The sequence below is a fragment of the Vulpes vulpes genome, chromosome 1 (assembly GCF_048418805.1).
Source record: "Vulpes vulpes isolate BD-2025 chromosome 1, VulVul3, whole genome shotgun sequence".
In the NCBI taxonomy this organism is placed as follows: domain Eukaryota; kingdom Metazoa; phylum Chordata; class Mammalia; order Carnivora; family Canidae; genus Vulpes; species Vulpes vulpes.
In genome coordinates this window covers 37320931-37609288 of record NC_132780.1, presented here as the reverse complement: position 1 = coordinate 37609288, position 288358 = coordinate 37320931, and the positions used below count along the sequence as shown (strand labels likewise).

The 288358-nt window shown below is 35.1% G+C and overlaps 1 non-coding gene and 3 pseudogenes across 1 annotated transcript; 2 read left to right on the top strand and 2 right to left on the bottom strand.

Annotated features, from left to right (window-relative positions):
• Positions 1-60714: 60714 nt before the first annotated feature.
• Positions 60715-232477, bottom strand: LOC112922041 (chromobox protein homolog 3-like; annotated as a pseudogene).
• Positions 141208-141313, top strand: LOC112922168 (U6 spliceosomal RNA). Its single transcript, XR_003235402.1, has one exon. It is a non-coding gene; the product is annotated as a U6 spliceosomal RNA (small nuclear RNA).
• Positions 223641-223707, bottom strand: LOC140595712 (U4 spliceosomal RNA; annotated as a pseudogene).
• Positions 232478-263822: 31345 nt separating the features above from the next.
• LOC112922043 (peroxiredoxin-1 pseudogene) lies at positions 263823-264498 on the top strand (annotated as a pseudogene).
• The last annotated feature ends 23860 nt before the right edge of the window (positions 264499-288358 follow it).

Below are 288358 nucleotides of genomic sequence, written 5' to 3'. Positions count from 1 at the left end.
ATTGTTTATTTCTCTCCATTCCTAAATACCACCATATCCCATTCCACTACTTTTAATTACTCTTTTTCTGAATTGTGTTTGGCATATATTGAGGGATCTTCTAAAAGATTTTCATGTAAAATGTGTCTAAAGCAATGTATGCTGTTAATAATGTTCTTAGAATGATAACAGAATATAAAAGGTGACCTAAGGGAAACTTTTTTTCTCTTGCCCCAATTTTAGAATTAGTGTTTCCCTTAAGAAACTAATTTATTATATTTGCTGCATACATTGAGTTGTGGAACTCACCAAATTTTCAACTTTGTACTGACTATTTCATTTTACTTTACTTTTCCCATATATTCTATATGTATGTATGTATATATGTGTATATTTGTAGTTTTATGTATTCCTTTGTAATACTACAGAGTATGTCTGTAGCATAATTTGTTATCCATTCACCTGCTAATGGACTTTTTTCCCCCAAGACTATATATATTCATTTACTTAACTGCCTTTCTTTGTAAATTTTCTGCTCAAAATTGTGTATTTTTTTCAGTTGACATTATGCCATAAATATTTATTTGTTTGATTTTGTAGTCTTCAGTTATTACTTTAATAGGTGGATTATATTCCTTCAAATGGGTACACTATAACTTACCTTTCCTGTTTGCGTTAATATGGCAGAGTAAAAAATATTAAACATAAATATCCAGAAGCTTTCCCCTTTTCTGCTTTCCTCAGATCACTTTGCTTGATCACTTTTGATCTTTCTGTGGTGTTCTGAGAATATGATGGAGAGGTAATGGGGGTGGGGGTGGGTGCAAGAGAGAAGTTGAGTTAGAAAGAGAAAGAAAAGGAAAGTGAACCAGGAGAATTGTCCATGAGTAGTTTCATCAAGGGTGAGAACCAGCTGAGGGTAGCCGCCTGTGATATGGGATTTGGAAAGAAAATATTTAGGATATTTGTTGTTTGTTGTGTAGTAGGATAGTCTCTTCTTTGTCACCTCTCAAGAATGCATTTGGAACAAATACATGATTCAGCAAGACCTTTGTTAATCCAACTCGAGTTTCTTTAGGAAATAATAAGACTACCTCATGGAAACACAACTATATTGGGTTTACACTTAATTTTTTTCTGTTATTTTGCAGTTTTAAGTAAAGCTTTAACAAAAGGAACTGACATATTTTTACTACTCTTACTTGTGCCTTAGTTGATAAAGTTGAAAACACTATCTCTAACTTGAGTATGAGCAAGTTTGACAGAGTTGTTATATTACCTGAAACAGAAATTAAAAATGGCCTTAGCAATAACAGGATAAGGATAAATCTAGTAGTGATAGTTCAGTATGTTTAGAAGCAGGAACAACCTAAAGAATCGCTGAATAAAGTAGAGTGATACTGTTTAGGCAAATGTACCTTGCAAAATATCTGCTAAGAAACTAACAGGCAAAATGGTTTAAAAAATAATAGTCAGTATCAGGGCATGGATTATTGATATGTAAAATTTTTACATTCTCTATGTTTGAAATCTGCAGCTTAAAGGAAAGGAATAAAGAAGGAAAAATCAAGAAATAGTGATCACTTGAAATGTAACTTCCAGAGAGACAGAAAAGTTTAATGAATTCTCAGTAAGTATTTATAGTTGTCTTTTTTTAACAGATGAGGAATATTTTCACGGATCTCTAGTCAGTACACAGGTAGATGTAGACAAACACACCTAAAAATTAACAAGAGAAATCGGGGTTAAGAGGCAGAATCTAATTTTGGCCATAAGTGTGATCAGGATGGAAACCAGCCAGACAGAAAGATCATGGGTTCTTAGACATGCCTGGGAGTGTCTTAAGTGTAAGGAACCATAGCTTCTTTGGATGAGTAGAGTGTAAACTGCTTGCATATATAGATCTGTCTCAAATGATCTTCTTTGGAGGTCCCTACTAGCTTTGGGGCATTCCAACTCATTTCACTGATGAAGTTAGAAATGAAACAATATTTATATGAATTCTGATTAAGGAATCAGCCAGCCAGCAGGTTTAGGACAAGTATTTTTGTGATCAGTGGAGATGGACCTAATCACTATTCTTAGCATTTCCATTTTTCTGGCATTCTTAGAAAGATAATTGATACATATATATCTTGACCCTTCCTTTATTATTGAATGAAATAATATAGGAATATAAAATGGATCTCTAAATATAGAGATTTTATGGCATCATTATTTAAAATCTGAGCCAGATTGGTCATAAACTCATCTAGTATACTAGTACTTCTTTTTAAGCCCTGATTAACAGGAAGATGGTTACTAAACTCTTAACAATATCATAGTGTCTAACACACTCTGGAGGAGGTTGGTTGATAAAATTGTCCTTTTTATTGCATCTATTGCTGTAGTTGTTTAATTTTTAAGAGGAATAATCATTTTTTAAATAAAAATGAAATCAAATTATAAAATACGATAAAAAACAAAGGTGAACATTTAATATCATTAATTGACAGCCAGTGTTACTGTACTTGCCTGACTGAAACAGTGTAATTCTTTGCTGGCATCCATATTTCTTACTCTGTAAATAAAGACCATGCTTCTGTACATTTTTCGTATAGTTATTTATATCAAAAATGTGTCTATTAAATGTTTGATAAATGAAACACACTGGTTTCATTAAACACGGACTTAACAAATTAGCCTAAAACGCACAAACACACCCAAAATGGATGCTTGCCTCAAGATCCTATAGATGGAAATCAGCCATATTTATTTCTGTTTTCATGGTTCCTGATCAATTTCCGATATTCTTCATCTTCTTTGTTTTCTTTTTAAATGTGAACGTTGACACTAGTTAGACACAGTCTTTGTAATTCTTCAGTTTAAAGGCCCCATATCATATGTTTTTAGCAACTGAGATGTCTAGATTAGCAGTGTGACAGCGGATTTCAGATGAATTCCAGAGTTTAAAAGCTAAACTAAGCATGGATCAGTCCGTGTTTCCCACAAAAAAGTGACACCCTCTTGCAATTCGGTTTTCCAACTGATAAAAGATTGACTATTGCAGATAATGTTTCTGCATTTAAACCCATAAGAATTATTGTGAAAGCAAGTGGAACTCATGAGAGACCAGGGGGTTAAAGTGAAGGAACCCTTGCAGGGAAAGGAATCGAGGATTGTCTTTAGAACCCATGCTACCTGAGCAACCAGGTCAAAAAAGCTTCCTCTAATGAAGATCCATCCATTACCATGACGTGCAAGCTCTAGCTGTAGATCACTTTCATGGTCTCCAAAGAAGCTGAGCAGTTATCAGTAACATTCAAAAATCCACTGGAAAGTCATTCATTTCACTTTATGGTCCTAATTAGCCATTTGTATAGTTCTATAATTAAATATGTTCCTTTCTCATCAAGTTTTTCACTTTAGTAATGATACCACTGTGCCACAAACAGGCCCCATGCTGCTGGGTTTGGGACTTATTCATAGCATTTAATTGGTCACCCAGTGGTTAGCCAATAACCCCTTCTATGGGAAGCAACACTCTGAATGCTGTTAATGGGCTGGAGGCACAGTGATTGCCTCCTGGTACCCAGCAGTACTGGGAATAAAGCAATTTCCTCCACTGTGTTGTGTGCCCAATAGCTAATCCTCTCAACTCCTGAAATGCACACTATTTGGTTATAAGTATTTGTGCTGGCTTACTTACCGCTGGGTTGTTAATAGGCAGTGATTCTTCAATGCTCCTTCAGTGAAGTTACAGTCTGCTTGCTGACTGCTAATTAAAACAAGTTTGCTCTCTAAGACTGCAACTAAAAGGTAGCAAGGTCATCTTATTTAATGCAGTAACCTTTTATTTAACAATGTTGATACACTACTCATATGTGTACATTTTGTAAACTGGCAAGTCTATTATTGATTGCTTCAAAAGAACAAAAATCAAGCCACTGACTAGTCTGCCCTCCTTTGAAGTGAAATTGTTAAAACTCCTGAGTCCAGGCCTCTGCTATATAGTTAAAACACAGGCTTGCTGCAGGATTCTATTTACGATATTTGGGCTTCTGAAAACAAAAAAAGAAAAACATTGACTGTGCTAACCATAAATGTTCAAGCCATTAAAGTAATACTTGGCTTCATTTCCCATGTGTTTTGTTTTAATTATAGTTTGATGTATGAAAGAACATTATAGAGACTCCAACTTAGAAAGTAAAACAATCGGTAGATGGCACTTCCCAACTGTCTGCTTGGTGTAAATACACATAATGAAGTCACAGAAATAGGGTTCTGAACAATAAAATAAAATAAAAATCAAGGTGACTTATATTGGACAGAGACAGTCATTTTTTTTGCCATTAAAGTGCCCAGATATTTTTATGTCACATCTCATTGAGATCTGTGTGGGAAAAAAATTCTAATTTGCAGAATGTTTTTATGTAGGCGTCTTCCTTAAGATTCCTGGGATTCATCTCTAGTGATGCCAAAGAAAACAATGCAATATACTCTATAAGACAATATGGTACCTCTTCCTGCCTTAGGCACTTTTTATAGAGCCAGGAGTGTCAAAGTAAATTATTCCGGGCTCTCAAAGTTATTCTGCCTCCAAGTTAAACATTATTGCTTTAGAAAATACAGTTCTAAGTCTCAACCATAAAAAATTAGAAACATTTTTTAAATTCTCCGCTCACAACCAGAAAGAGAGAGGCATTTTAAAGACAAAATATTGTAACTGTGGAAAAGGCAATATTGTCTCCTGGGGCAAGGTGACATCACAAGCAATTTGTCTCTAGTGTAAAAAGCAAAATACATTTTAGACGGGTTTGATGTCAAGAATTGAAATACCATTTGGGAGCTAGAGGGTCCTGTATCATGTACATTGGAAAATGTGTTCACATGTAGCTGTAATTATGCAGATAGAAGTACATCCAGTCAACAAAGAAAAAAAAATTCACCTTAAAATTCTTTTCATGTATATAGTGATAAATCAATACTATTTTCCTATTGCTTCTGTAATAATAGGCAAACCAATTGGATATATATTTAAGTTGTATAATAAATCATTATACTGAAGTGCAATAAATATGTTGTAAGGCCAGTAGCCAATAAATTTTCTTTAAAAATCCTGTTAAATGATACTTCTTCAGACCATTCATTGAGTTATAGTAGAAAAAACTCTTAATTAGTTCAACTTCAGTGAATGTATGTACATACACACACATAAACGCACATGTATACACACTCACATGTATGCACACATATACACTACATGTACACACATTCACATATGTATAAATAAATATATATATATATATATATATATATATATATATACACACACACAGACATCTCTTCATTAGTAATGATGACTTATTGATAGTGGAAAATAACAACAAAGTACTTTTAAGTTGGAACTCTCTTTCTGCCATCAATGAGTTGACTGACCTTAGGCATATTATTTTCTTTCTGCTCTTTGTTTGCTCATATGTAAAATAGTGATAAATCTATACTATAAAGAGATGATTATTATTCATTATCTCCTAAAATATTTTTTAAAAGATTACTCATGGGGATCCCTGGGTGGCGCAGCGGTTTGGCGCCTGCCTTTGGCCCAGGGCGCGATCCTGGAGACCTGGGATCGAATCCCATATCAGGCTCCTGGTGCATGGAGCCTGCTTCTCCCTCTGCCTGTGTCTCTGCCTCTCTCTCTCTCTGTGACTATCATAAATAATAAAATAAAAATTAAAAAAAAAGATTACTCATGTATATCTATTTCTATATATTTATGCTATATATATGAATGTTATACGTATATATGCATATATACAAACTACTATTTGCAATAAGGATAATTCTGAAAACATTTTTATCTAGTATTTTGTGCACTACAGTACTAAACGCACAGGTCAGGAAATAGTTTATTGTAGAGAGTAAGAGCCAAACCTTGAGCCAAAGCTCTACAGTCAGGCTTCTTGATTCTGTCACCCGTTGTCTGTGTGATATTGGACAGTAGGTACTATGGTTTCCTTATCTTTACAATAGAGTAAATCATAATATCTACCTCATAGAGTTACTGGGAGGACTAAATAAGATAATGTACAAATTGCTTATAATAGTATCTGGAACATTACAGAGACCCGATAAACATCAGCTACCATCATCATTATATGCAAAAGCTCATTTGATTCCTGCCCACATCCTTAATGTATTCATTCATTTATCCAACAAATATATAGTATATAAACATATATAGTATATTTTATATATATACTGTATTTAAAATATGTGTGTTTTATATATATATAATTTTTTAGTATCATCTATATATCTGATATTGTAAGATATATTGTTATATACTAGCAAACAATGTAGCAAACATTATTTTTATCCTCATGTGCATTAATTCTTTAAAGCCATTAAATTCGAGTAAATGAGCAAACAAATAAATTATTACTACAGATGTGATCAGTGCTATCAGAGAAAGGAAGCTCACACTGCCAGTAAAAGCAGAGCTTGGATTTGAACCTGGGTGGGCTCGGTGACAAGAAATTTTATGTACTTAACTGCTGGGTGGTAAGTCTCACCAGTGAGTGACAAATGCTGGACTGGATCAGCATGGAAGCTAGGGATGCAGTACCGGGAGGAGTAGCTTCAGCAGGATAAACACTGTTACCTCCAGCACAGAGATAAAGGAAGAACAGGAGAGGGAGAGAAGAGCAATGTGGAATATATGAGAAAGAAAATTTGTTGAGAACATTTCAGGTGTGCTGAACCTGAATTCAGTCATAGGGGCCATCTGAAGTTGAAGCCATCTGCAGCAAATAGGAGCTAGAATAAGGAAGGGAAGGAGAAAAAGGAGGAGAAGAAGAATGAGGAAGGAAATAAGGAGGGACTGAAGAGGAGGGGGAGGAGGAAAGGAAGAGGAAGAAGAAGAAAGGCTTTACAGTGGGATTGGTAAAAGAAAGGAGTAAGAAAAGAAGTGGGGAAATAATTAAGAAAAATGTTTACCCTTTTTAATATTTGAATATCCCATAACAACGAAAGAAAGACAAAAAAATTAAGAACAGGAGAATTTGTAAGATTTGATATTCTTTCACAGGGATAAACGATATCTTTGCCAACAAGATATTATTTTGTGGAATTCCTGTTTCAAGTGAGAATATAAATCAAAGGGATATATTTGTGTTTATCCACAAACAAGAGCTAGAAATCGTGAGCTGAGTTTCAGGTCAGCAGAGGAATGGCTTTATTTGGTGTTTCATAAAGACAAAACAACAACAACAAACAAACAAACAAAAAGCAATCCATAAAACTACTGGAAGAAGTTGTAGAGATAATTCCACTTTATAGGCTAAGTGGCCTGTGAATTTTATCCTGGTATGATCTGGTTCCTAAATATGTCGTGAGTTTACAAAACTAGGAACAGACATATCAGGCTTGAAATGATACTAATTAGCATGAGAGGTACCTGAGGTAAGAGGGAATAAGCTTACATTGCTCCCAAAATTTTCCCATTTGTGGGCAGAAGAGATTATGATTAGGATCTGGGAAAAAGACATTCCCAATTAGAAGACTTAAGAAATAATATGTGTATAATGTGTCACCAGGAGCAGTGTTCTGAGTGTGAAGAAATAAGATTAATAAATTTTATGATCTCCATGTATGGTGATAAATGTTAACTAGACTGATTGTAGTGATCATTTCACAATAAATACAAATCATTGTACACCTGAAACTAATATAATGCTGTATGTCAAGCATATTTAAATAAAAAAAGGATATCTCATTTTTAAGGAGTCTATTCCATAAAAAGAAGGAAATACTCATTGACTTATTGAGCAACTTACAAGCTTATAGGCATTCAATAAATATTTGTCTACTTTATATTTATTCATTTATTCACAATTTAAAATATATTGTTTTTAATGCTTCCTGGTGGATTTAGTTGCCCAAGTCATGAATACATTTGATATTTTGCTGAGACACACAATTTAACCGTAGGTACAGCCAGGCTGTTGTGTGGAGGGTCACTGGGCAAGGAGTGAATCCTTCAATCGAGCTGCCTTAAATACAGGCTTCAAAATGACTTAGCTGTTGGTTATTATCCTTGTTATTACACTACTGCAGTTTTTAAGATAAATCCTGTTTCCTTGTAAATTAGCTCCAAAAAGAAAGTCAATGTCTAGCATGATAAGAGTATTCATAGACTTGTGCGATAGTCTGGTACATCTTCAACACAGACCTTGGAAAAACAGTTTATTTAAAAAAAAAATAAAGAAGAAGAAAAAAAAAGCACTGCAATGTTTATGAGGAAAATGATGGTTACTCTGAACTGTTTCAGCATGGAGAAATGTTCCATGGAACATGTCCAAAGGCATCAGAGGAAGCTTCATTAGAGAGATAACTCTTGACCTGAGATGTGAGGGTAGGGAGATAAGAGGGCTGTGTCTTCTGGCCAGAATGCATTGCCTGTCCCTTATCTGTGCATGTTTGGTAGCCTGCCCTGGCATAGTAGCTATGGCAATTGGCATGTAATGGCACGCATGAGCTCTTTCAGAGATGGAAATGACAGTGTTTGAATACTGCATTTGGGGGTAGTGGGAAATGAAGGATTCTAAGAGGACACCCCAATTTTAAGTTTGGGATAATTGGTTCACTAGGGATGTAGGAAACGAAGGCATAGGAAATAAATGAAAAGGCAAGTCAGATGGAAAGTCTATATTTTTAACTTGGGGATAATGATAATACTTATAGGTTTGTCATGAGCATTAAATGAGTTAGTAAGTACAAAGTACATCGAAAAATGTCTATACATTGTAATCAATAAATGTTAGTCGTTATTTTTTTTAAGATTTTATTTATTTATGTGAAAGAGAGAGAATGAGGATGGGTGGGGGAGGGGCAGAGGGAGAGGGACAATCCAACTCCTTGCTGAACAGGGGGCCTGATGCAGGGCTCCCTCTCAGGACCCTGGGATCATGACCTAAGCCAAATGCAGACATTTAACCGACTGAGCCACCCAGGTGCCCCTAACTATTAGCAGTTATTTAGAGACATATTAAGAAAAAAAGAGAGACATATTAAGTAAATTAACAAATAACAAGCTGATAGATTACCATGGAAAATAAAATACTGCACACTGGAAAAATTCCAAAATAGCATAAAGAAATAAAAACATACTAGTTAATTAAATTGTCATTATAAATATTATATAAAATACTGAATCAAAGCTGGTAAAGAGATGCACAGAAGTTAAATCTGATGAATTAGTCTGATGGGGCTAAGAAACATTTATTTTCATGTTGAATTGAAGTTTTCTATAAACTTTGAGGTGAAAATGGGCACTATATGAAAATTCCTTCATGAGCTTGTTGTATTATATTGAAAAGGATGCTCAATTAAAAAAAAAAAAAGAAAGGGGAAAAAAGATGCAATAAGGGTTAGGGATACAACTGAGTTTGTAATCTCACTTCAGAGAAATTCTATGAAATCCCCTGTAGCTGAATATAGCAGAATACAGCAAGAAATTTTAGAAAGAGTGTTAGAGTTTGGGATGAGAAATGAGAGAAAGCTTGGTAGAGAACAAGGAACCAAACACGAAGCAGCATGGAAAAGGTAGCTGTCACAGAAGGAGAAAAGACACACTTAAAGATAACAAGAATTTGCTTAGGAAGATAAAAGGCAAATGGAGATCCCAAACTGGAGAAAATGGGACTGAAGTTTTTAAACAAATACGAAAAGGAGGGGAAAAGGTGGGAAATGAAATCAATGTTGTAGGTCATATAAGAAGAAAAAGGAAAGAAGTAATTTATGAAAAATTGATGAAGTAATTGAAATCACATAAATTTTGGGGTGTAAGAAGTTAAAATGAAAACTTTTTAAGATTGTATAAGAAAAGAGGTTTTACTTTTGGCACATTCTGAAACATGAAGTTAGATTATATTTTAGCATTTTAAAAAATTGACTGGTTTTGGATATTATAGAAACGTTTGCTGCAAGACTTAGGACTAAGATTAGGGGATTTTGGATCAGTTAACAGTGGGCAAGAGCCATGTGAGGATGATATTTATGTTAATATACATAAGATTAATCTGTGAAACATTCAGAGTATGTTGGATTGCATGAGATCATACATAAGACTTTGGAAAGGTTTAAAAATGAAATGTTTAACAATCTCAAAAAAACCCAAAGAGAAATGTAAAAAATAAAGCCATTTTAATTTATGGTGATACTTTACACATAACATGAGAGATTATATTGGAAAGGGATTTCAGCATTCACAGAAACCTGCAAGTAGATTAAAAGTATAACTAAAACTTATCTCTGAAACCAAATATTTAATTGGCATATAGAAATGGAGATGCAAAATCGCTTATTTAAATACATATTTAACAAAACAGTTTCAAGTATTTAACAAAAAGGGATAGAAATGCCTTAGCAAAACTGGAAAAAATGTGTAAATAAAGATTGCTTTTAAGTCTTCTTCTGATGATGCTGTGATGTTAGATGAAAAGAATCACCCCCAAAGTGGGTAATTTGACAGCTGTGTATGGAGTAGAGTGAATTCCTGTTAGGATAGAAATAAATGGAATCTGTACTAGGGATGATCAAGGACGTGGGAGTTTGCACCTTTCCAAGATGACAGAGGAGAATACTGCATCATTAATAATAATGTAAAGAAAGCTCTTGAGAGGAGAAGTAAATTTGTAGGATTTAAAGACCAAATTAAACATTCCCAGTGACAAAAGCATTAACCGTGTGCTTAGGTTAAATAAAAATAAGATAAAGAGGAATAATAGACAATTTAATCATTTTATTTAGAAAGTATAAGGATGATAATAGAAGGGTAATGTCAGGAATGAGTCCAAGCGTTGCTAACCGAATTCACAGTTGTTCAGAGGAATAAGTAATGGATACAGACTTAGAAGATAAACAAAAGATTTAAGATGGTTCAGAAGGAAAAACTGTTAGATAAAAAAATAAGTTGTTTGCAGAACTACCTTAAAAGAAAGGAAGAAACAATATATACATGTGTTTCCAAGAAATTTAAAAAAGTGATTTGAGGGCAGACATCAGAGTCAAAAAATGGTCTATGATCTCTTTGGTCTGGTCACTGCAGAAAGACAGTGCTTTGGGACTAACAACTATACTGCTACATTTTCCAAGACTTCTGAGGTCTGACCCAGTATCCTCTGACTGTTGTTTTCAAAGGCATGAGAGAGAAAGGTGAAATGATCACTACCATGAAACAGAGAAGGTTAACAATGACATGTCTTGAAAGTGAAGAGAGAAGATATTTGAAACTAGAGGACACTGATTTCACAAGTGCTCATTGCAAGATTTTTAAGGAATTTTGCTCAGGGGATGGTGAAAAATAGCACAAGACATGGTATTCAAGATAAAGCATAAGACAACAAAAGGGTAGAAAGTATCTGCCATAATTTTGGCAAATGTATGATCACACACCATGTTGAAAATAGAGAGGAAACATTGTGTGAATAAAGAAAAAAGCTTTTATTCAGGCAAATCGTGATTTTACTTTATTTTTTCAAGTTGTTGGTTTCCAGAACAGGTCTAGAAACAAATAAAATAAAATAGATGCATCCTTTTTACTCGAGGGGTGGCAAGAAATATAAACGTCATAGGGCTTAAGCTGGCTCAGCAAATAGTCTCTTCCTGGATGAATGAACTTCAGACCCTTTCAAAAGAAGACGTTACCAAAATTGGCTGAAGACTTAAAAAAAATGGTAATCCATAATTTGACCCTAGTCATTCATATGAATATTGTCCATGTGTAAATGATAGCTTTTATGTAAAGGATGTAACAAATAAATGAACAATATCCACCAAGACTAAATGTAAAGCATATTTCAGGTAGAGATAATGTAGAGAGAAATATTGTAAATGCCTATACAAAGTTTTGCAGGGAAGAATCTAGAAAATGGAATGAAATGGAAGAAAACAATTGAAAGTGAACATGTCTGGAGGTTTGAAATTTTGGAAACACATTATAGGAGTGCCTGGATGGCTCAGTTGGTTAAGCATCTGCCTTTGGCTCAGGTCATGATCCCAGGGTCTTGGATCGAGTCCCTCTGAGGGCAAAGCCTACTTCTCCCTCTCCCTCTGCCCCCTACTTGTGCTTGCTCTTTCTCTCTCCCTCTCTCAGATAAATAAATAAAATCTTAAAAAAAAACACATTATAAATCTTGTGAGGCAATTTTTGTTGATATCCTTTCTACCCTTTATGTCAGGTATACACCACTAAGGTGAGATGCACTGTGCTGCAGACAGTACACTCTCTAGTCTTAATGAATTTCATTTTATTCTTTTTATTTTTAAACATAGAAGGCAGTTTATATGTTGGACACTATCACAGCATGCTATTAGATTTCATATACTTTATTTTTATGATCTAACTTCAAGAAGGCAACATATGATGACGAAAAGATCAAATTTAAAATTCCATGTTCTCACTGAATACTTAGAGTCATTTATTCAAGCAGATGTTTATTGAATTCCTGGTGTATTCTGGTTACCATGCTAGCAAATGGGGATGTACCTTGGTAAATAAAGTACATCAGACTCTTATTCTCACAGTAGTAATTTGTACCTGATTTGTTCAGCACAGTCCCCCACTACAACAAAACCTGGTACATAGTAGATGCTTAATAAACATTCATTAAATTAAGTAAATGGAGTTAAAGGATTAATTTGGGAACTAAGTAATTTAATAAGCAAGGCAATTTGCAGTATGATGAGTGAGTGTTGAGAAACACCTACTAGGGTTACTTAATCTATTAAGAAACTATTACAGATTTATAAGATGAGACAATATGAATTGAAGATAAATGTGTATGTGGGGGTGGGGTGGGGCAGGGGCAGGCGAGAGGAGGGAGAGGAGGTCTAGTAGGAAAAAGTATTCACAGAGACTCTGAGGAGGCCTTAAAACATCCCAGGACCTGGAAGAAGCTCCGTGTGTATATATGAAAGCTGAGTGTGAAGGAGATCTTAGTAAAGAGTTAAACTTGTTGGGGTTCCCCATATCTTGTACCAAAGAGGTCAAATCGGTTGTTAATAGCAATGTGAAGTCATTGAGATCTTAGGCAGGAAAGTGGCACACCCATTTGTGTTGTAGAACACAACCTTCTTGGCATCTTTTGGCAAGGTGTGGAATAAATGATCTAACACTGGTCTCATCGCAAATACCTAAAAATTCTGAATGAAAACCTGCAACAATTCTTTTTTTTAAAATTAAGACTTTATGTATTTATTCATGAGAGACACAAGCAGAGGGAGAAGCAGGCTCCCTGATGGGAGCCCGATGTGGGATTCAATCCCAAGACCCTGGGACCATGACTTGAGCCGAAGGCAGATGCTCAACCATTGAGCCACTCAGGTGCCCCATCACAAAAATTATTTTTAACATGTAACAAACATCCTTTTTTTTTGCAACAGAGAGAACTCAATTCAGTTGAAGGAAATCAGAGCTAAACATTAGAGACATAAGCATGAGAACTGATATTACATATATGCTAAAGAGAACAAGGAGCTAGTTTATTTCTCCTGAAACCCCACTTGGGCAGAGAAGGGGGCTGTGGTTTTGAAACAAAATGCCAGCATAAAGCCAGGGTCTTTAAAAAGACATGCTCTCCCATAAAAGGGTGCACAAGAAAAATTCCATAGGGAGAAGACAATGAAACTTAACTCTCCTTACTTCAAAATGAATGAATATCAAAGCATTTCCTAAAAATTTTAAGCTCCAATTCTATTCTTTCTATTTCTGTAGAACCCAAATTTTATGCTAGTTCTATGGTTCAGGCAATATTAAATTGAAAACACACACACACACACACACACACAAAAAAAAAACTTAGTCTCAGGATTGTGATTTATTTAATTTCTGTAAAAGAAAGGAAACATAAAACACCTTTAGTAAACTACTCCCATAGCCCATGTCCCATGAGATACATGTTATAGTTCATGTTATCCAAATTAAAAATACACAAATTATAGTCAACCAAAAGCAAGATTTGGCAGGGGGAAAATAGTTCCAGTCTGAAAAATGTTTAAAAAAGTATATGGCAAATATGTTTCAAATGATAACTGAAGTAATTGAATGCCAAAGAAACAACACAATATTGGGGGGAAAGTATTGGAATTTTGAGATAATTTCAATATAACTCTAGAATTGAAAAATAGAGTAATTGAAAGTAACAATACAATAAGAGTGTCACATGGAAGTTTAGATGCAGATGAAGAGAGAATGAATAAATGGAACTATTGATGAGGGGAAACTACCAAAAATTTAGTACTGAGATAAAGCAATGAAAATTATGAAATAGAGGTTACAGTGAAGGAGGCCTAATGTGCATTTAATAGAAGTGATATAGGAAGAATAGAGGGAATATGTTTGGAGATAATGGCTAAAATTTCCTCAGAACATATGAAAGTCTCCAAGATTCAAGAAGGTAACTAGTTCAGAGAAAGAAAATCAAAGTGATTCCACACCCAGATACATGGTAGTGAAATTTTAGCTCTTCAAAGACAAATTCTTAAAAACTACTAGAAAGCAAATTCAAATTTTAATTAGATTGAGAGAATAGTGTGAACTGTTTTTCTCAAAGGTAAAAATAGGAATCAGATGACAGTAGTAGTTTGTATTTAGCTTCATAGTGTTGAGGGAAATAGTATGAAACTAAAACTATATACCTGTCTAAAAATAAACTACCTGAAGAGAAAACAAATATATATATATATATATATATATATATATATATATATATATATTTAATTTTCCCCCCATGCAAGATAGATAACTTTATTGAAAAAATAAAAAGGTTGCATATTAGGAGGAAGTGAATTAAATTCAGAAAGAAGGATTAGCATGTGGGATGAAAGGGCAAATTTTTTGATAAATCCAAGTACTTATGATATAAAATAATGATGGCAAAATTATAATAATAGCAGCTTTTTTGAAGTAGAAATAAAAATTGCAGTAATGTTACAGCCAAGGGCAATGTATTCATTGAGGGTGATCAGATTTTATTTGGGAGGAAGATAGAGACACTGAGTACTTTAGATTTTGCTACGTAACATAGCATCTGCCTGTGTCTCTGCCTCTCTCTCTCTGTGTGTCTTTGTTTTTTATTTATTTTTTATTTATTTATGATAGTCACACAGATAGAGAGAGAGAGACACACACAGGCAGAGGGAGAAGCAGGCTCCATGCACCAGGAGCCCGACGTGGGATTCCATCCCGGGTCTCCAGGATCGAGCCCTGGGCCAAAGGCAGGCGCCAAACTGCTGCGCCACCCAGGGATCCCTCTCTGTGTCTTTCATGAATAAATAAATAAATAAATAAATAAATAAATAAATAAATAAATCTTAAAAAAAAAAAAAGACAAAGATCATTCTTCAAGGCCTCACATTGGGGTGTTTGTTTTTGGTGTGAACTGTTTTCACAGATTTATTTCAGAATATTTTCGAAGTCCAAGAGTCCTATCCAAGTGAATGGTAGCAGATGAGTAATATAGATCAAGGAATTATTTACAAATCTTTTTGTTTGGAAGAGTAAACTAACTGCAGTTTCATCTTGGATTGTAAGACTGGCCATATTGGTCATGATGTACTGACAATTAGGTACGAATAGATGAACCATGTATATCATGGAATGAATGTAGCCTTTTTTTTTTAGATTCTCAATACATTTCCCAAAAATATATTCATAGTATTGGAATGAACCCTTTTGAGTTTTTATCAAAGAATATTTTAATCTAAAACCTCAAATGAATTCAATATAGGTATATGTGTTTGTGTTGGAGTCACATTTTTTTCCCCTAGGATTCAGATTTATAGTAGTATCAACTGAAGAAAAATAGTATAAAATCGATGCAAAAAGTGTATAGTTAATTTTGTTACTTATGCTTTTTTTAAAATGTAGAGTCTAAAAAAATTAAAGGATTTATTAAAGAAAATGTAGCTCTGTTTCCCTTCTGAAGGATGTTTTGAACTTTCTAGCTCTATTTTTGTGCACTTCAGTAAATGACAAACAGCACAACTACATTTATTAACTGCCTGAGCATTATCTTTCAAATTTTGGGATCAGGAGTAAAAGTTGATATGGCCACGTTGTAACTATAGATGGCAATAATTTCTATTATTCAGAATGCTGGCAATATTTAAAATCTCAAAATAGTATAATGTATTTAATACTAGAGAATAAAACAGAAGTACAAAATGGATGCAATGACATTAGGTTGTGGAGCGCTTGGGTGACTTAGTTGGTTAAGGGTCTGCCTTCATCTAAAGTCACAATCTCAGGGTTCTGAGATGGAAACCCTTGTCACCTCCCTGCTCAGCAGGGAGTCTGCTTGTCCCTCTTCCTCTGCCCTTCCCTGCTCATGCTCTCTCGCTTTCAAAAATAAATAAAATCTTAAAAAATAAGATTAGTTGCAAATTTTGATCTTTATACATTATATATATAAGCTTTCTCAATTTGCATATTGATATTTTATATGTAAATTTTGAACCAGGCACTTTCTGTTCAAATAATATAGACATAGGCACAAAAATAATTACATGTATATAATAATTATGGTACAGTACTGTGTGGATAAAATCTATTTTATTATTTTACCTCTGCCTTATTCTTTAAAATGAGTTTTTGCAAATAAAAAGTATTCATTTCGTTTACCTTTCCTGTCACTAGTGAAAGGACTAGTAGGTTTTATTCTGTGTGACATAGTTTGAATTGGTCCTTCCTAAGTATAGAGTATTTATAAATTGTACTGTGTTTAGAGAGTAAAGGGCATCACAACCCATTGTTCCCTTTAAAATTCATCTTGGAGTCTTACCATAACCATATAAAATTTTTAAAGTGTTCTAATCAAATTTTAATGCAAAATTATTGCTCAGTAATGAATGATTACCTACATGGTACTGAAGCATACTAAAAGATAGTGAGGAGAAGAAGAAATTCAAAATTGGCAAGAGATATTATAGAAAGTTGGTAAAATTAGTAAGATGATTCTTTTTTTTTTTAAAGATTTTATTTATTTATTCATGAAAGACATACAGAGAGAGAGAGAAGCAGGCTCCATGCAGGGAGCCTGATGTGGGACTCGATCCCGGGTCTCCAGGATCAAGCCCTGGGGTGAAGGCAGCACTAAACCCCTGAGCCACAAGAGCTGCCCCTTTTCTTTTCCACTTGTGGCTTCACTTACTATTTTAGCAAAATAAAATAAAATAGATAAAGTTACTGTCAAAAATATTCAAATGTAGGGTTCAAAATAACTTGAATGTTAGATTCAAAGAATTCTGGTTTAGGCAGCTGACTTGTTTGTTCCCTAATTACAGATTTTCTAAAACTTTTCATTCATTTCCAAGTTCATAAGCAAAATGCAGAAATTGTTGAAGCAAAGCTGCTTGCACAATGCATATATTCTGTACTCTCAGAAATTTCAGGATTACTTAGTGAACTTAAAATTTCTTTCTCAGCCCTCATCATTTTCACTTGGTTCTTTTACAAAAAGGTAAGGTTAAGAAATGTTCCAACAAAAAATACAGGTTAAGGTAAAAGGATCAGGCTTCAAAAGACAGAAAAACCTACAATAGATGGATGCCAACAGTAAGTGAGGACAGAGTGATGGGAGTTTTAATGGAGAAATAAAGAACAAGAAAATTAAAAATAAAAAAGAATAGAAAGGGTATAGCAAAATAGTAATAGTAATCAAAGAAGGTTTAGGAAAAAGGCAATATTAAGATGTGTTCATGTGTTTGAGAGATACAAAGTTCTTCTCTTTTCAAACTATGAAATGCAATGTATTACCTAGCATTTAAAAAAAAATTTCCTTGACTTTTGTTAATAGAAATGGAGACATGCACCACTATGAAACAGTACATATCTTCTATTGAATTTTATGGATTTCTAGAGTCTGGGAGTTTTATTTTTCTGGAACTGTATGTGAAAGACTTTCTGTATTAGTGTTAATACTACCTTGAACCTTAATGGGTAAGTAATATATAAAAACCCTTCTAGACTTTTTAGTTAGTAAAGTCTTGTATTATCAATATATTATTCTAGAGAACTTTAACTTTCTGGAAAATTATGTCCACATAACAAAATACAAATGTATGTTTTAATTCAGTCCTTCTTTATATTACAGACAATTAGCATTTATTGTCCAAGGGTTAACTTTAAAAAGAGATGTTTTTGATTTTTGTCTCTTTCTCAATAAGGACTGGTATTGTCACCAATATATATATATATTGGTGTGTGTGTATATATATATATATATATATATATATATATACACACACACACACACACACACATATATTTAGTGTACAATGTGATGATTTGATAAAGGTATACATAAATTAAAGGATTCCCCTCAATGAGGTAATTAACATATTTATCACCTCACATTATTTGTCTTTTTAATTTTTTTGGATGAGGACATTTAAGTTTAATCTCTTAGCAAATTTCAATTTTATAATACAGTGTTATCATGTTATACATTAGATCCTAAGACTTGATTCATCTTGCAACTAAAAACTTGGACCCTTTTACCAACCTCTTTCTATTTTTCTTACCTCCTAGTCCCTGGCAACCATTTTTCTACTCTTTCTATACTTTTTTTTTTTTAATTCCACATGTAAATGATACCATGCAGAATTTGCCTTTCTGTCTGGCTTATTTCACTTAGTATAAATAATTCATTGATGTTGTCATAAATGACAGGATGCCTTTTCTTATAAGGCTGAATAATACTTCATTTTCTATATGATATATATAAATATATATATTTTTTGTTCTTTCATTCATCTGCCAACAGTAAAATTGTTTCCATACTGTAGCTGATATGAATAATGCTACAGTGAACATGGGAATGGGCAGATATATCCTTGTTACCCTGTTTCCATATCTAGAAGTGAGTTTCTGGGTCACAAAATAGTCCTGTTATTAGTATTTTGAGGAACCTCCATACTTCTTTGTATAATGCTTTTACCTGTTTATATTCTCCACCACCCACCTCAACAGTATACAAGGGTTTCCTTACTCCATATCTTTAGCAGCAGTGTTATCTCTTGTCTGTTTAATAGACAGCCAAATAGAGAGCCTAACAAATGTGAAGTGATATTTCATTGTAATTTTGATTTACATTTTCCTAATGATCAGTGATGTTGAATATCTTTTCATGTATTTTTTTGGCCATTTATATGTCTTCTTTGAGAAATGTTTATTCAGGTCTTTTCTCCATTTTTTAGCTGATATGTAACTGATGTTGATATATTGATGTTTATATATATGTATATCATATATATATATATATATACATGTATATTTGCTATTGTGTAATTTGTACTTACCTGTGCACTTTGGATGTTGACCCTTTATTGAATATGTGATTTTCAAATATTTGTTACCATTTTATAGGTTGCCTTTTCATTTTCTTGGTGGTTTCTTTTGCTGTGTTGAATGAAGCTTTTTAGTTTGATGTAGTCCTCTTGTATAATTTTTGCTTTTACTTCCTTCACTTTGGGTATCAAACAAAAAAAATTATTACAAAGACATATGTCAAGAAACTAACTCCTTATGTTTTCTTCTATGAGTTTTATGGTTTCATGTTCTACATTCACATCTTTAATCCATTTTGAGTTGATTTTGTGTATGAGGTTAGGATCCAGTTTTATTCTTTTGTATGCAGCTGTCTAGTCTTCCCAGGGCCATTTATGGAATAGATTGTCCTTTCCCCATTGTAGATTCTTATCTTCTTTGTTGTAAATTAACTGGTCATATATGCATGGATTTATTTCTGGGCTCTCTATTCTTTCCACTGATCTGTGTGTTCAGAGAATGTTTAAGAGCCAATTTTAAAAGTTCTCAAGTTTAAATAAGTCAGGAAAAATAAAATGTTATTTTATCAGTCTGAATAAAATTTTTATCCTTCAAAGTTTTACCCAGGAAGATAGAGAACCAGTTTTATAAGTAGTGGGGATATACAATGGAGAAAGAAGCCGTGATGTGTACACACACACACACACACACACACACACACAATGGGATATTACTCAGCCATAAAAAAGAATGAAATCTTGCCATTTTCATGGAGCTAGAAAGTATTTGCTAGGAGAAATAAGTCTGTCAGAGAAAGACAATTACCATATGATTTCACTCATATGTGGAATTTAAGAAAACAATGATCACAGGAGAAAAAAAGAGAATGACAAAACAAAAACCAGAATCTTAACTATAGAGAGCACACTGATGGTTAATAGAGGAGAGTGGGGTAGAAGAATGGGTTAAATAGGTGATGAGGATTAAGGAGTACACTTGTGATGAGCACTGGGTATTGTATGTAAGTGTCAAATCACTAAATTGTACACCTGAAATTAATATTACACTGGATCTTAACTGGAAATAAATGAAAGTTTCAAAAAAAAAAGTAGTGGGGACATAGTAGATGCTAATAAGGTTGATATAAAGCTTAAAATGAAGCTGGAAATCATGTGATTTTACTTGTATTACTCATTATATTACCAATTGCATGAAGGAAATCAGTGTCCCCTGAGTATAAAATAATTATAATTATCACATAATATGATGATAATATTTATAACTTCTTGAGTGAAGAGGTAATGGTAGATAATGGGCCCAGAGATACTGTAAGTTAAGCATGCCTAAGCCTCTACTTTACACATGGAATGACCGTGGACTGGAATCATCTCCATTACCACAAACTTTCAGCTGGTCATGAGTTTCACTTGCATCCTCTCAACTTACTATCTTTTCATAAATGGAAAGTGCTTCCCTTAAAGTTCCATCAGGCATGTGCTCATCCTCTCAGTTTCCCCCACCATCATATTTTATGTATATGTACCCTTCTTGCTTCCCACTACAAATTCAGACTTAGACTTCTGTCTTTTCCTGATTGACAGATTCTCATGGAGCTGGAAAAGTCCAGTAGGAACAGAGCCACTGAGAGTCTTATCAAGATGGGGGAGTGGTGGAGGCTATTAAATGTTCCATTTGTTCTTCAAGACATTTTTATCAGACTCATGACTTTCTGTAATATACATCTGTACATTTAATTTTGTTTTTCATAGACATTTATTTTAGAAATAAAGTAGTCCTAATTCTGTTTAGAAAAAGCAATCAGGAGAAGAAAATAAACATGATGGCTCAGAACTACTTTCATTCTTCTTCTTTTTTTAGAAATCCCTCATCCACCTCTGTTAAGATTGTAGCTAAAATATTACATAATGCCAAGAAATTAGTTAATGTAATGTCTTTTCAAAAAATAACAGTGATCAAAACTCTGAGAAGAAACATACTTTCTTAAGTCAGTCATGGGAAACCGTAGGCAAAGTTGAGTATCAATGAGTTAAGATGCTGTAGGAAAATAAATACAGCTAGTTCTGGTCACTCACTGTGTTGAACTTTTCCCCGGGAGCATTGGGACCTTAGGATCTTAGTTACTTCAAAGTAGAATGGGAAGATAGGGACTCTGTTTCCTGAATTTCAAACTAATTATCTATGAATTTATTTTGGGTTCAAATGCTTACAACTCTTTCAGATGGATGTAACCTGCTCAGACATGAAATATTAATTCTTCAGAAAAGCAGACAAATTACTTACTTCACTTTCATTTTTAAGCAGCTTGGAAGAACATAACAGGAAAACAACACTCCCCTCCCACCTCATCCACATGAAGAGCAGCAGCAAGAGTCTCACTTGCTCCCTTGGGTCAAGGTCCATTTACACAAAGCCTGTTGTTGCCTAAGGTAGTTAGCAGTGAGTGGTTAGCTTCTGAACGCTTTACCTAACAAGTTTCAGAGTGAATTTTTACTGTGATCAACACACTGTTCTACAGGGAACATTCATGAATCAGTCATGTTGGCACAGCCTTAAGACAGAGACTGTGCTACACACAGAAAAATTGAAAGGGCATCTCGATATAAATATTTTTCTGTGGCTATATCCAGTGTAGAACTATCATCGAATATATCTCTGACTTGGAAGCTATTTCTTAAATAAAGGGTGATGATGGTGGTGAAACCAGAGTTTGATGATGAAAAAAGAACCTTTTCTGTGTATAAATGAGATCTTCATCATCAAAATACTGTGACTTTGGCTTTGGTCTCTGCTTCAGCCAAGCATTATTTAACTACTTGGCTAATCAGCATTTGGCAAAAAAATATATGCAATGTGTTTACAGAGTAACAGACTCTGGGGACTCTTTAGTAATGGTATTATCTGTATATCTATTTATCTATCTTTGTATATTTTACCTCCCTCGATGAATTCTAAAGGTTGCCCATCATAGAATATAAGATTTGCACCCTAAATCCTAAGCTCATTGCAATAATCCTTTGAGAAGCATCAGTGCTGAGACACGGTAAGAGTCAGAATGGACGTGGGTATTTGTATTCTCAGAGTTGAGGCTAGACGATTAGATTGAATTTTATTTGCCCCTCACAGTGAACAAACAAGTAAGTAAAACAAAATACCAAGCTGAGAGACACTAAGTCACATATGCCAGGATGCTTGAAACATTGAGAAGATTGTTCTAGATAGCGTCAGTGTGGAGCAGATTGTTGCATAGTAAAAAGTATTTGTTCATGGCTCATGAACTGGTGGGAAGTTGGCATATATCCGAAGTATGATCTTAGTATTATTCTTCAGGAGCAAATACATGTGGCTTTTAGATTTTAGTGAATTCTGCTTCTCAAGGAAAAAAAAATACTGTCACATCAAAATATCAATGCCAACAATCAGTGCTCATGAGAAAAATGTCAGGTAGGAAAAATACCAAATGCCTGGCATGCTCTCATTTAAGAAGCAGAGCTATAAGGAGAAGGAAGTCAAATGTTTGGTGGAAAGGAATTTTTCTCTTGATCCCTCATTTTGGAGAAACCACTGCTAGCATCTCCCACTCATGACTAGTGCATTTGAACACAAATGGAAATCTAATGACATTATAAAGCACCTTGAAAGGAAATTGTTTTGCCTAAAGAAGTTTACAAATAGGGGAAGCATTCATTAGTAAGAAGGCAGGGCAAAACAGCAGAGGGCCTCAGGAGAGACCTTTTCACCCCATGAGCCAAGGAATGCATCACCTCGCTGCATTTATTTCAGGAAAAGATGGCTAAATTTTCATTGCTGAAGGGTAGTCATGCTGATGGGTCCATGGTTGAGTTGCTATGCATGAAATACCTTTGAATTGAATACTTAAATTCTAGAAAATGAGGTTGCAGAGTACCTACACAAACACACATGCACATATCTGTGCATAAACACTGTATGTGTGTACATATGCAAAATTGGCCTCGTAGAGATTCAGCATATTTGAGGCTGACACTTTTTAACAATATATTTTATTTTATTTTGCTCATATTCAGAATATAAGCATTATTGGAATTTACCTCCTTGGTTTTGATTGTCTTTTATACTGTAGCCAGGTAGGCAGCCACATTACCTGTAGAGCAAAACATTTCTTAATGTGACAATGTTCATGAAATTCCACCCCCACCTTCTCTTGCAAACTTCATCTAGACATACCTTAAGGCTTTTATTCTTATCTCTCACTTAGACTTAACTATCCATTTTATCCTTTCCACTCATAGAATGTCTATGAATTTAAGCTTCAGGACAAAAGTTCCTACCTGTAAGAAACATTCTAAAATAGCTCCAAACATAAATTAAGTCTTTCTTTCTTGGATCAATAATGTGTTCAATTTTTCCCCCGCCCTGTGCTATAGTGAGACAAAAATCATCTGTGTGTCAAGATCAAAAGACACTGTCACAATTATCCCAGTTAGAACTACCATCATCTTTTTCTGAGATTAACTGGATGGTTATTACTAACTAGCTTTCTTGGCTGAAATCTTACTCCATCTGACAACCCATTTTCTATGCCAGTGGTTCTCAACTGTTGTGATGTAGCATAGAATATAGTTCATACTATCCATGGGCTGTGTCACCAGATTTTAATGATATATTTTAACTAGAACTTTATCAATAAACTGCTAAAATAGTTCGAGAGACTACTGAGCAGGGTGGATCACATTAAAACTGCGGGGTTCAACTTGCTCCAAGTCATAATATAATGTAGAATTTATACCAAAGAGAAATCTAGTGTGTACTAAAACGTGTAAACATTTTGCCTTCGGTGAAGCTGGAGAACAAAGTTTATTCAATGGTGACATAGAAATGATGGGCAGTCGATGAGTCAAAATTAGCATATGGCTATTTTTCTAGACAACAAAACCCCACTCGTATACCTACTCAACTGTCAGCATCATAATTGCCACCCAATTGTTGTTTTGACTTTCAAACTTCCATTTTGTCTCTAACATTTGTGTCTCTAATATATGCGTCTCTAACATTTTTGGTATATGCCCACCATCCCTCACCCTCAATTCTGAAGTTGAAATGCATCCACAACCAGCCATTTCATTTTAATTAATTTATTGACAAATCTCATCTGAACTGATTAGTCCAATTTAAAGTGAAAATGTACACATTTTGGTGGAGATATTTTCATGTATTTGATTGAGGGATGTCTGTTTCAGATCCCCATGGTGGTATTATGTGATATCCACTGTGGTTACCTTACTATTTTCTAGCATATTCTGAATTCTAAATTCTATATCTAGTCTCATAAGTTTCCCAAGAGATTGTGTATTTAAAATAGGTTATAACAGGTTCAGAATGACTAATATTCAATGACATGTTCCAAAAGGCACGTCTGATCCTGCCTCTCTGTTCCTTAAAAGTCTTAGCATCTCTCCATTTACCTCTAGATTTGAGTTTCTCGGTCTAGCACACTTGGTCTTTTGTGACTTTGCCTCTGTGAAAATCTCCATCCTCTGCTCTTGCTCTAGTCATACTGAAGTTTGCAGAAATCGCTGAAATTCTTTTGCAATCTACTGGGTTTCCACATGTTTATTTCTCCACCTGATATATTTTTTTCTTCTAGCCAAGTCATTAACTTCTACTAGGTTTTATGTTACCAGTTTATTTTTTGTTCTTTTTAAAGATTTTATTTATTTATTTATTCATGAGACACACACACACACACACACACACACACACACACAGAGGCAGAGACATAGGCAGAGGGAGAAGCAGGCTCCCTCTGGGGAGCCTGATGCAGGACTCAATCCCAAGACCCTGGGATCACAACCTGAGCCAAAGGCAGACATTCAACCACTGAGCCACCCAGGCATCCCATGTTATCAGTTTCATTTACTTATCTTATAACCCTGGCTTGTTTGTCATCATTTTCATGGGCTCCCTTTGCATCTTGAATTTTCTTCAACTGTAACATTATTCTAATGCTATATAGCCTAATTTTCTACTACCTTTACTTTACTCACTACTGTTCGTTTATATCTTTAAAGACTGGGACTCTTTTGGCCTCATTGTGTTCTCAGTTTTTAGTAGAATGGACATACAATAAACATTTGTTTAATAAATTTAACCAAGAATAAAAAAAGTAGTTTAGTTGAATGTAGCTCTGAAGGGAGATCATATGTTTTTTGATGATGTAGGTTGAGAAGTATGTAAAGCTTTGAATAATCTGGCATAACTAGTGTGTGGGATGATTTGACTATCTCTCTCAAACTCATTTTTAATGGATTGTATTGTATTCTCTCTGGTCTCATTTTTAATAGATTGTATTGTATTCTCTCTGGTCTCATTTTTGATGGATTGTATTTTACACATTCCTGTATTAAGATCACTGATGAGTACCTGAAATGAAAGCACCAGGTATTGTTAATAAAAACAAAGCTCATATACTTAGAAGATCAAGAATTTGAATGACATTGGCATTTGATGACGAAAACCATGTCTGACAAGTTTTTCCTAGTCATAATTTGATCATTTTTAATCAAATGAAAATTTTAAATTAATTAATTAATTATTTGTTATTGTTATTAGTTCATTAGTTAACTCCAATTTTTAGGGAAGTATGAACAGGAAGACCAAACTGATTAGAACCTCTTTAAAAATAGCTTGAAGGAAAAAAAAAAAGTGGTGTGAGGAAAAGACACACTCTAGAGATTCAAATCCTTTTTTGGGGTGATCTTTTCATTTTAATAGAATTTCAAATTTACAATCTGTAAGAATAGTAAATAGTTAAAGGAATGCTGCTATGCTTTTTACCTAGATTCACCAATTGTTATATACACACATATTTTCTTTTTCTGAACCATTTGAAAGTAAGTTGGAGACATCGTGCCCCTTTGGCCTTAAATAATTCTAAGTGAAGTTCCACAGAAAAATAGTTGGAGAGAATATTCTTTCACATAACTAGAGTTAAAATCAAGAAATTCGATATGGATACAGTACATATTTAAATGTTAAAAATTATCCTAACAATGCTTTATAACTATGTGTTTTAGGTCTAGGATCAAGTTGAAGATTATGTGCAATATTTAGTTCTCATATCTATTTTTTTTAAGATTTTATTTTTATTTTATTCATGAGAGACAGAGAGAGAGGGAGAGAAAGAGAGGCAGGGGCAGAAGCAGACTCCCCACAGAGCAGGGAGCCGATGCCAGACTCCATCCCTGGGATCACAGCCTGAGCTGAAGGCAGATACTTAACAAGCCGAGCCAGGGAGGCACCTCTAGTTCTCATATCTATTTAGTTTCCTTTAATCTGGATCAATTCCTCAGCTTTTCTTTCTTTTTGGACCTTGACATTTTGAAGAAGAAAAGACATTTGTTTTGCAGGATGTTCCTCAATTTGGATTTGCCTGATGTCTCCTCATGATTGTATTTATGTAATGCAGTTTTGGCAGGAATACCATAGAAGCGATATGTCCTTCTCCATGCCCCGAATCCAGAGATACTTGGCATGGGTTTATTCCAATATTGATAAGGCTTTATTTCTTAAGTTATTTCTTTATCCAGTAAGTATTTTGTACATCTATCAAGTTTCAGGAACTATGCCAACGTCTACTTTAAATATATGCAACATTTTGTGTAACCAAATTTTAGTAATGATTACAAATAATTGGGAACAAGAGCAGACACAGAGCCTAATGAGCTTTATAGATCAATACAAAGAGACATAAATATAAAGGCAAATAACTTGAATACAATTCAATTAGTATTTTCAGCTTATATTCTAAAGCTTTTCTGATGACTATTTTATTTTTTAAAATTATTTATTTGAGAGAGAGAGAGCAAGAGAGCAAGAGCATGAGCAGGGGGGAGAGACAGAGGTAGAGGGAGAAGCAGACTCCCCACTGAGCATGAAGCCTGATGTGGGATTCTATTCCAGGACCCTGGGATCATGGTCTGAGCCGAAGGCAAATGCTTAACTGAATGAGCCACCAGGTGCCCTCTAATTACTCTTTTAAAAGAGTTTTCTTTCTATTCTGTCCATCCGTAGAAGCATAATGTCAAAAGGACATTGTATGATTTAATGTCTAAAGTTCTGGTAGTCTGTATACTCTAACCTATTAACTATTAGGCAAAATGCACACTCAACATATCTGCTAAGTGAGGATAATAATAGATAGGGTTCTTACTAAGTAGGTTCTTACCAGTAGATTAAATGAACATATATTGGTGAAAACAGTTGGTAATCTCTAAATTTCACACAAAGGCCAGATGCATTATTTCCTTTTGGTAAATATAATAAAAAGATCTACAATATATGGAGTCAATCATCAAATACAGATACTAGTACTAAATTTTTCACAGGTCAGTAATAAGGATCAAGTCTCATAATTGTTGTGAAAGTTTGAAAGTTTGTTTTAAGTGATCATTCACACATGCAAAATTGCTTATGACAGTTTTGTTGATTTGTCAATATACACACTTCAAACAGATTTCTTCTTTTTGTGTAATTCTGTCTCCATTTTTTTGTCCCCTTCATTTTTGAGAGGAAACTGTCATTCTTTTGTATGTCCTTCTGTGCCCTCTTCAGTGTATTATACTTAGTAACTTTGCTGATGTTTACATGTTCAAAAATTATGAGGTATCGTTGGTGTTTTTACTGCAAGCATTAAATCCATGCTAATGAAGTGCTTTGTAAATGTTTCTAGAACTCTATTTATGGCATAGTTTGATAATCTCATTAATATTAGGGCACATAATCGTTGAATACATGGAGGTAGAGGACCAGTAAGTGAATAGAGGATCTAGCTTCCTACCAGCTGTGTTCTTGCAGAAGTCATTGGCCCTTTTAAACCTAGATTTTCTGTTCTTTACATTATATGTTCCCTTAATTTTTTTTTTCAAATGTTCTCCCTTTTCTCAATTTTTGTTTCTGCCTTAAATGAATTCAAGAAAACGTACATCTTGGGGCACTTGGGTGGCTCAGTCAGCTAAGCAAGTGCCTTCAACTCAGGTCATGATCCCAGGGTCCTGGGATCGCACCCTGCATCGGGTTCCCTGCTCATTGGGGAGTCTGCTTCTCCCTCTCCCTCTGGAGCTTCCCCCAACTTGTGTGTGTGTGTGTGTGTGTGTGTGTGTGTGCCCTCTCCTTCTCTCCCAAATAAATAAACAATTTTTTTTTAAAAAAAAGAAAAGGAACATCTTGAACATATGTTTAAAATATATAGTATTAACTTACAAACTTATAAATAAAAAAGTTAACTTAGCACATGATTATTTTAATCATTTTATAAATTCATGAGTAATAATAAAAGTTAAAAAGTCACATTCTGTAGCCTGTTTGCATTACTCTTTTCATCTTTTCCCACTTAATCCTTTTTGGTCTCCCAAATAATAGTTATTCTTCTGTCACTCAAAAGATCTGAAATGTGCATAAATGATAGTAAATGGTCTCTTCCAACTGTGACCACATCCAATTTAGCCTTAAGTAAAGAGCATTTTAACCTTGGCACACACTGAACAGCATTTCCTGTCAGCTTCAAAGAGCACGCTTAAACCCAATTCCTTCAGATAGTTTCCTCAGCTTTCTTGGCTTCTGAAGAGAGTACAATTTATTGATGACTCTGCCCATGACTAGACATCCAGTGTCTGTATTCTCAAAGACAACATTTTAGCTGCCTGATTTTTTGGTAATCACACTTAATAATCTTGTTTGAGTAATTTCTCAATAGCATTAAAGCAGTCTATCTGATCTGTAGCCCCTTATTATGACTGATTTCTCTTGTCACTGCCCTCTAGGCCAGTAGTGCTTGGTAAGTGTTATTAAACCACCATTAATATGTCCATAAGATGATTTAACAAAGTGGTCAGCAGTATAAAAAGGCCAAATAATCTCATAGTTACAGTACACTGAAGAGTGGGATAGAGTAAAAGAGCAGTGTATTCTGAGGGATGTCTTATCCAGAGCTAAATGAATAAATGGCTTGCGATGAATTTGCCTTATTGAGTAGAAATCTATATTAACACTAAAGAACATGTTAAGAAATGAAACACACACAGACACATAAAAACAATATTCCTAAACCAAAAGGTTCTGACCTAATCCATCAACTAGGTATGTGGAAGAGTGTAGAAACAAATCTGTGGAGACTATGATATAGTTGTGACACAGAATATATGTCGAGGAGAGACCATGTTGACTTTTCAGAAAGAAAAAAAAAGTTACATAAATCTAGCTCTACCACTTATTATATGGGTAAGATATTTTATTTCACTTCTTTGAACTTCAATTTATAAATGGGCAGATAATAATGATTCTGAAAAGTTATTGTGAGAACAAATTAAAAGACATATTAAAGTCCCAAATACAGTTCCAAGAACATGGGCCTTCAGTAAACACCAGCTGTAGTTCATTAAAGCTCTTTCATAGAAAGAGACACTGCATGGTATATGCACTTCCTGATCGAATTATTACTTCAGTAAAATGAAGACTTTTTTCCCCTCTTATTTCCCTCATCCTCTTTTTTTTAAGTATCATGAGTTATTAGCAGGGTCATTGTAGGTAGGCAAAGAACTCAGACAAAATGCACATAATCCACTTCGTATCACATTAATAACTTGTCAAATAATTGATTGTCTAGCAGGTTAACAGTAAGGAATAAAATAAGACCTAAAAATTCATTCTTTTTTTTACTTTTTTTTTCTTTTTTTTACTTTTTTGAGAGTTAGAGTTCATACTTAGCTAATAGCTTTGTTTTGTTTTTATTTATTTTTTCCTTAAATAGATGCTATCATATAGAAGAAGCTATAAGGTAGTTAGTAGTGAGGATCAATGACTTAAGTAATTACAAATAAACAAACACAACTTCTGACTCCTTGAAGTTTGTATGGAGGATGAAACACATTTGTATAAATGGATATCAAAATAAAGTAAGTAAATTAATAAATAAAGAACATAAGTAAAAGAGGAGCAACTATAATTTAAGGCATTCTTTCTCAGATTCCAGCATATCCTTAATTATGGTTTAACTATCATCTCCTTTCAGAGTGTGGCAGAGATTTTGTAAGTAGAAAAACATGCTAGTACTTTACTGACATCTTTCAATGTCTCCAGATCTAGTCTAAAAATCTAGAAGGGCAGTTACAATAATAATTAAGGTTGTCTTCAACTTTCGCCAAAAACCATACCACCTTTCCACATGTCAGACAGTCAACCATTTTCTCGTAGTCCAGGCAGAATGGGGCATAAAAACCAAAAGCTAAGTCCCTTAAAAGACAATGTTTTCCTTTTCTGTATCAGTCAAAAATGACCACCAACAAATTCCGATTTATTAGGTAAGATTCACATTTTTGATTAGTGGTATTGTGGGAAGTCTTTAGGGAAATTCCCAAATAGTTCATGACATTGTCAATATAGTACCTTATAATAATTTACCATTCTTTTGGGAATGATTGGTACTCATAGATTAATACTTCTGTTCCTGCATAAAGTGAACAAAAGTAGCTGTGCTCTTTATCTGAAGAATTGTCTCTTGATGTGTACAGTGGGAAAAAAAGAGTAGTGACTACTAATCCTCCATGTGAAGCCACATTTCATTTGATTATTTGCTGACTGGCTATTTGATATGACTATCTCCGGAAAAAGATCAGACAAAAATGTCTTCCTTTGTACATCCCAATAAAACGAAAGGGATCCAATAAGATTTCTCTGTGTGCTCACCTTTGTAACTCTGGGAAAGCAATAGAAAACTAATACACTAACCACATGGTTAAAATTAATTGGACATTTAACACCAGGCTCTTAAAAAAAGTGTGTGGGTATTGGAGGAGAACCACCTATTTATTAAATGCAGTGGATGGAGAAAGAAACCTTGGCTTATACCTTCATCTCCTCTTGGACTATTGCTAAGGTGTATGATGCCCTACCTAAAGCAACTGACCCTCTGGAAAGCTATGGAGGATATCTGAGTCTCAAAGTGTTAACTAAATAAGGAAGATCTACACTTCTCTGCCCTGTTTGAGGGCTTTTTCTTCTGGCAGTGGTCTCTCCTTGTCCACTGCTCTCATAGGCAGAATCCAAGAGTATTTATTAGCAGTCAGGTTTCCAGAGAAACAGAACTAATAGGATATATAGATAGATTTTGATAAATACAGATGTAGGTACAGGTATAGATTAGATAGATAGATAGATAGATAGATAGATAGATAGATAGATAATAGATATAGATGGATCTATATGCACATATACATATATGTGAGGAGAGATAGATAGATTTTGATAAATCTATAGATAGATTTTGATAAATATAGATGTAGGTACAGGTATAGATATAGATTTATAGATAGATGATGATAGATAGATCTATATCTATCTATCTATATAAGTATATACACATATACATATATGTGAGGAGAAAAGAGAGCTAATTGAATTTGCTCCTTCAATTATGGAGGCTGATAAGCCCCATGATCTGCCATCTACAAGCTAGAGATCCAGGAAATATGATGATATAAGTCCAGTCCAAGTCTGAAGATCTAAGAACCAGGAAAGCCAGTGGTATAAATCCTAGTTCAAAGGCACGAGAAGGCCAATGAAGTAGGCAGGCAGAAGGAAAGGGAATGAGTTCAACCTTCTTCCACTTTTTCTTTTGTTCAGGCCCTCAAGGAATTGACATGCAATTCAAATGCTGATCTCATCCTGAAACAGCCTCACAGATGCACTCAGAAATAATGTTTAGCCTGAGCAGCCCATGGCCAGTTAAAGTGACACAAAATTAACCATCACTCCAAGGTTGCTCCTCAGAGCTGTCTAGGCCACACTTGTCAGAAGCAGGAGCTGGATGCTCATTGGTGCATTTTCTTTTAAGGCCAGCGACTTAGAAGTGCTCCACCAATTATTATGGGCTCAACCACTTTTGCTTGCATAGGAGAAAATGCTACGTATTACAAAATAAAACAGCTCATTATGAGGTGACCAGTGACTACTGGAAAATTCTTTTACCTTTCATAAGTAAATACAGTTCATACAAAGGCTGATGATATTTAGTAACTTTTCCTCATTTCCTAAAACCATATAGTCAGAAAGAATTTTAGATATCTCCTCTATTTTCTGAGAAATTCAGCAGTTGCAGTCAATCTAACAAATATTTATGGGTTGACCATTTCTAAAATAGTCTTAGGGTGGCCCAGATGGCTCAGAGGTTTGGCACAGCCTTCGGCTCAGGCGTGATCCTGGAAACCAGGGATCAAGTCCCGCATCGGGCTCCCTGTAGGGAGCCTGCTTCTCCCTCTGCCTGTGTCTCTGCCTTTCTCTCTCTCTCTCTGTCTCTCTGTGTGTGTGTCTTTCATGAATAAATAAATATAATATTTAAATAAAAATATAAAATAAAATAGTCTTAAAGGAATTCACATTGTAATAATTGCCACTATTTATTGAATAGTAGGCACTGTGTTAATTGCTTTATATTTAATATATTTCATATTACACAGTAATCCCATAGAATACATACAGTTATTTGTGCTATATGTTATACCAACAAATGTAGAGAGGTGAGGCCTGCATAAAACGGTAAGGATGACTTCATGGAGTGGGCATCATCTGTGATGAGTTTAGAAGAATAATGTTATTGACTCTCCTCATTGAGCAATTAACATGCACTAGGATCTGCATATAACTTGTCTCTAGTCATTATAATTGTACTTAGAAGAAAGGTTTTATTATTTCTATTTTATAGACAATGAAACTTATCAGGTAGTTGAAGTTTGTGGTTTTCAATCTTGAACATGCATTAGGATCTTGGGGAGTCTTCGTTTATAAAGCATGGATCTCTGGAATCCACTCCCCAAGTTGTAGATCTGAGGTGCTGTTGGAGGTTTTGTATTTCTGCCATGTTCTCTGGTGATGCTGATGTTGGTATTCCAGGACCACACTTTAGAAAACACTGGTTTAAGAAATTTGAACCAAACTAATCTCACACAGCACGCAGCAGGATTAGGACTTGAATCACAGGTCTGTCTCCCTGTGTCAAAACGCTGCATTTATTCTTGCCATTGAACCTAAACATTGTCTAAGTCTGTTTAGTGAATGAATGCAATTAGTAAGTCAGTTCATTATTGTCTACTGCTTTTCTTCTCTGGCTCTCCTTTCCCTCAATAATGCAGTCTGTCGGGGGAAATTATTTCCTTGTTTGCAGTTATGCACATGCTAGAACAGGTCAAGAGAGACACTCAAATGAACACACCTTCTGAAGAGTGACATTTAAGAAATGACCTCTGATGAGAATTAAGTATTACCCTTTAAACTATAAGTTAATCTTTGGAAACATCATCTAAATTTGGTATCAGCAAAAAATACCTATATTCTTCCTACTGTACACTGTACATTTTTACAATGCTCTATTAAGTTTTGAAAATTCTAGTTCATTTGCACCAATTTCTTTGATCCTCATAGCATTTCTGTGTCTATTGGCAGGGCAGATTTTACATCATTGAAACAGGAAGCACAAGATCAGAGGGTGAAGTGACTTGGTCGAGGCTCATTGGCTGGTAAGTCTTCTGAATTTCCATATGGTACATAGTCCCACCATACAGAAGGACTCAAATGCATCTTTAAGAATTTAAAGAATAAGTCTTTTTGGTAATAGATTGTTTTTTTATTTAAAATATGGTTATCCAAAAATAAATAAATAAAATAAAATATGGTTATCCTTAATTGCTGAAATAATGATTTTCTAATCAAGAATTAAGATTGAGAGTTTTCAGAAGTGGAAGCAGAAGAAGAATTTCAGTTTTAATCATATTGCCACATTAATGCAGAGGGTTAAAAATGATTACACACTAAATGAAAGGCAAGGCAAATTCAGTATAAATTCCACTTTCTCAATATACATATATCTCTAATAATTCCACTTATATAACTAGAGATTCACTGAGTTTGCTGCCCAGAATAAAGAAGATTACCCTTTTATAAAAAGAGCCTAGAACACGAGTAGTTTTGAAAGATGGTTCTTTTTACTTACACTGGGCAGGGAAACATCCTACTTCATGCAGAGCTTCAATGCTAAGGGGAGCTGAGTTGGTAAAGTGATATTTCTTCCTTTTTTAATAATAATTGAAGAAATTTATGATACTAGGCCTTCCTAGACTTAACTAGATTACCCTAGGCACTTAGGGAGAGAAGTCCCTAATGGAGCAGAGATCCTAAAAGTAGAACAAAAATTTCACAGTCTTTTACATCAAGAGGGACCTCTGTTTTGTGCCCGAGGTCCATTCAAATTGAAATCCATGCAATCCCTCTTTTACACTTATAAAAGGCAAGCTTTTTGAACCTACTTTGCTTCTCAGATTTGCCTCTGAGGAACTATCACAAAATGAACCAAATGTTTAACATGGCAAATTATGTTACTTATATAATAGGATTCCTGAAAACCTGCAGCTCGGGATCTTGAAAGAAGCCACAGAGAGAGGAAACGTTGTGGCAGAATGTATCACCTAAGGTTTTCTAGCCAGAGCTTTGGGGAAGCGACAACAGTGGCATTTCCTAGTTCTTTCTGCTTTGCAGCAAAGATAAGTTAACTCAGCGTAGGAAAAGAGGTCAGGCTTTTTCTGTGGCAAACAAAGTTAAAAGCAACAAAAGCCTTGCAAGTGGTGGTCCCAAGCACTAACCAAAGAACCAGCCTCTTGTGTACTCTGTGGAGAGGTCTGGGGTCGTACGTCGGTTCTTTTAGCAACCTCCAGCATGGAGGAAAGAGCATGGTCACAGACTTCATCTTCAAATACAGGGCTGATGACACACATTGACAGAGTCCTGTTTCTCACACTTGAACAGATGACAGGATTTACATTCTTCTGTTCACCAAGTTGTTGATCTCTTATGAGTAGCTCAGTCAGAGGCATCCTTTTGTTCTATATTGGGGGAAAACGCATTACTGTTGATAAGCTTTGAGCATCCTACAGATAAAAGTGTATCCCAAAGCTAAATTTCAACTTACTTTGTGTCTGGAATCAAGGTGTTTAAGTAATGCAGGCACACTCATGCAAAGACTCATTCTACTGATGTTCAATGAGACTCTAATGACAACAGTTTCACATCTTAATAATTGCAGCTGCACAGCACAGAAGCTTACTGTTTCATTTTCCCTCAATTAGCCTTTCCGAAAGATGCTGAATATTCAGCATGATTATTTTAGGGCCAAAAATTTGCCTTCAGTGTTAACGGTAATCGCACCCTATGGCTAAACACTTGTGGTGATAAGTCCTGAAAGAGTTTGATTTTTGTTGTTTTTTTCTTAATTTACTGTACATTTAGAAAACTAGACTTAATAAAGCAGAGTTCATGTTAGATAGTTAAAGGAAAGTGTCAGAAGTTCAGAGTATAAGTTTGCATTATTTTTCTTTAAAAAATGAACATGATTATCCTAATGAAATAATGTCTTACTTTTGCTTTATTCTTTCTTTAAACATTTGTTGCATATTGCCTGTAATTCAGTACCACTGGGCAATAAAACTGATCCTTCACATGAAGGAACTTACTTGCCAGTTAGTTATAAATATTAGCCATCAGCTTCCTGAAACAGAGACTCTCCTATGCCTGACACATTATAAGAGCTCAGAAAATCAGTGTTTTTTTTATGAATATTAAAATGAACATTAATGAACATTAAAAATATGAATTAATATTTTTAAAGACACTTACATATATGAAAAGTAAATTCAACCGTTGTCAAATGAATGCACCAATAAACATTATAGACATTATGCCACGAGTGTTAGATAAAGGAGAAAGAACCTAAATTTAGATGGTTAGGAGAGATCTCTTTGAGCCTTAGGATCCTTATCTGCCTATTTATATCAGCTCAAATAAAATGTATTAATTGAGAATGTGTATGAAAACACTTTGTTGAAACACAGATCTCTGCTTAGTAAGAGGGTGTTGTGTTTCATAAGGAAAAATGGAATTTGGTCTCAAATGATGGTCTTGATTCAGTTGGCCAAGAATGTAGTAAATATATTTCTATGACTGTAGGAAAGAGGCAGGCATGCACAGGAGACAGCAAAAGACCAGTATGCCCACCTGCATTCTTATATGGAGTATAAGGTTGGTATTGAAAACATAATTAGAGTTAGAGGGGTAGAATATGGGGACTTTGTGTCATAGAAAATGGAGAGTCAATGAAAAGTTTCAAACTGGCAGATAGCATGATGAAGAGCATAGTGTTTTAACAGTGTAATTTGGAGGATTTTGAGTAGCAGAATTGAAAAAAAGGAGAGTTTAAACTCTGAGAGGCCACCAGCAAGGTATTAGTTTAGTCCAGATGATACTCACCTGAACCATGGGGGATAGAACAGGAATCCATAGATCAATAAGCCCTAATGGTGGTCATTAAATCCACTATCATAACATATAATATGTAAAAGATATAAAAAAAACTTGTCTCAGTGTTTTTTAATATTTAAGTAATTATGAGAGTTTTTTAATATATCATTCTCAGGACTCCTTCGACTCACTACAGATAGGCACCCTTTGTGGTTACTTACTCTTTTTCCATTAAAGCCAATCTAAAATGACCATTATTCAGCAGTTAAAACAAAAACTTGATTACTATAAACTACTTAAAGGAGGTGTTTAAAATTGATAGATGAAACATCTCAGCTCAATTGGTGATTAGGCATAATTGAAAAAAAAAAGAAAGGATGAACAGAAGTCCTCACTAGGTTGTCTCTGATAATATTTTATAGAGATATTCTAAAGAAGTTTTCAGTAAAATGTAGGCTATGGAAAATAAAATGTACTCATTCTGTTTCTTAGCATGCAAATTTCACTAGGTGACAGATGAAATGTCTGTAGTTAACAATAGGAAACAATTTTTGTCTCACAATTTAAAATTTTTTCTTTTTTTTTTATTCAGGAAGATTAATCACATGCAAATTCAGTTATCAACACTGTGTGTGAGGGAAAAATCCTTGAAAATGTGACCTCTCAGACCTTTGTCATATTTTTATTTCTGAGAAATTGGAGGAACAATATAGAATGATATGTGTGAAAATTGTATCAAGGTGTCTGACTGAATTTAATTAAGAAAAGCACTTGGTTTTAAAGATGTTTTTGGCATCTTTAAGCATCATATGCTAAGGTGCAGTTTCTTAAAAGAAAGCAATTGTCTAAAGTGAATCCAAAAACTAGAAAATGGAAACATAGTTGAAAAGAAATGCATTAGAATAATAGCATGGAGAAACTGCTGAATAATATTTTGATTTATAGTTAATATGAATATGGATGACTTTTCTCTAATATGGATTATAAAATGGAGAAAAATATAAATACATAAAAGTTATGAGGAGCAGGGGAGTAGGCTTTAAAACTTAGACATGTCCTGGAAATCTTACTTTTTAAAGTTCTCTTACTTAAAAGGGAATAGTCAGTATTCAGCAATTGCCTTCTGACATTTTTATCTTTCAAAAGTTTAGGCAGCAAATGAGGAGATCTTGTGCTTAATTATTTCAAAAGAAGAAAATTTATTGATGATTAAAAAACTGTTAGAAATATTAAAAGAGATCGGGTATCTTTTTAGAGTTTAATCAGCCAAGAAAAAAAAGTGTCATGTAAGTATAATTAGCTGTTAACTACTAGAAAGTGCTATTTTCTAGACAAGGAATTCTTTACTTGGCTGGTGGACATCCTCTGAGAGGTAGTGTCTTATCTGGAAAATGGAGATCGTAATAGTAATTACTGCACTATCCTATTTGACCTGAGTCTCTATGCTTTGGAGTGCCATTCTTGAAATTTTTGAGATCCCCTTTGGTGCCTGGGACCAGGCAACAATACTCAGGAAGGGTGCCCTGAGCCCAGACTCAATCCCCTGTGGGTTGTGGTTACACAGGTCTCTTGTATCCTCACATGGCAGAAGAGACTAGGAATCTTTCTGGGACCTCTGATTTATTTATTTATTTTTTTTATGATAGGCACACAGTGAGAGAGAGAGAAAGAGGCAGAGACACAGGCAGAGGGAGAAGCAGGCTCCATGCACCGGGAGCCCGACGTGGGACTGGATCCCGGGTCTCCAGGATCGCGCCCTGGGCCAAAAGCAGGTGCCAAACCGCTGCGCCACACAGGGATCCCCTTTCTGGGACGTCTTTTATAAAAACATTAAAGAGGCTTCACCTTCATGACCTAACCACCTTGAAGTCCTCTTCCACTAATCCCATCATCTTTGGGGGTTAGGATTTCAATATACGCTGTTTTAGGAGAATATAAATATTCAAACCATAACACCACCACAGATGATAGCACCACTTCATCATAAATGTCCCAAGAATTTCCAGGACTCATGTCTGTGGGCTCATTTCTGAGCCCTATACTTGGGCCCTGTTTCCTAGAAGGCAGCCTTACAAAACGATAACTTTGTAAAATAATGTTGCTTGAAATTGGGCTATTGAAACATTGTATGCACACTGATCTGGGTTATTCAAATTATTTATCTAGCCATGGGCCTTGCACAAAATATTTATATGGAACTTCTACAAAACTTGTTAGCCACATTATTATTCAGAGATATGGTTTTAAAATCAACTAGGATAACTGATTCAGATTTATTGCTACAATAGTCATTTGTGAAATTTAAACTCTAGTGACTGGGCAGCCCCAGTGGTGCAGCGGTTTAGTGCCGCCTGCAGCCCAGGGCGTGATCCTGGAGACTGTGGATCAAGTCCCATGTCAGGCTTTCTGTATGATGCCTGCTTCTTCCTCTGCCTGTGTCTCTGCCCCTCTCTCTGTCTCTATGAATAAATAAGTAAAATCTTTAAAAAAAGGTAAACTCTAGTGACTGACATTAGGCAACCAACTATGGTTTCCTGGAAAAAGACATTTTAAAAGTCATATTTTAACACAGTAAAGATAGTAAGGGTGATTTATCAGAAAAGTCACATTTTTAAAATATATTTTGCTTCATAAGAAACTCCACATTTTGCCCCCTTTTGCCTACAGTTTATCATGAACTAGCAAAATCTGTCACGGCCTAACATACCCGCTTTGGTAAACTCTAATTTAAAAAGAAAGGTCCTGGGATCCCTGGGTGGCGCAGCGGATTGGCGCCTGCCTTTGGCCCAGGGCGCGATCCTGGAGACCCGGGATCGAATCCCACGTCGGGCTCCCGGTGCATGGAGCCTGCTTCTCCCTCTGCCTGTGTCTCTGCCTCTCTCTCTTTCTCTCTGTATGACTATCATAAAAAAAAAAAAAAAAAAATTTAAAAAAAAAGGTCCGGAGTAATGCATTCTTAGAGAGGAGGGAAGCACAAAACTGGAATCTGCATAGAAGCAGCACGCACACATCTTAGCTTCTGCATATGAAATAGCGTTTGCACCTTTTCTTCTTTGTACCAAGCAACCGTCAAGTATCTTCCACTCCCATCCTGCTCTTTTTCCCCTTACGACCCTCTTCCAACAACAAACACAACACATAGTCACTTTCAGGGGTCGTGACAGTAGAAAACAGTCCTATATAATTGTGAGAATCTGAGGGCTTCAGGTATACAATATATCACGGGCTCTACTATGCTGGGGACAGGAGTCAAAGAATGAGAAATGATTTTGGTAGAGGAGATAATTTCCTCTACTGAATATTGTACTGAAAATGGGTCATATTTGAAAAGGAAAGAATGACTAGGAAAGAATATACTAGCTTATTATAATGAAATTAGTAATAAAACAGCAGGGAGACTTTGTCATGGAATTTCCTGAAAGACATACATGAATCAAAACTAGATTATATTATTACTCAATCTCAGATCTCTCAATTTTCTATTTTATTAATATGATGGTGGTCAATGGGTTATTTAAAAACATGTTTCATTTTTCTGTTTTTCATTAGAGTTCCAGTTTTCCAAAGTATTTGAAGTGTGTTGAAAGGAAAAACCACTTAGTAAAAGACGTATGAAAAAGATAGAATGGAGTTAGCAAATGTTGATCAGTTTATCCAGTGTAATCAATGTAGGGAAAATTGCATTTGCGATTAGCAAAACTATGAATATATTTATATTCATTGGAAAGTTTAGAGGAAAAGGATGGGGAGGTCTGTATTTAAAAGAACACCAGTCTAAAATTCTAGAGACTACAAAAAATGACCAGAAATGTGGTATTGGATAACACATAAGTCCATCTGTGCATGAGTCTTATCATTTATAGAATACAGTGATTAAAATAAATTATCTTTTGGATCTTCTCCAGTTGAAACATTTTATGCTTTAAAAATCAATTTATATCATTCTATCAGGTAAGATTTGATAGTTCAGGAAAGAAATTATAAATTTGGGGAGATAAATTACATCATATGTGCCAAGTTTAGCAACACCTTTTCACTGTATTTAAATTAAACTTATAATTAAGAAGTACATTTTCAAAAAAGAATATATCAAACAATTTTGAGACGTAAGGTTTTTTTCAATGTGTCTTAGTTAATTTCTCATAGTTAAAAAGCCTACTATATAAGTAAGATTCTCTGTGTGTATGTGTGTGTTTGTGTGTGTGTATCTCCATACTGATTAGCAATCCTATCCAATTTGTTAGAATTTGGAATCATGTGTCTCCTGTTGCCTTAAAATGGCAAAACTGCGAACTAAGAGGAAAAACTCATTAGTTCAAAAAATATACATTATTTTTAAAAGAACAATATATCTTGCAGAATTGATTAAGCCATGGAAAGAAAACTGTTTTGGGGGATTAAATATAAAAATTGAGTGAAGAATCAATGGAACAGAATGCTTGACTCCATTGATGCCACATCAAATGAAGCTAAATTAGAGGTAATATAATATAAAATTTTAGAGAGTTTATTGGATGCTTTCCAGATTGCACAGGTGTGATCTTTTGGACTGAGAGAGATACTGTGTTGGCAATGTAGAGAAACAGGTGGAAAAATAACCCATCTTATGATAATGTGTGAAGACTAGGAAATATTGATGGCACATTGATATGATTAATAGGATGTAGGATTATTAGAAGGAAAATAAAATTGGCAGCATTAGTACTTGAAATAGGAACAGCTGAAAGAACTAGTGAAGGAGCAGTTGGTGAGAAGAGAGAATAGACAGTGTCTTGAAACTTGATTTGGAAAGGATCTGTTGAAAAATTTGGGAATTTACTATTTCAGTGGTTTCTAAGAAAAGAATAAAATTTACATTACTTTAGCCAACAAGCTATATTTTCCAAAGCAAAGTCATTAATTTTATTCCATTTAGCAAGTGTTAATGTTCCCATTCTTAAGTGAGGAAAAAAGTAAATAGAATAATTAAGTGGCTTTCTGAATTGGTATAGGTTATTAAAAAACTGATATAGGAAAGCAGGTGTTCTTGTTTTATGATTGACTCTGTACCATTGTAGTTAGTAGCTTGACATTGGAAATCTTTGTAAACACAAAAGTAAAAATGGACTATGAAAGTCCAAGAGAGGGGACCCTGGGTGGCTCAGTCAGTGAAGCATCTGACTTCAGCTCAGGTAAAGATCTCAGGATCCTAGGATGGAGCTCTGGTCAGTGGGGAGTCTGCTTGTCCCTCTGTCTCTGCCCCTTACCCCTGCTTGTGCTCTTTCTCTCACACACACACATAAATAAATAACATATTTTAAAAAAAGACAAAGCGAAAGCTGTTATTTATTATTTAATAGCATTAGTTCTAACATTGGTATATATGAGGGTAAGCATATTTAAGAAAGTTAGGAAAGGAGATCAATAGGATGATTAGAAACAGGAAGAAAATTAATAATAAAAAATAAGGATAGAAGAAATCTGTATGTGTAGAATTGGACTACATATAAATAATGGTTAGAAATGACCCAAAAAGGTTTTTGAAAGATTGAAGAAATCAGTATGGATGGAAGCCCATTTATTGAAATTTTTAGGAGTCCTGGATCTGGCATCTGGATGCTTTGTGGTCTGTCTCCACAGTAATCTGTAGCCTTTTTCTTACTTATCATCATAAACTCAAACCCCCATCTCCTTTTAGATCCATAATATTTTGTGAAACCTGGACACTTTACCCCAGAGCCTCATCACAGATACATCTCATTCAATTATTGTACTATAACTTGTGTACAATCTTCTAGCAGTAAATTCTTCATTCTCACATCTTCTGTAATGTGCATAAATCTTCTTTGACAAATTGCCCTTTTTAATGTACTGAAATTTAATTCATGAGTAATTCTGTGTGCCTTTCTAAGTAGGAAGAAATAGACATTTTTTTTTAATTTTGTGTTTTTAGTTTTTAGTATGAAGATTAGTCCTGGATATGTATTGTGGGATAAATAAATAAACAGATGATTTCTTGGTCCTTGAATGAATCACACTACTCCATGTGCTACAACATATTTTATGGTGAAGCATTTACTTTACAAAATATTTGAAACAAATGTGAAGCAAAGAAAAATCTTAGTTTAAATTATTATTTGAAAAAAAACAACAGGATATTTAAAAGCAAGATCTTAAGAGTAAAGACAGCTGCACATATACCTGTATCTTCTCTCTTTGTCACAAATTATTTTCCTGTTCAAAGCAGCAGACCTGTTAGTGGAAACTAAAAGTATACCTAAGATTTCTCCACAAATGTCTGGAGAAGAATATGGTAGCCTTCATTCCCTAGATACTACACAAGAGGTGATATAAAATATCTCAGTGACTAAGCATAATAGTTATTCAAGACTGATATAAAAACAAAAACATGTGAGTTACACTATGACCTCTGACAATGAAGTAGGGTATGCAAGTGAACAAGAAGAATTTTGATGAGTTCAGAAAAATAAGAAAGGGGAAAAGGAGAAATAAATACAAATATAGAGATAATTATAAAAAAGGAGAAATAAAAAAAAAAGAAACTTCAGAAAAATTGCCAATGGACTGAATTCCTCTGCAGAAAGACAGCAATATGGTGGTAGGAGAGTAAAAAAAAAAAACCAAAATCCAACTATAACATGTAGATGTATTTACAGGAACATCTTAAATAAATTGGCAAAGTGAAGTTTAAAATATAGGGCAAGAAAAGCCATATCTGATATATGTAAAATAAGACAGCAGAAATGGCAATATTAAAATCCAAGTGTAACGCAATAGCAAAAGATTTAAAAGGAATAAAAAAGAATCTATTTTTAATACAAAATTTAAAAACACGATATGAGATATATATATGCATTAAATGTATATAGATAACACATTATGAAACAAAAATCATAATTACAAGGAAAAATTGATAATTAAAAAGTCACATTAAGTAATTTTGCTACCTATGTTTCAGAGTTTGCTAGGCCAATAGACAAAGCATAAGGGTGATTAAAAACTTGATTAATAGAATCAAGGTTAAGAATACACATATTAATATCTTCAAAAATACTTCTTTAGCACTGACAGTATGCAGATAGTTTTCTAGTCATTGGGAAAGTGGTAATGCATAGAAAACAATAATAACAAAAGAAACATAGAAATTTATATATTTCAAAGAAAGACTGTTCATTCTTCTCATGGTTGAGGAGATTGTTGGGTTTGTTTGTTTATTTGTTTGTTTGTTTGTTTGTTCTAAAGAGCATTTAATGGGCCAAAAAAAAAAAAAAAGATTACTAAAGCATAGTAACATTTCACAACGATTAGTCTGAATTGCTATTACTGAATAGTACTGTTGAATAAATGAACAAATAATGATTTTTTGGTTCTTGATGATAAAAAACATAAATAATTTAGCTTGAAAAATATAAATAACCTCTAAATCAAAGACAAAGTAAAAAAAACTCCAAAAACTAAAAATTATTTAGAAATAATGAAGAGAAATTAGTGAGACACAACTAAAGCTGAACTTAAGGAACCAAGAAGTTCTTAAGTACTCACAATTAATAAAGAAATGATATTATCTAAGGCTGCAATTAATTTTAGAGGATAAAGTAAAAACAAAATGAAACAAATAAGTCAGAAGGAGTCATAAAATAAAGCTGAAATTATAAAACAAACAATAGGCATGAAAGATAAAATCAAAAGACGATTCTCTGGATAGATTCCTGAAATGGAAAAAGAAATGGTGAGGCTGATTAATGGAAGAAGAAATAAATTTAAAGTATTACAACAGGGATGCTTGGGTGGCTCAGTGGTTGAACGTCTGCCTTTGGCTCAGGGCATGGTCCTGGAGTCCGGGGATCGAGTCCCACATCGGGCTTCCTGTGTGAGGCCTGCTTCTTCTCCCTCTGCCTGTGTCTCTGCCTCTCTCTCTCTCTCTCTGTGTCTCTCATAAATAAATAAATAAATAAAATCTTAAAAAAATATATCACAACATTTAAGATTGATAGAAGATATATAATCATAAACAGAAATGAATAATAATCTATGTGCAACTTTCCAGTATTAATTTTAATATCTAGAGTGAAGGGATAGTTTCCTGGAGATATATAAACTAATATAATCAACTCAAGAAGGCAAATAACCATAGAGAAAGTGAAAAAAATAGCTGAAGACCTACAATTTTTGAAAAACTGCTATGTATCCATAGTTTTATCACAAAATTATATTTAACTTTTAAAAACAGAGAATTCGGGATCCCTGGGTGGCGCAGCGGTTTGGTGCCTGCCTTTGGCCCAGGGCGCGATCCTGGAGACCTGGGATCGAGTCCCACCTCGGGCTCCCAGTGCATGGAGCCTGCTTCTCCCTCAGCCTGTGTCTCTGCCTCTCCCTCTCTCTCTGTGTGACTATCATAAATAAATAAATAAATAAATAAATAAATAAATAAATAAATAATAAATAAATACAGAGAATTCCTTTTTAAAACTATCTCAGATAATATAAAGTCTTAGAAAAATGAATTTATTTCATGAAATTGTCATACCCTTATATAATACTTGTAAAAATAATTGAAAACATCAAATCATGTGGGGCATCTGGGTGGCACAGTCGGTTAGATGTCTCAATCTTTGTATTGGCTCAGGTTCTGATCTAGGGTCTTGAGAGTGAGTCCCATGTCAAGCTCTGGGCTTTTTGCAGAGCCAGCTTGAGATACTTTCTCTCTATCCCTCTGCCTATCCTGCTCATTCTCTCTCTAATAAATAAATAAATTTTAAAAATTCAAATCATGATTAAATAATATTATGAATGTAAGTGCTAGAATTTTAATTAGATAATAGTAAGTTGCATACAATAGTGCATTAAAAGATTATTATACCAACACTAATTAGGATTTTCTTGAAAAATAGAAAGACATTTTAGACCATAAAAGTCATCAATATAATTCATTAAAACCAACAAAACACTTAAATAATATTTAGCAATATTTAGCAAAAACGCCAAATAGCCTGCTATGTAAAATAGGCATAGATTGAAACCAATGTGTTAAAGATTATTTCAACCAGGAAACTGCATTAAAGAGTGAAATAATAAGTCTATTTTCACTAAATCTGGATGTACATTATCCCTACTATCATTGAGCCCCATTTTGGAAGCACTAATTAATGAAACAGGATAAGACTGACAGACAAATCCCTGACCTCTATCTCTGAAACATTACATGATAATTAATTGAATTTAAGTAAAACAAAACAAAACAAAAACAAGGCAAGAAATGAAGTAATATAAATATTTAAAATAAAGAATTGAAAATATGTATGTTTTAAGGGTATATTTGCTTACCTTGGAAGAGTCAGAGACTTGAGGAAAACTAAGACAGGATTACTCACTCAGTTGAGTAAGTATAAAGTAAAAAGTAACAATTAGTTCAAGATAGAAATGGAAGTGAAAAGATAATTAGAGAGAAAAGTTAAATCATAAGACAAAATCTGAAAGGCTTTATTAAAATATAAAAGCAGTGTAATAAATGGACATAATATTACAAAATATTATGGTGCATTGAAAATGTAAATACTATGCATTTAAACTTTTCATTAATATCAAATTTAAAAATTATAACAAAAATTATACAAAATAATTTAATATTCATTGGGAAAAAAACACTTCAGGAGGAAGTCTGAAAATAGCAAAAGGTTAGGAGGGATTGCATTATTGCATATGAAGTTTTAAAATACATCATAGATACTAAAAAGAAATTTCTAAAGAAATTTAGAAAGAAAATAATTATTTAATAAAGTACTAATACAAGTTTATGTTTATAAGAAAATACCTATTTAGCAATAATTTGCACAGAAAGTGAATAGAAATTTTTCATGGATACATACCTACAGGGAAAAATACAATAAAAGCATAAAATCAAAAGACAAATAAATAATTGGGAGAATATTAACAATATATATGAAAAATTAGTCATACCATACCAATTATGTGAAAACCATTGTTTTTTTTTTAAAAGACAACACTATCATTTAATTTTCTATAGATAAGTGGACACATGCAGTAATACATATACAAAAACCTCAAAATGATTAATTAGTATATACTTGGTTGTTAGGAAAAAGAAACTAAAATAATAATGTAACCAAATACAGATCTTATCTTCATTTGTTGATTAGATTGGCAATTTTTAGAATACAGTGTTAAAATGAAGTGTTAGAAAAGAAGCCAGTATGTCTGGGATGTCTGGGTCGTTCAGTTGATTAAGTATTTGATTCTTGGTTTCAGCTCAGGTGTGGATCTCAGGGTCCTGGGATCAATCCCTGTGTCATCCTCTGGCTCTCTGCTCAATGGGAGTCAGCTTCCCCTCTGTCTTTCCCTCTACTTTTCCTCCTACTTGTGCACACACTCTCTCTCAAATAAATGAATAGATCTTGAAGAAAGAAAGAAAGAAGAAAGAAAGAAAGAAAGAAAGAAAGAAAGAAAGAAAGAAAGAAAGAAAGAAAGAAGAAAGAAAGAAAGAAAGAAAGAAAGAAAGAAAGAAAGAAAGAAAGAAAGAAAGAAAGAAAGAAAGAAAGAAAGAAAAATATGTTAATACTCCATCCAAAAAATTATTGGTTAAAGCCTGGTTACTGTTGTTCCCAAGATTGCAAATCCGAGAAACCACCAAGGAGCCGACACTGATGCAAGCGCACAAGGGTTTATTTGCAAGCTCGAGCTTGGGTCCAAGTATACCTGACACAGCGGAGCAGGGACTTGGACCTCGAAGTGGGTTACAGCTGGGTTTTTTATGGGCCGATCTAGGGGATTTTCAGAAGGGGTGGAGGAATTTCTCAAGTTCTGTTTACATTCTGATATGGGGCTTTCAAGGGCATTGAGCTCTGTTCTCATTCTAATATGGGACTTTCTACCATGGGCGTGGCCTCTGTTGTCTTTCTGATATTGGATCCCCTGCCTAGGACATTCTGCAGTTTTTCCTGTAAAGTTCAGCTCTTATTCACAGGGGCCTAAGATGGCTGTACTTGTGCTAATGCTAAACTTGAGGTGGAATGGCCTTAATTTTTCTCAGCCTCCACATTTCCCCCTCTCAGGGCAACCTAAGGAAGGACCAAATTATGGGTCCAGGTTGGTCTAGAGTGAGCCAGTGGGAATGATTCAAATCAACCTTGTTGCTGTTCTCGCTCCCGTTTACGTCTAGCCAAACCTTTTCTGACTTTTGCCATAGATTCCCAGACTATTCCTGAGTGGTCAGTAAAGAAGCAACACTCCTCATTTGGGGCAGCACATAAACCCCCCTTGCTTGCAAAAGCCTCTCTACAGTTAAGATGCTCCCATCTTTTTAAACCTTAAAAGACTTTAAAAGCAAGGCTGAATTGGGTGGACATTTTAAAATGGCTAATGGGGATTGGTTCTGGCATGAAGAGGACAGAGCATAAGCAACATTAGTGGGGTAAGTGAGAACAGTGCAGTCTTAGCTTTAGGGGATTGTCCTTGTCTGGTTGGCCTTTCCATTCTGAAACAAAGTCTTTGAGAACGGCGTGTGGGTCAGCTGGCTGGACATGGGTGTAGTGGACCCAGGGAGTAATCTTGTCAACGTTGAGAGTAGTGGGAGTGGTCGGGATCATGATGTAGGGTCCCTTCCAGTGAGGTTGAAGTGTCTGGTGTTGGTATCTCCGCACGTACACCCAGTCACCTGGCCGGTATTGATGGGGGTCTGAGGGTGGCCCAGTCTCGAAGAGGGCCCTCAGCTTAGGCCACACCTGCTCATGGGTTTGTTGTAACATTTGGAGGGAGAAAAGGAGTTAGTGATCAAATTCAGCAAACACCTCAAGTTTTAAATTGAGGACAATAGATGGAGGAATACTGACCATGATCTCGTAGGGAGTCAGTCCCATCTTATATGGGAAGTTCCTCACCCTAAATAGGGCGAAGGGAAGGACAGTCACCCAGTCACCGCCAGTCTCCAGGGCTAATTTAGTTAAGGTCTCCTTTAATGTTCCGTTCATCCCCTCTACCTTTCTTGAGCTTTGGGGCCTATAAGCACAATGTAATTTCCAATCTGCCCCAAGTACTAGTGCCACTCCCCATGTTACCTTCCTTGTTCCCATATGAGTACTTGGATGCATTTTGGATAGATCTCGCCATCCTAGTTCCTCCTGCAGCCAATGGTCAATGTCAATCATTGGGGCTGAGGGCATCTGGTGGAGACGGTATTCATCTTCTAAACTCAGGACAAGCACCTGAATCAGGTGCCCCCTTTGTTTAGGATTTTTGCCCCTTTGGGATGGAAGTGAATTTGTGCCCCCATCTTGGTGAGCAAATCCCAACCTAACAACGGGTAGGGGCACTCAGGGATGACCATGAAGGAATGGGATACCCGGCCGATGCTGAGATCCACAGTTCTTCCGGTAGTCCATGAGTACTGTCTGGTGCCGTGGCCTCTTGCATCCGTGAAGTCTGGTTTGCCAATTTCCCTTGGGGTTGTAATAAAACCGAATGTTGTGCCCCAGTGTCCACTAGGAATTCAACGGGTTGCCCCTCCACTCTGAGAGTTACCCTGGGCTCGGGGAGGGGTGCTGAACCCCGAATCCCCTAGTCCTCCAGGTCCTCCATCTCCAAGATCTTGGCAGGGGCCTTAGGTCTTTTGTTAAGACAGTCTTTCACCCAGTGGCCCTTTTCTTTGCAATAAGCACATTGGTTTTTGTTCAGCTTAGGGCGCTTCCGACGGGGACCAGGGCCAGGGCCATCCTCTTTACCTGTCCCTGAAGCCAGCTTCTTGAGGTGCCTCCGTCTTTGCCATGGGTCATCCATGGTTGTGGCCAGCAGGATCTTGGCCGGGTTTAGAGTCTGCTGGTCACTTAGTTTGGTTTGTTGTTCTTCCAGGCTTTCTTTATTATTATAGACTCTTTCTGCTACTATTACTAAGTCCTGCAAGCTCTTCTCTCCTAATATTCTCTCTAAGAAGGCTGCTGGACTCTCATCCTTACCCTGTCTTACATAACCATACCTTGTCCAGATTGGTAGGCTTGCACTGGCAGCCTGGAGACCTGCCATTAGAGTCTGGTGGTGGACCCGGAGTCTCTCCTTACCTTCAGCCCAGTTGTGCGCTTTGGGGGGTAAAAATGGTTTTAGCCAAGGAGGGGAATTCTCCATCATGTCCTGCCCGACCAGGATGTAGGGCACCTGGGTTAGGGTGGCTGTCCAGTTTGTCCCTGAAGATCACGGCCTTAACCTGTAAGATAATAGGTAGGTGGAATGTTCCTTCTTGGGGCCATCCCACGTCAAAGGTTGGCCATTCTGACATGCAGTAAGTTTGACATTTTCCTCTCCTAGATGAACAGTTATGACAGTTAACAAAGACACAGTAACACAGACAAATGCACAGTTAACAAGGACATAGTAACAGACAAATGTTCCAATGTGGCCACAGAGGCAAAACAGAAAGTAATCCGAAGGGCTGGCAGCCAGTCCCCCTTACAGATGAGGACCTCGTCCTCCAGGTGGGGGCAAGCGACGCCTCCTCAAGTCTCCTGGTGGACAGCCCGCCAGTGCAACCGCCTAAGCTGATGTCGGCCCAATACAGATTGGAATTCCTACAGGTAAAAGTACAGTTTAGAGCTCTCAGAGAATATGCGCGCAAAAGGTGGAAAAAGTTGAGTGCACTCACCAGGCTTGGGACCCTCCAGATAGGGTCCTGGAGGTCTCTCGGATCCCAGGTGAGCCCCCAAATGTTGTGCCCAAGATTGCGAATCTGAGAAACCACCAAGGAGCCGACACGGATGCAAGCACTCGAGGGTTTATTTACAAACTTGAGCTTGGGTCCAAGTCCCTGCTCCACTGTGTTGAGTATACTTGGACCCAAGCTCAAGCTTGTAAATAAACCCTCGTGAGCTTGCATCCGTGTCGGCTCCTTGGTGATTTCTCAGATTCGCAATCTTGGGCACAACAGTTACAACATTTTATAATCTGGCAATTTCACTTAAGTGAATATTCCACATAATCTTTGACGCAGGATCCCACGTTGAAGAAATTATTTAACAAAGTTAATGGCATCAGAATGACTTCTCATGTAAACACATACAAAAATAGTATCACGGCAATCTGTTGCAGCTAAGATATAGAAATTAGAACTTTTTTCATTAGGGAATGATTGATTATGGTGATACAGAATATTACACAATAACAAAAAAGTAAGTTACATCAATAAGTATAATAAACTGAAAGATGTTGTCACTAAGTGTTCTAGTAACACATTACATGATTTTTATGTCTATGTATGTGTATATATTATATATATTATATATAAAATAATACTACTTTGATTTTTTTGATATCTTTACTTTGCAATTTTCAAGTAGTGCTGTAAAAGTATAATACTTATTTAAATGTTACCTTTGAGATATAATACTCTTGTGTCTAATGTGTACACATAATGGTTATATCTTTCCTGATGGATTCACTACACTCAAATAAAAGAAACAGAATGAAAGAATTAACTAATTTTGATGACAAACTTGAGAGCTTTTTTTTTTTTTAAAGATTTTTATTCATGAGAGACACACAGAGAGAGGCAGAGACATAGGCAGAGGGAGAAGCAGGCTCCATGCAGGAAGCCTGATGTGGGACTCGATCCCTAAACTCTGGGGTCATGCCCTGAGCCAAAGGCAGAGACTCAACCACTGAGCCACCCAGGCATCCCTAGAGCTGTTTTCATAAAAACAGATGTTTGGTTCCATAGATCGTTTTCATAACGAGAATGTTATTGAAATAGACTGCTCACCTTCTCCCTTCAATGATGATAATGATATGAAACAAGAATGAACCATTAGGGGAGCCTCAGTGGCTCAGCGGTTGAGCATCTGCCTGTCCTCTCAGATCCTGATCTCAGGGTCCTACATACAACATACTACATACTACATCCTACATACTACAACAACATAGTATGAAATACTATGAAATACTTGAAATAAATCCTTAAAGAAGAATACTATAATTCTGCACTGAAATTGCAATCATTAATTTGATCTGCCAAAATAATGGGGCACCGGGAATTGAAGGCAGAGTGCAGCAGAGTATTGTGGCCACATCAGGACAGCAATGGAAGTGAATCTAATCTGTAAAACTTAAATTTGATGTGTCAAACTCAACAGAAGATAGATTTTTCTCATTCAGGGCTATGCTGTTGAGGATTCAAGCATGAGATTTAGTAGTGGGAAAGAAAATAAGCCTAACTGAATAGTTCTATGTTGGAAGAGATGATGTGACTAGGAAAGCAAACAGATCAGAACTTGACCTTGGATTTTGGCTTAGGAGAAAGTGAAGAACTTGATATAACCTATAATAAAAGTAATATTTGAGCAGCGGTAGATTTCTTGGAAGAAGACTTAGATCTCTGTGTTTGTCCTACTGAATTTGTTGTGCATTTAGAACCTACAAATTGAAATACTTAAGCCAGTGAGAGATTCAGAAAAGAAAAATTAAAGGAAAAAAACCAACATGAATCAAGATATGAAATCTTCCTGCTCTGGGTAATAAGAAGAATTATGAGAGAGACAAAAGTAGCTGCCAGTCTTTTGCTAATGGAAGTGCATAAGGATTATATCTCTAACTTTTTTGGTGGGGTATCAATCACACATTAGCCTGCATGCATAAGGAAGAGACCCAGAGGTATTTGTCTGAAATGTGAGATCTTAGCAGCTAAATGTCAATCCACCCAAAGTAGGACCCTGTAGGCCCTGAAGGGTTGACAATCCTCCCAAAGCATCTTACAGCCAGAGAGCCTGGTACAGGGGGGAATAGAGCTCAATTTCTAATATGATTTAGTCTAAAGATAATTAGAAATCTTAGTTCAGTCCCTAAAACCCTTCCAGAATTCACATGAGTTTGCTGGAACACTAATGGACTTGGCCTCATCATAAATTTCTGCTTGAACTTGCTTATTCTGAGTTATTTCAGTATTCACCAAAGAGAAGTTAGTGTACAGTTTTCCTGCTTGGGTATCTTCTGTCTCAGGGAGTGACTGATGATCTAGTTAGTGAATCTACCCCCAGGTAACCACAAGGGTCAGACTCCACAGATTGCCCTGAAGGGCAGCAAACACTAATGAAAATAAGATGTGAAAATGGGACAAGAGAGAAAATAAAAAGAAACCCATTCAAATATTGATAGTTTAATTACTAGTTAATAGAGAGCTGAGGGACAGATAACTAGAGTCAAAAACTTACCCTTCTTTTCATTTTATAAATGTTGGCATTAGAGAAACTTCTAGTTTACTCAGCTCTCTTCTCTTCATTTATAAGGGAGATTCTAAAAGGTCCAATGCTAACAACGGGCAGAACCCATAGTATAAACTGGATCTTTTGGCCTCTTCACTTCTCCCTTTTCTCTTTTGCTTTTTATCAGATCACTTTGTTGGGCAGTAGTGACGGGGAGTGCAATACTCAACTCCATGAACCCTCTCAATTTAGCTAGATGCATAGATACACTGTATTTGAGGAACGCATTTGTCCCTCAGAGCTTGTTTGTTCGTAACTATAAGTCTTGAGAACACTGCCTGCTTTACTTATGGACCAAGATTATTATAAAGTTTGAGTAAGATTGTATAAACATATTATCAAATATATAAAGATGATCTACATATTGTAGTTGTAATCATCAAGTTTTTACAAAATAATTTTTAAGATTTTGGGGGCAGATTTTTAAAAAAAAAAACTATGATTTCATTTCCTTTCTCCACTATTAACCTCATCATTGTGATGTGTTTGCACTGAAGAGAAGGAGAAAACAACTAAATTATGTTCCTTCATGTTGGAAATATGGGCTGGTCTGGGAATGACAGTGACATTGGGTAGACAGTCTCAATGTTGGGATCCCTAAGACACTTTGAAGGGTTCACGAGCTCAAAATCATTTTCATAATAAAGGTAAGCTATCAGTTGTTTTCATTTTTTTTCTCTCATGACCATATAGTGTAGTTTTCCAGAGACAATATGACATGTGATAGATATTATAACAGATTGAATGCAGGACATTTGAAAATCCAGCTGTCTTCTATTAAGCCAAGCATTAAACGGCTTTTTAAAATGTAAAGCAATGCCATTCTTCTCAAATTGTTTTGGGATATTGGAAAATAGTTACTCTTCACCAAAGCATGTTGTTTACATTAACACACAATGGACTTGTTACAGTTTTAAACTAAATAACTAAATAAACATATTTATCATTGTTGTTTTAATTTAAATTATAGTAAATTTTGATATTACACCGAACATAAACAAAAACTCCTAGGGGTTCTCACTCATCCTCAGAGAATAAAAGTCCTGAAGCCAAAAATGCTTGAGAACCACTGACTTAGAAACTAGCAGAGGATGGTCAGTGGATTGTTAAGATGCAGTAATAGTAAGTAATAATATAAATAAAACATTTGCAGCATTTTAGAATTCACAAGATGCTTTTCATTTCTTTGAATGATTTGAATCCATGATATTTTTTGCCATTAGATAATACTCCTTTTCATCATTTCTCTAATCCTCCCATGCCTTCAATTCTCAACTGTGTATTATGTTGAACCCATTGGCAAGGGCCATTTCCCACGCGAAGTTCATAACCCCAGAAGAGTGGAATAGTAAAGTCCGATTCTAAAAATGAGAGTTAAGTGGGGCGCCTAGGTGGTTTACTCATTTGAGCCTCCAACTCTTAATTTCAGCTCAGGTCATGACCTCAGGGTCCTGGGATTGAGTCCTGAATTGGGCTCCATGTTCAGTGGGGAATCTGCTTGAGATTTTCTCTCTCCCTCTCCCTCTGCCCCACACACTTGCATGTGAGCTTGCATGCTCTCTTGCTCTCTCTCTAAAGTAAATAAATATTTTAAAAAATAAATAAATAAAAATGTGTGTCAAGAGAAATGCGGTGAAGACATCTTTACTTTAGGCTCAGTTTCCTTTTGAGAACCGTAATAGCCTCTTGTAAGTGACAGTTGATGGATTCAACTGCACCAGTCAGCTTCTGCACCTGCTCCCCTGTAGGTACTGTAGACTTTTTCTTTTTCCCCTTTTTGAGGCCATTAACAGGGTTCTGGCAGAATTTACAAGATCCACATTGTTCCCAAGAGTCCATTTCTTTTCTTTTATCACATTCTTTTTAGATCTTTTAAACCTTCTTGTTGTAATCTGTATCCTTACTTCCTGTCTTTTCTGTTCTTCTGAGTTGTCAAAATTTCTGTTCCATACCCACTCTTGAGTTTACATTAATTAAATGTTGTTGCTTAGATGTGGAGAAGGAAGGGATGGGAGAAGAAACTTTCTTGCTTTGTTTTATGTATGTCTGTATGAATTATATATGTATATATGAATGTATGCATGCATGTATTACTCAGACTACATAGGAAAGAAATGAGTGTGCTATGCAGAAGAGGAAGAAAACAAATCCCACCCAAGGGAAGGAAATGAGTTTAGATGGGAAGACTTGGTAGAAATCTAGACAGAATTATTCTCTTGAGTATCTAGCCACAATAAAACTGTAAACTCAGATGAAAAAGTATTATAGGAACACTTGGGTATCTCAGTGGTTGAGTGTCTACCATTGGCTCAGGTCGTGATCCTAGGGTCCTGAGATTGAGTCTTACATCTGGCTCCCCATGGGGAGCCTGCTTCTTCCTCTGCCTATGTCTCTGCCTCTCTCCCTCTCTCTCTCTCTGTGTCTCTCATTAATAAATAAATATAACCTTAAAAAAAGAGAGAAAGATTATTATATCTGAAATGATATCTCTTAGAAAGCTCAGGTGTCTATGAACGCTATTCTGAGCAGAAGTTTGGGCTAATCTTTTGACATGAGAGCTTACTGCCTAGATAATTCTTAACTCATTTTCCCCTTCTTTCTTAATCTTAGCTTTCAGTATCCTCCTTCTGCCATCACTCAGAAGGCTGAAAAGATTAAGAAAGAAGGGAAAAATGATGGAAAGAAAAAAAAGACATTTGTGAGGGTCATTGTTGTCATTGTTGGTTGCTGTTAGGAAAAGGGAGGGGAAAAGGTACTTATGCATAGGGCAGAGGCCAAAGAGAAATATGGGAACTTTTTTTTTTTTTAGTAGGCAGATGAGATAATGGTTTATTTTCTCCTGTCATCATTTTCATTGATTTTTAGTTGCTATGTTATTTCTTAAGTAACATTTTATAACCTGGTCCTTGGGAACTGAAGATTAAATAAATGATTAATTTGCCAGGCTCTAAAACATGATTTAAAAAGTACTATCAACCTTGAGGGGGGAAAAATAAACAAACAAATAAATAAATAATAAATAAATAAATAAATAAATAAATAAATAAATAACAGTTACATAAACAATTAGGTGGCAAATTGAAGTGTCAACATGGGTGCTAATTAGTCTGCTGAGGTCACTTTTCATGGACTTTTTTTTTTTTAAGATTTTATTTATTTATTCACGAGAAACACACAGAGAGAGAGAGAGAGAGGCAGAGACACAGGCAGAGGGGGAAGCAGACTCCATGCAGGGAGCCTTTCGCGGGACTCGATCCCAGTTCTCCAGGATCAGGCCCTGGGCTGAAGGCAGAGCTAAACCACTGAGCCACCCAGGCTGTCCCTTCATGGACTTTTGAAATAGATGTCATTCAGTGTGTTCATTTACATTCTAGAGAAAAAAGGTGTCATTTCTTATTCTTCAGTTCAAAAACATTTCCCCTGAGAGTTTGCCAGTCCAGCCAAAACTAACTTCTCCTGGTTTCCTGAGAATGCTGACAATTACTTTTAAACTTGTGATTAAACAAAACAAAATTCAAACAGAATCAACAACTTATCTAAATAGATTATTTGAAAAATCCTCAGTTCTGACCGGTTTCAAGTTTTCTTTTGTGTTTCCAGAAAATATAGTTCTGTTGAGTTGTTATTTTGACCACTTCATGAGGCAGTAAGAGTATACAATGGGCTTTGGTGAGAAAAGAGGGTAGTTTTTTAATTTGAGGAGGCAGGTGGAACAGGATAGCCATATACTCTGAATATGTCTGGAAGAGCCCAGAGCAGAAATGGTAACCCTGTAATGAGACACTAGGGGAGAGGCCTACAAAGAAATAACAAAATAAATGAAGCATCCCTTAATTTTGGCCTGTTCCTTGTTTTATTCTTCTAATATCAGAAAACAACTTCATGTTTTTAGATTTTCAAAAGATGAGTATTTAGACTTGGATTAAAATGTGATGAAGTTGAAGAATCTTCCTAAAGTCTCATTGTCCTTTGTTTTTCATTGCTTTTATGATATTGACCTAATCCATATATTTATTGTTTATATACATGCCTTGTTTTCATCAGCATATAGTGAATTATTTGGAGTCAAGTTTCAAGATCTGTTCATCCATATACCCTCTGATGATTATAATAATATGTGTTTGTTATTTTATATATTTATTTTAATTAATTAATTAATTAATTAATTTGAGAGAGAGAGTGAGAGAGCACAGAGGGAGAGGAAGAGGGAGAAACAGACTCACCGCTGAGCTGGGAGCCCAAAGCTGTGCTCAATCCCGTGACTTTAGGATCATGACCTGAGCTGAAGGCAGATGTTTAGCTGAGTGAGCCACTAGGCACCCCAATAATATATTTTTTAAGGCAGGTAGTTATCTCAGTGAATGAGTAAAAGGTACTACTATGTCACCTGTTCTCATTTGTACTTGTGTTTTCATTCTAGATGGACAAGACAATATTACACATGTCCTTCATTCAACACTGTTTACTGAGTATCTATTATATGCCAAAACAAACATCGTCCTAAGCTCTGGGAGTATAAAAATGAATGAGAGATAAAAGAAGTTTTCTCTTAAATAGTTCAATGCTTCTGTTGTCATGTTCCCTAGGAAAGCACCAGATTCCATCTAGTTCCTTGGTAATGGTATAGATGTCTGAGTTTATGAAGCACAAGGGCTTTCAAGTTACACATGTTTTTGATTTAGTAAGTTGATGTGTAGTGATATCTTTTATTTTTTTTAAGATTTTAAAAATTTGTTTCAGAGAGAGAGAGAGAGACTAGGGCAGAGGGGCAGAAGGAGAAGGACAAGCAAACTCTGTGCTGAGCATGGAAATCCCCTTGTGGGGCTCTATTTCAGACTCAAATCATGACCTGAGTTGAAACCTCAGCCGCTTGACCCACTGAGCCACCCAGGTACTCCAGTGGTATCTTTAATTAAACAGAGGATGAGAATTAATATTTATTTAAATAAAATTTTATATCCTATTATTTTATCTGTAGTACCTAGTGCAGAAACTTCCATATAGTGGGGACTTAATAAATATTTGTATACTTGCTCATTGAGTAAAGGATGAATACAAGTTTAATGTTAGAAGAAAATTTAGTGGTCGAGTGTCTTTAAGTTATTAAGAAAGAAATTGAAACCTAGAGATTTGCAGACTCCTGCCAACACTGTAAATTAAACTAGTTTGTTACAGATGGGATCTGGAACCCTATTACTTTGACTAGTAGTCCAGTGTTGAGTTCCCTGCATGCCGCAGTGTCACTTCTTAAATCATTTTCTAAGTAAATTGAAAGTTGGAGAGGCTAATGGCACATTTTAATTTTAAAGTCAGCTTCAATACTTCCCTTAAAAAATAAGTTATGGATTAGCTAAGACATATTAAGTCATTTTATAAACCTGTATGTTCTAGTAAGTGATTATTGCCATCACAAAATTAAATTGTTTAGCGTAATCAAGGTCAGCCAGTATCCTATTGCTTAACTTAGTCACCTGCTTTGAAGCTAAATACTCTTATGAAGGATTTTAAATATAATCTGAGGTCATCATGTTTTGCTTAAAGTGAACGTATGCTAAGAACTCACACTTCTATTTATGATTCAATTTCTACTTTAATTATTTATTAGTGTAAAACATTTGGTTTTTGTTTTGAAGTAATTTTTCCTGCTACAGTTAATATAATTAAAATTATTTGGATCTCCTAATTATTTTTGGATAAATAACAGACATTTTGTTAGACATTATTCAGTAATAGGATGTTATGACTTTATTTTAAATATCTCTCTTCATAACTAATGTCCATTAATAATTTGTACTTGACTGAGGTACAAACTTCTTATGGAAACATATGAAGTAATAACTTTTCATTACTGAAGTGGGGATAATGTTGATTGATTAAGTTTCAGAAAAGATCCATATCCTTATATTGATATTATCTAGGTAATCTTGGATAACATAATCATCCTGAATTATGTTTCTCTTAGATTCAAAGGCCATTGAAAGCCTTTTTCAAAACTCATGGAAAGATTCATTGTTTATAAGAGTCTCCTATTCCTATTGAAAATTCATCTTCCTAATGAGATAAGGTTGCAAGTGCAAGGATTTCCACTGTAGTATTGACTGTACTAGAGAAAATTTGGAAATAGCTTAAACTTCTCAATAGAATAAGGAAAAGCAGTTTAAAAACTTAAAAAAAATTATCAGGGACCAAGAAGAGCATTACATAATTTTAAAGGAGTTCATTCTCCAAGAAGACATAGCAATGCCAGATGGATATACACCTAACAATAGAGCATTAAAATACATGAGGTAAAACTTATAGAACCCAAAGGAGAAATAAATACATCCATATATAGTTGAAGACATCAACACCCCTGTAATTGCAAGTAATTGATATATCAAACAGGCAGAATATCAGCATGGGTATAAATGATATGAACAATACTATCAACAGACTTGATCTAATTGACATTTATATGTATATATATTTTTTGTATATAAAACTATTTATTGACCACTGTTTACCAATATTTACAATAACATAAACAATATACTGTTGGATAACATTCTGACTACAAAGTTATTGTTTTCGTGGCTTCTGCTGAACCAGTAATTGAAATACTGAGAAGATTGAGCCTACATGTTAGGAATGAGTTGGGGTGAAGAAAAAAATGCAGGTCAAGAATTTAGATTATAGAAGTCTGTCCACCCATTTATTCCAGCAGGTGCTAAATTGCCAACATTTCTAACCAACTGGTTATGATTAGGTTTCCATGAATGAAGTCTTAGACTCCATGAATCATGACCTTTTAGTCAATACAGCACAAGGGTTTTCAACTTCTTGAAAAGGAATGGTTCACTAGAAGGAATCTTTAAATGTCCATTTAACTCAGTTTTGCTTACCTAATTAAAGTACACCAAAACTTGTCTAGTTTTGCCCTTTGGGTGGGGAGGCTGTTGGTGGTGATTAAAATGTTCCTTTCAGGGATCTTGCAAATAAACTTGCATTTATATGACTGTAACTAGGGATATGGATTCTGATATGGATTCTGATATGGATGCTTTTAAATTGTCCAATTTAAACTCTTTACATTATATTTAAATTGTCCAATTAATTACAAAATTTTTTTTTTTAATTTTAGTTTATTTATGATAGTCACAGAGAGATAGAGAGAGGCAGAGACACAGGCAGAGGGAGAAGCAGGCTCCATGCACCGGGAGCCCGACATGGGATTCGATCCCGGGTCTCCAGGATCGCGCCTTGGGCCAAAGGCAGGCGCCAAACCGCTGCGCCACCCAGGGATCCCTAATTACAAAATTTGAAAGGTTAAAGCCTCAGGAAAAATTTCAGTGTAACTTTAAATGATTTATTTAAGTTGCTGAAATTGATAGCATCCCAGAAACATGGGCATATCCATGGTTATAAAATGCTGTTTTTGTTTTGGTGAATATTTCAAAAATAACTAAAAGAAAATAAAACTATTTATGTATGTACTTTTTAGTATATACACAAAAAAGCCCTAAATAAACAAAAAACCCAGGCCCTTAGGCATATAGGAGTTAAACACAAATTCTGACTGAGTAATGACTATGAACATTTAGAAATGGTGTTCTCTAATGCAGGGGTATGATATGCCATGGTCTCAAATATCCTTTTCTAATAAAGGAAACAACTACAGAAAGCTTCTATTTGTTCAAAGTAATCAGTTCAAAGTAACCAAATGCAAAAACCCTAACAACTCTCCCTTCAAAACAAACATATTAAACTTGATTTTCATTATAATGTTATTTCTTCACACTAATAAATAAAAAAACAAAGACCCAGATTATATATATATATATAAAGTAACACAAAGAATTATTGAGCTTCATCTTCTGGACAAGAATACCAAGTTAGTCTCTTCATAAAACACAATTACAATTTGAGGTCACTTCATATTTGCCTCTTTTGCCAGCACCAAGTCTGCCTCATCTGAATCTTTCTACTTCATGAGAAACATTAATTCTCCACTGCTGTCTGTGGTACCAATTATTCGTTCAGGGTCAAGACCTCTGGCAAAGCCTCTTGGTTTACCAGCCTTTCGCTTCTGGCTGCATCCAGAACCAAATTCATAGTCAACCTCTCTCTGCTTTTCTTTTTTTTTCTTTTTTTTTAATTTAATTTATTTATTTATTTATTTATGATAGTCACACAGAGAGAGAGAGAGAGAGAGAGGCAGAGACATAGGCAGAGGGAGAAGCAGGCTCCATGCACCGGGAGCCTCTTGGTTTACCAGCCTTTTCGCTTCTGGCTTCATCCGGAACCAAATTCGTAGTCAACCTCTCTCTGTTTTTCTTTTTTTTCTTTTTTTTATTTATTTATTTTTATTTATTTATTTATTTATGATAGTCACACACAGAGAGAGAGAGAGAGAGAGGCAGAGACATAGGCAGAGGGAGAAGCAGGCTCCATGCACCGGGAGCCCGACGTGGGATTCGATCCCGGGTCTCCAGGATCGCGCCCTGGGCCAGAGGCAGGCGCCAAAACGCTGCGCCACCCAGGGATCCCCTCTCTCTGCTTTTCATAGCATTTCTTTTCTTCTTTGATTTGCTATCTAACATCAGATTTGCTGTCAGATACAGATTTTCTTTTGTACCATCTTTTTCTTTACCAGCTTTTTGAGAATTAAGAAATGCTTCAATTAACGCTGGACAATCTAAATTTTCTTCAGGTTTCCAAGTATTGTCAGCATCTGTAAATCCCTTCCACTTTAGGAAATACTCCTTCCCATTCACTACACGGCAGTTCAATACTTTTTCCACCACAAATTCTTCAGGCTCCGCCTCTTCTACATTTTTACTATTTCCATTCTGTTTCTTTCTCATTTTTTGCAATGTAGTTTTATTGGAGGCCACTTTTTTTTTTTCAGACTTGAAGAGCTATTATTCACCGCCTCCGAGCTGCTCCGGGTCCCGGGTCTGCGTGGTCTCCGGCCCTGCGTGCCTCAAGCTCCAGCCCAACATTTATAGAATACTACATCCAGCAACAGCAGAATACACATTCTACTAGAACTTATATGGAACTTCACCAAAATAGACCACATTTTGGGACATAAAACACACCATAATACATTTTTAAAAAAATGGAAAACATTAAAAGTTTGCTCTCAGATTCCAGTGGAATTAAACTAGAAATCAGTAACAGAGAGCTGGAAAATCTCAAAATATTTTGAAATTAAATAATTCCAAATATCACATTGGTTAAAAAGTCTTGATAAATATATATATATATATATATATATATATATATACACATATATCTATGTTTCCTTTAGTCACTATATTGACTATGTAGTAATAATATATTGATAATCAATATACATGTTGACTAAATGAAAATGAAAATACAATTTGTCAAACTTTGAGGGATACATTAATAATATTTAAAAGAAATTTAATAGCATTAAAAACATACATTAGAGAATCAGAAAGACCCAAATTCAATAACTGAAGCTTTCATCTTAAAAGAGAAAAGTGGAAGCAGGGAGAGGAGGAGGAGGAAGAGGGAAAAGGGAAAAAAGGGGAAGAAAAGGAGGAGGGGGAGGGAGAAAAGGTAAAGAGAAAAAGAAAGAAAAGAATAAATAAAAAGTAAGCAGGACAAATAGAAATAATAAAAAAATAAATTGATAAAAATTGGAAACAAAACAATAGAGAAAATCAACAAAGATCAAAAGCTAGTTCCTTGAGATGATCAATAAAACTGATAGATTTCTAGACAATTTTTAACCAAAAAGAAAAAAGGCACGAGAAGATGCACATATCAGAAAAAAGAGGAATAATCACTAGTGATTCCCTGAACATTAAAGGGATGATAAAGAAATATTATGAATAACTTTATGCCCACAAATCTGAAAACTTAGAAGAAATGAACCACTTTCTTAAAGAATACAAATCCCCAAAACTCACACAAAGAGGTGGACTAAATAGTCCTGTAATGATTAAGAGAATGAAATAATAATAACGTTTTAAATAAAAAAAAGTTCAGATGTGTTTATTTGGTGAATTTTATCAATAATAAAAAAATAATATCAATTCTTTTCAAACTAGTCTAGAAAATAAAAGTAAAAGAAACATTTCCTAATTAATTCTGTAAACTCAGTACTATACTACTACTAAAACCAGATTATAGGGTTACAAGAAAGGAAAACTACAGACCAGTGTCACTAATGAATATAGATGCAAGATTCCTCAACAAAATACAAGGAGATAAAATCTAACAAGGTGTTTAAAAAAATGCTTTACAACCTAGTGAGTTTATTGCAGATATTATAGACTGGCTCAATATCAATCAGTGTAAACCACCATATCAGTAGCCTAAAGAAGACAATTATTTGATCATATAATTTGAGAAGGAAAAACAAACGATTTTTATTTAAAAGAAGGATAAATACTTAATAGAAATACATATATATTAGTCATTGCCTTTTTCTTCATGGAAGAAATATAATTTTTTTATCCTTCATGATTTTTAAAAAATTGATTTTACCTTAATGAACAGTCTGAAAATATAAAATTTGAAAATATACATTAAATTTCACTTGTTTCTACTGAAGTCATTTTTAATATATTTTGTTCAATAGTAATAATTTTCCTATGACTAGGTAAATTGATATTACTTACTAACTCAATGTATCTGAACAGGTATGTGAAACTAGGCTTACTTATTTCAAGCATCCCTAATGCACAGAACATTATACTTTGAAATCAATCTACATATTTTCCTCAACATTAAGACAAAAAAAGACCATATTCAGAGATACTTTTAATTATAAAGAAATAATTAATTGTTTTAATATCCTGGCAGAAATAATGTTCTGTATTTATCAGTTTTGTTTTCTACATGATTGATGTGGCAATAATAAGAGAAAAGATTCTCCTTTAGATTAGTGTCTTATACCTTTGTCCCTTTATCAAACTATAGCTGAATACGTATTCCAAAATTTTGCCAAGAAGCTATTCTGTGGAATCAAGGTTTCCTGTTTATCTCTAACTACTATTTAATAAGGTCTTTCCCAGATAAACTACTTGATGTGTGTGTGTGTGTGTGTGTGTGTGTGTAAACAATGAAAAGTTACAATGTTTCTGATTTGGTTTTATATGCAAGCCCCTACTTTAGATTGTCTTTAATCCAATTCAGAAAACTACTTCACATCATTTTGGACATAATAGAAATATTGTATAAGCAGATTTATGAGGAAATAAATGCTCAAAATTGGACAATCACTTACATTACTCATTTATTTATGATAATGGTTCTTATGTTTATTCACTAAAATGAAAAATATAATTGTCTATTTCTTGAAAATCTGTCAATTATATGTATGTATGTATGAACTAAATCATTTAGTGTGGAGACTTCCACACTAATGTGGAACATAAATGTTCCACATTTATGTGTGAACACTCAGGGCTTATATACATAGTTCAATTTTTGAGAAAGATGCCTAAAAAATTATTAACTTTGAAAGTAACACATGTGCAAAGAAGTATGTTGAAAATTATGAAGAAGGAATCCCTGGGTGGCTCAGTGGTTTAGCATCTGCCTTTGGCCCAGGGTGTGATCTTGGAGTCCCGGGATCGAGTCCCACATCAGGCTCCCTATATGGAGCCTGCTTCTCCCTCTGCCTGTATCTCTGCCTCTCTCTTTCTCTCTCTTTCATGAATAAATAAATAAAATCTTTAAAAAAAAAAGAAAATTATGGAGAGCAAGGACAAATATTTTGTCAACTGCAGAGAAAAAATTAATTTGGATAAACATGCATAATAGGAATTTGAATGTTAAGAATACCACGGAAATGTAATTGCAGTCGTCATCATCATCATCATCATCATCACAATTTCTTTGAAATGACTTCATGTCACAATTGTTCATTTTGGAATTTAAGAGTAAAAAACAAAAAATGAGTAGTTTACTTAATATCCTTCTTATTTTAAAGCCTTCAATCTTCTGCTTATGCCACATCTTTCATTTTCTTTTTTCAGTTATTTGCCTAGTATATATATTTTCATTTTTAAGTTTTCAGTTTTTGTGTATTTTTTGTTTTATTTTATATAGCATCACTGATAGTATATAGTGAAATTTTATTTTTTTTGTTTTAGTCCAGATTGAGAGTCAAGAATTGTTTAACCAGTTCATTTAGCTCATTTATATTTATTGTAATTTATAATATTTTGTTTTTATTTTTGCCACTTTATTTTAGGCTTTTATTAACTATGATCTTTATCTTTCTTCTTTTCTATCTTTTGGATGGCTAAAGTTTCACTAGATATTTTGTTTTTTATTTTTATTTTATAATATTTGAATTATTACTTTTTATTCTTTCAACCTTGTTTTATTTTATGTTTTTTAAAGATTTATTTATTTATTCATTAGAGATGCAGAGAGAGAGGCAGAGACATAGGCAGAGGGAGAAGCAGGCTCCTGTAGGGAGCCTGATTCGGGACTCGATCCTGGGTCCCAGGATCACGACCTGAGCCCAAGGCAGGCGCCCAACCCCTGAGCCACTCAGGCATCCCTCAACCCTTGTTTTAAATATAACTTTACTTGCAGTTGTTATGAAGCCCAGATTTATTTGATTTTCCTGGATAAGTCTTTTTTCTTTTCATTTAATACAGATAATGTCATAACAAAATACAATGCATCTACATTGTATTGATTATATCAACAAGAATTGTATTTCTTTCTTATAAATATTCACGCTTTCATCAATTCTGATTTTCAATCTCCTCTTAAGTTCTGGCACCTGAGGATTTTTTAATTTGCTCGATAATGCATGTAACCAAGAATTTTTGAATATTTTTGCTGTGAATTCTAGGTGTTTACATGTATTAGAAGGTAATTTTAAGCCACCAAATGGAATGAACTGGGAGACTAATTTTTTTCCTCATTTTCTTTGTGTGTGAATAAATCCACTTTGCACTCATTCAGTCATCATGGGAAGGCACAACTTCCATATGACATGGTGAGCTGTTTTATGTAGCTGTCCTTGTTATGAGGAGTTATATTTGTTCTACATAATAGATAATCTCTGGGAGATTTCAGAATTCACTAAATGTGTTGTGCGTTAACTGTCTGGCATTTTCAGCCCCACACCATGCCCATGCCCCAATTTCATTTGCTGTTAATTTCCTTCCTTTGTTGTTTTCTTCATTCTGCTCACTGAGTTTTTCCTGGCCTCAAAATGGGCCTCTCTCCTGGCTCAGTTTTTCTGAACCATGTTATAACATGGATGAACTTCAAAACACTAACAAAGCTAAAGGCAGTACATCAGATGTTGTATCATTTCCTGTATTTGAAATGTCTGGAAAAGACAAATCTGTAAGACATAGAAAGTCTCACATTAGTGGTTGGGAGTGCTAATGAGGATTGATTGGAAAAGAGCATTGGGACCTTTCTGGAAGGAAGAAATTATTCTAAAATGATTGTGGTAATGGCTGCACAATATTCCTGGTATATTCACCAGAAATAGTTAATTGTACAATCAAAATGGGTGGAATTCATGCTATGTAAATGATACTTCATAAAAGTTATTTAAGAAAAACAAAGCTAAGACTTCCTGAACTTTCTCTTTTTCCTAACCTAAAACACTGATGTGAATCTTGGAAGTAGAGCACATTTATTGCAACCTTGAAAAGAAAAGTTACCTGCTAAGTGTGGTGAGAGAGGAATGTGACCTGTTGCTGTATAGTGAGCTCAGCATGGCCTGTTTTTATTTGGACTCCTTTTATTATGAGGAAACAAACATATGTATTTATATTTCATATTTTTAATACATATTATACATATATTCGTGTTTCTTTTTAAAAATTTGAGTATTCCATTGCTTGGATTTACCACAGTTTATTCATTTACCAGTTGAAGAACAAGTTGGGTTTCCTGTTTTTGGCATTTATGAATAAAGCCACTATAAGTATTTGCATACAGATTTGGTGTATACTATTTTACTTTCTCTTGGAGTGGGATTTGTGGTATGTTTAACTTTGTGTATGTTTAACTCTGCAAGAAACTGCCCATTTTCCATTTCCCAAGCAATGTATGAGAGTTCCAGTTGTTCTGCATTCTTTCCACAACTTGCTATTGTCCTTTTTTTAAAAAAGCCACTTTAATTAGAGAGTATGTGGTGTTTCAGTGGGGTTTTAATTTCCATTTTTTTTAGTGTAAATGATGTCAAATGTCATTTTCAATTTTTAGCTACTCTAAATGATACTGCAATATTGGGGTAATATTCAGAGTACTTAACGACCACCAGTATAGAATGGACACCAATCAGTAACTACAGACACAGGGCAATTGGATCAGAGCAGAGGTTCTTTAAGAGTTGAGATATAACTAGATGTACTACTTAACAATCAGCTCAACATATGTCATCTCACATGAATACGAACAAAATTATAGGATAATATCTAGATGTAGAACTGAGGGAGGAAATAACAACTGCATTTATAATTTGGGTACTTTTTTTCTTTTCTTTTTCTTTCTTTCTTTTTTTTTTCTTTCTTTCTTTCTTTCTTTCTTTTTTTTTTTTTTTTTTTTTTTTACTAAATTTCCTTTTATGGTCGATATGGCAATTAGCACTACTATCACGGAAGAAGAGACAATTTGCTTTCTCACATGTTTGGTGCCATGATAACATCAAACTTTTTGCTCTTTGGCAATCTGCCCAGTGAAAACTGGTCAGAGAAGTTTAATTTGGGTTTCTTATTGTAATTGAGACTACCTTTTCACATAGTCATGTATATTTTCTTTTCTGTGAATTGTCAGTTTATGTTTTGTGTCTTTTTTCTTTCTTTCTAATGCATTCAGAGTATTTATCTTCAGGGATTTTAACAAGTTTTCATCTGTATAAACATTATTGCATAGTGACATGATATATAAGTAATTTTTTTCTCATTTCAGTTTGTATTTTGGCTTTGTTTATTGTGAGTTTTTCTATGGAAACTTTACAAAATGTAATCAAATTAGTCAATCTTTTCTTTTATGACTTTTGGATTTATACCTTATTTACAAAGTTTTCCCACATTGCAAAATTAATTTTTAAATTCTCCTATATTTTCTTTTAATGTTATTATGCTGTTTATCTTTCTTTTCAACATTTATATATCTGATTCATGTATGATTTATCCTGATGTAGTGTGTAGGCGTGAAGGTTATTTTGCACTTATTTATTCTTCCAAGTAATTGAAAAAAAGAACAACCAAAAAATTTTCCTTCACTGAGTTGAAATATTACTTCATCATAATCATAAACATAATTATCTCATGTATTTCAGGCAATTGAACTTTTACTTTATTCTATTGATCTATCATCTATACCTGTGGTGGTAGTACACATTTTAAGTATTGTAATTTTAAAATGTATTTGACTGGTAGGGAAAATCTCTCATCTCTCTCTCATGCTTTTTCAGCTATACTTGTATGCCTTTATAATCATCATGGATTTTTACTAGGATCACATTAAATTTATTGATTAAATATGGAGAGTTGACAACTTATAATATTGAGTTTTTCTTTCTAGAAGCATGATACAACTTTTGATTTGTTCAGTATTTTCTTTTATCTCTATTTGTATAGATTTTTAAGTTAATTTTTAAGAATTATCTTTATGATTGTTAAGATTATTTTATTGTAAATTAGGCCATTACTTATGATTTTTATAAGACTGCTGATTTTGTATATATGAAGGTTAGTATTTCTGTGTACTGGCATTGTCTCTAGCTTCTACGTGATTGAATTAGCTTTTTTGCTTATGATACTTTTGAATTTGGCTTTCTTTGGTTTCCTCGATAGCTAGAAATTAATCTGTAATTAGTTGGGATTTTTTCCTCCTTTTCAATTAATTTTATTTATTTTTTCTTTCTCTATTTGCTTTAGTTAGAGCATTCACAACAATTTTAAACGGGTAATTTCAGTTTAAATTGTTTTCTTTTTCTTGACTATAAATGGATATATGTCTAGTGTTTTTCCATTTCAAAATGATATCATCCTTGGGCTTGTAAAAGGTATTAAAGAAATATCAGTCTGATTCTATTTTATTAAGAATTTACTTTTTAATAAAGAAAGATGCAGAAATGTAGATTCTAGATTTTTAACCAAATGAGTATATAACATTGATCAGCATGAGTAAGTTCTTTTTTCCCTTAGATCTATTCATATTGTAATTTGTATTAATTATTTCAATATTTTATTTAGCTTTTATTTTTATTATATTCTTAAGTGATATCAGTGATTCCATAGTTTTAGAATTTTTGCTGGCCTTGGTAACAATCTTAAATTTTAGTTATAAGAATGTATTAGAAGAAATTCTTCTTTCTCTAGGCTCTTAAATATTTTTAAAAATGAGAGTACCCTTTATTTTGCAATTTAGTAGAATTTTACAATGAATCCATCTTGTCCTTATGTTTTCTATTATTTGTTCTTTGTAAACTTTATTTGCTTTTCCTTACCTCTACTTCCACTTCCAATGCTAATTGCTTTGTTTAGATCTTTTATTATCCTAGGGTCTGTTATGGTGCATTTTGAATTATTTAATTAAGATTTTCAAGTCTTTTGCATAGATCTAATAATTTTTTTTGGATCCTTTAATTCAATCAATTTCTATATTTGCTTTCTATTTAGTATTTATTTGCTCTTTCACCTCTTCTTCATTTTCTAATTATATGCTGAAAAGGTGAAATAGTAGGTTTTTTTTTTCATTCTTAGAAGAACCAGCTTATAGATTTGTGTTTAACTATTTTTTCAATAATTCAGTATTTTTTGTTTTATTAGATTTTGTGTCAGCATCTTCCCTCCATTTATGAGTTATATGTTTATTTAACTAATTTTTATTACTTCATAACATAAATATTTAGTAGTGTGAATTTCCTTTTGAGCATTGCTTCATGTATACCCATGAGTTTTAATCACAACTATTTCTTTTACAATAGTTATTTAAAGACATAATTTTAAAAAATTCCAGGTGATAGACATGATTTCTAGTGTTTTTAATTTTCTACTTTTTTGGATGGTCACCATACAATGAAATTATTGCATTTTTATATTTATTTTATGGCCAAATACAAATCAATTTTTATGAATGTGTCATGAGCAACTGTATTTAGGGTAGAGAGTTACCAATAATTATATCTAAATCTATATCTATATCTCAATTAAGTGCACTTTGCTGATTAAACTGTAGTTTCTTTTTTTTTTTAAGATTATATTTATTTATTCATGAGAGACACAGAGAGAGAGGCAGAGACATAGGAAGAGAGAGAAGCAGGCTCCATGCAGGGAGCTCTATGTGGGACTTGATACTGGGTCTCCAGGATCCTCGCCCTGGGCCAAAGGCAGGGGTCAAACTGTTGAGCCACTGAGGTATCCCTAAACTGTAGTTTCTAATGCATTTTGCAAAGTATTTCTGGTACTTGTTACTTGTGGACATAGTATAGGATTGCATTTCTCTTCCTCTACCGTATGTTTGGGTGGGGCCATGAAATAAATTGCAAGCCAAAGTGACACATGCCATTTAATCGCTGGGGAGATGGCCCAGAGTTTCTTTTCCATCTAACACAGAAACTGGCAATGTTAGAGACCATGGATAATCTAGCATCTGGTGTCTCTTAGTGAGTACTCTGAGAGGAGGCCCCATCTAATGCTTGAAGACATGTGGTAAAAGCAAGAAATAAACATTTGTCGTTTTAAGCCATTGGTATTGAGGTAGTTTGTCATTGCAGCTAAACCAAAGCGGTATTGATAGAATCTCACATAATCTTACTTAATTTTGCTCACTTGATTTGTTATTGTTGGGAGAATTACCATGTTTGTCTACTGATGTGTTTCTGCCAACTTCTACTTGAATCTTCTATAGTTTTTGTTTTATGGAGATTGATCCCAAGTTAACTGACATGTAAGTCTTATTAACTGCTACTTTGTCATAATTACACTATTTATCATAATGAAATCACCTTTTTTGTTTCACTTAATGCCTCTTTGCATGATCTTAAACTCAATTAAGATAGCAACGCATGATTTATTTTTGCTTTTATTTGTTAGATTCCACTGGCCATCTTTTTATTTTGAACATTTCTAGGTCACAAAGTTTTAGGTATGTTTCTTCCTTAAATCATAGTTTGGGAAGTTTAGAACAATTTTGCATAAATATCCAAAAGACCAAATATCCAAAGACTTTCTCAATTCAGTCTTGCAATATCTTAAGACTCCCATTTTTATATTTTTTAATTTAAAAAAACTTTTTTTAAAAGATTTTATTTATTCATGAGAGACACAGAAAGAGACAGAAATAGAGAATCAAGCTCCTCACAGGGAGCCTGAGGTGGCACTCAATCCCTGGGCCTACGATTGCACCCTAAGCCAAAGGCAAACGTTTGCTCAACCACTGACACACCCAGACATCCTAAGACTCCCATTTTTAAAATAGATCTTAAAATTGTGCTCAATGTGTGGTTATTTTTGCTTTTTTGTTTTTGCTTGATAGAAAAGTTTTTTTTCTTTTCTCTGTCAAGTGGTTCACTCTATATTATATTCTTTTTAAAAAATATTTTATTTATTTATTTATTTATTTATTTATTTATTTATTTATTTATTATTTGAGAGAGAGAGAACTGGGGGAGGAGCAGAGGAAGAAAGAGAGGCAATCTCAGACTCTGTGCTGAGCCCCCAACTTGGGGCTCAGTCTCACAACCCTGAGATCATAACTTGAGCTGAAATCCAGAGTAGATCCTTAACTGACTACGCCATCCAGGTGCCACTCTATATTATATTCCTAGGTATATAGAGACACATAAACACATGCACACACACACACAAGGTATAAGGTTTGTATATTTATTTACTTTTCCACTAGATACAGTTATAAAATTTGTATATTTCTTTCTTCTCACCTTCTTTTTTTTCTCCCCCACCACCTATTTCTTATTATATTCATAGTATTTTAGTGTTAACATTCATAGAAAAGATTATTTTTTTCATTGTAGGTTTGTGAATTCTATCTTGACTTTTAGCAGCATGCTCTCACTACTTCTGTGTCTTTTTATTTTCCTTTAGCTACCAAGTTTTCTTAGTTTTAATATTCCTTACCATAATTTTTCTTTTTATTAGTACTAAACTTAAACAGATGTTCACTAACATTGACTTGGAAATGTTTTGAGTTCTTTCTTGGTTGGTTCTTTTATAACCCTTAAGAAGAGTTAATGGAAACCTTGTCCCTTGGTTTCTACCAGTGTACACTCATGGTTTGTTGACTTGCTTTTGTAGTAGAATGAGAATATGCCAAGTTAAAAAAAAATCTTTCTTTCCCCATCTTTAAAATTGTAGATATTGCTTCACTGACTTCTAGCTTTTAATGTGGCTGTGGAAAAATCAGAAACCTCGCTGATTTTTCTTTTATAAGTGTCTTTTATTGTTATTATACTTAGAATTCTTGAAATATAAAAGATCATCCTTTTTTTTAAGTATGACAAATTTATTAGGCTAGGAGCAAAATTCATTAGTTTGATCAGTTTGGAAAAATGTTCCCAGTGTCATGGTGACCTTTTTAATAGGTAATCAATTCTTCTTTGAAAGACCATTTTTTTGAATAACATCTTTAAATAATTGTTCGTTTCTGCTATTCTCATTTTTTTCATGGATTCTAATAATGCAGTTGGAGAATCTCTTTTGGCATCTTTCATCCCTATCATTTTCTCTAATTTTTAATCTATTTCTATTTCATTTTCAAAACCTGATTTATTTATTATGCTCTGCCTCATTCATTGGATTGTTAGCACTATCCTGTTGCTTTAAATGTAATCTTCAAATATGAAATTTCATTTTTTCTCATTATTTCCCAAGATCTACTAAATTATATTTTGAATTGGTATGTTGTCCTCTATCTCTTCCTTGAGTTCTTTAACTCTAATTTATGATCTACTTTCTATTCTTGTTCATAGAGACTATCAATATTTTTATTATTATTTTTATTTTAATTTATGGTAAGTATTCTTCATAGCAAAATTTTCTCTGAGAATTCTTCATTAGGCATTTGTTTTTACTTTTTTTCACCCTAAAAAAAATTCTTGCTGAAGGAAGTACGTTTTCTTTTACTAGCCATCTTGGAGGACATTTAGTTTAGAAGAGACTAGGTGCAAATTCTAAACCAATGGAATTTTCTTTGGGAACTAATTGCGTTAATCATTTAGTCTTTCCTTCTCAACATATCATGGAGATGAATAGTGAGGGGTTGGGGAGGTGGAGGGGGGAGTTATACAGAACATTTTCTTTTTAATTAATAAACTTTATTTTTACAGAAGTTTAGATTTATAGCAAAATGGACAAGGAGTACAGAAAGTACAAGGGGTTCCTATATACTTCCTGTCCTCATACCTATACAGACTTATCCTTTATCAATAACCTCCACCAGAATGTTAAATGTGTTATAATTGATGAATGTACAGTGACACACATTATCACCCAAAGTCCATAGTTTACATTAGGACTCACTCTTGGTGTTGTGTATTCTATGGATTTTGACAAATGAATAACATATATCCATTGTTGTAGTATCATTCAGAATAGTTTTAGCACCCTTAAATTCTCTATACTGTCTCTTCATCTCTTCTTCTCTCTAACACCTGGCAAATCGTTGATCTTTTCATTACCTTTAGAGTTTTGTCCTTTGTAGAATGTCATAGAGTTGGAGTCACAATTTTTAGCCTTTTCAGATTGGCTTCTTTCACTTAGTAATATGCACTTTAAGTATACTCCATGTCTTTTCATGGCTTGATTGCTCATTTGTTTTTAGTGCTGAATAATCTTCCATTGTCTGAATATTCCACAGTTTATTCATCCAATCACCTACTGAAAGACATCTTGGTTACTCTAAATTTTGGCAGTCATGAATAAAGCTTCTATGTAGAGACATATGCAGGTTTTTGTATGCTTTAGTTTTGTGTTTTAATTTCTCATTTCGTTTTAGTAAAGACCAAAGGAGTATAACTGCTGGATGATATGATAAGGCTAGATTTAGTTTTTTAAGGAACTGCCAAACTAACTTCCAAAGAGACTGAAATTTAATGAAGAAGAATAAAACCTATTAAATGTATTTGTAAATAATAGAAAGTAATTATTTGAAGAATAATGTAATTATTCATATTTAGTCCTATTTTCTTCAAACACCCAGAAAGCTAAATTTTTCATCCTGCATACTCTATCTGAAGGAAAAATTAATTTAAAAATTGAAAAACATAGAGACCCAAAAGTTCAGTTTTGAGGGTAAATTTATTTGTAGAGATTTAGCTTTTCATAGCATTAGTATTAATTAATCTTTTTATATTTGACAAGTACTTCATCATTTTTTACAACTTATTTCTCATATAAAACATATGGACCACCCAACAAATAGTTGAAAACAAAACAAAACAAAACTACTCTCCTTATTTTAGGCTATGTCTATGCCAGTTCTGCAAGTGATTTTGTAAAGCTAATAAGGTTCCTATAATTCTATTAGGTGTATAAAATTTGTATTAAACCTCTCCACAATTAATAATGTCAAGACTCCATTGAAATGCTTAACTCTTATTTATTTTAATGGCACCAAGCTAAGGGGAAATATTCAGATTTAAGCAGATGAGAAGAGCGAAACTGACCTTTAAAAACACCTTTTGTATGCTGGGCATTCTTTTGCCTACAAATATTATATGCCCTTCTTCCAACAATTCTGCAAGATAAAGATTGCAATCCTATTCATAAGTGAGAAATAGACACTCAGAGTATTTGGTAGAACTAAAGCTGTCTGATTCCAATGGGTGACCTTGCTTACTTCAATATACTATATCTCAGCAGCAGTAAAACACACTCCAGATTCCTTCACTAACAGGAACATCAAACAAAATTACTCTGGAATGCGTGTCTGAGACATTTTGTGTTTAGTGATGAGCTATATAGCACAATGCAATGGATAAAACATGGTCTTTTGACCCAGGGGAATGTTGATTAAGAGATTGGACCTGCTTTTGTGTCTCAGTTTTCTCTTTTGCAAAATACAAGTAGTAGTAACTACTTTGAAATGTTTTTATGAGAATTTTCAACCATCTATTTTAATACACTTTTTCTGAAACACCATGGTTTTGATAAATGCTGTATTGTAATATATTAAAAACATACCAGTTTCAGTTGTACAAATTGTTGTTTTTCCTGTTGTTTACCAATCTGATTTCTCTGGCTGCTAAAATGCAAAGGATTTGTGAAAATATGCACATGGTTAGATTTCATTAATTCTATTTTTACTTAGAAAGTAATGCAAGGGGTCTTTTCCCCAAGACTAACTCCTTTCTTCTCCTTCTCTCTCTCTTTCTTTCTTTCTTTCTTTCTTTCTTTCTTTCTTTCTTTCTTTCTTTCTTTTTTCTTTCTTTCTTTCTTTCTCTCTTCTTTTTCTTTCTTTCTTTCCTTCCTCCCGCCTTTTTGTTTCAAATCAGAAGGAGGGAGACTGGTGAACAACCATGCTGTATGTCTCTCATTTTAAATGTATTAATTTCTCTTTTAGCTCTTTTGTGTAATGGAATTTAATAAGATTTTGCTTTAAGAAAGCTCCTTAAAAAACAGACAAGCAAAAAACATATAATTTTTGCCCAGTCTTTTAAATTTATGGATGTATGACACACAAATCTAGAAAATATGGCCCCAAATCACATAGAATCAGGATAATCATGTTCTGATGTCTAGGGAATTTCATTAATATGTAACCCCAAATTTATAGTATAAAGCCAGGTTAGTTACTAGATAATAGGCTTGAGTGGAAAATAAATTGTATGTGTTGCTTACCCCCCCCACCGATATTTTCTCTACAATAATTGAAAATTCTGAAATTTAAATTTCTTTATATTAACAATACCTCTTTGAAAATTTAAATTCTCCATAAGGGTAACCAAAGTAGTAATCATAATCATAAAATTAATATCAGATTGTTTTCCTTTTACAAGCACTCTGGAGGAAATGGATCTTCAGTTGAATAAGATCATAGCAATAAAGGTAAATTTGAAGCCTATAGAACTAGAATAAAAAAAAACAAGCTTAAGGGAAACATTACACTGAGAGACACTAAGATATCAGGGATCAGAAAATGATACTAGGACCTTTGTGTAGATTTGGAGAATGATGCTAAAAGGTTAAAGATTAAAGATGAAAGGTTAAAGATGAACCTTTCTCTCTTGTATTTCTGCTTTAACTATGCATTGGTTGTAGTGAATTGGGGAAGAACTTTTTTGGAATGTATGTTAGACTACATTTCCTGGGTTCTACTCTGGAGAGTTGGATTTTATAAATCTGGAATGGGCTGTGGCATTTGTACTTTTAACAAACTCCTAGGAGATGCAGATAAAGTGAATGATCATGATTTGAGTACCAGTGAATTAAGGGATATGCAGAAACTAGAATTGTGATTCCCAAACCTGGATACATGCACAGTAGAATCACCCAGGGAGCTTACAAAAATGTCCCCTGGCCACTTCCTCAGAGATTATGCTTTGATTGATCATGATGAGTATAGGGAATTGATACTTTTAAAAGTTCCACTAGATGATTAGTATGTTCAGCAAATTTGAAACTACTGCAGGCCAACGCTAGAAGGGCAACCAGCATTGCAATGTGAATGACTGAGATGGTTCTTGCTACAATGGGATTAACTGCAGAATGCTGAGAGGCAAGCAGTCAGTACCGTCTCAGCAGATTATTTCTGAGGGTAGGCAGACCCTGTGCTGATCTTCACATTGTTCCAAAAAAAGATAGAAATCCAGTATTTTGAGAAATGTCTACAATATTCAAATATGGACAGCCTTTTCAAAGAAACTTTAAACGACTATGTGAATAAAAGATAAAATGGTAAGGGCCAGATAGAGCCCACAAAATACAGATTGTAAACTAGTAATTTTGAGTATTTCCAAGCAAATGTTTTATTGGTTCTAATTGGTGTCCAAATACGGTGTGGGTTTTTCATGTAGAATGATGTCTAGTTCTTAAAATCAAATTGGAGTTACAGCTAGGTTGAAAGAATGACCTTTTCTGTCTTTGATTGAAAGTAGTAGCCCAGGGATCCCTGGGTGGCGCAGCGGTTTGGCGCCTGCCTTTGGCCCAGGGCGCGATCCTGGAGACCCGGGATCGAATCCCACATCAGGCTCCCGGTGCATGGAGCCTGCTTCTCCCTCTGCCTGTGTCTCTGCCTCTCTCTCTCTCTCTCTCTCTCTGTATGACTATCATAAATAAATAAAAATTAAAAAAAAAAAAAGAAAAAGAAAGTAGTAGCCCAGATGTAAATGGCTTGAAAACTTTAAATAGGTACTCAAATATGATGGATTAATGTCATTTTGAAACAATAGGTAAATTCTAAGATTTGAAAAGAAAAACCACTATATAATGAAACTTATGTTGCCCTAATGATTTGGGTTCTCACAGTTCATTTCACAAATATATCTACATCATACTTCAGCTCATTCAACATCGAATTTTGTCTTTATATCTATCCAGAATATTAGATTATGCTTTAACTGTAGGAAATTTCCTGTCCCACAACTAATCAATTCAGGGATAACTCTGCCCTGAAATACTGTACATTTTATAACTATAAAAATTTCATGCTGTGTGTGTTTAAATTTGCAGTGCTATAAATGATGATAACTCAACTAAAATATTATTAAAATTAAATATGTAAAGTTAAAAAGAACTCTAAACAAAACATTTTGTTTATACTGTTAGAGCATCTGTTAGTCTAACAGACCCTTCTGTGTAATTATTGATGAGGTCTATATAACAGCTCTCCTACTACTGAATTAACTGAGTTTTTCAAAAATACAGCAAGTCTGTAATTGAAATATGTTTCAGAATTTTCACACACATGTGTTGCAAAATGAATGTATCATATAAATGTAAAGCATAAAAAAAAAAAGATGAGTCAGGAGTCCTTCTATACCATAGTAAATACATCAAAAAAATATCTCTTCCCTTTCATCTGGCATCGTATTATCATTCTAATACCGTAGATAAGGACACTCAAAGGTTTCCAAGGTGGAAGGGCTATAGTATGATTTTACATAACATTAACTCACATTTTGTGCCAAGTGCCTTCCTCCAATCTTTTGGTTTTAATAGGGATTCAATAACAGAGACTCCATTTCTCCAATCAGCAGTCATATGACCCTGACCGCTGGTTTCTCTACTTTTGTCAACATTCTCAAAATGCAAATCAGAATAAAAGGAAAGCTACAACTGCCAAAAATGTCTTACAGCTGGGGTCAAAAAGTCAAATGCCTACAGGGGACAAGCAGGTGACATAAATGAGGGAAGAAGGCCAGAAATACATGCCCAGTCTACAGGTAGAGCAGCTCTTCAGATATGGCTAATGGCTGTCATGAACAATTGTAGGTCATGTGTTGTAGTAGCAGATTGTTCAACAGAAGCCAGAAATCTGAATTTTTCGGGGAAGATATTCTGCTTTTTAAACATTTCCAATCTATTGAAATGCCTTTATGACCTGTGTAAGCCAAATAAAGTATCTATGTGCAACATCAACCTCTGGCATAAAGGGGCAGAGATTGACAACTAAAGAAGCTGAGATAAAATTCTTACAGTAACTATGTTACAGAAAACATATGTTGGAGAAGTGTTATACAAATGCCTACATGCAGAAACAAGTTCCTCTCTAAAAATGGGTCACCGAAAGTTTGGTTAAATGTAAATGAGGTAGAGGACTGGGGGCTATGATAATGGCAGACTTTTTATTCATTCATTCATTCATTCATTCATTCATTCATTCATTTGGTGAATATTTACCAGGTCTTATTCTAGGTACTGGGAATATAATTCTTAAAAAAGAGAAAGAGAGAAATCTTTTTTCCTTGGCATTTACACCTCATTGAGGATATAGCCAAACAATACCTAATAAGCATTAAAACCACTTACTGTAATGTGGTATCAACGATATTTAATTATATTAATTTAGGATTGTCAAGTTGTGAAGTTTATGAAAAAATGCTATTTAGTTATTCTTCTAGTTATTCTGCAAAGAAGGAAAGGTGAAAAGAATTTTCATCTATATTAGGTTTATTTCATGGATGAAAAATAGAATTATTAAAACACAGACAAAGTAGAGTGGTGGTTGCCAGGAGCCAAGAAGAAGGGAGGATGGGGAATTATATTTTAATGGATGTAGGGTTTCAGTTTTCTAGAATGAAAAGAGTCCTGGAGATGAATACTGGTGATCGTTATACAACAACATTAATGTGCTTAAAACCACTGAAATATAAGCTTAAAATAGTTAGGATGATAAATTTTATATGTATTTTACCACAATTAAAAAAAGGGGGGAAAGAAAACCGAAAAACAGGTAAGGGCCAGAATGTAGTCTGTGAGCCATTGTTTGCTGACCCCTGGTTTAGTGGATACCCTTCTGGGTTATCTGATTCTGATATGATGTTACCTTTGAGTTATATTATAATCTGTAAATTGTAGATCACTGATAGCACGTGCAAAATAATAATTTTCTAAACAGAAAAATAAACTCTGTCCAATGCAAATTCAGTTGTTTACTTTCTCCCCGTGGAAAAGTCGTTTTCATGTCTATTTGTAAATTCATTTTTGATATTTATTTCATATACATTTGTATTTCTTTGACTTTTCCTTTGGACTGCTTATGGCATCTTGACTGGGTTCCTCATTTAATCAGTTCAATCACATGTTTGTTTTATAGCTTTAGAAGATTTCTGATTTTACCTTTTTTGGAATATAATCCATTAACAGCATGCATATTGTTGATGCCTGTTTCTTTGAGGTAGGAGAAGTTGTATTACTATACACTTGTAAAATTATGTGGCTCACCATTATAATTTGTTCCTGGGGATATTAGTTGAATGGACCATTTCAACCAATTTTTAAAAAAATATTGTGTTTTCACTTTTAAAAATTGGCTAAGTATTATAAGCAAAATGTGTGTTGTACATGAAAGTGAAAAAGTCCCAAGTGAGGCATTCCAATCCAGTCATTCCCTATCTTGTACAGAAGGTAAGAAGAATATAAGTATTCCCTTCCTCAAAGCTGGCATGCAATTAACAAAATACCTCACACCTGAATTTCTGTCATTTGCAGGTTGCCACTTGATGCAAAGCAAGTATTGAAAAGTACTCTGCAGAAAACTAAAATAGTGTAAGGGGATGGTGAGTGGGCCAAGTCTGGGTAGCAGTGCTAACTGACGGAGGCCTTTTTGGATGCCAGCGGACAACATCCATTCAGGTTCCCACTTAGCAACAGTGTTATACCTTATTGAACCTCATAAAATGAAGAAAAACACGAGAAGCTTTATATATGGCAACACAGAGCAAGGTCTATGTTCCATTTTTATTAGTTAGGTGCAGCCTACAGAGGTTATACTTTACCCTACCTAGTTGATACAGAAACGAATTTATTAAAGGGCCATACATGGCTAGGAGGGCAGAAGAAGCAAGTGTTAGGCGGACTGTGCAGGTTGGCTTCACACACCCAACCCATATAACTGGGTCTCAGAGAGAATTGATGATCTTGCCAACATCAGACTGGGAAACCTTGTCTCATTGGGAAACCCAAGGTGTAGCTGCTGGCTCTAGACCAGTCAGCATCTGCTAAAACCCAACCAAGCAAAATGGAAGCCTCAAGCCCTGCTTCTTTTCTCACTGAATTCAGTGCATGTTGTCTGCAGTGCATCTGATTGGTGTCACTGAAACCACAAACCTAGGTCTGAGCAATTCTGGGAAATGTACCCTATGACCTTCCATCTCTGTGACACAGGAAATCATTAGAAAGGAGGTCAGAATATATGCCAAGAGAGTTAATCTATGTATCCAACACACAACTTTTCCCACAATTTATTGACTCAGAATGGTGCTCATTCCAGCTCTTCCCATTTTCCAGTTGTTCTGGAAAGCTAAGACTGAGGGTAATGGGAGTGGGGAGATGTCCACCTTTATGCATCATTGCCTTCTGGCTCTTTTAAACCAAAATGTTGTTTATAGTTTAAGGTTTGTTCAGCAATTGTGAATAAAGCTGACATAAACATTCACATATAGGATTTCATGAGAACATAAGCTTTTATTTCTCTTGGATACTTAGGAGTGGCAAACTGAGATGGGTGGAAAGTATATGTTTAATGTTATTAGAAACTGCCAAACTATTTTAAAGTGGCTGTAGCATACTGCTTTCCAACCAGCAGGTTAATGGGGAAAAATAAAAGTATTGCATAGTTCTTCTTCAACATACTTTGCAATGAATGAGAGTTCCAGATATTCCATACCATCACCAGTACTTAGTATTGCTAATACATTGTTTTAGCCTTTCCTTGTAGGTGGTAAACTGATTGTGCTGTTATTTTTTATTTGCCTTTAATTAGTGATGAATGGGCATGTAGTCATGTGCTTTTTTGGTATCCATACATCTGTTTTCACAAAACACTTTAAAATTTGCATATATATATTATTGTATTGTTTTTCTTAATGAGTTATGAGCCTCCTCGATGTAGTCTGAACACAAGGTTTTATAAGCTATGTATCTCACAAATACTTTCTCCCAGTCTGTGGTTTGTCTTTAAACCCACACGCGCACTCGTGCACACGTGCTGCAAGCACACATACACACACAGTTAAATTTGTTAATTTCTTAATTTATTACAGTTAGTGAACCAATCTTGATATATTATTAACTACATTCTTCATTTGATATTGAAACCCACTCTGTGTTGTATGGTTCTATGGGTTTTGACATGTGCATAATATCACATATCCATCAATATAGTATTGTACAGAATGGTTTTACCATCTAAAAATCTCCTGTGCTTCCTTTATTCATCCCATTTTTATACCCCTGAAACCCTTGGCAGTGATCTTTTTATTGTCCCTATAGTTTGCCTTTTGCAGACACACATAAATTTCATCAAGACAGCTAAAACAGTAGATTACCAGCTGTTTTCAGATTGGATTCTTGCACTCAACAATATGCATCAAGGGTCAGGTGGATCAGCACAGATGTGGGTGCCCTCTCACTACAAAGAGAGCCCTGAACAAAAGGCTCCTGCAGTTTTATTGACCTGGGGGTTAGTGGGAAGAGAGGGTACTACTGAGTCTGAGTAGAAAAGGATTTCTTAAACCATCCCTTTGCACCACCATAAGGAAGCTCTGGCTGAGGTGCGTGAGGAAGGCCTTGGCTCAAGGACCCAGATAAAGAAACCTTCAGGATGAAGACACCTGGGCTAGGAATGCAACTCTCCCTGAGAACATGACTGCCCAGGGAGTCAGAATCCTTGACTGCAACTTGTTTCTGAGATGGCAGAGACTGGAAGAGGGGGTCAGTTATCCCTTCTGAATCCTGCCAGGTAAAGCTTTTATGGTTGCCTATGGGTAGGCCTGAAAACTCATACCAGAGTCCTCAGAAGATTTCATTGGTGTTTCAATATGCTATTCCCTGTTGGCATATGGTGTTGAGAATCTTTCAGGTGCCTCTTTGCTGAGGTGGCTGTTCAGATCTATGGTCCATTTTTTACATTGGATTACTATTATTATTTTTTATTTTTGAGTTTAAAGACTATATTCTGGATATAAGTCCTTTATCAGATAATGTGTTTTTCAAACATTTTTTTCCCCAGTCTGTATCCTGTCTTTTCTTTCTTTTAACAGTGTTATTGGCAGAATAGATGTTTTTTATTTTAATGAAGTGCAACTTAATTTTTTGTTGTTTGATTTTTTAAAATTGTTTTAAATTTTTATTTATGATAGTCACACACACAGAGAGAGAGAGAGAGAGAGAGAGAGGCAGAGACATAGGCAGAGGGAGAAGCAGGCTCCATGCACCGGGAGCCCGACGTGGGACTCGATCCCGGGTCTCCAGGATTGCACCCTTGACCAAAGGCAGGCGCCAAACCGCTGCGCCACTCAGGGATCCCCTGTTGTTGTTGTTTGTTTCATGATTTCTGCTTTTGGTGTTGCAACTAAAATTTCTTTTCACCAAACCCAATATATTTTTCTCCTGTGTAATCCTCCAATACTCTTATAGTTTTATATGTTACCATTAGATATATGATCCATTTGAGTTAATTTTTTAAAGAATTTATTTATTCATAAGAGACACACAGAGAGAGAGGCAGAGACATAGGCGGAGGGAGAAGCAGGCTCCATGCAGGGAGCCCGATGTGGGACTCGATCCCAGGATTCTGGAATCACCCCTGAGCCAAAGGCAGACACTTAACTGCTGAGCCACCCAGGTGTCCCTATTTGAATTAATTTTTAAAGATTTATTTGGGAGAGAAAGCACATGCATGGGTGAAGGGGCAGGGAGGAAGAGGAAGAGGGAAAGAGTCCCAGGGTGACTCTGCACTAAGCACCAGCATTCATGGGGCTTGACCCATGGGGCTTGACCTGAGTGGAAACCAAGAGTTAAACACTCAAACCACTGAGCCAACCAGGCACCCCTGAGTTAATTTTTATAAAAGGTGTAGGGTTTTTGTCTAGCTTCATGCTTTTTTCTTTTGAATATCCAGTTATTATAACACCATTTGTTAAGAACAGCAACAACAACAACAAAAACTATCCTTTATTGAGTTGCCTTTGCTCCTTTGGCAAATATCAGTTTCATGTGGGTCTACTTCTGGCTCTCTGTTCATTTTCAGTAGTCTTTTTCTATCCTTTCACTGGTATAATGGTATCTTGATAACTGTAGCTTTTTAGCAGGTCTTGAAGTAGTATTGGTGCTTTGACTTTATTCTTCAGTTTTGTGTGTTAGCTAATTTGGATTTTTTGGTTGTTTTGTTTGTTTTTGTTGTTCTGACATAAATTTCAGAATCAGTTTGTTGATATCCACAAAACACCTGGGATTCTGATTGGAATTTCTTTGAATCTGTATATCAAGCTGGGAAGAAGTAACATCTTAATAATATGGAGTCTTCCTATCCATGAACATGGAATACCTCTACATTTACTTCGATCTTTTTTCATCTTTCTCAGCAGAAATTCCTTATATTGATCTTGTACATGATTTGTTAAATTTATACTTAAGTATTTGATTTTTGGAGGGTCCTAATGGAATTATCTCATTTTTTTCTAAGTTATGTTTCTGGGCAAATAATTGTGTATAATATTTCCTTCTTATCATTTTAATGTCCATGGGACCAGTAGTGATTACTCCTCTTTCATTTCTGATATTAGTAATCTGTTTGTTCTCTCTTTTTCTCTTGGCTACTCTCTGTTTTCAGCTGCATTGGTTTCTGTGCTAATTCTTATGATTTGTTTTCTTTCACTTACTTTGGCCTTATTTTGAACTTTTCTTTCTTCTATATTTCTAAGGTGTGCACTTATTATTGATTTTAGGTATTTTCTTTTCTGACATATGCATATAATGTAATGCATTTCCTTTTAAGCACTGCTTTTGCTGCTTCAACAAATTTGGGTAATTAGCACTTTTATTTTATTTTAGCTCTAAATATTTTAAATTTTGCCCTGAAACTTTTTATCCCCCATGTGGTATTAAGAATTGTGTTGTTTAATGTCCAAATATTTTGATGTTTTCTGGTCATCTTTCCATTATTAATTTTTTATTTAATCCATTGTGGTATGGGAATATATTTTGTTTGGTTTCTGTTGTTTTAAATTTGTTAAGGTTTATTTTATAGCCAGACTTTATTACTTCTTTACTTTTTGAAGGATAATTTCACTGAATACACAACACTACGTTGGCAGATTTTATCTTGGTGAATGTTTCATGTAAGTCTGAGAGGGATATGGGTATATTCTGCTGCTGTTGTATGAAGTATTCTATAAATGTTAATTAGATCTAGTTGGTTGAGTGTGCTGTTCAGTTCAAATATATCTATACTGATTTTCTGCCTGTTGGTTTTGTCATTTCTGATAGAGGGGTGTTGAAGTCTCAAATAGTATTAGATGTGTCTATTTCATCTTTTAGTAAACTCTCAGTGTTTGTGTCATGTATTTAAAATGACTTATGTGCATACACATTAATAATTATATCTTCTTGAAGACTTAACCCTTTTTTTTTTATGCAATACCCAGATTTGTCCTTGGTAGCTTTCTGCTTTGTCTGAATTAATGTAGCTATTTCTTTTTATTAGTGTTAGCATTAGTATATCTTTCTCCATCTCTTTACTTTTAATCTGTATGTATTTTTATAGACAAACATATAGTTTGATCTTGTTCTCTTTAAATCTATTTCAATAGTCTCTGTTTTTGAGGTATTTGGACAATTCACATTTATAATGATTATCGGTATGGCTAAATTAATAGTTACCATGTTTTTAAGTGTTTTCTAGTAGTTGTACTTCTTGTTCTTTTCTTTCTTTAATCTTCCACTATATTTCTGCCTTCTTGGTTTTCATTGGACATTTTATATGATTTTCTTACTTTTCCCCTTTCTTTGACTGTAAATTACACTTAAAAATATATTGGTTGAGGGGCACCTGGGTGGCTCAATCTAAACTGTCTGACTCTAAATCTCAGCTCAGGTCTTGATTTCAAGATATTGAGTTCAAGCGTCAAGTTAGACTCCATGCTGGGTGTGGAGCCTAGTTAAAAAAAAAAAAAAAATATATATATATATATATATATATATATATATATGTATATATATATGTGTGTGTGTGTATACATATATATTTATGTTCAATCCAAATATATCTTTGTATATCATATCAATGTATCATAAATACATATGTGGTTGAATAAAGTGTATAATATATATTCACAACTAATCTAAACTTATTTTCAAGTAACACTCTGCCATTTCACAGCTAGTACAGATACCTGCTAACAAAGTATTCCCAGATCTTCTCTCCTGCCCATTATATTATCTCTGTCATTCATTTCACTCATCTGTATGCTATAATTATCCATAACATTGTTGCTATTATTACTTTGAATCTATGGTTGTATTAGATCAATAAAGAATAAGAAAAATAAATGCTTTTTATATTATTTTTATTTATTCCTTCTCTGGCATGCTGCTACTTCTGCTGCTGCTTTTTTAAAAATAGATCTGAGTTTCTGTTTCATATTTTTTCTTTATCTCTGAAGAACTTCTTTAATTTTTCTTACAAGGTAGATAAAATTCCCATAGTTTTGTTTTTTTGAGAATGTCTTTATTACTTCTTCACTATTAGGAGATCATTTCTGATGTTCCTCTGTAATTCAGGTGGCCTCCCTTTTTTCTCTGGCTTCTTTCAAAATCTTCCCTTTATCTTTAATTTTCTGAAGTTTGAGTATAATATACGTAGCTAGATTTTTTTTGAGGGGAAATAGGGACATTTATCCTGCCTGGTGTTCTTCAATTTTAGTCTGTTTTGGTATCCATCATTAAGTATAGGAAATTCTCATGATATCTTCCAATATTTTTTGTTGTTGTTCCTTTTTCTTTTTCTCCTCCTTCAAATATTTCCATAATATATATATATATACTATATTATATATAGATTCTATTATACATATATTACATATTGGAATTGTTCCACAATTCTTTTTTTAATTAATTAATTTTTTAAATTCTGATTTTCCATTTGCATTTCAGCTTTGGAATTTTATATTGACCCATCTTTAAGGTATTAGTTCTTTTATTGGCCATGTTTGTGGTGAGTCCATCAAAGGAGTTCATTTCCATTACAGATTTCAAGCATTTTGTTTTGAATTTTTCTTATCTGCTTACCTTATTTGTTCGTACATATTGTCTTTTTTCATTAGAGTTCAGAATACATTAATCATAGTTATTTCAAAATCCTTATCTGATCCCTGCTCAGCGGGGACTCTGCTTGTCTCTTTCTTACTCTGCCCCTACCCCTGCAGGTGTGCTTTCTCTCTCTCATAAATAAATCTTTAAAAATTAATTAATTAATTAATTAATCAATTAATTCCTTACATGAGAATCCAAGTCTATCTGGTTCTGATGCTTTGTCTTTTCAGACCATGTTTGTTGTTGTTGCTGTTTTTTATTTTTTCTCCCTTTTAGTTTCTTGTAATTTTTATTGATTGGGATGCCTGGGTGATTCAGCGGTTGAGTGTGTCTGCCTTTGGCTCAGGGAGTTATCCCAGAGTCCTGGGATTGAGTCCCACATCAGGCTTCCTGCATGGAGCCTGCTCCTCCCTCTACCTGTCTCTGCCTCCCTCTCTCTATGTCTCATGAAAAAATAAATAAAATCTTTAAAAAAAAAAAAAAGGAAATTTGGATGTGATGAATGTGGCAGGAGAATCTGAAGTAATCAGGCTTTTAGTGTGAAAGTCATGTTAATGTGCATAGGAGCTTTGACTATGTTTAATTTCTATAGCAGCAGATGTTCCCTCTAGTTTTGTTATATTTCTTTTTTTTCCTCCTCTGTTGTATTGGGGTCTTAAATAGGGTCTGTGTCTTGTAGCCCATTCAGTTTTAATACACTATTGTATGGTAGCATAGTTGATGTGGTGTAAGATATTGGAGAAGGGAGGCATTCTATAATCTTACAATTAAATTAATGTGTGTGTGTGTGTGTGTACGCGCGCGCGCGGGTATTGTAAATGCCCTTCTTCCAGATCTGTTAAGGCTCTGATAAAAGGAACTTTTCCTGAGGGGATGCCTTTGTCATAGTTGTTTTCCTCTGGGCATATCTCATTATGGTTATTTTTTTTTCCTCCTCTACCTAATACAAGAGGACATATTTTCTCTGAACATCACCACAACACCTGATAGGGGTTCTGAGGGCAAACCCACAAAGTGGGGGACCTCCCTTAGACCTGGCTCCCTGGTAGGTTTTAAACCTCAACCTTCAGGAAATCATCATTTACTATCTAAGTGTCCCAACCAATGACTGCTTCTAGCGGCTTCTATTTCTAATAGCTGATCTCAGCTGTGGTTCTCTGTATTTGTCTCTCTTTAGTTTTGAGGTGGTGGTTTGTTCTCAATTACCTAATGGATCTAAGGAAAGTCATTGTGTTTTGTTTTATTTTTGTTTGTTTAGCTTTTTTCTCTTATTTTGATGATTGAAATGATGACTTCCAAGCTCTTTATATGGCTCAGCTGAAACTGGAGTCCTCTGGATTACCTTTTTAATTTTTTTTTTAATCAATGTCTTTCAAAGTCTTTCTTTTTTTTTTTTTTACAATTAGTTTTGATGTAATTGAATATATAAATGATTTTGATGTTGATTTGTGAAATCTTTGTGTACCCAAGGTCACAAGAATTTTTGTTCTTTTGTTTGTTTTTCCCAAAAGTCATAATTTTAGGCTTTGCATTTAGGTTTATTACCTATTTAATATTAATTTTTATATGGTATGAGATATTCATTGAGGGTACTTATTTTTTTCTTTGTGTATGGGTTTCTAATTGTTTCAGTACCATTTGTTTTAAAGGCTATATAGCTTCTTCTTTGAGTTGACTTTATAACTATTGAAACTATTCCAAGCTTCTTTCTTCTGCCCCCATTTGTTTATATCTTTATCTTTTATGAATACCACATTGTCTTCAACCAAGCAACATGAGTCTTATTATTTTGTTTATTTGTCAAAGTGGTTTTGGCTTTTCCAATATTCCAGTTCTTTTGACCTAGTGGATAAGGCAATTAGAAAATTCTATCCTGCTCTATACCTTCATTCTCATGTAGGGGTCGGGGGGGACAAAAGGCCAATAAATGTTTATTAAGGTCACAACCCATTCATTCATCCACTTTAAGTGAAAAAAAAAAACACCACAACAACAAAACAAAACAAAACAAAGTCAGAACCGTCTCAGATTTAATCATAACATATTCCCTATCTTAGGGAAATAGCATTCAGTCTTTGAATATTTGGTATGATGGTAGCTGAAAGTTCATTTGCAGGCTCTTTATCAGGTTGAGAAAGCTCTCTCTGTTTTCAGTTTTCTAAATCTTTTGTCTTGAAAAGACATTGACTTTTGTGAGAAGCCTTTTTTGCAATGATTGAGATGATATATTTAGTTTTCTTTAATCTGTTGATGTGGAGAATTAGATGAATTGGTTTCTAAATGTCAAACCAGCATTGCATTCCTAGGATAAATGATTCTTGGCCTTGGTGTATTATCTGTTTTATATATTGCTGGATTTGATTTGTTCATATTTGGTTGATAATTTTTATATCTATGCTCATGAGGAATATTTGTCTGTTATTTTATTTACTAGCAATGTTCTTGACTTATTTTGACACTGGCATAATATTGGCCTCATAAAGTGGCTTGTTAGAACTGCCTCTTTTACTATTTTCTCAAAAAATTTGTGAAAGCTTAGTAGTATTATTTCTTAAATATTTCGCTTATTCAAGAATGAAATAATCCAGACCTTAGTTTCAAGATCTGTGAAAGGTCTGAGATTTACGCTACTTGCAAGTTAATAGGTTATATTGACAGTTTCATGGCTGTGGGTAGAGGACATGCAAGTCTTGGCTCATAGATGGAGAATAATTTATTTCTCACATAATAATAGCCATAATTATCATCATTTTTGCCTTAGTTTCCTGTGCCCACTTCTCACAGGATGATACAAACAGATCAGATGAGCCTTGCGCCCACAATGAATTGCATTTGCGAGAGACAAATAACTGAGTTTAACGGTTTTAAAGTTTTCTAATGTTTCTAATTTAGAGTTTTTAAGTACACATACTTGGCTTTTGGTCTGGTGAGAAACATAGGCTCTACCTTCCAATACTATTTGCTATCCAAAGACCGTTAAATAAAGATCATTATTTTGCAGATAAGATGGGTAATTAGTGCCTTATCCCAAGACATGCAGAAATGCAAGAAATACAGATTCAACAATTACAAATTCAGATGTTTTGGTTTTTTTTTAAATAAATATGAAGAATGTTATTCAGGTTAGGTATTTTATTTTGAATGAACTTTGGTAGTTTCAATTTTTTAAAGAAAATAGTCCATTTCATATAATTGGATACATTCAATTATTGTTGAATTGTGGGGTGGAGTTTTTTTGGTAATACTTTTTTTTAATTCTTCAAAACTTGAGAACTTATAATGACTCCCTCTTTTAAATTTTTTTCAGTAATTTGTATTTTCTTATTTTTTTATCAACCTGGTTTGAGATTAATCAATTACATTAATCTTTTCAAAAAACTAATTTTTAGTTTAATTTTGGTTTTGTAATTTCACTGACTTATGTTTCTGATTTTTTTGTTATTTCATTCCATATGTTTGCTTTGTGTTTAATTTGTTCTCTTTTGAATAGATTCTTAAACTGGATTATTGATTATGAGGCCTTCTTCCCTGATATAAACATATAATACCATAAATTTCTAAGCGTTGGTTTAGCTACATTCAACAAATTTTCTTATATTTTGTTTTCATTTTTATTCAAATCCAAATATTTTTAAACTCTCCCTGACCCATGAATTCCTTCTTTTTTGACTCATGAGTTATTTATATATTCCAAGTGGAGGGTTATTTTTGTTGTTGTTGTTGTTATTGTTGTGTTTTTTGTTTTTTGCTTTTGAGAAAGAGAGCACGAGAGGGGGCATGCTTCTGAGAGGTGGGGTGGGGGTACAGAGAGAGGGATAGAGAGAATCTCCACACTCAGCATAGAGCCCAACACAGGCCTGGATCTGATCCTGAGATCATGACCTAAGCCTAAATCAAGAGTCAGGTACTTAACCAACAGAGCCACCCAGGTGCCTCTGTATTCCAAATGATTCTGTGATAAACTTTCTCATTTTAGGTTTTATTTCTCTTAACTTGTCATTTTTATTTTTGATGTTGTTACTTCATTCTTGATATACTGTTTAGATATATACCCCAGGTCACCAGTTCTCTCTTTAGTTAATCTAGTATACTATACTATACTATTCATTTATCTTAACTTTCAGTAGTTTTCTTCTCAATTTGATGATGCTGTGTTTGTGCATAGGGGTGTGTATGTAGGGTGTGTGTGTGTGTGTGTGTGTGTGTGTGTGTGTGATCATGAGAGATTTTAATCACTGGCAGTTTTTTTGCCTAACATGGGGATACTTTGGAAAGAGAATTTGACTTTGCTCAGAGGCCCTAACTCTTTTTTTCCCCCTAATTTTGAGGCCATAATTCTTGGAGGCCCATTCCAATTCTTGGTCTTGGGTGTTCCTACTTTGCCTTCGAATCACACATTTGGATTTCTGACCAACATTATCTCCTCATCACCACTCATAAAAAATGAGATTTTCTTATTTGTTTGCTGCTTTAGGAGGTATGGGGAGACCAGTAATGCTACCAAGAGTGTCCAATATGGTAGTCTAGTTATGGATAAGGGGTCATTATTATAGATTAGTAAGATAGGTAACACCAGTTTATTATAATCATTATATATTAATAACTACAGTTCTGAATGATCTAAACTTAATTTTAAGAAATTTCTTAACTAGTCTTCTCACCATTGGGCTGTATCTTCCACATGACTGTAAATGAGAAAATTGATTGTGTTCTATCCCTAATTAAAATCTGTATTAATCCCCCCTTGCTTGCAAAATAAAATCCAAGATCTCCAGTAAAGCATTCAAGTCCTTTTATCATCTGTTTCCAGTCTATATTCTTAAACCTTTTTCTTCTACTTTTCTGTATAACCTGCACATGGGTTGCATCAGAACATTCTAAGTTGTACTGAATATGCTGTAATCTTTTATCCACTATTGTTTTTGGTGTTTTCTCTGTCTACACTGCTACTCCTTTGTTGAAAATCAGATACATTTGTTTCATTCTTCAAACTCCTGTACAAACACATGTACTCCTGTGGAAGCTTATCCATGTTTCCTTTATAAGAAAAATAAATGCTACCTTTCTCTCTTCTTCCATACACTCAGAGCCATTTCTTATGCCCTGTTACAGTTCATGGTTTTAATTTTTTAGTGCCTATTTTGCCTTATATGATGATGCTATCCTTAAGAATGGGGAGAGTATCCCCAGAGTATAGCAATCTATGGCACAGCCAGTGATCGTATGTATTGAGACAGAAACAGTAAGTTATATGGAATTGTTCTATAATTTAGGTAACAAAAAATACATTCTGAGTTATCTGTATTACTAAAACTTACTGCCTGGCTCTGGCCAAATCTTAATGTTGACCATATTAAAGTTTACTTTTATCATCAACAGAAAAATAAACACTTGCTTCCACTGAAATATGTTAGGTATATAACATCTTCCTACTTTGCTAGGTATATATGTTAGGTATATGACATCTTCCTACTTCGAGAAACATTATGAGAAATGACTCTAAGAAATACAAAGTGTATATAAGGAAAGGTGGCTTTTGAAATTGTTGCTTACTGTTTTCTTTTTCTTTTTTTTTTGGAGTCTTATTTGAGGAGAGAAAATTCTGTTTTATTATTCAAGAATGATTAATTGATCCCAAATAACTAGTTTGTTGTTATTCCTTATAGTCCCTGAATCATATATTATGTTTCCCTCTGGTTTATTTTCTACAAATCCTTTTCTTTTAAATTTTGTATATGTAACTTCGCATAGCTATATTGGGTGTTTTGGCATGCCTTTTAACTTTAACTTTACACTAATATATATATTTTATTTCTTCCTTGACTTTATGATTATAACAATACTGGTCATCATATTGTATTGTGTATATTATTACAAATCTGTCACTAAATAATTTTTGGAATTATGAGACTTTTTCAGTCATTAAATTTTAATCCCTTCTTTGGCTTGCTCATACAGTTGTTATGAAAAACAGCTGAGTAGGAGTGAGTGAAAATGCATTGCATATTATTGAGCATTTTGTTTGTGAAAATAGTTATTATTTGATCCCATGACTAATGGAGATATACATTGTCTGTGATTTATAAGCAAATTAGAGTGAAACAGAGACTGATCTAGCCAATAATTTGTATATATGATCTCTTTTCAAAATTAATACATTATTGAATAAATTTTAATGAGGCAAATTCTCAGTTATGAACATTATTATTGTTATTAATAAAAGTCTATACTTGTATCTAGTGCCAAATTCATGGCTATAATAAAAGTTTATCGATGTGTTTTAAAAAATCTTTCACCTTCCCAAAAGAGCTAGGTTGAGGTTGTTACACAGGATTCTTAACTAGTATAGTGTAAATAGCATGGATTATCATCTTGCTCAAATTAGTTGAAGCTGAAATATAATTTGCTCAACTATGAAATCCTGAAAATGTACCAGCAAGTAGATGGCAGGAAGGATTACATTACACAATGCATTCTTGCTAGACATTCATTAAATGTTACTTTTATTTTCGTTTTTCCTTAGTTAAACTGAGAATTATACGAATAAATGGAATACACAAGAACATCCTCTTAACTTTTGTTTGTTTTCTGAGAGACCTTGAACAACATTTGGCCAAAACCTTGCCATTCCCTTGACTTGCCTGTTTCATCCCCAGTATACTTAATCTTCAAAAAACTCTTCCTCTTTGCTCCCTCAATTTCTCCCACCTTAGAGGAAACAAAAACAAAACAAAACAAAACAAAACAAAAAACAGTGATTGATTTAACTTACATTTTAGTGTAAAAGACTGTGTTCCTTACCCTAAAAAGTTAACAAAGATTTTTTTCCTCTGCAGTTTCGAAAGGGTGTGTTTTATACTCCATGTAGATAAAAATAGAAAATTAGAAAATAAACCACTTCTTTATAGGAAGATATAAAAAATTTCTAGATGTACCAATTAAAACATGCCTAAATCAATTGTACATTTATCTAAATTACAAATATGTTTAGCAGTCACTCTCATTTTAGAGTGTTCACTTTTAATCTTTGACATGGATACACATCAATTCAGTAAAACTGCATAATTTATTTTATCAGAGATTTTCTATCTTTGCCTGCTGGCTACATAGAACCTAAATTAGAATTTTTCAAATTATACAATGGATATTCTCACTTGCAAAGATATTTAAAATTTTTGGCTATTCGAAAATCAGTTACTAGATACAGAATTTACATGAAATTAATTCCGTGGCTGCTTTCTCAATATTATAGAATGGTATACAATTATTTCTAAAATAGTTCTTTTCTATTTTAGTTATGCTACTTAAATATTATGTCTTCAGCTTTCAGTGTCAATTAAACATTACTGTATGTGCTTATAAATTTTAATGTCTAATTAAACTTCGATGTTCAAAACTTCATTATTCAATTCTGAGATCTATGAATCAACAAGAACTTGCTAACAGAGCCAAAAGAGAAAATAGTTAGTATTAGTGGAATCACTAGCATAGATGTAAATGCTTATTCATACACATTCAAATCATTTTAACTAACATTTTTTTTTTCTTGTAAGCCTCATGGATCAAGGTACTGCTCTTCTCACTTTGATGAATTATAGCAGTTCTTCTCAGCTGAGGAGGTTTTTGTCCCCAAGAGTACATTTGACAATTTTTGGAGACATCTTAGGTTTCCAGAAGATGGGACATCTAGTAGATGGAGGACCAGGTTGTAACTGGACATCTTAGAGTGTACAGGATACCTCCCCTTCCCTAACAAAGTATTAATAAGTCAATCATTTCATTCAAAACCAATATTACACTAAGAACTACTGGAATTTTAGGTACATGCTACATATGATGGTAATGTCGCATACATCTCAATTCCACTACTAGATATAATTAATATAAGAGAGCAAATAACCCACCAACTAGCTGAGTTTCCAGAGAGAGAAGGAATAGAAATGAATCCCACAATGAATCCCAGGGTTCACTCTCAGGGTAGGAAGCAATTAACTTTTTGAGCATTTACTGTTCTACGTATTTTTTAACACATTTGGTTAAGTATTATCTCATTTAATTCTAACTGCTACCCTGTGAAATAGATATACTGCTTGCATTTTATACTGGGAAAATAAAGCATAAGAAATATGACAAAACAGCACAAAGCCAATAAATAATACATGGGCTTTATATCCTAAATGCACCTACTTACAAAGAATGCTCTTTCTAAATCTGTGTGATCTCTTCCAATTTTTTTCTCAGAGATGAAATATTTTACTGTCTGGATTAATAGAAGATACCCCAGATTGGTAAGTATTACAAACTTAAACATTGCATAAGTAATTTCCAAGGGATAGCATATAAATTTTAAATTTCGAAGGCTAAGTGTAATCTAGATTAAAATGTCATGCTTAAAAAAAATGTCATGCTTATTAGGAATGGCTTTGGCTGCAACTAATAGAAAACTTTGCTAATTGTGGCCTAACCAATAGGGATGCCTCCCATAATGAGAAAACAGGAGGTAGTTCTTCTAATTATACTGGGAGTGTTAAGTGATTCGCTGAAGTCAGGATCCTTGGTCGGCACCTTTTTTATTCTCTTGGCAGGGAACATAAAGTCAAAACTGAAACCTTTCAAAGCAGTTTTCATAGAAGTATGGTCACTAGTTGTTTGGAGCATCTTCAAGCATTATTTTGTCACACTATAGAAGGCAAAGAAGAGAGAAGCAGAACGGGCTTTATTTTTTATGATAATTTTTTTGGGGGGAGTTTAAGAAAAAGCCCTTTTCCAGAAGCCCTAACTATACTTGTTTTACATTTTATTGGTCAGAAATAGGTCACACAGTCATCTCTGGTTGCAAAGGAGGCTAATTATTCTTTGAGTTCTTTCAAAACTGTTTGGGAAATCTCTTAATGATCCAATGAAAAGTGGTACTATAAATTAAAAAAATTTTTTTAATTTATTTATGATAGTCACACACACACACACACAGAGAGAGAGAGAGAGAGAGAGAGAGAGAGAGAGGCAGAGACATAGGCAGAGGGAGAAGCAGGCTCCATGCACCGGGAGCCCAACGTGAAACTGGGAAATCTCTTAATGATCCAATGAAAAGTGGTACTATAAATTAAAAATTTTTTTTGTTTATTTATGATAGTCACACAGAGAGAGAGAGAGAGAGAGGCAGAGACATAGGTAGAGGGAGAAGTAGGCTTCATGTACTGGGAGCCCGATGTGGGATTCGATCCCGGGTCTCCAGGATCGTGCCCTGGGTGAAAGGTAGGCGCCAAACAGCTGCGCTACCCAGGGATCCGCTGGTACTATAAATTTTATAGTTAACAAAGCAGTTTCAGATGTTTCATCTCATTTGCTATATCTATAATAAAAAAAATAACAACAGAATGTTACGTAAATGTCCTGAATAGTATTATTCAAGTTAACAACAATAGGTAGTTCTTATCATGCATTTAATCTGTTCCAAATATCTTGTTGGAGCACCTGTGTGGCTCAGTGGTTGAGTGTCTGCCTTTGGCTCAGGGTGTAATTCTGGGTTCTGAGATGGAGTCCTACATCAGGCTTCCAGAGGGAGCCTGCTTCTCCCTTTGCCTATGTCTCTGCCTCTTTATCTTTCTCTTTGTCTCTCATGAATAAATAAATAAGATCTTTTAAAAATTAAAAAAAAAAATAGGGCAGCTCTGGTGGCTCAGCAGTTTAGCTCTGCCTTCAGCCCAGGGTGTGATCCTGGAGACCCAGGATCCAGTCCCACGTGGGTCTCCCTGCATGGAGCCTGCTTCTCCCTTTGCCTGTGTCTCTGCCTCTCTCTCTCTCCCTGTCTCTCATGAATAAATAAATAAAATCTTTTAAAAAATTAAAAAATGTATCTTCTATCTATTTCTTGCAATGCTATGAGCTAGTTAAATTTACTATGTCTGATTTAATATACATCTGTTTTATAGGTGAAAGAATTTAGGTTTAGTGAGGTTAAATAATTTGCTAAGGTCAAACAACTTCTCAGAGAAGAAATGGAATGCAAATCCATGTTCAACCAACTCCAAAGCTGAACTATAAATTATTACATAATTATTATGATTTTTAAACAGCTCATCCATTTTTTCTCCGTTTATTGGGCCTACAGATGAGATTGACTCTATCATAGAATATTTCCTTTAATTATTATTTACATTTTCCTCTTCATCATCATTATCATCATCTTCACTGTCACAGACTCATGCTGACTTTCTAAGTCAGAGACTCTGGACTTCGCTTCCCAACATTGCCATCCTTTTGCATTATCCACACTTTCATTTCTCTACTCTCTCATCTCCACTGAACACATATGTGGCTGTCTCTCCATCTGACTTTTCCATGTCCCTATTTCAAGGCCTTTGCACTAAAACAAGCACTTGTTCTCTTACAGAATCCTCAAATATTTATTTTTGCCTCTTGTTAAAATCCGTATGTAAATCATTGTTAGCCATAACCTAGAAAGTCTGTTCAACAAAAATATAGACTGAGGGCAGGGCAAGATGGCGGAGAAGTAGGGTCGGTACCAAGTCACCTGTCCCCACCCACTTACCTAGATAACTTTCAAATCATCCTGAAAACCTACGGATTCACCAGAGATTTAAAGAGAGAACAGTTGGAATGCTACAGAGAGAAGAGTTTGCACTTCAAACAAGTACAACTCATTTTTAGCCACTCTGCACTGAGCAAAATGACTAGAAAGAAGAACTCACCACAAAAGAAAGAATCAGAAACAGTACTCTCCGCCACAGAGTTACAAAATTGGATTGCAATTTGATGTCAGAAAGCCAATTCAGAAGCACAATTATAAAGCTACTCGTGGCTCTGGAAAAAAGCATAAAGGGTTCTAGAGACTTCATGACTGCAGAATTTAGATCTAATCAGGCCTAAATTAAAAATCAATTAAATGAGATGCAATCAAACTGGAGGTCCTAACGATGAGAGTTAATGAGGTAGAAGAAAGAGTGAGTGACATAGAAGACAAGTTGATGGCAAGGAAGGAAGCTGAGGAAAGAGAAAAGAGAAAAACAATTAAAAGACCATGAGGAAAGGTTAAGGGAAATAAATGACAGCCTCAGAAGGAAATATATACGTTTAATTGGGGTTCCAGAGGGTGCTGAGAGGGACAGAGGATCAGAAAGCATATTTGAACAAATCATAGCTGAGAATGTCCATAATTTGGGGAGGGAAACAGGAATTCAGATCCAGGAGATAGAGAGGCCCTCCCCTCAAATCAATAAAAACCCTTCAACACCTTGACATTTAATAGTGAAACTTGCAAATTCCAAAGATAGAAAATCCTTAAAGCAGCAAGAGACAAGAGATCCCAAACTTTATGGGGGAAAGTATTAGGTTAATAGCAGACCTCTCCACAGAGACCTGGCAGGCCAGAAAGGACTGGCAGGATATATATTCAGGGTCCTAAATGAGAAGAACATGCAGCCAAGAATATTCTATCCAGCAAGGCTCTCATTCAGAATAGAAGGTGAGATAAAGAGCTTCCAAGATAGGCAGAAACTGAAAGAATATGTGACCACCAAACTGGCTCTGCAAGAAATATTAAGGGGGACTCTGTAAAAGAAATAGGATGCCCAAAGAAATAATCCACAAAAACAGGGACTGAATAGGCATCAAGAGGACACTAAATTCATATCTTTCAATAGTAACTCTGAACCTGAATGGGCTTAATGATCCCATCAAAAGACGCAGGGTTTCAGACTGGATAAAAAAGCAAGACCCATCTATTTGCTGTCTACGAGAGACTCATTTTATACCTAAGGACAACTCCAGCCTGAAAAATGAAAGGTTGGAGAACCATTTACCATTCAAATGGTGCTCAATAGAAAGGAGGGGTAGCAATCCTCATATCAGATAAATTACAGTTTATCCCAAAGACTGTAATAAGAGATGAAGAGGGACACTATATCATACTTAAAGGATCTATCCAACAAGAGGACCTAAAAATCATGAATATTTATGGCCCTAATGTGGGAGCTGCCAAGTATATCAATCAATTAATAACCAAAGTTAAGACATACTTAGATAATAATACACTTATACTGGGAGACTTCAACACGGCACTTTCTGCAAATGACAGATATTCTAAGCATAACATCTCCAAAGAAAACAAGAGCTTTAAATGATACACTGGGCCAGATAGATTTCACAGATTTTTACAGAACTTTACATCCAAACACAACTGAATACACATTCGTCTCAAGTGCACATGGAACTTTCTCCAGAATAGACCACATACTGGGTCACAAATCAGGTCTTAACTGATACCAAAAGATGGGGATTGTCCCCTGTATATTTTCAGACCATAATGCTTTGAAATTTGAACTAAATCACAAGAAGAAATTTGGAAGAAATTCAAACATGTGGAGGTTAAAGAGCATCCTGCTAAAAGATGAAACGGTCAACCAGGAAATTAGAGAATTAAAAAGACTCATGGAAACCAATGAGAATGAAGATGCAACCATTCAAAATCTTTGAGATACAACAAAAGCAGTCCTGAGAGGGAAATACATCGCAATACAAGGATCCCTCAATAAATTAGAAAAACACCCAAATACACAAGCTAACCTCGCACCTTAAGGAACTGGAGAAAGAACAGCAAATAAAACCTACACCAAGCAGTAGAAGAGTGTTAATAAAGATTTGAGCAGAACTCAATGAAATAGATACAGGAAGAACTGTGGAACAGATCAACAAAACCAGGAGTTGGTTCTTTGAAAGAATTAATAAGATAGATAAACCATTATCCAGCCTTATAAAAGACAAAAGAGAAAAGATTCAAATTAATAAAATCATGAATGAAAAAAGAGAGATGACCGCCAATACTAAGGAAATACAAACAATTTAAAAAACATATTATGAGCAGCTATATGCCAATACATTAGGCAATCTAGAAGAAATGGACACATTTCTGGAAAAACACAAACTACCAAAACTGAAACAGGAAGTAATAGAAAATCTGAACAGGCCAATAACCAGGGAGGAAATTGAAGGTCATCAAAAACCTCCCAAGACACAAAAGTCCAGGGCCAGATGGCTTCCCAGGGGAATTCTATCAAATATTTAAAGAAGAAACAATACCTATTCTACTAAAGCTGTTCTGAAAGATAGAAAGAGATGGAGTACTTCCAAACTTGTTCTATGAGGCCAGCATCACCTTAATTCCAAAACCAGGCAAAGACCCCACCAAAAAGGAGAATTATAGAACAATATCCCTGATGTACACAGATGCAAAAATTCTCAACAAGATACTAGCCAATAGGATCCAACAATACATTAAGAAGATTATCCACCATGGCCAAGTGGGTTCTATCCCCAGGATGCAAGGCTGGTTCAACACTCATAAAGCAATCAACGTGATAGATCATATCAACAAGAGAAAAGACAAGAGCCATATGATCCTTGCAATAGATGCAGAGAAAGCATTGACAAAATACAGCATCCATTCCTGATCAAAACTCTTCAGAGTGTAGGGATAGAGAGAACATTCCTCAACATCTTTAAAGCCATTTCCTAAAAGCTCACAGCAAATATCATTCTCAATGGGGAAACACTGGGAGCCTTTCCCCTAAGATCAGGAACACGACAGGGATGTCCACTCTCACCACTGCTATTCAACATAGTACTAGAAGTTCTAGCTTCAGCAATCAGGCAACAAAAAGAAATAAAAGGCATTCAAATTGGCAAAAAAAGAAGTCAAACTCTACCTCTTTGCAGATGTCATGATACTGTACATACAAAACCCAAAAGACTCCAATATTTGACAAAGCAGGAAAGACTATCCACTGGAAAAAGGACAGTCTCTTCAATAAATGGTGCTGGGAACATTGAACAGCCACGTGCAGCAGAATGAAACTAGACCACTCTCTTACACCATTCACAAAGATAAACTCAAAATGGATGAAAGATCTAAATGTGAGACAAGAATCCATCAAATCCTAGAGGAGAACACAGGCAACACCCTTTTTGAACTTGGCCACAGCAACTTCTTGCAAGATACATCTATGAAGGCAGGGAAACAAAAGCAAAAATGAGTAATTGGGACTTAATCAAGATTAAAAGCTTCTGCACAGCAAAAGAAACAGTCAATAAAACTAAAAGACAACCTACAGAATGGGAGAACATATTTGCGAATGACCTATCAGATAAAGGGCTAGTATCCAAGATTTATAAAGAACTTATTAAACTCAACAGCAAGGAAACAAACAATCCAATCATGAAATGGGCAAAAGACATGAACAGAAATTTCACCAAGGAAGACATAGACATGGCCAACAAGCACATGAGAAAATGCTCCTCATCCCTTGCCATCAGGGAAATACACATCAAAACTACAATGAGATCCACCTCACACCAGTGAGAAGGTGAAAACTAACAAGACAGGAAACAACAAATGTTGGGGAGGATGTGGAAAAAGGGGAACCCTCTTGCACTGTTGGTGGGAATGTGAACTGGTGCAGCCACTCTGGAAAACTGTGTGGAGGTTCCTCAAAGAGTTAAAAATAGATCTGCCCTACGACCCAGCAATTGCACAGCTGGGGATTTGCCCCAAAGATACAAATGCAGTGAAACGGCAAGACACCTGCACCCCGATGTTTATAGCAGCAATGTCCACAGTATCCAAACTATGGAAGGAGCCTTGGTGTCCTTCAAAAGATGGATGGACAAAGAAGCTGTGGTCTATGTATACAATGGAATATTACTCAGCCATTAGAAACGCAAATACCCACCATTTGCTTCAATGTGGATGGTCCTGGAGGGTATTATGCTGAGTAAAGTAAGTCAAACATTATATGGTCTCATTCATTTGAAGAATATAAAAAATAGTAAAGGGAATAAAGGGGAAAGGAGAAAAAATGAGTGGGAAATATCAGTGAGGGTGACAGAACATGAGAGACTTCTAACTCTGGGAAATGAACAAGGGGTGGTGGAAAAGGAGGTGGGCGGGGGTTTGGGGTGACTGAGTGATGGGCACTGAGGGGGGCAGCTGATGGGATGAGCTCTGCGTGTTATGCTATATGTTGGTAAATTGAACTCCAGTAAAAAGTATGTACAAAAAATAAAAAGAATATAGACTCCCTACAATTATTTCAGAATCATTACCTTGTTAAGTTATGGGAAGATGTTGGAGAGATTCAAGCCATGAATGATGAGGGTATGGAGAGCAAGAAGGAGACATGAGAGTGAGAGCTGGCCTCTGGGACCTGGGAGGTATAAGAATAATGGTTGCCATACAATACATGTATTTGAGTAAATAAAAATGTGCTAAAAGATAAACTAGAGGGTGAAATATATCACATTTGTTAGTAAGGTGTGTTTGCTTATTCTTTAAAGAAATATCATATCGATGATCCACAATGTACCTAATGGGGTTTGACTTATAAAAAATCAGAAATGTGATTTTTAGGTAGAAAATGATGGTTACTACTACTTCTCAAATCTTTCTTATATCTGATTTAGGTCATGATATGTATTAATCTAAGAGGACATGATTTTGTTTATCAGAAAGAATAGGCTTAAAGGAGCAGGTAAGCTAGTATGTAATACAAATTGATTGTAGGTGGATGAGAACACCAATTCTTTCATCATTTACAGAGGAAGGGATTAGGAAGCTGGAGCAGGCACTGTACCTAAAAAAATAAAGGGATATGACACTGTCAAGAAGGTAAAGATGATGTTGATGAAAGTCAGGGCATAAAGTCAAAACTGAAAGCTTTCAAAGCAGTTTTCAAAGATGTCAATACAATCATGTCTTACACTGATTTATAAATGGAAGTATTGGCCCATAGAAACCGTATCCTCTGTGGATTCCATATATGTATGTGCACCCACACACACAGATATAACACACACACACACACACACACAGATATATACATATTTTTGTTAAAAATACACCTCTATTTACCATATTAACCAATTTGGAATGCTCAGCTCAGTAATGTAAAGTATATTTTTTATTGTTGTGAAACTGATCTCTGCAACTTTTTCATTATACAAATCTGAAACTATGCCCATTAAATAGCTTCCCTTTTTTTCTCTCCCTCCTAGAAACCACCATTCTACTTTCTGTTTCTTTGAATTTGACTGGTTTATATATTTCATATAGTAGAATTATAAGGTACATATTTTCTTGTGACTGGCTTATTTCACCTAGAGTGATGTCCTCAAGTTTCATCTACATTTTTAACACAAGGCAGGATTTACTTTTTTTTAAGGCTAAGAGCTCACTGTATGTATATACCACATTTTGTTTATCCATTTATCTATTAATGAACATTTGGGCTATTTCCTCCTCTTGGCCATTCTGAATAATGCTGTTATGATCTTGGGTATGCAAATTTCCCTTTGTGAACCTGTTTTAATTTTTCTATCTATGTATATGGACAAGTGGGATTTACAGGTCATACATTAATTAGTATGCTTAATTTTTTTGGAATTTCCATACTGTTTTCCATAGCAGGTCCACCATTTTACAATCCAACCAACAGTCCACAGAGTTCCAACTGTGTCTACATTTCTTACCAAACTTGTCATTTATATTTTATAGTAGTCATTCTAATGGATGTGAGGCAATATCTCAGTGATGTTTTTAATTGTATTTCTCTGATAATTAGTGATGTTGGACATTTTTTATATGATTGATTATTTGTATTTTATCTTTGGAGAAATACCTATTCAAGTTCTTTGCCCAATTTTTAATCAAGTTGTTTTATTTTTCTTGTTATTGTTGTTGAATTAAAGAAGTGCTTTATATATTCTGGGGATTAAGCCCTGACAGATACATGATTTGAAGATCTCTCTCCCCTTCTATAGGTTGTCTTTCCATTTTGTCATTTATGTCTTTTGATGCATAAAAGTTTTTAAGTTTGATGTAATCCCATTTATCTATTTTTACTTTTGTTTCCTATGGTTTTAGTATCGCATCCAAGAAATCATCGATAAGTCCAATGTCTTGAAGCTTTTCACTTATATTTTCATCTAGAAATTTTATGGTTTTTAGTTTTACATTTTGGTCTTTACTCCCATTTTGAGTTTATATGTATGGTGTAAGATAAGGGTCCCACTTCATTCTCTTACATGTGGATATCTACTTTTCCCATTTCCATTTGTTGAAGAGGTTGCTTTGTTGAAGATCATTTGTCACTCTAAAGAAAGGTTTATTTCTGGGCTCTTCCTTCTGTTTCATTAGTCTTTGGTCTGTCTTTATCTCAGTACCACACTGTTGTGATTAATTAAATTTTCTAATATATTTATTGATCAGGAAATTGAGGTCCTTCAACTTCGTTCTTTTAAAAAAAAAGTATTATGGCTTTTTGGGATCCATATAAATTTTATGATGGATTTTTGTATCTCTGCAAACAAATGCTTTTGGGATTTCAATAGAGATTATGCAGAATATGCAGAACACTTTAGGTAGTAGGGACATCTTAATAACTTTAAATCTCTCAATCCATGAACACTGGATATATTTTAATTTATTTGTGTATTCTTTAATCTCTTTCAGAATATTTTGTAGCCTTCAGCATATAGGCCTTTTACCACATTATATAGGCTTATTCCTATGTATTTTATTCTTTTGGATGCCATTCTAAGTGGATATGTTTTCGTTCCTTTTTTTTTTTAAGATTTTATTTATTTATTCATGAGAGACAGAGAGAGAGAGAGGCAGAGACAGAGGCAGAGGGAGAATCAGGCTCCATGAAGGGAGCCCAATGTGGGACTCAATCTGGGGACACCAGAATCATGTCCTGAGCCGAAGGCAGATGCGCAACTGCTGAGCCACCCAGGCATCCCTGGATCTGTTATCTTAATATTCTTCTGGGATTGTTTGTTGTTAGTGTACAAAAACAATGAAATTTTTGTTTGTTGGTTTTGTATCTGGCAACTTTGCTGAATTCAGTTATTAATTCAACATTTTTCTGGTGGTAAGTTTAAGGTTTTCTACATATAGGATATTGTCAGCAGCAAATATAGATGTTTGTTTCTTCCTTTCCAATTTGTATGTTTTATGTTTTGTTTCTTTTTTTTTCTTTTACATAACTTTTCCTTGCCTGATTTCTCTGTCTAGGACTTCCAATACTATGTTGAATAAAAGTGGGAAGAGTGGGCATTCTTGCCTTGTTCATGTTCTTAGAGGAAAAGCTTTTAGTCTTTCAGCATCTGAAAATGCTGTGGGGTTTTCATTAGTGGCCTTTGAGGTAGTGAGTTTCCTGCTATACCATGTAAGAAATGGATCATTTTAAGAATGTGGAATTTTCTCAAATGCTTTTTCTGCATCAATTACAATGATTATGTTTTTTTTTTTTTTTTTTTTTTTGCATTTCTTTCTGCTAATGTGGCACATTACACTAACTGATTTTCATATGTTGAACCATTCTTTCATTCCAGGATTATATTCCACTTTATAGTGGTGCATAATACTTAGAGTATACTATTGAATTCTATTTCCTACTATTATTTTTTGAAGACTTTTATATCACTATTTATCAGGGATATTGGTGTGCATTTCTCTGTTAATGTCCTTAGTTGTCTTCGTTATCATCATAATTTAGTGATTACTATTTAAGACTTACTATTGTCATTTTGTGAACTATTTTCTGAATGTCTTGTAGCTTCTTTGATTCTCTTTTTCCCAGTTTCATTTGTTTTTCTTATATGATATACTTTAAGTTCCTTCTCATTTCCTTTTGTGTATAGTTTATAGATATTTTCTTTTGGTTACTCTTGCAATTATATAAAACATCTTAAAGTTATGGTATTCTATTTTAAACTGATAACAACTTCAGCTGCGTATAAAAACTACTCCTTAAAAAAAAACCTACTCCTTCCAGCTCCACCCCTTTTATGTTATTGGTATGCCAAATTGCATTGTATACATTGTATATTCATAGGATAGCTTTATAGTTAGTTTTGTTTCATTTAAAGTCTATGCAGCAATGTTGCAATAGTACAATTTTCTATATTTATCAAAACTAGGCTACTATATTTATTTGTCCAATAGTTCATATTATTATATATCTATATTTATCTTTACTGGAGAACCATATATTTTCATATGCTTTTGTGTTCCTATCTATCATCCTTTCATTTTAACTTGAGGGATTACCTTTTACACTTCTTGTATAGCAAGCCTAGTGGTGAAGAATAACCTTACCTTTTGTTTATCAGGAATAATTTTAATTTTTCCTTTGTTCTTAAAGGACAATTTTGCCAAATACAGTATTCTTGGTTGACTTCTCCTCCATCCACAGCAATTTGAATATATCATTCCATTCCCTTCTGGCCTACAAAATTTCTGCTGTAAAAGCTCCCATGTATGTACTGAATCACTTTTCTCATACTGCTTTCAAGATTTTGTCTTTGGAATTACACTGTGATTATAATATGTTTTGACCTGATTCTCTTTGAATTAATGCAGCTGGAGTTCCTTAAGCTGTTACATCTGTACGTCAATTTATTCCCTCAGATTTGTTGAATTTTCAGCTATTAGGTCTTCAAATAAGCTCTTTGCCCCTCTTCTCCTTCTAGTATTCCCATAATGCACATATTGATCTATTTGATGGTGTCTCATAAATTCCTTTTGCTTTTTCTCATGCTTTTTTTTTTTCTTTTGCTCCTCTGACTACGTAACTTAAATGACCTGTCTTCAAGTACCCAGATTCCTTCATCCTGTCAAGTCTGCTGTTGAACACTTTGCAACACTTTCTTTTTTCAATTCAGTTACTGTATTTAAAGCTCTAGAATTTGTCTTGTTCTTCTTTATAGTTTCTAGCTCTTTGTTAATAATCTCATTTTGTTCATGCACAGTTTTCCTGATTTTGTTCAGTTCTTTATCTTTGTTCTCTTTTAGCTCACTGAGCATCTTACTATAGTTATTTTAAATTATTTGGCAGGTAGCTCATAGACCTGTATTTCTTTAGAGTCAGTTACTTATAGTTTTGTTTTGGTTTTCTGAAATTTGGTCAATTTGGTCACTGTGGGAGGTGGGGAGAAAGAAACCTTTTCTGGTCTTTTCATACTGGTTTTATGAAGGCAAAGACCTTCATCAATCACTTAAATTTTTAGCTGACCTCTGGATTCTTATATCTCTTAAGCCTTTTTCATATCTTGCTCTTTCTGACATCTACTTCCAGAACTGCAGCTCTAATATACTACTCAAATTTCAGCAACTTCTGGACTCTAGTGTTCTTGTCAGTGCTCTGTCAGGTTAGAGTGAAAACCATCTGTCAGGCAGCCTCCTGGACAAGTCAGAACATTGGTTCACTGTTTCCATCCTAAGAGAGAAGGCCTGTTAAAGTGATTTCCTCTTAGCTGCTCAATGCTATGCAGCAAGGATAGTCACACCAAATGCCCCAAATTTTCCTCTCTTTTCACTAGAATCCTATCTTGGTTTTATAGTGGCCTGACTGCTATAGCTTCTCAACTGGTGTCTAGAGTTCTCACAGAGCTGTTTTATGGCTTTACTCTTACATTTAGGTCTTTTTTTTTCCTAAGATTTTATTTATTTATTCATGAGAGACAGAGAGAGAGAGAGAGAGAGAGGCAGAGACACAGGCAGAGGGAGAAACAGGCTCCACGCAGGGAGCCCGACATGGGACTCGATCATGGGTCTCCAGGATCACGCCCTAGGCTGAAGGCGGCACTAAACCGCTGAGCCACCAGGGCTGCCCCACATTTAGGTCTTTGATCCATTTTGAGTTAATTTGTGTGAGAAGAGTTTCCTGAGTTAAATTTTATGTTAAATGAGATCAGCTGTTACTAAGAAATACTAATCCCTATTATTTGTACTCTTAAGAAAGTAAATGGAAAAAATAGGATAAAATATTTTCATTATCTAATGAAATGAGTTATTTCAAATAGGATAACATATTCAAAATAGAATAAAATATATTCATCATCTTTCATGTAGCTCTGAAAACACAAACTAAGAAGACCTCTAGGACAATTAGGAAATGTAACAATAGAGTTGTTAAGATGGAAAGTGATGTGAAAACTTGGAATCATAGAACTCAAAGATTAAATTAAAATATAACTTTAAAAAAGGCAAGAAAAATAACTCAAGAGAAAGCATAGCCTGTAAAATTTAGAATCACAGAAACAAATTCTGAAAATATTGTCCTTAAACTTGAAAGTTGGCAATTTATAGTTACAAAACTTTTACTTTTCCAAAATCAAACCTAAAAGTAATAATGCCTACATTTAAATTTAGTTTATTTTGGCTTAATTTAGTTTTTAATTTAGATCCTGGTATTAGTTATATTGGTATATATCTTACTTTATATATCTTACACTTAAGTGTCTTATTTATTATGTGCACTACATCAACATTACTATCTTGGATTTTTAAAAAAAGCAATAATCGTGTGACAATTAGATATTTATTTTCAGTTCTGGGAAATCTGTAGAAAGACCACTCTGAACTTTGTAGACTTAGAGAAGAGACAAGGAGTTGTATGTGTCTCTATGTGTGCACACACATTTATTATTTTGCACATCAGTAGTTACCTAACATCATTTTGATTCTTTCCTCTTCATGTTGAAACTGCTCAAAGCACCAAACCCATTCTCCAGTGATTGGGACAAAAGTAGGTTAGTAGAATGGGTTGCTAGGAGACCAATATCTGCGTCATCTATGACCTTGCAGGATGTAAAAAATAAGTATAGATTTATCGAACTCAGTAGCACATTGTTTGAGTTCTCTGCTCTGGCTGTCTTATTTCATTTCTGTCTGCCTTAGTGTTTTCCTGTTTTTCTTTTCTCTCCTTTTCTCTCCCACAAAAGTGAACACATAGGGCCATACAACTCTCTTTCTTGATACCTTCTAATTCCTCAAAGTTATTACTATGCTGCATTTAACCATAGCATTGTCTCTTAGCTAACAAGGCACTCCAACAGCAGCGTCAGCAAATCCTGATCCTTTTAAAAGGCTGATTCTTCATACCATCGCTGTAAGAAATATAGAAATCAGTTCTACTGGGAACAACATTATGAAAAATGTATAAACATCACAAAGTAATTTTGCTGTCACATTCAAAATCTTTCCTCAAAGTTGCATCCACAGTTTTCACAGTTGAGGGGGCTTAGGTTAAATAATCTCATGCAGGAGAAAATTCTCTAACATTCTTGTCATCTTCTTGGAGTTTTATCCTTTTATTTTTATTTTTGGAAATTGTTTACAATATGGATTTCCTACAGAAAAAAGTACCTACAGAGAAAGTAAAATTAAAAAAAAACTCATATCCTAAACCACTTTTGTTTTCATATTTATAGATTTACTTCTTAAACAGATTATAAGTTATACTCTATATAAATGAGATTGTGTGTATATGTGTGTGTGTGTGTGTGTGTGTGTGATTCTCTTCTCCACAGGTTGGAATCTTCATTGGAAGTTATATGAGAATGCCCGCCCCCATTCTACCTATAGCAAAAAGTTTTATAGTGTAGACTTACTATCATCTTTGTATAGTTTAATTGTAAAAAACTGAAATAGATGTGGATGTTTATATGTATCCCACCAGTACAAATGTTTAGATGTTGTTTAACTATTGAAAGGAAAACATATTATTTAAATTAAATTATAATTCTTTATGAAATTTGTATTATCAATACAAAGCCAAGTTACTTAAATGGTAAAGCTTTTTGTCAGTGTGGAGATATGTTGTGATTGTACAGAGAATTTTGTGCAGAGCTTAATATTTCTGATGGACTACAAAGTGAAATGCAAAATAATTTTAACTTTCATTTTTTTAAATTTTAACTTTCTTTTTGAAAATGTCTTAGTAATAATCAAAAAAGAGAAAAATAGTTACTTCTTGTTGTTGTATACAGATTTTTTGAACTTCTAAGAAGGAAATTGTAATCCACCAAATTCCTAAACCCTGAGAGGACAGAAGGATGGTCATAGATAATTCACTTTTATTCTACTAATATAAAACTAGTCCTTGCAAATGCATTGGTCTTATTTTCTGTGTGCTGAAGAAGGTATTAATAATTTTGATAATCCCTGCTATAACATTTAGGACAGCAATGTTGTACTGTTCTTGATGAAGAAATAGTTATTCTCCCATGAATTTGGCAAAAGGTATTTGGAAATTTAGGGTATAAATAGATACTTACCCCCGGACTGGGGCTCGATCTCATCATCCTGAGATCATGACCTGAGCCTAAATCAAGAGTAGTTTGTGTTGTTTTGATTTGTTTTTAAGTGTAATCATGGAGCTTTTCCTTGTAAAAGACATGAACCAAAAAAGACTATGTAAGACTAGTCTGGAATCACAAGAGTGAGTTCTAGGGTAAAGAGCAAATGTGAGATCAGACTGCAGAGATTAAGAATTATCCACAGATGAATTAGGGGAACAATGAAGAGCCAAATATTAGGTGAAACTTTAGTGACAAAGCATTTTGCCAAATAATATTATCTTCTATGAGAATATGGATGCTTTTCTTACTTCCAGAAGGCACAAGTGGAGGAAATAAATGCAAATTGTATTTCAATATGAAATAAAATGAAACATACATTTGATATTTAATTTATTCATTAACTAAAGAGACCACCAAATACCTATTATATGTTAAGCCTTTTCACATCTGATCTCTGAATCTAATGGGGAAGGCAAGTATATAAGAAGATAATTACAGCACCAAGAAACAAAAAAGTGCTAACAAATGAAGGGAAGATTGCTGTGGTGGAAAGGTGTATTTGCTCATAATTGGCATATACGTTATTATTATAGTGGTCCCAGGACATGTTTGAGATGGTCCATAGAAACTCATATGGTGCTTAGGATTTTGCACATTATAAACTCTGCAAATGGTGATTTGGTTCTAGTCACTAGTTCATTTTGTATAAAGAAACCTGAGCAAATGACCCTAGAGGACCTACATTTATATCAAGTCATATCTGCTCCGAATATCTATTGGACTCTCTCTAATAATGTTTATGTAAACTTCAACATGATTAGAATAATTATAAAATTGATTGTGCTCATTGTCAATTACATTTCCGACTAGGAGTTGACACACATGTATGCACAAAATCAATCAGAGATAATACCAAAAACTAAAAGATTCTATAGATGCAAAGTTGTATCAACCAGATGTATGGTATAATTACTCAGTATAGCAGAACTAGGCTCTGAGTTTCGCCTTGAATGCATGAATGTACTTTACACACTCACTCAAAGGTAGAGTTCTTGGGTATCAAAGGGTATGTAGATGTAAAACAAGACTGTTGTATTTTACATTTGACTGCTTTTAACTGACATGCAGGTTAAACTAAGATTATGTAAATATGATTCAGCATCACTTCTGTTTCCTTGAAGTTTGGAAAGCATTTTTGGGAAAAATGCTGGGTTGCCCTGGGTGCATAGAGCTGAATGGGGATTTTTCCCCCTCTTAATATTTTTTTGCTAGCAACTAATCATTCAAATATATTTTTCTGACATAAGATATGAATATGAAGTATCAAACGAATGCTCTCTCCTGATAGTGTTATCTGAAGAAAATTATTTATAAAAGCAAAATCTGTGAGTAATAATTTTCCCCTGTATCCATTTGGACTCACAGGTGCAGCATCTTAGAATAAATATAGCAGGAAGGAATGTGTGCTATTAATGCATTCTCCCATTATTCTCTGCTTCAGGACTGACTTAACAGTTTGCGTTATTTTTTAAAAAATTTTATTTATTTATGATAGTCACACGCAGAGAGAGAGAGAGAGAGAGAGAGAGAGAGAGAGGCAGAGACACAGGCAGAGGGAGAAGCAAGCTCCATGCACCGGAGCCCGACGTGGGATTCGATCCCAGGTCTCCAGGATCGCGCCCTGGGCCAAAGGCAGGCACCAAACTGCTGCGCCACCCAGGGATCCCCAACAGTTTGCATTAAAAGTCAAAGTTTTTTTATGCTTCTCTGGAAAGCCATCAAAGAAAGAAAGAAAGAAAGAAAGAAAGAAAAGGAAGAAAGAAAACTGTAGAATCAATAGAATGGGCATTTAAAATGAAGCTTTGGAATTTTTTGACAAAGTAGAGAAATCTTTTAAAGTGTGGAGGTTCTATGATTATTTTTTGATCCATGAGATTTATGAAATCATAAGTTAATGCTTAGGAATCTGGTAGGACACTAAAATAGGAATGTTTAGATAAGTGGAAGAGCACAGTTCAAATTCAAGGCAATGGATGGAGGTGACCAGCATATAAAGAGAATATTTCCCAATTTTGTACAGTTGTTTCTTGCTGAATTAGCAGACCCACAATTATCTCCTGTGACTTCCTGATTGGTCTCTAGGTATGTCAGATCTTGGAAAGGCTGATGGTCTTGCAATCTCAGAGCTAAAGTGGGTCTTGTATGTAATTGAAACATTTAAGGATGTCTTAAATGGCTGCCTTTGAGCCTACAGGGAAAGCACACAAAATATAGGGACAATGTGGGATAGCCCCAGTGGTCTGGTTAATAAAACAAAGGACATTGTAGAAAGTTATCAGAGACCTTGAAAGCTTTGTACCACATTACTTTACATACAACAGCCATTTTAGCTTTAAAATTGCAGGATTAACAACCCTGGAAGGTTTAAGAAACTAAAAAAACCCCCAAGGTAACAAGCAGAAATTCACAGGGGCCTCTTTGGGTGCCCTATTGATTCTGCTAATTCAACAAGGGATAATTGCGCAAAGTTACCGGAGACATTTAAAACTCCCTACAGCACAAGGTTTCTATCAAATACTGGCCTATGGGCAGAGGGCCTACAAAGGCTCTTTCAGCTTGCACAGCAAAATGAGCATTGGAGTTTTAACCCTCACCATGCTCTATGCAGCATCTTTGATTCCCCCAAAGAGAAAAAAGGTAATAATTGTACTTCTAAACCATGTCATTTTTGCTTGTAGCAAATCTGCAAAAGGGTGATCTTGTTTTGCCTGTACTAATTCAAATAAGAGACAATACTGTCATTCAATGATTCTTTGAAACATAAGCAACTATAATTATATCATATTACATTCTGAAAAAATAAAACTGAGTAGAGGTGTTTGCTTTTTTTATTATTATTACAAGGGCTTGTAGTTAGGACACATTTTTAGTCATATAAGAGGGTCTTTTGTTTTTCTTTGTGAGTTTGCAAAGGATCTTTGTTGGTGATGGTTATTAAAAATGCTTTTTTCCCCCTTACTGATTGTTAGAGATTGGCAAGATGCTAATCTTCATCCCCAATCCTGACTTCTAAGCTCTAGCCAAAATGAGAACAACCATAAAAACGAGATAAGCATTAAAATACCATACCCTCTGTAACATGGTTTATATTATATCAGATTAAGAAATTTGGACTTTGAGAACAAAATGAGACTATTTCATCTTGCTTTCCCAATCAGTCCTTGGAAGTGTAGGATACTTTGAACAGAATTATTTATTCACCCACATGGAGGATAATGACCTTTCATATATCCCAGAACACAGCAAGCAAGGGCTGAAAGATTCTTAACTTTATTTAAATTCATGTGGGCTTTGTGTGTGAGAGCCCGAAGTGGCAAGAGACAACACGGATCATTGGTAGAAAAACTGATGACAGAGGGAGGAAGAGAGACAAAGAAAGCTAGAGCAGAGAATGTGGTCAACTGTGAGCTATAACATTTGCCCGGTAAGTCACTTCCCAAGAAGAAAGAATAAGAAAGATGATGAACATGGTAGAAGTTTCCTGCCCAGTACTTCCCCAACAGAATGGAAGTATTGGCAAAAGTATCATCTTTAAGGGTTAAGGAAGGGATGTGGGAAAATAAAAGGGTTATTTCAGTTTTTATGAATCTAGTCTTGCCTTAATGGATGGGCTATTTAAAACCATGCAGGGCTGAGAAATGTCCCTTTACTATGAACCCTGGTTCCTGGCACCCACTTCACACATAATTTAAATAATATAATAATTAATAAATAAAAATGTAATGGGACATCTGAGTGGTTCAGTTGGTTAAGCATCTGCCTTTGGCTTGGGTTATGATCTCAGAGTCCTGGGATTGAGCCCTGCATAGGGCTCTCTGCTCAGTGGGGAGTCTGCTTCTCCCTCTCCGTGCTGTCTCTCTCTCAAATAAATAAATAAAATCTTTAAAAAAAATAAAGATTTAGAAAAACTAAGTACATTTTGTATGCATAACAGTTTAAATTATGGGATACTACTGGCCTTTATTGCTACACCATTTTTTTTTCATTTTTCCTAATTTCCTTACTTAAATACATTTTAGTAGGGCAACCTTTCCTAGTCTTCATAAGAACAAAACAAAAATTGAATACAGTTTAACTTAAGATATATAATAACAATATATAAACTTGGCAATTGTCTCAGAATAGGTACCAGTTAGTGTAGGTTAAAGCTAACCTCATGTAACTATGTGCAGGTATGTCCGTCTACTTAAGTTACCTGAGGAGATCTATGAGAAAATTGTGGGAACATCTCTGAGTCATTGTATGATGTAGTGTGGAATGTTAGCACTGTGTTAGTGTGAAAAAGGTTCAGATTTAAACATCTAAGAATTTACTCTGGATCATCAGAAATATATGGCTCACAGAATTATGTTGCCTTTTATGAGAGCTTTCAAACCCTAGTTGAGAAAGGAATGGTATTGGTTCATTTCAATATCTTATTTCAATGTCTTAACTTTTGGTGTTCTCTTGTTACTTTTGCTTATGTTAAACTTTCATGTGGACATGGTTATGTAATACCTGCAAGTAGTACATGAGTTTTTAGATAGGAAAAATTTAATTGGCTTCTTTTTCTATTTTATTTTATTTTATTTTATTTTATTTTATTTTAAAGACTCTTGATTTTTCTCCCTAAATAGAGAAAACAATTTTAAAAAATAATGATTTTTTTCTTGAGATTGAACTCGATGTATACAGAATAACATGATTCTTACACAGTTTCATTTTTCTCTTTCCCTCTTCTGAAAGTTTGTTTAACTTTTGCTGGATCGCCCAGGATATCTCTGTTAAAAATTATTGTTTTCATGCTATCTTCTACTATGGTTTATATTTTGTCATCACTTCCATCCCATCACTTTGATTTACACAATCCCTTGTTTCAGTTCACAGGTGGTAAATAAGATTTCATGTCTAAGAAACACTGAGAATTCTGGCCCTAATGTAATTATTCAATCAGGATAATATTATCTGTATCAGCATTATCCAAGGAAAATTAAGATAATGCCATACATTAATTCAAATGTTCTATCATATTTTTGTGTATGTAGATGTATGTGTATCTGTACATATGTATATATGTATGTGTGTACCTGTACAGATCAATATAATGTATTGAGAACACATACCATTTACAATTTCTGTCAATATATCAGTGACATAGTTTTTTTTAAGAAATAATTCATGTCAGCCCTGAAAATCATAAGGGGTGCTGGTACTAGATGACATGTTTTAGAGAATTTCTGAAAGGCAGGAAGGAAGATAAGATTGTATTAATGGATATATAGACGCAGAAGAAGGCACAGATTAAATACTCAGGTGAAAAAGCTGCCAGCAGAGGTTAGAGCAGCTGGTTCTGAAAATGCAATAAGTTCAGAGTGGGCGGGTCCTACCAGAGTCAGAGGGGGTTATTTGCAGAGCTAATTGGAGGCCTGCCCAAGGCATACGGGGAGTCCTGGGAAGGTAAATTTTCCCAAATTCCCTCTGCATCATCCATATTACAGAGCTCTGGCAGCAGCATTTGTCCTGACCTACATAAGACAGCAGAAAATTGCTTTCCAAAGAGAGTGGTGGACATGTGGTGTGGATGTTGGGCTTGGAGAACGAATAGTATCTGTATTCAACATAGAAAAATAAATCCATAAAGGCAGCTTCACAGCTCCACTCAAGAGCAAAGCACAGCAAAGCTGTTCCCCTTGGAGTGAAGTCCCTCTTAAGTTTGGGAGTTATGGAACCCTGAACTGGTGGCCTGTCTTCCATGCTCCACAAAGGGAAGCCCAATTTAAAGGGAGTCACTCTCATTCCATGGCCCACTAATCTGCCTTCTGCTTGGTGGAATGGTATTTTGAGTAAAGAGGTGAATGAAAGAGATGTAAATAAAACAATAGACTAGAAGATATACAGGAAATTAATGGACCTAAGAGAATATATCACCCATTATAATGGATATTCTTAGAGATTGTTAAAAGAATATTATATTCATAATACAAGCCCAAGCTAATATAAATAAAGACGAAATGTAGAACAGGAAGAAACAATTCTTGCTAATTAAAAACATGATTGCCAAAGTAAGTAAAAAATAGACTGGTATACACTGATTCTGTTATAGAATCAATGAAGAAAAGGATTAATAAATACATGAAGAAAACTCACAGGTACACATATGAGCCTGAAATTTCTGACCTTGAAGTATAAATGGATGAGCCAAAATCTTCTAAAGAAGAAATCCAGGTACCTATAAAGCCAAAATTTTCACATTGGCATCACACCTCTAAGAATGGTATTAAATGTTAGAAATTAATGAAGCGAGGTAAACATTTTGTATCTGGAAACTATAAATTATATGTAAAGGTAAAAATAAACATTTATTTTAGACAGAACATTTAGTCCTATACCAATCTTTAAAATGTTACTTAAATGTTCTGGTCCAGAAAACAATAAGAGAAACCCAATGAGAAGGAAAATATCAGATCCAAAACAATAGAAGTAATTTGGATTTTATTTGAAAAAATCCTAGAAAGACAGCTGTGCAACTGCCATAGATTCATTTGTCTTATTTAGACAAGGAAGTAAAAAGGGCTTGTTAAACGATTCTGTTTTGGATTCCCGAGGTGGGAGTGAGAGTAAGCATCAAAAGCCGTAGAAGCCCTTAATAGTAAGATGAAGCTGTCATTCTCGTCTGTCCAGAGAAAATGAAAAATATAATTGGATCTTACAGGAAATGAAAAACAGGAATGTTAGGATTCAAATGTGAAGCAAGTGAAAATGTGACATGTGATGAAATATAAGAAAAAGTAATCTATCTGATTTTCATGCTTGGGAGATTCTATGTCCAGAGGTAAAGATTCATGAATGAACCTAGAATTATATCTCAGTTTCCATGCCCACTCTACTGATAAACTTTTTAGTGATCAACATTTGTATCATCAAAATGTCAGTAACTAATGATTTTCAATGTTTTCAATTACTTTAGAAAGATTCCATAATATTAACGTACCTATTTTGGATTTGGATAAGATAAACATTAGAGTTTATAGACCCTGAGAATGAAGGAAGAAGTTAAACAGAAAAGGATCATCACTTCTTCAGCTAATGTCTGGGAAATTAAGATACACTATTTAAACTGAATGGAATCAAACTTAGAGAAGATACTTCATTAGTTAAAATTATGAAGCTAAACACTGAAACAACTAAAATAATAATAATATAGTATACATACCAGGAAGTGGATGAGTAAAAGGGAATTTGAGGGTGTCTGATGAGAATAATAATTATATTGTATAGCTAGAAATCAAGATATCTGAAATTTAATCAATCAGTAAGATTTAAGGATATAGTTTAGAATAATGATGGTGACCATCAAAACAATTGAGTTAACATAAAGAGTTAAAAGTGGTTACATCTCAAGAATAGTAAAGGGGTAAATGAATAGTAAAGGGAGTAGGAAGTGGGGTGAAAATAAATATTTTACTCTTTACTTAAAAAATACTTTTGTTATAACGTATAAATATGGGTATGTAAGCAGGTATTAAGGAGTCTCAGTAAAGTGGTGTTAAAGTCTTGTGTCAGGGATGTTTCACAATCTAAGTAACAGGAATCTAACTCATAAAAACATTTATGTTACCTTGAATAATTTAAAGTCTCTAGGGAGGATGGACATCCAGAAAGGCACCTTATGTAGTTGAGATTTGTCTCTTTCAGATTATTTAAGAACTCAGTGATATCATGAGTGTTATGATTTCTTTACATTTGATTATTGTAACATTTTCAGTATTTTGGCTCTGTCCTCAGGACCCATCCAGTTGTGAGATAGCCATTCTTAGGCATCCTATCTAAAAATAATAATAATAATAATAAAATGACAGTACCATAACAAGTAATTCTTCTCATAATTCCTTGTAGGAATGAGAAAACCTTACCAGATGTTTTCCTTTTATCTCATTGGCCAGAATTTGATCATACCTTTCTCCATACCAATTAATAGCAAAGACAATATTAACAGGATTTGTTTAGAAAAATCTTGAGCTGTCACAGATGGTAAGAATAAGGCCATTATTCTTGATTCATATGAACTTGAATAAAGTGGATCCTGGGCAGCCTGGGTGGCTCAGCGGTTTAGCACCACCTTCAGCCCAGGTCATGATCCTGGAGACCCTGGATGGAGTCCCACTTCAGGCTCCCCACAGGGATCCTGCTTTTCCCTCTACCTGTGTCTCTGCGCCTCTCTCTCTGTGTGTGTCTCATGAATAAATTTTAAAAAATAAAAAAATAAAATGGACCCTTTAAAAAAAAAACCTGATAAGAATCAACACAAGCCAATGAATGCTGGGTAGACAAACAGATGTATCCATGAGAGAGCTTCAAGCAGAATTATGATGCAGTGGAGACTGGTGTCTAGCAAATGTTGGTTTTAAGCCAGACTTTTAAATCACCTCCTAAATTTTCCTCAACTAAGAGAGTAGAATGATCATCTAGGGCAGTGGTCCTCATGCATCAAGATCGTGTACAAGGTTCATAACACAGTTTACTGTGTACTATCCTGAGGGTTTCTGATTCAGTCATCTAGGTGTTGTTTAAAAATACTCATTTTAAAAAACAATTTCTTAGGTGATGCTGATGCCATTGATCTGGGAACTGTACATTGAGAATGACTGACCAAGGTGATGGTGTTTGTGAAGTCTCATCTCAGTATCCCTAGTGCTGGCATAGTGACTGAAAAATAATAAATGTAAAATTATGTTTTTATTTTAAATAAAAAAATAAGTTCCAGCTAACATTCAGTAAATCTTAGCTTTTCTCTAGGTCTAGATTTATTACAATTACAGATTTTATTCTTCATTCTAAGTAAGAATGTCCTGTTGACTACATCCCCTAAATACATATATATTAAAAAATAATGTAATGTTAATTAATTCCTTGGTTTGATATCTCTATTCATTTATCTGCATGCATTATGCAAGTGTATTGCAACAATATGCCTGATTTGGTATTTAACAGTTTGGAAGTCAAGCATCCAAATACTAACACAACTCTATACCTAAGTTTTTCCAGTGTTCGTCTGTAGTGACCAACATGAAGCCAAAAATCTCGTAACTATGCCTCAGGCTTTATATGCTGTGGGAAATTATTTCCTTAGCTTATTTGACTACAGAATACACTGAAACATTGGCAAACTATCAAGCAAAGCTCATGAGATGTAATGTCCATTTGAATTAAAAAGGACAACATAAATGATCTCACAGATGAATTATTTGCTATAAGAAATAACTGAACCCTGACTTTTATGCTTTTTAAGAAACATTATAAAAAACAAATTAGACCAATTAAGTCATTTTTATTATGAATAAAGAGGACAAAATAAAATGAAATAATCTACTGTATATATTGGTATGAAACATAACACAAAGAACATTTTAATGATACCATGCTTTTCAGTCATTTCTTCCTTTTATGCTTAATATTTTGAATAATTTTACAAAATGAACTTTGTATGCTGGCTATAACACTGAGTCTATTGGTATGATGTTTTTTCAGTTTAATGTTGTTTGACAATTCTGTTTGCATAGCTCTGTTGCATTAAAGATAATAGAACAGACTGTATTTCAACAAATAAATACTCTTGAGTTAAGGAATTTTGAAAACAAGTTACTGATTTCTATTAGACCATCCATTGTCTAATATTTTAAAAACCAAAGACTTCAATTGTTAACCTACCCCTTGGTTTATTCAGACCCCTAGAAAGTGTTTTGTATTTAAAGGTTCTTTTTTTTTTCAACTACAGATATATGTATTTTAAAAATATTAGAATTTGAATACTATGTAAGTTTAACATATTCTTTAATAGTAACTAAGTAACTAAGTAAGACATAGACTGATCTACATAACTTACCAACCATGTCAAGTCAGAACATGCTTGTGATGGGATCTTGGAATTTTGATGAAACTGTTCGAACTTTTATTTGGGAATGAACATCTGTTTGAAAAATCTTTGGTCAAGTTGTACTTGAAAAGGACTTGAAAAGGACCCTTTTGGGGAGCCTGGAGGGCTCAGTGGGTTAAGTATTTGTCTTTGGCTCAGGTCATGATCCTGGAGTCCCAGGATCAGGTCTGCATCAGGTTTCCTGCTGAGCAGGGGGCCTGCTTCTCCCTCTCCCCCTCCCCCTGCTTATGTTCTCTCTCTCATAAATAAATAAATAAATAAATAAATAAATAAATAAATAAATAAATAAAATCTTTTGTTTTTTTTTCAAGGACACTTTCACTGATTTTATTCATTTCCTCTTCCTCTGAAACTTTCCTTTGTGTAATGTTTGCTCTGTTCACATTGGCTATTTCTCTCCTTGGTCTCATTTTGTACTTGTGAAAAAAAAAAATTCTTCTGGAATGTTTACCCCGATCTTCCCTCCATGAAAATTATTGTCTATTCCTGAAATACTTAGAACTTCATTGTCCACTGTGGCACATGTGACTCTTTATATATAAAGGCAATACAATACAGTACAATACAGAACATTAAAATTCAGTTTTTCAATTGTACTAATTATACTTCAGTGGCTCTATAGGTACATGTGGCCAATGACCTAGCATTGGACATGGCAGGTAAACATTCCATCACAGAAACTTCAACTGGAAAATACTGACTCAGAGCCTGTTAAATGTGATTTAGCATTTCTTTTTTTTGTTTTTTGTTTTTTTTTTGTTACATTTCTCAATATTTTTTCTTCTACACCTATAGAAATTCAGAACAGGGTTTGTCCGTCATAGGTGTTTATACTCAGGTGTTCATTATATTTTCTCAAGTGCAGTTGAGTATAAGGTATCCTCCAACTTAAAATTACTCACTAAATACACATTTTTTGTTTTGTTTTTTTCCTCCTAGAGAAGAAATTAAAGAATCTCTAATTTCCATATGTCAAGAAATATTACCATGTCAGATAGAAGGCAGATATCCTAAATTAATTAAACTGCAATCTTATTCTTGTCTAATTAATCAATCCAACATTGAATAAAGTTGTTTTCTTTTGCTCTAACAAGGTAAGGTGTGTTCTCTTGATTTTGGAAAGTTTGTTTTGCCTTTTTAAGTGCTCCTCTTAACATGGTAGATTAGCTTACACACCTAGGGAGAAAGTAATATGCTAAATTTTGTAAGGTGTGAGGTAAAACAATTAAGTTTGCTTATATTACTTGACTGGGAAAATGAGGTGGACCTTTAGGGAAATAATAAACCCCAATTGTCACCCATTGGTCCTGAGGCTCCTTTTTTTTTTCTCTTATGCTCAGTTTCTAAGATGTTTTGCAAAAGGGGAAAAAAGAAGGTTTGAGTTGAGTTGCATGTATTGTTTTCTGAAAAACGGAACTCTTACATCACAATGGGTATCTAATGACTATACTTGAGTGATTTTTTTTAAAAGATTTCATTTCAGAGGAAAAATAATTCAATTGAGAAACAACATTAAAACACAGAATTTTCTAAGTGTGAGTACTACAAGGAAAACTTTAGCCTCACTGATGACAAATATTCAAAATGACAAACCGAGGTGAGAAAGTGACATGTTCACCTCTAGCATGATTTACTGTTTTGCTAAGAGGTTTTCTACAGAATGAAAAGATATTTACAATTCAAGCAGGTAACTATACAAAGTAATGTGCATTTTTGAAAAGATCAAATGCATGCCTGTGTTCTCACTTACAGTGCAAGATATACCTATACAAATAATTTTTACTTTTTTCCCTATTAATCCCTCAGTTTTCTTTCTAGAAATGTCTGCCTTTTAATAGCCTTCCTTAATGGTAATAGCTGTGTTTCAGTCAATTTTAAAGAGAAATTGCAACCAAATTGTACAATCACAAACTATCCTGCACTGCAGAAAAAAGCACCTTAGGCAAAGGCCCCCAAATTTATATTAACTGTTATGTAGAAGCACAGAAAGGGAAACTTTGCTACTACTGATGATTCTTTTCCCTATAAATGACAGAAAATTATTAACATACCTACTGCTTATATTTGCTCATTAAGACATTGCCAGTCTAACCACATATGGTATCCTCCATAATTTATCATAATATGTAGAAGTGTTACCTTCAGGCAGCTGATATTTTGAGAAACAATTAAGTAAAACACTATGGTGCTATCTCTGTGGGTAGAAAACAATTCAGAAATTCAAATACCTGCTCCACCCAGAGGGGCAGCCAGAATCTGCCTACCCATCATCATGGTGGAATTTATAGAGCTTGGTTTTTAAATTGTAAATTTCATTTGCAATAGGATGGATGAGAATGCAATGGCCTACACCCTCTCCTCATCAATAAAGATTTTTCTGCATCTTTCTCTCCCTGAAATGTTATTCCTATGGTTTGTATTTCCATACGAATCAATCCTGTAAGGCTATGGAACCAAGGTAGACACAGCAGGAACATTTCTTTCCGTGTGTGCTTCCATTTTTAAGCTGACATTAAATAACACAGTCTAGAATAATGAGGGAAGCTGCATTGGCATTTGTGGCCCAGAAAAGTGGCAATGTTAGGGGAGAAGCCAAAGCATAATGACCACAGTGAATTAAAGTTACAAAACCTAAACAACACTAATTAAGAATAGTAACCAGTGGTTTGATGTACCAAGGGGATGTTTATTGAAGGCTACTGCTTGAATCAAAAACAGGAAGATTTTGCTGATCACTTGGGGTTTCAACTTTACAGCATTTACTGGGTGAAAATTGCCAGCCATCATTGTCACATGAGGGTTTTATTATTATCGCTTTGTTTGGGACTTTTTTCTCTTAAAAGGACTTGTGCAGAATCCTCTGACCTGTACACCCTGAAGAAGTTTAAGTCAAATTTCTTCTGTATCTCAGACTGTTTTCCCTGATGATGATCATTCAGGAGCTACTATGACATCCGTGAAGTCCACTGGTGTAGAGGTTTTTCTTAGCCCATTCCTTTACAGAACAATAAGTGTCACAGGGAGATTGAAGCATTGAACTATGATTTGAGAAATTCAGCTCAGTCTTGGAATCTGGGCCAGTGCATTTAATTGAGACCACATTTAAATTTCTTTGATATTTCTTTAGAGAAAAGTATAATGCCCCAAAGGGGAAACATGTTTCATCCTAGTTACAGTAGCTTTGTTAAGTAAGCAAATAACTACTTACCTGAAAGCAAAAGAAATGGACAAAATATAACCTAGTGGCTCTGTCCTCTTTGCATCCAAAATAAGCAATTGCTTTTCCATAGTTATTTCCAATCAGGAATTAGTCATGCTGAATAAATAGTTTATAAAGAAGTCATAACAATTCAGCTTCTTTATAAAAGTAATAGCCTTCTGTCTGTTTTCAACTCTAGAAAAAAATTTCCTTGGCTTCCTTTGATTGATTAGGAGAGTAGCACTGAGAACAGCATGATTTCCACCATCTTCCTGTTCCTGAGTTGTAGACATGCATGGCTTGTGATAGAGTAGGGGTCATAAAGTTCATTACACAGGTTTTGGAGTTAAGAGGACTTCTGAATTCTGCACCTGAATTTGCTGAGACTAGAGTTTTCAGGATGGAGGGACTGGGTTTAAAAGACTTTCTTTTAAAAGACTTTCTCTTTCTTCTTTTGAGAATATAGTTTGCGTAATAACATGTCCTGATACAAGGAGGGGAAAGGTAGGTCATGAGACAAAGTGACCATGATGAAAAAAGCGAGCATAAAATAGTTGTCTGATCCTACTCAAAGATGATCTGAGAAAAAAAACAAAACTAAAACAACCACTACTTTTTAATAATTCCTTTAGATTTTTATATCAGGTTTGTGTAAAGTTTCCTTAGTATTAGACAATCGAGAATCACATGTTCATTTGATGAGTTACTTATTTATTACCTACTTGTTCAAAAGAATATTTGTGATAATAAAACCACATCTAACAGAATTTTTTTGTTTGTTTTTGAAAGGTGAAAATATTAGCAAATCGAAAGATAAGGGCCAGAGAAGAGTAAGATAAAGGGAGGATAAAGGAATGTTTCAAATGGAAGCTATGACTAGTGGATAGCCAACTTGGCTCTGAGTTTTTTTGTTTGTTTGTTTGTTTGTTTGTTTTTGGCTCTGAGTTTTGATAGTTCGTGAGAAGGGAGAAATCTGAATCAAACATTCATATAATCCATACATTTAGAAAGTATTACTAAATATTACTGAACATGAAGTGCAACTGTGTTGTGAAGACTGACGCCTGAGAGAAATTTATCTTCTATATCATTATGAAGATAGTCTTTTATAACATAATTACTGATGCTATTGAGGGTGTATCATTACAATGAATATAACAAATTACATCAGGCTATGACTTAACTAGATTTCTTGGCCGAGGGTATCATGCCCCAAACACAACTTATTGAATTCAGTTCTATCATTAGCCAAGAAGGTAGAGAAGATAGAGAGGGAACAGGGGAGGAAGAGAAGTCCAGAAATGCAATCTCCATAACTCCTATGTACTTTAGAAGGACTGAAGCATTTGCTTGCATGTGTACTCTCACACACAATTCATTGTGAAACTAAAATGCCTAATCATACAGGAAATTCTGCTTAGGTAAAGTCATTTGTAAAGATCTCTTCATATGGTAAGAATGTTCAGACAGTTATTCTCTTATGGCATGATAAGGTATGACCAAGAATAAAGTATAGTGCTGATAGGGGGTACAGTTCTTAAAATGTATTATCAACATAGGCACAGAGAATTTTAACACCTAGTGCAGCCATGAAAATGTGACCTGAATCATTTTCTACATACTACTCAGGTCCAAGCCTACATACTGAGAATCCTAGAATCTTTGTGATTGATGAATGGATGCTTTGGGGGATTTAGTATATCTTCTGACTCAATAAAAAAAACTCTTTCTGTTGGTCTTCAACAATGTCTTCTTGATTCACTTCATGGTTTTGTTTTGTTTTTCTTCCAGTACTAATAGGTCTTTATTTATTTATTGTATTTTCCCAGGGAAAAGAGAACAGAAGGGGAAAAAAAGTCAGCATGTGCAGCATGTGTTACAAAATGATGGCAAATGATGAAGGAAGTACCATCACAGTAAAATCAACCACCATTTGATGGGGTCATCAAAGGCCAAGGGGTCAGTCTCCTGCATTCAGGACTGAAGGGATAGGACCAGAGAAAGAATAGACAGGTACATGTTTTCCTACCCTCTCTTCCTCCCTGTAAACTTAGGAGTTTACCATGGAATTATATGATCTGTCTCCTGTCACACAGTCTTGTGGCCACTTTGATGTGAATTTCTTGCACTGGCATAAAAGTTCCTGGGTGACTTGGATATGCATTCCTCTTCCCTTTCTTGGTCTCCTGACCCCACTTTCTGCATTGAAATTTCACTTATTGGTTCCCTCTATTTTAGGATTAAAGATTAAGCTAGATTTGATCCCTCTGAATACAGCAGTTTAAGTGTTCGGTGTGGTCTTGACTTAGGAGGTTGGGAAAAAACGATAAAGTGTTCCTAGTTTTTCCAAGACTTTGCACAAATCAGTTAAGGGTTGTGGAGTCACACTGCAAATAATGTGTATGTGTGGGTGGGGAAGGGTGGAGAGAGGGTAGGGTAGGAGTCAGACTTTTAGGACATAGGATCTGTTGCAAAATGAAAGTGAGGGGAAGGGAAGTCAAAAGAAAGAGTAGTTCAAGATCTCACTAGGAGAAGAGGGGCCCCCAAGCTTATGTTTCAGATCCCTTTTCCTGGTGCAGAATCTTTTAACTATTTTTCTCTCAATACAAAAAGAAGTTTTGTAAATAATAAATTCCAACAAGAACATGGAAAAACACCAACACACTATATTTACAAAAACTAGGCCACCCAGCAACCACTAAATTAGTAACTTGTGAAGTCCAGACAAATAGAATAACTAGAGGGGCTGATGACTGGATACAGATGATGGTAGTAGAGTAAGCCCCAGGCCCTAGACTCATGTTCAGGTGGCTGCTGGCCCTGGTGGGGCAGCAAAGGAGTGGCTGCCAGTTCATTGTTTTTTAACATGCTCCAGCCTTTGTTCTTTTCCTGTATTTGTTTTTCCCCCCTCTTATTTACTTTTGTAAAAAGTTCATTCTTATAAATGATATAAAATCCACTTTGGGATGCCTGAGTGGCTCAATGGTTGAGCGTCTGCCTTTGGCTCAGGCATGATCCTGAAGTCCCAGGATGGAGTCCTGCATGAGCCTCCTTGCATGGAGCCTGCCTCTCCCTCTGCCAATATCTCTGCCTCTCTCTGTGTGTGTCTCTCGTGAATAAATAAATAAAATCTTTTTAAAAATACAGTTTTTTTTTAAGATTTATTCTTTTATTCACGAGAGACACACCGAGAGAGGCAGAGACATAGGCAGAGGGAGAAGCAGGCTCCCCGCAGGGAGTCCGGTGCAGGACTCTATCCTGGGACCCTGGGATCACGCCCTGAGCCAAAGGCAGAAGCTCCTCTGCTGAGCCACCCACACATCCCAAATCCACTTTGTTTTAATGTCCACCCATTGGTCCTGCCTTCTAGAAGTTTCACAGATTGAATCTAATCCTTGTTTTATTCAGCAGTCTTTCAAATATTCTAAAACACGGGCACCTGGGTGGCTCAGTGGTTGAGCATCTGCCTTTGGCTCAGGTCATGATCCTGGGGTCCTAGGATAGAGTCCCACATCAGGTTCCCCGCAGGGAGCCTGCTTCTCCCTCTGCCTATGTCTCTGCCTCTCTCTTTTGTCTCTCATGAATAAATAATTAAGATCTTAAAAAAAAAATCCCAGTGGTAACACAGTGTCTTTAAGTTTGAAAACTGTAACTTTTCAGTGAATGAGTCAGTGACTCATTGTCACTGATTGTAATGTTCTATAAAGAGGATAGAGAATGTGCCTGTGGGGGAAAAATATCTCTCTCATTTGATATCACAGCTTTAAATTATTCTTTTTGAATACAGTTATTCTAATTACAAATCATTTTATTATTGTTGTTATTGATTTGCTCAAAATATTTCCATAAGAAGTCCTTGATATAAATTATTCTCATTATAATGGTAATAAAAGCAATTGGCCATGACTTAACCACCTCCTATTTAAATGACACACGCAAAAAGAATCTCTAAAATTTTGAGGTATAACTGGACAAGGGACTAAATTTAAATCTCCTTTTCTAAAAATGGAATTATTTGTCAACTTTCTTTTTTCATCTTGCCATTCTCCATCATTTTTTTAATCACTAGAATTTGGGGTTTTTTTGGTATGACACCATTGGCAAAATTTTCTCCCACTACTCTGAATATATTTTCCTGACTCTAGAGATTTTCCATTTTGAAAGAGACTGAGTTGCTCTACCCTTATCTGTTCAACTGTCTTTTGTTTCGTTTGTCTTTGAGTCTTATTGTCACAATTTGGCCAGTTTAAAAATTATTAACTTTGAAGATGACTTCACTTATCTAGCATAATTGTATAGAATACTCAGGTAAAAAAGAAAGAATGGAAAGCAAGCAAGCAAGCATAAAAAGGAAACCTGATATAAGACAGACAAGGCTTCAAATTTCAATTCCAACACTCACTCGCTAAACAAACGTGTCTATATTAGTTTAAATTGGTATCCTTATGTGAACATAGTAAGAGTGAAACTTCTATGATGAACTGTTTTGGATGATCAGTTAGATGGCATATTTAAATTATAGCATACAAGAAGAATGCAGTGTGATGTATTAGTGTCTTGGCAAGTTGAGCTGGGTAGGAAATAATCTCCCTGCATCTTCCCTCACACATAATTGTGGGCTCTACTTACAAATGATATTTTACATCTAGAATCTTTTCTATCTATGAGGTGCCTCATCATGAGGTAATGTTTCATTTATCTCTGCTTTAGAAATGAAGTAACTGAATTCTTTTTTTTTTTAAGTAACTGAATTCTAGAATAATGAGGAGACTTAAAGCAAGTTATCCAGTTTGTTAAGATCTTATCAATAAAATAAAAAATAAACTAAACGTTTTAATCTCTGGTGCAGTGATTTTCAGATTACCCATGTGCCTTGGGCTGAGATTTTGCACTGTGATTTTTTTTAAAGATAAACAAGAGGATTAGCACACATCCAACTTGACTGAATGATCCATTTTCATACCTAGGATATTAAAACCCCAACCTAACATACTTAACTGAGTTGTGGAATATTTTGATCATTTTCCTCAATTAGCCATAGTTGCAGACCTCAGATATCTGTTGTAAAATAAAGTAGAAGGAGGTGTTATTATATTCAGAACCAAAATACTCAAAATAATTATTGACTCACTGCCGAATAACCCATACAAAATATTTTAGTAATTACTCAGTTCTCCATCTTAATTTACATGGGAAGTCATAGCCTTGAGCAACATTCTAAAAAAAATTATCATTTATGTAACAAAATCCTATAAAAGCTTTGTGAGATTAAATGGAAGCTCTGTAATTGATTTTATAAGAAACAATCTTGAAGATTCATGCTTTTTCACCAAAGATACCAACACAGCTTTGGTCCAAGATGTGAGCAAAGAGGAAATGTTAGACATTGCATTGGGAAAGAGTTGCAATAACTTCTGTGCAGGCTCCTTACACTTCAGTGGAAGTGAAGTATCATTAGGATTTAGCACTGGAAAGAAGAAATGCAAAATTAGGAAAAAACAAAACAAAACAAAACAAACGGACTAATGAAGCAAGCCAAAAATAAGAGATTTTACCAGGAAACTGAAGAGAGGGAATGTTGTATTTCCGGTCTCAGGTCTTGTTGCTCTTTTTCCCAGTAGGATGGTACATTTGCAATCAAATCACTTTACAATGGTATTCTCTTAGAATGTGGCTTGTATTGACTTAGCTCTATGTACTACTTGAAAGACCCAAGAATAAAGTGAAATTTTCCCTTTAATCCTCAAGGTGAGTATCTGCAAAATTGGTGTCAGTTTTACTTAGGGAAAGGAATATTGGATTAAGCAAATTATGTTGTGTACTGAACTAATACATGGCAGAAGGAGGAGTTCTATATTGTTTAGTGGAAGGAAGGAAAGGTTGGGTATTGGAATCCCTTGTCTTTAATGTGAGTGAAAGGGTCTCTTCTTGTTTTTAAAGGTTTAAATTATTTTAACACTTCTTGATCTATTATTTAGACATATGTACCTTCAAAAAATGTTAGAATAAAATAATAAGCATTTAAAATCTCCAAGCAACTTATGTAAACTATCTTTCCCTAAAGTCTGTTTTTAGAGAAGTGGCTCCATTTACCCGGAAGAGTCAAATGACTTCTTCAGATGCTTAAGTAACTTTGAGAAAATAGGTTGGTTAGTAAGATAAGATGCTTTGGCTCAGAATGTTTCAGCTGAACATTCATTTCTGACCCTGCCCAGATGAGGACATGTAGATATTTCACAGACACAATATTTAAGTAAGATTGCAGTTGCCAAAAGATAGAATGTAAAATTTGCTAAAATGTGCAATATGATGATGTTTGCATAAAATTCTGACATTGTAGCATATTCTCTGAAAGCTCAGAGTTGCACAATGAATATTTGGTGAAGGGAAAACTAAAAGCATTTTTCACCAATTCATATAAAGTCTTCAAGCATACATATATTATAATTGAATCCAATGATGAGGAGATGACAAATAATACTTTTGTAAATAACTTGATGCATCTTAAAAGCAACTATTTGGAGACTGGAAGTGTAGACAAATGCAAAATAATAACCACTGCCCTGATTTCAAAATTTCTGAGTTTTATTCCATTCAAAAGGATATGATCTGCCTGAAAGTTCTATTGAAGTAAATGGAAAAAAAGAAAGGCAGATAAACAGAGAAATATTAGCCATTTGGGGTTTACACATCATGGTTGGCAGCCTGGATAATATTGATTTTCGAAGAAGAAATTGATGTAATGAACATTTTTAAAAGTAAGATATTAATTCAAATTGTCATTATAAGTGGGCTTTGAAAAACCAGAAGGTTAGGCAAAATAATATATAGGCCTTGGTTAGGTTCCTTATGGTAGGGTTTTTGCTTATTTTTTTTTATATGAAGTGTGGCATTTGTCTATTACTTTACTGTTTTACCTATTTAAAATTTGAATGAAACACTCTAAAAGTAAAAGTCATACCTCTGAGTAATCAAGGTTTTGATTTGACTCTCATCTAGTTTATGAAAAGATAAGTGTTCTACAGGTAAATATAAATTTGAGTTTTTGTAAACTCAAGCTTTATTTTTAGGGAACAAAACAATTCCTGAACAGCTGCACATTCCTCACTTGGCACTGAATTTTGTAATCGATTATTCCAAGGCACATGGTCTCCCCTGGTCTTCCTCTTTCATCAGCGTTTGTCCTAGAAATGTGGCTACTCAAGCCACAGCGTTGAGTGCAGGGACATCTAAGGACTCAGGTGGCTTTTTAGACTGCCCCCGTCAGTACACACACACACACAAAGTGGCACCTGGGTCCTTCAGTTGTGAATTTCTCTTTTCCCTTTTCCCCATTTGAGTGACCAGAGAGTGTACTTGGCAGGCCTTGCCCTGTGTTGCCCTTTTGGATTGTTGCCCTTTTGGATTGAAACATCTGTGACTGGATCTGGCTCCTACTGGCTCTGATGCAGGCTATGCCATAACCAGAGCTGTTCTAAAGGCATCTGATTGGGCTAATGCTAAGTCACAAAAGAGAAATGTGAATTGATGCTTCAATCTAACTTTGTCAGTCCCACTAGCTTTAGATGTGACTTCACTGAAAGAAACAGAAGTCATCTTTCTTCGAAATCATTTTTCCTTTTAGTATTAACTATGTACATTCCAAATCCCCCTACTATGTTCCAAGCACTGCTCTGGGCACTTACAGATATGATTCCTAATCCTCAGAGTAACATTCAAGTTAGGCCTGTTTTGCAGAAATGGTAGCAGTGAAGTGTTTATTCAGGGACACAACAATAATCAGAGTTGGGTCTCAAACACAGGCCCCTGTCATTCCATTTGCCTGTGCTACTTCTTACTAACCATGTGGAGACCATCTTGCTATGATGGCATGGCTCTATCTGACAGCTCACAGCCAAAAAGACACATGTTGTCAGTAGCAAGAATATGCCAAACTATGACTAGATCTGTCCTAGCATTTTTAAAAATAGATTTATTTATTACTTGGGGGAGAGAATAAACACACACACATGCATACAAAAGAGTAGAGGGGAGAGGCAGAGAGAATCTTCAAGTAGATTCCCACTGAGTAAGGAGCCTGACATGGGGCTTGACCTCACAACCCATGAGATCATGACTTGGGCCAAAACCAAGAGTCGGTGCCTAACTGACTGAGCCACCCAGTGCCCCTGTCCTAGCATTTTAAAAAGTGTGATTCTCCCACTCTTTATAGTTAATTTGTTCTGCTGTCATATACATTCTTCATTTCCCGTTTCTATGTATTTCATTAATTTCTCTCTTATCCTTTGTTTCACTATTAATATATGTGTTATGTTCACATATTTCAGAAGCTCCATATAATGTTACTTTCTCTTTCAGCAAACATCTTTTTAAAAATATCAACAACAATGGTCATATATGATAAATATACATAAATAACATGTTATATACAAAGTAATATCTTTAATAGTGTTGTATATATGTATATATTTGTCATGCCCAGGACTCTTGGGTCTTTCAGAACAATATAAGAACAACCCAGTATCTGCTGTCTAGTATTATATTCCTTCAGTCCACAGAACTTTCTTTAGCACTCTGCTGTGTGTGGGCATGTTCATTAAAAAAGCAAATCTCTTAAATTTATCCATCTGAATATCTTTATATTGCCTTCATTTCTGATAAAAGTATTGCTTTTGTAAAATTCTAGGTGGACATGTTTGTCTTTCAGCATTTTAAAGTTGCTATTCCATTGCTTTCTGACTTCCATTGTGTCCAATGATAAATTAGCCATAATTCACATCAGGATCACCCTGTGTGTAATATGTTGCTTTCTCTAGCTTTATAACATGTCTTTGGTTCTCAGCAGTGCAACTATGGTATGATATGGTGTAGTCATGTTATTTATTTTTATTTTTATTTTTTTTTTTGTAGGGAGAGAGTGACCAAGTGAGTTAAGGAGGGGCAGAGGAGAGCAAGAGAATCCCAAGCAGATTCCACACTGATCAGAGAACGTGATCCTGAGATCATGACCTCAGCCAAAATCAAGATCAGATGCTCAACCAACTGAGGCACTTAGGTCTGCCCCCCCATGTTATTGTTTGTTTACTTTTTATTTGTATTTTGAGAAAAATTACCAAATGATTCACTGACTTTTTAAATCTGTGTATTATTTTCAACTGTCATTCTTTCATCTTTCTCATTCTTACCACTTCCTGCCACATTTCCTCACATCACTTGTTTTTTTCTTTAAGATTTTTATTTATTTATTCATGAGAGACAGAGAGAGACAGAGAGGCAGAGACACAGGCAGAGGGAGAAGCGGGCTCTTTGCAGGGAGCCCGACACCGGACTCAATCCGGATCATTGGGATCCAGCCCTGGGCTGCAGGCGGCGCCAAACCGCTGAGCCACAAGGGCTGCCCTCACTTGCTTTTTCTACTACGTACTATCTCCTCTCACTGACCATATATCTTGGTCTTATGTTCCTTGGATTCAGTACCTCTCAGTTATGCTCCATGTTTGGCAGATTTACCTTTGTACCATTATGCAATCCCAGGACCCTCTAGCAATGAACACTTCACAGATTTATTATACTAATTGCAAAGATTAGTGAGGCATAGCCACATGTGTTTCTGAAATTAGGCAAGTGGTTTTCCTCTCAGACACTTTGAAGTACCATAGATAATTGCTTTTTAAACTTGGCATGTACTAAACTTTTTTTTTTTTTTTTACCTTTTTCTTCTTAATGGTTTGTTTTTGTTTTGTTTTGTTTTGTTTTTTTTTGTACCAGACAGAGGTACCACGGAACACAAGGATGAGTAGCTCAGTCTTTTGAGAATCTAACATTCTATCTGGAAAGAAAGACTGGGAAACAAACATTGCAGTCCAATGTTATAACCTTTTAAAAAGAGTTAAAACAAAGCAGTGTGATAAAAAGCAATTTGCCTGTGACTGAAAAATTCCATGTGGGAGTATATCATTTTCCAAAGAGATACCATTTGTGCTAGGTCTTGAAAAACTGAGTTGGAGTTCAGCAGATGGAAAAGTGGGAGAGGAATTCAAAAGAAAAAGCAGAATGTTAAAAGATATAAGGACCTGGAAAATAATGTTGTTATTTGACAAAGTCAGTAGTTTCTCGTGCTGACTTGATCCTGGAGTGACTTGACCGGCTCTGGGAGGTGGCAGGAGATGAGTTAGGGAAGACAGGAAACAATGATTTGTTTGGCGTGATAAAGCATTTCTACTTACTCCTTGTGATAGGTAAAGTCCCCCTGGAAGATCCACATCCTAATCCCTAGAACCTGTGAATATTTTACCTTACATGACATAAAAGGACTTTTCAGATGTGATTAATTTAAGGATTTTGAGATAGAAATATCCTGGATTATCTAGATGGGCCTAATGTAGTCATAACAGAAAGGGGTATAAGCTAAGAAATACAGGTAAACTCTAGAAGCTAGAAGAGGAAAAAGAACAGATTATCCCCTAAAATCTAATGTGTAATAATAGATTTGTGATGTTTTAGGTAACTGAATTTGGAGTCACTTGCTACAGTTGCAATAAGAAATCAATATACTCCTCCATGCGGTTGCCAATAATTTTAGAGATGTTTTTAAGGAACTTGAAGTGACATCATATTGGATGGTGACAATGTAAATATTATTTTGACCTGGATTTAGAGGGAAAGAAAATAAATGGGAAGACTCCTTAGAGACTGTTTCCATAATCCTGTTGAGAAATGAAAAGTGATTCGACTTAACATTAGAGGTTGTTGTGTCATGGCTCTCGTCTTTCTGGAAGGAAATGCTTGTAATTGTCAAATAAGCATAACGTCCTTTGACAGTATAAAAAATCATGAGCATTTATTCAAAAATACCTTGAATACTGGGATATAGATAAACTAAGGTATTTCAAGCACACCCAGAAGAAAAAAGGAACACAGATACCTAGCAATCATCTATCATCTATCGGATACACTGTAACCTGTGTTCCTTGTCAGTATTTTCCCAGCCTTACCTCTTCTGATTCACAGATTCCAGATCTCTCTTCAGTTTCCATTCTGGCTTAGCTACTATCTCTTGCTAGAGAAATTTCGTTACTCTATATCTTCTAATCTGGGGTTTATTTTCAGCTCTGGATTAGCGATCATTAATTGATTGTAAAATTACTTTTTATAAATGAAAGAGAACATAATAGAAGAGAATATGAAGTATCAAAACACTTCCTGTGAATTTACAAGTATTGTTTCAGGAAATTGTTTCCATTTGATACATACACTTAAGTGTATTACTGTTAGATACATGGAAAATGTCTTCTATGCTAGTCATATAAAATATTTGAAACATACTACTGATGTATTTGTGTTCAGTCAAAATTTAGACATACTACACCCACAATTAAGAGGCCACCTAGGATTGTGGTCCGAGGGCCAGAGATGAAGGAAGTATTTGAGAGAAATTTTCTCAATAGGATGAAAATGAATTTAGCTAACGATCCATCAAGGAAAGTAAAAGAGTCAACACTCAAAAATTATAATTATTTTGTTCAGAAAAGCTTTTAGTACCATAAAATATGTTGCATGTATTTTAAGATCTGTGGATATTTTTTGTTTACTTTAGTGATATTTTCAAGTGTGGCCTTTAACATCTGGGGCCTGGATAATACAAATTGAGCACAAAAATACTTGTGCCAGAAAACAAGGATGTGCTCCAAAGCAAATGCAACCATATTGAAAGGACACAGACATTGGCATGATGGGGCACCACAGGCCAATTTGCAACTGTTTAAGCATCGAAAATATGATAATTGATCATAATATACTACATATTTAAAAATCCATAATCCTTATTAGTATTCAATGAGAGAGGGGATCCCTGGGTGGCGCAGCGGTTTAGTGCCTGCCTTTGGCCCAGGGCACGATCCTGGAGACCCGGGATCGAATCCCACGTCGGGCTCCCGGTGCATGGAGCCTGCTTCTCCCTCTGCCTATGTCTCTGCCTCTCTCTCTCTCTCTCTGACTATCATAAATAAATAAAAATTTAAAAGAAAGAGAGAGAGAGAAAGAAGATATATGGGGCCTGGAATGAGAAGGAAAATTTTTTAAAGAATTCCAGTTAAAAAATATAGAAGGAAATACAAAATTAAGAAAATATGCCATCTTTCCAATCTAATAATAATAATAATAATAATAATAATAATAAAGAATGATTCAGATAAGGCTCATCAACCTCTGGTCAAACTATTGGCTGAGAGTATTATTGAGAAATAGTCTGTTTACCCTGGGCCAAAGTATCAGCCTATGAATAACCTAATGATGACAAATGCTAACACATTCCCTTATGGTAGAGAGATCTGGCATCCAACAAGTGAAAAATGTTATCATCACTGGTGATGGAACAACCCTATATGACACATGTGAAATACACAATAGAACTAGGAAGTATTCAGGCCAGAAATGTTTAATATGAATCTACTTATGTCTTTATATCTAACTTTCAATTTACAGAAAATGCAGGAGTAGAGGAACATTTTAAGAGGAAACAATAAAACAAATTCAAAGTCCAAAACATTCCATGAGAAAGCAAGCTTGGATTCTTTAAAAAGCCAACATTAGTGAATAAGGAAGGAGGCTATAAATTGAAAGGAACTGAGTGGACACAATGATTGAATGCATTCATTGTGTGAATCTTGATTTGGATTCTAGATTTGAAAACCAAAACATTTAGCTCTCTCTGCTCTCTGCCATGTGAGAATACAAAGAGTTGTTAATAGCAATCTGCAACCCGGAAGAGATTTCTCGCCAGAATTTGACCACACTGGCCTTCTGAACTCAGGCTTCCAGCTCCTGAACTGTGAGGAATATATTGCTGTTGTTTATAGGTGAAAAAAAAAACAAAAAACAAAAAACAAAAATTCTTATAAAAAATCATTTAAGGGACAATTTGGGAAAATAGAACTTGACTTTGGATGTTATATCGTTATGGCTGATTTTTTTTCTAGGTGTGACAATGATATTGTGGTTAAATAGGAGAAAGTGCTTATAAGGTGAAGTTTGAAAAATCACTTTACAGTGAATTTTTCTCACTGGAACTTACTTTCAAATGATGCAGTTAAAATAAAATATTAATTGTTAACTCTAAATGAAGGAAATAGGAGTGTTCATTCTTTAAACCATGTTTTTAAAACTATTCTTTAGAGTTGAATATTTTATAATTAAAAGATATGGGAACAAAGTTTTCAACTTAAGTTTGAATCTTTAAAGATTAAAGTGTTCACAAAGCACCTTTTCATATTTTTCAAGTATGTATGGATGGTATTCAGCTGCCATTACTACTTTTCTTTTTCCAATTTTTCCAATTTTTAATTGATATATGCAGTTCACATACCAAAGCACCATGCTTTTAAAATATACAATCGGTAGTTAGTTCTTAGTTTATTCTCAAGATTGTGAGAATCACTATCTAATTCTAGAACATTCCATCACCCTTAAAAGAAGCCCTACATTCATTAGCAGTCACTCCCCATTTCTATCGTAATCTGTCCCCTAGAAACCACTAATCCACTAATTACACAGTAATCAGCTAATTTGATCTATGATTCTATGAATTTTCTATTGTGGACATTTCTAATAGAAAGAATCGTACATATATGTGGCCTTTTTTGTCTGGCTTCTTTTACTTACTGCCATATTCTCAGGATTCATCATATTATAGCATCCATAAGTACTTTATTCACATTTATGGTTAATATGCCATTGTATTGACATACCACATTTTGTCTATCCAAAATCAATTGTTGGACATTTCAGTTGTTTCTCCTTTCTGGCTATAATGAATAATGCTGCTGTGATCATTTGCATACAAGTTTTTATGTAAAAACAAGTTTTCAGTTTAGGGTGATATATACATAGAACTGGAATTGCTGAGTCATACAATATATCTGTGTTTAACTTTTTGAGGAGTTGCCCAACTTTTTTTCCAAAGCAGCTGCACCATTGTATGTTCCCACTAGCAATGCATGAGGGTTCCAATTTTTCTGCATCTTGACCAATACTTGTTCATCTTTTTGATTACTATCATCCTCAAAGATATGACAATTATTTCTTCCACCTCAGGGTATCTTTTTAATATATTTTAAAAAAACAATTTGTTGAAATAGTCATTAAGTGCTTTTATTTTCCAGAACTAGACCATGAGTAATAATATTTCAACACTTCATTGTCAGAAAATATTTTTGTTTCTTAATACAAGCATATGTGTGTATAGGACTTCTTGTTCAAAATCATTTTTGGTCAGAACTTTTAAAGCACTGTTTTCTAGCCCTTAGAATTGTTATAACATTAGGATGAATCTCATCACTTTGTTTGCCGTGTGTATGTGTGTGTAGGTGTGTATATGCTTGCATGTCCGTGAGCTTTCAGAATATTCTTTATGCTTGCCATATTAGAATTGGACATGGTTGTGTCTTAGCATGAATCTTTATTTCTCTTGCTCTGCCTTCAATAGGCCTTTTCAAAGCCTTCCATTTAAAAATTAAAGCTCAGGAAGTATTGTTCTGTCAAGTTTTGTTTGTTTCTTCCTTCCTACTGCCATTGTGCTAAATAGCTCTGAATTCCTATTAGGTAGAACTTGAATCCTCAAAATCTAATGCCCAGGTGTTTTTATTTCTTGTATTTTCTTATATTTAATTTTGAACATAATTTAGAAATAGATTTGTCAACTTTTATTTCTGATTACAGGTTAATATTTAGACCAATAATTTATTTAGCCACCCTTCAAATAAATGTTATTCAATACTATATTTTTAATATCAGATATTATTTCTTCTTGTTTTTGTAACAAATTTTGTATGCTTTATGAAGATAAAAGCCTTTTATTAGACTATATGGTAAATGTCTATTCTATTCACTGAATTCTATATTTTTCCTCTAGGCCAAGGTTTTTGTTTGTTCATCCTATTCCTTGTCATCCATCTGATGACATTCTGGAAATATTTGATTATCTGAAGTTCTTGTTTTATAGATCTGATGGAAAGACTAGGTTGATAATTATACTCAATTGATATGGACTTCATTTATAATAGTTTACTCTGGTTTTGTTTCCCCAAAAGGGAAGATTAGTTTCAGGCTGTGTGCAATGGACGGGGCATTCACAGACAGGCTTCCCTTTGGATTGTATAGACATGAGCTGACCAGCAGACCAAGGAGCCAAAGTAAAGAAGAGTGTAAGATGACTCCTGGGCATAGCTTTCTTTTTTTCTCTTTAGCATTTGAGACAAGGTTCAGAATTAAGGTAGGGCTGGTTGGTCAAGCGTGGCCTCAGGGGCTGGGATGACTCATCTCTCCTTGATGAGAACGGTAGCAGAGAGCAGAGTCAGTATTGCAAGGGGTGTAGGTAAAAAGAATGGAAGATTGTGCCATTTTTGTAATAATCTACCACACCATCTTTCAGAAATTCCTCAAATTTCCCTGTCTACTTTCATCACTGTCCTGATTACCTATTTTCTCACAGTTGCAAAGCCACCTTTCATAATTTTTTTTTTAAATGTAAATATTGGCAATGGGACTCTGAAACTACATTTTCCACATTTCATAGTCTACTGACTTCTCATGAGATTCTGTAGATGGGGAGCAAGGGAAGGAGAGTAAAAAGCAAAAGGAGGAAGGAACTTGCTTTTTGTTTTCAGCTCCAGGCATTCTCCCTAGGGCAGCTATGGGCTGGAGCTCCCACCCATCCTAGTTACTCCCAGCCACAGCTCCCCCTCTTCCCTCAAAAGCACCAGTGGCAGGAAGCCATGTCCCCCTGGGTGAGTGGAGCTTTAGCTGAATTATATTCATCTCCAAATAACAATCAAGTGGGAGCTAGAGGCTGTTTCTTCTCCAATCTCCTAGGTTTTGATAACTACCTCTTCTTCCTTTTTATGTTCTGAGCCCTAGAACTTTTAACTGCTTCCTGCAGCTACTAATACTGTATTAGTTCAGAATCCCTTTAGCTCATTCTGCCTTCCAGCACCTGTATAACAAATTCCCTATGCTCTCTGTTAAAATGCCTCATATGCTTTTCATTTCTTGACATATCTTTCACAGATACATTCTTCGTTGTTATCCAGATTCTTGGTTTCATTTGCCTTTTGTATTTTCTCAGTAATTTTGATAAGACGTTCGGGGGAGCAATAGATGCAAGTGTTCAAAGCACTATCTTTTTATTATTATTATTATTATTATTATTATTATTATTATGGTAAGAGTAATTACCATGAGATCTACCCTCTTAACAATTGCTTTTTTAAGTATACAATTGCTACAATCTCATTTCTGAGTATATATCCAAATGAATTGAGATCAGGATCTCTAAGAGATATTTTTACTCTCATGTTCACTGCAGAGTCATTCATAAGACAAAATGTGGAAGTAACCTAAGTATCCATTAATAGATGAATGAATAAGCAATATTTGTACACACATGCAATAGAATATCATTAAACCTTAAAAAGGAAGGAGAGTCTGACACATGCTACAATATGGATGAACCTTGTGGACATCATGCTAACTAATATAAGCCAGACACAAGAAGACTAATACTGTAGGATTCCACTTCTGCGAGATACCTAGAGTAGCCAAAATCACAGTGACAGAAAGTAGGAGCTGGGAATAGGGGTTAATAGGGGGTTGCTAATCAAGGGGCGGTTTCAGTCATGCAAGATGAGTATGTTCTAGAGATCTGCTGGATGATATCAAGGTAATGTCTGTCTTTATTTAAAGATTTTTAAAAACTTAAAAAAAAAATTATTTGAGACAGCAGAAGCAGGGGGAGTGGTGAGCAGAGGGAGAGGGAGAAGCAGGCTCCCTGCTCCATCCCAGGACCCTGAGCCGAAGACAGACACTTAACCTGCTGAGCCACCCAGGCACCCCTCAGTGTGGTGTCTTAAATGGTTATTGGTTATTTGCTATTTTCTCTTCTTAATTCATAGTTCTTTGTGCATAAAAAATATTAAATCTTTATGTTGAGGAAAATATTTCCCCATGGTTTATTGCTTATGCTTAATTTTGTTTATGGAATCATCTATCATTCAAAACTTTATTTTTTTTAAGATTTTATTTATTTATTCATGAGAGACAGAGACAGAGACAGAGAGACAGAGACACAGACAGAGGAGAAGCAGGCTTCATGCAGGGAGCACGATGCGGGACTGGATGCCGGGACTCCAGGATCACGCCCTTGGCCGAAGGCAGATGCCCAACGGCTGAGCCACCAGGCATCCCTCAAAAGTTTATTTTAGGGGTGCCTGGGTTGCAATCTGCTAAACGACCAATTCTTAATTTAACTCAGGTCATGATCTCAGGGTCATGAGATTGAGTCCTACCTTGGGCTCCCCACTCAGCATGGAACCTCTCCCTCTCCCTCTGCTTCCCCCCTCCCTCATGTGGTCTCTTTCTCTCTCTGTTCTCTCAAAAAATTTTAATTTTAATATATCAAAGCTGTCAAATTTACTTTTCATAGTTAGTAATAATAGGGTCCATATTACCCTGGGAGATCTGCTACTCTTGCCACCTTTGGTATCAGAAGGATGCAATAAATAGATTGTTTGGATTTCAAAGTCCTTTTTTTTTTTTTTTTTTGTTTAAATCCCCATTCTTCCCAGCTTTAGTACTTTAGTATGACTTTATGAAAGGTCTTCAGTGACCTCAGCCTGTCTTTTCATCTGGACAATGAGGATAATGATAAAATAATGCAGTACCTATCTTCTAAAACTGTTTTGAAGATTAAGTGACAAACATGTTTAGGGTTTTTGGAAGGGGTGTGGCATATTTTCAGTACTCAATAACCTACAATTATTACTTATATTATTGCTATCACTGCAACTATGTCTGCATTTTTTTATTGTTACGAATATCCCTACATCTGTTCTTACCATTGCCATCGCTGCCATCAGTGAACCCTTCCCACTGCCTAAGTATATTCTGCTTAGCTTTAGAGGATATTGTAGGCTGAACAATGGCCCCCAAAGATGTCTTCATCCTAATTCCTGGAGTTTGTGAATGCTGCCGTATACACCAAAGGAGATTTTGCAGGTATGATTTAGTTAAGGATTTTAAAAAGGGAGGATTTTTCTGGATTATCCAGGTGGACCTCTATAGAATCACAATTGCTCTTGGAAGAGCAAGGCAGAGCGATATAGACCCAGAAAAGGAAGATGCAGTGTGATCACGGAGGCAGAAATCGGAGTGTTGTGACTACAAGCCAAGAAATGATGGAGCCCCCGAAGCTGGAAGAGGCTAAGAATGGATCCTGCCCTGTGCTGGCTTTGTAGCACATATGCTAAAATTGGAACGATACAGACAAGATTAGCATGGCCCCTACACAAGGATGACATGCAAATTTGTGAAATTTTCCATTAAAAAAAAAAAAAAAAAAGGATGGATCCTGCCCTGCAAGAGCCCTGCTGTCACCTTCCACCTTGACTTTAGCTCAATGAAACTAATTTTGGATTGCTGGCCTCTAGGACAGTAAGAAAAGAAATTTATTTGTTTTAGCCTCCAGTGTTGTAATTTGTTATGGTGGCCATAGGAAACTAATACAAAGGGCAAAAATGCTAATTTTGGAGAATTAAGTTATGGTTCCCCCAAACTTCAAGAACTCTTACTACATTATTTACTGGAGTGCGCTTGAATAGGTTCCATCAGTAGAAATGCTTCTTATCTGAAATGTCTCGTGGAAACTCCACGTGTGAGGAAGATAAACACAGAGCTTCTGTTGATTGATGCAGAGACTGCCAAAGCACCCCCCTCCATGGACCCCAAGACAGGTCAAGACACCCCAGGCTCCTGGTGCTCTGAACAACACATTGTAATATGTAATGGTTTAAATGGGAAGTAATTAGAAAGCTTCATAATTTCATGTATAGTCCTTTAGGGAGGCCAGCAAAGGACGTGCATTTGGGGCCATTAGATTAAAATGAGAGGCTGACACTGACCTCAGTGAGTGTAAAAGTGTAAAAATCTGAGAAAAGAAAAACAAAAATAGGTAATTACAGTACAGTATAAAAAGTACTAAAACTGGGGTAAACACATCTTTCTGAGTTTTTATAGAAGAAGGAAAACTAGAGCAACTGGTAGTATTTTTTTTTAATTTTTAAAAAAGATTTTATTTATTTATTTGAGAGAGTGTGTGCAGCGGAACACAGGAAGGGAAAGAGAGGGAGAAGCAGACCCTCTGCTGAGCAGGCAGCCTGACAGAGGCAGGATCCCAGGACCCTGAGATCATGACCTGAGCCAAGGCAGTTGCTCAACTAGTTGAGCCACTCAGGTGCCCCCAGTTTCATACTATTTTATATATAGGTTATTTAGCACTGGCAAGGGTGAGCCATATACCTCCAGTGACCTTAGCCCTCACGTTTACTGGCCTCCTCTCAGTAGTTCAATTCAAATTAAAAGATTGTTTCACCTAAATTTTAAAAATGCCAAGGGGCATTATTTTTCTACTTACACTTACAAAACCCCAGAGGTCAGACTAGACCCAACTTGTTAGAAAGTTACATTCATATAACCAATCTTATTCTGACATTTGGGCAACCCTAGTATCACCATCTTAACAGCTAATAACATATGCTGCTAATAACCTAAAGACTGATGTCATGCACAAATACTCTGGAGAACAATATATAGCCTCATTTTCAATTGTTATAGAATAAGAAAGCAGTTTTAAAAGCTATTTTTGCCTTGCAATGATATAAATTTTTTATTATTATATCATGTGACTATTTCCCCACCATGACCAGTCATCCAAATATAGTTAGTGATTTACTACATGCAAAGAGGAAAGGAAAAATGATTATTCATTATTTTTTTAAAGGTCTACATTAAGATCTCCAATGCAAATGCCTATTGAGTTATAACTTAGTATTGTGATAATTCCTCCAATGGCTGAAGAAAGTCATATGCAGGAATTAAAGATGCCATTTGAAAACATGCCTATTACTGCTCCCAACTTGCTTCGATACATCCCTTATTAACACTGCTTTGAAGCGAGAAAAAAGGGTCTACTTTGAAGTGACTGGTTTAAAAAGTCTCAGTGTTCTAAATTAAAACATTATTTTGTAGCCTGATCTGTCTCCATAAATCTCTCAGTATGAAAATTTCTAAGATCGAAATCTTCCTCCTCTTAGGAAGAAAAGAGCCTCAAAGAAGTTTCCAATGAAATATCGAGGAGGATAATGAATGCTTATTGACTGGATAAACCATTGTCAAATAAATAAAAAATTGATGATTTAATAATGAATAGGCAGTAATATAAAGTTATGAGCATTTTATTAAATATATACCCTAAGGTATGTGCTATTGCAAAGAAAAAAGGAGAAGATGTAGGTCTCAAGATACATCTGGTAAAATATTCTTACACTGTTGCAAATAAGAATAATCACACTTTCTTATTTTTGGCAAATAGGCCAGATGCATTGTTTTAAAAACTGATTAAAACAGCAGTTTATTTACATGGGTGTCTTGTTATAACATGCCCATGAATTATTGAGATGCCACTCAGGTTCAACAGATTATACATATACTGTCTTATAAATTTTGACAAATACATATTCATTAACATACGTCCCTATCAAGATATGGAACATTCTTTTATTCCACAGTGTACCTTCAGGCTATCTGCAGTCACTTCCAGTCCCTCTTTTTTCCCCAATACCAAAGGCAACTTGATTTGTATGACCACAGATTGTTAACATGAGTTAGCTATATCCATCTATTTATTCCTGGTTACCTACTGAAAAATAAACTACCATTAACCCATTTTCAGGCTGTATCTTTTGAGCCAGAGTCCATCATAAGCCACCAGCCAGTTTAGGAATACTTACTCTTGGATTGGACACCCAAGTAGTACGGATATTGTGTTAGAGGAAAAAGCCACTTGGCATCGGCCTACTTCCGATGGGACAGGTTTGTCTAGAGGGGATTAAGCACCAAAAGGTACCATGAGAATAAAAAGTTGAAGAAAGTAAGGCCTTAAATAAGTATTACTTTTAAGTTTTGCATTTTATATCAAGTGCATTTTTCCAATAGTTTGATTGAATATTGAGCAGTATTCATTAAATCCTACATACACAAGGTTTGAGTTAAAGGACTGGATGAGGAAAATGGTTAAGATAGTAGTGAAGTAGAGATCATAAAGTCTAATAAAAATAATCCAGGGAGGGGAAAACTAGAGGAGTAAAGTCTGTGGAATTAATCAGCAATTAGGTAGAAGTTGAAGGGACAGAAAAACATAAGTATTCGCAAGGAGAGAAAAAGTTAACAAGCAAGAGTTAGGCAGAAACAGAGGCGCCTGGGAAGTTTGATAGAAAGACACAGCCACAACATCAAGAAAGCGTTCATTGGATGTTTGAACTTCATTTCTGAATATGATCAGCTGCTACTTCTCTCATTCTTATGAGAAGCATTCCTATGTGAGCCTGTTGAGACCGATCTATGTGGAACTGTGTTACCCACACTGGCCCCAGTTGACTAGAGCATTACAAGAAAGTCCCTACCCTGGACTAAGTCCCTACTCAGGACCAGGCAAGACCTGAGTGACAGCTATTTCCCAAAGAGACTTATGGCCAGTGACATATGACACACAAGAAGTTTAACCATTTGAAGCATTCGTAAAGGCATAGTTCAAGTTCATATAGTGAAAGTTACTTACGCTCTCTGGGTTTCATGTGAAACCCAGAATTACTCTGTGGTCACTTATTTCTACTTAGCCTTGTAAGGCGGTCGAGTATGCTATCCCTACTGAAGTGTAGGTCTCTTCTATTTCTGCTTCTGTAATCTACCCAGTTAGTTGAACCAAATTACATACTCATGTCACCTAGGATCTTGAAGGAGAGACCTTACACACAGGAAATGCAGAGAGGAAAAAGTTAAAAACAGCTGTCTATGTCTATTCCTATAGAATGAATATTCTTCCTTAGCATAGAAGAGGTTGGTGCAGATGTAGTATTAATTAACTCCTCGTGGAAAATGGTCAGATGATTCTTGGTTTTTTGAAGTCAGTGTCTTATTCACAAAGAAAGATGATGGTTCAAGTTTGATGATAAAGCACCATCTGATTTAGCAGGGTATGCACCCTTACAGTACCAGCTAGAGACCAAGGTTTATTTCCCAATGAACAATTCCCAAATGTTAGCTCTCCTGTGAATGTCATTCTCTTAATTCCTTTTTCTATAAGTAGGAATCTGTCAACACTGGTCCATTTCTCCTCAAAAATAAAGTTTCATTCCTATTTGTCTTATTTGTGGCTAAAGCTGATTCTTTCTAACTGGGGATCTGATTTGTTCAAGTGCTTTATTTTGCTCAGTGTATTTTCACTAAAACAAAAGAAAAAGGATGAGTTCGATCTTTTATACCAAAAGTAAATGATTTCTAAACATTTTTAACATTCTTACCACCTTTGCTTTGCTTGTTTCTCAAGGTAAGATACAATTATTGTTGTAATAAATTCTTCTCCAGAAGCACATTTTCCTAAAAGGCATTTTCCTCTCTGTAATACTGTGATAGGCATTTATTAATGAACTAAAAGAATGAACTTTTTTCTTTTCTTACCATTGACAACATAACAAACATAAGCCAAATACTGCATACATTGAATATACCTGCCTCTGAGAAACTTAGAAGTAAGCAGCACAAATGTGTACAATTCACTCTCTCACAGAGAGTACATTTTTCTCCAGAGAAATTGACTTGAGATGCACTCAGAAAGTTGGGCACAATTGATTTTGCATACAGCTGACAGTAACAGAATCAGTGAGTTCAAGTAGGTAGGGTTGTTTTTGACAAATCGTATAATCAAATTTTTATAGATGAGATAACTGATAAAAGTAATAACTGAAGATACTTTGTTTTTAACTGTCCATCACTAAAAGTAAAACTAAAACAAAATCATGTCTCAGGATTTTTATTTTTAAGCCATTACTTCACCAATGAGACAATGACTCATGAAATAAAGAGTTTTGTTTCTTTTGCCACCCTATGCCTCTGAACGGGATTTCAGTGTGTTAAAAAGTGAGTTTATTTCATGACCAGTTATGTCTATGTAGGGCATGTTTGTCATGAAGAAGTTTGTCAGTGTTTTAAGTTTGTTGATCCAAGTATAATGCTAATACCCTATGTTTGTAAAATTATACTATAGCTGCTATGAAGAATATTTCTGTCCTAAGGAAAATTGAACCACTAAACCCGTTTTTAAGCCTTTTCATACATTTTCTATATTCAGCTAAACATTATTACTTTATTTTAAAGATATATTGAAACTGTTTTGTAATTCACCCTCTTAAACACCATACTTACCATTTAGTTTCAAGGCAGGTTTTTTTCTTTTTTAAGGCAGGTTTTTTTCTTACAAATCTTTGTGAGTAGCACTGAGGAATAGAGACCAAAATTAGAAGAAATAGAATATACCTTTTATTTTTCTTCTCCCCAAATTAATTATGCACAGACTTGATGAGAATCATTGATATTTTTGATATCCCTGTATCGCTAGTGAGCAGCAAACATTTTTTTAAAGCCTCAGATTGCTTCATGAATAATAACTGTTTTTCATATGCAGGATAGTCTAGCCGAAAAGATAACCAGAGGCAAAATTTTCTCTACCACCTTTGTATTCTTTAGTACCTGAGACCTTTTCCCCCATGGGCTTGTTTCTTTTGCCATTTAAGATCATTTCATGGAAGACAGAAACTTTCTGGCATGTGGCAGCAGACAGTTAACAAAATAAGGAAACGATGCTCTTGTTAAACATAGGTTTTCCCATCTATCTGTCACCTGACAAGGAAGCAGCTAGTTCTCTTCTATGAGCTCACTGTGCATATTGTCTCAAAATAGTCCTTGCATTTGTGAAATTATTTCCCTATTTATCCACTCAATATATCACAAGATCATTTGCATCACTTGTTGTTTCTTGTTAGTGGCTAGCAGAATACCTGCAATCTGACAAACACTAAAAGTTTATTAAACTGATGGACCTGTTGGTTGGTTTTTGTTTTGTTTTGTTTTTCATTCTTCCCCCTGATTGTTAAAATCCCAGTTGATTCTGGACTCAGATAAAAATTATCCTTTTCCATGGCAATTTTATTAACTGTTCAGAGCTCTTTCTTTCTTTTGTGCCACCCACTGTATACTGTATTACTCTTACTACTTTTAAAACTACCAGTTGTGATGATTTGTTTACATGCCCATCTCTTCTAATGGTGGAGATCCTTGAAGAAAGAGTGTTCCTCCTTCCTTTTTCCCATCTCTAGAACAGAGCGAGTAGGCTCTGACTTAATCCATTATTCAGCTTATCACTCAATGTTTGACAGATGTTTCCTGAGCATTTGCTATCTACCGCACATGGTTCTAGGCACTGTGAATTCAGTGGTGAACAAAGCCTATAAACCCCTTGCCCTCACAGATCTTACATTCTTGAGCAGAAGTTTGATAATAAACAAATAATTGGACAATTTATATCACATGGTAATAAGAGGAAAATAAAGATAGGTAAAGGGTTGGAAGTATTTTAAGTGCAGTGGTCACAGAAGGCCTCTCAAATCCAGTGACAGTTGATGAGTGATTGGGGTGTAGTAAGAAATCAAGCTTTGAGAACATTTGTTGATAGAGCATTCCATTTTGGGGCAGCAGAAGCAGAGCTCAGAGAAAGTTGTGTGTTATATGTACTTTTGAAAATGGCCAGTGTATCTGGAATGGAGGAAATGAGTAGAGGTCAGAGAAGGAAACTGGAACTGGATCTTCCAGAACATAGTACAGAATTTGAATTTTAAAATGTACAGAATAAATGAAGAAAGGAACAGTGTATTCACATGAGTTTGTGACTATTACATAATGCAGGTATTTTTCAAATGTACCAGATTTAATATTTTCTAATAAACATTGACCTCATTAAGGCAGTTATTTTGGAATGTGGGGAAATATTTCAATAATGTTCTTACTGCTCAAGACATTTTGGAAAAGTATCTCTTATGCTAATGCTTCAAGATTCCATGGTGCATATTTTGAATATCTCAGATTGATGGAAAAAGTCATGATTTTAAATTGGATTTGGTTTTTGGAAACAGACATTTGCCATTGAGAGCCAAATTTAGTGAAGTGGGTAAAAATTCATGGAACATAGCTTTGACTCCAAAGAAAAGTAGTTCTTTAAAGTAGTGAGGCCAAATGTGAGTGTCTTTTAAACTGGCTCAAAAGCACATTTCAAAAGAAAATGTATATATATATATATATATATATATATATATATATGGTCACATTGCTACTTTTAAGATAAGCACTTGCTTTGTAAAATCTGTGGTGCATTTTGTAAAGATAATTTTGATGTTATTGTTACAAATATTACAATTCCTATTGTCAATAACTCCTTTGAGCACTGGATTAATACGTAGGTGTGTATAATGCAGTGAGAGAATATATTGTTGTTATTATTCTGTACTTTTTAATAAAGAAACAATTAAACTGTTTAAATCAACCATTATCATAAAGAAAAAAGAACATGAGCACACATGTTTTTCCCCCTCCATCTTTGCCTAACCTTAGATGCAAAAAGTGCAATTTTACTTTGTATTTAGTGTATTTTTGGACTTTAATTATTAATGGACATTTTGCTGTGTTTTTGAAATGTTTATATAAGATCAAAGGAAAGCAAAATTGGATCATGGGGAGCACTTGAATGAACAAATTGTCTTTCAGATTTAGATTTCTCATTGGAGAAGTCATAGTTCCTTATTTTCTGAGTCAGGGCTGGGTTTTTTTCTTCTTTAAGTCATTTGTCTCATTATGAACTTGATTTTAAAATAGGGATAATGTAGAACTTAAGAAACTGGGGATCCCTTGGGTGATTCAGTGGTTTAGCGCCTGCCTTCGGCCCAGGGCGTGATCCTGGAGTCCCGGGATGGAGTCCCACATCAGGCTCCCTGCATGGAGCCTGCTTCTCCCTCTGCCTGTGTCTTTGCCTCTCTCTCTCTCTCTCTGTCTCTAATGAATAAATAAATACAATCTTTAAAAAAAAAAAAAGAACTTAAGAAACAAAATAAGTGAGCAAAAAAGAAAAAAAGAGGGAGAGAGAGGCAAACCAAGGAACAGACTTTTCACTATAGAGAACACACTCATTCTCACCAGAGGGGTAGGGGATGGGTGAAATAGGCGATGGGGACGAAGGAAGACACTGGTTGTGATGAGCGCTGGGTGTTGTGTGGAAGTGTTGAATTACTATATTGTACACCTGAAACTAATATAATACTGTATGTTAACTAACTGGAATTTAAATAAAAACTTTAAGAAAATATTAAAAAAATAAACAGCAGGGATAAGGTTCCACATGCAGCATTAACTTTGCTGACAATGTGAATTGCCAGAAACAGCAAGCAGCTAAAGAAAGAATACTAAAATAACTTCCATTGTGTGAAAACAGAGTCTTCATTATCACTCTAAATGGCAATTCCTGTGTTGACGATACTTTTATATTATGAACAAATGGTTTTTAAAATTGCTTCTTGCTACTTAATACAAGTGACTCAAGACAGAGAAAAAATTTATATTTTAACTTTGTTTTATTGTAAATAGATAAAACACAAACAAAAATTTATCCTTCCCTGGATGAGCCAACGTGGCCCTCAGTTTCTAAATCCCAACAAGTTCTTGATCATGAGGAATGTGGATATTCTAGATTATCTAACAAGCTAAGGCTGTATCAAAACAAGACTCTATTCTATGGGACTAGTGGAGATTTTTTATTTAATAAAAGAAGTGTTTGCACTATTGTCTCTCTGAGCTTTCCTATAGAAACTTTTAATATATCTATACTTAGTTAATTATAAGGGGTGTTTTTCTTACCAGATATAAATACACTAGTCACTTTTAATAGGTTATTTGCTTTTACAAGTCTATAAATACTTTCTGAGAGTTTTCTTTTAGCTCTACCTTTTGATCTAGGAAAGGTCAATACTTCTAGATTTTCATATATATGATATCTTAGCAAGGGTGTATTTATATATCGTTGGTCGGATTATGAAATAATTAGCATCACCCTATGCCATTCTCTTCCTGGATGCACACTTAGAATTCAACTGCACTGACATGCTCATTGGCTCTAGAGGAATGAATGTTATGAGTTTTTAATCTTTACTATAGGGCATGTTACTAAGTGCGATCTTGGCAATCACTGAATAATTTGACATATTTGGAAGTAGAAGCTAATTGCACATATGAATCTAAGCCAACTCAATCATATTCATATTTTTAAATTACTTCACATATAACCTGCCACATTGAAAATTCTGCATCTTGCATTAAAACCCTGCCTTAGAAAATCAATATTCATTTCAGTTCTACATTAGAACAAACACTAGTTATAGTATCTTAAACTAGTAGTCCACAATAATATGAATATCATCTGTCTATCCATCCATCTGACATTTATCTATCTACTTTTTCATCTCTGCATTTAATAGACTTACTGTGGAGACTCTGTATCTCTAGTGCTAGGGATACAAAAGTAAACATCATTTTATTTTTTACTTGGAGAAGCTTGTAGGTCAGGGAGACCTATGTAAAAAAAAGAACAAAAGTAATATTTGACCATGGTTATGTGGTAGCAGAAGAAGGAGCGACTAACTCCCTAGAAAAATAAGGAAACATTTCTCAAAGGACATGGCATTTGAGCTGGTTCTTTAAGTGTGAGTAGGAGTTTTCCAGGGCATTCTTGGAATGCAAACAAGGTAAGAGCTATAAAAGAGCAGGGCCAAATCATAGAGAAAAGGTTAGAGTGTTTGCAATACATGGGGAGTGCATAGGAACGTGGAGCAGAGGGGCGCCTGGGGCTCAGTGGTTGAACATCTCCTTTAGGCTCAGGTCCTGATCCCTGTGTCCTGGGATTGAGTCCCGCATTGGGCTCCCCGCAGGGAGTCTTCCTCTCCCTTGGCCCTATATCTCTGCCCCTCTCTCTGTGTCTCTCATGAATAAATAAATAAAATCTTTAAAAAAAAAAAAGGAAAGGAAAGGCAGGGCAAAGGAAGGTGATGCAGTTGAGTGAAAATGTAAATGGAGCTCATATCTGTGGGTTTTCTTTTCTCTGTGAAAAAGAAGGATAATTTCTCTGGTGAGCAGGAGAGGGCAGGGAACTAGATCGAGCTTAGGGAGAAACTTGAGTGGAGTTTCCTGTTGGAGACCAGACCAGTAACAGGAGGTTTAGCAAATGCTACCTGAAGCACCTTTCTGTCTTCCTTCCAGGGAGATTGCCTTCATAATCCAACCCTTCTATTTAATTTCTAACTGTGACTATTACACTTTTTCACTTCCGGGATCTTTTTTCCCACAATTTAGTAATGTAATATTCTCTGAGATGATTTCTTTTTTTTTTTTTTTTCCTGGAGAATCCACCTGTCTCCTACCTAAGGGACAATATTAATGTTCTATAAAGGTAAAGAACTAGATGTTATATGACTTTGTGTGTAGAATTTCCCTTAATCTTGTTGCTTTTTGTATAGTACCTCACGCTCAGTTACTTCTGTGCCTGGGGTTCCAATGTTCGGAACCCTTTGGTTCAGTTCCAACATGGGTAGTTATACCTCTGACTTCCAAACTAGGCTGGGAATGGATAATTCTCCAACTGCAGAAGCTGCTAAATGAGGACCTGAAGGGCTAGTTGGTGATGTTCCAGATACTGATATGATCTTATTTTCAGTCACTGGTCTTAACTCTTTCCTCTATTGGTGATGCTACCAGTTCCTGAATAATTTTTAAGTGTAAAGTGACCTCCCTTTTGTCAGTATGTACATACCTGCCTTCACACACTAAGTTGAAATAATTATTTTTCTCTCCCATGAATTTTCCATTTGATCTTCTCTTTTCAAGGTTATCTATTAGAGTTAAATATATTTTCTGGGATCCCTGGGTGGCGCAGCGGTTTGGCGCCTGCCTTTGGCCCAGGGCGCGATCCTGGAGAGCCGGGATCGAATCCCACATCAGGCTCCCGGTGCACGGAGCCTGCTTCTCCCTCTGCCTGTGTCTCTGCCTGTTTCTCTCTCTCTGTATGACTATCATAAATAAATAAAAATTTAAAAAAAAATAAATATATTTTCCACTTTAAATTTCCTATCTTGTCTTGATACGCAGGTACTTTTCAAAAGAATGAGATAGGAAAAAATATCTACAATGATATTGTGTCTTAATAATTTTATCCACTAACTGTCAATGCCAGGGGGAGGACATAAACATCACTGTAGATAAACTATATATACCATCCTCAAACAGAGTTGATGGGATGGGTGGAGAATTTTGGCATTAATGAGGGAAAACATTCAAGTTTTAATTTCAAAGAGACATACTCAATGTGAGAACCATTCTGGGGTATTGGTGAGGAATGGCATATTTAGAACTGTTTAAAGAGACTGGCAAGAAAGACGTTATGGTATTTTAGGTGTGGGTTTTTCTGTTGTAGTGTTTTATAACTATTAAAATTCCTTGAATGTTTTTCATTCTGGTGCCTTGGGAGCACCAGCATAGCGAAGGTGACATCCAACATTTTCCTTAACACCCATTATTTGCCACAGAGGTCACAGAGTTCACAGTTTTATTAATTTCTGTCCAAATTAAAGTTGCATGTAAAGCTATTTTTCATTTAAATTTAAAGATTGTTCATTCTATATGCTAAACTAAATGAAAAGATCGAGAAATAATGTTTTCTTTCTCAGGGTCTGTTGTTTTCTTTAAAAACATGGACACACACACACATACACACACACACACAAACAATGAAACAACTGCCAAAAATAAAGATAACGGTATCTTTCAAATATTCATATTAAGTTTTGGTATTTGGTTAAGTCAATTAGGAAGAGCCAGATACTGAATATTCAAAATTATCTAATAATCTTGCACAATGCATATGTTTTGGCTCATAAAGTTAGAAAAAGCTTTTTTTTTTGCAATATTATCACATACTATAATAATGTAATTACATGTATTTACACTAATTATGCACTTCTATGTAATTGTGCTAATTATGTAAGTACATGACATTTGATAAAATATTACTTTGAAATTCACTCAATAAACGCAGAATGAACTGGATGGTAGAACTATGTGCCAGTAATGAAGGAAGGAAAATGAATGGTCTTAAATAAATTATCTCTACACTCTATTTTTGCTCTAAAATCCCCTAATTCTAAAATTTTCACAACACAGCAGGGAGCCATTGGCACCACATTTGAAAGTTAGGTACTTATTTTTGATTTAGGAAGATTTCTTTTTTTTTCTACACAGCTTTTGGGTGAGGATTTCATGAAAGCAATGATCGTGATTAATTACTCTAAGCAAACTGAAAGACAAATGTAAGTGAGTCTGTAAACCAGTCTTTAGTCTAACCCAGGAGCAGTGACCAGACTGTTACAGTTGAATATCTGAAAAGAGAAGAAGACTACCCTCTCACACATCAGTCTTCTTGTGGCAACAAGTCTACTCATCTCATCTGCTTTATCTGTACCTCAGAGGGAGGGTGGAGCAGGATCTAAGCCATTTGGTTTGAGTCTCAAGTGGCCAACATTCCCCAAGATTGAATAGCATTTATGTTGTCCAAGCTTCTGAAGACTATCCCTACCATCGGTTTTCAAAATTAATAGATGTAAGTGGTGATGAAGACAAGACAAGGCTTTGATTCTATTGGGGACAGCTCAAGGATATTCAGGTTCCCATCTCTTCCCACAACAGATCTTCTCTAGGGTTATGGACTGTGAGAAAGCTTCATAAGAAACCATGTTCAGGGTCGGGCCCACTCAGGGTAGGGAAAAACATCTAAAGCCATCAGCCTGGAGTCTAATTTCATTTTGCTTCACAAATCATTATGAAGCATGAACTATGTGAAAAGTGCAAGCTCAGATCTTAAAGGATAATATTGACAAAAGAGAGAAAAAATTAACTATAATTACAAGACAAAATGCCTCACTCAGATCAAGAACCATCAGGGTAGTAAAACCAAGTTGTTAAAACCCAAAGTTTTTAAACTTTTTTTTTTTCTTCCTAAACAATCTGAACAGTGCAGCACTTCACATTTGTCAAAGTTTTTCTGTGCTACAGGCATGTCCAGTCTAATACTGAATCTCCTGCATGGGGTAGGTTTGATCTCACTACTCATTGAGCAGGTTTATTATCATTATTATTTTTGTTTTTATATTCGAATACACATTTTTTTTAATTTGTGAACTTGTTCTAGAACCAATTAAAGCGCTTTAATTGTGTTGAAGGCAGAGCATTTATGTTATAGACAAAGGCACATGTGGGGGAACCAGACTGGTTCTACGATGATAAATTTTGTGAAAGCACCTTGATTACTGCATAAGGAATCCTAATACCTAATTGTTGACATTTGAATCCAGCGAACTCCTTTTAAACTTTACTTATTTAATCCCCAAAATGTAACCAAAAATGGTGGCTTAGATCTTTGTCTCCAGGAGAAAAGTCTGATGGGGTTATATACATGCTATATTTTTCACTTCAAGCTTTAAGAAAGGATACGGAAACTGATTTACACCTGAATACAAGCAAGTGTTAAAAATAGCAGCATCAATGTGTGTTTAATCAGTATGTTTAAGAACTATTCTAATATCTGTTCATCAGATATTTGGAACAGCAGTTTGATAATCAAAATGCTAATCTGCGCAGACCATTTGTAATCTGGCTGTGCTTGTAATAAATAAATCTTGAGGGCTAATATGTATTCCTTATGTTGCCATTATTTGGATAGAAAGAAAAGAGCCTCTAAGTTCTCTTATAAAACCAAAGAACCCATCTCCTCCTTGTTTGTATTCCTTTCTCATAAATCCTACCAAACAGATGTGTACACTTGTTGTCAGCTGTATTTGTCACTGTACAGGCTGTCTCTTGCCAGCTTGTCAGCGTGTTGTTAGGCATGATTCATTGTGCGCTGTCGGTCCTGTAGTTTCTTTACAAAGAAGCAAATCTGACTTCAGGGCCTGAATAAAGTAGTCATCGGGGTAGTAATCAGTGATGTACAGAACTTATCTAGTCCAATGGAGACTTGACGCCTTCCAGCTAACCTTTTGGTGAGTCAGTGCCCCCGTCTTGAACAATATAGGATGAAGAGGGGGGATAAAAAAGTAGGTATTGAAATATTTCTCAGATTAAAAAGTAAAATAAATACATTGATATTCAGCATACTCTCTAAATGGTTAGACTTTTTAAATGCCCTTTATTATAATAGAATTGAATCTCCTGAGGCTATCAGAATGCTGAACTATTGCCCAATTACCACATCATAAAACTGCCCATAGAAGATGATACATAGGACTGGAATAAATTGAGATTTCAAACTTTGTGTCACTTCGTAAATCTAGCTCTAGCTGAACTCATCAATGTAATCTAGTTCAGCTAATGAGGATGATTTATACCAGAACAAAATCACTTGGCTCCAGAGGTGGTGACAAAGGATGGGGTAGAAAGACACGGTGGGGTGGAGGGAGCAGAGATATAAAGCACATCTAAATTTCATCAATGCAGAAATGGTTGGTCTCATTATGGACTTTTACTCCGAGTAACCATTTGGTTAGAAATGTTCAATTACTCAAGAGGTTTTTTTTTGCTTTTTCTTTCTTTCTGATTGTCTATAGCATCTAAAACACTGTACTAGTAAAGTATTTGTGAAATGTAGGGCAATGTGACAAAAGACCTTTCTTCTTCCTGCAACTTTAGTTGCGTGTGAGGCATCAGTGATCAATCATAGGAAACTGACATTTGTTTTCTTGCCTGGAAAAGTTCTTGCTAATTTAAAAGAGATGATTACTCTAAAAATATAAAAGTAAAACTAAGTTATGATGAAGAACTGCCACTTGTAATAATACCCTTTTTTGTATATTGTATGTGTATGCATATGTATATGTATAGTGTATGTGATATAATCACACGTATATCACCTTTACTCATAAATCTTTATTGTATTAATTTCTAAATAATTATTTTCACTTATTTTGACTGGACATTACTCTAGATATTGAAGATATAGTAAAAAATGAGATAAACATGGTTTCTTCCCTCAAAAGACTTGTATACTGATATGGGGAACATTTACATAATATTTATTATATGACATAATTTCTTTATTTTCTATATTTTTGCAAAATTTATTGTATATAATATGAATATGTATCAGGTTATTTCTAGTTTAAATATACTCATTGTATTGAAGACCCAGAGTGATCATCTGCCCTGTGACACTTAGGTATATCATTACTACATATAAATATATATATATTCATGTCCAATGAATGACTAACAGAAGGCAGCAATTTATATGAAGTTCGTTTATAAAATAAGAGTAATACAGTTTAAGATTTCAAATTGTCTTCTTTCTATCAGGATTTTTTTCCATCCGGGTTTTAAAACCAATGTGTTACCCCCATATTTTGGATGTAGGAACATCAATTCTACAGATAAGTACAAATTTTATTTTTATTTTATAAATGTGCCTATGATGGCAGAAAGACATTTTTGAATCTGACAAAGGCTGTATAGCAAGATTATTTAATCTTTTATGACAGCAAGCTCTTTTACCGAACTTCCTCCTGACACTTAATTCCTGGCTCTGAACTGAAATCCTTCAGTATCTTCTGAGCTGTTCTCTTATTTCCCTCCAATACACTACCTAGTATCACTATACTGAGTAGAGCACAGGCATTAAGATTCTGGCTCATTCATCTAGTCTAACTGAGGCTTGATTTTCTTGGATACAACAATGAGTGATGTTGAGGCTTGACTGTAAATACCTACCTCTACTGATGAGTTCTTGTCTCTTATAGGAGCCCCATTTCATCTCCAGACAGAGCTGCTTGCTAAAACTTTCTCTCTTATATTCAGATAAAATCTGTCATTATGTCAGATTGACATTCCACCCATTTTTTTTGCCAGATCTGTCCATTGAAGTCTCTCAAAATAGGTGTAAACCATTTTTCTCTGATGAATGCAATTTAGAGAGCCAATGTTCTTCTCTTTTGCAGCACTTACCATAATTAACAACTAATTATATATGAAATTATTCACTTAATGCCCATGTTCTCCAGCTTTTTGTCCTTTTCACCACTTTATCAGCATTAGCACAGTGCCTGGTACATGGAGAGGTTTCAGTAAATACTTGTCAATGAACATATGTGAATGATTTAATATTTTATTTTGTCCTGTGTCTTAAGTATTATAGGCCAGAAGCTGTCCCTTAAATGAAGATGTGTTTGCAAGTGAATTTTTAAAGGAGTGATCCAAGGAAAATCGATATGAGTAAGGAGAGGCTGAACATGGAAGTAGGAAGCCAATTAAGGGGGAGATGTTATGTAAGGTTTTCTAGAAGGGGGATCTTCAGCCTAATCTTGCAGAACATCTCTGCAGTATAAGATATGCTAAGAGTTGTGCATCTGGAAACAAGAGATCTGTGCATTCATGACCCTGCATGAGTCATTAATTGGTAAAGGGCCATCACACCCAGGGCCCTGTAGAGTTCCAGGAACCCCTATCACTCTATGCGGAAGGAGCAGAGGGTAAGTTGGCTCCAATAGCCTAAAGCCCTCCACTGAAGAAAAGCCAGAGGTGTTCAGTGTTAGAAGCTAAAACACATAGTAGATGAGGGGTAAGAGTGTACAAATAAATATTTAAAAAATAGCCCTAGAGGGTCTAGGTTGAGTACCAGTATCATTCACTGCAATCTGATCTTGAAAATTCTTCTTCATAGGCTAAACATTCTAGCGTATGAACACTTTCACATTAAGTATTCTCACCTCCTACACATCCTCCCCTGAAGGGTCTTCAGTTTGTTAGATTTTTTTAAAGATTTTATTTATTTATTTGACAGAGAGAGAGAGAGAGAGAGCGAGTATGTGCATGCAAGCAGGAGGAGTGGCAGGCAGAGGAAGAGAGAAGCAGGCTCCCTCCTGAGAAAGGAGTCCCATGCAGGCTTGATCCTAGGAGCCTGGGATCATGCCCTGAGTCAAATGAAGACACTTAACCCACTGAGCCACCCAGGCGCCCAGTTAGATTTTAATTTTGACCAAAAAGAAGAAGAAAAGTAACATAAATCCTATATTGCCAAATTCTAGCAAAAGTCGGATACTCTGGATCTCAAAAATGGTCTAATTCAAATTCAATAGTATATATAAAAATTCAACCTTTAGCTTCTTTCCTGAAAATAAAGTGAGGCCCACATAGGATTCTGGGATAAAGACTTAAGACTAATGCTCAAAGTAAAACTGGGCGAAACTAAAGGCATGGGAATGCACTATAAGCAACTTTTGAACCAAAAAATGGGGCTTTAGGGGGTCTAGGACTCAAACACAAAGAAAAAGAATGAAAAAAAGGGAAACAAATTATGTGACAAACCATTTTAACCCCCATTATTATAAGGTTCCCATAAATGACATCTCAATCTACTGATCCCATGACCTCCTGCAGTAAATTTCAAAATAAATCAAGAAATTTATACAACAGAAAACTTGACAGTTCTTGCTAATTTAACTACTTTGAGTAAAATATTTAAAGTTCTAGATGGTTCAAATAAAGAGCTTTTGTTTCTACTATAGTACTTTAGATGATACCAATCGGGCTTCAATTCTACCTAAAACTTTCTCAATTTCTTCTCTGTCATTCTTCTAACTACGAGGCCATATTCTTCAGGGGATAAAGAAGGCCAAGTGATAAGGGGAACATTGTAGGGGATTTTGAAGTGAAGATGGATGTTAAGGATTTAGAGCTTCTCATTCCCAACATGAGATCTGCCTTTCTTGATGTATTTCTGGATTTTAGTTTAGGGGTCTGACTGGGACTTAAAAAAAGATAGGAAGACAGATGTGAAAAAAAAAAACGACAGTAACTCTCTCCCAACTTTTCATTCTCCCAGAAGGGGGAAAAATTATTTCAGGATTACTCAGTATTGAAAGTAGAGGTTTTAGAAAAATGACTATTTTACCTTTTTCTTTTCCCTAACATTGTGACTCTAATAGAGACATATTCTGATCAATGAAAACAAGTACCTACTGATAATAAAGGGAGATTTTACCCCGGTATGCATATGGGGTGAAGTTCCTTTAAGTAGCAATGCATTTTCATGACTACATTCAATTTCTCAAAAAATAAACAGAAATTGTTCACTATAACAATAATTTATTGTCAATTAGTAATAATACAAAGATTTTTATACGAATTATATCTTATAAAAATATGTATATAAGTATATACTTATTGCTTTTTAAAAACGGACACATTATATTAATTCCTAATTGCCTGACATAGTTGTGAGCATTTTACATATATTAGCCCATTTTACTGTATGTGTAAAATGTTCATAAAAGAGGCTAAACAACTGGTCCGTGGTCACACATCTAAAAAGTGTTGAAGCTGGAATTTGAACCTGAGTGGTCTGGCTACAGAATCATTGCTCTTAATTATGGTGTTATACTAGTCTCTATATTTTATAATATTCCTAATAAATACACCACAGTATGAGTCATATCAAACTAGTGGTGAATTTGGAAGGTACTCCTTCTTTGCTTGCCTCTTTCACCCAACATAATAACTAATATTTTAAATTTAGTTCTCTAGTCTCAAAAAAAATTGCAAATGAGAAACGTGGAAATATTACAGAAACCAATTTTTGAAGGACAAAAAGACACTCCCAATGACATAACATAAAGTTCTCATTTTGTGGATCAGAAAGATGAAGGGACGATTCATTAGTAAGGTAGGCTCTAAGAACGGAGTTTCCTGGCTTCCAGGTAGCTACTTTGTTTTACTCCTTCTCAAAAACACAGTAAATCACAAACAGAAAAAAAGTTGAAATTATAATCTAATTCTGAAAGTTTCCTTGAATATCTTTATTCTTGAGTATTGCTGTCTAGTTCAGACATCAGACATTCTTCATCATTTTCAAGTCAGAAATTTTGCTCTAATATATTTACTTATTTTTTTATCAGTATTTGAGGTGCTTTATAAGTGAGTTTGGTATGGGCATCCACTTGCATGTTGGATTGTGTGAACTTTGAAAGCTCAACAGCCCCATTGTGAACAAATGGAAAAGCTGGGAGAAATTTGTAAAAAAAAAAAAGATTAATGGCATTGAAGAGATTTTCAAGTAATAAGGATTAGAGATTTTTCCAGAATAGAAGGTTATGCTGGGGGTCATGGGATGGGGGAACTATACAATGTTGGTGAGTTCATAGAGGTATGAGTCATGAAATTGGTGACTCAGAAGGCTCAAACAAATGACAGTGTTTGCTCTCAATGCATTTGCTAGATTTTGAATATGTGGGAAGCTAGAAAGCTTAGTGGTAAATCTTTGAAAAGCAGAGCAGAGGTTAGAGTGCTGGGAAGGCAAGGTCTCTATAATAAAAAGACTCCACAGAGTGGGAGAAAATATTTGCAGTACACATTGGTGACAAAGTGTGTGTGCCAAACTGCATATTGTTCCTGCCAATCATCAAGTAAAAGACAAAGCAAAAGTAAAACATACAAAAAGACAATTATCAGAAGGCAAATAATAAATTAGATCCACCATTCAGTGCTACTGTGCTTCACCAGAATGACTATAGTGGAAGAAAATATCAAGAATTAGCAAGAATATAAAGCCACCAAGATTCTCATCTATTGCTATGTGGGGTGTAAATTGGTACAACTAAATAGACGTTGGCATTATCTTCTAAATCTCTTAAATGGCTGCATTTATTTTGTAAAAATTCACTGATCTATACAATTAAGTTTTGTTCCTTTCTCAATGAGAATTTCAGTGACTACAATAAGTGTATGGGGACAGGAATATGGAAATGTATAACTGTAAACCTGTTTTATTACATATTACCTATGCATGAAGCCATTTCTATATTCCATAACGAATTATTTGACAACACATTTCTTGGTATCCTTAATTATATTATATAAAGTATATATAAGAATAACCTACTGTATTAATACTGTTTAACCTCAATTAGCCACTATTATTGCTAAAATATATAAAGTATATAAATTATATAAAGTATTTATAAGAATAACCTATTGTATTAATACTGTTTAACCTCAATTAGCCACTATTATTGCTAAAATGTCACTATCCTATACATTGACTTTAATATAAAAGACCTGGCCTTTACTTTATCCCTGTTAAAGAGAATTTTAACCAATCAAGATTGCAGATATCTTTTTAGAAATCCAATTTGTGAAGCACAACAGACCTTTGGCATACATGGCTTTAATATCCAGAGTTACAGTCACTAGGAATGATTCCTGAAGGTCAGTGACATACGTTGATTTGTCATTTTGTTGAGGCACAGATCTGAACCTTCTTGGCCTCATGGGTCAGGCACTCAGCTGAAAGTGTGCCTCTTGGTGTATTCCTTATCTTCTTTAATGTTCTCTAGCTTTGATAGCACGGGGTGGTTTTTTGGGTATTCACATACCCCCCTCTAACAGGTAAATTATTTATAAACCTCTGTCACTGCAATATCACAGTTTGTGATGATTTACTCAGTGAATTAGTTGATTAATGCCTATCTTCCCTCTTAACTTCCATTAAGACAGCCATAATGTCTTTTATTTTTAATTGGCCATTTTATAATTTAAAATTATTATTTTATCATTATCAGATTGATTATCTTATCCTTCTGCCTAGCAGACTGTCTGTTTCATCAGTAAATGAATATGTGAATTATGTGCTAAAGAGCATTCTCAATTTGGGGCATTCTCAGAGATTTCAGCATGTAATTATTGAAAAAATTGTAATTATTGAAAAAATAATATTACATATTAAAAAAAAAACAACAACCTGCTGGTTTGGAGCATGACCTTGGGAAAGACCATTGGCACTAAGCATCTTTTCTTTCTTTGGATGAATCCGATTATTTCTGAAGAGTTAAGAAAGGGACTTGTATTAAATTAGAATTTATCTAATTATTTAATATATGCTTAGCCCTGTTTTTTGTTCCAATAATTTAAAAGTGAAATGTTAGTGTATAACATATAACACTTAAGCTCTTAATAAGTTTGCAATTAGTTAATACAGAATAAGTCAGCATATGATATCTTTATCTTATCTACATATATCCCTGTGACCTTCACTAATGATTCCTGGTTAACCTGGAACCAACTGGGTGAGATTGTCAACATAGTTTGGCTGGTTTCTTGATATCCTCAAGAACTGCCCTGATGTTACAGGTTTTGCTGTACCTCTTATTTCCAGAGTAATTACTATCACACTGTGGTACCTACCCAACAGCATCAGCATCACTTAGGTACTTTGAAATAGAAATGAAATTCATGGTCCCTACCCCCAGAAACTCTAGAGATAGTCCTCAGCATTCTATGCTTTAATAAGACCTCTACATAAGAAAGCACTACTAACTACTAACCTGAAAGAACTTGGTTCTATGAATTCGTGAACAGATGATGGTTTTATGTTTGGTTTTACTAGATGCTATAAAGACGAGAAAATTATTACCAGTAGTCATTCCATACAGACAGTGTGATTTTCTTTTGGGAGTTTTTATTGCCCCATAAGGGGTTTTCCTGATGTGGAATAGAAATAAGCTGCCAGTGTAGCATTCTCTTGATTTCTCTGATCATATCCTGTCCCTATTATTGTTTGACTTCAAAGGTTGACTTCCTAACCCCTCAGAGACTAATGCAATTGGCCACACCTGGAATTATGAACCACTTGTATTAAAAATCCCTACAACCAGGCCACACCCTATACAATTCATGATCTCAGAAAGTTGGGATGGGGCTAGGAGGGGAGGTGGGTGGGGTGGAGATAACTCAAGCTCTCTGGATAGTTTCAATATGCAACCAAGTTTGAGGATAAGGGAACTGGAACAGTGTTTCTCAAGTGCAGTCCCAAGACCAACAGCATCAATATCATGTTAGAGCATACTAGAAATCAAAATTATTGAATACCACCAAATGCACATTTGTATACCCCACTGAAGACCTACTAAGTCAAAAACTCTGGGGATACTCCCATCTCACTGCTTCCCCAGAAGTATTTAAACAAGCCCACCAAGTGATTCTGATGTAGTCACAAGTTTTAGAATCACTAAATTACAGTATCTCATACTTCATGCTCAACATGGCACAAACTGAGAAATAGTGAAGGTCAAAGGCCTTGAGCTTTGTAAGGGAACCCCTCTAGTATATTTAGGGTGAACAAGGATCTCTAGATATAAAATCATTACCATTGTCACTATCAGTAATTTACAGTCCCTATAATGCACTCACTTCCCATCATATGCTTGTTGACTCAAAAGCCCCCCGAGAGGTGACTTCTTAGGGAAAGTTCTTTTGCAGAGAAGCTCCATTGGAAAGTACTGATCTGAAGACTCTCTATTACAGAAAAACTGGTTGCTGAAGGAAAACATGATGCTATTTATAGTGGTGTGTATAACTCATTAACCTTTGGAAACTCATCTCAATTGCAGCATCTGGTGTCAATGAGCTCTTACAACAGGATTAGCCTTGCCACTGAGCTGCTCAGGAGGGTACCAGGACATGTATGAAAGTGTTCATGTAATGAACCTCTAGTGCCTTTCTACCTCTGTGCACTGGAAGTATGGAGGGCTTACACTGAGGGGTCTGTTAGGTTAAATATGTTCTAGCCTTCTGGTAGTTGGAAAGCTATTATAATTCAGAGATAAAATTGTAATAATCCTTACTTGTTGGAAAATTCAAATCTCATTGCACTAAACCATTTTAAAAGTAAAATTCTACTTTAAAAAATACTGCGTAACCTTAAGTTCATAGTCTGGCTGGTATTTTATGCACTTTATTAACACATTAACTTAAGAAACAAATGTTTATGCTAAGCGAAGTAAGTCAGTCAAAGAAAGACAAATTCCATATGATTTCACTCATATGTGGATTTAAGAAACAAAACAGATGAACATGAGAGATAAAAAGAGAGAGGCAAAACATAAAACAGACTCTTAACTGTAGAGAACAAACAGAGTTGTTGGAGGGGAGGTGGGCAGGCATAGGGAGGAATGTGTTAAATGGATGATGACGATTAAGGAGGGCATTTCTGGGCAGCCCAGGTGGCTCAGCGGTTTAGCGCTGCCTTCAGCCCAGGGTGTGATCCTGGAGACCTGGGATCGAGTCCCACATTGGGCTCCCTGCATGGAGCCTGCTTCTCCCTCTGCCTGTGTCTCTGGCTCTCTCTCTGTGTCTCTCATGAATAATTATTTTTTTTTTTAAAAAAAGGAGGGCACTTCTGATGAGTACTGGGAGTTTCATGAATTCTACTGATGAAACTAATATTATACTGTATGTTAACTAACTGGAATTTAAATAAAAACTTGAAAGAAACATTAAAAATTAACTTTAAAATATTATAAATACGATAGTTAATGAAAAAGGAAAGAAAGAAATAGAAACAAGTATTTATCAAGCACTTACTGTGTGCAGAGGATTTTGTGATACAAGAAAGAAGAGTCAGACCAAGAACATTTCTACAAAAATGCTATAGTCTATGAGACTATATATACATACATACATATATATATATATATACACACACACACATATACACACACAAGGAAAAAATATACACACAAGAAAATATATTTTTATTCTATATTATTTATTATAAATAAATTATGATTTACAAATAAATTAACTATATATTTAATCATACATGTATACGACTAAGGAGACAATTCCTTTGGGTTTTGAATCACATGATAATGTGGAGAAAAAATAGGAAAACATGAAGTGAGACATAGAGTGAAAACAACATGGGATACTTTAGAGAATAGTTTAAAAAAAAGTTTGGCAAATTATTTGGGGCCAGTATCATGGAAAGGCTTAGTGATCAGGTCAAAGACTTTGTACTTTATTCTCTATGCAGAGAAGATACATGTTTTTTTTTTTTTTTTTTCCCAAAAGGCAATTCATATAACTGGAAGAATTTCAGAATATTATTTGAAAGAATCTTAGAATAGAAAAATTTTCTAATCAGGATGAATAGAGAAATAGATTTATGGAAATCAGTTAAAGAAGTTGAAAGGTAGAAAGGACTTGGACTTGAGTAATAGTGGTTCAAGTGGGGAAAAGGAAACAAAACAAAATGTCTAGAAATTAGGGACCTGGCTTTGTGAGGAGGCAAGAGAGGTGGGAGACTCCCAGATACCCTTAAAACTAAGTGTAGCAGTTGAAAGAAGCAGGCCAAGGATGAAGAACAAGAGAGAACAGGCTAGGAATAAAATTTGTATAATGAATTTGATGTGCTAACGGGAGAACAGATTGCAAGTGGAACATTGAAATTTAGCATGGATGAGATTTGTAGTATCTCTTTAGATTTTGTCTACATCATGCTAATTGTTGAGTCCATGGATTTTCCAGAGTGCTGAAGTTAGGCTTAAAATCTTTTATTTTGGGCAGCCTGAGGGGCTCAGCGGTTTAGCACCGCCTTCAGCTCAGGGCCTGATCCTGGAGACCCGGGATCGAGTCCCACATTGGGCTCCCTGCATGGAGCCTGCTTCTCCCTCTGCCTGTGACTCTGCCTCTCTCTCTCTCTCTCTCTCTCTCTCTCTCTGTGTCTCTCATGAATAAATAAATAAAATCTTTTTTTTAAAAAAAAAGCTTTTATTTTTAAGAGACTGTAAGATGAGGCAACAAATGAAATAGATAAAATCTGATTACAAAGGTAGAGAGGAAAATAGGGAAATCCAGGGTCATTGAGACAGAGTAAGAGACAGATCCTAGTATCAATGAGATAGTAAAGAAGAAAGAAAATAATGCTGAAGATAAGGTCAGGACTTAAGAGTCATTGGATTTCTGAAGTCATTGGCAGTCTTCAAAATGTTTTCACATTGAGAAGTGAAGCCAGGGGATCCCTGGGTGGAGCAGCGGTTTGGCACCTGCCTTTGGCCCAGGGTGTGATCCTGGAGACCCGGGATCGAGTCCCATGTCGGGCTCCCGGTGCATGGAGCCTGCTTCTCCCTCTGCCTGTGTCTCTGCCTCTCTCTCTCTCTCTCTTTGTGACTATCATAAATAAATAAATAAATAAATAAATAAATAAATAAATAAATAAATAAAAAAGAGAAGTGAAGACAGATGATGGAAAGTTGGTCTAAAAGAGGGAGTGTAGAATATACTTTTAAGATGTTTGGTGGGGGAAAGATGAAAAAAGAGAAAAAGATGAAAGGATATATATATTACAGAAGAGTTTTTGTATGTGTGTGTCTCATTTGTTATCTTTCTTTGTTTTATCAATAGCAAAAATTATAACAATCATTTTAATGCTGTGTCATTCAGGAGATATTTAAATATTAAAGTAATAATAGAAAACTCATAAGGATTAGAGACATCACAACTGAATGCAATATCTGATATTAAAGGTATCTTAGGTTAAACAAAACAAAACAAAAAAACCTGTGAAGAAATATTAGGTGAATTGAAAAAATTGGAATAAAAATGTTGGAAAATTAAATAAAAATAACTTAGTGTCCCATCAATTTTAAATTAACTGAAATTGATAACTATATTGTGGTGATGATAAGAGTGTATCTTTATTCTTAAGAAACACCCCATATTCTTAAGAAACACCCATGATGTATGCAGTTTTACTCTCCAGAAGCTCTGGGAAAAATATTTTAATTTGTGAGTTTATATGTTTTATGTATTCTATATATTTACTTGGTTTGAGAGAGAAAGAGCAAATGATAAAGCAAAATAAGGAAAATGTTTATAGTGAGTGATGGGTAAAGGGTGTACAGGTGTTTTTGTACTATTCTTATAATTTTTCTGCAAATTGAAATTATTTTCAAATGAAAAGATCAAAACCTAGAAGAGGTTCCAAAGTTTGTGGTTGAAACTTAAGACTCAAAGCCAAAGTGATTGAGAAGCTGTCTTTCTTGACCCTAAAACGACAGTTTCTTCAGTAAATACTTTTAGATATTCATTCTTCTCCCACTTCAAGAGGTCATTTGTTTCTGAAAAATCTTTTAACAGCATAATCTCTTAATTAAAAAAAAGATAAATATATATATATATAGTTTGTTTCAATGAAGATTTCTTTTTAAGATTTTATTTATTTGACAGAGAGAGAGAGAATAAGCGGAGAGGGGGCAGCACAGGTGGGGCAACAGAGGTCCTCTGCTGAGGAGGGAGCCCAACACAAGGCACAATCCTGGGACTCCAGGATCATGACCTGAGCCTAAGGCAGATGCTTAACCAACTCAGCCACCCAGGCACCCCTCAATGAAGATAGTTTTTAATGTGTTCTGGAAGTCGCAAGTTGACATCCATCAAAGTAAAGAACATACATGAGAACAATTTGGTAATTAATAGCAGTTGCCATAGTCACCCCCAAACATAATTTCCTCTCAGTAATTTTGTTATAGTTTATCCGCTCTTGTTTAGTACACATAGCTTTGGGAGGTGGGACACCATTTGGTTAAGCATCCGACTCTTGGTTTCAGCTCAGGTCGTGATCTCAGGATTGTGGGATTGAGCCCTGCCACCCCTATCTGTCAGGCTCCTTGCTCAGATGGGAGTCTGCTTGAGATTCTCTCTCTTTTTCTCCCTATGCCCCTCCCCCTGCTCACACACACACTTTCTCTCTCTCTCAGTCAAGGAAATGAAATAAATGTAGAGCATTTCCCCAGCCTAACAATTTTCCAACATTTTTCTTCTTTAAATTATAATGATTGCTGTATAAACTATGACATTTAATAATTTATCCTGAAATGTTTAAAATCTAGAGAGAGGTTCAGAAAAAAAAAATAATGAGCACTTGGGTGGCTACCATCAAGATTTAAAAAGTGTTAAATGTTCTGATTATTTTTCTAATAATGAACAACACAGATACAAGAAGAGCCCCCTTTATAACCTTTTTTGATACGATTTGCCTTCTTCCCAACTTTATTGCAAAAGGTAACCACTATTCTGTTTTTAAACTTTTACTACCATGTATGCCTAGAATAGTGGACAGTGCCTGTATTGTCTTAATACTTTTGGCTATCCTTCTATCATTGGATCATCCTGGCATTTTTTTTTTCCTTTTCTTCTTTCCCTTTCTGATTCTTCTCTTATAATGGAATTACTTCCCAAGTTTGTCATCCTGTAGTGTAAACCTTAATAACAGAAAACGTTTATTACTGATGACTAGATTCTACCGACAGCTATATCCGTATGCCTGTTTCTCCCACAGAGAGCATTTTGTTGAGTGTACTGAAATGGTAAGGGGGTGACTCATTTGTTTGTGTATCTTTTATTTTATGGAAGTTAGATATTTTGAAATGTCGTTTGCGAGTGCAGTTAACAATACAACCTTTACCATGTTCAAGAACTGACTTAAGGGAGCAGTTCAAATTACTTCTTCACAGTAAACTGAAAACATAATTTCTTTGTATGATGGGGGTGAGTGGGAAACAAACCCTATGTTCTCATGCTGCGGAGAATTCAGAAATTTGGTATGGAATCAACAGAACTTGGCATTGTCTGTATTTCTTCACTTTTGGTGTCTGCTTGGGTAAATTGGATGTGTGGACTGCTCTTCAATTAATAAAGAGCAGCTTGCATTATTTAGGTTCTGTCTGAGTCCTTTTGACAGCAGGGACTTCCAAACACACAACTCCCAAATTTCTCTTCCATTTGATTTGTTCAGTTTTCATAATATATATCATGTTGTGGTTTATTGAAAGTATTAATTGTAGGTCTGGCAAGGCTGAGAGAGAACAGAATCATTTGTGCCGGGGATGGGTCAGGACAAGGATAAAGAAACAGATAAAGTAATGTGGATGGAATTTGCTTGAAAAGCAAACTGATATTTCTCTGGAAAATTAGCCTGAGCTGGTTTAAAAAAAAAAAAAGTGTCTTGTGAAGTTTGCTGGGCTGGCTCTGTCCTTCTTTGGAGGGTAACTATCTTTCATTTTTGATTTAATTGTTCAGAACATAGCAGTGCGATAAAAGTTTTTTATGGAAATTTCTCACAGCAACACAATCAATCATATTTCCAACTCATGTGCCGTCTTGAGCCTCTGAGCCTCCAGACTTTTTTTTTCTGGGGAGCTTACTTGTTAAATTAGCACTGATCAAAGGCTAAAACATTTATCATGCTTATTAAGTGAATAAACCTAGCAGCAGGTATCCCAAGTGAGGAAGCAAATCCTCATTTCCTGCAAGAATGAATTGGAAATTATCCAAACTGCTTGCAAACATTTTTCAGGAGTGACGAATTGTCAAAAAGAAAGCAGCTGCTGGATGTGGCAGAAACTGGGGTTAGAGGGGGGAAAAGAGCATCCTTCGAAGGAGCCTTCAAACTAGCCCACGGGGATGTTCTGCGGTTTGAATTACTCTAATTGTCTTGAAATCCTGCATCAGCTGACTTTACCAATGAGCTGCAGAAGAATACCTCTGCTAAGACAATTTCGAAATTGCCGATTTTTCACCTTTGCTCTTCCTACCCCTTGTTGTTGTTGTTTACAAGAACACAAACTGACAAGTACCAAATTGGTAGACTTTTGTTTCCGTTTATTGCAAAATGCCCAGTGCTGGTTTTACAGGCACTACTGTCTCATCAGCATAATTTAATCAGTTAGCAGATGTAACAGTGGAGGGAAATAGGCACTGAAAATCCTTTTCTCCAGTTTTAAACTTTGTTACTAAAAATTTTAAAATTAAAATCCTGGACACACTTGGCTCACATATTAAACCCGTGGATCACATTTTAAAAAGATCACATTTGGAGAAGTTAGAAGTACTTAAAACTTTACTCTGGCAACTGGGAATGAATGAATGAATGAATGAATGAATGAATGAAACCTAAAATCAGAGAACTGTATAAGCAGAAATGTTAAATAAAATTTCCCAGAATTGAAATCTAGCATTATTTCTTTTATTTTAAAGCTAATGGCTGTGTAAGTGCATTTCCCTTTTCTCTGAGAATTATGATAAAATGTATCATACTAGTAGATTATTAAGAGCAAGACAGTACTTTTCCTTTGCAAATATAACTAAATTGCATTTAGCAAAGGAACGAGTAGCTCATAATGTATTTTTGGCAGATTTTTAAAAAATCAAATCCAATATGAACATTTTGGGTCAGGTACCTATAGTAATAATATAGGTTAGCATCACAAATATTACCACATGATGAAAAGGAGATACTTAAAAAAATTATAAATGACCAGGCACTATTTATACTTGCTTCATTTAAGTTAAAACAAAAAGACCACTTATTGCTTCTCACATTTTTTTAAAAAGAATTATTAATTTATTTGAGAGAGAGAGAGAAAGTGCACCAAGGGAAGGGGCAGAAGGAGAAGGAGAGAGCAAACCTCAAGCAGACTGCCTGCTGAGTGCAGAGCCCAACTCAGGGGCTCCATCCCACAACCCTGAAACCATGATCTGAGCCAAAATCAAGAGTTGGACACTTAACCAACTGAGCCACCCAGGTGCCTCTGCTCCTCACACTTTTAAGTCCCGTGAATCTAACCATCCTTTGAATGATTGTAGACACCCAAGTTTATAAAGGGCATGTACCTCAGTCTTCTAGACATCTTGAAATGCTGGTTGGAATCTTTTGTTAATTCTAGAACATCTGATCCTTTTCAGTATGGATTTGAGCACCCTGCTGGGCTGTCTTTTGCTATTTGGTTATAATTACACTCATACTATTGAAACTAATTGGAAGCAAAAAGGAGTGAGGAAATAAGTCAGAAAACTCTCTTTCTCTCACCTAAAACAAGATTTCATGTTTCACAGCTTAGAAAAAATATCCAGAACTGCCTCTCTAGTTTTCTTATAAATTCATAAATCATCTGTTTTCCCCAGAACTTTGGATTCAGGTCATAATGAGGACTTCCTAGTTAATGCTGATTGTACAAGCATTGACTACTAGGCCCTTCATAGAGTCTCTTGTCCTCATAAGTGTCTTTCAGATTCACCCTCTTTTCTACCTACAGTGCTGCCCATCTGTTCTAAGTCTTCATTATTTCATACCTGTATTCCTGTTTATAGCCTTTTTTCTTGCTTGTGCATCTCTAGATTTTCCCTCTAGAACAAGGTTGTTAAAATAACTTCTTTATGTAAGACCTACTCAGGAGCATAAAGGGGCTTTCTCTTTCTGCCATTCAAGCACCTGTGAGTCTATCTTCACCTGTGGTCCAATCTACTCCTCTTCATCCTCATCATGGGTTCTCTATCCCGCCCTAAATCAATCCCTCTCCTTTCAAGTGTCACTTGACTCATTCAACAAGTACATATGGGGCACACACTGTGTATAGTTTCACATTTGTTTCCTTATTCTGTTCCCCTCTCAGACCCCTTCTATGCTTTAGATTGAAACTCTTATCCAATAGGAGTCATCTCCTTTTACTACAACCCTCCATCATTTCTATCTTTACTAATATTGTCTTGTCCCTCAAGTCAGTACATTTTGTTGAGGTTAATATTTGTCATTACTTGCTTAATATCTTTCTCTCTACAACTTAAATGAAAGCTTTTTGATGGTAGGGATTATATTTATGCTGAAGCAATTATAGACTTTTGTCGATTTTTTATGTAGTGTTTTATTATGTTTCATATTACCAAGTGCCCCAAACTAATTTATTCATGAATATGAACATATTGGGCTTAGAATCACTTATCACATGGTTGAAAGAAATGTGAAAGTTGTCTCGGCTCTATTCACATCTGATGCTTGACTTCTTCAACGACATCTTTGAAAGTAACTCCTTCAGTTCACCAGTTCCATCCATATCTGCTGTGTATTGTCTAAAATCTCCACTAATGCCGATGCTGACATTTTTCTCTCTATCTTCTTGAGCTGTATTCTGTTTCTCAGTTGGCACAAAATGAGGGCTGGAGAGGAGGTATCATTAATTTATCACTTCAAATCCTAGCACTACCTACCTTAGGAAATTTATATTAGTACAAAAGTACTAGATACAATAGGATTTTAAGAGCCTACATTTGGTAAACCCTACAATTATGCTACTCTCACACATATACATTAGATGCAAGCATTTTCTGATTTTTGCAGTAATAGGTATAATAAATTAATGTCCTCATTTGAAACACAAAAACTTGTGGGGTTTTTTCCAAGAAAAATTATGACAATGTAAGAGAAATAATTGCAGATTGTTATGTCTGAGTATAGTTTAATTTCCTCAAATATACAGTTATGGCTTTGAGTCACCATCGTTTAGACATCAAAAGTGGGAGGTTGAGAGTATGGTCACATAGACCAAATACACCCTCTCAAGTCAGAACAAGGAAAGTAAATTAAATGTATTGACCATTCTCTCCCAAAACCGAGTGGCCACCTCTGGTAATCCCTTGTGCTTAGTGCTTATACCTGGAATGGAACTTCTAATAATGCATTTTACCTCTCTGCTACATATTGGAATAATCAGTCATAGGGGTTTGAAGTCTATAATATTTTTTTTATCTGTTGCTGGCCAAGACCTTAGAAGACAGTCAGCACAATTAATAATCAGGCATGTGTTTCCCTTCCTGAGCTGTCAAATTTTTGCAGGTTCTGCTGCTCAGCTTCTCAAGCATGTGGCTTTACAGAAAGGTGGAAAAATCCTTAGGAAGTATCTGGTTTAATATTTATATTCACAGGTATAAAAACCTGGAGCAGGAGATGTTTAGTAATTGGGTGAAAGCCAAACAACAAGTTGAGATCCAGTGTAGACTAGTCTAGAACAGCTAAGATGTGTATTATTGTGAATAAGAGCAAGGGCTCTGCTCAGACTGTGTTCAAATCCCAGGATTTCTGTTTATCGACTATATGCTTCCCAGCATCTCAGTTTCCTTGAATATAAAACAGATACACTGCCAACACAAAATAATATATTAAGGATTTATAATAGTGTCTGGTACATAGTAAATGCTAAATAAATGTTAGATTATACATCTTAAAAAGGTTTACTCTTAGAGAACTGCTTTTGCAGGATAGAAATCAAATGATAGGATTTATGCATTTTGAGTCTACTATTTCCTTTATTATTCAAAAAATCCATAATATGAATTTGAGACTTTTCATAATTCTTTTTGAAAAATGCACATGTGTGTGTATATGTGCATTTTTCAAAAAGAAACATTAGGAGACAGATTTTTCTTTCCTGTAATAATCAAAATAATTTTTTCTATCAATAAAAATATTATGTGTCCCAAACGTAACAAATATCAAAATTTTAGCAAGAAAAACAAACAGTGGATTTGAAATGCAATAAAAAATGATGGAAAGACAGATCTTAAGCTCTTAATCAGGTTCTTTCTCTGAAATTTAAATAAGGTATTTGAGATTAGTGAGTAGGTACAAGCTGAAAGGTGGCATTGGTACCAAGTGGGAGCTGTGGGAAAGGGGAAAAGCAGTATCTTCATGAAAGAAAAAGGCATTGCCTGACTACAAAATTGGTCCACAGGTGACCCCAACGAACCAGCTCTAGATAATTGGTTTCCCATTGAAGATGGACTATCTTCCTTCTTTAAAGCCACACACACACACTCACTCACATGCACACACACACATACACACACACCCAATCCCTAAGACTTTCTGCAATCTTGATTATGATTTTTAGCTTTCTAGCAATCGTTTTATTTGCTATATCTTCTCATAATAAAGCACACTACTGGGGGACTCAACTCTCTGTATTTACTGTATCTTTATGTAGAAATCTTTCCAGCAAAATTAATTCTAATGCAAACTTTGAATTATTAATCACACAGGTCTAAAGATGAAAAGACTGAGACAGTAGTGATATGCATGTTAAGAATCTATTTTCCAAGTGAGTTTTACGTGTATTTACATTATTTCTCTTTAAAACTTCCTTCCAAGTCTTTTATATTTGAAAGAAAGCTATTTCATTTTCATTTAAAAAATGGTATGAATCATTCATTAAATATATCTCTTTCCACAATATGAAGTGCTGCACCACATGTAACATATGCACACCACGATTTCTATCCCTACTATTCACTGCCAGTGAATTAACCCTGCGCTGAAAGACAAACAACCAAGCCATTAAAAGGCTACCAAAATTAAAAAAAAAAAAAAGATTTTTGTCATTTGATGGTGGGGAAAGGAAAGCAGATTTGGAGAAGTAAGTGAATTTGATATGTGGATAGATATATTGATCTGAAATACTAATAAGTAAAATACACATGTTGTGTTTCATGCTAGTGCCTAGCAAATTCTCCAGTTTGGCATTTTATTTCTACCTTACAACTTCAAATTTTAGTAAAAAATTTGAAAAATATAGCATATCCTCTCCACAGTATCTTTTGATTGGATAAAAACAACAACAACACATGAGCTATCCAATCTCACTGATAATTTAGTTTAAATATAAGGAATTGGGATGTAATTTAGCAAACTATAGGATAACTTTAAAAACCTAAGCTGTGAAATAAATCGTTTAAATAGCAAAAGTACCCAAATTTTAGATTTTGACCCATTGCCTCGTCCCATAATTGACACCATACAATTAAGTTTAAAGTATCATTGATTGAAAATCTGAAAAAGAAAGAAAATCCGACCATTATTTCATATATATCACTAACAATAACAAAAAAAGCACAACTGATTTAATTTGATATAACACATTCTTATGATCTAGAATTTTTTTACTTTATACTTACTGAAGGAGCCATTTTATAATCAATTAGACATAAGTATTTATTTTGAGTATATATTAAAAAAATATAAGCCAAATCAACAGGTTATAAGGTATTTAACTTATTCACATTTAAATCTCTTTCAATTGAGAATACTGTTGTCCACTTTCCCCCCGTACAATATAGTCTTCTGTTACATCAAGGTATTAAAAAAAAAATTCTACTGAGTATATTTGAGGATCTAATTGGTTTTTTATTAAATAATTCATGAATCAGTCAGCATCCCATCCCATTCTCTTATAGGGGAACTCTGAGGAGTTAAACAGAGTGGAAAGTTTTTATAGTTAGGAGGGTGGGGTAAGAAAGTTGTCGACAAAAGAAAATAAAAGGTTGTTCCAGGCAAAGTCACCTTCCCCTAGATAGAAGGGCAAGAAGTTTTATTAAGGTGGATTATCTCATACCCTTTGGAGGGATGGGAAGGACCTTTTGACAGATTACCTCATTGGTGCTGATTAGAAAATTGCTGACTGACCAGTTAAGACTTACATTTTTGGGGGAGGTTGAAACTGCAATTAGATAGGATAGTAAACTCTGGTTTCATGACTTGGCCTGAGTGACACCCTTGTGGGCCTGTGGTTTTCTATTTAACAAAGGATGTGTCTTGAAATAATTCAGAGAGAACTAAGTGTCATCAAGGCAGGACTCTTAAACCAGATTTGTGGTTATCTGGAGCTGAGCTTCTTTTGATCAGCCTTCAGCAGTAATGAGATCCCCCTCCCCCCACTTAACCCATCCCCTAACCCTTCCCTGAAACTATTTGGTTTCTAGGGGATAAAATAATGCTTCACAATTGTCTTGGAGATTTTCTTTTGAGCCACTGATACTCAATCTGCAAGTTGCCATAGTCATTTTTATTTTTACTGAAGGACAGGCAGTGATAATCAACACTAACAATAGATGTTAGAAATATTAATATATTTAAAAAAATTCTGTATCTTAGAATTGACACATGCATGAAAGTGTCCCAGCTGAAAATTGCTGCACTTAGTGCAGTGTGAATATAAAAGTTTCACAAACCATTTACTCTTTGGTGGGTTGTTCTTAATATCTTTAGAATACGTCATCCTTAACTGTCTCTTCATTTGTTCTGGGAATGTTTAATGATCACCTACTATGTTCTTTAGGAGGCCCTGAAAGATATAAAAGATGTAGTCTCTTTCCTTGAAGAGCTGCCAGCACAGTGGTGGGGAAAGACAATTTAAACAAAATCACAACTCAGAAGGATAAGCACATTACCAGAGGTAAATTTAGGTTTTATGAGCACCCCTTTGAGAGACATCTGATCCAGCCTGTGGAGAGGAGGGTCAGGATGACTCCTGAAAGCAATAAAATTCCTTGGGTCAAAGTAAAAACTTCACTGATTAAAAAAAAAAAGGAGGAACCAGGGAAGTGGGGGCTTACAAAGGAGCATGAGCACGTATGAGCTTGTGTAAATGTGTGAAGAGAAATACAAAGCTTGGTGAGTTCCAAGAACTGTAAGTGCAGTAGCTTGAAGAGGTCAAGGTCAGTGAGTGGGGCCTTTGTAAGGTATGATGGATATTAAGGCTAGAAGCAGACCTCAGGACCCAGGCCACAGAATGTCCTTTATCTGGGCAGTGGAGTATACATTTTACCCAAGAGTAATCAGTAATTCTGAATTTTATTTTATTTTATTTTTTTTAATTCTCTGAATTTTAAAGGGGGATTTGGTTTACATTTTATAAAGATTTACTCTTTCCAAAATCATTAGGATTACAAAGTGGAGAATAAAGTGGTGTCAAAAATGTGGCTGACGTTCCCAAGTTCCTTGGCCTCAGCTTCACTCAGTAGTTCACTCTTAAATATTTCCAAGTCGCAAATCAAAATGTCACTATGTACATTTTGTGAGTTTACCTGATTAGAGAACTACAGGACACTTCGGTCCTTGAGTGAAAGAGGCTTTTTCTAGTCTAGTGATTTTCAAATTATTGGATTAGATTTTTTATTGGTAAATATGTTAAAGGGATTTAAAAAAAAGATTTTGAGGTAGTTATTGCTGTGGAGGTGGGAAATCTCAAACCTCACTGCTCAGTAGAGCTCTCCTACCAGTTTGAAAACCTTTGTTTTGTTCCAACTCTTACTGGTCAAAACAAAACAAAACACAAACATCAAATTGTCAGATTCAGATGACATCTGAATGCTAATACCCATGTTTAAACCCCTTCTTGGACTCTTGGGTCTAGTGTGTACTCTGTCACCAGACTGTTCAAACTTGCTGGAGTTAATTTCTGTATTTGGAAAATGAGGGAAACAATCCCATAACCTATTTGTTCCCCCTGATAAACTAAGTCCTTGAAATTCTTCCTATGTAAATGCAGAACATATCAACCTTTTTACTGTTCTGGTTTGTTTGTGATGACTCTCCATGGTTTTTAGTCTATTATTCAAATAATCTAGAATTACTTCCCATATCACTTGTTTCCGTACATGTACTGGAACAGAATGTTTACAAGACAAGGAAAAGGGTTATCAAGTTTATAGATTTTGTTTTCAAATATAACTTGTCTGAAAATGCCTTGTCTTTGCTCTTCTTCTCTATTCACAACTCTTTAGTAAAACTTGACTGAGGCACAGTGGATTGTGTGTGTGTGTGTGTGTGTGTGTGTGCGCATGCATGTGTATATGCACATAAGTTTGGTTACTGAGTGGGAGTGGTGGTAAGGGATATTGATGATTAAGGTGTGAGGAGATTAAGGAAAATTAATATTTTCCCCAAATTACCTAGGAAAATTATGTTAACATGGTTTATTGATGATCACTTGTGTAATGGCTCAACTAAATGAGTTAGCCCTACCCAACCCACATTTCATCAATTTCGCATAGATACAAGAAACATCTACTTGTGACTATTGGCAGGAAAGAAATAAATTTTTATTTATTCAAATAATTTCTTATTTAAAGTCATTTAATATGAGCATTAAAAGCCAGGTGAACCTTTTTCTTTTTTTTTAAAGTAAGCCACTCTGAAAATTATTTGATTTGTGTGAAGTTTTCCCTAGTGCTAAAGGAACTCTTTTAAATATAGTTAAGTAAAACAGAGTTATGGTTGAAGATAAGCTCGAGGCAAGGAATTAATGAAAATACTATCCTGTTGTGAGACCCAGGAAATTAGGAGCTATAAACTGGGTATTATATTTAGCAGTGTTAAAACTATTTGGAGTTTGTAGGTTTGGGGATTTCCATTAAGTCTTAATATATATAGCATAATAGTAATCTTGAAAAACAATGTTATAAGAATAAAAGAAAGTACATATGTTAAAATTAAATAATGTTTGTGAAACTATCTGGTTAAGTTTTGTTCCATGTGTGATACAGACTAATCTTAGTTCTAGTAATCATTGTACCTCACATTGTAGCCTTTTAAGCAGAAAGACAGGTGCACAAACCTTAAGTATACACACTAGTGGAAGCACATTGTGTATTGAGGAGATATTCCTGATGAGTTTAACAAAGAGCCAGATATAAATTAAATTCCATAACTATCTGTTTTCAACCATTTGTGCTGGTTTTTTTTTTTTTTTTTGATAGTCACAGAGAGAAAGAGAGAGAGAGAGAGGCAGAGACACAGGCAGAGGGAGAAGCAGGCTCCATGCACTGGGAGCCCGACGTGGGATTTGATCCCGGGTCTCCAAGATCGCGCCCTGGGCCAAAGGCAGACGCCAAACTGCTGCGCCACCCAGGGATCCCCTGTGCTTAGTGTTATAAAGAGAAACAGCCATCAGTGATTAGTTCTGGGGGAAGGGGGGATATCTTTTCATAAAGCCATAGGCACATTTATTGGTATTTTAACATCTACTTTTTTGAGTATGTCGGACCTGATATACTCCAACCTCTCACTACACAAACGCAGAATCACATGTCCAGTTAGTAGTGTTCAGGAAAAGATAGAGCTTTTCTCATTTTTGAGCTATCATCTCAAATAACTCCTTTCAGTTTAGGACCCAAAAGGGTTTTATCAATAGATAAAACTTTCATATTTGTTTTCCAACTGCAGTACTTAAATATAACTTTACTGTTATATTTATGATGCACACATAAAAGAGAACATTATGCAGCTGTAAAAAAAAAGTGAAGACACTCTTCAAGATACATTCGTATGTGAAAAAAAGAAAGGTGATAAACAATCCTATATGTAGTTTATAAAAGTAAAACAATCTCTATTGTGTTGCCCCTACATGCATAAGATGTTGTGAAAGGACAGTGGAGGAACTGTGAACACTTCCCTCCTTTACCTCCACCTCTGGAGGATGAGTGTTGGGTAGCAGGACTAGACATGGACTTTTTGCTGTATAATCTTTTGGACCATTTAAAACTTTTAAATAATACCAATGTGTTAATGCAAATAATGAAATGCTAAAATTGTCCATAATTAATGAGGCATTGACTTTAAATTTGATTATGATTTTTTTGCATGGACCCTTTACTTCCTCTGAGCATATAAATCACAGAGTCCTGTGATCAAGCCCTGCTTCAAGCTTCAGTCTGCTTGAGATTTTTCCCCCCTCCTTTGCCTTCTGTTCTCCCCTTGCTTAGACTCTCCCACTCACTTGCTTTCTCTCTCACTCAAGTAAATAAATAAAACGTTAAAAAATAAAACAAATGACATCTTCTCTGGGTCTCCCTTCTCCTAAGCCTCCCTGTCTGAGTTACTACCCTCAGAATCATCTTTTGAAAGTATAATTCTAAGGGCATTTCGGAGACTCAGTTGGTTAAGCATCTTGACTCTTGGTTTCGGCTCCGGTTGTGATCTCAGGGTCATGAAATTGAGCCCCGCGTGGGCTCTGAGCTGGGTATGGAGCCTGCTTAAGATTCTCTCTCTCCCTGTTCCTCTGTTCCTCTGCCCCTCCCACCTGCTCTCTCTCTCTCTTTCTAAAACACACACACACACACACACACACACACACACACACACACACAAATTCTAAACCTGTGATTTCTATGTGTAAAGACCCCGTTACATGGAAAATAGAGTCCAAAATCTTTGTAGGGTATACATTCTTAACTATTACCTGAATATACCATGGAATCTCCAATTCTTCTGTTTTCATTTTTTTTTCTCTCCCTACATACAACATCCTTTCTTTCCTTGTCCAATTTGTGAATGCATCTTTCTTTGGGATTCCCCAAATGCCATGTTCTCTGCTATGTTTATTCTCCTCTCACTTCTTAAGAATGGATCTCTCTAATCAGTGTTCTAGGATGCATACCTCAAATTGAACACTCTAGCACATTTTAGGAAGATTAGTTGCTTCCATCTTTATATTCACAGCATCTAGCACTGTGGCTGGGTCACACAGAAAGTAAGCATTGATTAAGTTGAACTGAATTGGGAATCCCTGGGTGGCTCAGTGGTTTAGCACTGCCTTTGGCCCGGGGTGTGATCCTAGAGTCCTGGGATCAAGTACTGCATCAGGCTCCTTGCATAGAGCCTGCTTCTCTCTCTGCCTGTGTCTCTGCCTTTTTCTCTCTCTGTGTCTTTCATGAATAAATAAATAAATAGAATCTTTAAAAAAAAAAAAAAGTTGAACCGAATTTTACAATCTCTGTCTTCTCCAGCTTGGGGATCTCTTTTGGGAGTCTTGCTTTCTCTGTGGGCTCGATGACTTAAAGTTACTCCATTCTACTCAATGTCTCACTCACCGTGGACTTTTGCAGATGTCTCCCCACAGGGTGAGGTGCTGTCACAGCTCTTGGGCTGTCCCATATCTCTCTTCAGGACCTCACAACACACTCCCTGTTTACTTCGTCTGTTACCATCACATTATGTTCAAACTAACAGTAATCTAAAAATTATGTACTTTGTGTTAGGAGATTTATCTCTTTATCTCACTTAAATATCACAATAATTTTTGAGGTCATTATTATGGTTAAGGCCATTTAAAAAATAAACCTGAGATTGTTTAACCAAATTCACATGGCTAATGGCAAAAAATGGAAACTGAATAATATCTTTGACCAAAGCTTATTCATTTTCTCTCTAGAAGTCTTCCTTTTATTTTTAAAGTTACTATTTGAAGAGCATAGACAGTGGTAAAGGCACTCACTGTACTATAGGCAGTCTCCCTTACTCTTTATAACATAGTATTCACTTGGTTAGGCAATATGCCTGTGCTTACACAGCAAATAAATGATCACAATCATATATGTCTGACCCCAGTATTTATTATTGTATCCTTTACCACCACAGTAGAAGTTTGTTGAGAGAATAAATGGATGAATGCATGTATGAATATAAAAATATGTTTGTATAAAAATCTATTGGCCCCAAAGCTCTGTCATCTTCTCATTGGATAAGTCCAAAGAACATCAGAGGGAGGACAACAACAAGTGTGAGTAATTCTCACAGTTATCCCAGGTGGAAGGGAAAGAAAGAAAGAAATGCAGAGGCAGACCTACCCTCCCGGGGTTTTAAGCTCACAAATACGTGTTTGTCAAGAGAGTCTTTCAGTAGATAAAGCAGGACAGTATAACCAGAGAGAAGTTATTTTCTTTGGGTGTAGTCTCTTGAATAAACTTTGAATCAATCCTCTTAATTTTTAAGCTACGGTGTTTTTTCTCTATAATACTTCAACTTGAAGAATTCAGAGAAGAGGGGGACACGGAAAGATAGATTTTAATGGAATTTTTGGTTCTTTTTTATTTTATTCTGCCCAGTATATCCAGTGCAATCTCTGCTAGGGCACAGAATCCGTTTTTGGCTGGAGATTCCTTTTTCTTAAAATAAAAAGAGAAGAATACAACAGGCTCAGAGAGCATTTAAATATCCCATATGGGAGGGTCCAACCGTTATCCACAAATTTAGGCCCAACAAAGTTGAATGCTTTCTTTAGTCACTCCAGAAAGTGAAAAATATCTTTTTTTTTCCTTTTCTATAATAAGAAAATCAGAAAATCTGGAAGAAGTTTTAAATAAGCATTAGGCATATTATTTATATATATATATATATATACTTTTTATTTCCTTAATTCCTCCGTTAGTTCCCAACATTAAAGACCTTTGGCAGGTGAACACCTTTCAAGAGGGTAAAGTACCTGCTGACAGGTGGGTGTCACAGGAGTGTAGCTTTAATATGCAAATGGGACCTAATGAGCTGGGTTCTCATCAAGGATTCACAACCTGAAATGCACACTTAAAAGAAATTAAAATGTTTTAACAATAAAGTAAGAGAATACTAATCTCTGGTTGACTTTGATGTGACAGACTATGAAATCAGCAGCAATTTCCTTAATAGGGTGATTGCTCCTCCTTTTAGCAATAATCGATTTTAATGTCAAATAAAGGATCAACATTTTGTCAGCCAGGACCTGAGACTGTGTGTTGCACTTGAGCATGTTTTGAACTAAGGTGTAAATCGCAGATTGGGTTGATTGGTCATGTTTTTCAGATAGTCGGGGACTGCAAGTCACATTCTTCACTTAGAAAAAGATTTATTTGAACTGTGTAGCAAGTTGACATTGATAAATAAACTTACCTTCCTAAAAGGGAGTAATTGCTAAGAACATGAGTTTCCACAAGAGGCATGGGCTCAATTATTCCATTTATTTATGTAACCAGGCAAAGTTCTTGATGTATTCCAGATAGAGGGAACATACCTTGTGATGGCCCATCTTGCAGAGGCAACAGCGGAGCTTCACATAAGTGCTGATGAACTGAGTTGATTATTTTGCATTCAGTCATTCATTTATTCATTGGACTATGTATCAATTTCCAGTCCTTTCCATGATTCAGGAATTAGTATAAAGACTCAAGTTTCTCATGTCTTAAGTAGCAGATCTCACACAATTACTCAAAAGCAAACTTTCTCTTCTGAAATTTGGATGTATGTTTTGATGTAAAGTACAGTATCCTAATTGCATCACTAACTGTGTGACTCGAGGCAAGTTACTTCCCATTTCTCACTTCTCAGTGTCATCATCTAAAAAATCGGGGATTAAAATAGAATCTACCAAGTAAATTCATTGTGATGCTTAAGTGTGTTAATCTTATAATTGTTTCTGGAACATGGTAGAAGCCACTGGTATCTACTATTGTCTTTTATTAACCAGACAGTGTATTTTAGAATAGTGTAGATTTCTGAGGCCTGAGTTCACTCTAGAAAATCAAGATTTTAGAATTAAGGTCAAAAGTTAGCAAATTAACTTTTGAAAATAATTCAAATTCTCCAAGTATACAATGGATACTCATTCACTCATCAACTATTGATATGCACTGGGCTGTCAGTGAATAAATAGAGATCTCCAATTTATAAATAAGCCAGTAATTGAAAAAGGCCAAAATATTTGGCCTAACAACTCATTCTACCATCAACTGATAGTTTTTAATATAAGGAAAGTTTAGATATAATTCACACCAAACTTCATCAACAAAAATAGTAAAAACTTCACAATTTTGAGATAAATCTCTAGCATTTAGAATTCCAAATATAGTATGTCATTACTGCAAGTATGCATAGTTTTAATTCAAGGCCTACTTTTGGTTCTGGTTTACATCTACTTCTTCAGGAAACTGACCTTATTAAATGTAGAATAAGTTTCAGAAATTGTGCTAAACTTGTTTACATATGTTATGTCAATCAATTATTAAAAAATCTATAAAACAGATCTTTTTATTATTTGATAGGTAAAGGCACTGAGGCTTAGTGAGATTAAGTACTTTCCAAAATGTATACAGTTTAGTAAATGACAGATCTGAGCTATCCCTCATATCTATCTCTTCCGTGGGAAAATTCTCTCTTAAGGGAAGAATAGGAGTAAAAGAAGAGTTTTTTTTTTGTTTGTTTGTTTTGTTTTGTTTTGTTTTGTTTTGTTTTGTTTTTCCTAATCCATTCAGATCCAGGAAGATTCTAGGAATAGATCAGGGTAATTCTTAGAAAAGTAGGATGTATGAAACATCATGACTTCAAAGTCAGCTCTTTATTAAATGGGGTTAGTTATCCAACTGTTATATCGGTTTGCTATGCATTCATATATGTGCTTGGTTATCTTTGCATGTGCAGCTAGGGGAATTGATGTAAAAGTGGAACTAAAGGAAGATCTGTTATGCTCTAGAAAACAACAAAAATTAATTGTCTTGTTAAATATAGCCCTTACTCCCCAGGAAGAACACAATGGGGAAAATGAATTGCCTAGAACACAGAAAGGATTCAGAGTGGAGCTAAAGAAGATTCTTTACTGTCACAGTCATGCCCATAACTCAGCACAAAGGAGTCGACCAGCATTTCCCTTATCGTTTTGGAAGGGCAGCACACTTGTTAACAGAAATAAAGTGTCAGTAGCTCAGAAATGGAATAGAGCTAGATCCTGAGAAATGACTATAAATGAATACTCGACAGGGTTTCTATGGTATGGGGGTTTATTCGTTTTAACTTTGGTAAAACAAGATTGGTTCCAATGCTAGTAAGAATTGGAAATGTACATGAGAACCTATCATTAAAACTTCATAAACGTTGGCTGGGAAATTGTCAAAAAGTTTGTTAGTTTTCTTCATAAAGAACTTTTCAGTACTTGTTATAGAGAGATTCAGTAAAACTTATGTGCTTATTGCTGTCAGATTCTGGTACTCTGAGTGAGCAAACACCCTTATAAAATACTGTATTTTTCTTCCTTTGGTTGTCTGTTTATTTTGTTTTAACCCTTCTTTCAAGTATCACTTTGCATGGATATTCCATGTCTTATAATTGAGTTTGATCAATGTGGGTCATCACAAATAGAATAAATTTCTTTTTTGTTATTTTCGCCTCATCAGCCCAACACTTGTTATGGAAAGATGGTAATGTAAGTGAAGAAGCTTCATCTCTAATTCCTTAAAAATAGTGAAATGAAAAATAATTGAAAAATCAAAAGGAGGTTTGTATAAATATTAACCTGTCTAGTTTGACATCATTTGCTACCACTTTTATTTATTTATTTATTGAAGATTTGTTTATTTATTTGAGAGAGAAAGAGAGAGATCATAAGCTGGGGGAGAGGCAGAAGAAGAGGGATACAAGCAGACAACCCAATTGCAGGACGCTGAGATCAGGACCTGAGCCAAAATCCAGAATTAGATGCTTAGCCAACTCACTGACCCAGGCACCTCGTTTGCTACCACTTTTAAAGGCAGCTGGTTGCAGGTGTAATTCTAAGTGCAGACACAGCCAAAATGAATACAAAGTCAGTCATTGCTTTGTTTTGACTGTAGTGCACATTTCAGAGAATTTTATGAAGTCAATTCTTGACATGGGATGTGCTTTTCTATTTCATCAATAAAAGAATAAATAAGGAACCGGGATGTATCCACTTGAGTGAAAGTCAGGATGAAAAATCAGTTGCAGAAATTGGCTGTGGTATAGAATTTGGATAATACTCAAAAGAATATCTTAATTGAATATTTCTGTTCTCCTTTATGCTACTGAATCATTTGAAAGTAATATGAAAGCTTATCATCTGGCTATTGAGCTTTATATTTGAGATGAGAATTCTAGTATCACATAGTGGATCAGTGACATGACCTGCAAAAAGATTGACTCCTTTTTTTTTTTTTTTTGGTGCAAATTAAATACCACAAGATATTTCATCTCCCTTCAGGATTAATGACATTAATATAAAATAATGAAATCTATGGAGGAGGTGCAATATAAAAGATGTAAATTTACATAACACTCAAAACATAAAAAATGATAAACTTTTAAATAGGGTTTGTTAAATATAAATCATGTTCAGTTTATATTATCTCCTTTGTTTACTTAGTTAAATCAAAGAAAATATAAAAGAGGTAAAATTACAGAATAAAACTAAAAGGGGCTATCAGAAAGAAAGAAGAAAGGTAATAGAAAAATGGATGTAGCATAGTAGAATTAGGATAACATCACTTGGACTCAAGAGTTTGCGTTGAAGAAGACTGAATCAGAAAGTATAGAACACACAGAAATTCTTCCAAAACATAAAAGCGAAAGACAAACAAACGCTGTCAGAGAAAATAAGGCCTGACAGCAGCCAACAGCAACAACAACAAAAAAACTCAATACATCTTATATTATTCCTAATGAAGTTACTAGAACAAATGGAGATGGGTTCATGGTTAGCTACAATAGAGGGAAACTTGTGGAATGATAGAACCCCACATAAATTAGGTTCATGGTGAACAAGAAGAGATAGAGAAGTGGTAAATGTTAGGATACAACTTAGTGACATATTTGAATTTAACAGATAAGTTTTAAAAATCTTCAAACATCCAGAGGAAATATGGGGTAAATATTGAAAGAAAAAAAAAAGGAAAAACAATTTTGTATCTACAGAAAATAATGAAACACAGTTTGTAGAATTTGAACAAAACAGAGGGTAATTTCTAAAATTTTACTCATGAAAGTCAATTATTCACATTTGGCTCCTAAATATACACAGGATATCACCTGTATAATTAAAAATACACTTCATTCAAGTGAGAAATGAATACAAATAAAAACACAAATGAAGAAATTACATGAAAGCTATGAAAAATAATGGAAGAAATAGACACAACTATGTAAATATGGAATAAAATCTAAATGACTCATGCATATGGGTTACAAAACAATAAAGAATGTTAACAATTTCTGGAAATTAAGATACATAATGAAATAATAATTTAATGATAAAAATGAAGATAAAGCTATGGGATATATCAATAAAAACTGCAAGCCTGGGTTTAAATTGCCTAACTTAACATAGGTTAGAGTTGAAAGGAGTTTTCTTATCATTTATATTGTGGGCAATAGAGAAATTTTAGTCCAGGGATTTTCTTTAAAATTACAGATCTTTATATCTAGAATTTAAAGCAGGCTGCATGCCTTTAAAATGACTAGCTAAAGGACAAGAAACCAGTTTATTTTGCATGACATAGAAAACATGGGGGCAAAGTGAAGCCCCCAAAATGTAAAAATACAAAATAGGATAACAAGTAAACTATGATGATAAAAATAAAACTAAGCATATTCATTGTAACAATACAAAAATGAGTTTATTGTACTAAAAGAGTAGGATATCAAATTGGGTCAGAAATAAAATCCAGCTCTACTAATTACAGGAAAGTTATTCAAAATAAGATTTTTAAATAATTTTTTAAAGATTTTATTTATTAATTCCTGAGAGACACAGAGAGAAGCAGAGACATAGAGGGAGAAGCAGGCTTCTCACAGGGAGCCCGGTGTGGGACTTGATCCCCAGACCAGGATCACGCCCCTAGCCAAAGGCAGACAGCTCAAACGCTGAGCCACCCAGGCGTCACTTTAAGAATTTATTTTTCAGGGTGATCAAAAATATTGGAGAATTATTGGTAAACAAGATGGGTAATTTGAATAGCAGAGCAAAATTTTAAAGAAACACCCTTTCATCAAGAGTAAATAATGTGAGATTTTTAAAGATGCAGAATTTTATATATCTTAAAAATATACATATATTCTGAAGAAACAATTTTATTTCTAGGAATAGCCCTAAGTCCTTTATGCTTTTAGAATATTATGTGGTGAGTATGCACTTAACTTTTTTAGGTATCATAATAGCAGTGTCAGCTGTAAGTCATCCTGTTATACCTTATATCCATACTACTCGCTTATCTTAGAACTGTAAGTTTGTACCATTTGACCACCTTCATCCAAGTCCCCCTCCTCCCCGCTCCCTACCCAAATCTGATCTCTTTTTTTATCATACTTTTAAAATGGTGAAAAAGCGTTAGTTTTATAAATATCCACAGTAGAGAATTGGTTATACTTCCATGTCTTGGACTATTCTATTGTTAATTAGAATGTACAAAAAGTTTAATATTTTAATAATATTTGAAATTTATAAGCTTCAGAAGTGACTAGGCTTTTTGTATATATGAATTCTGATGTAATAAGAACTCTACCTCTTAAAAAAAAGAAGAACTCTACCTCTAATAGTGAAGATAACCATACGCATTTTTCTTTTCTATATGTCAGGATGTTTGGCTTGTTCCCTAAGACTACAATATCCTTAAAGAAAGAAACACAAACACAACTCTTACAAACTCAGAATCATGTCCATTGTTATTTGTTCATGGTTTGTTGTTGTTGTTGTTTTGTGGGGTTTTGAGGCGGGGGAGGCATTGTGCAGCAGGGGAAGGAGAGACAGAATCTTAAGCAGGCTGCTCCACACCCCGTGTGGAGCCCCAAGTGGGGCTGTATCTTGTAACCCTGAGATCATGACCTGAGCCTAAATCAAGAGTTGGATGCTTAACCAACTGAGCCACTCAAGAGTCCTGGTTCATGGTTTTTAATACTAAAATTATAAGTGGAAAACTCATTAATCAGATGCTGATTTTTTTCCTTTTTCTGTATTTCTGTCATTGTTGGCAAACTGGAAATCACCTACACTTTATGCTGTAGACAAAATGAGGTTCAAATCTACCTCCACTATTTACTGTTGGTATAGCCTTAAGAAAATTTATAAATTTCTTTGCATCTCTGTTCAACATCTGCAACATAGGGACATTTTCCCATCGTCCTACTGGTCATTGTGTATATTAAATAAGTACTTAATGCAAAAGTATCTGGTATACTGCAGAATCCATAATGGCTCCCTTGAAATATTAAGAACTTAAGTGGCCCAGCATAAGCAAATGCTGCAAACTGTTATCCTTCTCTGTCACTTTTCACTCTTTCCATTAAACTGTATGGGGATGAATTGAATCCTTGCCCTTTTGACAATATAGAAATGGCTGAGGAGGAAGATCATTTCTGGGAATAGACATATTTCCCAGTTGAGATAAACTGACAAGGAGGATGAAAGGTCATTCTAGAGAAACAATCCAAATGAGTTCTTGCTACCTAAGATATCCCAAAAGATTCTATAGGAAATGAAAGTAAAAGTGACAGAAAGAGCAATGGTGTTAATATGTTTCTAAAGTAAAAGGGGTGTGCATTTCCTAATGTGTGCAAAATGGATATTCTCAGTGTAATGTCTAGCCCTCTCGTGGCTTTCAATAAGTGCTTAATAATGGCAAGGATAATGCGATTAGTTTTTCCCCCTCTGCCCTTTCAAGAGCTCTCTGAAGTGAGGGCAGTCTATAATCTCTTAATATCTCCAGGTGACTGTGTTAAGTAGCATTACCTGGACTAAGGAAAGACATGCAAACAGGAAGATCAAGGTCATGAATGGTTACCATTTGTGCTTGGGTATTTTGTCCCGCAATTTTGAATTCAGTGAGACCTCTTGTCACACAATCACCTAGAGAGCTAGGCCCAGGAGAAATAGAAGTAAGCAATTAAAATCCCGTTTGCTGCCCTAGGCTTGTTTTGAGTTCATTGTTCAGCAGATGAGCTAGTTCAAGAGTTTCACTTTCAGCAGTTCATCTGATTGAACTTGGGACCAATAAAAGCAAGAGACCAGATAAAGCAAGAGGAAATAGCTGTGGCTTGGGAACATAACTAAAACTGGTAGTGATAAAAAATAATCTATAAAGTGACAGCTCCTAGATTGCTTTATTTTCAAAATTGTTAGATGGTAGGAAGGTAGGAAGGTTTAACTTTGGCTCATCTTCATCACCTTTAACACCTTTAACCATTTTAACACAACACTTTGCAGAACACGGTGGCTCCAAGAATCCTCATGGTCTTTTCTTCCTTTCTTTCAAGCAGTGGTCTTGACAAATTGCCCCAAGATAAATCCTCTGCCAACTTTTCATGTTCAGTTTGATCTCTAATAGTCATGGTGAGCTCCTAACTTTCAGATGTGCATTTGATTGAAAAAAATATGAATAAATAAATTGGATTTGAGAAAGTGATGAGACTAAGACATATAGCATCTCATACCACAACTGCTTTATGATAGTTCAGAAGACCTACAGTACTTAAAATTTTGATGAGAAAGGAAATATGTGAAGAAGATATATAAGAGAAGAAGACATTTGATATTTCTTTTTTAAAAATATTTATTTATTTATTTATTTATTTATTTATTTATTTATTTATATTTTAGAAAAAGAGGGAGAGAGAGAGAGAAAGTACATCCATGAGGGGAAGGAGGAGAGGGAGAGAGAAAATCTTAAGCAGACTCCCTGCTGAGGGAGCCTCACCTGGGGCTGGATCTCATGACCCTGATATCATGACCTGAGCTGAAATCAAGAGTTGGATGCTTAATGGACTGAGCCACTCAGGCGCTCCTGACATGCTATTGAGTGAGTTTATGAAAATAGACATGCTTGTTGGATAGCTCTCTTAGTATGATTCCTGGCTTGGTTTCTTGTTTTCTTATAATAATGTGTTCCTAGGTAGAACATATGATTTTATTTTATTATTTTATTATTTTAAGATTTTATTTGTTTATTCATGAGAGACACAGAAAGAGGCAGAGACATAGGCAGAGGGAGAAGCAGGCTCCACGCAGGGAGCCCAATGTGGGACTCGATCTGGGGACTCCAGGAGCACACCCAAAGCCAAAGGCAGACACTTAACCGCTGAACCACCGAGGCATCCCTGATATTATTTTAACCTTGAAGAGTGAGTATGGTAGATAGCTTTCTGAGACAGCCTTGATGATATTCCACCTCCTGGCTTCCACACCTTGGTAACCTCCCCTTCTCCAATAAATAGAGATGACCTGTGTAACCATCAGGATTTTGAGGAATTGATTTTGAAGTGTGACTTTGAAAGCTAGGTAATGAGAAAATATTGAGGCTTCCATCCTGCTTCCTCTTGAGTGACTCACTCTGAGGGAAGCTAGCTGCCATGTGGTATCAACACTCAAGTAGCCCAATGCAGAGGTCCACATGGCAAGAGATTGGGGCATCCTGATAGCAAGTAGGTGAATGAACTAATTTGGAAGTGCATTCTTCAGCCCCAGTAAAACTTTCAGATGAGTGCTGCATTAGCCAACAACTTGATTACAACCTCCTGAGAGACTCTGGGCTCAAACCACCCAACTAAGCCACTCCAAAATTTTTGAGCTGCAGAGAAAGTGAAATAATAAACATTTGTTCTTTTAAGGTGCTAATTTCTGGATGACTCCACAATAGATAAATAGAATTGCTAATAGGAATTACAGCATCATTTACTGAAAATAATTATAGTCACAGTTGCTTTGAAAATACTTTCATAAATTCAAGTCACTTAGCTTTATTTTTAATATACCTAACAGTTTTTTTTGTGAGATCTTCAATCCTGCTATTCCATTCTCCAGGGATACTTTTGCAGTTTTCAAAATTCCAACTATCTTTCTTTGCTTGCTACAATTCCAAATTTCCTCTCTGTATAACCATCTGCCCAGTCCAAGGCAAACTCATTCCTCAGAACTTTCACATGTTTCATTTTTGCATATATAATAGCCCATCATGGCTTTTAATGTTTTGTCTTCTCATCTTAGCAATAACCAGGTTAATAATCGTGAGACTTTGGACCTTGATCTCACTGGTCTTCTATGCATGGTGGTCACTAATCCTGAGAGTGCTGTTATGTAAAAAGTAGACTCTGAAATGAGAACAAGCAAGCTAAAGCCCACTTGCCATTTCAAAAATGTGAATTGCTTCATCTGTAGAATGAGCATAAAAGCAATGAGATGTCTGTGTTACTATGAAGATGTAATGGTTCAATTTAGGAATAGTACCTGGTACAGTGTTAACATAGTGTAAGGTGTTCAAAAGTAACTATAGTATTAAGCTGGGTTTTTTTCCTACTTATGTAGTATATAATATCCAATATTGGCTATTTCTTGACTATATTTCTTATACATAAAACTATGTTTTAAACTTTTCATATTGATTATCCTATTTAATCCTCCCACAAATTGTATGTAATATCAGCATTCGTATGAAGAAATCAGAGCATAGAGTAGCTGCAAGGCTTACCTGAAATCATAAAACTGGTAAGTGGAAGTCTGGATTAATAACAGTTGTTCTGAGCCCATAGGTCAGAACCTAACCAATTTAACATCCCTCCCTTCTCATAAATATGAGTTAAACATGTGAACTTGCTGGGCAGATCCAAGAAGTGTGATTTACATAGATATATTTGTTGTTGTAAATCATTTATGTTTTTTGTTTACTCATATTAAGTAGGAAACAAATCCATATAAAAAAAATAAGGATGGAGGTATAAACATCTCTTACAGTTTTCTCTTGGGATAACTCTCTTGCAAATTTAGAGCAGCCAGATAGAGACTCACGGGAACAAGGTTGGTCTTTGGTGATATAGGAAATCATTTTGTATTAGAAAGTATGAAACTATATCATTCAGTCCATTGATGGAACTCATCAGAAATGGAGTTGAGGAATGTACCACAGCAATTAATGTGTCAAAGCTGTATTGACAATCCATTTGTAAAACAGTGATAGTAATACCAACAGCTATATGGATTATTATAAAGAGTAATTGACTAATCTTCCAAAAGCCTCTTACTAGGCTCAATCAATAAATGTTAATTATCTTATTTCCACACTGCCAATGGGCTTAGTCAGGATAGGATAGGTTATGCTTCAGTAACAAGAAACCCCAAAAATCTTAGTGGCTTAAAAATAATAAAGGTTTGTTTCTACCTCATTCAAAATCATCCACAAGTTTATGTGACTCTCTAAGCCAGCTATTGTCTATGTTATAATTTATTATTGCCCTTTCCTATAAACATATGCTTTTAGGATTACTGAGGTAGAGAAAGGAAAGTCCAACACCATCAATTAAATGTTTCTGCCTAGAAGCAACATATGCCACTTCTAATCTAATTCCATTAGTCAAGCACTGCATATAGCTATGCTTGACTTATAAGGATCTGGGATGTATAATACTTCTAAGTACCATGAAGGCAGAGAACCAAAATACATAGTGAGTAGCTTTGTCACTACCACATCATTATTGTTAAATTTGAACTTCTCCACAAGATTATTTGCTCTATTGTTGACTCAAGGTCACAATGGCTAGGCTCTAGCTGATACTCATTTTAACTCAATGTTTAAAATACAGTGAAAAGATCATTGTTAATTGTGTGTTCTGTTAATTAAGAAGTGAATCATTTACTATAAATTATTGTTGCTTTCATGAGTGAAAATTTGCCTACAGTATGTGTGTAAATAAGTGCATGTGTACCCACATGCATGCATCCTCTCATTCCAAAAAGAAAAATGTCAAAGTGATGGATGAGCTTCTATAGTCTCTGCTTCCAACTCCATAGTATTTATTAATAGTTGTCCTTTTAGAGAAAGAAAAAAAATTTTTTTCAAGGTCATGTACAGAGATTCTCTTGCTAAATATCCATCAAAATTAGTTGGAATATCACAGATGAGTTCCTTTTCCACTGGACCAGATCTTCACTCTTTTGCTTTGCTATGTCACAGGACTCTACCTATGGAAGAGACCTAACTGGAAAAGAAATTCAACATATGTAATTGTCTCATAAAATAAAAACTAAAACATGATCTTCTATAGAATGTTAATTTCGAATACAAGTTCGCTTCATTATGGCTTCAAATGAGCCAACATGCAAACTACATGTTAATAAATTGATGTCTTTAGAATAGGGTTTCATGTGCTTTTTATTATACATATATATATATTTAAATATTTATTTATTTATTTATTTATTTATTTATTTATTTATTTATTTATTTTAGAGAGAGAGCATGTGAGCAGGCAGCGGGGCCAAGGGAGAAGGAGAGGGAATCTCCAGCAGACTCCCTGCCAAGTGCAGAGCCCAAAGCAGGGCTCTACCTCATGATACTGAGATCATGACCTGACCCAAAATCAAGAGTCGGATGCTCAACCAGTTGATCCACCTAGGCACCCCTCATGTTATTTTTAATTTATTTTTTATAACCCCTATAAGCCATAATACTGTAGGGGAAGAAACACTAGGAAAAATATATCCTATAACCAGCTGGTATATCCTCGACCAATGCTATTCTCTCTTGTTCCCATTACTATACTTTTCCCAGCTCTTAAAGAGCCAAACCATCTCTCATCCTTCACTTTGTTTTAGCATCTGAATGATGATGTATGAGTTGTAAGATAAAGATGAACACAAACACACATCTAGATGTATGAAGTGATTTCAATTTGTATTTTATCTGGATAAAACATTGCATTTTATTTAAAGAGATTTCTTTAACAAATAATATGAATTTTTTAAAGAACCCCAATCAAATTTTTTTCATTACTCAAGTAATAAGTATAATAAATGTGTATGTATTATATATACACACACATATATTTAATAAATGTATATGTATATATTATGTATATTAGTTGTTATATCAAATAAAAACAGTTGATTAATTATACTTTTAAAAGAAATTAGAGTATTGTACATCCATTATGCATGAATTACTAGTTTCTAAATAATATAGTCATTAGGAGCAATGTGAAAATTTGACAAATTGAACTCTACTCATAGGCATTAATGACAATGCATTGTGAGTTACTTGTGCTGATTTTCTAGTGCTGTGCTTTGGAATGAAAGTTTTTTAAAGAATATTTTTGATACCCTGGTGTAAAGCTTCTGTGGGGTTATTTGACAGATGTCCTGTGAGTTCTTTCAAGGCAGGGGATAAAAGTACAGTGCTCCAAACAAGAAAGTGTGAGCAGAATGGCTTTTGGCATGTGGGTGGAGAGGCTGGCACTTTCTCAGTTCAATTAAATGGAATTTTAAATTGTGAATTTGCACAGAGCTGAAAAAAGGCAGCTATGTGGAAGTTTGTTTTCATTCTTAAAGTAGATCCTGTTCTGCCCTTGATATACTCATGCAGTACTCAGAGCCGCTAATGTAGAATCTTCCTATAATGTGAGATGTTGGGACACATGTTCACAAAGAAACATGTTTCCCTCTCAGACCGAGGTATAGAATAGCTAAAACAATTTGCTTCAACACGACAGAACTGACTTTCTAAAATAAATGATTTTTCTCTTGATGCATGGGAATTTAATATAAATGATTTTGACTAATGACTTTAGCTCTAGTCAAGATGGAGTAAGCACTTTCCACCACACCCCTCCCACTATCTACAACTAAGATTTCGTCAGAACAAAACAGGTAAAACAATTCTCAGAAGTCTCTAACAGGTAGATAGTAAAAAGTAGACTGGCTAGGGATGTCCAGTGAAGAGTTCCAGAGGGAAAATACATGTCCTTGGGTGCTAAAGCATCCCACGATTCAGAAATTTCAGTGAGCAAACACAAAGCAAACAAAACAACAATAACAACAAGGAAATTCCTAGTCTTTCTGGCTAGAAGACTAAAAACAGGGGAGTCTTGAAGTACAGACCCTTTTGGTTATATAAACACGTTGGAAAAAAGCTAGGTAGATTCTCATGAAGCTAAACATACATTTATTATATAATTTAGAATTACTGCTCTTGGCTATTTACTGTAAAGTAATGAAAACTTCTGTTCACACACTAAAAAATCTCATCACTATGAATGCTCATAGTAGCTTTATTTGTAAACAGTAAAAACTACTAACAAGTTTTAGTTAAAATAGAAATAATTCTACAATATTATTTTTATGTGATATTACATTTGGACTTTACTCTTTCATAAACAGTTGATTACAACAATTAAAAATATCTGAAATCTCATAGGAGATGATTTTATTATACTGGTATATTAATAAGCAACATTTTTGGATAGTGCTCAAATCTACTAAAAAATTGAAGACAGAAAAGCATTGAATCTAAGATATTGACATTTAATTAAAGTTGTAATCATCCTTTTATATTTTAGCCATCAGCATCACTGTCCAGGGCTACCCTTTGCAATAATGATATAAAATGAATAGTACTATAAAGTGTCTTTTCCCTCCATATTTCTTTTTAATGGAGTTCAAAGTACATGCCAACTCAAAAGACTTATTGTCGATAAAAGGTTGTTTATGCAAAACCCCCAATACTATTAGCTTTATCATAGTTATGGCAAAAATATGCTACAAGAGATTCCCGGATGAGGAACACTGTCACAAGGAATTTTCTCCCTATAAAAAATAGCATTTATGTGCTTTCTAAAAGTATTTGCTCACTATTTATAAATGAATCTCAGCTCTTTTGTTATCTCAGTGTTACTAGTTTTGAAATGGTATGGTCAGATAGTTACTCTAGCTTGCTGTAGATAAAGTTAGTTTAGGGGGAAAGGAAGTCAAGCCAAGGGAATAGAGACAGTGCTGTAGAAATCATTGTGTTCATTTGAGAAAGCTACTACCTGCTTCCTCCTGTGTAGGACTGTTGTAAATGAATCACCAAATTACAATTACAGATACATTTTATTTAATTTTAAAATAAGCTGGGAAAGATATAAAGAAATGTCAGAAACCACAACACCTGGCTAGGGTGAGGTGAGAAAGAATCTGATTTCCTTTAGTAAATATTATTTTTTTTTCATTGCACACACACCTCCTATTCACTGCATAGATTCAATCCAATGTCAGGGCGCCTGGGTGGCTCAGATGGTTAAGGGTCTGCCTTTGGCTCAGGTCATGATCCCAGGGTCCTGGGTTCCAGTCCTGCATGGGGCTCCTTGCTCAGTGGGGAGTCTGCTTCTCCCTCTCACGTTGCCCCTCTCCACCCCTCAGCTCTTGCTCTCTTTCACTCTCTCAAATAAATAAAATCTTAAAAAAAAAAAGATTAAATCCAGTTTCATGCAAATAAATAGTTACAAAAGTCACAAGAAAACTAGTCTTCTGATGTCTAATCCAGGGCTACTGATACATAAATGTGCCATTTCTTAGATTGTTCTCAGGTAACAATACTTCATTTTATATATTTTCTAAAGCATTCTTATGTTATTTTTCCTTATAATTTGATCATGTCATTCTTTTATGGAAATCTTTCTAATGCCCCTCCCCTCCCATGTCATTAAAAATAAGCTCCCATATAAATGAGGTGTTACATTCCCTGCCAGCACATACTTCTCTACTCATTCCCTACCCCATGTGCTCCCTACTCATTTCCTGCCCATCTTGTCTATGCTCACTGGCCTCCTCACACCTGATAAATATGCTCTTACTTCATGGCCTTGCCACTCCTCTTGCCTAAATGCTCTTACCAACGTATCCATGTTTCAGCTCTTGACTTCCTTCAAATCTTTTTAAGAATGCCACCATATCACAGGTTTCCCTCCAAAAGCATTGAGAAAGGAATGTAGACTACTGATATTCATTTTAGTCTGGTGGGAGCTAGATCAGATTTTTGACCTGGAGAACAGGAAGATAATCAGCTCATGTTTATTTAGGCCACCAAGTTTGTGGAAATTTGTCATGACATCAATAGAGAACAAATCCAGGCCCCACACCAATAGACACATGGGCCTTTCACCAGTTGGCAAGTTATTGAAGCTTTGTAGGATTTTTTTTTTTCTTACCCTCTGGCACTCATTTGTCTTACTGAGGATAAAATCAGGTTTCTAAAGTCCTGCTATCTAGTCTTCACCAAGTCCATATAAGAGCTTATCATCCATGAATGGACCAGTGTGGTATCCTGTGGACTGCAGGCAACTGATAATCTTGGAAATCAAAGTATGACAGGACTGGTTTGCTGATATAGCTCTGAATTAGGACTCTGGAGATGTATTGCTGGTCTTACCAAGTGAAATACAACTGCATCTGATTCAAAAACAGAAATTCACCAGCTTGGTTCTATATCGATATATCAGATATTAGAGGAATGTGTTGATTTACTCAGGAAGCTACATGTGGAAGGACAGCTGAAATTGGAGCCACCAACTCTTTAAATTTACCCACCTATACAAAGCAATAAAAAAAATTAAGTAAATAAGCAATGGGTTCAAGATATGAGAACAATATTGTTGAATTCCCAACATGGAGTCATCTAATTAGATGACATTCTTAAATGTCAGGTGGATAAGATGACCCATTGTGGCCCTTTTTTCTGCAACTGGTCATATGGTCATGGTCATTATTTACAACTTTTTTTTTTTTCACACTGTCCCACATTCCTTTTGCTCTCAGCAAGCACCTATGTCGTATGTGATTTCTTGCCTGGTATGATGACCACATACTGGTCATTAATTTAGTGGATATTAACATCCTAAAGAACACCATCCCAGGGAATCCCTGGATTGCTCAGCAGTTTGGCGCCTGCCTTCAGCCCAGGGTGTGATCCTGGAGACCCAGGATCGAGTCCCACATCGGGGTCCCTGCATGGAGCTTGCTTCTCTCTCTGCCAGTGTCTCTGCCTCCCTCTCTCTCCTCTGTGTCTTTCATGAATAAATAAATAAAATCTTAAAAAAAAAAAAGAACACCATCCCAGCTTACAAGGAATTGACTCCCAGATGGTACTGTCACTGAATCTTTAAAAGCTCATTCCACACTTCTCTTAGCTCATCTACTTTATAGTGATGGGCAACATAGCAGTATCAGTTAATCCTGTGGGTATTGCTGTGCTTCCTTTTTTATGTAAAATTCCTTGGTCAGAAAACAAATTTTTTCATCAGAAGTAGTCCTGCATGAAATACATGACGGTGACTAAGACAGTCAGTAAGTCTAAGGATAGTGGTTTTGCAAGAAAAAAATCTGGGTAAGGAAGACAAGTATTTATCCAGAAGGGTGTCTATTACAGAGAGAATAAAGTGTTGACCTTCCTATGATATAAGTGGTCTGATAAAATCAACTTACCACCAGATTCTGCCTGACCCCTCGGAGAATGGTTCCCTGTCAGACACTCATTGTGGATCTCCCCTGTTGGAAGTTTGGCAATTCCACAGTGGCTGCAACTAATATCACCTGGTAAGTGAAATTACCTGGTAAGTGAGTGACTTTCAGGAGAAGCTGGTGTGCTTCACCAGAGCTGAATATACTGGCTCAGGACATGGAGAAGGTGAAGGAAAGGTGGTGAGAACTGCAGAAGGTGTGGTTCTAGAAGCTGCCTCACACCAAATGAGAGAGCTAACAAATCAGTGACAACATGTGTGTCATATGTGCCCCAGCTGCCGTAGTGCCTGGGATCTTTTATCAACCAAAGCTGAAGAAATGTGGCTTCTGCTTCTGTGTTTCTAAAGTGTCTTTTGTAGCCAACACTAACTAGGAAAATGGAATTCTAGGAAATATGTTTTTGTGTTAAGTTGACAAATTAACACTATTTTACTAATTGTTTTTTACACTTACTATGCTATTTTTCCTCATTTGATGTGTCTGTTGAGAAAATAAAGAATGTCACTTTGGGTATAAAAATGATGGATTGAGTCCATTAAATGGATAGCAGTTTTTTTTGGTCAGTGGCAGAAATGAGGGCCACTTTGGTAGTATTTTTTTGATTCACAAAAATTATGGATTGCCATGACTGATTACTAAGATAGAGTAACAATTTTGCCTTTGAGTAAAAAGTAAATTGTTGTGACGCCTAGATGGCTCAGCGGTTGAGCATCTACCTTTGGCTCAGGTCCTGATCCCACATTGGGTTCCTTGCGGGGGGCCTGCTTCTCCCTCTGCTTATGTCTCTGCCTCTCTCTCTCTCTCTCTCTCATGAATAAATAAATAAAATATTTTAAAAAATTAGATTGTCTTAAGGCAAGTTTTAGCAAGGTGCCTTATTTGGAAGAAACACAAGTCTGATACTTTGCCTAAGTCCTTGAATTTTATTATTTGTTGCTTTTTTTTTTTTTAAGTTTTCTCATGAATAGATTGGAGACTATATTTTAGACATGGCTGAGATTCTGAGAAGGGGATTCTTGTGCAAGTACCTACCGAGGGAGAGAGTCTGGTGGTTTCTTATGAAACTAAATGTGTTCTTGCCAAGTGATCCGACAATTGCACTCCTTGGTATTTACCCAAAGGAGGTGAAAACTTATGTCCACACAAAAACCTGAACGTAGATGTTCATAGCAGCTTTATTCATCTTTGCCAAAACCTGGAGCAACCAAGATGTTCTTCAGTAGGTTAATGGATAAATAAACTGTGGTACATCCAGATGATGAAATACTGTTTAGCACTGAAAAGAAATGAGCTGTCAAGCTATGAAAAGACATGGACAAATCTTAAATTCATATTACTAAGTGCAAATGCCAATTTGAAAAGGCTACATATTACATGAATCTAGCAATATAACATTCTGGAAAAGACAAAACTGTGGACACAGTAAAAAGATCAATAATTTTTAGGAATTTGATTGGGGATGAATAGGCAGAGCACAGATGAGTTTTAGAGCTGTTAAGATAATCTGTATGATACCATAATGGTAGACACCTGACATTTATACATTTTGTTTCAAACCCATAGGACACACAATGTGAAGAATGAACCCTAATGTATCAGTCTGTATTCATCAGTTGTAACATATGCACCCTCTGACAGAGGGTGTTGATAATGGGGGAATCTATGCATTTATGGGAACAGGGAGTATATGGGAAATCCCTGTACTTTTCTTTCAATTTTTCTATGAACCTAAAATGCCTTTTTAAAAAAATGAAGTCTTAATTAAAAACAAAGAAACAAGACTCATAAACAATACTTCCACGTTCCTACATTTATAGTATCTGCTATAATTGTTTACCCCAATACACACACACACACACACACACACACACACACCTCTTGTTGTCATGATGTTACTTATATTGTTAAAACTCTCACTTTACACCATTTCCTCATCCCATATATTATTCACACTCTACCTAACCATTTTCAAGGCCTCAGATCCTGACATATGGTTCTACCCACTGCATCAAGTGTGCCTTGGGGAATGTGGTCAATTTTCTATTCTGACTGCTTTATTGTGTGAGGAGAACTTGCTTGGACTCTGGTAAATACTTCCCCTATCCTACTCAGTTCTAATTAAAGATTCTACTAATGCAAAGTGGGTTGAGAAGGAACTGGAAAGTCACTGGGTGTGTAGTGTTCTTAGCCACACTAATCTTCTTTCCCCTGTCATACCTCAAGAGGCCTGTCTGCATTATCTTCTTACTCTCCAACTTAGATAGAGCTTTGCATAAATATATAGCCAATCCATATTTGTCAAATTGTCAGAACCCCTCAAATATGTAGAATCTCGAATAGCATGGAGACTTTAGCCTAACTTTGGCAAACTCTGATTTTTGTGCAGACTAAAAAGTGAACTGCTCCTTCTGTTGCCCAGATCTAGAGTGTTCTTTGGTTGCTGTTATGTTGGGGCAGAATCATGGTTAACCACTTTAAACAATGTGTAGGAAAAAAAAATAAATATTTCTTTGTGCCTATTTTGTTCCTGGTTTCTGTTTGAGAATAAGGAGACTTTCAGGATTTCCTGATTCCATGGTTATCTTCATTTTGAAGAACAGTGTTTTGTTTTGTTTTTCTTTTTTTCCATCCAAAAGTTAAAAATATACTCCTAAACTCATAATCCCCAATAATGTAATATGAACTGTGCTTCTAAGCTCCAAAATTGTTTTATTTTGTCATTTACGAAGTCATCCTGGAAATATTTGTTTTCTTGCCTTGCAAATATTGGCTAGTCATGTTGGGTTACTGTGAGATATAAGCAGAGAAAGGAGTATTTTGGAAAAAATAAATTTAAAAATAAGTAAACAAAGTGATTTTACAGTATGTTTTTAGGGATTAGTTATTTGACTAGTTCTTTGAATAGTTTAAAACAGGATGAAAGTCCTCATGGGGGAGAATATGCTAACATTAAAACTACCCCCATATTTTAAAACATAAAAAAGATGACTTTTTGTGTGAAATTGATATGAAATATTTAATTTTCAGCATTTTAATGATGCCATATATTGTATTTGAAAAAAATAATATTACCTTTAAGGTAAAAGGAACAATCCTTTGAAACAAATACCTTGATAGTGACCTTTTGGAAAGGTCAGCTTTCTTTGTAATGCATTGAAATAAATGCATTGCATGCATTTGGAAGGACTAACCTGTAGTTGCAGAAGAGGTTTTTAATTGATAGATACTCTTCATCTAGGAAGAACGTTTGGCCCACATGTCAAAAAGTTTAACTCATTGCAACACAAAGGAGAACCATGCTTTACCTATGTCTATATTTTTGTTTTATGCTCTCTCTTGTCTTTTCAAAACAGATTCATTTCATTGACTTCAAGGGTCATGTCTATATGTTTAACAAACATAATGTAATTTCTCCTGCAATTCCCCACTTCCAACTTTTCACCTCCATTTTGGGCATTTCCAGTGAATGTCCCCACCACTGCTTCAAATCCAGGATTTAATATCTTTCTCCATCAAACCATCACACACTGTTCTTCTCATAATTTCTACTGATAATGATCATTAGTCACTGGTTATCTAAGACTGAAAAGTTTGAATAATTTTTTCCACATCTGATCACTCACCCCCGGTTCATCCTTCTCCCATTCTATTCTCTTTTTTGTTTTTTACTTTACTAATTTCTTACTTCCTGATCTCAGAAATACCATTCTTACTCTGATTTCTCACCTCACATCTGAACCTCATACTATACTTTCATTTCTAAAACTCTAATCAATCTTCACATCATTGTGACATGAAAATCCTCAGTTTTATGTCCCATACCCTGTTGAGAAAGTTTTGAGGAATCCTATAATTTAAACTATGGGAAGAAACCAGATGCCTTAACTCAGCAGTTACAGCATTCCAAAACATGCCCCTTACTCACTTTTCCCACGTTACCTTTCACTTCTCTAATGAAAACCTTTCTACCTCCAGGAAGGCTAATTCTCTCACATCCCCTAAGCATTGTTTGCCAAAACTCTATAGGTGTTTCCACCATTTCTGTTTCCTTCTGACCTATTTCACCCCAGTTTCCAACACAGAAGTATGTAAATCACTTTTGTATTCTTCTAAACAAATCATCATGTTACCTTGCTCTATAATTTTTATCTTAGTAAAAGCATCCATAATAACTAGTTTTAATATATCACATCATTAGCTTCTAGGAAAGTGTATTTTAAATAAAGAGATGTTTATCCATTTTACATATAAAACAAATGAAGATCATTGAAGTTTGCTGAATTTCCCAAAGACACACAACCAAGAAACATTTTTTGATCTAATGGTTCTTTCTTTACAATTATACTTTTCAATTATACTACATTCCCAGGTAGCATTTCACACCATTTACAACTGTTACTACCTGGCAATGTCTCTCAGTTCACAGCCTTTCTGACTGGTGTGGGGCAAGTTACATGCCTTTTTCACATCTAATCTAGCAAAGGGTTAGTACAATTCAGAGGTTAAGAAGTAGGGCTATGGGATCAAATAATCCTGAGTTTAAATCTCATCTCTATCACCTACTTGTCCTATAAACTTGGATAAATTATTTAATATTGCTAAATTCAAGTTTCCTTGTCTGTAAAATGGTGATGGTGATAATACCTACCTTATAGCACTGGATTATAATGAGCGTTTGATGAGTTGATGCATGAAAACAACATAGTGTCTACCATCCAACAAATACTATTTTTATTACTACTTGCAACTGGTAATAGGGAGAGTGGTTCAGAGAGTAAAATCTATTTTTCAGGCAGATGTCTATGATCTAGAGGCATTTAGATTTCTTAAACCATAGATGATGTTTAATATAATGGGGAAAAAAGACATAATGATGAAATTTTAGTCACTTTGGCTAACTAAGATGACAATTTTGATAATGATGTCTTTTTTACTAACCTTAAATTCTCATTTAAATGCATTATGTAACTGAGTTAACTGTATTCTCAGCATATGTATAAAATCAGGCCACAGGTGATGGTTAATTTTATGTATCAACTTGACTGGACCATAGAATGTTGAGATATTTGGTCAAATATTATTCTGAATGTGTCTGTGAGTGTGTTTCTGGATGTGATTAACAGGGGAATCCTAGACTGAATAAAGCAGATTGCTCTCCCTAATGTGGGTGGGCATCTAATCAAATGAAGATCCAAATAGAACAAGGGGCACCTGGGTGGCTCACTTGGTTAGGCATCTGCCTTTTTCAGGTCATGATCCCAGGATACTACATTGAAGCCTCATGTTGGGCTTCTTGCTTATTGGGGAGTCTGCTACTCCCTCTCCGTCTGCCCCTCCCCCTACTTGTGCTCTCTCAGTCTCCGTTTCTATCTCTCAAATAAATAAAATCTTAAAAAAAAAAAAAAAGGATGAGAGGAAACTTTGCTTGCCTCACTATTTGAGCTGAGACTTAAATCTTTTCCTGCCCTCAATCTGGAACTTATAACACCAGCTCTCCTAGGTTTCCAGTTTGCCAACTGCAAAACTTGGGACTTCTCAGGTCAGCCTCCCTAATTGTGTGAACCAATTCCATCTCTCTCTCTCTCTCTCTCTCTTTTTCTCTCTCCTTCTAGTGCCTGTTTTATAGTAGGCATAGTGCTAGATATTACTAAAAAGGAATCCATAAGAGAGTATTTGAGTTTGTGGTGAGCCTGTTGAATGAGTGAGCAAAGGGCTTAATATAAGCAGAAATTTAAAACAAACAAAAACCATAGCATTGAAAACAGAGCCACAGTCTGAATGGTCAGAACCAAGGGGACCCACTGCATAAAGAAAAAAAATAAATAAGGCTGAGAATTTGGCTCAACTTAGAAGCCAGGAAGACTCCCTTTATAAGGTTTGGAGCCTTCATTCTGATGATAACTAAAGGGAAAGGAGCTAGGAGAAGAAAGGGGGACATTTTTAACCTCTAAAAAAAATTCTTTGCTTTGAGTGATTATTTTTCTAAAGGCAGCTACTCCTACAGTTCTATCATGAAAAAAAAATGTCAAAAATAACTCTTATTTTTTGGATACTTTTGTGTTTTTATTTAATATTAGTTTCATTTCGTAAATCTTGTAAGTTCAAATAAAATATAGCTTTTACAAATCAAGGAAACATGTCTAAATATTAGCCTCTTCCCAAAGTATGGGATAATTAGTGAAAGTACTTGGCTTGAGTTCTTAGGTTTTAGTTTATAATTTGTTTATAGAATCTCTGTTCTTGAGTGGATTCATTTAAGCCTTTCCCCTCTCCCCTAATCTCTAGGGAGGTAAATTGGGGTTCCTAAAGGCAAAATAATGCCAAGAGAAGTTCTCTTGACATTTTCAAGGAAATGTTGGGCTATTCTGATGGAACTTTGGAGTTGTGTGTGGATCCCATCTAGTTCGACTAGTTCGGGAAGTGATATGAAATCCAGATAAAGCAGTTCAGGCAACCTGCTTGCCAGATGCTTAAGGAGCTTATGTGGCTTTGACTTGCCTGGGGAAGCAGAGAAGAAACAGAAACAAAGTGGCCAAATCCTTTCTCAAAACAGCCAAGAACATTCCATTCATCAGAGGCCAAAGCATGGGAGGACTTTTATTTTAGTATTGGTAAATTGTCTTATATTGCTGAGGTCATGTTATTCGATTTTATTTTATTTTATTTTATTTTATTATTTTATTTTATTTTGGTCTGGTTGTTCAGGACACTATGTTTGTTTTTAGTTTATGATGCTCATTTTATCTCTTTTTAAAATAAACAACTATGTCTTAATAGAAAACAAAAATCTAACATATTTTTGTGTTGGTAATGGCTTTTCATGTTGTGCCCCTATAAACTTTCCTTGGATAGTTAAATTCATCTAAACTCATCTATTTGTTATATATCAAATGCTGTCACTGTAGTTTATGAGTCACGGGATCTATAAGGTTTACTTTTCTTGCTTTCACAATGCATAAAGTATTTAGTATGCCTTTCCTTCTTAAATTGATACTTTTAGGGGCTAAGCAGACATGATTCTCAACTTCCCAACCGCAATGCAGAAAACGTTTTTATTAGGGACAGATCATAGATTGCCATCACTGGAGGGGTTTGTTATTGTCTTCTGGATTTGTATAAACACCTTGGGAAAGTGGATGCTGTCCCTGACATTCATGAGATAATTCCGTCAAAATGACTTAGCATATACCTACTCCCAACCAAGAATAACTGAATTATATAAATATATATGTATATACATTCTGGAAATTCTATATAATTATATAATTATAAAATTAGATAATATATATGTGTGTGTGTATATATATATATATGTATATATATCTCAAAGCTACACACACACACACACACACACACACGGCTAGTTTTATAGCTAGTTTAAGTCCCTTAAGAATATGAGAAGTCTTGAGGATAGTTCTAATGATAAATTCTAGGAATAAGGACATGAACTATAAATGTATTAGTCCTAATCCCTAACTGTGTTGTTGTGGCAAGAATGTTTTCTTTATGCCTGGGCATTTTTTCCTTCTATGATAACCAGTTCCAGGTAAAAACTGAGGGTTTGTAATCAGGAAAGGGTAATGAACCCTATATATTTTCTTAGTGTTCTCTTGGGAGTAGGATGTCTTCTCCAGACCTACAAGATTCAGTCTGTTTTTCCTAGATAGTAAGAAAGTGGAGGAGTGCCTGGGTAGTCAGTAGGGTAAGTGTCTGACTCTTGGTTTTGTTTCAGGTTATGATCTCTGGGCTGCAAGATGGAGCCCCAGGTCCAGCTCAGCACTGAGCGTGGAGCCGGCTTAAGATTCTGTCTCTCCTTTCCCTCTGCTCCTCCCACCCATCTACCAAACCCACACCCCACTTGTGCACGAGTACACTCTCCCCCTCAAAAAAAAAGTGGAAAAAGGAAATGAAATTACAATTAAGAATTTTCAGTTAACAGCTTCCTACAAAGGACACTGAAACACAATTAGTTAACCCAATGAAATATTGTAATCTTATTTGGCAGATATTTATTGAAGAATCAGTGTGTTTTGGCATTGGGAAAACAGAAGTGTATTACTCAGGTCAAGTTCGTGTATGGATTTCAGAAAACCAAATATTGCAGTAACTTAAGATAGATGTTTCCTTCTATCATCACATGTAAAAATCTCAGCTTCTTCTGTCTTGCTGCTCTGCTCTTCTCAGACCCTTGGTTGAAGAGCTTTACCCATGAAGACAGTATGTTGGCCAGCTGAAGGAAGGAAAGGAAAGGAAAATATGAGGGAAGGACAACTCTCCATCTCCTCCCTCATCTTTAGGAATGCTTTCCATAAGACATATAGCACACCTTTATTTTTATCCCACTGGCCAGAAGTTAATCATGTGGTTATAGCAAGTTTAGGGAGAGCTGGGAAATGCTGTCTTTTCTGATTATTTACATTTATAGTTAATATTTCATAAAATCTTTGAGGAGGTCAGCCTGTTTGATAGATGCTCATGAAAATCAGGGAGATGGGTTTTTGTGAATATGTCAGTGAGAAATTAAAAAAAAAGAAATCTAAAGGGGATGGGAGGACTGGATGACTATAGCATATTTGTGGCAATTTAGATTCAAGAGTGATTGTAGGTGAGTGAAGGACCCTATTGTGATAGCAAACTCTCCTGAGATATTTATCTTCTGGAACTTATCTTCTTTCCTCAAAACTTGGTGAATTTTTGAAGGTATGAGGTGTTTTTTTTTAGAGAGAATATATTTTCCTGTCATTACTATGACATTTACCTCCGCCAAAGGACTGAGGTGAATATCTGCAAGAAAGGAGATGATCTAGGAAGCTAATTGAATTAGAGATCAGTTTGTTAAAGAGTATGGAAGAGGGCTTCTAGCTTTTTTAGTTAACTGATCTACATTGGATATTTTCAATGTAGTTAACCAATACTTTGAGTTAGAACAAAGCAATATTTCATTCCTTATATTTCAAAATGAGTGTAAGTTAAAGACAGAAAATTTTGGATTTCAAATTGAGGTTTATGTAAATACTATCTCAATATGAAACTGAGTTCAAGTGTGTCTTTGTGGATTGGGAACCTTATCATTTTCAAATAAATGAAACAACCCTATTTAAGTGACAATGCATATTTATCAGGCTCTGTATATCTTTAAATTTTTATTTCACACATTATCTGGATAAAGAGAGGAAATATTTTTTAGTTATCAAGCCATCATGTTTAGAGAATGTTGGATGTAATAAAATATTAGTGAAATATTGCATACTGGTTATATGAATATACTACCTTGTGGGTTAGAGCCATAAGTTGAAATACACCATATTCTCTGTCAAAATGAAGCTTATAATTAAGCTGAACAGAAGGCAAGATCCAGGATAACTAATATAATGCAGTACCAGATAAATACCAAATTAGTAAAACCTATGATAAACAAGAAGAATGCAGAAGGATCCAGAGAAAGGAAGACTATTTTAAGTCTTTGCATTGATGCATTCACAGACAAAAAGTTTATCTTGATATATTTATTGGAATGTTGGTAGAATTTAAATAATTTTTCATGTATGCGGTCTTCTGAAAGCAGAAAAATTTTTTTCTTTAAAGCACTTTAGATATAACCATTCTTCAGGTACAATACTTGAAATCATGTTTATTTTTTGAAGCTAATTTATATTCCAAATCTTTTGCAAGTATACAGTGATCTAGAAGTTATGAAGCTCAGGATGAACTGAATGTGCAACTTCCATGCTGACTGTTGCTGCAATGAAGGGCCTAGGTTCTGATCCCCATAAAACACATTACCTCACTGTATCAGGTACAAGGTACCTAGCGCATAGTATCTAACAAGCATTATTGGCACAGAGTTTTATTATGATGCCTAATTAACAGAAAAGATGCTATTACAATAAATGATTAGGTGAAAAATGAAACTGATGAACCAGTCCCTAACTCCACCAGATTTCTTTTGTTTTCACTTGTTTTTACCTTGGTCACACTGGCTGAATACGAGTTGGTTTATTTCTTCCTGAACCCATTGCAAAAAGATGAAGATGCTTTACTTATTAGCCTATGCAATCTATAACCAGGTCATAGGTGTCTTCCATAACCCTAAATACATGTTTTTTCTCTTTCAATTATTTTGATATAATGCTGATCACAGGTAGAAGAGCCAGAATGACTTTTTCAAAGGGAATAACTCAGTTTTGATTCTGTGCTGACATCTTGCCTCCACAGTGTTATTTCTAGCCCTATTAAAATCTCATACTCTTACAATTAAAACACAAGCACCTTGTTTAGAGTACTTCTGGTGTCACATTAAGTCTACATTGTCAATTATACATGGTTAATTGCATGCTGAATCATAGTAAGTATGTAGCCATTATATATTAAGAAGCTAAATAAGATCTTTTTATTGTTAGATCCTGGAAAAGCAGAGATATATCTTTTTCTGCAGTGATGCATTTGGTCTAGGCAAATCACATCAGCACACCTTATTTGTCAGAATGGCTTGATCTTGCCTAATCAGGAAAGTAAAAACTTTTTTTTTCTTAGGCATATACATACTGACATACTTTAGTAATTTCAGTACGTTAAATGTCAAATTACATGTGACTATCTGGTAATAAATAGACAAGAGATTGCATAGGAGTCATAGCACAGTTACACAGTGTGTGGAATATAGTGTATGGAACTGAACATCAATTCTTTTAAATTCATAGGGTGAGGTCAGTATAACTTTTCTTTTGGTCATGCAAGGTGATACATATATCTTCAGAGCACAAAATCCTCAGTGATCACAAGCGAAGCTTAAAAGTAAATGAGGTCTTTTTTAAAAATGCAGTCACTTTTAACAAGACTAAGTTTATGTAAATTAGGTATTGAAATAAAGAGAAGCTAATATTTCAAGTATAAATGTTTGATGTGGAATTGTGCTTTTGTATTTAGTATTTTGAAATTCACATAATTTGTTTTATTCCATGGTGCTTTAACCAGCAAAATCTTCTCGGACCTTATCACTTTATTTATTTATTTATTTATTTATTTATTTATTTATTTAGTAAGAGAGGGAGGGAGAGGAAGAGGTGCAGCGGCAGGCAGAAGGAGAGAGAGAATCTTGAGCAGAGTCTATATGCAGTGCAGAGCTGGACACCGGGCTTGATCCCATAACCCTGAGATCATGACCTGAGCTGATATCAGGAGTCAGATACTTTACCAACTGAGGTGTCAGTTGGTAAAATTAAGTAAAGATTAAGTCAGCTTAATTTTGACTTAAGTTTGTTATTGATGATTAAAGGGGATTTTAAAAAGTGAATCACAAAACACACTGGGATCAAAAACAGTATGCACGTGTCCATGGTCTGGTGAACACAGTCACCAGGGCATTGGCATGTACCTCATTGCACGTTATTGAAGCTACAGGCTGACTGAACTCTTGATCTGGAGGCAGCAGGTAAAGAACGGGATTTGCATCTTCACTGTGACATAGGTCAGGTATTCTGCAGCAGCAGGAGACTGGAGTCAACCTTTGGAACTACACTAGTGCTTTCCCACTCAAGGAAATAAGCTAAACAGCCCATTTCCCTGCTAGTCAATGCTACAAGTTGGCAGAAAGCTTTGGACCCGAGAAGCCAAAACCTAATGGATGAAGACATAACCCTACATACAGGAAGTGACTTGCTGACCAAATTGTTGATCTTCAAGATCTCCTTGGTGTAAGTGCTGATCTGCAAAATCATTCTGAGAAGTGGCCAGAGAGGAGGTGGCAGTTATAGGTACTGAAAACAAAAAGAAAACAAAACATTAGACCAGAAGGGTAAACACAAAAGATAGAAGGATAAGGGAAGGGGAGAGGGAATCACACAAACACACATACACACACATGCACACATTACATAGTGTTAAAAAACAAAATTCAACTGAGTAAATTTTTATATCTAATTGGCTTTATTAAATGATTCATGAATTAGGCATCATCCTATCTAGCAAGTAGAGAGGAGTCTCCAAAGAGTTGTACAAAATGGAAGGTTTTTATAAGCAGGAAAGTGTGCAAGAAAATTATTTGCGTATGCGTGCCTGCATGCGTGTGCGCACCCGTACGCGCGCGCGCGCACACACACACACACACAGACACTAGGATTCTTCCAAGCAAGTTCACTCTCCCTTAGTGGGGGAGAACAGAGGGTTTTATCATGCAGATTACCTCCTCTTCCTTTGAGGAATGGAGAGTACCCCTGTAATAGATTACCTTAGTGGTACTTCATGAGAAAATTCCTGACTGACCAGTTAAAATTTATATTTCTGGGGAGATCCAAACTGCAGTTAGATTAGGCACTAAGTCCTGGTTCGGTGACCGCCTAAATGATGCCATTTGGACCTGTGGCTTTCTTTCTAACAATAGTTATATATATATATATATATATATATATATATATATATATATATATATATAATGTATCTAATACACATACAATATATATTATTATAAGATAATATATAATACATATCAATATATATATCCAACAAACTACAGTTTCTGTATTTGGGAAGCTAAATGGAGATATTAAACTAAAGTTATAAATGTAAGGGAATCATATGCAAAGTGATTTTATTTGAATCTTTACTACTCCTGGATTCAATCAGGATGGGATATAAGAGAGAGAAGAAAGAGAGAGAGAGAGAGAGAGAAAGATAGAAATGAAGAAAGAATGTAAGTCCTAGGACTTTACTATGAAGTAAATATGAAGAGATTTGGCTAAAAATGGGAGACCAGAAGAGAATGTTACAGTGAGTGTATCAAGAAGAAAATCAGTACATAGTAGAAAAATCAGGAAAATAAAGTTGCACAGTTCTTGGTTCACAGTATCCAGAAAACATTTAGAGAAAAGATATAATTTTGTATAAAAAATCTCCTTAGAGCTAATTGTGCATGCCATTCACTTTGATCATAATTATTCCTTAGCCACAGAAATGTATCAACAAAAAAATAATCAAATTGCCAAAAAACATAAGGAATCTCAAATAAGCCCTGTTGGTTGACTAAAATTATCCACTTTTTAAGAAGCAAAAAAAATGTAAGAATACAGTTTACTAAAACTCAAAGACTTCCATAAATGGTGTACACAAAGATACACATATTATTTATTAGTAGAAGAAAGAAAAATGTAGACTGTCCTTTTTTAAAATAACAAATTTAAAAAAAAACAAGGAAGCAGAAATAGAAAAATATATTTAGTAATGCTACAAAATATCTTAAAAAGCAGCCCCATTATGTAGCTTTTTTTTTAATATTGGCAACAAAAATACATTAGATAAAATTCTGGAAAATCTATTCTTAGAAAATGGAAAACATTTATAATAATTAATGTATTTTTTAATGTTTGGAAAAATTATAAATGTTTATTTGAAATATGAGGAAAATCCTTATAAATAGCTAAAGAAAATAGATTAAATATAAAATGGAAAACTTACATTTACTAACTATGCAAATACTGTTACTGATAATATTTAGAAATCTTAAGGCAGATACTCTCAAATACTGGTAGTCATGTAAATAGATAAGAGTTTACTGGACTACAAATTTACAATATATATGAAAGACTGAATATTTTATCATAAAAATATAAAGTATTTATGTAGGTAGGGGAAATATTCAAGCAAGCCTATTATTATTATATTATTATTATACTATTATTCATCACACTTGCAAATCAAAAACACCACATAAAGATATCATGATGAAGTGGTTAATTTCACTATGGTATATCTGCATTATTTAGTTAGTGAAAGCAATGTTATAAAAAAAACTATTTAAAAAATAAATAAACTATAATAAACACATAATTAAATTTTAAAGTATTAGTTAAGTGAAAATAATTCATAGGATTGTATACATAAAATATTAACTATGTAAAGGGCATATACCATATGTATACCATACCAACATGCAAATCATTGTAAGTCCTAATTAAAGCCAGTAATTGTTTTCTCTGCATAAGTTTATACATGATATTTGTGTAATGCTTTTTATCACTGTATATAAAGAACATATATTTAAATTCAGAAATAAACACAATTATATTAAAGATTTTAGACAGAAGAAAGGTGAGTTGGTTTTGGAAGAGCAAACCAATATGTGAAGTTCAGTAACTTTATGAGGAAGAAAATAAATTCAATATGATCTGTGTAAGATTTTTAAATGGGTTAAAGCTCATTTCAATGGATCTTTGAAGGTAAAATGTTGGAGCAGTGTTTTAACATTTTCTCCCACGACACTGATAATGATCTCACAAAGTTGTTTATAATCATTTTATTGCATTCATCAGCTGAGACTAATTATAACTCAGATGAAAATCATCCTTGCAGAGTGCATTCTAAATATTAATAAACATAAATAATGCAAGTTTACTATTAAAGCAATTCAAAACAACAAACAGAACCCACAGGGAGTTCCTTAAAATTAATCTGGTTCCACATAAATTCTGTCTTAAAATGTTCAAAGCAACAATATCCCATATCACAGGATATATTAACTTTCTCCTTTCTTTTTGTTCTGTTTTCTAATTTTGTAGGACAAAGTAATAGATGTGAGTGGTTGGCAGGTCAGGAAGAGTTTAGTGGTAACTTCTAATAAGGAAAATAGAATAACTTAAATATGAATTAGCTAAGAAAGAACTGAGAACAAGCTCCTCTTGTTGCTTTTCTAAAATTCTGGAATGTTACTCATACCTTTTATCTTCATTTCCTGGACTGTCAAAAATTGCAGCTATTGAGGATATGGAAATGTATTTGTAACTTCAAATATCTATTTTAAATAAATGGCCTTCAAATCTCAGATAAATTGACACATTCGATTTTAAAACTTGTAGCTTTTAACAGTATCGCTATTGAATTTTAAGGGGTCTTATTTCGATTGTTTCAGAATGAAAATATATCACACAAGCAAAATGATTAGCTTTACGACCTTGACAAATTAAGTAACATTTTATAGTTGCCATCTGATCATTGATAAGTTTTTCTCCTTCACAAAGTTGTTATTAGCATGAAATGAGATATGATTTGTAAAACACAGAACACAAACTCTATTAATGTCTATCCCTATTATTACTGTCATGTTTCCTTCCTGGTTCTGCATGCCATTACAGTTTATTGCCATTCCTTTCCTGTTACTGGACTCCTTGAATTTGAAGAGATGTGTCAATACCAGTTTTAATTCTGCCGCTTAATATGTGGTCTCAGTTTTCTCAATCTCACTTTTCATGTGTTAAATGGCATTAGCAGTACCTGAGGTTAACCTATAGTCACCTATAGCCACTCCAAATACATGGGAGAGGAAAAAGATAAAACAGACATGTGAAAATACTTGTAAAGTCTAAAATGCTATTCAGAGAGTAACTCAGGTTATAAAGCTGCACATTTGTGCTAATTCTGAAATTATACAATGTCAAAAACTTTAGTTACAATCTGACATACAATGAGCAAGTGCTTCCAAACATATATAAAGATAACTTCTAGAATTTTGTGGTGATTGATCGTGTTTATATAAAAAGACACAAATTAAAAAAGAAAACCATGATGCTTTTTCAAAGTTTCCCTTTTGTCATTCAGAACACTTGGTGTTCTGTAGACAAAATTTATGTTTCCTTGGATAATGTCAAAAAGTTCGTTTTCATTAAGAGATTTTTAATCAACCAAATACAAGAAATCTTAACATTCTACTTTGGTTTTTTTTCCCACAATGCTTCTTATCATAATTTCTAACATGACTTTAGGAAAGATCTTTCATTTCTTCCCTCTCTATAAAAGAAATGTTTTATTTTTAAAAAAGAAAAACCTATTTAGTAAATATGACTATAGTCATACCATGTGAAAGTTAAAAGCGTGTCAAGTTCAATGACGGTAATGAATAAAGAAATTCCCAAAACAGAAAGTTTGACTTAAAACATTTGCTGCATTTTAATGCTTTAGCTTAAAGATGCAAGTGGTAAACTCTCAGCAAACTTAATCACAAGGTCAGTAAGAATGGAGTTCCTAAAGGTCATATTTCAAGACAAGAGGAGAAATATCTAGATTCAGTGTTTATATATTTTGTTAAATCATTTAGATTTGCATAGTAGAAAACAGAAGAGTGACCAATTTACATGATGACTTCATTTAATCATTAATGTCACTAAAATTCTGAAGGTGTTGTTATCCTTTTGCATATTTGCAGATTTTTCTGCTGACTCTGGATTGATATGGTGGAATGAACATCTCTATAAACAGTTCATATTGAGAACAAGTTTCCCATAAGTGGTGAAATTGAAAAGTTTTGTCTTTAGTCCCTTCAGATCCAGACAATTGTACAGGCGAATTAAATCAAAACTTAAAGGAACAGATCAACTATGTTCTGTAGAAAGTCTTCTTTGAAATATAAGGCTCCCAAACTCATATGATAAACTCTAAAATAAGTTTGATGGTCAAACTGGACAAGAATAATATAATAAAAGAAAACTGGAGTCAGTCTCATTGATGAACATAATTACTAAGATCTTTGGTAGTAAAAACAATACATGATGATGAAGTAAATTGTAGCATAGGAAGACAAGGCTTAAGTGATTTAGTTCACAGCATTAACATCTTCCAGAAGGAAAATGCTAATGCTCTTCTCAAATTGCTGCATGTTCTTCATCATCATTACCTTTCTTTTCTTCCCTGTCCTCCTTTTCTCTTCCCTCTAACCTCTGCTCCAACCTCTAACAAATACTTAATTTCTCATATGCCTAAATTAATTTAGCCGTCTGTCTCAGAGTAAAGGTATCTCAAAAAACTTATTCAGACTTATGTGTCACATTCATAGAAACATTTATGTTAGAGACTATATATGGGATTAAGGCAGCCAGTGCCATGAGTTAAAGAGCCATAGATAGTAGTACAAGAACCACTTAGGATTTGGAATGGGGGTGACTGACTTTGTATCTATTTAAGCTCATCTCTGAGCTCACCACAACCCTCCCCATGGGAAAGGTGATGGGAGACCTTACTATTACACGCAAGCTGAGTTGCTCTTTGCTGCTGATTACCTTTGACTCCAGAACATGATAACTTCCCCTTTGACTTCCACCACATGATGCAGTGTTGATGTGCATCTTTCACCCCTTAGCTAGTAATGAATGATAAAATCATTTGGTCTTATCCTTTAATCTGCCCTTAGGATATGCCTTTCAACTTTTTTTTCATGCAAAAGACTCTTCTTCAGTACACACCAAAGGATTACTTGTCATGCTCTGGATCAAAAATTCAATACCCAGGGATAATTCCTTCTAATAAATGTATCCCTCATCTTCATTTATATGGAACTTCAAAAAATAGTCATTTTCATCATTATTATATTTGTGTAATAACTCTACTCCACCATTAAATCTACTAAAAGCACTTAGAAATTAAAATACAGTATGAGGGACGACTGGGTGGCTCTGTGGTTGAGCATCTGTCTTTGGCTCAGGTCGTGATCCCGGGGTCCTGGGACTGAGTCCCGCATCAGGCTCCTCACAGGGAGCCTGCTTCTCTCTCTGCCTCTCTCTCTGTGTCTCTCATGAATAAATAAATAAAATCTTTAAAAATTAAAATAAAATAAAATACAGTAAGAGTAGGACATTTAGGAGCTCAATGGGTGGTTCAATCAGTCCCAGGGTCCTGGAATTCAGCCCCCTTTCAGACTCCCTGCTCTGTGGTGATTCTGCTTCTCTCTCTCCCTCTGCCCCTCCCCTTCACTCATGCTCTTTTTCAAATAAAGTCTTAAAAAAAAAAGAATAGGACATTAATAAGTTTAAAAATGAGTCGATGAAGGTAGATGCTGTCAAATATTTGGAATGACTAAAATCAGGCATTAAATTTAGCAACCAAGGCAAAATGGGAATTTATGGGATATAATTTTCTACCCCCATCCCCCACCCCATGTATGGCTTTCCATACATGAAAGCCATAGTAATACAAAAGAATAGAAGAGAGTCTAAAATAAATACATTTCTATTGCTCCCATCTTTTTGAAAAAGAGATATAAAAGAATATATGCACAGTGATTTTCCTCTAGATAGAGAAAATAAAGGAAGGCTAATACAACCATTCCTACATTTCCATCATTCTATTCTGCCCAACAATAAGGAAATATTGTATTGAAGGTACATTTGCCAATTTATAATATTTTGATCTTAAATGTCAGCATGTAATTTTCCTAAAATTTCCTAACACAAAGATAATGAAGCTGGAAAATACTTGAGAGATCCAATAATTTCTCTTGGGTTGAACAGTTCAGAACAGATAGTTATCTTTCTTTTTTGTAAGAATTTACATAACTATCTATGATGATTTTATAACCTTGGGTGGTCAAGAATGAGCTAAACCCTATCTGTTCTCATTTAACAGAAAAAAAAGTGCAAAAATAAACCAAAAAGGCTAAAATATCAAAATGTTCTGTTAGATAATATTTGAAACATTTTAACAAAGCATTTTGTGTTTTGGTGTAGATATGATGAAAGCCTAATTTTCTCAAATGCAATGAGGTACTCTACAGTTCCTAAAATATTTCATGGATTTTGTTTAAAATATATATAAGAAATTAGTAATTTTAAAAAATAATTTTCATGCTCAGGGCCTTCATAGAGGGATTAATATGTAAACATCAATTTTGACAATCCAAAAGAAGAATAACACATATAATGCATATGCTGGACTTCTTTTTTTTCTCCATGTGCTTGTGAAATCTTGAGTTGATAGAGCCCTGTAGGATAAAAATGTGGATACCTTGGTCTGCAGCCTCTCCTTTTCATTATAGGAAGGCATACAGTTTTTCCGCAAAGTAGAATAGAAATAATGGAGTTTAACTTCTGCGGCCAACTTATAAAAAGCAATGTAGTTTTTTCCTGTGTATGTGTTTATGTGCACACATATAATTATTTATTAGTATTTTAAATCATTGCAATATTTTTATATGATTATATGTACATTTTCCATCTTGAAAGCATGAATAGAAAACATGACTAATAATGACCAAAAGCCAAATTGCAAATTTTAAGCACTTCTTCTCCTTCTACATAATTTTCTTTTCTCTCGCTTTCTCTCTCTTTTTCCCCCATAAATGATGGTTAAATGATCTTGAAATTGGGTTTGAACAGCACTAAAAATAATCACAATTACCCAGGTACTTAGTACTCATATTTCAAACCAGATTTTATTTTTCATTCTTCCCATTTCCAAAGTTTCTGTAGAAAATTTATTCACATTTTTTATTGGAATTTCTGGATTTTGTGCCTAGCTTGGTGAAATAAAATAGCAGAATTTATCTGTTTAAATGGGCTCTTTACTTTTAATTGTGAATTTAAAACATAATAAGAAAATTTACTCTAATGCTTGACAAATCTTTTTTTTTTTTTTTAGATTTTATTTATTTGAGAGAGAGTGAGTGAGAGAGAGCATGAGAAGGGAAAGGTCAGAGGGAGAAGTCGACTCCCCACTGAGCAGGGAGCCTGAAGCCCGGCTCAATCCCAAGACTCTGGGCTCTTGATCTGAAGTCTAAGGCAGATAGATGCTAACTGCCCGAAGCACCTAGGCGCCTCTAGTGCTTGACAAATCTTAATGAGTGTTACAAACTTGGGCCTAAATGAATAGATTAAAGAAAAAGTATGTCTTCCCTACTCCAAACTTTTATTAATTTAACCATTTTTTGACTTTATTCTTCTATATTTTCATAATTAGGAAAAACCTAGATTATTCTTTCGAGGCATGCTAAGTCTTGTTTTATAAAATGTTGCGTTTTTAAGGACAGTTACTCATCTTTTTTCATAGAATCAGGAAGATGTGACTTGGAAGGGAACTTGTAGATACTCTTACAGTATTTTCATTTCGTTGGGAAAGCCACAAGCACAAGTTGCATGGTTGGCTGTGACGATGTGAACCTGAGAGTTGGCTCCTAACCCACCAGTTGGGTGATTTTTCCATTAACTTATTTTCTCATTTTTCTGACTGAATTCAATTTTGACAAAAAACGCTTCATAGTTTCCTCACCGTGCCTTTTTTATAAAGACTCGAGGAGAAAATCAAACCAAACCTCCCAAGAAAAAATAAACAATCAAATGAACAAAGCAAATTAATAGGCAAATTAATCGTAAACATGTCCACAAACCAGAATTAGGAGGATAAAAGGGGGGGGGGGGAACCCAACAACATTAAACTTCTGCCTTATTTTCCTTTGAAGAGGATTAAATTTTCTACAGAAAACTGAGCGTGATAGATTATTTTTTTAAAAGTGCTGTATGGCCTTGGTTCTGCTGTAAAATTCTCAGTGATCTGTAGAATCAAATGCTTGTTTGGAGGCTGACTTTTGATCATCTGTAAAACTTGTGTGGGAACCAAATCAGTCACAAGATCCCTTTCAACTCCAAAAATCTTATTAAAATAAACAAATAGCTAAAAAAGAAACCCACATTTTTTTTCAATATGGTCTGTCAAGTAGTTGTCAAATGGACAGCTACAAAATGTCACTTCCTAAATATTACAGCAATGGTTGCTTTAAGAAGCATCACTTGTAGGAGGTTGCACAAAGAAAGCAAATGCCAGCACAACTTCATGTTGAAAACTGAGTGATCATTAAATCAAAAAAAGAGATTTGGTTAACGAACTTACTTTTAGATCTCAATCATTCATAAATTTATTCTTGAAATTACACCTATCATTGACATTTTCTTTCTCTGTAAAATAAACTTGATATCTAATTAGAAATTTGACTATGCTCAGTAAACTTTAGCAAGCCTCATTTAAAATATCAGAGCTTATTATTATGCTCAGTATATTTTAATACTTTTTGAGATGTCAATGGAATCTCGTTCAAGAGACAGGATCCTGCCCAAAGTTGCATAGTGAAAATATGGTCACAACATTGGTTTCTTGACATACATTCCTTTAAACAATTGTTTAAATTCTAAACGGTCTCTCAGATTTCAGTTAAGCTTTAAACTGAAAATGAAAATAAAACTTGTAGTGTACTGAGCCTGTATCAGATGACTAGGTGGACGGATGGGTGATAGAAACTGAGTGGCTAATTTCATTAGTACCTAGTGCTGTATGTTCCTGGGCGATTCAGTAAAAAACAAATAGATTTGCAAAACAATACCATTTAATTTAAAATTTAATTTTCCTCTAAATTTCTGTTTGGAAGTCTAAGCATTACTAATTTACGTGCAAAAAGGTAGCAGGACAACTGTTTTCTTCCTAAATCCAGCCCCCACACGCCTTCTCTGCATGTACTAAAAAGCCTCTACTGGTACCAATTTCTACCTTTACATAGATCTTCTAGGTTGCATTTTTACCAATTTACTTTCCACTAATCTTTATGTAGTAACAAATTGGCAGGATGACAAATAAGCAGGCAAAGAGGAGAGAATGCCAAAATGTTTTCATTTCACTCCTAAGCAGTAAAAAAGAGGAAGACACCACTTTCATCTTTTTGATATGAATACTTCATTTTCACTCCTAGAATGAGAGAATACATTCTGCTTTATTTGGAAAAAAAAAAAAAGTTTCCCTGAGGTGTAAAAGAATTGTAGATAAAGGAAAATACATTGCACTCCATAGCACTTACAGCTAGTTCACTCTAGCTACTTCTTCTTCTAAAACTGGTTTTCCAAAAATCTAAAGTAAATTTACTGAAAGCCAGGACTATTCTTTTGGTACAGAAAACATATCTAATTTATTAACTTTTTTTAATTTTACATTCTTAATTGGTATTTTTTTCTAAGAAATGTCACAGAATGAGTTACATTGTAAATATTTCCAAGGTTTGGAAGAATGGTGACTTATTTTGGGATTGTAAAATGAAATGGCCTACATTTGAGTATATGGTTAAGTTTGAATTGGTTATCAGATTACTGTAATATTTTTAAAGTGTTAGGATTATGAAATTTGTATTAATGTGATGCATCATGTATCTCTTTATTGTAATTTCCAAGATATCAGAATGGGTCAGGTTCATGGTTCTTTTTCTGTTTTATTATCTAACTCTTAATATGACCTAAGATAACATAAAATTACGTATAATGTAAAAGTATTCCATGTATTATGTGTGTGTGTGTGTGTGTGTGTGTATAATCCGCAAAACAGTAGAAATCCACAGACCAAAGGTTTCCCCTTTTCTCCTGTAGGAGACAGTTTGCCCAAACAGATTTTACAAAATGGGAATTGGAAGTACACTACATTGTTTCTGCATTTGCTCCTGAGTTGAGCATGCTTGCTTCTTTGCCATGGGCCACCAGTCTCATCACAGATCAAGAACATGGCTTGACATGCTTGGGCTGCTCTCCATAGAAAGAGATTTTTCTTTAATAGAAATATTATTTTTCTTAATATTCCTCATATGCCTACCTTGCAGGAAAACATACACACCTATTCACATAATTCGTTCATCCCCAAATCCATCCTTCAGAGTACATTTACCAAATAGGTGTTTTTTTAGTCTAGAATAAAAATCCTACAGGACTCCACATGATATTAGATGTTGAAAGGTTTTCACAATAGTCTAAGAAGAATAAAGATATAGTAATTCTGGTCATCTTTCGATTTTTCTCAGAAATATGAATAGTGAATATACTTTTTTTTACCCCCTGTTTGTCATTGGGTATCATTTGTTTTCTAAGTATCTAGCTGGTTTGAATCACACTGTATAAATCACATTTATACATATAACACACACATACATACACACAAATACATAAATCTCATGGATAAAAACAAGTTCTCAGAGACACTTTGAATCAGAGTGCAGGGCAGCCCGGGTGGCTCAGCGGTTTAGCGCCACCTTCAGCCCAGGGCCTGATCCTGGAGACCAGGGATTCTGTCCCACGTCGGGCTCCCTGCATGGAGCCTGCTTCTCCCTCTGCCTGTGTCTCTGTCTTTCTGTCTGTCGTCTCTCTCTCTCTCTCCCCCCACCCCGTGTCTCTCATGAATAAATAAATAAAATCTTTATAAATAAATAAATAAATAAATAAATAAATAAATAATGCAAAGAACCAAGCTATTTGTGAACTGTAAAGAAGTTTTCTATAACTTCATATAATTTCTTAATAAATAAAAGTTTACAAATCAGGAAATTCCACATAAAGTTCAGGATACTGACATTTATTAAAGTTTATACTATCTTGTTACGTTGGGATGGCATCCCGAAATGGCAACAGTAGGATGAACTGAGTAGTGGTGCACCCTTTCGATTGAGCATAAGCTCTCCATCTTGACATTCTCTCTATCACACACACATGTATGTATATGCCCTTACAGCCAGCCACTTGTCAATTTTTACCTTCCAGGATCCTAAAATACATGTTTGTAATTGTGTTAGAGTTCTCCAGAGAAACAGAATTAATAACATGTACAAATATATACCTATATACACATATATGTATGTGTATGTGTGTGTGTGCATGTGTATATATATAAATATAAATGGCCCATGCAATTATGGAGGCTTACATGATATATATATATATATATATATATATATATATATATATATATAAAAATCTCCCATTTGCAATCTGGAGACCCAGGAGAGCCTGTAGTATAGTTTTAATCCAAGTCCTAAGGTATGAGAACCAGAAATGATGGTGTAAGTTCCAGTCCAAGTGGAGAAGATTGATGTCTCAGCTTGAAACCAGTCAGATAGAGAAAGCAAATTTTCCATTACCTCTTTTTTGTTCTATTCAGATCTCCAGTAGAACATATGAGGCCCATTCACATTGGGGAGGACAACCTATTTTACTTAGTGTACCAACTCAAAGATTAATTGTATCCAGAAACACTCTTGATCCACAGGCAGAATAATGTTTGACCAAATATCTGGGCAACCAGTGGCCCCAAGCTAACATATTAAATTAACCACCACAAGTCCACGTCTTGTTAACTTGAAACTCATACACATATCTTTAAACCACTCTCAATTTCCAGTAAAGACAAAGATAAGGTCATAATTCCACCTCACTTGATACAGCTATGTTTTGTCCAAAGAAAAACACACTAACCCCATTCCCAGAAGAAGGGATAAAGTCCTCAAGTAAATTTATTCTACTTAACTTAAATGTTATAACATCCCCAAACTTAAATACTATGATATAAAATGTATAATACGTAAATATTTTAAGTCAGTACATAATATGATCATTAAATTATTAATTATGAAAATAAGTCAGTGTATCTTATGTTATATGATAAGGGAATGAAACAGGGAGGAAAAACAAAGATACCTGCTTAATATATGTCACTACAGTATATACTAACAAGATATGCCCCTATGTATTATACAATATTAACATATTATATTGTTGGTTATATTAATGCATGATTAATGTAAATCATATATATTAAAATATATAGGAAAATATTCATAACAAAATAAGGACAAGGATTTGACAATTACAGTACTAATTTCCATAACTGGTCACATAATTGTATCTGGTATTTATAATGACTTCTTCTACTACCCATTCTGCATCTTCTTTGCTTTCAGGAAGCCCTTTAGCTGCTCCTTGGTTCTTTACCTAGCAAAGTGACCTAAACCTTCATTTTTGAAGGATTTGTGCCAGTGATAGTCCTGCCTGGCCTGAGTTGTTATTTTGGGTTTTTTTGTTTGTTTGTTTTTTCGTTGTTGTTGTTTTTTATACCTTTTTTACTTCAATCAGTGGGCATGGTAATATTAAGAGACACCCTAAGGGGGGGTCCTATATTCCTTACTTTCATTGTGGAGTGGCAGTCCAGTTTCCCCAGGGTGCTCTGGATTACCCCATCCTGCACTCGACTTCTCTCTTTGCTTGTTTAGTCAGAGCCTGAGCAACCTAAAGTGGACAGACAGCAGTCTTAATTTCCAGTTCAGCAGACTAACTGTTTTTTTCTCCTGGTGGAAGTAGCCTTCTATTTGGAACTCTGTCCTTTAGGCCAACAGAGCAAAGGTCATGGGAACAGGAAGTAAACATTTTGTTAGCGGGTCACTAGGAGTGATGATAGTAAGTGATGACACTCGCATTTCCACTCCTTGATTCTTGGACCCATGAATCCTGGTTATGGGATAAACAACAGCATATATTGGATTCTCATTCAGAGACTCTCATATGCAGCTTTCTGAAGAAAATTGCTGTAGCCTACAAAGTATTCCCATGTAGCTGGGGCTGTAACTGAGTCTTCAAAAGGTCATTCCAAACTTCTATTAAGCCAGCCGTTTCAGGTTGATAAAATAAATGAATTTCATGAGCATGAGCCAAAGCCAGACTTCTTTTACTATGATGTAAGTTCTTTGATCAGAAGCAATGCTGTGTGGAGTACCATGACAGAAGCATTCTGTAAGTCCATGGATAGTAGTTTTAGCAGAAGCACTGCATGTAGGGAAGGAAAATCCATATCCAGAGTAAAAGTGTCTATCTTAATTAGCAATAATTGCGCCTCGGATAAACCTCATTGGCTATGATACTGCCACTGTGCAAAGCTTAAAAAGTGTCTATTTTAGTAAGACCAAAATTCTCCCATTCTGTAATGGAAGCAGTCTAATGTAATCAGCCTGCCACCAGATAGGAGAATGACCACTCTGGAGAATGGTGTCATATTGGAGACTCAGTGTTGGTTGGTCTTTGTCCTGGCAGTTTGGGCACTCAGCAGAGGCTGCAGCCAGGTTGGCCTTATTAAGTTGAAATTCAGGTTGTTGAGCCCATACATAAACTTCCATCTATGCCATCATGGCCAACTTGAGATCATTGGGCAATGATAGGAGGGGCAGACAAAATGACCTATTTTGTCTACTTATTGAAATTTATCTCAGCTAAGATCACCATTTGACCATTCACAAAGGACACAAATATCTTCACATTTTCTTGCCCAAGCAGCAAGGTCTGTCTACATACCTCTTCCTCAGATTTTCTTGTCACTGGTTTTCCAGGCATGTTCCTTCTAGGCCCCTGACCATTCAGCCAAACCATTTCCCATGGCCTATAAATTAGTCTATAATCACCTATCTGGTCATTTCTTCTTCCCAGTAGTCCACAACCAAGTGTACCGCTCCAAGTTCGGCCCACTGAGAGAATTACCTTTTGCTCCTGTCATTCATTGTTGTCCCAGAAAGCTATAGCGCTCACTGCAGTCGTCCAACATTATAAAGTGGTGTCTACCTATCCTGTAATGTCATTTGTAAACCAGGTCTGAATCTTCTCGTCCTCTGTCAACTGGTCATAGGGAATACCCCATCACAGCATAGGTACAGGCCAGAAGAGAAGAGGCAGTGTAGCAAGATGGTATCTATGGGCATTTGGGCCATTTCATGTAACTTACTTGCACCTTCAGAACCTACTTGTGTCGAACCTTATATGTATCACTCCCATTTGATGATGCAGTTTTGTTGTGCACACCCAACTGAATGGCTTGGAGGGAGAGGTAGCAGTACCCAGTACATAACAGGAAGCTTAAGTCACATGGTAACTTAGTGGCTTTTTGCTCAAACATTCTGTCTCTATTGAAGCCCAGTAGCTGGCCAATAGCTGTTTCTCAATTGGAAAATATTTGTGTAGGATGGTAGGGCTTTGCTCTAAAACACTGATGGTCTGTGCTATGAGTCACCTGTAGGGGTTTACTTAAGGCTCCAAAAAGCATCCCTATCGCCACTAACACTTCAAGCACCATTGGATCTGCTGGATCATATGTTGATCATATGGCCCAAGTGGCAGAAGCAGCTTTCACAGCAGTTTGGATATGTTTCAGAGCCTTCTCCTTTTCTGAGCATCACTCAAAAGCAGTTGCTTTTCACGTCACTGGTAATTGATCCAGAATAACATTCAAATAAGAACTAGTTGCCTTCAAAATCCAAAGAGTGCCAGTAAGTATGGTACCTCTTTTTTTATTGTCAGGGGGGTCAGATGCAACAACCTATTCTTCACCATAGAAGGAATATCTTGACATCCCCCATGTGAGAGGAATCAAATCAATGGATCTGAGCAGTGGTGTACTCTCTTGACTGAACTTAAGCTCTCCATTTTACACCTTTTCTACCATTCACATGATGTACATGTATGGCATTCCAACCAGCAACTTGTCTCTTTTAACTTCCAGGTACTTAGAACATATGTTTGCAGTCAGGTCTTAATCTATAAGGAAAATAAAATCTTCTTTTCTGCACCGTAATTGGTATATTGACTTTTCCACGGTGAAATTAATCCTTTGCATCATTCTGTAATTAGGTTCTCTCTTTCTTTTCCCTGTCCATCTATGCCTAGACCAAACGATAATAGTGCCTTTACTAAGGGAGACTCCTGGGCAGCCCGGGTGGCTCAGCAGTTTAGCACCGCCTCCAGCCCAGGGTCTGATTCTGGAGACCCTGGATCAATCAAGTCCCGCACCTGCAGGACCCTGCATGGAGCCTGCTTCTCCACTCTGTGTGTGTGTGTGTGTCTCTTATGAACAAATAAATAAAATCTTTAAAAAATTAAAACTAAGGGAGACTCTTGATGGTTATACCCTAAAACTACAAGAAAGCTGCAGTTTTGAAATGACTACTTTTAAACTTGATTTGAGTCTTAGATAAGTCCACTCTCTTGTAGAAATCCTCTTCATATTTGCGGGGAAAGAGGAGCAAATTTCTTTAATTCTTCTATTTATACATACTCAAGTAAGTTGCCTCATAAATGTAATTCATTTTGCTTACCTCAATAGCAATGATTATGAAGAATATGCTTTAAAGTTTTTTAAGCTTTATCTAAATGTAATTATACTCTCTGTAAAGAGATACCAGGACTAACAGGACCTTTGTTTTTATATCATACTTTTCAGAATTGTAGTACCAGTCAGAATAAAGGCTGAACATAATTACTCATGTTAGATTTGAATTATGAAAGCTGAATACATGGGTGCAAAGAAGACAGGGAAGAGAAAGTGATGTAAGGCAGGTAGGAGGGCAGCCTAAGTGCCTCAGCGCCTGTCTTTGGCCTGGGGTGTGATCCTGGAGACCTGGGATTGAATCCCATGTCGGGTTCCCAGCATGGAGCCTGCTTCTCCCTCTGCCTGTGTCTCTGCCTTTCTCTCTCTCTCTCTCTCTCTCTCTCTCTCTCTGTCTCTCATGAATAAATAAATAAAATATTTAAAAAAAAGGCAGGTAGTAGGAGCATGTGCACAGGCATCATGATGTGAAAGGGTATGTTGTGTCTGGAAGAGAAAGTACTTCAGTAATGACTAATGTAAACGGTAATGGAAGAGTGATGGGTGAATGTTCAGTGAGGAAACAGAGGGTCCAGAGGTATAGCTGCTATTAAAATAATCCTAGCATGTTTTGCTGAGGATACAAAACACTGTCTTTAAAGCTTGCTGGTAATGGTTGGCCAAATGGGTTTATGGAGTAGTAACATAATACAAATTGTGTTAAAACAAGTATACCCCATGAGCAATATGTATATTAGACACTGCAGAAGAAGACACCAGGATTCATGACATAGAGTAATGAATCTATTTGAATATTTCAGACAAGAATGATAAATATGTTGTATAAGGATTTAGGAATGGGAATGAAGTGTACTAGAGAGATTCAACAGTATTTTATAGTTAAAATTTGCTCACTGGATATGAAAAGCTTAGAAGTGGTGAACAGAACTGATCAACTAGATGACATAGGGAGGATGAGTTAAAAAAATAACTTGAGCCAGTGTATGGACAGGATAATCACTGAAATAAAATCTATTTTAAAGCTCACACATACACATCCAAACACACACACACACACACACACATACACACGTGCACACACACAATCTCACACACAAACAAGTATGGCATCTTTCTTCCTAAAAAAAAAAACTTTCTTTGATTCTTTAATTCATCAATCCCTCTTTATTAAAATAATGACCCTATCCTATTCCAAATGATACTAGGAATTTGTCTCAGAATTGCTTTGGCACACAGATGAATTGTTCCACCTAAATTGCCAGTTTATTCAATGGCTGCTTTTACCTCCAACCTTTGCCTACCTTCCTCATTTTGAGGTTAAATTGAGCTGAAAGTTTTCACTGACCAGTGAATACATGTTGAGAAATTGAGTGACATCCTTTCAGTTACATAGAAACTCTAAATCAGAGTTAAAGAAAGCAGTCTTTTGAATCATCAGAGTCACTGACAACATATCCACATCTTATTTTATCATCAAAAACCCATTCTTTGGTTCTCTTTTATTGACTGCATTCTACATAGTAGAGGCAAAAAGCCATTTATGACTATGGAGGAAATATTCAGATGAGAATGATGTCCTTCATGGGAAAAATGTGTATTATATCCACATGAAAATAATGAATTGATAATAAAAAAAGAGAAGTTGGGAGCCCCAAAGCATCAAAGGGTCTGCCTTCAACCTAGGAATTGTGTCCATAGAGGTGGCAAAGAAAACTGGGGTGGCGCTTGGGATTTCCCAAGGAGATAACCATACAAAAGAGAGAGAAGGCCACTAGGGGTGAGCCCGTGTATTTCAAGCTTTAAAAGAACATTATTATAAAGGGATGAGGATAATTTTAAGGCCTAGGAATTGTGTCCATAGAGGTGGCAAAGAAAACTGGGGTGGCGCTTGGGATTTCCCAAGGAGATAACCATACAAAAGAGAGAGAAGGCCACTAGGGATGAGCCCGTGTATTTCAAGCTTTAAAAGAACATTATTATAAAGGGATGAGGATAATTTTAAGGCAATTAAAGATGGAAAGGAAAACAGGTATCCCAAAAAACTAAGAAGGAGAGAATTTCAGTGGACAAGTGATGCATGATAACACATGGAGCTAAAAGAAGATGAGTTCTTTAAATGATCCACCAAACATGCCAACTGGAGACCATTACTAGTCCAAAGATGACTTGTGTAGGGAAAGCCTTTTGAAGATATCTTTGAGAGCAGTCTTTGCATTTCCAAACTCTCTCATCTAATATGTTGCTGTGGAAATGAGTTACGTGGATTATAAAATCATAAAAGTTTATGCAAAGTAAGTTAGGAAATCCCTTATAAAATCTGATGTAGAGGCACCCGGTGGCTCAGTTGTTTACACATCTGCCTTTGCTCAGGTCATGATCCCAGGGTCCTGGGATCCAGTCCCGCATCAGGCTCCCTGCTCAGTGGGGAATCTGCTTCCTCCTCTTCCTCTGCCTTCTGCTGCTCCCACTTGTGCTCTCTCTCACAAATAAATAAATAAAGTTTGACATAAACCTTTACCCAATCATCCAGTAATTTCACTCCTAACAATTTATCCAAGTAACATAAAAACATGCTTTCACACACAACAACAACAACAAAAACGTGGTCACACACATTCATAGTAGCTTTATTCGTAATAGCTAAAACTGAGAGCAGCCCCCATGTCTGTCAACTGGAGAGTGGACAAACTGTGGTATATTTATACAACAGAGTGATAATACTCAGTCATTGGTAGGGGTACTGAGACAGGCAACAGCATGACTGAATCTCAAAAACATTACATGAAGTGAAAATAGCCAGACACAAAAGAGCAGCTATTGTGTGATTTCACGTAGGTGAAGTTTTATACAAACTCACCTAAATGTTGGTCATAGAAATAAGTACAGTGTTGGTGTGTGAGAGCGTGAGGGATTGACTGGGAAGAGATACTGCTGCATTTTCTAAGGATGTATTTGTTCGATATTTTGGTAAGGGTGTGGGTTATACAAGTATATGCATTTGTGAAAATCATGCAGTTGTATACTTAACATTTGATTGTATGTAAATTATTCCTTAATCAAAGGGATGAAGAAACCAAAGTATAAGGGGAGAATTCACATGGAAAATGATAATACAGAAGCTTACCTATTTGAGAAGGATAAAGAGAAATGTCTAGAGACGAGAGATGAGACGGTGTAGAATTGTTTTAAAATAGTGTGGAAAACTTGTACATATTCATATAAAAAAAGAACAATACAGGGGGAAATGTTAGTTTTAAAGAGAGAGTATTGATAGAGCAATATCCCACAGTAGGCAGAGGAAATTGGATTAAAGTTACCAAACATGTTTTACTTTTCTTCTCTGAAAGGCCACAAAAGAGACAGAGCAGACTCAGATTTAGGGACTTAGTCCAATTAATTTATAGTGGGTTACATAACCAGTCATGAGAACAGACTAAACATAAAAATTTCATTATTTGGGCCCCACGTTGTCCTCACAAGGATAAGAGTATCTCTTGGGCTCTGTAATTGACTTCTAACAAGGCAGATTATTTTGATCATGTTAGAGACATATCTGAAATGGACTCTACCCTGAACTACTGTCTTGGTAAGGACTAAGCAATGGCAATGCTCCTCTAAAATTGTTTTTATAGAGGAAAAGTCAAGCACTGCCAGAAGCTTTGCAAGAATTACAGTGGATTATAAAGCCTGATACAAACCAAAATTGCCAGATGCATTTGGAAAGAGCTGACAGATCAGAATATGAAATGTTAACTCAAGCATGAACACTTTTCATCCTGAGTTTAATGAAAAAACACTGAGTATCTGTGAAACAACAGAAAATAAATGGTAAATACCTCGACAATCAGTGAAACATTTTGGCAAAGTGACTTCACTTTGCCATTAATTTTGGATTCTAATAGAATATGTTGGCCAGAATTATTAGGAACAAACGAATGGGTAAAAAGCAATCCATGTATGTTTGTGCAGTGCTATTAGGAATTTGAGAATGTCTGAGAATGATTAGAAAATCTTAAAGAACAATACTGGTTTAAATAATGACAAACAGTCCAATGCTCCAAAAACAAAGCTCCGAAGTGGCTTCACTGAAAATTACTTATATTTGAAACTATGGATTAAGAAACTTCAGTAAATAAACCAAATGGAAACCATCTGAGAGGAGAATGACAGAAATAGGAAATACCCTCAAAAAAAACCCACAAAAATATAGTAGGAAAAAAACTCACATGCTTATATTATGCATTTGGTCTCATTGGAAATAAATCTCTCCATATTGTTTAAAAACTCTGGCTGTGTTACTGTGTAAAATTCCATTTTTTAATAAGTACCTATTTAAATTTTATTATTATTTATTGTTATTATTTTAAATTCTCCCATTTTCTCCCAATAAAATAGACTTATTAAAATTCTGTCAAATATTTGATTCTATTTTTTTCCTATTGCTTGTGACCTATCAAGCTGTTTTTTTAAAAAATGGATATAAATAATACAATGACACAGGATTTTCATTATTTTTTAATAGAGGATACTACAGTATATAAACAGCCATATCTTTCCCAAGCCACCATGAATCTAGGGGAGGTTGTCTTAGTTTGCCATAACATAATACTAAAGACTGGGAGGTTTAAATCACAGAAATTTATTTCTGAAAGTTCTAAAGTTTCAAATACAAGAACAAAGTGTCAGAAAGTTTGGATTCTCCTAAAGCCTGTCTTCTTGGCTTGCAGATAGCCATCTTCTTTCTGTGGCCTCACGTGGTATTTTATCTATATGAGTGATCCCTGATGTTCTTTGTTCTTCTTGTGTTCATAAGGAAACCAGTCCTACTGGGTTAGGGTCCCACTCTTATGTTTTCATTTAACCTTAATACCCTTTTATAGGCTCTATTCCTAAATGCACAAACAATGGGGATTAGGGCTTCTACAGATGAATTGTGAGGGGTGACATAATTTAGTCTGTTAACAGGGATCCAATCTTGGGGGCCCTATAAGATGAACAACTGGACTAACAATAGTTAACTATTTCCAGTCACCATTAAGGAAGAGTTATTTCATCCAACTAATATTGAGATAAGACCTCATTTCCTAGACTTGAAGGATTAGCCAGTGTGCCTTCATTTCATCCCTAACCCCATCTCATCCCTAATCCCATGAAAATAGATGTCAGATTATCTATTTCTCCTCCTAGAGAGCTGAACTTTGTGATTTCTCCAGATGAGATTATATGAAATGAACTTTCACAACTTAAGTGCCTCTTAATTAGAGAAGGAGATTCTCATAAAGCAAGAAAGCCAGCCCTACATGTTTTGCCTTGTTGCCTTTTGAACTGTAAGCTCCTGATAAGATTGGGGGTGCCTTATGACTGTGATATTGGGGGGTCAGGGGAGATTCAATCAGGCTGATTTTTTTTTATTAGGTTTAGGCTGGTTTTTGTTTTGTCTTTGTAGCAGATGAGCACAGATACTCTGCGTGTTCCAACCTCCTGAACAATTAGCAAGACCAACCCAATTGAAGAAGAGCAGGGGAGAGAAGGAAGGAAAAATTCCAGATTAGTCTGGCTTGAGATCTGAATGGAAGGTGAAATGAATCGTAGTCTTTGAGAAGGTTGGCTCTAAAGCATGGTGTTTTTCAGTCTCAGCACTGGTGACATCTTGGGCCAGATAATAGTGTGTTGTGGAGAGCCTGTTCTATGCATTCTAGTATATTTAGCAGCATGCCTGGTTTCTACTCACCAAGTGCCAGTGGCATTTTCTGTCATGACTACTAAAAATGTCTCTAGACATTGCTAAATATCCCTTTGGGAACAAAATTGCCCCTAGTTGAGAACCAATGCTGTAAGGAAAGAAGAGAAATTGAGCAATATCACAAGAAGGGTGTAATGTCCTGTGAAGTGTTGTTTTTTCAAGTTGTTTTGTTTTGCTCTAGGATGGAAGATGCTTAGGCATTTTTAAAGTTGGCTAAGTAACTTCTCATTATCCATGGAAGGTTAACTGTATGTAATTATCTCTTTACTCTCCTGAAGCCTTGCCAAAATTACAGTGATAATAAAGGGTCAAAAGAGATACATACTTAGAAAGACAAAGGAAATAGAAGAGTAGGCATGAGCAGATGAGCAATTTAAATAGATTTTTATTTTTTAAGCCAGAAGGAGAGGGAGTGATCACTGAGCAGATCAGAGGAAACCATCACTTAAGTTCCCAAAGAAATATGACTAATTTATCATCAAAACACCAAAAAGGTCAAAATTACCTCAGAAAGAATGTGTGATACAAAAAGATAAATGTGAGAGAATTGATTAAAAGTTTGAATCTAGAGTGGTTGGATTTCGAGATCCTCTTCCCACTTGTGCTTAACCACTTGCACTCAACCAGGGGGTTACTCCCTAAATTCCAACATGAGGATGAAAGTCCTTCTCCTATGCCTGGAGCAAATGACTCAGTTGAAACAGCTCTAGCTTTGAACATATGAGGCTTAGCAGAGGCTCAGATTTGCAAACACAGGGATGCATAATAATATTCACACTCTATGTTGCAACCATAGTTACCTTCTTCATCCGACATCTAGGAATACTGTGTCTGGAATTTATCTCTTCAGGCAGAAGTTGGACAGTTACAATACTGATTTCATTAGTCAAACTGTTGTAAACCTAGATTGAAAAATAATTAGTCAAAAACAATAGAAGTTGTTTCTCCCTATTATGAACTATTATGCAAATAGTTCAGAGGAGTCCAGAGTCACTGGTATGCTTTGTTCTACACAGTAAACCCCAGATACAAACTGATGCATTCTGACATCTCCAACATGTGGCTTCCAAGTTTGCTGTGGTCACTGGCATCTTGACATAAGGGCAAAAAATATAGAGAGTACATTAGGACATTCTGTTAAGTTAGGTGGGAAGTGGTACATATCATAGCTAGTGTCCCCTTATAATCACAGGGTCACACCTAAATCAAGAATGTGACATATGCAGTCTTGCTATGCATTTCCAGAAAGAATTGGAAACTAGTCTGCATAAAAAGATAGTTCGTTTTTCATCCTGATATTTTTTAATCAATAAAAATAGTGAATGAATTACCACACAGTTCATGCTATCATTGATTCATTTATTTATTTAGAAAATTGTCCTGAACTCCACCTATGTATCAGTTTCCATGGTGATTCATGGATGAACAGGTCACAATCCTGTTTTTATGGAACTTGTACTCTGTTGGAGGAGACAGAAAAATAAACAAGCAAACAAATATCATGCTTTCAGGTAGTATGTTCAAGAGAGAAAATAAAACAAGACCAAAGGATAAAGAAGGCCAAATTTAATAATTTTTTAGATAGGATCATCAGAAAGGTTGCCCCGAGGAAAGGACATTTGAGCAAAGATAAAGTGTAAAGGAGAGCATTGTGTGACTATTTTAACAAAGAAAACTTCAGAAAGAAGGAACAGCCAGTTTAGAATCCCTGAAGTAGAAACAAGAATGATGACTTTAAGGGATGAAAGAGCAAGAGAGAGAACACTAAGACTGCCACTGGGGTAAGCAAGGGATGCCTTCTAACTCATAAAGAATTTGACAGTCTAAATGTGTACAGAACTACTAAAGGGTGTGAGCAGGTTGTGAAATGATCTGCTTTATCTTTTGAAGAATAATTGTGGCTACTACAATAGGGCAAATGTAGAAAAAGTAGGGATAGAAGAGAATTTTGTAGTAATCCGGTCAAGATCTAACTGAGATTTGGACTGAAGCCCAAAGGTTTGGACTGAAGTCCAAAGTCCAAAGAGGTGTTGAGAAAAGTTTAGAATTCTCTTAATCTTTCAAGGTAGAGCTGTCAGGATTTACTCATGGATTTAGGGCAAGAAGGAAAGAGAAGAATCAAGAATGTGTACCGTAGGTTTATAGCCTGAACATCTAATCGGATAGAAGCATATTTTACTAAAATGGTAGAGACTAGAGAAGTTTATCTTTTGTGGGAAGTAGAGTGTTTGGCTAGGGGTAGAGATACAGGGTTGGAAGTCATTATCATACTGATAATATGGGAAACCAAAGAACCTGTAAATTTACAAAGGAAGGATTTTCTTGTAGAGCAAAGACTTCATTCAGCTGGGACACTTTGGCATTCATTTTTGTTCAGAAGTGGTGGAGGAAGCTGCAATGTCAACTTCAAGGAAGACATAGGAGGCAGGAAGAAAACAAAAGCATCCCAGGATCCAAGTAGGGAAAAATAAAATCTGTCAAGGAGGAAGGAGTTTTCAATTGTGTAAGAGTTTGTGTAAATTGTGGATAGGTAAATAGCCTTTAGAGTCAGCAATATGGATGTCAAATAAGAGTTGTTTTAATACACTGGTGTGACTAGCTGGAGCTAGTTCAAAAGAGGAAGAAATGGGACCCCTGGGTAGCTCAGCTGTTTAGCGCCTGCCTTTGGCCCAGGGCGTGGTCCTGGAGTCCCGGAATGGAGTCCCACGTCGAGCTCCCTGCATGGAGCCTGCTCCTCCCTCTGCCTGTGTTTCTGCCTCTCCCTCGTCTCTCAAGAATAAATAAATAAAATCTTAAAAACAAAAACAAAAAAAAAGGAAGAAATTTAAAAATGGAGATTTGCTACAAAAGGGCTCAGCAAAATGTAGAAGCAGCTGGTGTGTAGTGAGATGTGGAATCACGGAAGAGTGTGTGTGCGTTTTTTCTAGTGAGAGAAAATATAGAGTACTTCCAGGCATTTGAGTCATAGTCTAACCAAAGGGGGATGATATTTAATCCAAGAGGGAGAGAGAGGGAGTATTTGTAGTATCAAACTTCCAGAGCATGCAGGAGAGGATGGGATCCAGTAACAGGCAAACTAGTTTCATGTAGAGACAGAGACAAATAAATCACAGTTTTATATACCTATGAGAAGATGCTATTATTTCCTATTTTGCTTATACTTTGTAATTGTGTACCTCAGGTAAACAGATGGATTAACTGTAAGTATTGGTTTATCCCTCACTTCATTGTTGGTCCATGCATAACCATCTTGATTTGTTATTGTTGTTGTTGTTGTTGTTAAATTATTCATTAAAGCAAATGGGAGTAAGAACTTGGACCAAGCGCACCTAACACCAGAAAGAGTTTAAAGAAATTTCCAAGCTTAGAGAGCTAACATCTAATTTAAAGCATAAAGTAAAAAGACTCTAAGAAAGACTTATGTTGGAAAATGGAATTGATAGATTATCTGATATACTTCTACCTCATTTAGACTGTTGTCATCAAAGATGTACCCACATTATACTTAATACATTTGCTTGCATTTCAAAGCAAGAGGCCAACTCCTTTAGTGAGTTTGGAATCTGAATTATATTGCCTTTGTCTCTTGATAAATTTTATTTTTTAATTCATTGGCAGGTGAAGAGGTGTCTCTAAAAATGGTATTGGGGATCATTGTGGGATCAATGTCAGTTCTGTAGACCTTGGATGCCAAGCAACAGTAACTGTATTTGTTACATTCCACAAATGATTCTCTAACATAATCCATCCCCAATGGGGATGTGGCTCTATGTAGAATGTACTTTCATAAGTGGATTGGCTTTGCTGCAATTAAAATAATAATGTATAGGTATATCGAAAAGGCATTTGTGGGTTAAAAAGGTTTTCCAACAATACGCTGGTAAGGAACTCTGAAAAATAAATCAAAAGCAGATATTTAGGAAGTGACCTGAAACTTTCTTGAATTTGAAAAAAGAGTTAGAAAAAATGATTGTAACACCGTAACACACCTAATTGTAGAAAACCTTGAACAAAGTAGAGGCAATTATGGCTTTTGTCATTCATAAGATCCCATATATCTGAAATTCAGCAATCTAAATCTATACTGAAATCTGATGGCAAAAATAAAGCATAATTCTCAAAATTTAACAAATCTCTTATCTCAGTCTCTGATGTATTGCCAGTGAGTGTAGAGCAAACTCAAATCATAATTGAAAGTACTTGAGCAAAAAGAGCTTTTAAATGAAACTCATGCATTTAGCCAGACATTTTTATTTAAAGAATTCAGAAAATTACAAATAATTTCAGGGTCTCTATTGTATCATCTATTCTGTAGACAAAAGCATGAAGCTTCTTATAATATTGCTAACATGAGTGTATATATTATAATACTACTACTAGTAATAATACACATTTGGTTAGTCTCTAGACATTTGGCATCCTCTAAGGCAGATCTCAGAAGAACAGAGAAGCATTACACTGAGTTTTGGTCATCTGTTTTAAATAACTTACAATTTAATTTGACTTAACCAAAACAACATTTCAATCCTGTCATTAGCAAGGAAAAGAGACAAATATAACTCAGAACGACATCTGTGTAATTCTTGATAGTGGTTAAGAAACTTAATTAAAATTCTTAACCATACAAAAATTAAGATCATAGAAACAATAGAAATCACAGAGAAACAATATGTGTGCAGAAAAATTATTTGGATCTTTTCGCCTTGCTAATAATGTTTTGGTGTATAATAATGATGATGTTCTACTCATGCTTTCTCTGTCTCAGAATTGTGACTCTACTATGTCTACCCGTCAACAATTGTTTCTTTCATTTCCACTAAATGGAACTAATATGTATTATTTGTATGTACCTACAACAAATGTGCATCTGGGATTAGTAGTTGTTTATCCATCTTTTGAAAAATTGTTTACAAACTTTATAATTGTAATACTATAAAAATAATATTTAAATTGTCAAAGGTACATAGGATAATGCTGCACAAATAGGAAATGATAAACTAAGAATAGTTCAGATGTAATAGTATATTTTATTTGGCTTTATTTCTTACAGAATAAGAAGAGACTTATTTTGGAAAAATAATAGATCAATAGATACTACATTTGTACTACTGATAGGTCATTTAAAACATGCATTTGGAAGGTAGGTTTAATGCATCTACTAATAACCAAATATGAAATAATGGGACATGGCAATATCTTCTTAAGTAAAAATAAAACACTGCTTGATTGCAACTGTAATATAGTAGCTCCCTAAATAACGTGTTAAAATATTTCATTACTAAAATAATCTATTAAGAGAGAGAAAAAATAAATAGGATCTCTTTTGAGATCCATTTACCTTTCCTTAAGTTTACTTCAATGAAACAGACATGGTTAAATGTTCTCAGTTTTAGTTGATCTTCTCCTTATTTTGCAATATAATATATTCAGTTGTTTGGAAGTACTCGTAGAGAGAATAGCAGTATTGTAAACTCTAGCAAGGTGGCAAGCTTCAGATGGTCAGTAAAATGATGAATATATCAATGGTTCTCTATACTGGCTGCACATTAGAACTGGCTGTGCCTGGTATGATTTGTAAAGCCCAATTGCCTGGGTTCGACCCCTAGGAATTCTGACATAATTGGATTGGGAACCGGCCAAGACAAATATGTTCTGCATGCTGGGTTTGTCACTGGCAAGTAGCTACTTTTAATAACCCCATTTTTTCAAGAAAAAATAAAATTTAAAAAAGAACCCTTAAATCATTTTAGAATTGGAAAACTCATAACATGGTTTAACAAGGGAACAGCATTAGAAAACAGATCTACTAAAACTATTAAATGTTTTTTATTTAGGTAAACACACAAATTGTTAAAAAGAAAACCGTATGTATCTATTTTGTACTGTGATCTAAAATGATCACATCAAAGGTTTTACAATATGCTTGTAAGAAATTTATGTAGATGTCAAATTAAAAACTTCCCAAACGGCCCCCTTTCAAAGATATGGTTAAATTATTATTTTATTTTGCCTTCTTAAATACCTGCTCCAAAACCCAACTACTTGAACTGACCTAATTCTCTTGCCATAATTCTACCTTTCTCCATGTAAAGTTGTCTTTGAAGGTAATTGTACAGATGAGTCCCAGAAGGCTTACTGAACTGTTTCCCCACTTTGCCCATCAAATGAGGTTCAATTACACTCAACAGGAGGAATAGGTATGTGTGTGGTTTGGTACCCAAGCAAACAATACTTACGACATCAATTGCTCCCTTGGCTTGGGCAAATGGTGGGCAAAAGTATGCAAAATAGCTATCAGCTTTCAGTGAACTGGGAGGCCTAGCATTTGCTCAGTCATCTTGTCATTTACCTATTTCCAGAGTAACTAGATGATAATGTATTTAAAGAGCCATGCCTCTAACCTTTTTCTCTACATCAGATTCTCAACAGAGTAGATGTGAAGGTGGATCTATCAAAATCACTTGAATAAAGATATCCTTTTTTTTTTTAAATACAAACTCAAAGTCCCCTTTAGCAGACATCTACTTAATCCTTAAGTTTGTCACCCTTGTTTCTTAGACAGCTATGTTGTGAGGGATAAGATGGTAACAACTGTACCACAACATTTAAATCACTCTGTGAATTCTAGTGACCAGATATTTTAATGTGAGTTCTGAATGAGTTTTCTTGTATAATAAATAGGTTTGGGAGTTAGACAGTGTCTATATTCTAATCATGATTTGACCTACATGAACCCCAGTCCTTTATTGTAGTAATGGAGAAAACGGTATCTGCCACTTAGGAATGTTTTAAGAACCGAATATGAAATATTAGGTCCACAATACTTAGAATTTATTAGTTCTCAATTCTTTCACTTCCCACTAAATTCTAGGGAAATGTATGGGGAACCTGGACATGGACATGAGTGGAATAAGATCTACTGTGGACATTATTGTGTCTTACAGAAAAGCAGAATCATACAAGTTGAAAGGTCTGATTACAAATTATTCATGACTGGTCCCATTTTTCAGAGTAGGGATTAAAAGCATACTTAGAACAAGAGTTCAAGTCTCTTGTCTGTTATGAGATTTAGAAAAAAATAGTCTTGACACCAAAATGTATCTGTTATAAATATGTAATGATTTATTGAGTTGTAGGAAAATTATTAAAGTATTACCATATCTGAGTCTATCACCTCTACTAAATAAAGCCAAAACATTACATTAGCAAGGTTGGTCTGGACATAGGTTGGTACAAAGATGTTTTCATGACTCTAGACTCAAGATGTAACCAACCTGTGGTTGCTTCTTTTACTGTTAATGATCCGTTTCTAAGTTGTAACTGAGAAAAATATTAATACTTTACACAGAAGTAGTAACACTAAAATTTCTGAAAACTTTTTTTCAGAATTATTAAAATACAAAAGGAAAATATTAGAAACATATATCCCTGTGATCAAGAATTAACAGTCATATTTGTATACTTTTCTAGTCTTTTTAAATAGAAAGATAGACAGATGGACTATATCTAAATCTCCTTTTATTGCCACCCTAAATCCAAATCCCCTCCCTTCTTTCCAGAGAATTCTTACTGTAAGTATAATTTAAACCCTTCCAATCCATTCTAAGTACTAAAAACATGCATATTTTACGTGTGTATTTATGTGTGCATACTCATAAGTAATGTTATTGTTTTTGTATGTGTTTGCATATTTATGTTACATGAATAGCTTCAACCTTCATCTATCATTCCACATATTGTTTAACTGAATGTTACAACTTGAAATGTCTAACATGGACTGAATTGACTGCTTCTATGTGCTGTATACTATTCCATATTACATGTACTAAATTTTATTTATGCATTTATCTAATGATGGGGATTTAATTTGTTTATTATTAAAGATTGTATTCCTGGTACTATCCTTCAATGATACAGATCTCCTTGTTCACATGTGGGAGGATTTCTTAATAATATAAATTCTGAAATAGAATTAGTAAGTTATTGGGATCCCTGGGTGGCGCAGCGGTTTGGCGCCTGCCTTTGGCCCAGGGCGCGATCCTGGAGACCCGGGATCGAATCCCACGTCGGGCTCCCGGTGCATGGAGCCTGCTTCTCCCTCTGCCTGTGTTTCTGCCTCTCTCTATCTCTCTGTGACTATCATAAATAAATAAAAATTAAAAAAAAAAAAAGAATTAGTAAGTTATTCAGAGAGCTACGAACTCCATGCTATTATTTCATTGTCTTTGAAAATTTGTTACAAATAAATTTGAATTATACTTCTTTGTAATATATAAAACTTAGATTTCTATTTTACTGAATTTAGTTAAAATGTCACCCAAAGTTTCCTGTGGATAGTAGCATGTACTTCAGAAATAATAGGAATCTTCTTGAATCTTCACTAACTTTCCTAGTTCCATTCACAAGGTCATGCATAATTTTTTGACTTTATTTCTAACAATGATGGTACATCCTTATACTTTGACTTTGGAAAGCAATACACATAACTACGTTTCAAGGTTAAGTGTATAAGTGTATAAGTGTATAAGACTCTTCAGCTTATTTCAAAATAGAGATTGGAAATCTAAGAACAAATTAATGCTTCTAAACATGCACAAAGCCTGTAACATTGAGAAAAAGTAAGCTTCCGTGTTTATTCATTTCAGAAATCATTAGGCTTTAGATCTTAGTTAAAATATTAAAATTATACTTAGCCTCAGTCTGCTAATTATTCTTATTATTTAAAATTTTAGAATATTTTTACCCTATTTGGTCTTCAAACCACTGAGGATGCATTGCAGATGATTATTATGCCAGAATCTGAGTAGGCAGTAAAAGTATTGCTAGGATGTGGTCACTGACCTCAATGAAACTTATTGTCAAAAGGAGAAGAGAGATGCATATATAAATAAATAAATTCAAGGAGGTTTAAAAAAAAAAAACATTTAGTGTAGGTGGAGGATGAAATTATCCTGAACAGGCAAAAGCAAACGAGAGCCATGCAACTGCGTATCCTACACTTTGATTTCATATGAGAAGTCCTTACTTAGTCTCTAACAGATGCAAAAACAGGTATACCAGTTTCCTGGGACAGGAATAGTCTAAGAAATGTGCTCTTTAACAAAGTGCCAGCTGAGATTTTTAAAAATAATTAAAAAAATAGCTCAAAGGTGCCTATTTACAGCTTGGCATTTTAAGGAATGTAGCACAACAATGGTGATGGTGGTTTTTCCATGAGATCCAAAGGAGATTTAAAGACTGTTAATCCCTTGTCTTTAGCTGCCTGTTTTTGGAATCCTAACTTAAAATAATTCAATTCTGTGCTTCTGTGTTCTTATGATTGAAAATTTTAAATAATCTTGATGGGTAGATCATGCTAATTGAAATGATTCATAATTATAAGGGGATACGGGTTTCCATAGGCTTTCTATCACCCAAATCAACAGATTATGGTTTCTGGTAGTAAAATTACTCTTTACCTTAATATTCCAGATGCTACAGGATGGTATTTGTGCCAATATACAAGATGGATTGGTGGATATTGTTAGGGCAGATGCATTTTTGCATTCAGTTATCATCAAAGAAAGGAAAAGAGCGATTTACTTTACACGTCCATGAACACCTACGGAAGACCATGTGACATGGCTGAACATAGAATGAATAGCAAATGATTTTATAATGAGAAGACCCTAAACATTATTTGGGCTAATTCTGTTATAATACTATGAGTGTTTATCAATAGTATCTGTATACTGGATGCCATAGAGCAAATTTTGTGATTTTTAAAGTAGATTATGAGATATACTTCTAAGCTCTGACGTTGTCACTGCAAAGCTAGTATTTCTGTGCTCATTTGATTCATACTCTAGGAAACAAAGGTCATTTATATAGCAGGATTGATTAGAATGAACATATCCCAACGTTTCCGTAATTTTGACAACAGTGCAGTATAATTTTATATTGCCTAATGCCTTCATCCTATCAACCATTCTGTACTGTTGTTTTATTTTGGAGAACATTTCTTTCACTATTTTGCCCCCTCTCTTTAGTTTTAAAATAATTTGATAAAGAGTGGAGTGAATATTTTTAGGAGTTAAGAAAATATAGGATAGAAAATTAACTGAAATCTGGAGGAGTTGCCTCAATGATGAAAAAATAAGTATAAAGTATTTACTAGAAGAGCACACAAATGATTGAGACAAGTAGAGAAGCCAATAAAAAAAAGAGTATATGAATGGAGTTTCAAAACACTCGTAACTGCCTCAGCTTAGTTATCCCTTTGTCATCAAAGCAAATTAGATAACAGGCATAAAAATAGTTTGAAAAATAGCAGAAACTTTCTGTAGGTTAGTAATTACCAAGTTCTGCTTTCAAATAAGAAAAAAAGAAATACCTACCTTTCATTTAAACAGTGTATTAGAACAAACCTTAGGGGCACCTGGGTGACTCAGTCAGCTAAGCATCTGCTTTTGACTCAGGTCATAATCCTGGGTCTCAGGATGGAGCCCTGTATCCAACCCTGTGTTGGGCTCCCTGCTTAGTGGGGACTCTGCTTCTCCTTCTCCTTCTGCCTCTCCCTCTGCTTGTGCACTCTCAGTATCTCTCTCTCTCAAATAAATGACTAAAAATATTTTTTAAAAAAAGAACAAATCTTACTTAGGCTTTAAACTTTTCAAATTCTACACACTCCATATTTCTATTTATTTTTATTTCACAATATGCAAGAACTTGGTTTCCAGGTTCCCTTCCTAGTACAGAGATGCTCATGGGAAGAATTAAATGAGATAATGTGCAAGAACGCAGCACAATGTATATGAGGATACTTCACTGACACACTGGTATGTGACACACGCACACACAGAATTACTTCACATTGATTATAATCTTGTTATGAATTTAACGTGGAATGATAAGTTAAATATAATTAAGTCACATGAGCAGAAGAGAGTAATTTGGGATAGCCTGCATTATCATGATGTGATTTCATTACTTTGGGCAAGTTACTGAATTTTTCGGGGCGTCAGTCACCTCATTTGTAATGGTAACATGTTATTCTAAACAGGCTGCATAACTGGCAACCTATAAGCTTTATCATGGCTGTAAATAACTTCATCTTGTTTGCTTTGTTCAGCACTCACAATGTTTCGCTTTTTAATTAACTGCTAATTTTTAAGATATAAGTCATTTCACACAGAATCTAATTTCCTTTTATCAGAAACTGGATGTGTTGACCATACTGAGCTGGCATTTATGTACGGTGACAATTAACTAGCTAGATGTTGCCCCTTGAGAAAGGCATGAACTCTCCTGTTTGCCACAGCCCCCTACTTTTCCATGTAGTAGGGCTTATCTCACGCTGATGTGCCACTTAGATCTGAGCCCTCTGCCTCTTAAATGTGTTTCTCATGGTCGAAATGATGTGTGAAGTGTCCATGAATGCTAGCAATCTATGTCTACTCACTACCCATGCGAGTGCTCTTTTAAGTGTTAGCTGCTAAGATTCATGAAAAATATTACATTTATTATTTTAATGCCCCATGCTTTTTGGCTATGCATGCAAAAATAAAAACTTACTAGAGTTAAGGTGGTAATCGATGCCATGACAAAAATCTATTCATTTATTTTTCATGACAAAAATTTAACTGAAAAATTTAAACTGCTCTGACTCTCAAATTTACTGATTACCTTAAGAGTATGATTATTTTCAGCTTATTTTAGTTTGCCTGATACTCATTGACAATGATAGTGTTTCATACCACCTGACAAGGTATCTACTAATGCTAAAATAAGCTTTCTAGCTCCATTTTATATGTTAACAAAGATCCTGCCCAAGCAGTAAGTCCAACCATAATTTATCAGCTGCAGACTTCAGCAGCAGCACCCGGTGACCACGAAAATATAAGATGATGCCAACAAGGTCAGAATATATAAAGAGGTATGCCAAATTTGGTTGGCTAATGTGCTATTGGAGGAAAAGCCTTAAGATAATGAGTTTCCAGGTCTGTAAATCTCACTGTAAAAAAACTCCATTATAATGTTACCTCTAAGAATTCTGTTCCATGGCATATAATGCAATGAGAAAAATGTCATGAAATACTAGATTTTGGTGAGAAAAAGAAATTAAAAACCACACACACACACAATTAAATTATTAAATTATGTATGCAAACTAAAACCATCTAAAACAAGATCATATCTTTGTTTAGATGGAATAGGGCATATTAACAATGACTTTTGAGGTTTTTTAAAATATGTATGTTTTGCAGCATTATTTTTTTAAGATTTTATTTATTTATTTGACAGAGAGAGGGGAGCACAAGTAGGTAGAGTGGCAGGCAGAGGGGAGAATCAGGCTCCCCAATGAGCAGAGAGCACATTGTGAGGCTTGATCCCAGGACCCTGAGATCACGATCTGAGCCAAAGGAAGATGCTTAACTGAGCCACCCAGGTGCCCCAACTTTTGAGTTTATGGGGTTTAAAAAAATATATGTATATATATCATTTTATTTAGAATGGTGCAAATGACTACTGAACAATTACATTTATATGTGTTCATATCAATCCATGAAATAAAAACACTAAAAAAGAGTAATATACATACATGAGATATTTGCTCAGCATATTCCCATGAGGATGTTATTGATTTGTTTTAAAGTAGTGTTTTATGGTCTTTATTCAGCCAGGTAAAGGATAGCAGAATCAACTATCCTGCTGAGTCAGGGACAAAGTGAGAATCAAGGTCATTTTTCAGCCTGTGTTTCCTAGCATGTCAATTACTCTTTTGCTTTGACACAAAGCAGTCAGAGCTCTACTGCACAGCCTGGGATCACAGGCACCCACTCAGTCATAGCCTGCAGGCTGCTGTCTGGAAAACCGTCTCTCTTTACCCTGTTTGCAGTCAATATAACCCGCGAGCAATTTTTAATTAGAAAATGAAATATTTAAATTTAAGTTACTCTCCATTGTTTTTATTATGCTGAAAATGTGGTTTTTAAAAGTCTAAGAATCTAAAGGGTACGTGTTTACTATCTCCCAAAGTTACCATTTATTAATGAATAAATAGCATCCTGGATTCTTATTTGAGGACCATACCAAAATATTACATTAAGGTCAAGTGACAATAGTAATTGTGAGGATCTCTTGAACATTATCCTGTGTCAGGCTCTGTTTTAAGAGCTTGAGACATACATACATACATATATGTATATGTAATATATATGTATATACATGTATGTATATATTTAATATTTATATTATGTATTTTATATAATGATATTTTGATTATATTATACAGTATAACATTCTATATATAATAACTAATAAGTTATACTCTCAAATATAATTTAATCTTCAAATCAGCTTAAATGCAGTCACAATTTAAATCTCCATTTTACATACAAGACCAGTAAACAATGGAAAAGTTACTATAACTTGAATTCAAGTCACACTGCTGCTAACTGATGGAATTGAAGTACCCATCCTGTCTTACACTAAGAAACAAGGCTTTGTTTCTTTGTTTCTTTGTTCTTTGCTACACGACATTGCATCTTCTTTTCCCCAGGAACAAGAACAAACAAACAAACAATACTGAAACGCTAATTAATGAGCTCAGGTGAGCAGTGTAAAGAACAGCCCATAAAAAAAAAAAAAAAAAAAAAAAGAACAGCCCAAAGCCACCATTGGGAATTGTATGTTAGATTTAGGATCCCACAACAATTTGCATTTTCTTCCCTCCCCTCCCCTCCCCTCCCCTCCCCTCCCCTCCCCTCCCCTCTCCTCTCCTCTCTTCTCCTCTCCTCTCCTCTCCTCTCCTTTCCTTCTTTCCTTTCCTTTCCTTTCCTTTCCTTTCCTTTCCTTTCCTTTCCTTTCCTTTTTCCTTTCCTTTCTTCTCCTTCCTTCCTCTTTCTCTTTCTTTTCTTTTCGTTTCTTTCTTTTCTTCTCTTCTCTTTTCTTTTCTTTTCTTTTCCTTTCTTTCCTTTTTTCTTTTCTTTTCTCTTTTCTTTACTTTTCTTTTCCTTTTCCTTTCCTTTCCCTTTCCTTTCTTTACTTTTCTTCCCCCCCCCCCCCCCCCCCGCCAGAGGAAAAGTCATTTGCAAATTCTTCCTCCCAGCATGCTTTTGCGTTTCAGGTCAAGTGTATAGTGCACCACAGAAATAAAAAGTCAACTCTATATTTTCAATTATTGTATTTAAATATGTCTGTTCTGAATTCCACTAGAATCCCTGCCACGTTGTGAATTATAGAGGAGCTTTTTACTAGAGGGGAGAAAATCCACCTGAAGCTTGTATTAGTATAGTGTTTCCTATTTACTTTGTTCTAGGGTTTTCACAGTAGGATACATCAGGGAAGAGAATGTTTTGTCCCTCTCCTCATTTCCATGCAAAATTTCTAACATGTAATAACACTGGAGGAGTTTTGATTCTAAAATAAAGTTACCAGTAAGAAGGATGATAGTGGGAGCACATGACAGATTCTGATCTAAGACTACTAAGGCTTAAGATTTTGCTCACCTGCATAAACTTCTGAATGTTTTGGTGCCTCAGTTTCCCCATCACATATACAATGACAAAAACAGCATCTGTCCCTAGGGATTCTTAGGAAGATTAATGAGCTAATCCATGTGCAGTGTTATGGTGGCACTTAGTGGACTCTTTATTAGGGTTTATTGTCATTATCAACATCGTCATCCCCATCTAGTTCTTTTCTCTCACTTTTGTTCATATTATCCATTTTTCTTTGGAAATCAGGAAGCAACTTCAAATAATTATTATAATCATGTTCTTTACAATAAAAGTGATTTGATATCAAAATTGCAGTTATTTTTCAATTACAAAAATATAGTGCCCTTTTACCAAATCTTTAACATTGATAGTTAATTTTAAAAGATGCTCTTGCCTTTGAATTTGGGAATAAAATCTGTTCTCCAAACTGGTTACAGAGTTTTAAAAATGGCAGAGTGGGGATCACTTGGGTAATTCATTTTGTGGTGAACACAGGTATGGGTTCCCTAGATGCAAAAGACATCTTTGAAAACCACCATCATCTGAGAGGTTTGAACTGCCTTAACAAGGCTGACATCTTAACTTAAACCTTGCCTCTTGCTTTTCACTCCTGGCATGCAGAGCTCAAGACGTACGTCTGTCTCTAAGAGGCAGAGACATAGGCAGAGGGAAAAGCAGGCTCCTCGCCGGCAGCCCAATGTGGGACTCGATTCCAGGACTCTGGGATCATGACCTGAGTCAAAGTTCTGACTAAGAATCCTGTACTTAACAACGAAACTCTGGCATCATCTTCTGGATATTTTACATTTAGATCACATCAAACCAGTAAACCGCTGATGGGGCTGTGGGCTTGCTCACACGCAAACCCATGAGAGACTCCTTGCCTGCTACCCTTTCATGTGAATGTGATGTACTAAATGCTTTCCACTGTTTTCCAGTAGATTGATTTAATGTCTTATAAGAACAATTAGAAGAATGAAATTAGATTAATATAGAGTTTAATGTTTTCAAAGCCAGGTGTGATCCGATTTGCCATTTGCCATTTAAAAGAATGAGAGAAAATGAGTCTGGCAGATAAGGGAGGAGTTTATTTTATTTTATACTTTTTTACATATAATATTCCCTGACTCAGTGGTTGAGTGTCTGCCTTTGGCTCAGGTCATGATCCCAGAGTCCTGGAATCGAGTCCCACATTGGGCTGCTGGCGAGGAGCCTGCTTTTCCCTCTGCCTATGTCTCTGCCTCACTCTGTGTGTGTTTCTCATGAATAAATAAATAAAATCTTTTTTTAAAAAAAAGAAGTTCCTCAAAACCTGCTCCATACCTACATTCCTCTTGCCTTTTCTGGAGGAATAAATTGCTCTAGTAGGACTCTACAGGTTTTATGTCTCTTCCTGCCACGGGGCTCTAGTGCAGTCTTTTCCCTCTACCAGAAGTGCACCTTTCCTTTCCCCTCTGTCTAGGAAAGTCTTAAATTAAGCCACTCTGACATTAAGTTCCATCATTATTTCCTCAGTCATGCCTTTCCTGGCCAACCCAGGTAAGATCAAATCCCATCAGTAAGTGTTCTACAGCATCATGAGTCTCCACATGAAGGTGTTAAGCAATGTTACTCTTTTTCACTGAATTAATTGACTTTTTCAATAACATCATCTTCCACTTCCACTAAACTGTTCGTTCTTTGAGGGCAAGAACTAGGGTATTATTTTTGTTTTTGGGGGGATTTGGGTTTTTTAAAGATTTATTTTATTTTATTTATTTGAGAGAGAGAGAGCATGCACACATGCAAGTGAGCTGAGCAAGGGGCAAAGGCAGAGGGAGAAGCAGACTCCCCACTTAGCAGGGAGCCTCACTGGGAGTTGGATCCCAGGATCCTAGCATCATGATCTGAGTGAGCCCTGAGCTGAAGGCAGGCACTTAACCCATTGAGCCACACGGGCACCCCTTATTTTTTTTTGTTCACCTCTTTTCCCATAGTCTTTCACACAATACCTGGTATAAAATACAAAATCAATGACTGGTTTTTAATTGATTCTTGAACGAGTGAAAAACTGAAGTTTTCCTCTTTTAACTATCATATAGCTCTCAGGTTAGAAATGTTAGCATAAGATGGTAATGTGTCACCCTCCTTCTTAGAGGAAAATAGTAAACAACAGTTCTCTTCATATTTTCTACACTTCCCAGTTCAGGTGGAGTTCTCACTCTATTCATATTTGAATCTCAACACTAGAAGTAGTGCTTCTCTCATGATAGGCTTTGAAGCTGTATTAGGTGAATAAATAAATGGATATTGTATGAACTTCATAATTTTCTAAGAGTATCGTAAAAATAGAACTTCATAATTTTTTTGTGCCAGTTAGTGAAGCATATTAATTGTTCTGCTCTGAGTTTTATGTCTAAGAGAAGCCCTGAACATTCTTTGCAAAATTCTACCCTCCAGGAGCTGTTATCCTGATTCCAGGGAAGGGAGCCATATGAAACAAAGGCGTAGGTCCAAGTTGGTGATAGCTCTAATTAGACCACATAATCACTCAATTACATAACCATGAAGGCATGCCATGCTTCTAAATCTGTAATTGCAATGTATCCATTGCAATTGGATCTAGAGGAAATTGAAACTGCAGTGCTATTTGTTGAGAGACAGAAGTTATGAGAAAAACTAGTTGGAACATTTTTTTAAAGAACAGGCTTACTGTAAGAGTGTTTCAAAATTTAATTCCCAATCAGACTATAATGTAATTATATGAAAGAAAAAGTACAGGTAGAGGCATGATCAGAGATCAGGCAGATATTCATCCTGAAGGCAGTGAGGAGTCATGGAAGAAGGACAGAGTGGAGTATGCCCAGTATTACCTTTTGGAGAGGCAGTCTGGGTGCCAAAGTGGAGAATGTATCAGAAGCTCAGAAAAATTATTATTTTTTAAATGTCCAGATAAAACAAGTGATCTATACATTTACTGCAATCCCTATCAAAATTCAAATGGCACTTTTCACCAAAACAAAACAAAACAAACAAAAAACAGTTCTAAAACTTGTGTGGTACCTCAAAAGACTCTGAATATCCAAAATAATCTTGAGAAACAAGAACAAAGCCACAGACATCACATTTTCTGCTTTCAAAGTATATTACAAAGCTACAGTGATCAAAAAAGTATGATATTGACATAAAAGGAAACACACAATCAATAGAGCAGAATAGAGAGCTCAGAAATAAACACAGGCACATATAGTCAATAAATGTTGAACAAAGGGCCAAGAATATACAATGGGAAAAGGACAATCTCTTCATACTTGGTGTTGGGAAAACTGGATGACCAAAGACAAGAAAGTAAGAAAGAAAGACAGAAAGCAAAAAGAAAGAAAGAAATTGGACCCCTCTCTAAAACCATACACAAAAATCAACTCAAATAGATTAAAGACTTGAACATAAGACCTGAATGTCAAACTCATCCAAGCAGAAAGTAGAAAAGTGGGTGTCAGGAGCTGGGGTTGTGGTGGAAGAAACAGAGATCACTAAAAAGCTACAAACTTTCAACAATAAGATGAATAAGGAAAGAAAGAAACAAATAAAGAAACAAAGAAAGAAAAACATGAAGTAAGGTATGTTTGAAATAACAGGAGTAGTTTTTTTCACAATGTATACTTACATCATCACATGGTACACTTTAAACATCTTAACGTTGTATTAGTCAACTTCAATAAAGTGGGGTGGGGGGAGAAATAGTTCACTTTGAAGAAGATAGATATGCCTATTTTATTTATCAAGGGAGAGAAATTATAAATAGAATTAAGGATCTTGAGTTGAAGTGAAGAAGGATCAAATAATCTTTAAGTGATAAAATTGGTAGAATGTGGTTTGTGGTTGGATGTGTGTAGCTTTCTGCCTTGGTCAGCTGGGTGACAGTGCCACCCCTAACTCGGATGCCAACTAAGCAGAGAAGACCTTGAACGATGGATGTGGTTGGATTGTGTTCTGCCTGGAATGGTTATGCAGTGATCAATTAAAAAAGTCCTCCTTGTGTGCTCCCCCAGGAGTTCAAACTTTGGCAAAATAACACGCTTTTTTATTGTAACTGTCACTCATTACTAAGTCTTCCTCACTAACCTGAATTAGTTGAAGAATTCCACTCCCTGTTTTACAAGTGTGGGGCAGAGTTTCTTGCATATAGTTGGCATTCAGTAAATATTTTTTGAATGACTGAATGGATGCCCCTTGAATGAATGATATGGCATGCAAACATGAAATCATGAAGCTTAAGGCCGAAGTGAGGGCTAGACATTTTTTGTTTCTAACTCATCAGCAGACAAATGCTCATTAAAGCAATTATGTAAGTTCAAGGAATTTTTTAGAAATGGAAAAACAGTTGAGTCAGAGAAATAAAAATCAAAAAAATAATAAATGGGGAAATTTGGATTGAAGATGTTAATTGTAAATGTCAGCTGAAGAGGAAAATCATAAGTAAATACATAGCTATTTCAAACTCTGTATTTTAACTTAAAAATAGACTATATTTTTATTTGCCAACCTTTTGAAGTGGGGTCAAGGCCTTCTCTACTGAAATTTAATTTTGTTCACTGAAACCACACTTAGAAAGGCAGTGTTTATCATTTCCAAATTTGATTTCTTTAAATAAAGTAAAACTTTTTTAATATTCCAGAGCAATCTGAGTGGAAAATTGAAAATTCTTTATATTCTCCCTCAAAGTTTCATTCTACAGTGCTCGTGCTCACCAAATTTGCCATAGTGTTTTCTTTTTGCACTTATTTCGACTTTATTTCAAAACATGTTGCATTGTTATACACTCACACAAACACAACCCACATCATGTTTTTTTCAGCTAATATTTAATTAAATTACATAATTGCTAAGAAACATGCCACTAACTTAAATAAGTTAGTTCTAAACACAACTGAAGCTTGGTAAGCATGCAACCCAGTTAGTAGGAAATAGAAATGCACAGATGCATTAGAAACTTGCTCACTTGCCTGTTAGCAGTGAGATCCAGTTGCACTAAAAAATGCAAAACTTGGATAATTCAAGTCACATAAGTGGCTCTTGGTTAAGAGAGCCTCTGCTGTGTTTCTTAAGTGTTATTTGACTGACCTGAGACAGAGGAAGTCAAATGAAAACATGTTTTTAGCAGAGAAGAAAGGAAGCCAGTAGCTATAGTAAGTTGATATAAGGGAAAAAGAAAAACCAACTGATGAGCCGTTCAGTGGGATCTTCTTAATACAGATGAGAACATTCAAGAATAGAATTGTTTTAGCTTTGTATTTTGTGGACTTAGTGTCAAAAATTCCAAAAATTCAGAACAATGTTTTAAAAATTAAAATTCTCCCTTTCTTCCCCATATCCCATTTTCTAAAGCTTACTGAATTTTTTAATCTTTTCAGAACTTGCAAAAGCTTATTTGTATGTGTATTCATCTCTCTAATGTCTCTTCTACGTTTAAAAAATTAACATGTAACATTTTATTAATTTTAGGTGTTACAAAATGATCCCCGTGATACATCTAGTTACCATTTGTCAACCTTCAAAGTTATTGAAAGGTAATTGCCTATATTCCCTATGCTGTACATTACATTTTCATGGCTTATTTATAGATACCTGGAAATTATGTGTCTGTTTCCAATTGGAATTTTAAGAAGGCAGTCTTTGTGAAGATAAATTGTACTTAGTTACAAAGGTCATTTTATAGCTATATAGTGTACTCTGCTATTTAGATATAGTATAATTTCTATAACCAATTTTGCATTGATGGGAAGCATTTCTGTTTTCCCTGGTCAATTCTGGTTTATGCATGATATCCTGGCATCATTGTTAACAACTCTTTCATTCATTCTCAAAAATTGTCCCAATTGTCCCAATTCAGATGATAAATTGTACAGTCACCTACCTACAAATAAACAGGTTATTCCTATTTTATTATTACTATTATTATTATTATTACCCACATTACTGAAATATAATTTTTTCATAAACATTTCACACTTTTGAGAATATAGCTGAGAATAAATATTTATACCTGGAACTGCTGAATCAGAGAACCAGTGCCTTTTAATTTGATGACTATTATTACCAAATGGCGTCTCAAGAGTTTGTATCCATGTATACTCCATTTAAGATGTAAATCTCAGAGGAATCCAAATTAAATATAAGTTCATTATCATGTCCTTCATGACCTGCCACTTTCCTTGTTCTCTGATCCCATCAAATACTATCCTCCCTGTTCATTTTGCTATAACTACACTATTGTCAATAGGCCAAAAATACTGCTGCCTCAGGACATTTGCACTTGTGGTCCTGGCTGCCTGGGACACTCTGACCCAAATTTTATATGACTTGCTCTCTCACTTAATTTGGGCTTCTGCTTTTAGAGGTATATGCTGACCACCTTATAAGAAAATATTGTTCTATCAATCATTACTTATCCTTTTACTTTGATATATTTCTTTTTACTAATATATGACATATCATTACGTGTTTATTTTCCTTCTCCCTGCTAAAATATTAACTTCTTGAGCCAGAGACATCTCCTATCTTGGTTCCTGCTATTTTTTTCACTGCCTAGAAATGTGCCTGGCATGTGAAGGAAATTCAGTAAATGTGTGTTATCAAGTGAATAAATAAAAAGTGTTAAGACTGTGCTTGTTTCCCACACCAGATATCATCAAATATTATTGTCTTTTGCCAATTTGATAACAAAAGTATCTTGTAATTTTAATTTGCTTGTCTTTAATCAGGAGGAGATTGTGCAGTTTAGTATATTATTAGCAATTTTAATTTATTTTGTTCTGTGAGTTTTCCCTGCATGTATTTTGTTAGCCAGTCTGCTTGAGTTAGTGACTAAAATTTAAAGTGAGACTGGCAGGGGGTAGGTAAGATGGCGGAGGAGGGTGACCCGAAGTCGGCCTCCTCATTTGAACACAGCTAGAGAAATACCAAATCATTCTGAACACCTAAAGGGAGAGCGAGAAGCATGTTTGTGTGCCTTCTGCATTGTATTCAGCTGTCTGGGTACAGAAATGCAGTAGACAGAGTTGGATGTAACCTGCTAGATGAATACAAAGAAAGGGCAGTTGGGTAAGTGGATCCAGTGGGATGTCTACAGTGATGAACATACAATATTTTGTAGGTAAAAATGAAAGTGAGGGATTTGGAGAAGAGGATTTTGAGCACAGTAAGGTTTGTAAGATCAATGAATTTTAGGTCTCAGTAGAGTCAAATAATTGTTCTAATTTTTTTTCAGATGGTCTGCCAAGAAATCAAATAAAACCACAAAGATAATTCTATAAAATACATGCCAATAAGAAGACTCGGTTTTACAGATGGGTGGTGTGATTTTAGAGAGGCTCAAACAATCTAAAGATTAATCTGGAACTACTCAGTTTTTACATATTCATGACCACTCTGATCTAGTAACTAGTTCTATATAAAGTAACATTCTCAACGTGGCATGTGGTGGCAGATAGTTGGGGGCAATTAAAGAGAGTCAGTGGGCAAATTCATAGGTGAAATATGGTGGATGCATATCAGTATATAGATCATGTCCCCATTAGGGTTTACACATCTCATGCTGTTATGTACCTCTTAATGCCTCGGCTGCACTCCCATTCCTCAGGAATTTTCTCTGGGATGCTGTAGCTGGGATGCTACAAAGGACTTTCCTCAGAAAGGCATCTTTCATTCTTAGATTCTGCTAATAGGAGGTGCTAGAAGCAATTACCAGGCAGGAATGAAGGAAGATGAAAAGTTCTCCCATCCTCTTTTCCTGATTGGCCTACAATTGTCAAAGTTGCTGCCACAACAGCAGTTGGGTTGGCTTCCAGCGTCTGGCAGCATCTTCTTTATCTGAGTTCTCACAGAGGTATCAGCAGTGGCTGGATGGCACCCCCACCCGGGAGGTCTGAGCCCCAGTTCTGGGAGAGCCTTTCCTCTAAGTTCCTAGATTTCTCATCCCTGTTGTTGCCTCAGCCCTAAATTGTCGTAGCTTCTTGCTATAGCTCATTTACATGGATTACTTTTATTTTTCTCCCTATTTTTTTTAACCTTCCAAAAGGGTTGCAGCTAACTTCCTTTATTAGATCCCCTCTGCATTAAATGATTCTTGTAGTACTTCCTGAAATAAATGTATTTTCAAAACTGGACTGACTGGGGACACCTTGGTGGCTCAGTGGTTGAGCGTCTGCCTTTCGCTCAGGTCGTGATCCTGGAGTCCTGAGGTCAAGTCCTGCATCAGGCTCCCCTCAGGGAGCCTGCTTCCTCCTCTGCCTATGTCTCTGCCTCTGTGTGTCTTGCGTGAATAAATAAATTAATAAAATCTTAAAAAAAAACTGGACTAACTGAATTTGACTACTCTGGGTATGTTGTGTCAGTGGAATTATACAGTTGCAATGTGAATATACTTGATGCCACAGGAACAGTACACTGAACGGTAGTTACAATGGTAGATTGTATGTTATTGATATTTTGCCACAAAAAAAAATCTGAATGGGGAAGAAAAGAAACAAATTTAAATCATAACAATACGTTTCTATAAGTTAAAAATATAACTGCACAAAATCACTCCGCCTAACTCTCCCTAACCATTCCCATTGGAGCAGTTTCTCAGCCATGACACTATTGACATTTGGAGCCAGGTCATTTTTCTGTTGTGGAGGGCGGAAGCTGTCCTGTCTTTATCGGGTATTTGGCAGCAGCCCTAGCCTGTACTCACTAGATGCCAGTAGCACCTCCACCCAGTTATGACAACCAAAAATGCTTTGGAACATTGCTGAATGTCTTCCCGTCAGAGTCACTGCCCACACCAGTGATTTGACACCACTGCATGAGGGAATGACCACAGATTGTCTAATTTTGAATCTGGGGAAAAGGTGACTGCTTCCACCTTTTCTTCTTTGGGATTTATTTGCTTTCAGAGAGGACTGTGTACTGGCCTGGTCTTAATTTTGTGGTAAAGTTACTGGAGAAGACTTGGCCTCCAAAGTTCTCTGTGGATTTTCAGTGCTAATGAGGGGTCAGTACCAAGCAGTCCATCATTTGCACAGACTTGAGCAACTTTCCACAACTCTCAGAGATTTTTATTTCAATATGTCTGACTTGTGAGTTTCTCGGTGTTATATTTTAGCTTCTGAGCACCTCAGCTGGTTCATTGGGCTGAGCAGTGATAATATGAACCAGACATGGAACTGAGGGTCTCCTTCTCAGTCTCCTTTGCTGACTTTTCATTTTCAATTTTCTCTTTTAATGAACAAGCATCCCAGGGCTCTGCGATTGGTCCTCCGTCTTTAGTCATTGTTTATATGATCCCATCTAGGCACACACCTTTCAGTGCCATCTCTTTGGTGAATTCTGTGATTTTTCTTTCTGCAGTCTAGTCTTGTATACCTAATTATCTGCTCAAAATAATCGGTGGGATATCTACTCGATATATCAACTGCTACATTGAGGAAAATAAACTTCTGATTTCTACCCCACCAGCTCTGTCATCCAAACTTTTCTTGCAGTACACCTCCATTGTGGAAAATGGAGGCTCTGTTCTCTCCATTGCTTTAGCCAAAAATTTTTAAAGATTGTATTTATTTATTCATGAGAGACACAGAGAAGCAGAGACATAGGTAGAGGGAGAATCACGCTCCCTGTGGGGAGCCTTATGCGAGATTTGATCCCAGGACCCCAGGATCTCAAAGGCAGATGTTCAACTGTTAAACCATCCAGCTGCCCAGCCAAATCTTTTTAATTCTCCTCTTTCTTTCTTCTTCCATGGCAGAAAGTTACACTACTCTGTTCACTTATCTTCAAAGTATATCCAGAAATTGGACCACTTCTCACCACTCTCACAATGACTACCGTGATCCAAGCCACCAAATCCCACAGCCTCTGGTTATTCCTGTAGTTACCTTCTTATGGTCTCACTTCCACACCAAATTGAGTATGAATCACTTAAAATGTAAGTCTTACTATTCCATTTATATGCTCAGACTTTCCAGTAGCTTCCTGTTTTGCCTTCACTCAAAGTAACAGCCGCTGTCCTCACTGGGGCCACAGGGCTGTGGGATCGGCCTTCTCTCAGCCTTGTCAACTTCTTGTTACTCTGATCCAGCTATTCTCTCTGCTCCTCTGTATTTTCTGTTTCCTGTGCTATCTCTTGACACCCCACAATGTGCTCTTACTTCCTTCAATTCTCTACTCAAATGTCACTTCCTCAAAGAGATCTTTCTTGACCACTTATCTTAAGTAACTTTCCTCCCTTCCCTTCTCTCTTGCCTCCCTCTTTTCATTCCACTAATCATAACCTGATATATTACACATTTATGTCTTTCAATGTATATTTTATTTCTCTCCTATAGTATATACATTTCGTGGAAGCAGGAATGGTGTTTCATTTACTGGTTGATGCCTTGGGCTGTAACAGTGTTTGCCATGGGCTCCCAGCTCATATTTGTTAAGATAGTAAATAAATAGACCTAATAAAAATGTGTTGAACGGCTTAGATAGACTTAATTTGAAATTGGAAATAGATTAGGGAATGGAAGTTCAGCCTAGGGTACAGTGGCTATGTAGTTAATTTAATAAAAGTGATCTCTTGACCTATTTTCAATACTTCTAACAGCAAAATCAAACTTATTCAATAGTTGGCCCAAGAGTATACACAGAAATAGTTGTTGGGACTATAAGAACAGTCTGATAAACCAGTCACAGGACTGCACTAATAGATTGCTAATTTTCTTCCCCAAATGGTGATGGTCACACTTTGGTTAACAATCAACTTAAAAGCCGAAAAGAACATAAAGTGGGAAAAATTGGGGATGGGAAATCCACTTTTTTCCAGCTTCGTATTTTTATGTAGAAACTAACTCTTCTTCTTGTTCTCTGCCTCCCTGCACTTCTCCAGGGGAGATATGAATGATCTGATTGGTGTAGCTTAGACAATTTCCTGCTGCCTTCTCTTTGCAAATTCAGGAAAGCCTGAGCTTTGACCTGCTCTAGACCTTTTGGTAAGCTTAGCAGTAAAATAGCTGCACTCTTCCAAGGAAAGGACTATGGTTTTTTGAGGGTAGCTATGTCTATTTCAGGGATATACTATTAGAAAATCTATATAGATAATGATTCGTAAGCCATGTGTTTGCATTTTGCATAATCAATGATAAAGGTGCTACTCGGAGCTCCATTTGCCTGTTTGAAGATTTCTCATTCTCAGTCAATCCAGAAATCAGGCAAGAGGGAGAGCTCCGCAATTCATTAGGTCCTTCATTCCAGCTATGTCATACTTTAGCTTATTTAAAATGGATTAGCTGTCTATATTTTGCAGGTTTGAGAAAATTTAAGATGATATATGTAGGAGTACTAAAAAATGGTGTGAGCAATTCAAAACATTTTTCTTCAAAGGAAGTTAGGAATATCCCATTTCCAGTCTGGATATACATTAGCCTAGGGATCCTGTAGCAAATTTACAATGGCCATCCGAACCTTTGAAAGCCTTCCTGAATCCCACAAATTTTCACAATGTCTGAAAACTCCTATGATGCCCAATTCCTATCATATACTTAAAAAAACTGAACAGGGCAGCCCGGGTGGCTCAGCGGCTTAGCACCTGCCTTTGGCCTAGAGCATAATCCTGGAGTCCTGAGATCAAGTCCCATGTCGGGCTCCCTGCATGGAGCCTACTTCTCCCTCTCCCTCTGCCTGTGTCTCTGCCTCTCTCTCTCTCTCTTTCTCTCTCTCTCTCTCTCTCCCTCTCTCTCCCTCTCTGTGTCTCTCATGAATAAATAAATAAAAATCTTTAAAAAAAACTGAGCATATAGAGATCATTTTGCTGAACACAAACATATAACCTGGTTTGCTGAGGTCATTTAATCAATTACAAAATCTTTTTATCAGCTAAGTTACTCTTTTTTTAAAAGATTTTCTTTATTTGAGACAGAGCATATATGAGCAAAGTGGGGGGGGGGCAGAGGCAGAGGGAGAGGGAGAAGTAGACTCCCCACTGAGCAGGGAGCCCGTTGTGGGGATCCATCCCAGGACTACAGTATCATGACCTGAGCCTAAGGCAGATGCTTACCTGACTGAGTCACCCAAGTTCCCCCAGCTGAATTATTCTTATTAGGACAAATGGAACAACAGTCACTTTATTGCATCTGTAGGGTAATTGTTATCTTTTGAGAAGTTTGAAAAAAAAACCCACAAAATATTACTTTCAGAGAAATAAGGTCATTTTGTATATTTATTTGATTCATATTTTTAGAAGTAGGTGCTTTCTACTGTAAGTGATAGAACTAGATTTCATTGTAAATGAGAATATACCCTGGCAGTATGATCCAGTAATCTGAGCCAAGAGAAATGAAAATATACATCCATGTAAAGCTGTATGTGTACATGAGCATTCATATCAACTCTATTTTTAATAATTCAACCCCAGGAAAAGCCCAAGTGTTCATTAGTGGGCGAATGGATAAACAGATTGTGGTATGTTTGTGCTCAACGAAAGAGATTCAAAATATTGGCACATGCAACCACACAGGTGAACCTGAAAAATATTTTGCTAAGTGAAAGCAATTAAGCATAAGATACTACATACTTGATAATTTCATGTATATGATGTTTTAGAAAAGGTGACAGAAAGAGGGTCAGAGATTCTGTGGGGATGGGGTCAGGTGAGGCGATGAGACACAAGGAAAAATGTTAGGGTGTTGAAAATGTTCTATGGCTTGATTATGGTGGTTGGTTATATGATTATATATAATTACCAAAATGCACCTGAAATAGGAATTTTATTGTATACAAATTTACCTCAATAAATGTGGACTAATTTATCGAATCAGGAGACTTAGAGAAGAATGTAAGAGGCATATTCGAAAGAGCAAGAGTAGGTATTTCTGCAATGTGGACATTAAAGGAATATCAAAGACACAATGCAATGGGGAGTAAATGAGAACTGTTTTTCTTTTTCTTCTTCAAATATATTTTCCCAATTATCCCCTACTCTCTTTCATTACTTCTTGTGCATATCCCATTGTTGTCAGGAGTCTTAAAGTTATAGGAATACTTCAGTTTTTTTTTTTTATAATTTGGATGCAGTTTAAATATTAAAGACCTAGTATTTTTATTTATTTATTTTTAAAAATATTTTATTTATTCATGAGAGACACAGAGAGAGAGAGGCAGAGAGACAGGCAGAGGGAGAAGCAGGCTCCATGCAGGGAGCCCGACGTGGGACTCGATCCGGGTCTCCAGGATCAGGCCCTGGGCCGAAGGCAGATGTTAAACTGCTGAGCCACCCAGGGATCCCTAAGACCTAGTATTTTTAAATGTAGGTTTGAATCCACATTCATTTCCACTCCCCTCCCCTCTTGTCCTGACAGGTGTGACCTATCGCTAAGAGACCCATATGGGGAAGGGGATCAGATCTGTGTTTAACTCTCCTTGTCCTCCTCTCTCTGCCTCTCTCCCTTGTTTGTGTTTCCCTTCTTTCTTAGCTATCTCAAGGCTAGAGAGGAAGGATGGGAAGAAAAGGGCAAAATTATGTATTTCTCATTGACCACTGGTCCTGTCTGTGTAGAACAGTCTTCAGTGACCACCAAAGGTTTTCTCAGGAGTTACGCATCCTTGCTGTGTGCAGTGCGCTCTCCGCCTTGATCTATTTGGAAATCTCAGCTTTGATTCCTAGGGTCTATTAGTTTGTATGGCTGGTGTCTCCTTACCCACAGCCTGCCCTCAAATGCAAAGTTTTGTCAGGATGACTCATAGCCTGGCTAACTTCCAGGAACCCCACTCCAACTCATGAGATATTCACTCACCGTCACCGCATCAATTGCTGATGCACAGGTTTTTCTTGTTACTGTCTCCTAAATTTCTCTGCTGTTGTTCTCTGTTCCAACTAACATTCTGCCTTCAGGATTCTGGTGGGAAGCAGGCACATGCCCCCAAAGTCTAAGGGTTGAGGAGGAGGACCAGACATACCTCCCCCACCCCTTAATAAATTCTCTAACTTCAACCTCATCAGCTCAAATGGCAGACCCGGTGCAGGCTGGCTGATTCAGCTGATGGACAAGCATGGAACCAGGGGCTGAGATGTTCCTGCAGTTACCTCCACCTCTACCAATACCTCTTCAGGTTAATGCACTGGTGGGAGTGGAGGGAGAGGGGGAGAAAAACACTCACCTTTCCCCTCCACTTGAAAAGGAAGAGAAAAAGCATTTTCTTTCTAAGCCTTTAATTAGCTTTTCTAAAGGCTCAAGATCACTGATGAAGTGATGATCTCAGGAACATCTTGTCTATCTCTGAAAAGCCCTATAAGGCTATTAAGCTCTGAAGTCTGGGAGCTCCTTAGCTTCTGTGCAGGATTGTTTGCTGTCAATTCAGTATCTTTCCATCACTCTTGAGTTCTTTTGTGTTTTTTTTTAAGATTTTATTTATTTATTTGAAAGAGTGATCGAGAGCGGGGGGCAGGGGGGCAGGGGGAAAGAGAGAAGCAGATTCCCCGCTGAGCAGGGGCCCTGAATGTGGGACTTGACCTGAATCAAAGGCCAATGCTTAACTGACTGAGCCACCCAGGCGCCCCTCCATACCATTTTCCAGAGTGGCTGCACCAGTTTGCATTCCTGCCAACAGTGCATGAGGGTTCCTTTTTCTCCACATCTTTGTATGCTTGTTGTTTCTTGTGTTTTTTTATTTTAGCCATTCTGATGGATGTGAGGTGGTATTTCATTGTAGCTTTGATGGAGAGTGATGTTGAGCATCTTTTCATGTGTCTGTTGGCCATCTGTATGTCTTCTTTGGAGATATGTCTGTTCATGTCTTCTGCCCATTTTCTAATTTTTTTTTTGGAGTTGCATAAAGTCTTTATCTTTTTTTAAATTTTAAATTCTATTACTTAACACATGATGTATTATTGGTTTCAGAGGCAAAGGTCAGTGATTCAACACCTTGAGTTTTAAAGGAAGAAATCTGGAATCTATATTTCCAGAATCCTTTGCCAGTAGTGTTGGTTTGACTCTGCCAGTCACAGATACAGGAGGTTAGGAAAACTTAAGAGAGACATAGTTATTGTTCTCTGGTAAGAGCCATGGTTGTGTGTGGATCTTGGCAGGTGGCAGACAGAGGAGTTTTCTAGCACCTTTGGGTATCTGCCTCTTTCGGTGCTATAGTCAGATGGAAGCTTTGATGGTATTTTCCCTACAATCTTTGCTTTTCCAAATTTGCTGAAAGCCAATAGCAGCCTTCTTGCATATTATTCTCTCAGCCATTATGGTAGCTGTGAAGTCTGTGAAAACTCATGAATTTCTTTCTCCTCCAAATTTTTAGAGAAAAAAAAATTCTTTCCAGCAGAACACTGACTGATGCAACAACTCTCTTTAAAATGTAGAGACACTTATCTCCTATTTTTCTCTGTTTAGAAACTCAACCTGAAATTCTCAGACAATGGCATCTGGTTACATAGCCTGAGGGAAAATCAAAACTTTATAATCCTATTGTCAGTTACAGGCAACGAAGATATGGGTAAAAAGTGTTGATAGAGTCAGGCCAGGGGCCTGTTGTGGACTCCAGCCAGAATATGTCACAATAATAGAACCCCTTGTTTAGGGATTCGAAGAATGAGTAAAAACTCTTGGGCCACACATTGGTATTTCCCACCTTAACTCAGTTAAGTTATGTATGTTAATAATACTATTTACTCAAACTTTTCTTCCTCTAGAGTCATGACTAGACAGTTCAGGTAATAGGACCTTAGCTGAGGGATAAATAATCAAGTGAAGGAAGAATTTTTTCAGAGGGCTTTGTGAGAAACAAAAGCATCATTCAGACTATGTGTGCAATCACCTCTAGTTAGGAGTCACAGAGAATTGGAATGTCATTCAGGACACATGTCACTCTGGTAGTCCAACAGCAGACTAATGGTCCAGCACTCATATTAGCTGTTGCCTCTTCAGAAGCAGTCTTCTGTTGTTCTAAATGGCAAGCTCGGGTTCTTTCTGGCTCCGTTTTACCTTATTTGTCTCATTTCTCTTTCTATTTTCCTCTTTCCATTATGCCTTTCACTTTCTGCCTTCTTTTTTTGCTACTTGCTGAGTGTTTCCACAAAGCTCTCCCTTCAACTGGAAGAAAAGAGGAGATATGATTGGTTTAGTTGGTAACATTTCAGTGTAAAGAATTTGAGAGCAATTCATCATGCCCAGTCACCTCAGTGACTGATGGCCAGCCTAGAGTTAGCTACTTTTAATAGCCTCATCAAGCCTCATCTACCCATCTATCCAGGAAAGTAGGTTCATGAAGCAACAGCTTCAGCAACTTATGATACGGAACAATCTAGGGATTATTCAGAAGGGTACCTTGGGTATGGTGGGCTAAAAGATGAAAAGCAAGAAATTGTCAAGGCTTGCTTTGGGAACAACTCCATTTATGCTTCTTCTGTGACAAGATTAATTTAGTGTTCAAAGAAATGAAAAACTATAAGCTATAGTTCCTTGATACCAAGGAAACATAAATTACATGATGTCTTATATATTTAATAAGAGCCTTTTGGGGAAAAAAAATGCCTAGCAAGTTCATTGGATATAATACATTAGCTGATTTCATAAATATTGGCATACTACAAAATGAAGACATCAAGATTGCATAAATATGATTATTTTGTGCTGGATATGAGTCTACATCAGTGTGAAAAACAAGAGGAACCCCCACAGAAAGCCAGTTCAGTGTTCTTTCCACAGCAAATCCAAGAATCATACCATTGATTCCGCTGGATCCAATGAGGAAAATGAGCAAAATGTGGTCAAAGATATTACAAAGTTTAACTCAGTTAACCTACAAACCACTTCTATAAGAGCAGTGCGTCCTTCTGTGTAGTAAGTCTGAAAAATTAGTAAAAAAAAAAAAAAGGTGCATGGTCATAGAAGATAAATTATTGCCTATCGTAGAGGAGAAGAATCTATCAATATAGCTCAACACATATCTATCCCTAGTTGCTTTTCGGCACAAATAGGAATAATCTAAATATAAGAGGACATATGGTTCTCTAAGGTTATTAAATATATACGAAAATGGGGATCCCTGGGTGGCTCACCAGCTTAGCGCCTGCCTTCAGCCCAGAGTGTCATCCTGGAGTCCCGGGATCGAGTTCCACATCATGCTCCCTCCATAAAGCTTGCTTCTCCTTCTGCCTGTGTCTCTGCACCCCCCCCCATGAATAAATAAATAAAATCTTAAATATATATATAGATATATATATACAAAAGTGTAACACTGAACTATTTAAGAGCTATAACAATCATTCTAATAAAAGCTTGTTTTTGTTTTTGCATGTTCACTATTATAAAATAAGTAATAGCAATATAATAAAAGAGTCTGTAATTTCTTCACAGAACATAAGAAGCTATTAGATGTTTTCTTCTCCTGCTACTGTAAGGGATGGTCACTAGTAGGTCAGGCTCCTCTCTACTGGCAAGTGTGGAGACCAGTGTAAGCTTTCTGTCTGTAGTTAAAATGCCATACCTGTTCCACAGCTTCTACTTCTCTCATCTTTTGCCCCTTGTCTTCTTTGTCAGTCCTAACAGAAAAACAGGGAGACTGTTTTGTTTATGCTCTAGACCTCTGTACATTAGGAAATGTTTACTTTTATAAGTAAACAATGTAACTTCTTTTTAAAGTGATGGTTAGCGTCTTCTTCCTGACTGGTCTTCGGCGGTTAGTCTCCTCAGTGCTGCCCATGGCAAGATGTCTTCAGGAAATGCCAAAATTGGGCATCCTGCTCCCAACTTCAAAGCCCCGGCTCTTATGCCAGATGGCCAGTTCAAAGACCTCAGCTTATGTGACTACAAAGGAAAATATGTTGTATTCTTCTTTTATCCTCTTGATTTCACCTTTGTGTGCCCCACGGAGATCATTGCTTTCAGTGACAGGGCAGAATTTAAGAAACTCAACTGTCAAGTGATTGGTGCTTCTGTGGATTCTCATTTCTGTCACCTGGCTTGCTGTAGGATCAACACCCCCAGAAAACAAGGAGGACTGGGACCCATGAACATTCCCTTGGTATCAGACCCCAAGTGTACCATTCATTGCTCAGGACTATGGAGTCTTAAAGGCTGATGAAGGCATCAGGGGCCTCTTTATCATTGATGATAAAGGTATCCTTCGGCAGATCACTGTAAGTGACCTTCCTGTTGGTCGCTCTGTGGATGAGACTCTGCGACTGGTTCAGGCCTTCCAGTTCACTGACAAGCATGGGGAAGTGTGCCCAGCTGGCTGGAAGCCTGGCAGTGATACCATCAAGCCTGATGTCCAGAAGAGCAAAGAATATTTCTCTAAGCAGAAGTGAGTGCCTCGCCATTTTAGGGCCGGGCTGTAGTGGGGCATCCATGAAAACAGAATCGGTTTTTGTACTATTGTCATTAAAACAAGACTTTGGACTCTGCAGATGTGGTATGTGTTTGGGACAAGACAGCCCTTTCCTGCAGGGGTTGGGAGGCCAGCCTTTCTTCCTCTGGAGAGAATGGTCTGAGGTATGCTATGGGGCAGGCTAACTGATATGTACAGTAGCAGGGCATGACTTTTGATCTTTTGTTGTTTCTATTAAACTTGAACTGAGGAAAAAAAATAAAGTGATAGTTAATAGTTATTATGTAAAGCAATTCATGCACTGACGAGTTTTATATCACCTCCTTTGAAAGTCTGTTTATATTTTGAATCTAACAATTAAAGATTACCTTTTAATGAGGTTAGCACTGGTAATAGACCATTTATGGAGTTCTCCTTACATGACAAGCACTAGGATAAGAAATTTACAAGTATTACTCCTTCTCACTGAAGAGAGAACTGGGGCTTAGAGATTTTTGTAAATGTCCTGTGATCATAAAGATAATGAGCAAGCGATCTAGGATCTGAATGTAAAAAAGCCTGATTCTGAAGTTGGCATTATCAGTGTCATACATACTCTTCTAACAAGACACCAGATTGGTTGTTCATTTTGGTTCGTTGCTTGCATATATTGGTGAAGGTTGCTATTGTTTGGAAGTAATTATATTTTGGAGAATAAGCCAAGCAAACATGTCCATCTTTTTGTAATAATTCTACTTTAAAATTCTAATAAAATTCTATTAATCCATTTTTAGGTTCACTAAATATAAATTATTTTGCAGACACTTTTGTTTTTAATAAGCAGAATACAAAATGTTGAGTATTCATTTACTTTCTATTTGGAAAACAATATTAATAATAATATCTAAGGAACACTAGTTGAACATCATTCCTTTCGTAACATGCATTTCTGTTTTGCATGTAAGAGATTTTCCAGAAACATTTGTTAAAATAAACCTTGATTTTTTTTTCTGGTCTCAAATTTCTGAATAAAGTTGATAATGATGAGTAAAATCTCATTATTATAACAATAACTTTAATACAAGAATGATGCAATTCAGAGAAACCTGCATAATCTGTGTTCGTTGTTATTTTAAAAGGTGCACATTTGATTCACTTAATATATTTATCTAAAACTTAATATCTTATATTTATAATCATTTAATATATTCAGTGATCTCCCCTGCCTCTACACCTTCCTGGCTTAAATATTATTTTTTATTCTTAATGTTTTATTCTATCTTCTCCTTCATTCCAATGGTGGTCTTAAATGAGTCCAATTTAAAATGCTACTTGTAAATGATAATAACATAGCACTCACATTATGCTTTTTGACTCTGTATATTGTAAGATTTAAAAAAACTAGGAAGTCAAAAAGCTATTTATAGGCATCAATTATTTTTTCTTTCCTATACATTTATTTTATTTTTATTTTGAAATAGTTCAAATCTACAGAATAGTTGAAAGAAGAGCATAGTAAAACCCAACTTACTCTTTAAAAAGATTCATCACTTAAAATCTTGTCAAAGCTGCTCCCATCTTTCCTTCTTTCCCCTCTCCCCTCTCTTCCCCTTCCCTTGCCTTCTCTCTTAGTTTTGGCCAAGACATAACTGTAGCCAGAGGATCAGAATCTCTCACATCTAAATACCTCTTCCTAAAACAAGGATATTCTGTTATAAAACCATATCACTACTGTCTAAGAAAATCAACATAGTTTCAATACAATAAGCTAACATACAGATCAAATTCAAATGTCCTCAGTTCTCGTCAAGATATCCTTTATAGAGGATGCAGGTAGGGACCATGCAGGCAGGATTCACATGGAACATTTGCCTACTATGTATTTTAAGTCACCTTCCTCATTTCTTCATTATTTATTTGATGGTCTACTCAGATTGCCCTAAGTTCTTCCAACTGCTCCTTCAGGATAAAATTTTGGTAACCTCAATACCACATGGATGATGCTTTGCCCCTCAGGAGGCATGTCAAGTGAGGCCCTCCCATCATTGGCAAGGCTGTGTTCGACCACTTGATTAAGATAGTGACAGCCAGACCTCTCCATAAAAATTTATCTTCTGACTCAGTCCTTCCCCAACAGCCTTTCGTTAAATGGCTTTCCCACCCATCACTGATCCTGCCAGCATTCATCATTTCACTGAACATAACAAAATGGTGGTATTCTATTTTTATAATCTCCCTTATTTTTATTAACTGGCATTCTTCCTGAAAGGAGAGGGTTTTGTTGTTGTTGTTGTTGTTTGTTTGTTTTTTGTTTTCTTTCTTTTTTTCATTTTTTTCTTTTTGGCCAAAAAGTTGTTCTAGGTTCACTCTGAACTTTCCTTGTCCTAGATATGAAATTTCTCTTTTTGTTTTTTACATAAGCCGTGACTTCATAGAGAGAGAGATATAATTTCATATTGGGACTTAGATGTGCTCTTTGCTTTTGGAATGTCATTATTTTTATGTAGTTTCAGGGTACAGGGTAAGAAAGTGTGTGTGTGTGTGTGTGTGTGTGTGTGTCTGTGCGTGTGTGTGTCTATATACAGATTTATACACACAAAAATCACAAGTTCATACTGATTTTTTTCAGATCAGATTCAACAATATTGACTTCTGTTTCTCTTCATTTTCTATTTTGTCTATATCTTTCTTTCCCATACTTTCCCAGAAGCCTCAGTATATTCACTCTTTTGCTCTAGTCCACAATTTACAGAACATAGTTTCAGAATTAAAACACAATACTACTAAGCTTACTAAATATAGCTCAAGACTTACTTTATTATTTTTTGGTGTATATATTTTTCTCTTATCCACAAAAGGTAGGATATAATATACATTCTTTTATCTTGATTTCCTTTGCTTCCATTTTTTTTTAACTCAAGAGAGCCTGAAATTCTTTCCATGTGGATTAAAATAGTCTTCATATGTCTTATAGTTGCCTAATACTTCATTTTATGGATTTTCTATAATTGATTCACCTAGACTACAGGGCAGGGGCATACTTTGGTTGTTTTCAGTATTTTTCTATTGAAAATAACATTGCAGTGAATAACTATGTGCATATGTTGTTTCATATTTGAAGAGGTGTATATCTTCAGGATAAATTTCTGGAAGTGGGATTGCAGGATCAGAGAGATTGTAATTCTGTTATATAATGTTAACTTTCTTTTATAGAGGTTGTACCATTTCGAACTGTCACCAACAGTGTAGGATAAAGTTTATGTCCTTACAACTTTTTAATTTTTAAAATTTTTTTTTGTTAAATTGGGATGCAAGAAATGGTATCTCATTGAGGCATATAAATTTGCGCTTCTTTCAGCATTTTTCTTTTTTTTTCCTTTTCTTTCTTTTTTCTTCCTTTTTTTGTTTTCCTCTTTTTTTTTCACCCAAGTCTATACAAACAAGCTTTTGGTCTCTTAAGATTCTTTATTTTTCCTTTAAAAAGTATACTAACTATTCCTGTGAGAACAGTATAAGACTATTTACATAAAGCTTCTTAGCATTTTTTTTTCCCCAGAGATGGTGCAGTTGAGGAAATATCTTCCCTAAGGTTTTGTGAATTGACTTATGGCATTAAAAAATAATAGTTAATCCATGAATGATAGATAATCCATGAGTATCCAAATACTAATGTTATTCATTTAAACTTGAAATGCTTAGGATTTCTTGCCAATAATAAATAATTTCACATGCAATATTAAATGTGCCCTTCCATTAAGCATTTGTCTTTAAAAGCAAACTTATACTCACCACATCGTCTCTCACTCTCTGCTCTAATTTAATTCAGACTACTTATGATTATTGTGAGCAATTATTTTTAACAATTTCTTTCCAAATCCCATATGGTAATGATTAAAACTTGAAAGCTTTAAAGAAAAAAAATGCAAAAAGAAATATTTTAAATAAGTTTACAAAGCCTGCTTTGGGCTTTGGTTGTCTCTTTATCCTCCATGGAGCCCCCATGCAAAGTTCCCTAGTGGACTCATTTCCTTCTCAAATGAGTGAAAAATTATTCTTATTCCCCTCAGCTTCTTTTTAAAAGAAAGACTTTATTTAAAATAATTGATTTATTTTTGAGACTACAAAATGCTGATATTTAGACACTCATTCAACAGAAGTGCTGTAGTGTCCCTAACTTATTTTCTTCTGGTTTATAAACTCAGTTTTGAATCATTCCAATAATCATTTCACCTTTACTCTGTTGTCTCAGATTTTAATATAAAACTTTCAAGATGTGAGGCCTGAAGATGTAAGAAATAAATATTTATCATAAAAAATTAAAAATATTATCATACATCCCATTGATCCAGTTGACTTTCAGGAATTGTGCTTTTCATAAAATTGTCTCAGAGTGTAAACTGAGAGTTAAAATATCAAATATGAAACTCGAAAACTGGAGAAAACCAAAACGACCTCATTAAAAATACTAATACAAATCCATTTTTCCCAGAGAAAACATAGAAAACAAAATAATAGTAGAAGTAAAAAACAAATTCTACTTAAGGAATAGATTTTTCACAGTGAAGTTCAGCTTCTTACTTCTTTCAAGCGTATCTTTCACAAACCAGAAAGGGAGAAAACTGGTGAAAGACAACATAGGTAGAAGGGAGCCTGAGTGGCACAGTTGGTTAAGCTTCCAGCTCTTGATTTCCGCTGAGGTCATGATCTCAGGGTAAGATCAAGCCCCAAGTCAGGCTCTGTGCTGGGCGTGGAGCCTGCTTAAGATTCTCCCTTTTCCTCTGCCCCTCCTCACAGCTCAGGTGCACATGTGCATTCCCTCTTTAAAAAAAAAAAAAAAAAAAAAAAAGAAAAGACATGAATGGAAAACTTACTATAAATCCTGATGGCTTTTATAGTGGCTGCAATCTTCCCACAGGGAATTTGGATTTTCTCATTTCAGGATTGGAAGGAATGGACATGAGCTTAAAGGAATTGCAAGGTGTTTCTATTTTAAAACTCAGCCAGAAAATCAGGCAAATTATAGCTGTACTAAATGGACATATGTTATTACCATGTTCTGTCTTGAAGTTTGGGGCAAGGGTTTCAGGATCCAGTGATTGTTAACCACTTGGATTACATTCTAAATTTGTAAATGGGAAGTTTTTTGTTGTGTCAAAAATATATGAATATTAATTAGATGCTTAAAAATGATGTCCATTTTAAAAATGAAATAACAGTCATATACTGTTTTTGTTAGGGGCTCCTTGGTGGCTCAGTCAGTTAAGGGCCTGACTCTTGGTTTCTGCTCAGATAATGATCTCAGGGTCATGGGATTGAGCCCTGTGTCAGGGCTCTGTACTCAGCAGGGAGTCTGCTGGAGATTCTCTCTCTCTCCTTCCTCTATTAATTTTATTAAATACATTAATAAAAATTTTTTAAAAAGAATAATTTTGCTAGCCATAAGTGCTCTACTAAGTATTAACAGATCTAATTGTCTACTACATATTAGTAGAGAAATATTAAATTATAAAAATAAAATAATATAGTCTGGTACTAGTGCTAGGTATAAGACTGACAAATAGCACCAGGGATGCCTGGGTGGCTCAAGTTGGTTAAGCAGCCCAATTCTTTATTTTGGCTGGGATCATGATCTCGGGGTCTTGACCCAGCCCCATGTGGGGCTCCATGCTCAATAGGAAGTCTGCTTCAGGATTCTCTCTCTCCTTCTGCCCACCCTTAGTAAATAAATAAATCTTTCAAAAATCAAACAAAAAAATAAATAGTGCCGTCTTAAGTATTATAAAGATGTTTGCTTAAAAATACAGCACAGATTTATTATTTCCTCCTTTTACTTTTAAGATGTAGTTTAATATCTCCCTGAAATAAAATATGTATCCTTTAGCATTGAAATTGTTTAAGGGCTTACTCTATTGTCTCATATTTTTAAGTGATCTTCTCTTATAAATATTTGAAAATAAATTTTGTTCTAATTTTTCAGGAAATATTTTTAAAAGCATGACAAGTAGTATAACATTGATTCCACCATTTAAGGAATTCTCTATTTTGTCAATTTGATCTGCCATGGTGTGAGTTGTAGAGTATTTATCTGATTACGTCTAGGGACATTTGGTTTCAGCATCATATGCAAACAGATGAGAAGTATTCACTCCTGTATTTATAATAAAAAGGCCCAGACAAATTAAAAAATCAATAATTGTTTTTGACCCATCATTGAACAGATGTCACAAGGCAAGCTGAAATCCCAAAATATAGAGAGATGGCCACATGCAGAATGATATAGCTCCAGAGATGTGTTTACCTGGAGTAGAATCTGTGGGAATCCTGAAACTGGTAAGAATATTTACATAGTAATTTTGAAGAACTGCTGGAGGTTGAGTGCAGATTAGCTTAAAAGTGAGAAACTCTTGGGGACTGCAGTCATTACTGGACCCCCACAGTTATTCAGGATTTTACTACAGGAATCCACCAAGTTCTCCTGGTGAGAATTTTAGAAACTTTCCCTGATGGTACTAGTTGGGAAGTCAAGAGAACAATCATCTTGAAACTCATCCAGAATCTTCTCCCTAATAAATGCCTGATATCTAGGTGAAAAAAGAATTCATGAGAAGATAATTCTGAAGACTTTTTGCAGTTGAAGGAAAGGAATTTGGCCTCCCCTGTAGCTTTCTTGTCTCATCTAAGGGAAAAAAAAAATAATAAGAGGGGATAGAACTAAAATAGATAAGGAACATTGAAGCCAGGAGAGAGAGACTAACAAAGAGTGTTAAAGAAAAAGTCTCACCTCTGGAGGAGGGAGACAGACATTTGTGAAAGACACAGGGTCACGTAGATTTTAACATAGTGACAAAATTATGGAAAACTCTCTCTCTTCCATACACTACCACAACACTGACAAGCCTTCAGAACTCTAACTGGATGACAGATGAAAGAGCTGCAAGATAGAGACTCTGAAGAACATTAATTTAAAATTAATAACCTGAGCATTTATCTTAGGAAACTGGAGGAAGAAGTACAAATTAAACCTAGAGTAAGCAGAAGAAAGAAAATAGCATTATTAGAGAAGAAATCAAAGAAATTAAAAACCAGGAGCAATAGTCAAAATGGATGAAACTGAAAGCTAGTAGAGTTAATTTTTTGGAAAAGATTAATAAAATTGGTAAATCTAGGTAGGCCAGCCAAGGATAAAAGAGAGGAGAGACAAATTACTAATATCACATTTGAAAGAGCATAATCACTACTGACCCCATGGACGTTAAAAGGATAATAAGTCACTACCCTCAACAACTCTGTCAGATTTGATAACTTCAATGGCCTGGACAATTCTTTGAAAGAAACAAACGAAAGAAAGAAAGAAAGAAAGAAAGAAAGAAAGAAAGAAAGAAAGAAAGACAAACTGCCAAAATGCACTCAAAGCAAAATTAGATTAATTAGACTGTCCTATCTATGAAGACATTTAATCAGTAGTTTCAAAAATTCCAAAAAAAAAAAAAAAAAAAACATAGGGCCCAATTTGGTGAATTCTACCAAACATTTAAAGAACCAATTCTACAGAATCTTCTCCAGAAATATGGAAAAAAGGGAGAACATTTTCGATGCATTAGGTAATCATTGCAGTAATAGCAAAAACAAGGTGCAGACATCACAAGAAATGGAAAGTACGGATGAATATCTCTAATGGCCAAAGAGGCAAAATTCCTTTACAAAATGATAACAAATTCAGCAATGTAAGAAATTAAGAAATAAATATATCACTGTCAAATGGCATTCCTCCCAGTATGCAGGCTGCCTCCACATTTATAAATGAATCACAGTAACTAAATAGATTAACAGAGTAAATAAGAAAAACTGTCTGATTACATCAACAGATGCACAAAAAGTGTTAGACAAAAGTCAGTTCCTGCTTATGAGAAAAGATCTCAGAAAACTAGGAATCAAAGGGAATTTCCTTTAGCTGATAAACAGGGTATAGGGAAAGACCTAGAGCTAATATTAGACTTGCTTGAGAGACATGACTCTCCCCTAGGTAAAAAAAGTATATTCTCTCATCACTCTCTTCAAATTTTTACTGAAATTTTAGTTATTGCAATAAGGCAATAAAAATAAGCAAAGGCATAATCATTAGAAGGAAGAAATAAAATTGTAGATCACGTGATTTTCAATAAAGAAAACTTCTAAAAGTTCTACAAAAAGAACTCTCAAACTCAATTAATAAACAAATATTGGAAGGTTGCAGGATACAAGGGTAACAAAGGTCAATTGCTTTCCTATGCCATCATTGAACATTTGGCATTGGAAATATACAAAAAAGTACCATTTAAACTAGCAGTATCCCTCCCCTAACCCCCCCGAAACCTAGGTCTATAACAACTATGTCGACGGTATCTTATGTGGAAGGTTGCAAAGCAGCACTGATGACAGAAATCAAAGATCTAAATAAATGGATAGATATTCTCTATCCATATATTGGAAGACTCAATATTGTTAAGTTTTCAGTTTTTCCCAAATTTATCTATACATTCAGTACAATTGGATCATAGTTGATTTTAGCAATTAACTGTAATAATGACAGTATGATGGTGATAAAATGATAAACATGCTATTTAAGAGAATAGAGCACTCAGGCATATACCTATGCAAATATAGTCAACCAATACCAGACCAAAGTATTTGCAAAGGCAATTCAATTGCAAAGGCAATTCAAGAAAGGATGTCTTCAACAACCAGTGCTGGAACAATTGGACATCATTCTTTAAAAAAAAAAAAAAGGTCCTAGACACATATATCTTGTACAAATATTATTTTAAAATGAATGAAATGCAGGGTGCCTGGGTGGTTCAGTTGGTTGAGTATCTGACTCTTTGTTTCCACAGGGGGTCATGATCTCATGGATTGTGGGATCAAGCCCCCGAATTGGGCTCCTCACTCAGCAAGGAGTCTGCTTGAAAGATTCTCTCCCTCTGCCCCCATTCGTGTTCTCTTTCTCTCCCTTTCTCTAAAAGAGATTCACTTTAAAAAATGAATCAAATGCCTACATATAACATTTAAAACTTGAAACTTTCTGCAAAGGAACATAGGAAGAAATCTGTATGACCTGGACTGGGTGATGAGTATTTAGATAGATGAAGAGTTGATATCAGGGCCACGGCAGGAAATATACAAGGCAAGCCATTGAGCATTTTGTCCTGACAAAAAGCAGACAGTGCTGGGGGAAAAAAAGAAACACAAAACAGGGCTGTGTGAAAGGGATATAGAACCCATTAAAATTACTATCAGTGGACCAAAACTGGAACAATTTGAGCAATGAAATAAATATGGTAGCATCAGATTATAAGCTAATGAATAAAATAAATATACATGAGCTAGACCAATATAAATAAGTGATTGGGTAAATAAATGCATGAGAGAGGAGCCAAGTTTCCAATGCAGAAGAATCACAAATTATGTAGCTATTGCCCCTTCAAGGAGGTAGAAGATAAAGTCCCACCCTTGTGACTGAAATGCCTAAAGTAGCTTCCTACTAAAGAGTACATCTTGGAAAGAGAGAGAGAAGAAATAAATGTTTCACATAGAAAAACAAAAACACAAAAACTCAAACCTGCAAACACTACTTCCACCAGGAAATAAAGACTAATGTCATCAAAGATAAAGTCATATCAATAGCATGTACCCTTATGATGTGATGAGAATAACAATTTACATCTGTAGTCTCTCTCCCCGAATTCATAAACACTGTGTAGCCACTGGAAAAACATCAAACAAGCCCAAACTGAAAGGCATTTGACAATGTACTTGGCCAATACTCTAGAAAACTGTCAAAGTAACAAATAAACGAAAAGTCTAAGAAACTCTCCTAATCTAGAGAAGCCTAAGGAAACTAAATATGTGATATCCTGGATGGAATCTTGGAACAGAGAAAGGACATGAGGCAGAAACTAAGGAAATCTGAATAAAATCCAACATTAGTTAAAAATAAAGGTATATTATTTGTGACAAATGTACTACAGTAATTTTAAGAACAGGGGAAACTGCATGTGAAGTCTGTGAGGAATCTAATATTCTCGCAACTTCTAAAATTTCCTAAAATTAAATAGAAATCTTTTAAAAAATTGTTTTAAAATATATATACAGTAAAATTTTAAAAAGATAAAAATTGCTTCCATCTATTTTCCATTTCTGTAGTTTCTTTTTAATATTCTATTAGCTGCTTAAATATTTTCATTGTAGATTCTAATTTGCATCAATTTAAATTTTTTAATTTGTTTTTTTGGTATTCACAGCATAGAATTCAAGCTTGCCTTCATCTTCAGGATTTCTTTGCTTAATTTAGTTTTATAAAATTTCTTTAAGTTTAGTGTCGACTAAGTAATAATGATATTTTTAGCATCTTAATGTAATAAACATTGTACAAAAGAAAACACTTTCAATTCTGTGATAAAATAATTAGTAGCAATTTATTGACCAGGAACAATAATGCTTAAAATTGTCTTAAAGGATCTTTCACATTAAGACAAACAGAAGAATATGGGATTACATTAAAGAAATATATAATAATACCTTAGGTACCTTTGAGAGAGAAGATTTTTTTTTTCTGATATTGATAATTAAACTTGGACTTGAGCATCTCAATATGTTCTTTTGCTGTAATCTGAGAGCATGGTTCCTAAAATCCTTAGATTTTCTAATGATGATTTTTTTTAAGGGAGTATTTTTACAAAGTACCTTTACTTCATGGAGCTATATGTTCTAAGTAGTTTTACAACATTGTAGCAGAAGGACAAATAGCTATTTCTTTGGGGTTTTTTTTAGGGGGGGAATGTACCCAGAAACTAGACCAGTATCAAAATTATCAAATCTGCAATCATGCAAAGCACAACAAAATTCTATTGCTATAGCTATAAATGTCACACATCCTATGGTTATAAATATCTAGCTAAACCAAAACAAAATAATTCACAAAAATCATCAGGAAGGTCTTGGAGATGTGAAGTCAATTTGATCTACTATATTCTGTATGGGCTTATGTAGCATCTTGTCTTGAACTGGATGTCACCTTGCTTCATGTATATGTATTTCTTAACTCCTTAATGAAATAATACAGATTGGGGTTGATATCTACATTTTTAAATCCCACATATTAAATATTTGGTATGTATTCAGTATATATTTATGTTATATATTTAGTATAGATTTGAAAGAAAAAAGTTGTGAAGCTGAATCCAAAGGTAATAATCACATAATAGCATATTCTATTTCTAACATCTTTTCCTTGTTTGTATCAGAGCTACTAATAAAAAGTTTTAAATGAATGATATGAATGAATGTTCAAAGCAGAGCTTCCAAAAGTAAGCAGCAAAAGTGAGGCCCAGATAATCTACAAACTAAATAAGCAACTGCAAAAAGATATTTGTAAGTCATTAACACTTGACTATACTAATCATAGATGCCTTCATTAAAAATACCTTTTTAATGATCAATTTATATTTTCTAAGACTATTTGGAAATGCAAACCTAAGTGCTAAAATAAATTCCTAACTAGCTTCCCTTCTGGAAGCCAGTCTTTACATTGCTACCACATTGCCCTTCTTTAAAAAGCTTTCATCATTAGTGAACATAAATCAGTTGAGGGATTGCTATGTTCAAGGCACTGTGTTGGAGTTTAAGGAAAATAAAAAATGTAATGAGACAAAGTTCCTGACTCTATTAAAATTAGTTCACTATTTTCAGGTCTACCATTTTCTAGGTAACTCTCAGTTCTTCATCTGTAAAATGGTGATTGTGATAGAAGCTTCATGGCTACCTCACATAATCATTCATTTGCACCCTAAATAGTTTGGGGTGTTTATTTGTTTCTATTTTTTTTTGTAGCACTGGTATAATCCAGACAATGCTTTCTTACTCTGAACATAACAGTAACTAAGAAATATAAAATTTTTACATTGGGATACTTATATTCTGGTGAATGAAACAGACAAATAGAGCAAATAAATATAAAATGTAATTTGAGGTAGAAGTAAATTTTAGGAGAAAAATTAAGTCGGGCAAAGGATTAGATACTGAATACTAATTTTTGAAAAGGTACTTAGGGAAGCCTCTCCAAATGACACCTAAGTGAAATAAGGAAGTAAACAATGACCACTTATGTGTGAGAAGCATTTCAGGCAGAACTAACAGAAAATGTCATGGCTCTGGAGATAGAAACAAGCTTGGTATGTTATATTATTGTTTGAGGAACAAGTGAAAGGTTAAAACAACAGGAACACAATGAGTGAGAGGAGGAAGAATAGGAAATGAACCCAAATTCAGGGGCAGAGCCAGCTCCTATGGGACCTTATGGGCCATAGTTAGGGATTTGGATATTAGTCTAATATATGAGGAAGTCACCAAAGAGTTTTGAGAAGCTGATTTCATTTATTTTTTTTAAAGATAATTATTGTAGATGTGTATAGAAAAAGCCATAGTAATATATCACCTGGAGTCCTTGCTAGACATAAATGCGAGGCTCAAATTCACTACTTTGTGGAGAGTTAAATAAAAGGAGCATTCATGGGATGCCTGAGTGCCTCAGTGGTTGAGCATCTGCCTTCGGCTCAGAGTGTGATCCCGGGGTTCTGGGATTGAGTCCCACATCGGGCTCCCTGCAGGGAACCTGCTTCCCCCTCTGCCTGTGTCTCTGCCTCTCTGTGTCTCTCATGAAAAAATAAATAAAATCTTTAAAAAAAGCATTCATAAAGACATAGTTAGCAAACTATAATGTATTGACAGAGGGCCAATAACTGGGAGCTTTTACCAGTCCTAGGCCCAGAAGCACAGAGGAAAATAGCAGTTAGTGATGGAAGTGAAGAGGAGTGTCTGATCCAAATGGAGACCTTAAATTCAAGATATGGTCAACATGAATTCAGTCTGTATGGGAAGATCTTGGGAATAATCTCTCTCCAATTTCCCCTCCCTGTTTCTGACTCCTGCTGATGTGTCACCCACATATCCATTGCCAAAACCAAATGAAATCTAGAGTACAAAGGAGCCTGATGATGCAGTCCATTCCTGACATCCTTGAGAGGCACAGGCAGGGGCAGAAGAACAGTGGTGAGTGGACCTCTAGGAGAGAAGAGAAGCTCTCTAGTACTGGGGCAGTATGGAATCAAGAGAACCTAGTTATGAAGTTATGAATATCAAGGTAAGAGATTTTGGTGGCCTCAATAAACATGGTAAGAAGTAGGTGCTAAGAAATGGTGAGACATTTTCATGGATACAAACAGAGCTTACTGATTATAAGTGTGAAAGAGTGAGAAAGTTGGATCACCACTGGTTTTGGTGTGAATGACTAGATGGATAGTGTACTATTTGGTAAAAGAAGAGGGGAAAGAGGGGGTCTAGGAATATACTTTGGTAAGGGAGAGAAAGAGAGGATCTCCTTTGAATATATTAACTTTAAATTAGACATCCAAATGGAGGTTCTGAGCAGGTGGTTGAATATTTTAGTCTGAAGCTCAGCAGAGAGATTAGAGATAGATATGTAAATCTTGGAGTCACAAGCACATAGATAGTATTTAAAACCATGACAGTGAGTATAAATAAAGAAGATAAATAGTCCAAGGTTGGGACATCACAAGAATTAGGGATTGAGACGGGGTAACAATACTGAAAAAGAAACTGCAAAGGAGCATACAATGATATGGGAGAAAAATCAAGTCTTAGCAATAGGAAAATAAAGAGCTTCAAGAAAGAGAAAGCATTTTTATTTTTTATTTTATTTTTTTTAAACTTTTTATTTTATTTTATTTTATTTTATTTATTTATGATAGGCACACAGTGAGAGAGAGAGAGAGAGAGAGGCAAGACATAGGCAGAGGGAGAAGCAGGCTCCATGCACCGGGAGCCAGACGTGGGATTCGATCCCGGGTCTCCAGGATCGCGCCCTGGGCCAAAGGCAGGCGCTAAACAACTGCGCCACCCAGGGATCCCGAGAAAGCATTTTTAAAAGTAAAGAGAACAGTGCCTAAAATATAGTTGAAATGCCCCCCAAAAAAATTACCTACTATCATTAATGCCCAAAAGCATTAATACGCTACGAATTTAGCTTAGCCCTAGACCTTGATATAAGGCTGATACAGTGGAATAAATCACTGATCTGAAAGGTAGTTTTTGTGCTATGTAGATTAGGAAATGCTAGGGAGGTCACTTGTCTTCATATGGGCTCATTTGCTCATCTATACAAAAAGAATTAGGTTAATGTCCTTATAACAGACTCTCAAAAAATGATGTGTATCTATATAAATATATACATAAATTCAGTGTTTCTCAGTTTGAATGATGGAAATCCTTTTAGAATATAAAATCTGGAAATGTTACTGGCACTAGTATACTACAAATATGTATTGTGAAATGTTGCTCTAGATATTTCTTAAGACCATATAGATCAAGGAAAATACATGGGCCTTATACTGATTTTATATCCTGGCTGTACTGTTTACCAGGTAATTGGTTTTACCTTCTGACTTAATCTATATGACATTCCATTTGTTCACTTGCACTGTGTTCATTACTATTATCCATTCTGCAGGATTGTCTTAAAGATCAGACTTACTGTAACTCAAATCACTAATTGGAGTGTCTGATACTCAGATGGCTGCTATGACAAGCAGTAAATAACAGCAGATATTATTTTTATCATTATTATTATTATATTTAGTCAAGTTTAAGTACATTGCTTTTAACCATAATATGGGAAGTTTGGATGTTTCTCTATGAATTTTTGTCCCTTTATCGACATATAACTCATAGACCATAAAATGCACCACTCAAAGGGTACATTTCTATAGATTTTGGTGTAGTCCTAAATTTATGCAACCATCACCACAATCTAAGTTTTGAACATTTTCATTATCCCAGAAAGAAACCCATATCTATCAGCAGTCACTATGCATTGTCTCCCAAAGCCACCCCTTGTCTTAGTCAACTACAAGTTCACTTCCTGTCTCTTGAGACTTGCTTATTCTAGATATTTCACTTAAATGGAATTATAAAATGTATGATATTTAGTTACTAGTTTCTTTTACTTAGGATCATGTTTTTAAGACTCACCTGTGTTGTTGTATGTATCAGTATTTTATCTTTTTTTTTCCCAAATATTCCATGGTGTGGCTATATCACTTACTGTTTAGCCACTTATCAGTTGAAAGGCATTTGTCTAGTTTCCATTGCTTAGCTATTATGAATAATCATTCTGTGAATTATCATGTACAGATTTCATGTGGAAACTGTTTTCACTTTGCTTGGTCACATACTTAGGAGTAGAACTGCTGGGTGATACCGTAACTCCGTACCACACTTGGAAGAACTGCCAAACTGTTTTTTCTTCTTTCTTTCTTTCTCTCTCTCTTTCTTTCTTTCTTTCTTTCTTTCTTTCTTTCTTTCTTTCTTTCTTTCTTCTTTCTTTTTCTTCTTTCTTTCTTTCTTTCTCTCTTTCTTTCTTTCCTTTTTCTTACAAATTTATTTTTATTGGTGTTCAATTTGCCAACATATAGAAGAACACCCAGTACTCATCCCGTCAAGTGCCCACCTCGGTGCCCATCACCCAGTCACCCCCACCCCCCGCCCACCTCCCCTTCCCCCACCCCTAGTTCGTTTCCCAGAGTTAGGAGTCTTTCATGTTCTGTCTCCTTTTCTGATTTTCCCACTCATTTTTTCTCCTTTCCCCTTTATTCCCTTTCACTATTTTTTATATTCTCCAAATGAATGAGACCACATACTGTTTGTCCTTCTCCAATTGGCTTATTTCACTCAGCATAATATCCTCCTTGGTGTCCATCGAAGATGAATGGATAAAGAAGCTGTGGTCTATGCATACAATGGAATATTACTCAGCCATTAGAAACGACAAATACCCACTATTTGCTTCGATGTGGATGGAACTGGAGGGTATTATGCCAGACTGTTTTCTAAAGCATCACATGGCTTTACATTCCCACCAACAACAGTCTATGATAGTTCTAGTCCCACAACCTCTCTAACATTTGTTACTGCTTGTTTTTTTATTGTAGCCACTCCAGTAAATGTGAAGTAGTTTTTCATTGTGGTTTCAATTTCCATGGCCCTAGTGACTAATGATGGTGAGTAACTTTTAACATGCTTATAGGATATTTGAATATCCCCTTTGGAAAATGCCTATTGAAATTTTATCCTATTTTTTATTTTTATTATTGGTTTGTAAGAATTCTTTATACATTTTGGGTTCAAATCCCTACCTTGTTAGAGATATGATTTTAAAATATTTTTTCCCGGGATCCCTGGGTGGCACAGCGGTTGGGCGACCGCCTTTGGCCCAGGGTGCGATCCTGGAGACCCGGGATCGAATCCCACGTCGGGCTCCCGGTGCATGGAGCCTGCTTCTCCCTCTGCCTGTGTCTCTGCCTCTCTCACTCTCTCTCTCTCTGTGCGTGACTATCATAATTAAAAAAAATAAAATAAAATAAATAAAATATTTTCTCCCATTCTGTGGTTTATATTTTCACTTTATGGTATCCCATAAAACACAAAAATTTAAAATTTTGATCAAACCCAATTTACCTCTTTTTTCTCTTAGCATTTGTATTTTTGTGTCGTACCTAAGAAACCACTGCGAATCCCAAGGTCATGATGATTTATGCATACATGTTCTTCCAAAAATTCCATAGTTTTGGTTTTGTTTTTTATAAATTTAGGCAAATCATCTAGGTTGAGTTTCCTTTTTGAAAAATATTATGTGAGGGCAGCCAGGGTGGCTCAGCAGTTTAGCGCTGCCTTTAGCCCAGGGCGTGATCTTGGAGACCCAGGATGAAGTCCCATGTCAGGCTCCCTGGATGGAGCCTGCTTCTCCCTCTGCCTGTGTCTCTGCCTTTCTCTCTGTGTGTCTTTCATGAATAAATAAATAAAATTGTTTATAAATAAATAAATAAATAAATAAAGTGAGATAGATGTCCAAGTTTATTCTTTTTTATGTAGATATCTAACTACCTCTGCACTATTTATTGAAAAGACTTGTATTTCCTTATTAGCTAGTCTTAACACCATTTTTTGAAAGTCAGTTAATGATAAATGTATTTATTTTTGGACTTTGAATTCTATTCCAGTGGTCTATATGTCTATGTGTAGGCCAACACTATGCTGTCTTAATAATTATACTTTTGTAGTAAGTCTTGAAATCAAGAAATTCTGAGTTCTGCAATTTTGTTATTTTTCAAGATTGTTTTTGGCTATTCTGGTTTCTTCACTTTCCAGATCAATTTTAGGATCAGTTTCCAGATCTACTTGTCTATTTCCACAAACACAAGGTATCCACCTGGAATTTTGAAAGGCTTTTTATTAAATGTGTAGATCAATTGGAGAGTATTATTATCTTAACACTATTATTTTTTACTTGATCCATAGCATAGGAGGTCTTTTTTAATTAAAAAAAAAATTGCTTCAACAATGTTTTGTAGTTTTTGGTGTATATACCTTGCATTTCTTTGATTACATTTATTCATAGATATTTTTGGCTTTGGTGCATGCAATTCTATTTTTAATTACATTTTTGGATTATCTATTGCCAGTATATAGAAAAAACATAGCATGTGAGAATACATACTTATCTAGTGTTCTGCAAAATTGCTGAAATTCTTATTGGTGTGTACTTTTTTTGTTTGTTCTTGTTGTTTTTGTTTCTTTGTTTCTTTTCTTGTGATGTCTTTGTCTGGTTTTGGTGCCAGTGTAACACTGGCCTCATATAATCAAGTGTGTTGTTTAGAAGAGTTTTCAAAGAATTAATATTCTTTCTCCTTTAAATGTTTGGTAGAATTCATTAGTGAAGCCATCTGGGCATGAATATTTTTATAGGATATATTTTAATTGCTAATTCAATCTATTTACTTACTATAGGCCTATTCTGATAATCTATTTAACCTTGAATCAATTTCCATGCTTTTTGTCTTTCTAGAAATATTTCATTTATGTTACCTGATAGTTGTTCATGGTATTTCTTATCATTGTTTTTTAGTCTCTGTAACCAAGATCATAATACCTTTGTTCTCATTTTTGATATTAACAATTTGCATTTTTGTCCTTTTATCTCATTTTTATCCTTGATCAGTCTAGTGGAAGAGTTGTCAAAATTGTTTATCTTTTAAAATAGGCAATTTTAGCTTTGTTGTTTTTCTCTGTTGTTTTTTATTTTCTATTTTATTCATTCTACTCTAATTTTTATAATTTTTTTCTTTCTGTTTGTTTTCAGTTGGTTTGCTTTAATTTTTCTAGTTTCTTAAATTGGAAGCTTAGGTTATTGATAAGAGATCTTTATTCTTTTTTTATACAGGTGGTAACAGACATAAATATCCATCTAAACACTCCTTTACTGCATCTCATCAGTTTTGGTAAGTTGTGTTTTTAGTTTTCATTCTTCTCAAGGTATTTCCTTATTTTCCTTGTCCTTTCTTGACCTACTTGGCTTATTGCTTATTTGATAGTGCATAGTTTACTGAGTTTTCATAAGTTTATCTATTGTTGATTTCAATTTAATATCTTGAGATAAAAATATACATTTTATTACTTCAAACAAATTTATCAAGGTTTGTTTTCTGTCATCATATGTGGTCTATATGCTGGATAATATTTTATATACACCTGAAAAGAATGTGTATCCTGCTCTTGTTGGACAGTGTTCTATAGATATCTACTGGGCCTAATTATAGTGTTTTTCAGGTCTTCTGTATTCTACTGATCTCAGGTTGCAATCTGTGAATTGTCTATTTTTTTCTCAATTTTGTTTTTGCTTAATGTAATTTGGAGATCTAAGTATATATATATATATATATATATATATATATAATTGTCATAATCCTTTTATCATTATTAATCTCTTTATATAAACATCTTTTGGTTTAAAGTTTATTTTGTCTGAATTAATATAGCCATTCCAGCTGTCTTTTGGTTAATGTCTTAGATTATGTGAGCTGCTGTAACAGAGCCACATAAACTAAAAAGCTTATAATAAATGACAGAAAATTATTTCTTGGCAGCCCTGGTGGCACAGCGGTTAGTGCCACCTGCAGCCCAGGATGTGATCCTGGAGACCCAGGATCAAGTCCCTTCCCGGGCTCCCTGCATGGAGCCTGCTTCTCCCTCTACCTGTGTCTCTGCCCTTCTTTCTTTCTCTCTCTCTCTCTGTGTGTCTATGAATAAATAAATAAAATATTTTTAAAAAAGAAAAAGAAAATTATTTCTTACAGTTTTAAAGACTGGAGGTTTGAGATCTAGTATGTTCAGGGTTCCCTTTTGTTTGCAGATTTATTGTATCCCCACATTGAGGAAGGGACTAGGGATCTCTCTGGAGCCCCTTTTATCAGTCACTAATTCCATTCTTGAGGGATCCACTCTCATGATTTATGCACCTCTCAAACACCTCACCTACTAGTACTATCATCTTTGAGGGTTAGGATTTCAACATGATAGGGAAATAAACACCATAACAGTGTTTTATAATGTATGTATGTATTCTACTGTAGAATATATATATATATTCTTTATATATTCTACTGTAGAATATATATATATCTTTCCAAAAATCTCTCTTTTAACCTAAAGTGTATTTCTTATGTAATTGTATCATTTACAACTGTTTGTTTTCCACTTTGACAATCTCTATCTTTTGCAGTGTTTAATCCATTTGCATTTATTGTAATTACTGATATTATAGCTTTAGCATTAGCCATTTTGCTATTTACTTTCTACATGTCCTATGTGGCTTTTTTTCATCTCTTCCTTGATTATTATGACCATTAATGTTAAATAGATACTTTTTCATGTGGTGTTTAAATGTCTGTACATATTTCTTTTACTGTATATATTTTTTCTTTTAGTTGTTTTCTCAATAATTTATCTGTGGGTTATAATTAGCATCTCAACCTAAAACAATCTAGTTCAGGTCAATATCAACTTAACTTCAGTAGTATATAAAACTTTGACCCAATATGACTTTCTTTCCTCTGCCCTTCTTTGTACTATTGTTATTCAAATTATATCTTTATATATCATGAACCTGTGAGCACAATGTTATAATTATTGCTTTAGGTGGTTGATTTTTAAAGAAAGAGGGATATAAAGTTACAAATGAAAGTATTTGTCTTTTTAATATTTACCTATATACCAATTGTTGATTATTTGTGTGAATTTGAGTTACCATGTATTTTCCTTACGTTAGAAACTAGTATAGACTGTTATTTCATGCAAGGCTATTAGGGACAGCTTCTCTAAGTTTTTGTTAATTTTGAAGTTCTTTATTTCCTCTTAATTTTTTGAAAGATAGTTTTTCTGGATAATAGAGTTGTAGTAGACAGTCTTTTTATTTCAGCAGTTTTAAGATGTTATTGCATCATCTTCTGGTCTCCCTGATTTCTGATGAGAAATGGGTTAATCATAGTGAAAGTTTCTTGTTTGTAAGAAGGCATTCTTCTCTTGCTGCTTTCCAGATTTTCTGTTTGTCTTTGAATTTTGTCAACTTGACTATAACATGTCTAGGTATGTAAATTTCTTTGAGTTTATCCTTCTTGGAGTTCATAGAGGTTTTTGAATTTGTAGATTCACATCTTTAGTTAATTTTGAGATTTTGGCCATTATTATTTCCAATATTCTCACCACTCTTTTTTTCTTTTTTTTGCAGGGCGGACTACTATTATGTGGCCTAGTATGCTTGATGGTTTCACACAGGTTTCTGAAGCTCTGTTCAAGTTTCCTCTCTTCTTTCCTTTCTGCCTCCCAGAATGGATAATCTCTACTGATGTATTTTGAAGTTCACTGATTATTTCTTTTGACTTCATTTATGTTGCTGAGCATCACTATTTTGCATTTTAGTTATTATACTTTTTAGCTCTTAAGGTTCTTTTTGTTCTATTTTATAATTTCTATCATTTTATTGTTATTACCTATGAAGAAAAATTGTGAATATACACGACTTTCTAAAATATGGTATCTTTTAATTCTTTGAATGTATTTATGGCAGTTAATTTAAAGCCTAAACTAATATCTCCAAACTTGGGGCCTTATAGAAATTTTCCATTGCCTACTCAAATTTTTTTTATGTGGCACACTTTTCTTTCTTTTTTTTTTTTTTTTTTGTTTTATGTTTTGTATTTTATATTGAAAATTAGACTTTTTAGATAATATAATATAACAGTTTTTGTATCAGATCCCTCCTCGCTCCCTCCCAGAAATTTTTGTGGTTGATGGATACTCTTTTATGTTGTTGTTTTTATTCATTGTGTTAAGCATTGTTCTGCAAATGATGTATCAGAAAAAGGGCTAGTTTCCAAGATCTCTAAAGAACTTATTAAACTCAACACCAAAGAAACAAACAATCCAATCATGAAATGGGCCAAAGACATGAAGAGAAATCTCACAGAGGAAGACATAGACATGGCCAACATGCACATGAGAAAATGCTCTGCATCACTTGCCATCAGGGAAATACAAATCAAAACCACAATGAGATACCACCTCACACCAGTGAGAATGGGGAAAATTAACAAGGCAGGAAACCACAAGTGTTGAAGAGGATGCGGAGAAAAGGGAACCCTCTTACACTGTTGGTGGGAATGTGAACTGGTGCAGCCACTCTGGAAAACTGTGTGGAGGTTCCTCAAAGAGTTAAAAATAGACCTGCCCTACGACCCAGCAATTGCACTGCTGGGGATTTACCCCAAAGATACAGATGCAATAAAACACCGGGACACCTGCACCCCAATGTTTATAGCGCAATGTCCACAATAGCCAAACTGTGGAAGGGGCCTCGGTGTCCATCGAAAGATGAATGGATAAAGAAGCTGTGGTCTATGTATACAATGGAATATTACTCAGCCATTAGAAATGACAAATACCCACCATTTGCTTCAACGTGGATGGAACTGGAGGGTATTATGCTGAGTGAAGTAAGTCAATCGGAGAAGGACAAACAGTGTATGTTCTCATTCATTTGAGGAATATAAATAATAGTGAAAGGGAATATAAGGGAAGGGAGAAGAAATGTGTGGGAATTACCAGAAAGGGAGACAGATCATAAAGACTCCTATCTCTGGGAAACGAACTAGGGGTGGTGGAAGGGGAGGAGGGTGGGAGTGGGGGTGAATGGGTGACAGGCACTGAGGGGGGCACTTGATGGGATGAGCACTGGGTGGTATTCTGTATGTTGGTAGATTGAACACCAATACAAAATAAATTTATTAAAAAAAAAAAAGCATTGTTCTGTTGTTGCTGCTTACCTCTTTAGTGATTTTTCTGGATAAATTCTGTGGATTTTATATTCCCTGTAGTGTGCAGTCCTGAAATCTACTAGAATTTTTTTTTTAAGTTCTTATTTTAATTTTAAGCCTGACTTCATAGGGTCAGTGTAAGGTTAGTATAATTTCATCAGAGATTACTTAGAAGGCTTTCTAAATTAGATTCTCAGAGTTGGTCAGTGACTGATTAGAAGATTTTCTAAAATGCTTCATCTTTGTGTCTTTAACTCTCAAAGGGATGGAAACTCTCAAAGGCATCTCTTCAAACTTCAGACTGTTTATAACAAGGCATTAATTTTCACTTCCTGCTTACATAGGGCCTCAGTATCTGCCAGAGATTGTGGATCTTCTATTTTTCCTGGTCTTTCATGGACATGTATACAGCCTTGTCCATGTGTGCAACTTTTTAGATCCCTAGGACTATGTGATAGTTTTTCAAAGTTCCCTATCATCATCTAGTTCACAAATATTTCCTTTTAAAGTCCTGGCAAAGATCTTGTTTGATTGGCTGAAGTCACAGCCTTACAAACCAGTAATATTGCCAGCAAATTTTTTATTATTTTGGTAATATCCAGGCAATATGAACTTTCCTTACCCTCTCCGTTTGCTGAACTCTGAGCCAAATCAAATAGTCATAACACTCCAGAATAGATCTTTTCTGGGGACCTGCAAATTTGGACAGAATTTTGACTGTGCTCTGGTGATGGCACATTTAACAAAATTCAACATGCTTTTAGTCCTTTCTGTTGACTGAAAAACATTTTTTTTAATGATTACTGTGTAACTATGCTATGGAAAAAGGGAATTAAAACATCATAGATCTTGCTGTCTTACTAAGGTTCAGTAGTTTTTCTTTGATAGACAATTTCCAGCTTGTTCTGTGACTGACTAATTTTCAGAGTTCTGAATTATTATTACTATTTTTTTGCCAATATATTCACTGTTTTCATGGGAGAACTATGATTAAAGTCCTTATTCCGCTATTCCCAAAGTCATCTTCCATGAGCTATTTTTGAAGGTTTATTCTTAGGAGTGTTTGGGTGGCTCAGTCAATTAAGCATCTGACTTCAGCTCAGATCATGATCTCAGGGTCCTGTGATCCAGCTCCACATGGAGCTCCACATCGAATCCCATACCAGGCTCAACAAGGAATATGTTTGTCCCTCTCCCTCTGCTTCTATCTCCACTTGTATTCTCTATCAAATTTAAAAAAAAAAAAAGATTTTAAAAAGTCTAATTTTATTGTCTTTGAAGCTTTCACATTATTATTTCATCTTGTTTATAAGAATCAAACTCTCCACCTTGTGTAGATTTTGTCTCACTTCTAGAATTGACAGCATGTAGGCAATACTAAACAAACAAACAAAAACCTATCATGTATATCTCTCCTTCTGTGTCATAACCTGGCATGTGAAATCAGCTGAAAATTATACCTAAACTAAAGAATAATAGAATCAGGAGTTTATTTAAGTTGTTGGATTACATATATATGCATATATTCAAATCTTGAATATTATATGTGTTAGCAATTGCTATTAAACATATTAAGGATTGCTACAATATACTTTTTTTAAAAAAGAAAAGATTTTCATGCTAATAAATATTATGCCCAAATTTACCTT